Source organism: Microcebus murinus, chromosome 7, assembly GCF_040939455.1.
Source record: "Microcebus murinus isolate Inina chromosome 7, M.murinus_Inina_mat1.0, whole genome shotgun sequence".
NCBI classification, from domain to species: Eukaryota; Metazoa; Chordata; class Mammalia; order Primates; family Cheirogaleidae; genus Microcebus; species Microcebus murinus.
In genome coordinates this window covers 21,787,170-22,003,359 of record NC_134110.1, presented here as the reverse complement: position 1 = coordinate 22,003,359, position 216,190 = coordinate 21,787,170, and the positions used below count along the sequence as shown (strand labels likewise).

The window sequence follows — 216,190 nt, the reverse complement described above, 5'->3', positions numbered from 1 at the left end:
AAGGAGGCACTTGGATCACAGATTAGTGGACAACAGACAGTAAATTTAATTGTGTGTAGCTTGTTTCCTCTGGAAAATGGAAAACATGTACCACACTCTCAGGGTATGCCTGCTTGATTATTCCATCCATCTAAGCTGACTGTGGTCCCAAAAATGTACCAGGTCTTAAAAGGCCTGAAGAGACATCCAGAGAAAACAAAGGTGCAATGGACTGGCTAGGAAATAAAGACAAGATCTCAGAGGAAGGATGGGTTGTGCTGAGTGGAGGTGGGTGTTGAACCTAGCATAAGCAGACCAGCTATTCTGCTAATACCCATTTCCCTACCTGTGCCTGCCTGTCAGGCCCTGGTCACCCTGCAAAGCTGAATGGGGCTACGGAGGTGCTGCAGGAGAGAGGCACCCCTACCCCAACCCTGGCCTTGGCAGAGGAGCTGCTTCGTTCCCCAGCCCACCTGGAGTGACTTCTGCCTTCTCACTGATATTTTAAATTTACCATGAATTTTCTTTGTTTCCTTTCCAAGATTCAATAAGTTGTGTGACACAGGAAAGCTTTTTATACTTCTTGGGAGGAGTGTCACAACCAATGTGGTAGGAGGTCAGAAGCAAGTGGAATCTGACAATAGACAGGGGCACAGTCCTGAGCAATGAAAACATCAACTAGGTTAGAGGCAAAGGGGGCTGCTTTCTAGCAGCTTCTCAGGGCTGAAGATCAATGGTGCAAGGCCACTAAAACTTGATAAAATCTCGATTGAGAAAAAGAAAAAATGGATAAAGATACACATTTCTGTAATGTGATGCTAAAGTGGTAGTGCTTTTGTCAGTTTCAGCTGAAAAAAATAGAATATATGGTAAATGCCCCTATAATCTAGACTGGAAGTGCTACAGCACCAATGCTAAATTTACTAAGTGATTTTAAAACCAGTTCTGTCAGCAGGAATCCCCTGCCTTTCTCTAGGCTATGAATCTGTGCAATTGATGGCAGGGAGAGAGCATTCCTGTGAGGATGACAAGTGCTTCTCTCTGCCCCACAGTGGTAGGAAGGAGTTTCGTTTCCCTCACTTGTGCCAAGTGAGAGGTGCTTTGAGGAGAGCACATGGAAGGCACGTATATTCTGGAGTCTGGGAGCTAAAGGACCAGACATGTTTTCAAAGATGAGACCACAGAGGAGAGCAAGAGTTTCTACCGGGAGCATCTCTACGTCTCCAATGTGCACCTGTCCTGGGACCAGGCACCGTACCTACAGGGAGAACTGACCTGAAACCACCTGAAGGAGGCTTTGCCCAAGCAGCTACCTGGAGAGGCAAAATGACCCACAAAAGGAGAGTGGAAGAGGGAGCTGAGAAGCCCAGGAACCAAGAGCTAAAAGTGGCCAGCTTATAGAAGCAGATCCTGCATCACAAAATGCCCCAGGAACTCTTCAAAATAATCCACAAAATCACTCAAGAGAGAGTCAGCAGGGCACCTGTCACCTAGAAGGCCCAACACCAAAAATGACAACTGCAGCAGGCAAGCTGTGCCTCTTCCATTTGTCCTGGGAGCCACACTGGAGGGGCCAGAAAGGAGAGCTTGCAAAAGAGGAGGTGAGCCCCTGCCCATGCTGCAGCCTCCCAAGCCTCAAGCAGGCATGGTCTCTGACCTTCTCACAGAGTTGATTCCTACACAGCGCTGGACATTCTAATCACTGAAATGAAACTGTTCCGGGTGTGGCCAGCGAGTGTATCCTGACAGGAACCAGTTCCATTCTTCCCAGCAACAGAAATGCGTGGGCAGCGAAATGCTCAGGCCTAATCATTAGACTTGAGAATTATAAGCCCAGGAGTGAGTTGTCACAGGCAGTAGTCAAAACAGAATAATGTCTCTCTCTCTTTGGAATATAGTTGGTAAGGATCATAAACTGGGTAGTTTGGTTTTTCTTTTTTGAAGGAAATTGCACAAGATGGTATTGATCAGAATTCCCATATTTGCAGGCTTCTTTCAATCAATACTGCAAATAGTGGGGTACATGTATATATGGAGTTGCATGTTTTATGTATTTCAACTACTACTAATAAATAAAAATGTAAATAAATCAGAAGAAATGCTGAATTATCTTTCTAATCTCTTTCTACAAATGGTATTACAAAAGGAATCAAAGAGCATGCCGTCAAAAAATGCAGGAAGTAAGTATGATATAGATATGACAGGGTCTTAATAAAAATGGGATATTGTTTTCCTGAATTTTGTCATATTTTTTAGCTTCTTATAATTTGTAATTTGTTGGGATTTATTTTCTCATTCTAAAACAAATTCCCTGATTTTGTATTTGTAATCTTCTATTCCTTTTGTTAATGAGGATAACAAGTGTGTGAGCTTCAGGCTTCCCAAAACTTGGATCCACCCTTATTAAAACACTATAGCAACACAAGGTATTAAATTACACATGTTCCAATAAAGGCAAGATATTACCACTCAACAGAGGAATATGCCAAGTGAGACTTTGACCAAAACATTTCCAACCTTCTGGGCTGATAGGTAGGCGTTGGCCTTTACCCTTGGCAGGAAAAACCTGCATCCCAGGCATGGCTGTGTGGTACGATGTATCTTTACAGTCCATCAGGGCAGATGCGTATGGGTTAAGATAGTGTACTAATTCTTCACCCTCAGCCACACACACACCAAGCTACAGTGCAATTCTATTGAATGCTTTAATTAGAAACAGACGGTTAGCTTATTTTCCTGTAAACTCAGCACTTTCAAAAAATGAAGACAAAGCTTCAATTAAATGGATAAAATTATCTAACATATAAAAGGTGGGGATACAGAGAAACTATTCTATTAAATTTCCCTTGACCTTTTTCTTTTTCTAAACAAAATATTCCTTTCTGTATTACTGCTAGAGCTAGAACCACTTAACAATCTCCTGCATCGATGTTCCATGTAGCCACCAGACTTGTTGAAGGCAACCTTTGCATTGTGTGTGGTACACAGTGGTGAGCAGGCCTGGGACAGTCCTACCTCAAAAGGGCAAAAATGATCATGAACTACCCCCAACCTAATCAATGTAGGATCAAAATGAATAAATGCCAAAGGAACCATGGGAGCCCCAGCATAGTTAATGCACTTCTTTCTCCATAAAGACACCTTGGAGCCTTTCCAACATCTAATTCCATACTAACTTTTTGAGCACTTCCTCAATGCCAGACATGAACTCACCAGTAAATAATCAGGAATAAGCCAGGGGGGCTCTCTCTCCATCCCCAGGAAATGCTCGGCCAGGGACAGAATGTGCCTCTCTGCCACTGTTGCTTCCGAATCACTGGGGCACAGCCTGCTTTAACAATGATTGGCTGAGATTGTGCAGCTCTCATACACATAATTTGATAAATTATTGAACTGCACAAGATTATCTCTCTTTTTTTTATAGAGACAGAGTCTTATTCTGTCACCTAGGCTGGAGTACAGTGGCACGATCATAGCTCATTGCAGCCTTGAACTCCTGGGCTCAGTGAGCCTCCTACCTCAGCCTCCCACATAGCTGTGACTACAGGTACATGCCACTGTGCCTGACTAATTTAAAAATTTTTTTTGTAGAGATGAGGTCTCGATATGCTGCCCAGCGTGGTCTCAACCTGCTGGCCTCAAGCAATCCTCCCACCTCAGCCTCCCAAAGTTCTGGGATTACAGGTGTAAACCCCCGTGCCCAACTGGACCAGATTATCTTTAAGTATCTTTTCATGAGCCCATGGGCTATCACTCTTTCCTAACATTGTTTCTGGTTGTATTTTTAAATTATAAATAGTAATATATTTATTTTAAAATTTCTGGGAAAAATATAACTAGCCCACAAAACCAGTGAATTCAAAGATATTATCTATCTAAAGAAATTTGATGATTTAAATGAAAGAATTCAGTAATGATGGGTGGATAGCAGGTGGTACACAGGTATTGTGCAAACAATCATGTGGGTGGTACAAGAATGCCTGTGTTATGGTAAACAATGGACAATTAGAGTCAGCCTGGGTTTATCAGGGAGGTTTTTCAAAACCTTTTAAATTTACAGATGGTAAAATCCACTTTTGGGGGTTAGAGTTCAGTGAGTTTCTAAAAATATTAATATATAGGTTCTTGTGACCACCACCACAGATCATATACAGAAAAATTCTAATACCCCAAATAGTCTCCTCTTACTGACCCCAAGTATTTAGACCCTCACCCTACCTCTAATCCCTGTAAACCACAGATCTCAAATACCATATAATAGAATAGTACAGTTTGCAGTATTTTGAGATTGCCTTTTCCAGTTAGCATAATGCATTTTAAGATTCCTTTATGTTATTCTAAGTATCAATAGTGTCTTCATTTTCATTAGGGAGTATCATTCCACTGTGTGGATGTACCACAGTTTGTTTAGCTAGTCATATATTGAAAGACACTTGAAATGCTTCTAGAATGGGGTGTTTATGTTTATTATCATACTGCTATAAACATTCACAAACAATTTTTTCTGTAATTTTTGAGTCACATTTTAAATGTATTTTTTACTTAAAAAATTTCATTAGATTTTATACTTTAGAGCAGTTTTAGGTTCACAGAAAAAGTGGGCAGAAGGTACAGAGAGTTCCCATACACCCTCTGCCCCTACATCCACGGGCAATTTCCCCAGTTATCAACATTCCCCAGGGTATGGTGCATTTGTTACAACTGATGAAGTTACATTGAACACATCATTATCACCCAAAGTCCATAGTTTACATAAGGATATACTCTTGATGTTGTATATGTTTAACATTTTAAGAAACTTCCAGAGTAACTATACCATTTTGCATTCCCATCAGCAGGCTCCTATTGTTTCACATCCTTCCCAGCACTTGATATTGTCCGTATTGTCTATTTTACCATTGTAATATATACTTAATGATATCTTATTGTGGTTTCAATCTGCATTTCCTAATGAATAATGAATTTGAACATCTTTGCATGCAGTTTAAAATTTTTTAACTTTTAATTTTTGTTCCAGGATCCTATCCAGGATTTTATATTATATTTATTTGTTATTTCATCTTATTCTTTTATAGTCTGTGACAGTTTCTCAGTCTTTTCTAGTTTACCTTGATCACTTGGTTAAGTTTATGTCTTCTAGATTTTTCCACTGTAAAGTTGCTGTCTTTCCTTTAGTAGTTGATGAGTATATTGAGGGAGATATTTTGAGACTATACAAATCCTCAAAGTTTCTCAAACTTATGCCACTAATTTTAGCATCCATTGGTGGATCTTGTATATAATATTTAATTTTGTGGTGTTTGCCTAATGGTAGTTATCTATGTCTCTCTTTCTGTCTACATTAATTAACAGAAATTCTACTGGGAGGAAGAGCTGCCTCTTCTTGCCCACTTATTGATTGATTACATATGTATTTATATAAGCATGGAGTCATGAATATTCATTTTGTTCTATGAATTAGGTAAAAAAAAAACAAAAACAAGAATTTTCATGGAGAACAATCTCAAACAACACATTCTGACCACAATACAATAAAAATAAAATTTACTTAAAATAAAAAATAGAAAGAATATTCAACTTCAAAATTTAAAAAAACTAGGAGCCAACTTAAAGGCATCTCATATTGTCAAAGCTGAAACAATTTGAGCAATAAAATAAACAATGATAATACTAGATTTTAACACATAGAATAAAATAAAATAGTCATGAGTTCAAGCTGATATAAATAAATAATCAAATAAAAAGATGGGAGAGAAGTCAACTCTCCTTCATAATAAGATTTCAACTAATTAATGGGGATATAAAGAGGGAAATCCCTCACTTTCTTTCACTAAATGCTTTGGATATACTGCTCCATTGTTGCCTTGCTTTGTATGTTGGTTTTGAAAAGATTGTTGCCAGTCTAATTCTTTCACTTTATAAAATTATGTGTCATTTTCCCCTGCAGATCTTTAGGATTTTATCTTTAACATCTACTGTTACTTAGTAGGAATTGTCTCAAAGTTGATCATTCTTGTTAATTTTCCCAGGTAGCCAGTCAGTCCTTTCAATGTATAGATTCAGGTATTTATTTATTTATTTATTTGGTGCCTGGCAGAGGCTGCGATCAGGCAGTGCCAAGCCCCAGCTAGGCTAGATTCAGGTCTTTTTTCTGATTCCAGAAGCATTTCTTGGATAATAGTTGTAAATATTAGTTCTGCTCTGTTGATTTGTTTTACTTTTTCAGGGACTTCGATAATAGGAATATTATTCCTTCTTTGCTTATTTCCAGTTTTCCTACTTCCTCTCTCACCCGTGAGTATTTTCGTTCTGTCACTTTTATTCTGCTGCCTTCCTTTCTGTGGTTCTCTGATGCCCCTGGTTACATATATGCATGTGAGTCTATTCTTCCATGGGCAATTTGTCATTTAGTTTTCCTTTGCTTGGCCTGGTAAATGGTGGATACTTTGAAATTCCTTTCCTGCAGGTCTGTCCAGTTACTTTTTAAGTATTTCCAGACTTAGGACAGATTTAATCCCGCTGGTGGTGTCCCCCTGTCTGGTGGTCTCCCTCGGAACCTCTTGTCTGCCTCCTGCGTCTCCCGGATTCATCCTGGTCCGTCTGACTGAATTCTACATGTTTCTTTTGCTCCCAATTACAGTACCAGTTTCTAAAATGTAGAGACTGGCTGTTTCTGTTTCTCCTACAGCAGCTCATGCAGTGTTATGCATAATGTTCAGTAGAGGACTTTTAAAAAGCTTCTTTGGAATTACTTACTTATGGAGATGGTCTATAAAACTTCTTGATTCCAAGTGAATTGGCATTCCCTCTGTTTTCAGCGCTCTACTGTTTGAAAAGTATAACCAACTGAAAATATTGTCTCTGCGGAGTTAACAGAAGCATGAAGTATTCTGCCAGCTTGGGGGAAAAGTGGATGAAAGACGAGATCAGGTCCTGGAGGGCTTTGCTTCGATAAAAAGCTAAGATTATTTTTACCTTCTCTTCTGCCTGGACCTCAAGTTGAAAGAATCACAAAGAATATCAGAAGCCATTTATATGGAGAGAAATTTTTAAAATAAATCTTCACTAGATTTTTCTGAAAACTGAGATCCTGAGAAGTTGCTGGTATTTTCCTGTCCAATGTCCTAAGTCTTTGCTCATAACAGAGTTGAAAATCCTGAGTTGGAAGAGAAATATTTTTTACAAGTGAAATTTTTTAGTAACATCCTTCAGTCTTTCCTATGTGGTCCACTGGCCGCAACTACACATTGAAACGTGATGGAATGAAAGATAAATTTCTTCTCCAAACCGACTTCCCACCAAACCCCCTACTTTGAATTCTCATGAGCAAGTTCCACCTCTTTTTTCATTCCATTTTTTAAAAATACTTAAATCTATACTTCTAAAATAAGATTCAGGCCAAACATAAACTAGGAAGAAACTTGGGAATAGAAAGTTTGTAAAGCTATTACTGGCCCCAGTACATGGAATTTAATCTTCCATAATCTGAAAAGCTGTTAGATTCATGTATAATTTCATCAACTTTATCCTGGGAAATGAAGCTGTTAGCACAGAGTTTCTTAATATTCTTTACAGCTGTTTTCTCCTTGGCAAACAAGAAGAAAAGAGGAAGGAAAAGCAGTTAAAAACATGGGCATTTTAGATATAGGTCAGGGATTACTGAAATTTGATGGAAAGCATAGGTAGAATGGTATATGACACAACCAGCTGACTAGAAGAAACTTCTGTGATTGCAAGATTATTTTAAAAGATGGAAACTAACTTTTATTCAGTACTCACTATATTCTAGGCACTGTGCTATGCCTTTACCCTTTCTTCTTCCAAAAGAAAATACACAACCACCTCACATTTTGAATTATATAATAGTTGGCAGACAATTCCCCAGGTGTCTCTTGGGTTTCTGCATAGTTTGAAAACAAAGGGAACCTCATCGTTGGGAACTGTCCTTTCAAGGGTGTTTATATATAGCATTGGAAGATGGAGATAAGTTAATCAGATTTACTGTCCAGTATAGTAACAACATTTCCCTCCAGGGCAAAGGTCAGGTAAACTTAGTGCTTTGTATAAAAATTTTGAGTTCCTAAGCTCCTCCACTGTAACTCAAGCCACTGGATGTAGAGTCATTGCCTTGCCTTCTTTGTCTTGCCCTGTGGGAAGTGGGGCTTGGAGGGCGGGGTGAAATGCTGATACTGTGGATACTGTCATTGCTGTGAGTAGTAATGTCCTTCGCCTCTAGCTGGCCCAGAAATCATGTCTTCTTTCAGCATTAATGAAACTGTAGCAGACTAATTTGTTAACTTGCAATTGCAGTAAATTGTTAGACTCCTTACAATTCTTGGCAATAATATCATTCCCATTTTATAGATAAAAAATAGAGGCTAACAAAGCTAAAACATGATGGGGTAACAAATTATACCTAAGAATTTTGTCTCCAAAGCCACCAAAGGCTGCCTCCTTTTACTGCTGAGATTATGGGTGCTTTTTATTTTCTGTTTACATTGTCATCATTGTCTATTTTGACAATAAGCATGTTATTTTTTAAATTAAACTTTTTATTTTGACATAATTATAAATTCACATGCAGTTGCTATGAAAGTCTACAAAGAGATCCTGTCTACTACTTCTTCAGTTGCCCCCAGTGATTGTAACATCTTGCAAAGCTACAGTACAACCACTTCACACCCATTAGGATGACAACCATAAAAAAATGTATGGCCAGGTGTGGTGGCTCATGCCTATAATCCTAGTACTATGGGAGGTCAAGGCAGGCAGATCGCTCAAGATCAGGAGTTCAAAACCAGCCTGAGCAAGAGCGAGACCCCATCTCTACTAAAAATAGAAAGAAATTAATTGGCCAACTAAAAATATATAGAAACAATTAGCCAGGCATGGTGGTGCATACCTGTAGTCCCAGCTACTCAGGAGACTGAGGCAGAAGGATTGCTTGAGCCCAGGAGTTTGAGGTTGCTGTGAACTAGGCTGATGCCACGGCACTATAGCCCAGGCAACACAGTGAGACTGTCTCAAAAAAAAAAAAGAAAAAATTTAAAAACCCACAAACAAACAAAACCTAAGAAGTTGCAAGGATGTGGGGAAATTCAAACCTTTGTGTAGTGCTGGTGGGAATGAAAAATAGTGCAGCTACTATGAAAAAAAGTATGGCAGTTTCTCAAAACTATAGTACAACCTCACAAACAGAATACTGGCATCAAATAGTCAAGATACAGAACATTTGTGTGACCACAAGGATCCTCCGCGCTGACCTTTTACTGAAATAGACACTTTCCTCCCACCTTGACCCTCTCTTTAACTCCTGGCAAACAATCTCTTTTTGATTTCTGCAATTGCATTTCAAGAATGTTATACAAATGACATTATATGGAATGTATGCTTTTGTGATTGGCCTTTTTCACTCAGCATAATCATCAGAGTGAATTATCTCTGGAGAGTCATCCAGTTTTTTCGTTATAGCAACAGTTTGTTCTTTCTTACTGCACAGTAGTATTCCACAGTGTGGATATACCCCAATCTGTTTAACCATTTACCCATTGAAGGACATATGAGTTATTTTCAGTTTTTGACTATTACAAATAAAACTGCTATAAACATTTGTGTATAGGTTTTTGTATAGAATAGGTTTTCATTTTTCTTGGATAAATGTCCAGGAGGGTACTTGCTGAGTTTTATGGTAGCTACATGTTTAGTTTTTGAACAAACTGCCAAAATGTTTCCTTTAGAGGCCTTTTACATGGCCACAAATAATATCTGAGAGATCCAGTTTCTTTGCAGATTTGTATCCCCACCAGCATTTGGCATTTTACATTTTTTTTTAGCCATTCTGATAAGTGTGTAATGATATTTCATTGTAGTTTTAGTATGCATTTTCCTAATGGCTTAACGACATTGAATACCTTTTCATATACTATCTGCCATCTAAATATCCTCAGTGAAATATTGCTTTATCATTTTTGCATTTTCATATTGGATTGTTGTTCTTTTCTGTTGAGTTTTGAGAGTTCTTTATGTGTTCTAGATATGAGTCCTTTGTCAGATATGGGGTTTGAAAATGTTTTCTCCAAGTCTGTAGCGTGTCTTTCAATTTTCTTAGTAAAGTCTTTCACAGAGAAGAAACAGGTTTTAAATTTGATAAAGTCTAGTTTATAAACTTTTTCTTTTATGGATCTTGCTTTGGTGTCAAGTTTAAGAATTCTTTGCCTAGCCTTAGATCCCAAACATCTTCTCCTATTTTTTTCTAAAAGTTTTATAGATTTATGTTTTATCTTTAAATCCATATTCCATTTTGAGTTTGTTTTAAGATAATATGTGAAATTCAGGTTAAGGTTCATTTTTTGCCTATGAATGTCCAATTTCTTCAGTCATTTGTTGAAAACACCATCTTTCCTCCATTGAATTGCTTTTGCACCTTTACCAAAAGAGTTGGCTGTATTTCTGGGTTCTCTATTCTGTTCCATTGACCTACATGTTTATCCTTCTACCAATATCACACAGTATTAATTACTATAGCTATAGAAGGAGTATTGAAATTGTATATACTGATTCTACCTACTTTATTCTTCTTTTTTAAAAATGTTTTAGCTGGTCTAGTTCCCCTGACATTTCATATAAATTTTAAAATAATTTTGCCTATATATACAAAAAAATCTTCCTGGGATGTTGACAGAAGTTGTATTAAACCCGTATATCAATTTGAGTAGAACTGATATCTTTATTAATATGTCAACTCTATTCAATGAATATGGCATGTCTTCCCATATATTGAGATTTTATGATTCTTTTCATTGGCCTTTTATAGTTTTCAGAATAGCAGAATAGAAATTCTGCATATGTTTTGTTAGATTTATAACTAAGTACTTCATTTTTTAAAAAGGTTATAAATGGTATTGTCATGTGTTCATTGTTAGTATATGGAAATATAATTTATTTTAACATGTTGATTTTGTATCCTGTAACCTTGATGAATTCACTTATTACTTCTGAAAGATTTTGTGTGTGTGTGTGTGTATTCATGAGGATTTTCTATGTAGACTATCATGTTGCTTGTAAATCGGAACAGTCTTATTTCTTTCTTTATAATCTGCATACTCTTTATTTCATTTTCTTGCCTTATTGTACCAGCTACAACTTTCAGCATAATGTTGAATATAAATGAAGAGAGAGGATAACTTCGCATTGTTCCCAGTCTTAGGGAGAAAGTATTTAGTCTTTCGTCTAGTCTTTCGTCATTGTATGTAAGGGCATATAGGGTTAACTGTAGGGTTCTTTTTTTTTTTTTTTCATGTGAGATAGGTAATGTGCCAACATCAAAACACGGTTTGAAGCAGGCACATCTCACACATTATCTTGAAAACCCAATCATCATAATTATGAACTACAAAAGGACCTTGTAAATGATCTTTATCAAGTTGATAATTGTTCCTCTCTGTTTCTAAATTTTATCATCAATGAATGTTGAATTTTGTCAAGTGCGCTTTCTTCATCAAATGACATGATCATGTGATTTTTTTTTTCTTCAGCCTGTTAATATGTGGATTACACTGATTGATTTTCAAATAATGAACCAGCCCTGCATCCCTGGAATAAACTCCACTGGGTAATGGTATATTTTGCTTTTTCTATATTGCTAGTCTAAGGTGGGGTATTTTTAGCCTGCCTTTTCTGGATTTGATATCAAGATAATTCTAGCTTCATAAAATAATTCAGGAGTGTTCCCTCCTCTTCTATTTTCTGGAAAAGATTGTGTAGAATTGGTGTTAATTCTTTTTTAAATGTTGGGTACAGTTTTCTAATGAAAACATCTGGGTCTGGGTTTTTCTTTCTGGTAACTTTTATATTAAATAGTGGCAGTTTCTGTTTTTTAAGTAATTGGTCCATTTAATCTAATTTGTCTCATTTGTCTGTAGAGCTGTTCATAGTATTCCTTTATTCACCCTTCCTCATTTATAGCATTCTTTTTTGATGTTTGCAGGATCTGTAGTGATATCCCATTTTATTCCTGATATTGGTGATTTGTATTTTCTCTCTTTTTTTCTTTGTGAATCTTGGAAGAAGTTTGTTGATTTTGTTGATTTTTTCATTGAACCAGATCTTTGTTTCATTGATTTCCTCTATTGTTCTTCTGTCTTCAATTTCGTTTGTCTCTGCTCTTATTTTTATTCTTTTCTTTTTTCTGTTTGGGATTATTTTGTTCTTTCTTTTTCTGATTTCTTAGTACTATAAATTTCCCTCTCAGTGCTGTTATAGATGAGTCCCATGAATGTTGATGTGTTGTATTTTTTCATTTTCATCCATTTCAATGTATTTTTAAAATTTTCCCTGAAGCTACTACCTTTTTATTTTTATTTTATTTTATTTTGTGAGACAGAGTCTTGCTTTGTTGCCCAAGCTAGAGTGAGTGCCGTGGCGTCAGCTTACCTCACAGCAACCTCAAACTCCTGGGCTCAAGCAATCCTGCTGCCTCAGCCTCCCAAGTAGCTGGGACTACAGGCATGCACCACCATGCCCAGCTAATTTTTTCTCTATATATTAGTTGAGCAATTAATTTCTTTCTATTTATAGTAGAGATGGGGTCTTGCTCTTTCTCAGGCTGGTTTCAAACTCCTAACCTTGAGCAATCTGTTCGCCTGGGCCTCCCAGAGTGCTAGGATTACAGGTGTGAGCCTCCGTGCCCAGGGCTACTACCTTTTTAATTCAGAAAATATTGAAGAGTGTGTTGTTAATTTCCAAGTGTTTAGAGATTTTCCTGCTAGTTTTCTAGTTTGATTCCTTTGTGCTTCGAAAATATACACTGTATAATTTCAGATTTTTCCAATTCATTGAGGTTTATTTTATGGCATAGGATATAGTGTATCTTGGCATATATATGTTCTACTGACACTTGAAAAGAATGTAGATTCTGCTATTGTTGGGTGCAGTGTTCTATAAACATCTATATCCTATTTGTTGATGATGTTGAGTTCTCTTATATCTAACCTGATTTTCTGTCTAGTTGTTCTGTTGGCTGTTGAAAAAGGAGTGTTGATCCCTCTAAATATAAATGTGAATTGTTCTACTATTCCTTTCAGTACCACCTTTTGCTTTACGTATTTTGTAATTATGTTGTTTGTCGTTAGGATTGCTGCATTCATGGTGGATTGAATCTTTTATCATTATGTAATATCATTCTCTGTCCTTGGTAATTTCCTTTGTTCTGAAGCTTACTTTATCTAATATTACAATATAGCCATCCTTGCTTTTCTTCAATCATTTTTTTTCATGATATGTCTTATTTCATTCTTTTACTTTCAACCTGCCTGTATTACTATATATTTGAAATGAAGTTTTTGCATACAGCATAGACGTGGGTTATGTTGTTTTAATCTACTCTGCCCAATCTCTGTCTTTGAATTGGTATACTTAAACCATTTATATTTAGTGTAATTATTGATATGGTAGGCTTAAATATGTCATTTAATTCATTTTTTTCTGCTTGTTCTCTCTGCTTCTTGTCTTCTCTATTTTCTTTTTCTGTCCTCTGAGTCACTTAAACATTTTTTTAGAATTTCATTTTGATTTATCTATAGTATTTTTGAATGCATCGCTGTGTATAATCTTTTAATGCTTTCTATAGGTGTTATACTATATACACATAACTTGCCACAGTCACTAGTATTGATATTTTACAGTTTATATGAAATGGAGAAACCTTTCCTCCCTTTACAACCATATGCCCACCTCCATTTGAAATACACATACATAACTAGTAATCACATCAGGCAGTGCTATAATTTTTGCCTCAACCATTAAATATAATTTAGAAAAAAACGAAAAGAAGAAAGCCTATATTGTATGATTTTTCCTATGTGCTTTTTCTTCCTTCCTGATATTCCAAAATTTCTTCTTTCATTCTCTTTCTTCTGTTTTAGCTATTATTTTAGGTTAGCTCTGCTGGTGACAAATACTTTCAGTTTTATTCATCTGACGATGTTCTTATTTTCTCTTCATTCCTGCAGAATATTTTCACTGGATATAGGATTCTGGGTTGACAGAAATTCTCTTTCAGCACTTGAAAAATACTGTATTTCTGGTCTCTCTGATTTCTAATGAGAAATCTGCTTTCATTTAAATTGCTTTTCTGCTGTAGGTAAGGTATCATTTCTCTGTTGTTATTTACATGATTTTTTTCTATGTAGTTTCTATTGTTTATATAATATGTCTTTATGTGGATTTCTTTGAGTTTATCCTTTTTGGGATTCAGCTTCTAGAATGTGTAGGTTATGTCTCTTGCCAGATTTTGAGAGTTTTCAGACATTTTTTCTTCAATTACTTTTTCAGACCTGCCTTCATCTCTCCTCTGGAACTCCAATATCCACAAATTTTAGATTTCATCATATACTTCCATAGGTCCATGATACTCTATTCTTTTTTTCCCCCAGTTTATTTTCTTTTTCAGATTGAGTAATTTCTTTTCTATCTCTAAGTCACTGATTTTGTCCTCTTTTCTGTTCCTTTCTGTTGTTGGGCTGATCTATTGTTTTATTTAATTTACTGTATTTTTCAATTCCAAAATTTTAATTTGACTTCCATTTCTTTGCTGAAATCTTCCTTTTTTTCATGTGTTTCAAGAGTGTTCATAATTGTTCATTGAAGCATTTTTATGATGACTGATTTAAAAAAATTTTTTAGATAATTTTAACATTTCTTCATTGTTATCTTGGTATTAGCATCCATTTATTATCTTTTCATCCAGTATGAGATCTTTCTGGTTCTTTGTCTGCTTAGTTATTTTTAATTGGAATTTGGATAATTTAGTTATTATGTTATGAGACTTCAGATCTTATTTAAACTTTCTCTTTTAGATGGCTTCTTTAACACCACTCTGGCAGGACAGGGGTGAAGCACCATCTCATTACTGCCAGGTTTTGGTAGAAGTCCAAGTCCCTACTTATCCTACTTTGACAATTGAGGAAGAGACAACTCCTTGTTACTGCTGGGCAGGGTTAGGAATCTGAGCTCCTCACTAGGATGCTTCTACTTATATATTCCTGGCTAGGGAGTGTAGGAGTACCTCATCACTGCTTCTCATGTCACTGACACCTGGAGGGGGAGCTTATTACCACCTATGGGACAGGAAGGTCTCCATTCCCTAAATGACCTTTACTGACACCACCATGGTGTGGGTGTTGAAGCACCTCACTACAGCCTTGTGAAGATAGAAGTCTAGTCTCCCACTTGGACTTTGTTGGAATGGTTAATGGCAGGGAAGTTTTTGTGTGTTTAGGTGGAATAGAGCAGTTGCTATCTTGATAATTTTCTGTCTTGCTAGGCTGCTTCTTTGGGAGTCCTTTGGTAGAGAAGGCAGTCTTTTGGGTCGGAGGAGTTTTTTTTGTGTTTTTTGCATTTTCAGGTTGCTGACTTATTTTGCCGAAGCAAAAAGAAAAACCTGGATATTCACCACCTGTTGTTCTTTGTGTCCCAAGGTCTACCTAGCTGGTCTTCTTCTTGCCACCTTAAACAGTCTTCTTATCTATGCTTTATATATAATGTAAAGGGATTTCATTTTTACTCAGTAGGAGAAATAGAGAAGAAAATATGTCTATGCCATCTTCCTGGAAGCAGAAGTCTAGTGTTGACTTTGGAAACAATGAACACTGATTAAAAAAAAAAAACAGTTTGTAAATGTGGCAGCTTATGATGATTCTAATTGCAAAGTGAGTCAGGGTTTTCAGAATGTTGCACTCTGTGTTTAAGCCTTTCTAATTGATTTGCTATTGTCTTGTTCCAAAGTTGGTTCAAGGGAATCTTAAAAATTAAGAAAAATGCTGTAAGAAAAAAGTCAAGAATTTGGAGCAAATGGAGTGAGGCAATATAAAAAAGGATGCAGGTAGACCTGGAGAATTACTAGAGATGGCCCTGAGTTTCCCATAAACTCAATGCAAAAATAGAAATTTGATCTACGTGTGAATCATGGTGTTCCCAAAATTGTTAATAAGAAGTGATATAATAAAATACATAAAAATACCAAGGAGGTGAAAGATCTCCTTGGTGTCTCAAGAAGAACTAAGAAACACCGAGGAAAGAAATTGTAGAGGACACAAACAAATCACAAAACATATGATGCTCATGGATTGGCAGAATCAACATTGTTAAAATGTCCATACTACCCAAAGTGATTTACAGATTCAATGCAATCCCCACCAAAATATCAATGTCATATTTCACAGATCTAGAAAAAATAATTCTATGCTTTGTTTAGAACCAGAAAAGAGCCTAAGCAGCCAAAGCAATGTTAAGAAAATGGAACAAAGCTGGAGGCATCACATTACCAGACTTCAAACTATACTACAATGCTGTAGTAACCCAAACAGCATGGCATTGGTACAAAAATAGAGACATAGACCAATGGAACAAAAATAGAGAACCCAGATATAAAACCACCTACCTAAAGTCAATTGCTCTTTGACAAAGCAGACAACAACATACACTGGGGAAGAGAAGCCTTATTCAATAAATGATGCTGGAAAAATTGGATAGCCACATGTAGAAGAATACAACAGGACCTCTATCTCTCACCACTCACAAAAATTAATTCAAGGTTTAATTACTTAAATGTAAGGCATAAAATGATATGAATTCTAGAGAAAAAGGTAAGAAAAATTCTTCTAGATATGAGGTGAGGCAAAAAATTTATGAATAAGACCCCAATGGCAATCACAGCAACAACAAATATAAATAAATGGGATTTGATTACACTAAAAAGCTTCTGCTCAGCTAAGAAAGCAATCAACACAGCAAACGGACAACCTACATAATGAAAGAAAATATTCACAAGCAATATATCCAGTAAAGAGCTAATAACCGGAATCTACAAAGAATTCAAGCAGATCAGCAAGAAACAAACAAACAAAAAAACATTAAAAAGTGGGCAAAAGCCATAAACAGGAGCTTTTCAAAAGCTTCTGTTTTTCAAAAGCCAATAAACATATAAACATGCTCCATGTTACTAATCATCAGGGAAATGCAAATTAAAACCACAATGGGAAATCACCTTACCCCTGTTAGAATGGCTTTTATTAAAAAGTAGAAAAACAATAAATGCTAGCATGAATGCAGAGAGAAAGGAACACTTATACGCTATTGGTAGAACTGCAAATTAGTACAACCTCTTAGAAAACAGCATAGAGATTCCTCAAAGAACTAAAAGTAGACCTACCATTTGATCCAGCAATCCCGCCACTGGGTATCTACCCAAAGGAAAAGAAGTGTTTCTATCAAAAAGACACCTACACTTGAATGTTTATTACAGCACAGTTTGCAGTTGCAAAGATGTAGAATCAACCCAAGTGCCCATAAATTCATGAATGGATTACTAAAATATGGTATATGTCTACTATGGGATAATACTCAGCCTTAAAAAAGGATGACTTTTGCAATCATTTGGATGGAACTGGAGACCATTCTCCTAAGTGAAGTATCTAAAATGGAAAAACAAACACCACATGTACTCATTATTAAATTGGAACTAACTGATGAGCAGACATGTGTACAGAGTGTCACCCCTGGGCCATGTTGAAGAGAAATTATTCTGACAGTTGTTAAGACCATTGCCATGGAGAGAGAGCTTGAACTCAACTCCAAATACAACAGGGACAAGTGGTAATGTATAGCCTATGAGCAGAATGAAAGAGTGGATGGGAGGCTAATAAGAGGAACTTGGGTAGGTATCAAGCAGGGGAGGGAAGAGGAACCTGTTCAGGTATCAATGGTGAGTAAACTGATAACAGGATTTCTTGCGAGACAGACCAAAGACAGGACTCAGGAAGAGGTTTAGTGGAAAAAAGAGCTCAGAGGAACCTCACTAAAGTTTGGTAAAGGAGGGAATCTTTGTCAGGTAGGGGCTTTGCTAGCCTTATGCCAGCATTCAAACAGTTCAAAAATACTACAGGGACAGTATTTTCCCATCTGTGGACATTTAGTGGATGGCTCTCCACCCTCCTGCATAACCTTGTAGGCAGAATGTGCAACCTGCGCAAACCAGGGACTCTGATCACTCTCCTCATTTACAGGCAAACTGCTATATTCAAGATGTCCTCAGGTACCAACAACTCCTTTCCCCATGCTGAGCTCCAGCTCTGTGCTTCTGAAGTCTCCTCCATCTCACATGGCACTCAAGTGCCAGGTGGGTGCTATCCCAAGCCAGCCAGGCTGGTCTCTGCCCACAGCTCCTGTATTTCACCCCAAGACAGCTCTGGTCCTCTGGCTTCTACCAGGTCTTCCCACCTTCCCCAGAATATTCATCTCCCAGGGGGTTTTGTTCTGTTTTGTTTTGTTTTTTAAGGAGGCTCCCTCCGTGGAGGGAGGCAAAACTAAGAGAAATGTCTCTATTCAAGGCTTTTGCTCATTTTTTAACCAGGTTATTTGTTTTTTTTTTCCTTTTGAGTTTTAGAAGCTCCTTACATATTGGAAATTAACCCCTTACCAGATACATAGTTTGCAAACATTTTCTCCCAATCTGTAGGTCACCTTTCTACTCTGTTGATTGTTTCCTTTCCACAGTTACAGAAGCTGTTTAGTTTGAGGTACCTAATTATAAACTAAAGTGGAGCACAGGAGTGACCATCCTTAGGTATGCCGAAGAAAGCTCTGAGTCCAACATTTCTGAGATTTGAAGTGGACATGGCCACGTCATGGTTCTGTGTCTAATAGGTCAGGTACCCCATGTATGTTTCCCTCTCTGGGCCTCCTTTCTCCATTGCAACAAATTACTGATCCCTCCCTGGGTCCCAGGCCTGAAGGGAGAGTAGTGATGATGTAAGGACAGTGGCAGACTTGGGGTATTAGGAAGAATTTGTAATACAAACATTTTAAAGAAAACTACTGTTTGAACCAATCCTACTCCCCCCCCCCCGCAAATAAAAACCCCAGCCATTGCCACCTAAGCAGCCTTCATGTTCCCATTCTATAAGATGCATCAGGGCTAACGCATCACATGAGGAAAAGGAATCTGATAGGCTTCGGGGCACTTACCATTTCAAAGTCACCATTATGAGCGTCACTTCTGGGGCAGGTCAGAAACATTCAGGAGAGAGTCAGATGCACGTGTTTGCGCATTAAGGTCAAGCATGATGAGGGCGCATGGGCACAACCTCTGTGAGGGAGCACAGCAGAACCACGGATCTCCCCAGAGCTGCAGGATGTTCAGGAAGCAACTGGCTGTACAAGAGGGACATGCAGTGAGGCTGGGTTAATTAGTCCATAATTTCCAAGTCAAGCTTTGTCCACTCTTAGGGGACAAGTATTATCACCATAATACACTAGCATTAATAACCTAATAAACACCACATGCACCAGATTGTATAACAAGAAGCTCATTGGAGCAGACTCCAAGCTCAAGCCTTGAGTTGGACCCAGACCTCAGACAAAAGTGGGAATTTGAAGATGGACTTTGAGTCAACTTCCTCTATTGTCATGTAAAGCTCTAAATAAAATATTTACTGCAGGCATCTGATTCAAATTTAATTATCTTTTCCAACAAATGCAGCCTGGATTTGACAGGCAACAAAAAAGGCAAGTTAATCATGGGCATCTGCTTATTAGCATATTCTTCCCATAATTACCTCGGTGCTGCCATTTGCAGCTGTGCCGGCTCCACAGGTGCAGCATCAAGGGCTCTGGAGGGCACTTCTGTCTCAGGGTGAAAGAAGAAAGAAGAAAAAGGTCCATTTGGCTCTCATCTTGGGGTCAATGGCAAATGCATAGGTGCATAAACATGTGCTTCTGCCTGGCAACAGTTCTCAAAGAGGATGCTGTTCCCATGTGCCAGTGTGGCCAGAGGGTGGGAAATCATCTTCAACTGCCCATGCTTGCAATACCCTGGGAGCTAACATGTGCCCGTTCTCCCAGGTGCCAAAGGAAGCCAGATTCATTGGTCACCTGTGCTCCACATTTGATCATTTGCTTAGAAATAGGGCACCCTACAGCTCTTTAACCCTCTTCTTGCTAAATCTTTTGATGGAAACACACACACACACACACACACACACACACACACACACACACACACACACACACACACACCCCACCCTCCCATCTCATTTTGCTCATATGGCACTCCTAAGCTACTTTCTTCTCATGTGCAAATTTTTAATTCTACCTACTCACCAATGCCAACTCAACCATATCCCCCATGAACCTTTGCTTTTCATTCTGCAAGTTGGAAGTAATCTGTCAGCTTCACAAACTCTATCCCTTTGTGACACTTCTTTCTTCTCCTATGATAGCTGTGCATGTGTGTGTCTAATTGCCTGTTGCAGAGTGTGTTTCCAAAGATTTCCACAGCAATATCTCCCACCCCCATGCTCCTTTGCAGTACGACCTTGACTCTTCCTCAATAAGAGGCAGAATTGTCTGTTGTTTGATTCCTCTCCCCTCAAATGATTGCTTTGACCAATGAAGGCAGCTGAACTGATGTTCTTGAATTTCCAAGTTTGAAAATCAAGAAAGAAAGGCAATTTCTGCTTTTGTGCTCTGGGGGAACCCAGCTGCCATGTGAGAAGGCCAACTAGCCCAAGACCAGCATACCGTAAGAAATGCCAAGCTAGTCACAAAGAGAGGCCATATGGGGAAAGAGATGCCCTGCCAGCCCCCATGTTCCACCACCCAGCTAAGGAACCAGATATGTGAATAAAACATTCCATCTTGGACACGTCGATACAAGCAAACATTACATGGAGCAAAGATGAGCTGTCCCCACCAAGCACTACCCAAATTTCAGAATCATAAGCAGGTGCATGATTGCTGTTGTTTCAAGCCACTGAGTTTTGGGATGGCTTGTAATGCAGTAATGGACTGCGAACGTATTTGCCTTTACTAGGTAAGAGTGTGGATGGGCTCAGGAGTCAGCTGGTCAGGGTTAACATCCTGGCTCTGCCACTTACTACCCCTGAGAGCTTGAGTAAGGTCGCAGATAAACACAATAGCAGTACATTGATGCGTTCCTTCATTCAGCCAGTGTGTTTCAGAGCCTTCTATGCTCCTAGTCTGTGCCTAACAATTTACAGGTGAATTATAGGATGAATATTATTACTTGGAGGATTCAAAAATGCTCCTACAGTCCTAGGGGTACTGTACAGACCCCACACCTCTTCATGAATCACGCTGCCTTTTAAGGGCAATCACAAAACTTTACTGTGATGTAGGGAAAGAAAAATATTCTATCATCTTCTAACTACCATTTAAAGGTATACTGTCCTTGTCAAAGCAAAAGCATATTTCATTTTCCTTAATAACTTCTCATTTTGTACTAGTTGAATAAATTGTGAGATATCCATACAATGAAATGTTTACACAATTATTGAAAAAGAATGAGGAAATATCTATGTACTAATATGAAAAGATTTCCCAAGATACATTTTTAAATGAACAAAAAAGGAACTGTGTGGTGTGAATGAATGATCCTGTTTATATAAGAATGGGGAGATGTAAATATACTTCTATTTATAATAATTTAAAGAAGCAGTTTAGAGGACTGACCTCAGGGACTCCGGAGTGGAGGGTTCACTTAATTTTATACTTTTGTATAATGTTCGACTTCTTTGTTCTACCCTGAATGTGCTTTACTTTTATAATAATAATTTTAAAAACTATTTTAAAAGATTTTCTTCATCCCAGTAACATCACCCCAGTACAGCTGTGTAGGACAAAAGCATCTCATGCTAGTTATTGTGAAATATTAGGACCAACATGGAGTTTGGCTGTTTGGAGTTTGGTTGAGGAGGAAGCGGCCATGTTTTCTATATTGGTGTCCTGTGGTGGTTCTAACAAAATACCACACATTTGGTGGCTTACAACAACAGAAATTTATTCCTCATAGTTCTGAAGGCCAGAAGTATGAAATCAATTTCACTAGACAGAAATCAAGGTGTCAGCAGCCTACATTCCCTCTGGAGACCCTGGGGGAGGATCCAGTCCTTGCCTCTTCCAGTTTTGGTGACTTTGGTGATCCGTGGCTTGTGGCTGCATCACTCCAATCTTTGTGTCTTAGTCTGTCTGGACTGTTATAAGAAAACACCATAGACTCAGTGGCTTATAAACAACAGAAATTTATTTCTCACAGTTCTGGAGGCTGAGAAGTCCTCCTAATACCATCACATTGGGGTTAGGTTTCAATGTCTGAATTTTGGGGGGACAAAAGCATTTGGTCTATAGCGCTCTCCCCCCATCTTCATATCACTTTTCCCTCTTCTGTCTGCAGTTAAATCTCCCCCTGCTTCCCTGTTACAGGGATATGTGGACTGCATTTAGGGTCTACTAGATAACCCAGAATAATCTCCTCATCTCAAGATCCTTAATTTAATCATATCTGCAAAGACATTTTGCCCAAATAAAGGTAACACGTATGGGCTTCAGGGGTTAGGAGGTGGATGTCTTTTGGGGGGCTATTTTTCCACCTACCACATCTTCTATTGGCTATAATCCAGGTCCAAATGCATGGATGAAATCATTCATGAATTCCACCAATATTTAAGTGTCTGCTCTATCCAGAAACTGCAAAAGCTCAGCTCCTGAGTTTTGAAAAGAGCCTGGAGATCATCCTAGCAGCAACTGAGCACAAGTGGACCTCTGTGAGCTGGCCTCCTCCCACACACTGCCTAGAAAGGGGCAGCATCCATCTCTAGAGAGGCCAGTGAAGGGAAATCTGAGTGAGTAATGGCCACAGACAGGCCCCCTGGCCCGACCAGCACAAGGAGGTGACCTGGGAAGTCAAGGAAAGCACAATAGCTCATCCTGGCTTTCCTGGGGCTGCTCACTCACTTCCAGTCTAAAGAGATTTCATGCACCCAGTCTGCTGTTGAGAGGAGCCAGTAATCCTCTTGCCTCCCTTCACAGGGTTGCTCCGTATCACGTGCCCATCCTGCAGGGCTGGCTGATGCCAAGGACCCTGGTCTAAAAACCACAAGCACTCAGGGCTCATGTACTTGCAAGGTTTTTATTTCATCTGAAAAATCATTATACAAGCCAAGCCCTTTTCTGTGGGGAAAAAAAAAATATGCAAGCTCTGAAAAGGGTCTTTATTATCTGCTTAGCAACAGTTGCTATAAATAAAAAGTGCCCTGTTTTGCTGTTTCATGATTAATAGCTCAACAGTCTCACAACAACATTGGCCTTGCTGGCATCTTGATTTCTTGTTTGCAATGAGCCTGGATGATTCCTTTCTCTGAATGCGAATTAAGTGCACAAGGTTTTAAACAAAGAAATGCTGCCTCTTACTACACACTCATATGCAAAATGATCAGAGCTGCAACATCCATGCCCATAAATTTCTTATCTCTGGTCAAATATTTAATCTTCATTTTCATCACTTACACCAAATGAAGAGGATTTACTCTGGGATTCTGTCGTTTGCACTCTGGTCTGACCTATACCAGCCCTCTTCCCGCATTCACCCAATGTGAAAACCACATAATTGGTGTTACCATGTTTGATTACTAATGGGGTGCCCACACTAGGCACATCATGTGCATAATCTTTACTCCACCCTGAGGGGTAGACATCGTTTTCCCCATTCTGCAGTGGAACAAACTAAGGCATGAAATCTATTTAGGTGCTTGTCCAAATTAGAGAGTGTGATTCAGAGGAAATGAAGGACAATGTGTTTTAGAAATGGTTGTGGCTGCTTTGAATTTCCAGCCACATTTCCCCCATATCTGTCTATCTCTGTCTGTCTCTCTCTCTCTGTCATAGGATTCAGGAAATGAAGTGTATCAAGAACAGGACCTTCCACATTGAATAATAAGTTACTTTCCCAGAGACTAGAAAGGATGAACAAGTAGGATGGGCAGCTGATTGGTAGAGGGACATTTGGGAGTCCCAGGTAATTATGGTGAAACCCTAGAATGGGCAGAAGGGGTGCAGACAGAAGACTATTGGCCATGAATTCCCATTATGTGAATGCAGCCAGGATGTAAAGTTGGCAGGAACTTGTGTGCTTAAGACAACACCACACCAGGGAGAGGTTTCTAGTTATTGTCTGTCCTGAATATTATTTATACTAATACATGTAATTTAATAAAATGAACTGGCTCCTTAAGGCATGAACCTTGACTACTGTAACCTGGTGCCTTCTCTCTCTCCTCCCAGTGGCTCCTGAATATAGTTTCCAGCCCTGCCCAACCTGGTCAGACTTCTGGCTTCTCGACCTTCAATGCCTCCAAGTCTCCATCAGCCTGGCCATGTCAGTTTCAGCAACAGGGATCATACTATACTCAACATCTTTCTATCCAAGCCAAATTTCCTCTCAGCTTTTCCAGTTCTATCAATGGCACACCAATGGTATCCTCCAAGTTCATGAGACTCAAGTCTCTTCTCCATATACTTGCAGCATCCATATGTCCTAGAGTTTCTGGAAACAGCCCTGATTTCTAACCTTCTGTTTTATTGTCTGACCATGGGTCAACATTCGAGTCTTGATTTTGGACTAAGAAGAAGACATAGTGACTACACCTGTCAATAAGGTGGCCTCCGGGGCTAATCTTCCTTCTAGTTACCATTGCAGGAATTCTTGTTCTTGCTTCTGTAATACCACCACCACCCTCAATTTAATTTTTTCACAACTCTATCAGATGGATTCTCCCAAAATAATTCTTTTTCTTTTTATTATCTCAGGGAAAAAAGAAAAAACAGTTCCTTTTCATTGCCAACCAAATAAATGCACCCTTTTTATCTTGGGGCCTCCTTCCCTGAAGCCTTCCAGCTGCTCCAGCCCCAGTGACCTCCTGTCTTTCTGAAACAGTATAACACTCATTTTTTGTTTTAGTACTTAACTCCCAACATTTATAAGTTGCTTTATTATTTAACTCTCATCTCACCAAAAGATGTTTTAAGACCCTAGAGAGAGGAAGGACAGCTCTTCAGCTGTTTCTGGATACCTTGAGTCCCATAAGCTGATTTCAGGCAAATAGCAGGTGTTCAAAAATTCTTTTGTAAGTGGAGTTTCATTGTATAGCTTAACATATGAAATGTGTGAGTCTCTCAAAAGCCAGTTTCTTTTGCATATATGGTTCTTTAAAGGGATAAACAATATCATTCTTTTCCAGAACAAAAATGACCATGTGATACGTAAGGCTTTATGAAAAAACGTGGACAAGCTTGTCTTATTTTAGAATAAGGCAGCGGGGGCGGGGGTGGGGTAGGGGGGAGGGGTAGTGGGAAATGGGGGTGTCGGCGGGAATCTTTGGGGGCTTGTTTGCATTTTATGTGCAAACAGTGACATCTGCTGGTGACGATGCAGAGCATCTACACAGCACACTGAAGTAGATTCAGGGTTCAGAAGCATGAATTTCATTGTCTTTTCATCATGGTCTTCTCTTCACAGGTTCTTCCAAAGAGCCCTTGTAAGACAATACATCAATAATTAAAACAAAATTCTTCCTTTATCAGATTCATTAGCCTACATTTAACTTTTAATTGGCTTCCCTTGTGATTCATTTCCCCTTGATAGATTCCTGCCTGGTTTCCCCAGGGGAAGTGCTTAAAAGCATCAATCTTATCATAGTTCAGCAATCATGAATTAATTTTTCCCCTAATTCTGTTTTCCTAGCATGTTTGTAAACAGTACCACCAGGGATAAGAGTGTTTGAAGCCGAAGCTGTGACTGCTGTCCCAATGTGGAAACCATGCCTGAGACCTGTCTTTCCCGCCCCGCCCCCACCGGCTCAGCCCCAGCGGCAGAGATGAAACTCGCTCTGGGTAGGCTAAATGTCAGCGGCTCAGCAGCGAGCCTTCCATTCAAAGCAGAACAAAGACGCTTTCTCGGCCAACCACGGGAGGTAACCAAGCAACTCGGTATGGTTTGAGTCCTAAGGAAGACTGAAAAACCTTTGCCACCTCAGGCTGTAAATCTGGCATCAGACATCTGAACACTGTATAGAAATAGCGACTCGTAGAATTCGCTGTGGCTTGAAAGGAAAAGCCCAACTCCAAAGAACTGTCCCAGGCTCAAAGCCCCATGGCGGTTATACTCCTGGGCTAGAAACCACTGGGTAGGCAGCCTAGAATCCATCCCTTTAGTCACATCTGGCTCCACAACCCCACCCACCAACCACACCTCCTGTCGGGCTTCAGGTTCTATCTGTTCTTCCTTGACTCAGATCTGTCTCTCATTTTGCACCATGTCTACTACCAGCGCCCCCCCCCCCTTCAGGCTCCGGCACCCCTTGCAAGACTACCGTAGTGGTCTTAACCAGGTCGCTTATGGGTGGGGTCCTGCAAACAAGACTGAGAGGCAGGTTACAGATGTGGTAGCTGAGGCTCAGGGCAGCAGCTGACCATGTGCACTCAGCTACAAAGACAAAGCCAGGATTCTAACCAGGATCGGCCTGACTCTAAATAGCATTCTTAAGCAATCACAGCAACAACAAAAATAAATAATTGGGACCTAATCAAATTTAAAAGCTTCTGCATAGCCAAGGAAACTATCACGAGAGCAACAACCTACAAAATGGGAGAAAATATTCACATGCTACACATCTGATAAAGGGCTGATAACTAGAACTCAGGAAAATCAGCAAGAAAAAATCAAACAACCCTATCAAAAAGTGGGCAAAGGACATGAACAGAAACTTTTCAAAAGATGATAGACTAATAGCCAACAAACACATGAAAAAATGCTCAACATCTCTCTAATCATCAGGGAAATGCAAATCAAAACCAAAATGATATATCACTTATTTCCAGTGAGAATGGCCTTTATCAGAAAATCCCAAAATAATAAATGTTGGCGTGGATGTGGAGAGATAGGAACACTCATACACTGCTGGTAAAATTGCAAACTAGTATAACCTCTGTGGAAAGTAATATGGAGATATCTCAAGGAGCTACAAATAGATCTACCATTTGATCCTGCAATCCCATTACTGGGCATTTACCCAAAGTAACAAAAGAGATTCTATAAAAAAGATATATACACTAGAATGTTTATAGCAGCACAGTTCACAATTGCAAAGATGTGGAAACAACTCAAGTGCCCATCAATACATGAGTAGATTAATAAAATGTGGTATATGTATACCATGGAGTTCTACTCAGCCACAAAAAGCAATGGTGATCTAGCACCTCTTGTATTTTCCTGCATAAAGCTGGAATCCATTCTACTTAGTGAAGTATCACAAGAATGGAAAAACAAGCACCATATGTACTCACCATCAAATTTGTATTAACTGACTTAACTGAACAACACTTAAATGCACATATAGTAGTAATATTCATCGGGTGTTGGACAGGTGGAGGGTGGAGGAGGAGATAGGTATACACACACATAATGGGTGCAGTGTGCACTGTCTGGGGGATAGACACGCTTGAAGTTCTGACTTGGGTGGGGCAAAGGCAATATATGTATCCTAAACATTTGTATCCCGGGTAATATGCTGAAATAAAAAAATAAATAAATAGCATTCTTTTTTCACTAACCCCATGTCATGGATTTCTCCTGCTCTCAAAGCCTCTATGGCTCCCTCTGCATAATGAATTTGGCCTCAGCTGTCTGCCCCAGGGGCTCCAGCCTCTGTGACCTGCCTCTGCCCTACCTCTTTAATCTGGCCTAGCTCTCCCCTTCTGCTAACATTCCCATGTCCCACACGTCCAAGCTTCCTCAGAAAGGTCTTTTTGGTCCTCTAAAGTGTCTGCTCCACCAGCCCATCTCCTCTTTCAAAGTCCTGCCCATCATCAATACTTCTGCAGCTCGCAGTGAGAGCTCATTCTCTTAGAAACCTGCACTCTTCCACAGCACTTTCCTCGCGCTTCCTTACCTTGGGATTCTTCATAAGGGGCTTGGGGAAAGAAAGTATGCCTGGTTTTATACATCTTCCAATCTTTAGCAAAGGTACATTTAGTTAAAGTCACCAAATATTTGTTGGATGGATGGATAGATGGATAAATTAATCAAATACCTATCTGCTTATGTTGTTATCTCTCAGGATGCAGGAAAATATATTTGATTTGCAGACATAAAAAAGAAAAACACTACTTATAATGGTATAATAAAGCAATAGTGTTTTTGGAAAAACAATAACTAATAAGTATTTATTTTACATTGATGTATCTCTACCATTAGACTAATAAGTCTATAAGTTTCACAAGGGCAGGGTCAATGTCTACTGCTGCCAAGTCCATTAGGAACCCCTCCCTGATTTGGTACCATAAAGTAGGAGTTCTTGCTTACCACAGGAGAAAATCACTACACCAAGCTGCTCACTAGAATCCCTGGGAAGAAGCGAAGCTTCCCATCATAACTCAAGGCTTTGGGGCCAGGGAACCTGAATCCCAAGTCTGGTTCTTCTATGTCAGCCTCTCTTGAGTCCCAATTTCCTCTCTGAATATAGGTGTGAGAACACCTGCCCCATGAGTTGCACTGGGGACTAATTGTGGAATTCACGTGGAACACTCAGCACAGGGCATGAGGCATGGGAAAGGCTCCATTAGTGCAGCTCTTGCCATTTATGCAGTGAATACCATTCATATCTCAGCTTCTGTCTTAACCAAGAGCAATGCAGAGTCATTCCAGCTGGTAGTTTGAGAGTAGCTGGTGAGGACTATACCTCTAAGTTCTTATTAATGGTTACCAGACCTCTTCAAAATAGGAAAATACAGACTTATGATAAAGTCAACCTATAGGCAATTTTAATAGAAAAAAACAAATTCATTGTGTCTTTTTTAAAAAATCTACAATGAGGCATAACCTAAAAGCGGAGTCCCTAGACTTCAAGCCAAAGTCCCCGTCGAATCCCTTTAAAACCTTACTTCCCTTTGCCTTTTTTGTATCACGTTATAATTCATCCCATAATACTGTTTCAAAGCCACTGGAGTTCCTGAATACTTCAGCCATTATTTCCCACCAAGATACCCCATAATAGTGTGGTTCTGTAAGAGTGGGATGGTAGCTCTGCACCCCCAGGGTGCCCAGAGTCAGGTCTACAGTCACAGTGTGCTGATGCCACACAACTTTATAGGCAGGATGGCACTCAAGGGCAGCACACCCTTGGGGGCACGCACTGGTGCCTTGTGCTCTAATGTCCAAAACTGCCTCAGTGTTTGCTTACTGTGCAGGAGCTAAGGGAGGCAAGTACCTACACCTCTAACCCTCAACAATGGCTCCTCTGAACTGGAAGATGCTAGAAACAAAGAGCTACGGCCACTGGGCTGAGGTTAGAAACCAGGGCTACCCAACCCAGGGGAGGGTCCTGGGTAGGTGTCTGTATTAGCAGTGAGTTCTCTGGCCTGTGGACAGTGAACCACAGGGATCCTCCAGCACCAGAGGAGTGACTTAGGTGAATGGACCCCCCTCTTGGCAGACTCACTTTTTATGCTGTCTGATTGTTAAACAAATGTTTACCCCTCCTGAAGCAAAGCAGGAGGTCACACTGTTGACATATCAGGGCATTCTGATAACACTCTGCCTTCACAACCAGCAGTGTTTAGAGACACACACTAGCTCTAGTCAGCTGGGAATATGGACACTGCTCATTGCTTTTTTATGTGCTTTAAAGCATGAATGCCCAGAGAAAGCATTGGATATATATACACTTACACGTCTACGGCCTGTACACTTAACCTAAGGACACTGGTGGTTGTAGAGCTCCATTATAATGGCATTTTACTTAAATAATTTGTTTTTTAATATAACAGCTCCATTTTACATTTTTCTCAGTATGGTACTGTTGGTGATTGATATGGACTGAATGTTTGTGTCCCCCCCCCAATTTCATATGTTGAGATCCTAACCCCAACATGATGGTATTAGGAGGTGAGACTTTTGGAGAAGTGATAAAGTCATCAGGGTGAAGGATTTATGAAGGTATTTGTGCCCTTCTAAAATAGAGCCTAGAGAGCTCTCTCACTCTTTCTGTCGTGTGAGGATACAATGAGAAGGCGGCCTTCATTGGCACCTCACCGGGTTGGCGCCCTGATCCTGGACTTCCAGCCTCCAGAGCTGTGAGAAATACATTTTGTTGTTTCTAAGCCATGCAGCCCGTGGTATTCTGTTAGAGATGCCAAGCTGACTAAGACAGTGATATTACCAAAGATGACAAAACACCAAATGGTACATGGTGATCACTCAGAGTTCCTTCATTACCAGATATAGAAATGACTTTTCAAATGCCAACTATAATCCTCCCAAACCTCCACTGAGGAAGTGAGTCATTATCACCGACTGCGAAACTGGCTGTTATTCTCCAGCAGTGACAGAGAGGATCCTCCTCCTGCAGACCCCTTCCTGGGCAGGCCTCGGGGCTCACTCCCTTTTCTCCCAGTTGCCTGGGGCTTCTGATCCATCTTTTCACTGACAGGACTGGCAACATGTCCTCTAGAAAGTGCCCCAAACCTCCTGTAAGGAGAAACTCTTTTTTAATTTCCTTGAAAGTTTGAGCCCCCACCCCCCAACTGGCTGTACTCACTCCTGGCACAGTAGATCCTGGCACAGGGGAGTGGAGGTGGGGCAGAGAGGCGACAGGGCAGCCCCGGGCATGAGAGCTAGCCTCACCCAGGTAGGCTTGGAGAACCACCTCCCAGGGAGAACTCACACTGAGGGAGGCACAGCCCCATGCCCACGCTCCATTCTGACCAAGTCCAGTGAAGACTCAACCAAGACTTCGTCCGCAGAGAAGAAACCATAAAGGAGCATTCCTCTGAAATGCTCCCCTTCTCCGATCTGGTATCAACAAATGGTATCGCTGACTAAATGAAGGAGGGAGAGAAGGAACAAGTAAATAAACTCCAGGTTTCGTGGGCATCAAATTTTAAGAAAGTAAATGAGAACTGAGTTCAATAATGATCCCAGTCTTTCTTTCTTTAGCAAGTCAGGAGAAAAGGAGTAAAATGGCCTCAATCTTCAAAAACCTCCAATTCAAGGAGAACAGATTGTGTTGTGCATGCTTTAACCAGTGAATTCAGCTATAGGTACTGTGGTCATATCAGACACAGATCTGAAGGCTCTTGTTGGTTGACAGGGGCATGGTGATAGGCATGTGTTTCTTGCCTCTCCTGCCTCCCCAGGCCAATATGAAGTGTGTTCTCTGTGGTTCAGCTTCTTTGCCTGTTCCCCACCTCAGAGAAGATGCTGTTTCTCCAGGACTGCTGCCTGGAATTGAATGGGCAAAGAAACATGAGACTCAAGGGCCTGGATGAGGAAGGGAGGACTCAGAAAAACGCTGAACAAGAGTGAAGAGAGAAAACAGTCTCTGCACAGACGACAAGTATGGGCAGTGAGGACGGGGGATGGCTGACAATGCGAGCACAGGAAACAGGAAAATAAAAATTGAGGAGGGGAGGGTGGGGGTGAGGTAAAGTGGATTTCCCACAGATTTGTAGATGGTTCTTTATGTTTCTCAAGAGAAGCAGATTGCCATTTCTTCTTAAATTTGTATTTGCTGTTGTCTGCCATTCTTTGACTATGACTCCTTGGAGAAACTGAACTGCGTGGATCTTGGACTCGTAAGACTTTCTCAGCTCTAGACCAGCTCTCTCATCTCATGGCTGAGGAAACTGAAGCCCAGAGAAGTAAAATCACTGGCCTCAAAATGTACCACAATTTAGTAACTGAATTTTGACTGAGTCCTCTGCTTCTTAGTCCCATGTAGCTTCTACCACCCCATGCTAACAACATGCTTGTTCCCATGTATACTCCCACACAGCCACATCCCTTCTTCCCAGGTGTCTGCCTCACTCTCTAAGTCTTCTTAGGAAGATAGAAAACCTCTCACGCTCTCTCTTTGGGAGAAAGAATTCAAATGGCTGAAGAGAAAGCACAACCCCCCTCCAACAGAAAACATTCCCAAAATAAACCCAGTTCTAGAGCTGGAAGTTGGGAACTGTGCACATAAATCAAAGGCAGAATGTCACTTTTAGGAGACAAGGTGTGAAGTCAAAAGAAGGGACAGATCTTTGGGTGTTTAAAGAGCCCATGTGTCTGAGTAAGGCTCACATTCCATCCAACAGATGGCAGTAGCCACATATTTTTTTTAAATAAGCACATAGATGCCTAATGTTTAGATTTAAAAAAAAAGAAGAACCAGTGAAAAGAGATGTAAAATCTTTTGGTCCTCATCAAAAACAAAGTCATCCATCCTTCTTGAAGTAACATGGAATTAAAACACTGGAAGAAAAATAATAACTCACCTACCCAAACACTGCTAGATAAAATCAACTAACAGCCCACTAATGACATGTTACTAATTACAAATTGTAACTAATGTATGTAGAGAAGATGGCGGATGAGAAACACCGCCAGACAGAGTGTCTCTGCAGAAAAGACAGATTCTAGCAGAAATTAGAAGAAAGAAGCAAGAAGACGAGCCTACATCGGATGAGGGTCAGAAGGAGGGGTACCTGAGACCACGGGAGACTCCACGGGAGGAGGTCACGGAGGAGAACTGGAAGCTGAGACTCCCAGAGCAGCCTGGAGACCAGCGGGAAGTGTAGGTGTATCGGCCGTTTCCCCTCCCCTGCATCTGGGACTGCTGGTGGGCTCCCCAGCGAGTGGAGAGACCTGCGGACACCAGCCCAGCGACGGCCACTGCCAGTGAGCGGTAAGCCAGTAGCGGACGTGGCACCAGGCTCCCAACTCCCTCGGGGCACCTCCGTGTGCACAGACCCGAGCCGCGCGGCAGACGCCATATTGCCACCTCCTCCCCTCCCCCGACCCTACCCGCGGCTGCCCAGAGAGACAGAGACAATATAGCCACCAGCCGGAGGCACCTCCAGGGAACGGGACCTTCCCTTTTGGGGCCCTACAGCTGACTAAGGGGAACTGAGACTGTGAGATCCCTACCTGCCAGGCCTCCCAGGTGCTGCTGGCACGGTGATCCCAGGAGAACGGGGCAGACCCTGAGGTTGAGAGACATAGACCCAGCGTGAGCTCCCTGTGGGTGAATTGGGACCGGCACTGCTCTCCCTGGAGGGCATATAGTTTGAACTCTAGGACCCAGAGGTCAGACCTGCAGACCACATCCCGTGCACCGAGGCCTCGCATTGCCTGGGGCACAGAAGGGATATTTGTGAACAGCCTACTGAGGTGTGTGTGCCTTCAGGGGCAGATCAGCGTCCTAGAGGGCAACCCTCCCCCCAAAGGGAGGCCATGCACCCAGCCCAGGTGGCGTACCTGTGCAGGGAACCACCCTGCCGGCAGCACAGCCAGGAGAGGCCTGGTGGCGTGTGGTCTGGCCAGCTGGCAGAGGCCCAGGAGTAGCCGCAGAGTTGGGGATGGTGGAAAGAAGCCAGGCCCACTCCAGACTGTGAGTCTCAGACAGCCCCACCCCCACACGCAGACTCTCTGACTGAGTCTGGCCATTCCAGCCCCTCCCTGTCAGCTTTGCCTGGAAGCAGAGAACAAACTTTGACCCCTGCTAACGACATTGGTGGTGCCTGAGGGCAGGCTTACCCAACCCAGCTCCACCCAGACTCTCTCCTAGACTAGCCCTCACTGAAGGGGAGAAAAGGAAACACCTGGAAGTCCCAGGACCCCACCCACCATCTGAGGCACTAGAGTTCTCTCCACAGGAACAAGAGCTGATAACAAGACATAAAAATAACAGCATAGCCTGTTCCTCCAAGCAAGTGCCACCTACTGACAGGGAGAGCATCCTGCACACTCTTTTCAGGACACCTACTGACTCATTATACAGGAAGTGGTTGAATCTCACCCACAGACACCACCTACCAGCTCAGAAACTAAACAAGGCGTGTGAATACCCAAACAAAAACCTAAAGAAAAGAAACAACAACTGATCGACATGGGAAGAAATCAGTGAAGGAACTCAGGAAATATGAAGAACCAAATGGAAAACACACCCCCAAAGAGGAGCACCAGCCCCCTAGAAACGGGAACCCACCAAAATCAGGCAACCAAAATGACAGAAGAGGAATTTCCTATGTGGATCATAAGAACACTCACCGACCTGCAAGAACAATTCAATAACCAACACAAAGAAACCACAAAAAGCCTCCAGGATCTGGAAAAAAGGTTCACTAAAGAAATAGACACAATGAAGAAAAGTTTAACCAAACTCCTGGAAATGAAGAATCAATTCAGGGAACCACAAAATACAGTGTAAAGTCTCAAAAACAAGGTAGATCAAACAGAAGAAAGAATCTCAGAGATTAAAGATAACACCCTCCAATTAAATAAATCAGTCACAGAAATACAGCAGAGAAACAAGAGAAAAGAGCAAGGCCTACAAGAGATGGGGGATTATGTGAAGAAACCTAATGTGAGGGTCATAGGGTTACCAGAAGGGGAAGAAGACAACACTCACGGGTTGGACAAGCTATTTGTAGATATAATACAGGAAAATTTCCCAGGCCTTGCTCAAAAATCTCAATATACTAGTTCAAGAAGCTCAGAGGACCCCTGGGAGATTCAATGCAAACAGAAAGACGTCACGACATGCAGTCATCAGACTGACCAACATATCAACTAAAGAGGCCCTTCTAAGAGCTGTAAGACAAAAGAAGCAAGTGACATAGAAGGGAAAGCCAATTCGAATAACACCAGACTTCTCTAATGAGACTTTACAAGCAAGGAGAGACTGGGGCCCCATTCTCACTCTTTTGAAATACAACAATTCCCAGCCTAGAATCTTATTCCCTGCAAAACTAAGCTTCGTATATGAAGGAGAAATAAAGACATTCTCAGACAAGCAAAGGCTCAGACAATTCACCAAGACAAGACCAGCCCTACAAGAAGTACTCAAAACAGCGTTATGCACGGAACATGATAATAATAACCCACGAATATAAAAACAACCAAAACCCAAAGATTAAAGGCCAGATATTACAATGGCTCAAGACATAAATCATAGCAACAACATCCAACCCAACAGAATGATCAGTAAACTACCTTACCTATCAGTTCTCTCAATAAATGTGAATGGCTTAAACTCTCCACTCAAGAGACACAGGCTGGCTGAATGGATAAGAAAATACAGGCCAAGTCTATGCTGTCTTCAGGAAACACATCTAACCTGCAAGGATGCATATAGACTAAAAGTAAAAGGGTGGAGATCAGTATTCCAGGCAAGTGGAAGCCAAAAGAAGGCTGGTGTGGCAGTTCTAATTTCAGACGATTTAGTTTTTAAACCAACAAAAGTAGTGAAAGACAAAGAGGGTCATTACATAATGGTGAAGGGCACAGTTCAACAAGAAGAGATAACAATCTTAAATATATATGCACCCAACTTAGGTGCACCCAGTTTCATAAAGCAAACCTTACTGGAGCTAAGCAAATGGATTAATAGCAACTCCATAATCACCGGAGATTTCAACACCCCACTGATGGCACGAGACAGATCCTCCAAACAGAAAATTAATAAAGAAATAATGGACTTAAACAAAACCCTAGAACAATTGGGTCTGACTGACATCTACAAGACATTCTACCCCAAATCCACTGAATATACGTTCTTCTCATCAGCTCACGGGACATTCTCTAAGATTGACCATATCCTAGGACACAAAGTAAATCGCAAGAAATTTAAAAAAATAGAAAACATACCATGTATCTTCTCAGATCACAATGGAATAAGGGTAGAAATCAGCCCTAACAGAAACTCACATTTCTACACAAAAACATGGAAATTAAACAACCTCCTACTAAATGATTACTTCATAAATGAAGAAATCAAGATGGAAATAAAAAAATTCTATGAAGAAAATGACAATGGAGAGACAAGTTATCAAATCCTCTGGGACACAGCTAAAGCAGTTCTGAGAGGAAAGTTTATCTCCATAAATGTCTATAACCAAAAGTCAAAAAGATCACAAATAGACAATCTAATGAAATGACTCAAAGAGCTGGAAAAAGAAGAACGGACCAGCCCCAAACCCAGCAGAAGGAGTGAAATCAACAAGATAAAATCAGAACTAAATGAAATTGAAAACAGGGAAGCTATTCAGGAGATTAACAAAACAAAAAGTTGGTTCTTTGAAAAAATAAACAAAATTGACATGCCACTGGCTAAGCTAACGAAAAGCAGAAAAGAGAAATCTCTAATAAGCTCCATCAGGAACAAAAAAGGAGATATCACAACTGATCTCAAAGAGATACAAGATATAATTTATGAGTACTACAAAGATATTTATTCACACAAACTGGAAAATGTGGAGGAAATGGATAAATTTCTAGAAACACATAGTCTCCCTAGGCTCAACCAGGAAGAAATAGATTCCCTGAACAGGCCAATCTCAACAGCTGAAATAGAAACAGCAATTAAAAATCTCCCTAAAAAGAAAAGTCCTGGTCCAGATGGCTTCACACCCAAATTTTACCACACTTACAAAGAAGAACTAATACCTATTTTGCAGAAACTATTCCACAACATCGAGAAGAATGGAAATCTCCCTAACACATTTTATGAAGCGAATATTACTGTGATACCAAAACCAGGAAAGAATCCAACAAAAAAAGAAAACTACAGACCAATATCCCTAATGAATATAGATGCAAAAATTTTCAACAAAATCTTAGCTAACCGAATCCAGACGCTTATCAAAAAAATAATCCATCACGACCAAGTGGGCTTCATCCCAGGGATGCAGGGATGGTTCAACATACGCAAATCTATAAATGCAATTCACCACATAAACAGAAGCAAAAACAAAGACCACATGATTCTCTCAATAGATGCAGAAAAAGCTTTTGACAAAATTCAACACCCTTTCATGATATGAACACTCAAGAAAATATGCATAGAAGGGACATACCTAAAAATGATACAAACCATTTATGACAGACCCATAGCCAACATCATACTGAATGGGGAAAAACTGAAAGCATTCCCACTTAGAGCTGGAACCAGACAAGGCTGCCCACTATCTCCACTTCTATTCAACATAGTGCTGGAAGTCCTGGCTACAGCAATCAGACAGGAAAGTGGAATTAAAGGTATCCAAATAGGGGCAGAAGAGATCAAACTTCTACTGTTTGCTGATGATATGATATTATATTTAGAAAACCCCAAAGATTCAACCAGGAAACTCCTGGAACTGATCAATGAATTTAGCAAAGTCTCAGGATACAAAATCAATACACAGAAATCAGAGGCATTCGTATAGGCCAACAACAATTAAATTGAGAACCAAATTAAAGACTCAATACCCTTCACAATAGCAACAAAGAAATTAAAGTACCTAGGAATATACTTAACGAAGGAGGTAAAAGACCTCTACAGGGAAAACTATGAAACACTGAGGAAGGAAATAGCAGAGGATGTAAACAGATGGAAATCCATTCCTTGCTCGTGGATCGGTAGACTCAACATCATTAAAATGTCTATACTACCCAAACTGATCTACAGATTCAACGCAATACCTATTAAAATCCCATCAGCATTCTTCACAGATATAGAAAAAATAATTTTATGCTTTGTATGGAACCAAAGAAGACCCCGAATATCAAGAGCAATTCTAGGCAACAAAAACAAATTGGGAGGTATTAATATGCCAGATATCAAACTATACTACAAAGCTGTTGTAATTAATGCAATCTGGTATTGGCACAAAAATAGGATTATTGACCAGTGGAACAGATGTGAGAATCCAGATATAAAACCATCCTCATATAGCCATCTAATCTTTGGCAAAGCAGACAAAAACATACGCTGGGGAAAAGAATCCCTTTTCAATAAATGGTGCTGGGAAAACTGGATAGCCACTTGTAGAAGGTTAAAACAGGACCCACACCTTTCACCTCTCACAAAAATCAACTCACGCTGGATAACAGACTTAAATCTCAGGTATGAAACCATTAGAATTCTAGAGGAAAATGTTGGAAAGACTCTCCTAGACATCGGCCTAGGCAAAGAGTTTATGAAGAAATCCCCAAAGGCAATCAAAGCAGCAACAAAAATAAATAAATGGGACATGATGAAACTACAAAGCTTCTGCACAGCCAAAGAAACAGTCATGAAAGTAAACAGACAACCTACAGAATGGGAGAAAATTTTTGCATCCTACGTATCTGATAAAGGGCTGATAACTAGAATATACTTAGAACTCACGAAAATCAGCAAGAAAAAATCAAATAACCCTATTAAAAAATGGGCAAAGGACTTGAACAGAAACTTTTCTAAAGAAGACAGAAGAATGGCCAACAAATATATGAAAAAATGCTCAACATCTCCAATCATCAGGGAAATGCAAATCAAAACCACAATGAGATATCACTTAACTCCAGTGAGAATGGCCTTTATCAAAAAGTCTCCAAATAACAGATGCTGGCGTGGATGTGAAGAGAGAGGAACTCTCCTACACTGCTGGTGGGACTGCAAACTAGTTCAACCTCTGTGGAAAGCAATATGGAGATACCTTAAAGCGATACAAGTGAATCTACCATTTGATCCAGCAATCCCATTACTGGGCATCTACCCGAATGATCCAATGACACTCTACAAAAAAGACATCTGCACTCGAATGTTTATAGCAGCACAATTCATAATTGCAAGGCTGTGGAAATAGCCCAAGTGCCCATCAATTCAAGAATGAATTAATAAAATGTGGTATATGTATACCATGGAGTACTATTCAGCTCTAAGAAACAATGGTGATATAGCACATCTTATATTTTCCTGGTTAGAGCTGGAACCCATATTACTAAGTGAAGTATCCCAAGAATAGAAAAACAAGCACTACATATATTCTCCAGCAAACTGGTATTAACTGAGTAGCAACTAAGTGGACACATAGGCACTACAGTAATAGGGTATTGTGGAGGGGGGGGGCCGGGTATATACATACATAGCGAGTGATATGCACACCATCTGAGGGATGGTCATGCTGGAGACTCAGACTTGTGGGGGGAGGGGGAAAGGGCATTTATTGAAACCTTAAAATCTGTACCCCCATAATATGCCGAATTAAAAAAAAAAAAAAAAAGAAGACCAAATCAGAACTAAACGAAATTGAAAACAGGGAAGCTATTCAGGAGATTAACAAAACAAAAAGTTGGTTCTTTGAAAAAATAAACAAAATTGACACGCCACTGGCTAAGCTAACGAAAAGCAGAAAAGACAAATCTCTAATAAGCTCCATCAGGAACAAAAAAGGAGATATCACAACTGACCCCAAAGAGATACAAGATATAATTTATGAGTACTACAAAAATCTTTATTCATACAAATTGGAAAAGGTGGAGGAAATGGACAAATTTCTAGAAACACATAGCCTCCCTAGGCTCAATCAGGAAGAAATAGACTCCCTGAACAGACCAATCTCAAGAGCTGAAATAGGAACTGCAATTAAAAATCTCCCTAAAAAGAAAAGTCCTGATCCAGATGGTTTCACACCCTAATTCTACCACACTTACAAAGAAGAACTAGTACCTATCTTGCAGAAACTATTCCACAACATCGAGAAGAACAGAAACCTCCCCGACACCTTTTATGAAGTGAATATTACTCTGATACCAAAACCAGGAAAGAATCCAACAAAAAAAGAAAACTACAGACCAATATCCCTAATGAATATAGATGCAAAAATTTTCAACAAAATCTTAGCTAACCGAATCCAGACGCTTATCAAAAATATAATCCATCACGACCAAGTGGGCTTCATCCCAGGGATGCAGGGATGGTTCAACATACGCAAATCTATAAATGCAATTCACCACATAAACAGAAGCAAAAACAAAGACCACATGATTCTCTCAATAGATGCAGAAAAAGCTTTTGACAAAATTCAACACCCTTTCATGATACGAACACTTAAGAAAATAGGCATAGAAGGCACATACCTAAAAATGATACAAACCATTTATGACAGACCCATAGCCAACATCATACTGAATGGGGAAAAACTGAAAGCATTCCCACTTAGAGCTGGAACCAGACAAGGCTGCCCACTATCTCCACTTCTATTCAACATAGTGCTGGAAGTCCTGGCTACAGCAATCAGACAGGAAAGTGGAATTAAAGGTATCCAAATAGGGGCAGAAGAGATCAAACTTCTACTGTTTGCTGATGATATGATATTATATTTAGAAAACCCCAAAGATTCAACCAAGAAACTCCTGGAACTGATAAATGAATTTAGTAAAGTCTCAGGATACAAAATCAATACACAGAAATCAGAGGCATTCGTAAAGGCCAACAACAATTAAATTGAGAACCAAATTAAAGACTCAATACCCTTCACAATAGCAACAAAGAAATTAAAGTACCTAGGAGTATACTTAATCAAGGATGTAAAAGGCCTCTACAGGGAGAACTATGAAACACTGAGGAAGGAAATAGCAGTGGATGTAAACAGATGGAAATCCATTCCATGTTCGTGGATCGGCAGACTCAACATCATTAAAATGTCTATACTACCCACACTGATTTACAGATTCAATGCAATACCTATTAAAATCCCATCAGCATTCTTTACAGATATAGAAAAAATAATTTTATGCTTTTTATGGAACCAAAGAAGATCCCGAATATCAAGAGCAATTCTAGGCAACAAAAACAAAATGGGACATATTAATATGCCAGATATCAAACTATACTACAAAGCTATAGCAATTAAAACAATTTGGTATTGGCACAAAAATAGGATTATTGACCAGTGGAACAGATGTGAGAATCCAGATATAAAACCATCCTCATATAGCCATCTAATCTTTGGCAAAGCAGACAAAAACATACGCTGGGGAAAAGAATCCCTTTTCAATAAATGGTGCTGGGAAAACTGGATAGCCACTTGTAGAAGGCTAAAGCAGGACCCACACCTTTCACCTCTCACAAAAATCAACTCACGCTGGAAACTCAGACTTGTGGGGGGAGGGGGAAAGGGCATTTATTGAAACCTTAAATACCCCCATAATATGTCGAAATAAAATAAAATAAAATAAAACAGTGTGCTAAAAAAAAATTATAACTTACAATTGCCTTGTGTTTTTTTTTTTCTTAGAAAGATTAAAGAAGATTATTCATTCCTTTTCTACATTGATTTTAACTAGACTTAAGTGAGGGGTTAAATGTAGTTTCAGTTTTCCACATCCCAACATGCTTGAAGCAAAAAAAAAAAAAAAAAAATTGGAACATTTTAATGACTAACTGTTGTTTAACCACTACCTAATTCTTGGAATTTATTACACCTGTGATATTATTACAATTCTAGTTTTCAAACTGAGAAAGCACTTATATTAAAAAGCAGTGGTTCTCCCCCCATTGGGCATTACACTTAATATATAAGGTAGAGAAGAGACAAGTCTAATAGATAAGGTAATTTATCTTAGTTTCAATTGTATCCTGATATTGAATAACTAGTAAAATATGAGCTTATTTTTGTGGTTACTGCATTAAAAAATACATTTCTTAAGCGCTTATTTTTCATTCTATTTTCATTCCCCTTTTTTCTCTCAGCTCTTCCTACCTATGATTTTCTGCATATCTAATATCATTGTTGCAGAGGAAGAAGGACATCCTAGACATGCTCACCAGCAAGGGGGTATTGCTTTGCATAATCAGATTGTGATGGGGCAGGCACCTGAGGGGACTCACAGAACTGCCTGAATATTTTTATATGTTTGAAGGAAAAACAAGGACGTCAGATGCTTCAGGAGCTGCCAGCTATCAATGTCAGTTTTAACATTAGGTCACTACATTTCCTTCCATGATGTCACATCTTTGCAAAAGTTGGTTTTGGGTGATTGCTGTGACAGATGTGAGAAAAAAAGTGGTATATCTAATTCCAAGGTTTTAGATATTGTTAGTGGCCAGTTGATACGTTCACATACCACTAGTAAAAAAACTGTGGTTATTTAAGAATACAATTAAAATATGATTTTTTCTTTCGATTTGTACCTATTATTTTTTGTCAAACTGAATGTACATATTATTTTTTAATCAGCTAATACGTTGTTAGGACATAAATACTTATTAAGGTAGTTGGACCTGACTAGTTCATAAACAGAACTGTTAAGTATTTCTTATTGCCTATGGGCACTGTGATAAAATTACTAAGACATTGAGGGTACTGTGCACTGAGAATGTTCAGGAACCTCTGGACTAAACTATTCACAGAAGTGAGCTGCTTTATTCTTTTCAAACATTATAAAGATCACATCCAAGTGTGAACCACGAATTTAAAGAATTGATATTAAAACCTGAAAAGAGGCCATTTCGTGGACGCCGGGTGAGAGAGGGCATCGGTGCGAGTGGCCGGAGCGGAGCGGGACGGTCCATCGGAGCGTGAGGGCTCGAGCCTCCGCACTTAAACCTTGGATTTCGAAACGCATCGTGATTCCTGTCCATTGGACTGTAAGGTTTATGTAGGTAATCTTGGAAACAATGGCAACAAGACTGAATTGGAACGGGCTTTTGGCTATTCCGGACCACTCCGAAGTGTGTGGGTGGCTAGAAACCCTCCCGGCTTTGCATTTGCTGAATTTGAAGATCCCCGAGATGCAGCTGATGCAGTCCGCGAGCTAGATGGAAGAACACTATGTGGTTGCCGTGTAAGAGTGGAACTGTCTAATGGTGAGAAAAGAAGTCGAAATCGTGGCCCGCCTCCCTCTTGGGGTCGTCGCCCTCGAGACGGTTATCGTAGGAGGAGTCCTCCACCTCGCCGCAGATCTCCAAGAAGGAGAAGCTTCTCCCGGAGCCGGAGCAGGTCCCTTTCTAGAGATAGGAGAAGAGAGAGATCACCGTCTCGGGAGAGAAATCATAAGCCCTCCCGATCCTTCTCTAGGTCTCGAAGCCGATCTAGGTCAAATGAAAGAAAATAGAAGATCAGTTTGCAAGAGAAGTGGTGTACAGGAAATGACTTCATTTGACAGGAGTATGTACAGAAAATTCAAGTTTTGTTTGAGACTTCATAAGCTTGGTGCATTTTTAAGATGTTTTAGCTGTTCAAATTTATTTGTCTCTTGGAACAGTGACACAAAAGCTCTAATTCTCTATGGTTTGAAATGGATCATATGAGGCATGTAATACCAAGAATTGTTACTTTACAATGTTCCCTTAAGCAAAATTGAATTTGCTTTTTAGTTTTGCATAAGCTAATAAACCTCTAAATTCTGCCCAGTTGAAGTTTGGATTTTTTTAAAATACAGAAACAAAATTGGCAAAAATTGAACTATGATTTCCCTTTTTATCCACATCTGGGATATAGTATACAGCTCTAGTTGAACACGCAGTCTTTAAAAGCTGCTGTGAAACAAGCCAACAGGTAGAAATAAAAGCTGCACTATTTATACTAAATTAGAGGTTTTTGAAAAATCTATCTAGTTTTCACCCTGGGCAGAGGTTGCCTAATTGGTATAGTTAGAATCTGGTAAATTCCAAGAAACTTTTTTCGTTTGCTTTAGATCATAAGTTCCTTATGTGATTGCTATATATGAATACACAGCTGTTTGTAATGTTCTTTATTTGGAAATTTGAGATAATCAAAATACCAATGTCCTGCCAGTTTAAGGGTACATTGTAGAGCTGAACTTTGAGATACTGTGCAAGATTTTTTTTTTCCATGCTGTCATTTGTAATATGTTTTGTGAGAATCCTTGGGATTAAAGTTTTGGTTACAATTGTTGTTAAAAAAAAAAAAAAAACCTGAAAAGAATGAATCAGAAAGAAAAGAAACGAGCTTGGGTTTGAATCCTGCCTCTCCCACAAACTGGTTGAGTTTAAGTGACTTTTCTGAGCCTTAGTTTTCTCCTCCCATGTGTGCATTGGAGGAGATAATATCTTAGCATCTAAGATCCTTCCAGGCACTTGTAAATGCACAGTAAATGGTAGCAACTATCAGGCATGACCCATATAAACATTTCCTCCCAGGAGACGATGGGCCTTAATTTGGGAGCCCAATGCAAAATGAAAATGTAAGGATCTTTGTTCAAAAATTATTCAGTATTTCAAGATGATGACAGCAGAGCATTAACCAGGTATGGGTCCCTGTGTGACGCTGCCCTTGCTCTTGCCCTTTCGAATGGAGTTTTATCAGGGTTTTCCAGGTCAAATGAATCTTTCCTCCTGAATCAAACCTTTTCACCCCTAATATCTGTGCCAAATAATTAGCAGCTCACCAACTATTATGCTATTCACCAGTTGACTGTGGCAATATGTAATATAACCATTCACTAATAGCTGCACGGTGACATTCTATTTCCCAAGAAGATGGTCAGGTCCTTGTGGGCAAAGAGCTGTAAATAGTGCTTCACTTATTTTCCATGCCACAGCCTCCAGACACCACTGGCATAAATTATAATACATGCTCAATAAATGCCTGTTGACTGAAGAACTGATGGGAGGATGGTGTAGCTACACAGTTGTCAGCCTCTTCCTCCCATAATCTCCAGGTTGCAAAGGCTGTGAGTGGTAGAGGAATGAAAGCATTCCAAGCAACCTTTGCACATAGCATACTAAAGAAACTAAGAGGACACCATGAGAGTGAGCACGAGAGAGCATCATTGTCTCTCTTTCTCTCATTTTCTTCTATTTATGGTTTTTAAAATTAATAAACTTTATTTTTTGGAGCAGTTTTAGGTCCACAGCAAAGTGAAACAGAAAGTAGAGTTCCCATATACCTCCCACATATGTACAGACTTCCCTGCTATCAACATTCCCCAACACAGTGGTACATTTTTTACAATCCATGAACTTACACTGACATATCATATCACTCAAAGTCTGTAGCTTACCTTAGGATTCACTCTTGGTGCTGTATGTTCTATGGGTTTTGATAGATGTATAATGACATGTATCCACCATTGTTGTATCAGATGGGATAGTTTCATTGCCCTAAAAATCCTCTGTGCTCTGCCTATTCATCCCTCCCTCATATCTAATCTCTGAAAATGACTAACCTTTTTACTATCTCCATAGTTTTTCCTTTTCCAGAATGTCATATGCTTGGAATAATATACTACATAGGCTTTCAGATTGGTATCTTTCACTTAGTAATATACATTTAAGTTTCCTGAATGTCTTTTCATAGCTTGGTAGTGCATTTACTGTTAATGCTGAACAATGTTCCGTTGTCTAGGTGTTCTAAATTTCATTTATTCCTTCACCTACTGCAAGACATCTTGGTTGCTTCCAAGTTTGGGAAATTATGAACAAAACTGCTGTGCAAGTTTGTGTGTAGACATAAGTTTTCAATTCCTTTGGGTAAATATCAAGGAGCACAACTGCTGGATCTTATGGTGAAAGTATGTTTAGTTTTGAAAGAAACTGCAAAACTGTCTTTCAAAGTGTCTGCACCATTCTGCATTTCCACCAATAATGATTGAGAGTTCCTGTTGCCCCAGATCCTCACCAGCATTTGAAGTTGCCAGTGTTCTGGATTTTGGGCATTCTAATAGATATGTAGTGGTGTCTCATTGTTGTTTTAATTTGCATTTCCCTGATGACATATGATGTGGAGCATCTTTTCATATGCTTAATGGCCATCATTATATCTTATTTTATGAGATACCTGTAAAGATCTTTGTTCCATTTTTTAGTTGAATTCTTTGTTCTTTAATTGTTGAGTTTTAAGAGTTCTTTATATATTTTGGGTAACAGTCCTTTATCAGATATGTCTTTTGCAAATATTTTCTTCCAGTTTATGGCTTGTATTCTCATTTTCTTGAAATATCTTCTGTGAAGCAGAATTATTAAATTTGAATGAAGTCCAGCTTATCAATTATTTATTTCATGGATTACGCCTCTGATATTGTATATAAAAAGTCATCACCCAAAGTCATCTAGGTTTTCTCCTATGTTATATTATAGGCATTTTATAATTTTGTTTTACATTTAGGTCTATGATCCATTTTGAGTTAATTTTTGTCAAGGTTTAAGGTCTTAAAGTAGACTGATTTGTTTGCATGTGGATGTCCAGTGGTTCAAGCACCATTAGTTGAAAAGATTACCTTGGCTCCATTGTCAAAGATCAGTTGACTATATTTATGTGGGTTTATTTCTGTGTCTCCATTCTGTTTTCATTGATTTATTCGTCTGTTCTTTTACCAATACCATGATGTCTTGATTACTGTTGTTTTATGAGTCTTGAAGTTAGGTAGTTCAGTCCTCTCACTTTGTTCTTCTTCAATATTGATATGACTATTCTGGGTCTTTTGTCTCTCTGTATAAACTTTAGAATTAGTTTTTTGATATCCACAAAATAACTTGCTGGAATTTTGATCAGAATTACAATTAATCTATGCATCAAGTTGGGGAGGATTGACATTTTGATAATATTGATTCTTCTTATCCATTAACATGGAACATCTCTCTATTTAGTTCTTTTGATGTCTTTCATCAGATTTTTGTAGTATTCCTCATATAGATGTTGTACATATTTTATTAGATTTATAGCTAAGTAGTCATTTTGGGGTGGCTAATGTAAATGGTAGTGTTTTTAATTTCAAATTCTACTTGTTCATCACTAATATATAGACAAGTGATTGAGTTTTATAACTTTATATCCTAAAAACTTGCTATAATCGCATATTGGTTCTAGGAGTTTTTTATTGATTCTTTTGGATATTCTACATAGACCATGACATCTGCAAACAAAGACAGTTTTACTTCTTCTTTCCTAATTGTATACCTTTAATTTTATTTTCTTATTGTATTAGTTAGGACTTGCAGTATAATCTGAAAAAGGAGTGGCAAAAGGGGACATTCTTGCCTTGTGAGAAAGGTTCTAGGTTGTCACCATTAAGTATGATGTAGGTTTTTTGTAGACACTGTCTATCAAGTTGCAGAAATTCCTCTCTATTCCTTCTTTACTAAGAGTTTTATTGGAATAAGACAAGAAGATATGTTTTTATTTTTTTCATTTTTCTCATGAGTATACCGGAAAGTAGAATTGGTGAGTCATATGGAGATTCTATGATTAACATTCTGAGGGACTTTCAAACTGTGTGCTGCACCATTTAAATCACACCAGCAATGTATGAGGATTCCAATTTCCTCACGTCCTTGAAAATATTTGTTAATGTTTCCTATATTTTTATTTTAGCCAACCTATTGGGCACAGTTTTCTCATTGAGGATTGGATTTGCATTTCCCTAATGAATAATCAATAATGAAGTTGAAAATCATTCCATGTGTTTATTGGCTATTTTTACATCTTTGGAGAAATGTATATGCAAATCTTTCCCCCATTTTTAAAAATTGGTGTGTCTTTTTATTGTTGAGTTGTAAGAGTTCTTTATATATTCTGGACACAAGCCCCTTATCAGATAAATGATTTGCAAATATTTTCTCCCATTCTGTGGGTAATTTTTTTCAGTTTCTTGGTGGTATCTTTTTTATTTTGATGAAGTTCAATTTAGTTTCTTTAGTTGCTTGTGCTTTTGGTGTCATATCTAGGTAACCATTGCCTAACTCAAGGTTATAAATATTACTCTTGGGTTTCTACTCTTGTGTCTTACATTTAGGTCTATGGTCCATTTCGTATTAATTTTTGTATATGGTATGTTGTAGGAGTTCAACTTTATTTTTTTGCATGTGGATATCCAGTTGTCCCAACACCTTTTGTTGAAAAGACTATTCTTTTACCCATTAAAATTTCTTGGCACGCTTGTTAAAAATTAATTGACTATAAATATTTCTTTCTAGGTTCTCAATGTGATTCTACTGATTTTTATGTCTACTTTTATGCCATGCTGTTGTGATTATTATAGTTTTGTAGAGTATTTTGAAATTGGGAAATGTAAGTCCTCCAACTTTGTTCTTTTTAAAGATTGTTTTGGGTATTCTGAGTCCTTTGTATTTCCATATGGATTTAGTATAAGCTTATCAATTTCTACCCAAAAGAGGTGGCTAGGATTTTGATGGGGATTATATTGACCCTACAGATCAATTTGGAAAGTATTGCTATCTTAGCAATGTTACATCTTCCAATACATGAAAATGGAGTGCCTTTTTATCTATTTAAGTCTGTTTTAATTCTAATCAATGATGCTTTTTAGTTTTCAACATACAAGTCTTGAACTTGTACACTTATTTGGTTAAATTAATTCTTCATTATTTTATTCTTTTTAATGCTATTAGAAACAGAATTGTTTTCTTAATTTAAAGTGTGTCTCTTGTAAACAAAATAAAATTGGATTATGTTATTTCTTCTGCCAGTCTCTGACTTGGAGGGTTTCATTTACATTTAATATAACTGCTGATAAGGCAAGATCAATGTCTGCTATTTTGCTATTTGTTTTCTATATTTTATGTGGGTTTTGTTCCTGTACTCCTCCATTACTACCTTTTACATATTAATATTTTATTTTCTATTGTGCCATTTTAATTTCTTTTTTATTCCCTTTACTATGTATTTTTTGAGCTATTTTTGAGTGATTAATAACTTGATAACTTGCCAGGCATGGTTTCTCATGCCTATAATTCCAGTACTTTGGGAGGCCAAAGTGGGAGGATCACTTGAGGCCAGCAGTTTGAGACCAGCCTGGGCAACATAGCAAGACCCTGTATCTCTACAAAATTTTTTTTAAAAAATTAGCCATCAAAATTTTTTTAAAAAAATTAGCCAGGTGTCATGGTGCACACCTGTAGTCCTAGCTATTCTGGAGGCTGAGGCAGGAAGATCATTTGAGCCTAGGAGTATAAGCCTAAGTGAGCTATGATTGTGCCACTGCACTCCAATCTGGGCATCAGAGTGAGAGAGACCCTATCTCAAAAAATAAATAAATTATATGATAACTTAAACAATCTCATTCAGATTAAACCAACTTAATTTCAATAGTATGCAAAAGCTTCATTCCAACATAGCTACATTCCCCCTTTCTTTGTGTATTATTATCATAGAAATTATATACATTATGAGCTCATCAACATGGTTTTACAATTCTTACTATATGGACACATCTTTTGAATCAGATAAAGAAGAAAAGTATTATAAACTTATATGTATTCAAGTTACTACCAAGTGTCCCTTAATTTTAGCCTATAACACTTTCTGTAGTGTTTCTTGTAAGGCAGGTCTACTTTCCCTGAACTCTCTCAATTTTTATCTATGGATAACTTAATTTATCCTTCATATTTAAAGGATAATTTTGCTAGAAACAGAACTCTTGACTGACATTCTTTTTCTTCCAGCACTTTGAGTATGTCATTTTCACTGCCTTCTCATCTCCATGGTTCCTTATGGGAAGCCAGCTATTAATCATATTAGGGATCACTTGTATGTTATGAGTTATTTTTCTCTGTCTTCAAGATTCTTTAGGCTGGGCATGGTGGTTCACGCCAGTAATCCTAGCACTCTGGAAGGCCGAGGCAGGAGGATCACTCAAGGTCAGGAGTTCAAAACCAGCCTGAGCAAGAGCGAGACCCCGTCTCTACTAAAAAAAAAAATAGAAAGACATTAATTGACCAACTAAAAATATATAGAAAAAAAATTAGCAGGCATGGTGGTGTGTGCCTATAGTCCCAGCTACTCAGGAGGCTGAGGCAGAAGGATCACTTGAGCCCAGGAGTTTGAGGTTGCTGTGAGCTAGGCTGATGCCACAGCGCTCTAGCCAGGGCAACAGAGTGAAACTCTGTCTCAAAAAAAAAAAGATTCTTTATTTGTCTTTATTGATTATTTGTCTTTCAACAGCTTTGACTGTTCATGTGTATAGGTGTAAATTTATTTAAATTATTAATATTTAAAATTATTAAATATGTACATAAATGCTATTCATCAAAATTGGGACATCTTGATCATTATTTATTCAAATATTTCTTGTACCCCCTTTTCTCTCTTCTCTCATTCTTGGACTCCCAGTATATGTAGGTTGGTGTGCTTGATGGTGTCCCTCAAGTATTTATGACTCTGTTCTTTTTCATTCATTCTTTTATATTTCTGTTTCTCAGAGTGGATAATCTCAGTTGACTTATTTTCAGACTCATTGATTCTCTCTTCTGTCAGCTTAAATCTGCTGTTGAAATTTTTCATTTCATCTATGATATTTTCAGCTTTATAATTGTCATTTGGTTCTTTTATTATTCTCCAGATGGAAATAAAGAAAAATAAAGTGAAAAATACAAAATTTGGAGCAAAGTTCAACCCATGAGTACTCTCAGAATGTCTTTACAGTTCTTGTTCTCTAGCTTGGCCAAAATGGTAAGTGGAAGTGGATGTGTCAGCCCCCTCACTCTATTTTCTGACCAGACTATCTATCCTTTAGTTCTGAAGGAAAAGCCTTAATCCCTTCCTCAGCTCAATTCTCCCCATGTATATGTCTATCTCCTTTGTGAATGTTGAATTTTTTGAGAGCAAATGCTATTTCTTTCCCACAGTTGGACCTTCAGTACCTATACCACAGTACCTAGCAAATATTAGCTGCTCAACAAATGCTTATTGAATAAAATGCATTACCTCTGTGAATATAATCCCTTATAATTTAACTTATTAACATTTTACTATTAGAATAGTAGATTGATGATCTCCATAAATCTACCTCTCCATCAAAGCAATGAACACACTCACAAAAATTGTCAAAAATGAATTCTTTATGAACTCTTAAAACTAATCAGTCTTAAAGTAATCTTAGAAGGGTTTATTCAAGAAAAACTGATGAAGTTGGGTAAGAACACAAGATTTGTCACATTGTAACATAATCTAACCCCATATCTCTCTAACTATACAATAGACTTGAAAGCTATCAGGAGAATAATAAAATTCTTAAAATAAAAAAGCCCACAGTATGCCTTGATCAGAACAGCCAAAAAGAACCGTACATGCAGATAAAGGAACTTATTCCATTGCTAGACTTAGGGAAACAGAAAACTTACGAATAAAAAGTAGGTGGTAGCAACTATAAAATAAAGGTAGAAGGAGAGAAAAGATAATGGGCTGGAAGCTACAGGTGTCTTTAGTAAAACAGAATACTTAGGGACATCCATAGATAAATGATTTGTTTCAGGGGCTTAACTGGCCACATGTCCCTGTAGTTCCTTGGTGCATGCATCATTCTAATTCCATTTCAAAGTGCTTTCACTTTCACCAATTCAATATTGTAAAAATAGTGGCTCACGCCTGTAATCCTAGCACTCTGGGAGGCCGAGGCAGGTGGATTGCTCGAGGTCAGGAGTTCGAAACCAGCCTGAGCAAGAGCGAGACCCCGTCTCTGCTATAAATAGAAAGAAATTAATTGGCCAACTAATACATATAGAAAAAATTAGCCGAGCATGGTGGTGCATGCCTGTAGTCCCAGTTACTCGGGAGGCTGAGGCAGCAGGATTGCTTGAGCCCAGGAGTTTGAGGTTGCTGTGAGCTAGGCTGCCACCATGGCAACTCACTCTAGCCTGGGCAACAAAGTGAGACTCTGTCTCAAAAAAAAAAAAAAAAAAAAAAAAAATTGTAAAAATACATGGATTCTTTCCTCACAATTTGACAGAAGGTATTTCTGCATCCTCATTAAATGACCCGAAGATCTTTTCCTCAGTAATAAATTATGTTAAGAGCATTGGAGAAAGTGTCAAAGCCAGAATAATCTAAGAAACATCATTTAGCAATAATTTAAGTGCTGTGGGGTTACCTAAGAGTTCTCAGAGGAAATCTGATTTCCTTCCTCTATGATGGTATCCAGTTTCCTTGCCTGTGGCCTTGTTCACACCCAGAAGCTGTGCTTACGTTTGGTTCAAGATAAACTGATCCTACTCCTGGCCTGTGGATATCCTAATACAAAGCTATAAGATGACAACAGAAATTTACAGGAATAATGACAAAAAAATTAAAATGTTATGAACAACAACAATTTGGGGATAAGCACAAAGCCACCAAGTAAAAAATCCTTAATGCTAGAGTCCATCTTGCAGGAAAAGACAGAAAGGAAGCTTCCCCTAGCAACTAAAAATATCCCCACCCCCACAATTCTTCTATTAGAAAGTACTCTATATTGCAATGTATTCATAGACCTCCCAGCTACTTTAATATAGACAGATGCTGTCAAACCAAACTTGCAGTTTCTCATTTCTCTAGAATAAAACCCAATTGTTATGTTAAACTAGAGGACACAAGCTGAGTTCATAAAATGTTTAGTGAATGCAATTTTTAAGATATGTGCTTTTATGTATTTCTGCTATTTTCCAGAGCTATCAAAATTTGTCTCCTCACTCAATCCTTTAAGCAAAATTCACTGCAGGGCAGACTAGTTAATGCTGTGGTGACAAACCACTTCGCAGATCTCCACAATTCACAGTACAAAGCTTCCTGCTCACTCACATAATGTGCCCTCCAAGATCTGCTTTGAGCTGTCACCGTTCTCATTCTGGGATGTGGCTAATGGAACAGCTACTGTTGGAAACATTGTCAGTGATAATGACAGAGGGAAGAAAGGAAGCTAAGGTTCTCCTGGCCCTCAAAGATTCTACATGTAAGTGATAATCTTTCTCCCCTGCATTTCATTAACCAGATGAGATACATGGATAAGCTAAATTTCAAAGGGGCCTTAAATGCTGAAGAACAATAGCATAGCCAGCCTACCACACACCCTGTTATACATTCTATTCTGTGTCGTGCATTGGAGCTATAGGTACACAACTACAGTCAGACTTGGTCTCACCTCCATAGGTCTACAGTCTAGGGAAAATATAAATAAGAGCCCCCTCGATGCTGAGATTCCTTGACATACCTGGTGGTGAGCAGAACCAGCAGAGAGATACCACTGTGACAAGTGACCTAGCCCAGGAAGCCTCTTTGTTCCCACTGGCCTGAGGCTGCCCTTCTCCTCCAAGAGACAGTTGGTAGCCCAACCTGGAGGAAACTGTTCCATCCCTCAAGCAGCACTAGCAGGCAGTGAGATTCCTAGCACCAGGAGAGAAACCAAGAAGACCAAGACTCTGAAATATAACTGATTTGGAGCTACAGCCAACAAAAGTAATCCAGGACCTGAGTTAAACCTAACAAAGTGATTGCTTGCTGAAATAAAAGATTTAAATAGGATCCAGAGTTTCTTAATGTAACAGACAAAATGTCCAGGATATGATTTAAAAAAAAGGAAGAAGAAGAAGAAAAACCACTCACTATGCCAAGAACCAAGAAAATCACAACTTTAATGAGAAAACACAATCAACTGACAATCAACTGACACCAGCACTAAGATAAACAAGGTGTTAAATCTGATGAGGATTTTAAAACAGTTGTCATAAAAATGCTTCAAAAATCAATTTAAAATTCTCTTAAACAAATAAAAACAATTTTAAATCTCAGCAAAGAAATAGAGGTTACAAAAAAAAAACCCAAATGGACATTAGAGAACTAAAAAATACAATAGCAGAAATTAATTAAAAACAACCCTCTTTGGATGGGTTCAATAGTAGAATAGAGATGACAGAGGATAGACTCACCAAACTTGAGAAGGTAATTTGATCAACCTATCTAAACAATGAAGAGAAAAAAGATGCAAACAACAAACAGAGTCAGAGCCTCAGGGACCTATGGAACTGAAAGATAGATCTAATATGTCTATCATCAGTGTCTCAGATGAATAGGAGAAAGAGAGTGAGACTGAAAGAGAATTTATTTATTTATTTTATTATTCTTATTTTTTTGAGACAGAGTCTTACTTTGTTGCTCAGGCGAGAGTGAGTGTCCTGGCATCAGCCTAGCTCACAGCAACCTCAAACTCCTGGGGTCAAGCAATCCTACTGCCTCAGCCTCCCGAGTAGCTGGGACTACAGACATGTGCCACCATGCCCGGCTAATTTTTTGTATATACATTTTTATTTGGTCAATTAGTTTTTTTCTATTTTTAGTAGAGGTGGGGTCTCACTCTTACTCAGGCTTGTTTCGAATTCCTGACCTTGAGCGATCCACCCACCTCAGCCTCCCAGAGTGCTAGGATTACAGGTGTGAGCCACCGTGCACAGCCGAATTTAAAGTAATGAATGAAAACTTCCCAAATTTGGGGACACACACAAACCTATAGATTCGAGAAGACGAGTGCATCTCAAATAGGATAAACCCAAAGAAATTCATAGCTAAGACATAAGAAAAAAAAAGCTTGAAAGAAATGAGAGAGAAATGACTCATTACTTTTAGGGGAAAAATGATTTAAGTGACAGATTTCTTATCTGGACCAACAGAGGCCGGAAGAAAGTGACACAACATTTTTCAAGTATTTGAAAAGAAAAATAATTCAACTACAAATTTTATGTCTGGAAACACTATCCTTCAGGAAAATAAAGACGTTCTCAGATGAAAAAAAAAAAACCAAAGAAAACAAAAAGAAAAACAAAACTAAGGGAATCTGTAGCAGACCTACTCTTAAAGATTACATAAAGTAATTTGTCTATCAGAAAGGAACTGATAAAAGAAGGTTTCTTGCAGCATCAGGAAAGAAGAAAGAACAACAGAAGTAACAAAAATATGGATACAATAGAACTCTCCTCATGGGTTTTATAAATCATATTTGAAGATTAAAACAAAAATGTTAATACCATATAATACTCAAGCCAATGAAATTTTAAAAAGGAGAAGGTAAAGAGATATAGGTGGAAGTGAGACTCCACACTTAACATAAGGTAGCAACATGCTGTTACTAGTAGACTGTGATAAGTCACATTAAATTACATTGTAATATCCAGAGCAAACACACACACACACAAATTTTACAATGAAATATACTCAAAAATACAAAAACACTATAAACAAATCAAGTTGGAGTCTAAAAAATTATTCAAATAACCCAAGAAAGGCAAGAAAATAAACAGAAGAACAAGAACCAGAGGAAGCAAACAGAAAACAATTGAAAAGGCAGACTTAAGCACCAACATATAATAAATATTTATCTTCAATATAAATAGTTTAAATACAGTAATAAAAAGACAGAGATTGGCAGAATGGATAAAAATAATACAACCCCCTTATATGCTGCCAAGAAGAAACTCACTTTAAACATACCAACATAGATAGGCTGAAAGAGTGCTGATTAAACAAACTGGTTCATCCACACCACGGAACACCACTCTGCAATGAAAAGGAATTATTGATACAAACAATGACTTGAGTGTATCTCAAGAAAATTATGTTGAGTGGGGAAAAAAAACCCAAATGTTATATACTGTATAATTCTGTTTATATAACATTTTTAAAATGAAGAACTTTAGAATTTAAAATAGTGGTTGCCAGGGGGTAGGGGATGGGGGGCCATAGGAACGGAGTGGGAGGTGGACCTGGTTGTAAGAGGGCAACACGGGGAATTTTGGTGGTGAAGAAACTTTCAGTATTTTGCCTGTGGTAGTGGAAACACAACCCTACACATGTGATAAAATTACATAGAAACTATTTGCTGTATGTACTGTACACACACACACACAAGCAAAACTGGGGAAATCTGAAATAGATGGTGGATTGTATCAATGTCAACATCTTGGTTGTGATATAGTGACATTATGCTATTAGTTTGCAAAATACTGGGAAAGTGTATACAGGGATCTCTCTGTATTATTTATAATTGCATATGAATCTAGAATTACATCAATAACAATTTCAATTAAAGATAATTTGCATGTTCAGATTGTTTTAAAACACATGCACACAAGCAAACACACACAAGTACAGAGTAAAGCTTGCAATCTGTCCTCTTTATTAAAACAGCATTTTCCTCTCCAGAGTTCATCACCTCTCAAATTATTGCTGCTCTCTCCCTCAGGCATCTGTAAGATGTTTGAACAAAGAGAGACACTCCAGGAAGCATACCTGGCCCAGTGCTCCCTGTTTTTGTCTTCAGCTCTGGGTACAAAGCTGTTCAGTCTCTTGGGCTCTGAGTCAGCGTGAGCTGGCTCATTATGATCTGCAGCGTTAACACGGCAGCACTGACTAAGCCCAAATTTGGCAAGCCCAGAGAAGAGGAAAGAACAGAAAAAGGAAAGCCAAAACTGCAGGGAGACAGGGTTGAGTAAGAGGGATTTGAAGCCAAAGCTGCACGTGGCAATGGAGCTGCTCTTACAGGTCGCTTAGAGGCTGCTGGCTCCTTCCCCAGCAGGAAGCAGCAGAAGGGAAGACACTGTGCACTCAGCCACATCTTTGTGATTAATTATAATCTATCTTTCACGGTAAGCAGCAGGGGTGTGTATGCCTTTCAGGACGCACAAAATGCACAGCTCTCCCCTCCCAGTGCTTAAATTCTCCAGGAGTCTATACAGGTTAGACAAGTGACTTGGTATATAAACTATGGTGCAAGATTGTATCATCAGCTGGGCTGTATTGTTATTATTAATCACTTTTATACATTTGGTAGTTTATTAGCATTGACAGACACTATGGGTATGGTTTATTCAATCCCTACCCCATAATTAGGGCAACACCCTCTTCTGCAGTGTAGATATTGGTATAGAGCAAAGAAGACCCGGGCATCCCAGAGAACCACTGCTGGCGTTTGGGCTTCTCTGGGACCACTTGGGCTCCCACCCCTGCTTGCCCACCAGCACCTGTGAGGAAGGGGCAAGCAGACAAGGCAGAGCAGGAGCTTCGCTGGCCCTTGAAATGCTGGCTTTAAAAGGGAAGTGGGGTATTCGCCTCAATTCAGAGTCTCTTGTCCTTAAAATGTTCCCTGTTTTCCTGGCTTTTCCTTCCCTTTCTGCCCTCACTTTCCTCTCTGCCCAGGCTGGACCGCAGGGTCAGTCATTATAAACTACTGGACTCTCCAGGACCTTACAACTGCTGCTTTCCCAACCTCCCCTCTTTTCTGTATTTTCTTGTCCAAGAATTTCTGGAGAAAGTCACAATGCTGTGCTATTTTAATTCTCAAAATTCATACTAACTATAATTCGGCCTTCAGAGTGACTGCACAGTGCTCAACTTCTGTCATCTTTTCTTGAATTTCTTGTGTATTGTCTGAAGCGATGGCTCCAAACATGTGTCACCCCCTTCAAGCCTGCAGGGACACCTCTGCTTCTTCCATTTTTATCAAACTACCTGTCCTCCCAGTGTCAGGACATTCCACCCAAACTTGCCTGTTTTCCTTATCCTGCTCCTAAATTGAGCAGCTACTAATACTCACAGCTGATGAGGCGATTTTGAGTCATACTTCTGATTGGTTGACCACCATGTAAATGAGGAGACTTTGGGGACATACTTCTGATTGGCTGACTACTATGTAAATGAGGTGACTTTGGGGACATACTTCTGATTGGCTAACTGTAACCCCCAAAAAGGTATAAAACTAAAAGAAAAAAAAAACGAGAAAGGGGTGCTCAGAGTTTTGGTGGCAGATATGCCTCTCTGAGCCCTCCGGTGTAATAAAGCTGACTCTCCAACTCTCTGTGTGCCGCTCGGGTTTTTCTTCGGCCAAGAGCTGTTCACACCTGCTGGAACACCAGTTTTATAAATGGTACTGGACATCTGGTCTCATACCTCTGATCTTTTCCCCTTAGTCCCTCTTGTTACTTTCCTTTGCTGTCCAACCTCCATTTGGAGAACCATCTCCTGTCCCCTCCCCCACCATTGTCAATCTGTCCTTTCCTCCCACATTCTCCCTTCTATCGGTTACAGCCTCCACTCTCCTATCCCTTGACTCCTATCCTTAGCCCCAGCAGACAGTTCTCACCTCCCTGGTTCTGCTGAACAACTTCCCCCAGCATCTCTTAACGCATCAGAGCCATCTCTGGCTTTGCTGCCATATCTACCACCGCACTTGTCACTGTGCCCATCCGCTTCAAGGACCTCTCCCTGCCCTTGTTTTTTGGGCAATTTCCAGGCTCCAGAAATGTTCTGATGACCTCAGCTCCATCTCTTCTATTATTTTATTTCTTCCCAGAGACTCCAATACATGAGCTCTCCTGAAGCTTCTAATTTCAGTAATTTCCCATAGAAAGTAATTTCCAACAGACAATTTGAATGTCCTTAGCAAACTCCTCAACTTGTAGGATTTCAGGGACTGCTGTGGGCCTGGCTCCTGAGTCCCCGCCCATCTCAGAATCTGGCCTTGGCCGCTGCTCCAGTCCCTTATTTTGGGTATTTGCTGGATGTCATCATGAGTACAGCTCTTTGGAAATTCAGGTCACCACCTTTCCCCCAAACCTGCTCTTCTCTGTGAGTCCCAGTTTTGTTCCCATGGCCAGATGTGAGAGCTTCAGCATAGCTTTCCTCCGGTGTCCCTTGAGGTAGCACAAGGCCTAATATAGAGTAGCAGATGCTCAGGACATTTGCGAATGGCCTCTTCATCCTCCCCTCCTCATGTGATCAGCTATTAAGTCCTAGAACTGAGAACTATTCACTATTCAGTAATTCAGATAAACTGCATGAAGGAACCGGGTTAAGTTGGCAGTGATGCTGGATATTGCAAGGAGAAGCAAAGACATACTAAGAGCTGACTTGTGTAGATCTGGAACCCCTCTCTCTGTTCAGCATTGTGGGATGATATGTGTAAGGCACACACAAGTGAGCATGTAGTAAGTGGTATGATATTGATTGTAATGTTCACTTTGTATCCATCTCTACTAAATTAATTCTAGGCAAGTTATTCTTAGGAGTTTTCTAGCCCTGCCATTTAACAATAGTGGTCGTTTACTTTCTTTCTTTGCCACACTTACATTTTCTTTTTTCTATTTCACTTCTATTACCTTTCAAGACATTCGTCAATAATAAAAGAAAGAACAAAAAATGTCCATACTCTCACCCAGAGGGTCTCATCTGCTAAAAGAGCATCTTGAAGGAGATGTAATGATTTGTTGAAGTTTCCATTTGGGGTGTGCGTGTGTGCATGTTCTTTAGGTATCTGGGCAGGTACCAGGTTTGAGGGAAAAAAGGCTTTTTAAGGGTTCCATTCAAAACACCAGTTAAATCTCATCACCATTTAACAGCAATTAGGAACAGTAACAATGTACACGGCATGCATTATTACCCAGTTGGATATTTTTATTGCTAGCAGATTCACGTCCCCCAGGAAGGCAAGTGAAATGCAGCTTAGATGGGAACATTATGGACACTGTGCTCAGAAGCCAGCATGCTGCGCACAGGGACGCTTAGAGACAAAGCCCTGGAAACGTTCGTTTCTAAGGGAACCCTGAACACCACGGTGCTACACAGGAAGTGGATGATTTACTTCTCCCTTTATTTCATTGATTCTGCAAAATAAAATAGCAAGAGGTCCCAAGAGATTTATTGAGATTATCTTGTAATCACTGTAATCACAGAGTTAACGTCAGCAGTACCATCTTTCTGTACAGGGGAAGAAATTAGGCTTTTTGGTTTTCTTTTCAGTGAAATTGTTAAAAAATGAAACTCCCTCCCACATCTGTCTAGCAATGGTATCAGCCACAGTGAGGTGCCTGGCTTTGTTCGGGAGAGAACAGAGAGCCCTCAAGGCAAATATGGAGTCAGAGATTTTCTGCTGACTCAGCCCTTGCCAGGCCTTTTCACTCTGCCAGTTAAGCACCCAGGTGCAGAAGCTGGAAGGTAGGGAGTCATTAGTGACCTCTGACAAAACAGCCTGTGGATTCACTTTTTCGACAAGTAAAGCATCCACCATGTTCTATGCACTGGGCTTGGTATAGTGATAAACTGCACTAATAAAGCCACCAGCCTTTGCACATTCATAGTCTAGTGAAGGAGAGCATGGATAAACAAACAAAAATCTATAAATTAGTTAACACATTCTGAAGGCAAATAACAGGAGCTACAAGAGAGATAATAGGGGGCTTTAAGTAAGGTGAGCAGGCAAGGCCTGTGTTTGATGTGGGCCCTGTGACCTCAGGAAAGTGAAGTAACAACTTGTGAGGAGGAAGCAGCTGGAGGGCACTGGGCTCCAGACAGCAGCAGTGCAAAGGCCCTGAGGCAGGGAAGAGCTCGGCACATCCAGAACTATAAGAAAGCCAGGGACTGTGAGGCAGCACAGTGGAGAGTGGGACAGAGAGAGCTGTATGCAGCTCTGGGTGTGGGTTGATGTGCTTTGTGATGGCAGAGAACTGAAGAGTAAATGGTTCAGGAAACAGACAACAAGCATGGGGTTTATTTCTTTAGGATAGCTTGGCTACAAAAGAATACACAGAAAAGGGGTTAAGAAAGGTTTCTCTGTTTAGTGGGGAAGTGAGCATGTTTACAGAGTAGGGTATGAGTCTGTAAAAATAAGATGAACATGGAGAGGATGGGCCCGCCCCACGGAGCAGGGAGTATTTCTCAAAGGTGACCTACCAAATCCTGTGTGAGGCTCACCTGGGGGGATAGTTAAAAATAAAAATCCCTGGGCAACACCCAGCATCAGAACTGACAGTGGGTAAGGCGTAAGAATGTCCATTTTTAACGAAGTTCTTAGGGATTTTCATGTAAAGACTAGGAGCTGCTGTGGTAGAAGTAGTCTCTGAGCAGACCAGCCAACAGTGTTATAGCAAGTTCTATAGCGGGTGGTCCCAAGGACAGACTGAGAGGCACACGAAGAGTCTTTATTTGCTGGCCGGCTCAGAGAGGCCTCACCGCCAAATTCTGAGCACTGTCTACCCAATTTTTCCCACTTTTATTAAGTTGGGGTGGTCCGTCCGACGGGTGGGGTACAAGGTGTAGGTTAGTTGAGTGTCACTCAATAGGTTAATATTATATTGATACGCCAGGCAATAAATTTAGTGTTATGCTGATGCCAGGCAATAGACTAGTTGATGGGCCAGGTAACAGGTTAGTAATATGCTGATGTGGGTCTTCCGTGAGTGGTGGGGGTCTCCAGTGCCTGATGCGCCAAGTAATAGACGGGGGTTTAACTTATCAACAGGACTAGCCCGCTTCATCCTTTGAGACTGGAAGACAAAGGGGACAGGAAGAAGCACGAGAAATGAAAAATATATCAGTGTTGGGTGGGAGCAGGAGAAAGCTCACCACCCAAATATCAAGAGAGCAAAGAGCCCCCCTCTCCCTGGCCTGCTGGAACAGCACAGACATATCCATTCTGGTTCTCAGCACCTTCTTTGGATGGTTATGTTGAACTCCAGACGAACCTGATTCTCCCAGGTCCTTCTAAGTGTGTACTTTGAGTGATGGCTGACCGTCCTCCTAAGGGGGTGACAGTAGCCCTTCCTGCTAGGTCAGTGGTATCCAAAACGGATACCAGGAACACTGGGACAGAAGAAAGCTAGAACTTGGCAGGTGCATGGACTCGGGCTTCTCTCTCCACCTGTCTAGGCACTGCTCTGGAACACATATCAGATACACACTTTTGGCGGCAGACTTATTTCAGATTTAACCAACTGGAGAAGAGCCTGTTTACACAGGTTTAGGATTAGGTAGGATTTTCTCAGGACTTGGATAGGCCCGATTGAAACTTAAAGGTCTCAGTTCCAAGAGCTGAAAGGAGCCATGGAAAGCAAGGATTCATTCTTTTCCTTTTTTTTTTTAAATTTTCTCCAAGTTTATGAGTACTGTTAATGATTTTTATTGAAAAACAGAATATGGGACAATTATATCTGGTGCTGATAAGGGAAACCCCCATCTATTACTTGGTGCATCAGGCACTGGGAAGACCTCCCCCCTCAGGGAAGACCCACATCAGCATAATACTAACCTGCTTCCTGGCCCATCAACTAGTCTATTGCCTGGCAGCAGCATAACACTATATCTATTGCCTGGTGCATCAATATAATATTAACCTATTGAGTGACACATCAAAAAATCTACACCTGGTACCCCACCCCTGGACCACCCCAATTTGATAAAGGGAAAAATCAGGTAGATGGTGCTCAGAATTTGGTGGAGAGGCCCCTCTGAGTCCGCCAGTGGAATAGGAATAAACTTTGATTCTGTGACTCTCCGTGTGCCACTGGGTTTGTCCTCGGGGCCACCCACTATAACACTTGCTGTAACATTTAATAATGCTATCATGGTACACCATTATTTTACTATTTTAATTTTTCAGAAATGTTTTTATAAGGAACCCAAACAATAGTTTCATTATAGCTCTTTTTCTTGATGAACTTATGATAAAGCACTTCTCTTCCTAGTCTTTTAACAACACTAAAAATTAGCATTTAAAAATGACTAGTGAATTAATAAATGCTTCAAAATGAAGAGTAGCTTGTTTTTCTGTTACCTCATATTTATGGTGTAACATATTTGCATTTAGGATTTAACATAAAGCAGTTTTTGCCAGTGTCTAAAGAATTACTCCCTGTGAAGAATCCATGGCCTGGCTTTCTATACAAACATGTCAGCCATGTTGGAAACACTGAGCAGCCAGTGTGAGTACATTTTTATCACAGCACCTTGTTTACAGGGGACAGAGCAGTTAGAAGCATTCTTTGAGCCCAACATAGTTAGGTTTGAATGTTTTTTCACTGTTATAATTGTGCTCCTGGAAATTACAAACATTACTAAATGGAGAGAACCAGGTCCATTGGGGTATTCAGAGTTAAGTTTTAAAAGCCACAGATAACAGATGTGTATTTGAAAGGAAATGTAAGTTTATTTTCTGGCACAAGTGTTAGTCCTTAGGATTATCATTTACAAATATTTTCCATCAATGCAATTTTGCGATCAAAGAAGCACACCGAAGTGTTTGCTAAGGTCTCACTTCTCCACAGAGAGAAATAATCAATTGATGTGTTTTGTTGATAAATGTACTATTTGATATAAAAAGAACATATTTTTAACTGAGAATATTTCCACTTAGAATCATTCATTATTGGATATTTGGGTGAAAATATATTCCTTTTTCTGGAAAAAGAAGACAGAAAAATTATATTTGTCTAGAGCTGCCTACAGTAGTCATTAGCCACATGGGGCTATTTAAATTTAAATTACTTAAAACAAAGATAAAATTAAAAATTCGGTTTCTCAATCTCATTTGTCATATTTCAAGTGCTCAATAGCAACCTGTGGTAAGTGCTACTTCATTTGACAGCACAGACACAGAAGATGCCACTGCCTCAGACAGCTTTACTGGACAGTGCTGCTCTAAAAACAGCTGTCGAGACCTCCTGGCTTCATCCAGGTCAGTTACCTGGGAGACTTGAGTTGGATCACCTTGTGGAGCCTCCACCCTGTGGTTCTCAATCCTGACTGCACAATAGAGTCACCTGGGGAGATTTTTAAAAGGGCAGATGCTCAAGACCCACCCCTAGGGATTCTGATTTAATTGATCTAAAAGGTGATTCAGGCATCTGCATCTTTTAAAGCTCTGGACCCAGATAATTCTAATATGCTGCTCTAGCCCCCCACAAAATTTCTATATGGTCAAATCAGATTAAATGGAAAATAAGAGCGGCTGTAAAGAAGAAAGATCACCAAAATGTTATAATAAAATTAAGAATAAAATTACTAGAAAGAAAATCATCAAAGACATAGAAGAACTGAATGACACCATCAATCTATAGGACCAAATAGATATCTAAGAGCATTCCATTTCATGATGGCAGAATACACATTTTTTTCCCAAGCACCTATGGAACAACCACCAAGATAGACCATATCGGGACATAAAGCAAACCTCAACAAATTGATTTCTTTATTCATTTATTTATACCTTTAGATGTCCCCAGTTTTATTTATTTTTTTTTAGCTTAAAAATTTTTAAATATTTTTACGGGGTACAAGTGCAGTTTTGTTACATACATGTAGCATGCATTTGTGAAGTCTGGGCTTATAGTGTAACCATCATCCGAACAGTGTATGTTACATCCATTAAGCAATTTTTGTCCCTCATTCTCCTCCCACCTCCCACCCTCTCACCCTTCCTAGTCTCCAATGTGTATTGTTCCACTCTCTATGTCCATATGTACACATTTTTTAGTTCCCACTTCTAAGTGAGAACATTTAGTATTTGACTTTCTCTGTCTGAGTTATTTCATTTAAGACAATGTCCTCCAGTTCTATCCATGGTGTGCAAAAGACATGATTTCATTCTTTTTTATGGCCAAGTAGTATTCCATGGTGTATACACACCACTTTTTTAAATCCAATTGTCCATTGATGAGCACTTAGGTTGATTTCATATCTTCACTATTGTGAATAGTGCTGTGATAAACAGATAAACATATGAGTGCAGATATCTTTTTGATATAATGATTTGTTTTCCCTTGGGTAGATATCCAGTGGTGGGACTGCTGGATCAAATGGTAGTTCTATTTTTAGTTCTTTGCGAAATCTCCGTACTGTTCTCCACAGAGATCGTATTACTTTACATTCTCACCAATGAGTACAAATGTTCCTTTTTTTCTGCATCCTTGCCAAAATCTGTTATTTTTCAGCTTTTTATTAATAGCCATTCTGACCACCGGTGTAAGATGATATCTCATGTGGATTTAATTTGCATTTCTCTGGTGATTAGAAATGCTGAGACCTCAACAAATTTAAAGGAATTAAATCATACAACGTGGATTCTCTAACCATAATGGAATCAAACAAGAAATCAATACAGAAAGATATGAGGAAAATCTCCAAACACTTGGAAATTGAACCACACATTTCTAAATAATCCATGGATCAAAGAGGAAGATTCAAAGGAAGTCATAAATACATAGAATTGAATGAAAATAAAAATACAACATATCAAAATTTGTGGGCAATACTGAGGGAAATGTGTAGCACTAAATGTTTCCATTAGGAAAAAAGTTCCCAAATCTAAGCTCCCACCTCAAGAAATTAGAAAAAGATGAACAAAAAAATCTAAAGTAAGCAGGAAAAAGGAAATATTAAAGGCAGGAACAGAAATCAATGAAATTTAACAGAAAAAACAATAGAGAAAATTAATAAACTGGAAAACTGATTCTTTGACATCAATGGAATTGACAAACCTCTAACAAGACTAACAAAGGTAAAAAGGGAGAAGGCACAAATTATCAAACCAAGAGTGAAGCAGGGACTATCACTATCTTATTCCGGTTGTGATATTGTACAATATTCAAAAAGATGTTACCATTAGGGGAAACTGGGTGAGGTCACGTGTCTGTATTATAATGTATTTTTGCAGTTTCCTGTGATCTTACCATTATTTCAAAATAAAGAGTTTTAAAAAAGCTAAATTTTTAAAAATATAAAATTATATCAAATTCAAAGAAAATTAAAATTAAGGGCACCTGAAGAGCACTCTAGAAAAAGTAATCTTGTCTTTTTTCTCAATAGTTTTTCAATTTGTCTAACTGATCAAGGGCAGAGTGGTGTGTAGACTGATCATTACCTTGGCCTTAGTTTAACTGGCAACTGTACCTCGCTCCTTCCCCAGCAACTGCCTTCCAGCTCAATTGCTGTCCACTAAAAATGGGAGACTGAGCACTGAAACACAGGGCCCAGAGGACACCTCAATTCTCCATGCTTGATGGACAACTTTGTCCCAGCTCAAGGGTGTTCTCACAGAAGAGGTGTTTCATACTGTCACATGATCTTCTCAAATAGCATAACTACCAGGAAATCGTGTGGTAGTTTGACAGTTTAGCAGCTGGAGAGAGAAACCCCCTTCTACACCCTCAGAGTGTCCCGGGCTCAGCCCTGTCTCCTGGGCAGTCTTGCAAGAGATCACAGGACCTTGGCAGTCGTTCAGTGCACCTTTGCCGATGTGTTGTGACAACTCAAGGATCACTTAGCCCTGGCTTTTGCCCTAGAGAACAGACAATCACATCACATAAAGAAAAAAAGAGAAATAATTATCCTCTGTGGTAAGGTCAAGAAGGAAATAACAGGGTGTTTCACAGAAAACAATGGGAAGAGCTACTTAGAATCCCCACCAGAAAGCAGAGTGTTGTGTTACAGGTAGTACCAGCGAAAAAGCTGTGAGTAAAATACTTTGAGCATTTCCCTTTAAATACATTTAAAGACACTCTTGAATCCTCCCACTCCTCAGGGCCTCAAGGGGCATTGGATGCTACTAATCACAGTTATCTGAGCACAACACTCTTTGTCCTTGGGGCAATCCAAGAAAACACCCTGGGGGAGCACTAAAGACCATGGCAGGGGCCATACAACAGGCATAATCTGAGAGTGCACCAGCTACCAAGGCTGTCCTCACAACCCAGTTTATCAATCTTTTCTTTCTTTCTTTCTTTTATTTTTTAAGAGAAAGGGTCTCTTTCTGTCACCCAGGCTGGAGTGCAATGGCCCAATCATAGCTCACTGCAACCTGGAACTCCTGGGCTTAAGAGATACTCCTACCTAAACCTCTCGAGTAGCTTGTCTATAGGCATGCATCACCATGCCCAGAAAATTTTATATTTTTATTTTGTAGAGATGGGGTCTCTATGTTGCCCAGACTGGCCTCAAACTCCTGGCGTCAATGATCTTCCTGCCTCACAATCCCAAAGTGCTGAGATTACAGATGTAAACCACCATATCCTGCCATAATAAATCACTTTTTTAACAGCAGCTGTATTTCATCTACATACCATACCAATAAACATTGAAATGGCACACACGGATTTTTTTAAATGTTCTCCTTTATGCTCCTCCTCAGTCCAGAAATAGTGTAACAGCTATTGGATCCATTTACTTATTAAAATATTGGTTGAATCACTTTCTTTCCAAAATTATATTAAAGCTCTCCAGGGGAGAAAAATCTGAAAATAGCACTGTCTCAGTAATATGATCTTTCTCAGCATGGGGTCTTTATGTTGATTTTGTTATTGACTTTAGCATCTGTCCTGAAGGAAGTGGAAGAGAAGCCTCCTGTGTCTTCGGCCACGTCAGGATGACATACTACCCCTCAGAGGGCTCATCACACCTGTGGGTGTCACATTAACTTCTGGCCTGGTCTACATTCAAGCACGGTTGGGCTTCACCAGTCATGTAGGGAAGTTCTTGTTCATAAGACCAAATGTTTTAAGTCAATCATTTCCTGTTTCACTTAATGCACTTGCACTTGGGTTATGTGAGCTGCAGCAGATTGTTGTGGCCTTTCTTCCATAGGGAGGCGTGGCTCCCTAATGCTCATGGCCTACCTCTCCTTGAGTCCCGGGGGCCGGGCAGGTATGTGGCAGTCAGCACATCTGCCGCCTTCCTTCATAAGGACCCCAGCAGCCCCCAGCTGCTTCACATACTATGGTGCTTATCAGGACGATACAACCGACCAAAAATTGTGCCAAGCTTTAAGCTGAATTCCAATGGTTATAGAAGTTCTTGTTTATAAATGCATTTTTTTATGGTCCTAGTAACATAATGGAAAATAAGGCCATGCCTGATGGCTCAAAATCAAGCCATCCCTTACCCTGGTCTTCTTTTTCCACTCCCACCTGTCCAGACCGACAGATGGCACAACTATGTGGCTAAAGTGGCCTTCACCCTGCTCCTCTCACCCTGCCCCTGACCATTATGTGACAACAATGTCTTAGCCTATAGTCTTAGTATAGTCTTGGGTGCCAGAGAATGGCTTCTTGCTTTGCAAAGGTGAAGAGAAGGGGCTGCTCCCTACTGTTGTGCCACCACCTTCAGTCCCTTGGGCCCCAAACAGCTCTGCATATGCTAGAATTATCAAGGTTTCTCTTTAATAGTTCTGTCAACTTCTGATCTCTCTTCTCTTCCAAGTCTTTCATGAAAGGTAGCTCTGTCCATTTTCTGCCTCCCTCTTCTAAACTGTAGGAACTCATATCCAACCTCCAATTCCCCTAACTCAATAGGAACTATTCACATTGACAGAATAAAAACTCTCATTCAGGCTGGGTGTGGTGGCTCACGCCTGTAATCCTAGCTCTCTGGGAGGCCAAGGCGGGCAGATCGTTTGAGTTCAGGAGTTCGAGACCAGCCTGAGTAAGAGCGAGACCCCGTTTCTACTATAAACAGAAAGAAATTAATTGGCCAACTAACATATAAATAAAAAATTAGCCAGACATGGTTGCACATGCCTATAGTCCCAACTACTCGGGAGGCTGAGGCAGGAGGATTGCTTGGGCCCAGGAGTTTGAGGTTGCTGTGAGCGAGGCTGACGCCATGGCACTCACTGTAGTCTGGGCAACAAAGTGAGACTCTGTCTCAAAAAAAAAAAAAAAACAAAAACAAAAACAAAAAAACTCTCATTCATAGCAACAGATGAAAACAAATACTTGGGGTTCAATGGTTTAGGGGCATGCTAGAGGGACATGGGGATTATTTTTGTTCACAGCTCCTGGACAGCCTTTCAGCCAGATAAAATTGCCCTTTTACAATAAATAAATGAAATCAATATTTTATTATAAAAATAATTTGTGTTCATCCTGGAAAAAAGGTCTAAAGAAGGAAATATACATCACTTGGCTCCCACCTCCCAAGGATAAATACAATTTATGTGTTAGTGTGCCTTTCATTTACAAACAAAATCAGACTCCCACTATTATCTCTGGCACCATTTTACTTAGAGCACTTTGATGTTGGTCTGAAAAGCTTTTCTAAATCTTTTCCACTAATGGGGCAAAATGTGCTCATACCTGCGCTGAGCAGCCTGTACCACCTATACTGGAGAGTTAATACGGGAAAGCAGTTGCCCTAATATTATGAGTATCTCATAAAACCCAGCAAGCACCAGACACAAGAAAATGCTCAGTGAACAACAGTTATTATTATTTAGCCACAAAATGGACTTGAGATCTATGAGATAGTTTAAAGAGTAAACTTTTAGATTTAGAGATTATCCATGAATCTCTGTCTCAGCACTAGTCATCAGCTCATTGTTTTTAATCCACTGAGTAGCTTTCTTCCAACTCATAAATGAGACCTTTCCCATCACCACTTCTTTCCCTGTGGGACAGGTGTGGGTTGCTTGGATGTTCAGCCTGAGGCAGGACACTGTGCTTATCTGGCTTGTTTTATATGCTAAGTTTCTTTTGGTTACAGTGATACTACCTTGAAGGAGGACAGATACAGTTTGTATAACAGAGGCTACCCAGGCTAACCAGTTACAACCCAAGGCTAGTCCGGGAATTAGGGTTCTGTATCTGCCTGCTTCTGAAACATGTGAACAGTGTCTTTTAAATCTTGTATTCCCAGCATCTAAAAGAGTGTCTAGTAAGTATAGAAGAGGATCAGTAAGTACTTGTTGAATATGTGAAAGTACACGCACAATATTTTCTCCATATTGGTGGAGTAGATCTCCTTGAAGAATTGTGGTGAACTTTTCTTCAATCTTCAGAATGTTCCATAATGGCATATATGACTTCTATAATCAGGAAAAAATTTCAATAAAAGTTTTAAAATTAACCATTTAAAAATCATTTTATTAGAAATAAAATGACTATAATCTATAAACCATAATCATTTGTGACATTTGCAGAGTTCATCCTAAAGTTGGATGGTTGCTTCAAAGTTTATGGCATTTTTAGCACATAGGATTCAAAATCTGTTTTTCTAAAAACAAGAATATAAAAAATGATATGATAACTAAACATTACCACATACCAAGCACATACCCACAATAATCTACCCTTTCTTACCTAAAATTTTCCTAATAGTCCTCACTGAAGACAAAGAACTTTGTTCCAAAGCCTTTTTTAAGATGTTCCAAAGGACATCTTTTGTATTTTCCATTCTATTTATGATTGCATGTTCAAGCTACATCCTGGACAGTGCTTTTCTATAAGGAATATAAGAAGGTCTGTGTTGGTGGGTTTTTGTACACACAAGTAGATATTAAAATTAGTTAACTGCTCTCTTAAACTTTCTGGAAAAAAAATTCTTTAATTACATCAACATCTTCTTCAAACATGTCCTAATAGACTCTTTTGCTGACTCTCAAATGGATTCTGGTGAAAGAGAAGTCCAACAGCTCTGTTCTACAGAGGCCGCTTTCAAAGGTATGACTTCTCACAGCGAGGTTCTCAGGCAAAGATGACTGTCAAACCTGTCACTAGGATACCCTTCTTGGGGCAGTGATGCATTAAAAGGCAAGCTTATGGCCCCAGCCAGCTTCTTTCTCTGGGTTCTATCAATTCCAAACATTATTTGACACTGTCACTTACAAAACGCATGTTCTGTGCTGGCTGGCCCCAACCTTCACAAGTCACAGACATTATATCATTCAGTCAGCAGAGCACTGAAGAATGTTTTTCTGTTTCTTGCAGTTCCACTATAGATTTTAGCACGGGAATCTTAAATATCTCTAGACCTCTATTTTAAAATTCTCCAGTGGTCATGTTGCTGTTGCTTCTTCCTCAACATGGAAAAATATAATCCGCCAATAAAAGCCACCACAGCCAAACCAGAAGTAACAACTCAAAAATAGTGCCTGCAGACACACCCTTCCTACAGGCTGGTCCTGTCTGCTCTATGCTGGATCTGGTGGAATTATTTGGGGATTATTTCCAAGGGTGGAAGGGACATTAGACACCCAGAATTCTCTCCCGGTTTCTGTGTCAGCAGTTGGCAGTGTTCATTGGCAGAAGATCAAGAAAATGTGGTATGTTCTTAGTAAGCTAAGATAACCGGTTGATGTCAGGGTTTATTCCCTGGGCATTGCTTTCAGCAACATGCCAAATGCAATGACCTCACTTGCTACTTCCTAAAATATATGCTAGTTCAGATTTGATTCTATACCATGGTTAAATCCAGTTAAAGTGAAACTCCACATAATAAAAAACATTAAAAACTTAGCTAACAATCTAAATTATTTTAAGTAATATTTGATACAATAGGATTATGGCACCAAAAACTAATTTGGACAATCCTTTGAGTTTCATGATATCCCTGAGAACCTTTCCACTGGCACTATCCTCAAATCTTACATTATATATTAATAGATTATATGTTTACTCTTCTTTTGTCCCCCATTGGGATATTTAGAATTGGAGAAAATGTTTGATCCATATTATACTTACCTTGTGCCACTTATGCCCCAATCATTCTCTTCCTCCACATTCTCCACCGGGACATGCAAGGCAAACTGTGCTGTCCCCTGCTAACAGCATACTCCAGGGCCCACCTGCTTAGTGCTCCTCTTATGCTTAAGCTCACCACCCTATCACAGACATTCCCTCCCTCCTGCAGTCTGAGAATTAATAATTTACAGTTCATAATTAACACAAGCTCACTGGGTACCATCTCCATGAGGCTGCATGAATACAGAGCTGTAAGACGCGATCTTTGTGCTGGCCAGTCAGGGCCTCCCAGGATGGCAGCTTCATGCTCTTTTGTTAGTCAACCTCAAACCTTTGACATGATCCCTGACTCCCTCCCTCCTCTTTGTGCAGCTACCCCATCAGTCACTCATACTGGCAGTTCTTCTGTTAAAATATTCTTTGCATTTCTTCTCTCCAACCACATAGCTCTCTTCCTAATTTGGGACCACGTTGCTTTGCTCCAGTAACATTTCCTGAGTAGCCCTGACTCCCAGGCTCTCTGTTAAACCTGAGATGATTGCTTCTGTTTTCCTCACACCCCAACTCCATCAAAAGTCTCAGCTTAATTTCCACTGTTTAAATATACATTTCTCTGCTTAGACCAAGCCCACCTCAATCTGATCCAACTACTTAACCTTATCTCTTCCCTACTCCACAGCATGCACCCTCTGTTCTATCAGCCCAGTTCCTCACTACTGTCAGCGATCATTTCACTTCGTCCTCAGCGATCATTTCACTTCGTCCTTCGTCCTAATGTGGATTGCATAGCCCTGCCCTCCGTTTTACCATGACTTGTATGGAACTCCCTGTCCAGCCCAGGAACAACTGTGTCTCTGTGTAAAAGAAACCAAAGAAGCCCTCAGTCACTGCCCAGCAGTTTGCCCTCAAGTCAGCCTTGCCACTTGTCCAAGTGTCATCTTTCATTCCAACCCTGTCCATTTGCTGAGCTCTTACCTGCTTTCAAGACCAAGGTCCTGCTTTTTGCTTCAATTCAAATAATTGGATCCTTCTCTGACCCTTACTCAGCATTTCAGTCTCATTTTCTTCCCACCCTACTCCCATTTCTAGCCCTTCAAGGGTTTGAAGAGCTGCTATTTGAGGCAACCACAGAGGCAGCTCCCAGTCCTGCTTGCTGGGTGCTCCCTGAGCCAGGAGGAGTCTCTGTCTCTGGCATGTTGACAGCATCCCCTGGATCACCTGCCCAGCTCCTTGGGCTTATGTGTCCTCTAAATCCTGGCCATACCCCTTTCTGGTACTTGCAGGGGCTATAACATTTACCTGGGATGAGTTGCCCTTTCTTCCTCCATATCCAAATTGCATCCAGGCCTCAATGACAAGTCAGACCTCCTCCAGGTGCTACTTTCCTACCTTCTCTACTCCAGCGCCCAAGGAGCTCCTTCTCCGCAAAACTGAGATACTTGTAGGCTACGCAGACTTATTTAACACTTCATTTATTTTATTTTTATTTTTGAGACAGAGTCTCGCTCAGTTGCCCAGGCTAGAGTGCCATGGCGTCAGCCTAGCTCACAGCAACCTCAAACTCCTGGGCTCAAGCAATTCTCCTGCCTCAGCCTCCTGAGTAGCTGGGACTACAGGTACGCACCACCATGCCCGGCTAATTTTTTCTATATATTTTTAGTTGGCCAATTCATTTCTTTCTATTTTTGGTAGAGATGGGGTCTCACTCTTGCTCAGGCTGGTTTTGAACTCCTGACCTTGAGCGATCCACCCGCCTCGGCCTCGTTTATTTATTTTATAAGCCAGTACTTTTATACAGGTACTTGACACAAGTCACTGTGTGAGGCACCTAAGGAAATAAATAGCCAATACCATCCTCCATCTTGAGAAAGCATCATCCTATAGGAGAGAATTTGGCCAGAATAATGGTGTGAATGCTGAGCTGAGGAAAGCATGCATCAAGCCATCCTTCTTGAGCTGAGACTTCATTTGCACCAACATCCCAGAACCTGAACCAGCATAGCCCACTCCATAGGCCACACTACCACCGTACCCACATTGCTAATAACTATCTGGAAACTCCTTCTGACTTCCTCAAAGTCCAATTTCTTTATTTTTCAGGCCTTTTTTATTGGCCCCAGCCCACACTCCACCCTCATCTCCCACACTTGATCTCATACTTCCTGCATCCTTGACCCAATGAACCACACCACTCCCTGGACATATGCAGCACGATGTGACTCTGGATCTTTGCACATGCTTCACCTAGAAATTGGACCAAGAAATTGGACCATCCTTCAAGATCCAAGTTTAATATCCCTTTCTTATGAAACTTGCCCAAATACTCCAGCACAACTATTTACTCCTTACTGTCCCAAACATGACCTGTACCCACTGTATTACCACTTACCTGTGGCGATATTTCTCTACCATAGGACTGTGAGCTCCTGAGTTCTTTGGGGACCAAGCATACGTGTTTATTTGTGATGCTTATCACAGTTCCTTATCACAGTAGATGGTACCGTGTTTCCCCGAAAATAAGACCTACCCATAAAATAAGCCCTAGCAGGATTTCTAAGCATTTGTGCAATATAAGCCCCACCCCAAAAACAAGACCTAGTGATGGCCGTGGCTATACAGCACATTTGCACAACCCATGCATTTTGTTGCGGAGCGGTAAAGAAGATGAGCAGCCCTTTTCATCTGCCCCATCATGACAGCTACTATCCCAGAGGTGCCTGGAAAGGTGCGGGCAGCCCCACCAACAAGGTCAGCTACCCCTGTCAGGTCCTGGCCATCCTGTGCGTGCTGCAAGCTGAGGCTTTGAGGGGAAAATAACACATCCCCTGAAAATAAGCCCTAGGGTGTCTTCTTGAGGAAAAATAAACATAAGACCCTGTCTTATTTTCAGGGAAACACAGTACTTAATGGGCTAGAAAGTCTCATATAAGAGACTCATAAGAAAACTACTTATATGTAACTAAACATTGCCTACATTTATTCAATCATCCTACATCTAGTCCCTAATAACACCCTGCAGAACACACTTTGGGAGCCCCTGGGCTAGACATGTTAAGGTGATTTCACTTTGAATGACCGAGAACAAGGCACCAGGTCTGGAGTATGAGTCATAAAGCAGGGGCAGTGGTCCTGGCAGCAAGTCCCTGTGTGGTGGCCAAGGTCAGTCCTCAAAGGCAGCCAATCAGGGTCATGGGGAGGCCGGGAGCAGGCTTTTATGCAGCTGCTCAGGCCAGGTGCAAGAGGCAGCAGTCTCAGCTGCTATCCCGTGGTTCTGGCAGAGAATTTCAGGATCCAAGAGAAGTACCAAGAGTAGCTGGGCCCCAGTCTCTATAGAGGGTTAGAAGAGAGAAGTTAGTCACTAGAACATGGCAGGAACCCAGGTACTCAACACAAAGTCAAAGGAAAACTGTGAAAAGGTCCTATTCAAGGCATGAAAGGAGTTGGACAGGTCTGGATTTTGAGTCAGAGCAGTCCTGGCTGGGCACATGGGAGGGCAGGTGGATTATTATAGTCTTGGAGGACAAGCACAAATTCCTTAGCTGGGTTGGTGGAGAACCATCCCTCCTGGGTTAGGTCAGTTGGCTGCAGCCCAAGACACATTGAGAAAAGCCAGAACTAAGACTGAAGGAGTAGGCTGGGGCCACTTCAGAGAAGCTTGGATTTTCTTCTATCTACATGAGGTAGAGGAGTGGAGCTGTACTTGTGGAGAGTCATCTTGTAATTGTGCAGGAGGGCTTGGGGTGAGAGAGACAGCGATCCTACAGATAGCAAGCTGACAGTGGGTATACTTTGGTTAAGCAATAAGAAGGGACAAATGGGGAGTTTGGGAGATAGAATTGGCAGAATCTGGCAACTGATTTATGTGAAATTCAGATTTTAGAGTAGGAGGATATTAGAAGCATTATTATGGAAAGGGAAACTACTGACTTAGACATCAGAGAAATACCCTCAGCCGCTAGAAGGTGTGTGACTTTGGAAAAATTACTTCATTTCTATAGGCCTCAATTTCATCATACGGTGTAATGGTATGCACCTGACAGAACTGCAGTGAGAATCAAAAACACAAAGCCCTTGATACAGTCCCTGGCACATGATAAACCCCTGATTCTGACAGTTTAAAACAATCCATTGGCCAAAACATCTCCATCACAAGGAGGACCCAGTTTGGGATTAAAAAAAAAAAAACAACCAAAAAACGACAAATCTGAGTTTGGACATTCTGAACAGAAGGGAGTGGCTCTGTGGAGCACACATCTGGAAATGCAGCCCTGGCACATAGGTGAAAGACAAGAGGAAAGATATAGGCTGGGGATGATTTTCAACAAAGTCATTGCCACAACCTCTAAAGGAATGTAATCCCCATAGCAGAGATTAATTGACTCCCCCTCCAAAAAAATTCTAACAACAAACAATGGTGACTATCTAAATTTAAAGGTGATTAAAAAAACAACAACAACAACAAAAAAAACAGTAGGAGGAGCTCCGTGGTTAGCATAAGAGCAACACAGAATCAAAGAAAGGCTTCTAAGAGTATTACAGTATGAATGAACTATGTTCCAAGAAGATGAGGACTGAGGCGGTAATTAAGCTTTGACTATTAAGATGCTACTAGCAAGCTTTGGGAAAGCATTCTCAGTAAAATGGCAGAAAACTAAAAGGTTAAGGAACAGGTATTTGGCAGAGAAACAAAGGCTTTGGCTAGTGTCAAATCTTGAGAAAAGTCTATTATTGAAGGACAGGAAAAAAGAAGATGGAATAGTAACTCAAGAAAGAAAACAACAAATTCCACCCAAGAACTTCTGTTTACACTTACTGGCCAAGGCCATGTCATGTGGCTACTCCTAGTTGCAAGGGAGGCTGGGAAATGTAGTTTTTAAAAATTTGGCACAGCACAGACCTAATCAGAATTGGAGTTCTGATAGTACGAAAGACTGACATTGGTAACTACTATGTGAGCATGTTTCACTGCAGAACTAAGTATTACATTTCATTTACATTTCAATCGGAAAAGTTCAAAATCATAAGTCTTGGGCCTCTCAAAAGAGAGAAATATTCTAATATCAGATAAAATAGATTCAAATTTCTTACATTCCACCAGTTGCCTCAGGTCCTGCTACATTTTAGATTACTTCATATTTGTAATATGATCTTCTACAGTTTTTTTCCTGAATTTTTCATTGTCTTCTCTTTTTCTTGTTGAGAAAAGACTTCTAATAACTTCTAATGTTTTCCTCCTTCATTTATTGCTTTATTCAATTCACTTTGTCTTGTATATATTTTTCCTAGAGCTCATGAACATCCTAGTGTGGCCTGATAGCTTCTTCCTTCCTCTCCTCCTTCCTTTCTTTCTTATTCTCTATTCCTCTTCATACTTTTTTCTCCTATTCTGAAGGACCTCAGGGGCACAGAGTTGGGTTAATGACAAACTTGACATATTTATTAGATAGCTGGTTACTTTAAATAATACTCATTTACAAACTCATCACTCAGAACAAAAGCCAGAACCTTGACAAAGGTCATACATGTACCCATCTGGATCCCTCTCACCCAAAACCCCATGTAAGGTAACCACCAACCTGAATCCCCTGTGCATCAGTCCCAATTGTTCCATTTCATGTATTTTCATTACATTTCAACACAATTTTTATTCAGAAAGTACACTGCCTTCATTTGAGTTTTCCTAGGAACACACCCTGAGACAAGGATTTAAGTGACAATACCTTATTTGGGAAGTAGACAATACCAGTAGAGAAGTGGAGAGGTGATATAGGACAGGAACTCCAGCCAGTATAGTTACGCCAGTTATCTCCCTGGCTGAAAGAAGCTTAATCCCCTAGGGAGCACTTGCCTCCGAATTTTCCTATCCAAAGAGTGGGGCAGCTGAGGTATTTCTGCACTAACTACAAGAAGTCATTAGTTAAGAGAGAGTGTCAATTATTCTGCATTTCTGGCCTGCCTTGTGAGTAAAATAGTATTTCCTTGAGGCCTTGTTTTGTATTTTTCTCACTAATAACATCAACATATTTATTGCCATATATGTATCATTCCCATGTGTTTCTCATCTTTAAAAAATGTTTCATGTTGCCTATTTTTCCTCTTGGTTGTTTGTGTTTTCTTTATTGATATGTAGGAGCTCTTTTAATACCAATTCTTTGCTGATTATGTATATTGCAAATATCTGCCAGTTTATTTCTTAACTTTCAGTTCCTTTAAGGGGTATTTTGATGAACAAAGTTCTTTATTTTACTTTAGCCTACATTATCAATACTTTATTTTATATTATAGTCAACAATTTTGTGTCTTGTTTAAGAAATCTTTACTACTCCAAGGTATAAAAGATACTTCATAGAGGTTTTAAAGTTTTGTTTTTGACATTAAAGTCTTTAATCTAAAAGAAGTTTGTGTTGTAATGGGGTGAGGTAGAGATATACCTTTAACTTCTTCCATTTGGTTAACCATTGTTTTCAGCTCTGTCTTTCAGCTCCTTTCCTTACAGATAATATGCTACCTTTTTCATATCCCAAAGTCCCAAACATGCAGGAATCTATTTCTGGGATCCCTGTGTGTTTCCATTGATCAGTGTGTTTATCCTTGTACCAACATCACTACTGTTTTATTCTAGTTTCATAGTAAATTTTGATAATTGGTAGGGGATGTCTCCTTTCCTGAAGATTTGTCTTGGCTATTAACTCTTCCCTACAGGATCTTCAAGTGAAAAACACTGTTAAGATTTTGATTGGAATTGTTTTCAATTTATAGATCAATTTTGGAAAAATTGAAATATTATTCTATTAAAACTCCTATTTTCAAGAACAGAAGATCTCCCTATTTACTTAAGCCTTCTTTAATATCTTGTAATAGAGCTTTATAATTTTTCCTTGTAGAATATATTAATCATGTTTGCTGTATAACAACCTCAAAATTTCAGTGACTTATAAAAATATGTATTTTTTTCTAGATACTTAAAGTTCTCAGATACTATTATGAAAGGTATTTTTTCTTTAATTACATTTTCTAGTTGTTTGATGTTTGTGTTTTAATCTTAGTATTTCAAATAATGTGTGTAGATTATTTTAGACTGATTATGTAAATGACCATATCATCTGCAAATACCAGTCGTGTCGATAAATGATGGGAATACTTTCAGAGAAATGCATTGTTAGGCAATTTTGTTGTTGTGTGAACATTATATAGTGTACTTACACAAACCTAGATGGTACAGCTACCACACACCTAGGTTATATGGTATAGCCTATTGCTCCTAAGCTACAAACCTGTATAGCATGTTACTGTACTGAATATGGTAGGCAATTGTACCACAATGGTGTTTTGTGTGTCTAAACATATCTAAACATAGAAAATGTATAGAAAAATACAGTATAAAATATTAAAAATGGTGCATCTGTATAGGACACTTACCATGAATAGAACTTGCAGGACTGGAAGTTGCTCTGGGCGAGTCAGTGAGTGGACACTAAATTTATATAATTTGTTTTTTTCGCTTTTTTCAATAATAAACCTCGGCTTACTGTAACTGTTTTTACCTTATAAACATTTAAATTTAAAAAATGTTTTTGATTATTTTCTAATAATACTTAACTTAAAACACCAAGACATTGTATAGTTGTACAAAAATATTATCTTTATTTATAACCTTATTCTATAAGCTTTTTCTATTTTTAAAATTTTTAATTTTTTTACCTTTTAAACTTTTTTGTTAAAAACTAAGGCACAAACACTCATATTAGCCAGGTCTATACAGGGTCAGGATTATCAATATCACTGTCTTCCACCTCCACATTTTGTCCCAGTGGAAGGCCTTTAGGGGCCATAACATGCATGGAGCTGTCATCTCCATGATAACAATGCCTCCTTCTGGAAGGACCTGCCTGAGGCTGTTTTACAGGGAACTTTTTTTTAAACATAAGTAGGAGTGTACTTGAAAATAATGATAAATAGTACAGTAAATATATAAACCAGTAACTTAGTCATTTATTATCAAGTATTATGTTCCGTACATAATTGTATGTATTTATACTTTTATATGGCTGGCAGCACAATAGGTTTATTTATGCCAGCATCACCACAAATATGTGAGTAATGCCTTGCACTACTACATTTGGACAGCTACGACATCACTAGGTAATAGAAAATTTTCAGCTCCATTATAATCTTACGGGACCATCATAATATATGCAGTTTATTGTTGACCAAAATGACATCGTGAGGCACATGGCTGTAATGACAGTTTTACTTTCTCCTCTCAAACTTTTGTTGCACTGGCAAGGCCACCAATACAATGTTGAATAGAATTAGTGATAATGGATATCCTTATCTCTTTTTTGATTATAAATGGAATGCTTTTAATATTTTGATGTAGGATATTCTTTTAGATTTTTAAATAAATACATTTTATCAGTTTAAGAAATTTTCTTTCTTTCCAGCTAACTAGGTTTCTTTTTGTAAATGTAAATGAGTGTTAAATTCAATCAAATACTTTTTCTGGTATAGATTAAGATGTTTCTATGGCTTTTTTCTCCTTTCATCTGCTAGTGTGATGAACTACATTGATATAATATTAAATCATCTTTACATCTCTAGAATAAACTCAAATTGGTCATAACATATTACCTTTTGTATTCTTTGTAAGATTTGAGTTGCTTGTATTTTATTTAGGATTACTGCATCTATACTAATGAAAAAAAATGAGCCTATAATTTTGCTTTATTATAACCTTGTCACTTGTAAAACTCAGCTGTAAAACCATTTGACCCTGGTGTTTTCTTTGTGGGAATATTGTTAATCACTACTTCAATTTCTTTAATAATTATAGTCTTCTACATTGAATCAGTTCTGTTAAGTTATAATTTTTAGGAATTTTCAAAAGTTATAGTTTTTGTACTTTATTATTTTTCTGCAATTTATTCAATGTATTTCCAGTGGTTTTAGTTTACATGCAGATATCAAATATATTTACAAAAATTAAGCTTTGTAGTTTTGTCTTAATTTTAGTTTTATACAAAAAGTTTTGTAGTTTTATTGCCCATTTTTAAAGCTTTCAAAATATTATGAACACAGCTTTCCAATTTTTTTCAATATTGAAAATAATTTCATATCATAAAAAATTTAATATCCACACTCTTTACAATGGCTTTACTGATTTTAATACCTTGAGTGATAGGAGAAGCTCTTCTATAAATATGTTGTATCTGTTCCTTTATATTTTTATACATAGTTTTGATATTTTTATTTCAACTTAACTGTTTAACTTGTTATTCTATATTATTGAATCATCAGCTTAAAATATTGTAAAGCTATTTTGTTAGGTGCATACATGTTAAAAAACTGAGGTACCAACTTGGTGTGTTGAAATTTTTACCCTTATGTAGTCACCTTTCCTATCTAATAATATGAAAAAGAATATGATTTAAGACCATAAGCATTAGTAGAGTTGGAAAGTGTCACTTCATAATGACATAAGGTTGGTGTTTGACATGCCTTCAACATTTGCATGTTCATATTTTTTTTTTGTAGGTTTACTTCATTTACATACATTGACAGTATTGATATATTTAGACCTGTATAGCAGACAATGGATCTGCCCAGGTCCTTGTGAATCCTTTTCAATCATCTTGGCTCAGCTCCCACAGCCAATGTGGTTTTTATTTCCAAAAGGCATCGCTTGCCATGCTTAAAATAACTGCCTCAGTCTCCCAGAGCCCACTTTGTCCTCAGGCCCTCTGGAGGTGCTCGGGAAGCCTTCATCAATGACTGATGGGTTTGAGAACATGAAAGCCATAACACACACTCAGAGTTACTCTGCCAGGTCACACAAAAACCCCCACCACTGCATGTTCATGAGGTGGTACCTTGCTTCATTTCCTCCCTGTCCATGTTCTGTTTTGTGCACTCCATTACCCATTTCCCCTGGGAACATTTCCTTAATAAAATACTTGTATAAGAATTCTCATCTCAGAGTGTGCTTTTGGGGAATCTTACAACCCATTTTTATGATCTTAATTTGTTATTTTAGTTCTCTCCCATTTTTGCCATCATTTAATTTGTCTTTTTTTTTTTTTTTTAGTACTGATATATATATCGCCTCCATTCCCAAAAAAGAAAGAACTTTAGCCTACTTTCAAATAACTCAGACTCCTTACTCTTTATGTTGGCAATGTCTAGATTTAAAATTCAGAGTTATTATGAATATATTTTTTTCCTTGAACTTATTTTCTAGACACAACAAATTTTATCAAGGTATGAAATTCCTTGTTCCCTCTTGTATCTCCCACAGCATCTCTTAGACTTTTTTCTCTCCACTGACATAAATATTTCACCTCTCTTTCCAACACAGATCTATGGGGGGAAATTTTCTGAGGCCTTCTATGCATATCTTATCATGTCTCTGAATTTGAATGACAATTTATCTGGATATAAAATTCTAGATTTTAAGTGATTTCTCTTCAATGTGTTGAAAATCCTGTTTCATTGTCTTCTTACATCCAGAGTTGATAGTGAAAAAGATCTGATGTCAATTTGATTCTTGGGCTTGTTTGGGACTTGTTTTATCTCTGAAGACTTATCATTTCTGTCTTTGATGTTCTTAAAGTTTTACTATAATGTGTCTGCGTGTGTGTTTTTATTTATCTCTCCTCTTGGGAACTTTTTGAAACAGAGATCTTTCATCTTTATTTGGGGAAACGTATTTCCATTATTTCTTCAAATATCTCCTTATCTACATTTATATTTTCTCTTTCTGAGACCCCTACTATCTGAATATTAATGCCATGTTCTCTCTCTCTCTTCCATATCTTTTTAATTTTTTTTACAACATTTTTTCCCTTCCAAGAGATATTCTCAGTTTGTCTTCTGATTCATTAATTCATTCCCTAGATATATCCATTCTGCTACTCATCCTAATGGTTGTGTTCTTGAAGTATTACTTTTGATACCTAATATTTCTGGTTAGCTCTATTTAGCCTTTCTATTATTTTTGTTTCATATTATTAATTTTGTCCCTTATCTCACTTAGTGTACTACTGGCCTAATATAACTTCTTTGTCTTCTTAATATTTCTGGTTCTGATAGAATCTAAATTGAGTATGTGATTCTCAGTTTTGAAACAATTATTCTCAAGTGACTCCTTATTTTTGTGTAAGTGTACGAACCCTTGAAGTCTTGGCTAATCTGCCAGATTATGTGGGAGGGAAGACCCCAGCTCGCTTGAACCCTAATGTGGGAGGTGATGTGCTCAGAGAGGAGAGCCCTGAGCACTGCAAGCTATAATCACTGCCCACAGTCAGATATTTATCCCAGTCCCCAGCAAGAAGCACAATTGATTATCTTGTAATCTTTCTATATATGTTTGTGTTTCTCTTCACTACTGTAGACATACCATTTTTTTCCTCCTTCCTGACATTATTGATAGCTCTGCCAGTGTATGGTCTAAAGAACATCTGTACTGGAGTCTCCTTCAGATATTTATTAAAAATGCAGATTCCTGGGCTCTACCTCAGAGAGTATTAATCCAGACTCTCTAAATGGAGCCAGGAAAACTGAATGTTATTATATTAATTACAAACTATTCAGGAGAATCATATAGATATTAACAGTTCAAAATCACTGTTAGTCCTTACTGTTATTTTTGCTCTTTAGCAGCCTTATTAAGGAAGCTGGAGGAGAATTCATCACATATGACTAAATGTTTGACTTAAATGAGATTTTAATGTATTGTTGATATCATTGATCTGTGCTGTGCCTGGGTCTCATTAATATAAATAAACAGAGGGTGAGTCTAGTGCACTTCTCTCAAGGGGCTCAAAGGACTTTAAGAATCTTAAGTCTCATTTGTTGTCTTATCCCCTGTTGGCAAACATGTATTGATAGAACAATAAAGAAAGTCTCTCTTTGCACATACCTGCTTCCCCTTTGACCTTCTCTGCCATGTTCTGACGTAGCACAAAAGCTCTCACCAGAAGCCGAGCAGATGTCAGCGTCACGCTTCTTGTACAGCCTGCAGAACCGTGAGCTAAATAAATCTCTTTTCTCTATAAATTACCCAGCCTCAGGTATTCCTTTATAGCAACACAAAATGGACTAAGAGGGAAAGTAAAGATTATTTTGCATTGATAAATCATACTGTCTATGGAAGAATACAGGTAGTCAAATAGCTATCGAAGGTCATTAAACTGAACTGTAACAAGGAAGGCTAGAGAACCTGGGAAGCTGTTTCTGTGCTGGAAGAGTCCTTTGTTCGTGATTCAGGAAGCAGCAGGTTACATTCATTTCAAGAATTTTCCTAGCAGTATTATTTATTATATACAAAAATAGGAAAGAACTCAAATGCCCATCAGCAGTACAATGAATTAATAAGTTGTAGCACATTAGCATCATACAGCAATGTAAATGAACTCACTGCGGATACATGCTATAGCACGGATACACCTCATAAATGTAATTTTGAATGAAAGAAGGTAGACACAAAAAAATACATGTTATATTATTCCTTTTCCATAAAGTTTAAAAAACAAGGAAAACTATAGTGTTTAGAAATTCAAACTTAGATGGCAAAAGTATCAAGAAATGCAAGAAAATTATTTTCATAAATGTCTTCTTTAGGGAAGATAGAGAGGGTTAAGTCAGGCTCATCTATCACTCCATACTGGCCCTTCTTGGCCAGTGATCTTGGTTGTTTATGCAAAAAGGGAGCTGGAGAAATTGTGTTTGGGCTGCATCAATAATTCTCAGTGAATGTCTTATGGACGAGGAAGCCAATTTGAATATAGGTTGATCAGATTAATTTGATTGTGTTGTTCAAATATTTTATATCCTTGTTGATTTTTCTGACTGCTATTTTAATACTTACTGAGAGGTGTGTATGAAAATATCTAACTATTATTATATGATTTTAGATTAGTTTCCTCTTCTAGTTCTATTACATTTTGAAATAAATAATTTTAAGCTATTAAATGCACATGGCTGAAACATTAGGTGCAGAAAATTTTAGAATTTTTATCTGTTCAATTGATGATTTTATTATTATAAAATGTTTCTGTGTACTTCTGGAAATTTTTCTTGACTTAAAGTCTGCTAATCTAATATTATATATTTATAATCAACTTTCTTTTAGCTATTGTTTGCATGTTATAACTTCTACCTCTTTGTTTTCCATTTAACTGTGTTCTTACATTTAATTCTCTTGTAAATAGCATATATGTGAGTCTTATTTTTGTATTCAGTGTGACAATCTGTCTTCCATTGAAATGTGTAGTTATTCACATAAAATGTAACTATAAAATACACAGATTCAGATCTTTAGCCTTACTATTTATTTTCTATCTCACCTATTCTTTATTTTAAAATTAATTAATTTTTATTTCAAAATATTATGGGGGTACAAATGTCTTAGTTATATGAATTACTTTTGTACAGTTGGAGTCAAAGTTATAAGTGTGTCCATAAACCAGACAGTGTGTATTGTACTCATTCAGTGTGAATTTACCCATCCATTCTTCCCTCTTGCCACCTGCTTGATTTCCATTGAATTTTACTACCATAGGTACCCTGATTATTGATCATTTAGTTTTAATTTAATAGGGGGAGTACATGTGGTGTTTGCTTTTCAATTTTTGAGATACTTCACTTAGACTGGTCTCCAGTTCCATCCAGGTTGTTTTAAAAGGTATTAGTTCACTATTTTTTTTGTGGCTGAGTAATACTCCATGGTATACATATACCACATTTTATTAATCCGTTCATGTATTGATGGGCACTTGGGTTGTTTCCACATCTTTGCAATTGCGAATTGTGCTGCTATAAACATTAAAGTGCAATTGTCTTTTTTATAAAATAACTTTTTTTCCTTTGGTTAAATATCTAGTAGTGGGATTGCTGGATCAAATGGTAGGTCAACATTTAGCTCTTTTAGGTATCTCTGTACTACTTTGTATAAGTTTGTACTAGTTTGCAGTCCCACTAACAGTGTATAAGTGTTCCTTTCTCTCCAAATCCATGCCAGCATCTGTTGTTTAGGACTTTTTGGTAAAAGCCATTCTCACTGGAGGTAGGTGATATCTCACTGTGATTTTGATTTGCATTTCAAATCAAATTATTATAAATGATTAGAGATGTTGAGCATTTTTTCATATGTTTATTGGCCGTTAGTCTATCTTCCTTTGAAAAGCTTCTGTTCACATCTTTTGCCCACTTTTTAATATGGTTGTTTGGTGTTTTCTTGCTGATTTGCTTGAGTTCTTTGAAGATTCTGATTATTAGCTCTTTATCAGATGAATAGCATGCAAATATTTTCTCCCATTCTCTATGTTGTCCATTTGCTCTATTGATTGTTTCCTTGGCTGTGCAGAGCTTTTTAAATTTATTTTATTTTTGTTGTTGCTGAGATTGCTTTTGGGGTCTTCTTCATAAATTCTTTGACTAGGTCAATATCTATAAGAGTTTTTCCAACCTCTTCTTCCAGAATTCTTATAGTTTCATGCCTTAGGTTTAAGTCTTTTATCTATCTTGAATTAATTTTTGTGAGTGGTGAGAGATAGAGGTCTTGTTGCATTCTTCTACATGTTGCTATCCAATTTTTCCAACACCATTTATTGAATAGGGATTATCTTCCCCAGTGTATATTGTTATCTGCTTCATCAAAGATCAGATGGCAATACTTGGATGGTTTTATATCTGGGTTCTCTGCTCTGTTTCATTGGTCTATGTCACTATTTTTGTGACAGTACCATGCAGTTTTGGTTACTATAGCCTTGCCGTGTAGTTTAAAGTCTGGTAAACTGATGCCTACAGATTTTTTCCTTTTGCTTAAGGTTGCTTTGGCTATTCCAGCTCTTTTCTCACTCCAAATGAGGCATAGAATTATTTTTTCTAGTTCTGCAAGAAATGATGTTATTTTGATGGGGATTGCATTGAATCTGTAAATCACTTTGGGTAGTATGGACATTTTAACAATGTTGATTCTGCTAATCCATGAGCACAGTATATTTTTCCATTTATTTGCATCCTCTGTGATTTCCTTCCTCAGTGTTTCATAGTTCCCCCAGTCTTTCTTTTCCTTGGTTAAATATATTCCTAGGTATTTTATTTTCTTTGTTGCTATTGTGAAAGGTATTTAGTCTTTGATTTGATTATCAGCTTGACTGGTGTTGGTATATAGAAATGCAACTGATTTGTGTACATTGATTTTATAACCTGAGACTTTGCTGAATTTATTGATCAATTACAGGGGTCTCTTAGCAGAATCTTTGTTTTTTTTTTTTCCTACACATAAGATCATATCATCAGCAAAGAGAGATAGTTTGACTCCCTCTTTTCCCATTTGGATACCCTTGATTTAATTCTCTTGCCTGACTGCTCCAGCTAGGACTTCCAGTGCTATGTTGAACAGAAGTGGTAACAGTGGGCAACCTTGTTGAGTTCCAGTTCTAAGTGGAAATGCTTTTAATTTTTCCCTGTTCTGTATGATGTTGGCTGTTGGTTTGCTGTATATGGCTTTTACAATATTGAGGTATGTTCCATCTATGTCTATTTTGTTAAGAGTTCTTATCATAAAAGGGTGCTGAATTTTGTCAAATGCTTTTTCTAAGTCCATCGAGAGGATCATATGGTCTTTGCTTTTGCTTCTATTTATGTGGTGAATCACATTTACAGACTTGCATATGTCAAACCATCCTTGCATCTCCGGGATGAAGTCCTCTTGATTGCGGTGGATTATTTATTTGATGTGCAGCTGAATTCAGTTTGTTAGGATTTTATTGAGAACTTTTGCATCTATATTCATAAAGGATATTGGTCTGTAGTTTTCTTGTGTGTGTGTGTGTGTCCTTTCCTAGCTTTGGTATCAAGGTGATATTGGCTTCATAGAATGAGTTGGAAAGGATTCCTTTCTTCTCTATGTTATGAAATAATTTCTGCAGTAGAAGTACCAGTTTTTTGTAGGTCTGGTAAAATGCAGCTGTGAAGCTATTTGGTTCAAGACTTATGTTTGTTGGGAGATTTTTTTTTTTATTGCTTCAATTTGTTATTTAATATTGGTCTGTTCAGGAGTTCTATTTCTTCCTGATTGAGCAAAGGGAGGCTGTGTGTTTCCAAGAATTTGTCCATTTCTTCAATGTTTTCAAGTGAATATGCATGGAGATTTTCATAGTACTTAGACATGATATTTTGTATTTCAGTGGTAACAGTTGTAATATCTCCTTTTTTTTCATTTCTGATTGAGTGTATTAGGGTCCTTTCTTTTCTGTTTCTGGTTAATCTAGTGAGAGGCCTGTCTATTTCGTTCACCCTTTCAAAGAACCAACATTTTGTTTCATTCATCTTCTATATAATCATTTTGTTATCAATTTCATTTAGTTCTGCTCTGATCTTAGTTACTTATTTCTTCTGGTGGGTTTAGGATTGGTTTGCTTTTCTTTTTTCAATTCTTTCAGATGATTCATTGGATTTTTGATTTGTGATCTTTCTGTCTTTTGGATGTAGGCATTTATGGCTATGAATTTTCCTTTTATAACTGCTTTTGTTGAATACTATAGATTTTGATAACTTGTGTCCCCTTTGTCATTTATTTCAAAGAAATAAATCTCCATCTTAATTTCCTCCTTGATCCAATAAGTATTCAGCTATAAGTTGTTTCATTTCCATGACTTTCTGTAGAGTTGAGTATCTCTGTTGGAATTGATTTCTAATTTTATTCCACTGTGGTCTTAGAAGATACATGGTATGATTTCTATTTTTTAAAATTTGTTGAGACATGTTTTGTGGCCTAGGATGTGATCAGTATTAGGGAATGTTCCATGAGCTAATAAGAAGAATGTATATTCAGTGGTTTGGGGATAGAATGTTCTGTAAATGTCTGTTACATTGGTTCTAGAGTTCTGCTTAGGTCCATTGCTCCTTTGCTTACTTTTTTCTTAGAGGATCTGTCCCATTTGGTTAGTGGGGTGTTGAAGTCCCTGCCTATTATGATGCTGCGATTTATTATTTTCTTTAAATGAAGTAAGGTTTGCTTTATGAATCTGGGTGCAGCTGTGTTAGGAGCATAAATATTTAGGGTTGTTATGTCTTCTTTTTGAATTGTTCCCTTCTCTACTATATAATGAACATCTTTGTCATTCTTTACTTTTGCTGATGTGAAGTCTATTATCTGATATAAGAATGGCTACCCCAGCTTTCTTTTCGTTGCCATTTGCATAGAATGTCATTTTGCATCTGTTAACCTTGAGTCTGAATGAGTCCTTGTCAGTTAGATGTGTTTCCTGGAGACAGCAGATACTTGACTTGTTTTTTTTTTTTTTTTTCCATTCAGCCAGCCTGTGTCTCTTGAGGGGGCAGTTCAGGTCATTCACATTTATGTTAAAAAACCCTCAGTGTAAACTAGAAAAATTCACTCTAACTACTCATCTCTAAATCAGAACATAGTAAAATTATTAGACATTAAAAAATAAAGAAAAAATCGTATTGGCTCCATGCTAAAAGATAAAGTACCTTACAAAGGACAGAAAGTCCAATTGCCATGACTTTTTAAAACCAACAAAAGCAGGAAAACAGTTCAGTTACATAGATCAAAGAGAAAGTGGCAACCAAGAATTTTTTTAAAAATCCAACCAAACTTTGCTTATAATATCAAGGCTATAGAAAAACAGTTTTAAATATAGACAAACTCAGTGAATACTATATTACTGATCTTTTTCTGATGTATTTACTAAATGACAACCTGTATCCAACCAAGACATAACTAAGAAAACATCAGTAAAAGGACTGATTATAAGCTTTGAATATATTAAATTGTAGTTCTAACCCTAAAACAAATTGCTGGCTAGCTATAAAGAATAGTATGCAAAAATTACATGTTATTATAAACTATAACTAATACCATTTTTAAAATAAGAAGAGAAGGGAATAGTATTCCATGGTATATATTTATATAAAAAAAAAAGAAAAGAGAGAGAGAATGGGGAAAGCAGAATATGTTCATCGATTCTTGCAAAGGCAATAAGTAGATTTTTCTCTACTTATTTACATTTCTAAATACCAAAAGAAATAACCTCAGGAAATATAAAGGAAAAAGGGACAATAATTATAACATATATATATATATATATAAAGATATACACAAATGTATGTATGAGTATTTGTGTGTTTGTAGGCTTATTTATTTGCAAAAAGAAACTCAGGAAGAATAAACTAAAAGAATCAAATTGATTACTTATGAGGATGAGGTGGGAATTAGGTTGAAGGGATGAGAAGAGTAAAACCTTTCTGAGCATATCTTTTTATGTAGTTTTGATGCTTGAAACATCAAAATGTTTTACATATTCAAAACTCAAATTAATAGGGATGACAGAATCAAGCCCTAAAATTCCTACAGATAGAAGCAAATAAACCTAACTATATATCGAACTGATAAGAATTAATTCAAGAAACTTCTGAACACAATAATCTGAATATCTTTAGGGAAATTTAGTTTAAGGACAAAAAGAACTGCAAAGACATCTTGAACTTTAAGTTAGTAGATTTGTTGTACATAGTAGTATTGGTAATTTATTTGTGTTTCAAGAGAGATCAAATGTTTCTTGGGACCACCTCTCAAATAAATCACTTGCACTCAAATGATTGTCTCAGGGTCTGTTTCTGGGGGAAAGTCAAACCTAAGACTCAAGACAATTTCATTCATTCATTCATTTATCAACACCTATTAAGGACTTACTATGTGCCAGGCACTGAGTCAAGTCCTTAGCAACACATTATCTCTTTAATCATCACAGTATTATCCCCTTTACAAATGAAGAAATCAAGACTTAAAGATGTTAAGGAGCTAACCCAACATCATATAATCAGGACAGAGTGCTGGGAAGGAATGATGGCAGATCAGGCTAGCTGGGACTCTCAGATGCCCACTATTGAACTGAATAGTATAAAGGAGCTTTCTGTTGAGGTAACATTTGAGAATATTGTTATGGTATAATACTGCTATGGAGGAAGAAAAAAAGGATGATTGTCAAATGATTGAGAAAACATTTCAATAAAACATTTTTGAAATTAAAAAAAAATTATTTTTGTGTTCTGGGAAAGCAACATGCTATAAGAACACACACACACACACACACACACACACACACACACACACACAAACCTGGGTTTAAATCCTACTGCTAGTTTTTAGCAATGAGACACGGGCAAGTTGCTTACTCAGTCTAAGCTCCCTTTTCTAATCCATAAAATGTACACTATCCAAGATTGTTGTAAGAATGAATGAGATTTATGCAAACATCTGGCACCTAATGAGTGCCAAAGTCAATCTGTGGAAATACACTGCCATTTCAGGAACTTTGTGTTAAGTACTGAAATATAGATCCATCAGTACTATGTTTAGCAGGAACTTAAAAAAAGAAGCAATATAAACTATTTTATGTAATGAATTATATCTATATTACTATCTTTAAAAATTTTGGTCTTTCTATATTGTAATGCTAGTTTAATGTTAAAAAATAAAATAAAAACAAAAATTTTAAAAGGAAAGTTTCAAGTATAAAATTCTATTGGAAGCAATGTCAAAGAGTCCAGATAGTAAAACGTATCATTTTGATAGCAGAATTTTGTATTTTGTATGTGTCAAGCAATACTAAAAAAATAAAATGTTGTTTACCAGTTGCAAATGATATTCTTGATTCTTCCCTAGCCAGATATTTTAGTTGAGAGATCCTGAAGAAAAACAGTAAGTATACTTGTCTGCACCATCTCTGCTATTATTAATAAGATTTCATTTAACCAATGCACTTGCTTAGATTTGAAAAATTATTTTATTAGAATCCCTGTTAGAATTAGTATGATATGTATTTAAAATGGTATTAATATTAAACATATGGACACAATCTGGATGATTTCAAGGAACTCAAATGATGCACTTGTCAGAAGCAGAAATTTCTAAGGCCTGGTTCATTGATTTGACTGGAACTGTTTTATTCAGAACAGCTCAGATTAGCAGCAGCAGCAGCTGGTGTTCAATAAAATGCTTCCCTTTTCCACCTACTCTCCAGATGGGTTAAGGCAGGCACAAAGAGATTGAAATGACCAAGGTCAAAGCATGATTTGATAGGACTTCCAGGTTTTTTTTTTTTTATTATTTCGGCATATTATGGGAGTACACATTTTAAGGTTTCAATAAATGCCTTTTTCCCCTTCCCCCGACAAGTCTGAGTTTCCAGCATGACCATCCCCAGGTTTTTGCTCCAATGACCTCTTATGTAGTCTTGGATATAGGTGCTGTAAATGAAATTAGTGCTTGAATAAGTCCATAGATTTAAGAGGACTTTATAGGCCATCTTGTTCAATATCTTATTTTGTACAACATATACTAAGGTTCTAAAAGATTAGAAGACTTATTTATGGTTGCTTAGTTACTGGAGCTCACAACAAATTAATATTTCTTATAGTAAATTAATTTCCCTGATTTTTCTGTCACCAGTGAGCTGTATAAGCAGGCACCTCTGTACCTTCTATCTCTGCTTGATATAGTTGAAAAGCAAAACATCCAAAGATATACAACTCTATCATGTTAGCTCAGTAAAGGAGTTCTCCATTAGACATGCTGGTCTCACTTCTTAACTTTCTCTTTTTCTTTCACCTCTTTTACACTCATCAGGGCTGATTCATTCAAACATATTTTTAAAGAGTTACCAAGTTTTAGTCATTGAGATAGATACTGGGAACACGAGGGGAAGTCATGGCACTTTCTTTTTTCTTTTTTTTGAGACAGAGTCTCGCTTTGTTGCCCAGGCTAGAGTGAGTGCCATGGCATCAGCCTAGCTTACCTCAAACTCCTGGGATCAAGCAATCCTTCTGCCTCAGCCTCCTGAGTAGCTGGGACTACAGGCATGCACTACCATGCCTGGCTAATTTTTTTCTATATATATTAGTTGGCCAATTAATTTCTTTCTATTTATAGTAGAGATGGGGTCTCTTGCTCAGGCTGGTTTCGAACTTCTGACCTTGAGCAATCCGCCTACATCAGCCTCCCAGAGTGCTAGGATTACAGGCATGAGCCACAGTGCCCGGGCCCACTTTCTTCTTTCAAGGAGATTAAGGGAAGACAGAAGTGTAAGCACATAGATCCACAACGTGTGAGAAGTGGCAGGATGAGAAGAAGCGACAGAGAGGCATGAGCAAGAACCTGCTTGAGGGGATCACTGAGAAGATGATTGAACTTGTCTAAAAGGTAGAAGGAATTGCATGTAAAAGGGCTCCAAATGACTCTCAAGTTCATGTGGAGAGTGCAAGGAGATGAGGCTGGAAGGGAGGCAGGGGCCACATCCAATGGGTCTTGTTCTTGGAGTGTAGATATTATTCAGAAGGTCATGGTGAGTGAATGATAGAATTAATAAAGGGAACAATTAAATCATATTTGTTTCTTAAGAAAATATTTTGCAATAGGGACACTCAGTAGGAAAGTACTATAATATGGACAAGCATTTTGCTGGGTGTTGAAGATAAGACAGTGAAGGACATAATATAATTCTGCCCTTCTAGAACTTACAGTCTAGTTTAGAAATACTAAGAATCTAAATGCTAAGGGTCTACATTAAGGTAGTAGCAATGAGATTAAAAAAGGAACAAAAGGATGTTATAATAATGATAATAATAATAATGCTTATTACCATTTATTGAACACTACCTCTGTATCAGGCACCAAATACTTTACATGCACTTTGTCTATTCTCCACACAGTAGAGTGATTTTCATAGGTTAGATCTTGTCATAATTCTCTCAAACTGTTCCAGAGCTTTCCCACAACATTCACCTCAAACACTCAAGTTTTTAGGATAAGCTACAAAGTCCTCCAGGCTGCGACCCACTGTGACTTCTCTAAGCTAATCTTCAACTCCTCCCTTTCCTAAGTCCTGGCCACAATTCCTAGCTGTTTCTACATGGCTGCAGGCAACTTTCTGCCTCCAGGCCCTCTCTGTCTGGAAGGTTCTTCCCTTTATATTCCCACAGCTCATTCCTTCATATCTGTCAAGCCTCTACTTAAATGTCTATCTTTTCATTGAGACCTCCTTTGGCCACTTTGCCTTGATTTACATTTCTTCTTAACATATCACATTCTGACAGACCATGTATGTGTGGTTTTCTTCCTCCATGGATCATAAACTTCATGAGGGTAGGCTCTTTGTTTTGTTCACTGGTATATTTTCAGCACTTAGAACAGTGCTGGCACATCCATATCTTCTCAATATATATGTATTAAATAGATGAAGAATGACAGCAGCCCTATGAGGTTGGTACTATTATTTTTCACACTTTACTGATGAGGAAACAGTATCAATTGAAGTACTCAGGGTTCTACTGATAAATAGCAGAACTGGGATTTGCATGGGAAAAAGAGCTTGCCTTTGTTGAGCTTGTACAGTGTGCATGGCATTATTCTAAGTGCTTTAGGTAGATTAACACTTAATCCTTGCAACCCCATTTTACACATGAGGAAACTAAATCAGAAAGGGGTTTACAAACTTGCCTGGCATCTTTGTACTTGCTAGAAATTGGGAGCCTGTCCTTTTAACAGGTTTGCTATACTTCTTTTTATACTTTCTAATTCTAAAACAAATTATTCAGGGAGTATATGACTCTCTTAATTGCTGGGAGAGGAAGAAATCTAGAGTTACTAACATTATTATGGGTGGGGACTGTCACAGACGGTAAAGTTATCAGTGAAATCAAGGGATGTAGGTTGAGTTGATTTCATTCTCCGCTAACTCCAGACTGCCCTCAACTGCCTCCTTGACATTGTCACTTGGATATTAGGATACAAGGTCAGCTGCAGTAAAAGGGATCTAGAGGAACCATGGCAGATTATAGTAGTAGTAGCTGTCTCATATCAAAGTTGAGCTGGTACACAGGATCTGCCCAATGAAGTTCTTAGGAGCCTGCCCTGTTGCTTTCTGACTCCTAGAACATTTCTCCCAGATGTAGTGTGTTTGTGCTGCTATACCAAAATACCTGAGATTGGGTAATTTATAAAGCATAGAAACATATTTTCTTACAATTCTAAAGGTTAGAAAGTCCAAGATCAAGACACCAGCAGGTTTGGTGGCTGGTGAGAGCTGCTTTCTGTTTTCAAGATGGTTCCTTGTTGCTACATCTTCTAGACCTCTCTAGAAGATGTTGTGTCCTCACATGTCTGAAGGGATGAAAGGGCAAAAGAGGGCCTAAGCAGTTCTCTCTAGTCCTTTATTTTGTTTTTGAGACACAGTCTCGCTTGTTGCCCAGGCTATAGTGAGTGCTGTGGCATCAGCCTAGCTCACAGCAACCTCAAACTCCTGGGCTTAAGTAATCCTTCTGCCTCAGCCTCCCAAGTAGCTGGGACTACAGGCATGCACCACCATGCCCGGCTAATTTATATATATATATATATATATATATATATATTAGTTGGCCAATTAATTTATTTCTATTTATAGTAGAGACGGGGTCTCGCTCTTGCTCAGGCTGGTTTCGAACTCCTGACCTCGAGCAATCCTCGGCCTCCCAGAGTGCTAGGATTACAGGCGTGAGCCACCACGCCTGGCCTTCTCTAGTCCTTTTATAATGACACTAATCCAACCATGAGGGTAGGGCCCTCATGACTTAATTACTTCCCCAAAATCCCCACCTGTTAATACTGCCACAATGAGGATTAAGTTTCAACATAAACTTTGCAGGGGATACCTTCATTCAAATCATAGCACCCTCCAACATAACTCACCATCCCACCCACATTTCACTTATCAGAAAGAGACAAAGAGAAAGGGCAAAGGACATCCGATTTCTTCTAGAGAATGATCGGAAGTTGCACACATCATTTCTGCTTATACCCCACTGGCCACAACTTAGTGACATGGTCACACTTAAGAGTTTCATAAAGGCAATCATAATCATGTGTCTGGCTAGATATTCTATTATCATGGATGAAGAGCAGAATGCACACTAGGGGTCAGCTAGCAAGCAATATGTACTACAGATATCTCTAATAGGCCTCTCAAATTAACATTGCCAAAATTAAATTCCTGCTTGTTCTTCCAAACCTACACCTCTGCACAGTTATCCCCATCTCAGCTAATGGTGGAAAATAGCATAAACTCAAGGGCTTGATTTTAGACATGTTTAGTTTGAGGTGCCTGTTGAACATCTAGTACAAATTTCCAATAAGGGGTTGAAGATACTGTATCTAAAGCTTCTGAGGTCTGTGTTCAAGATTTAGACTTCATCCCTGACTCAAATGATAAAAGAATAGTGTATGTAAATGGGACTGTCAGAAACTGTAAAATAAGGTGGGCAAAGAGAAACAAGGATTTAAAGGGAGGATTCTGTATGGGAGCCTTGAGGAAGAGTAGCCGAAGACTTGGGAGGAGAGAACAGAGAATACAAGGTGACAGAACCAAGGGGGCAGTTTCTAGGAGGCAGTGGTTTGCAGTGTGGAAGGCTACAGAGAGGTCAGATATTATGAAAATTGAGAAGCAACCCTTGAACTTGGCTGTTATGCCATAGTCACATTGATACAATCAACGTATACAGCAAAATGCAGGTAGATGCTAAATTTCAGTAGTTTAAGAGACCTGAAAGGAAATGACAATCCGAGCATAGATGGCTCTTTTAAATCCGAGAGACAAGTCAGTAGAGGGAGAATTTATGAATGGATTAGGGAATGATTGTGGGAGAAAGAGTCTTGAGGCAAGCTCTGTCCTCACCAAAAAAAATTAGCTATAGAGAGGAGGAAGGATTAAGTTAGAGGTCAGGGAATGCAAAGTTAGACAAGTTTGTAATAAGGGTGGAGCATGAAGAAGTTCATGGTTGATGTGTGTAATGCTAACTAATGATACAGATAATACTAACACTAATATTATTACTACTACTAAACACTAACATTTATTGAGCAATTATCATATGCCAGACAGTGTTCTTCATGGGGCAAAATTTTCTTCAACAATATTTCTTAAATACTGGGAACTATTCATATACAGAAAGCTTAAGTGTCTTTCAATAGTTTAGTGTGTAACATTTTGATGCACTCTAAAAATAGCAATAATGACTTTCACCCCACCATATCTGACTTTTTCTCTTTCAGGCTTATTTCTGATCCTGGGGCATGTGGGGTAATAAATAAATTGTGTTTTTACATTTTGATTCATCTGTTGTGGCTCATGTCAAGGAGAAATCCTAGCCAACAAATAGCCCTGCCCCCTAAACAAAGAAATAAACAAAAAACTTCACTAGCAATTTAGGACAATAGGTTTCATTAAAAAAAGAGTTTGTATTATCAGATACATATTAGGAGATACCTTCATAATCAATGAAGTGTTGGGTTACTCTGAAAGAATATCCTCAGTCTTACAGTTGTGACTTAGTCTTGAACTGGGAATTCTTGAGGGCAGTGATAGGGAGACTGTTGATCTTTTATTGTTTCCCAAGGCCTGGCTACATAAATAGTAGCTCATGTACTTCATGCACTCCAAGGCCTACCACATAAATAGTTCTGGGTAAACAGAAGTTCAAAGCTTGTTCAAGGCATTAATGCCTATGTTTATTAAACTGTTGTTTTTATTCTACACCTGAAAAGAGAAAATTTTTAGAAACTACTGGGTCTCATCTTTACTAAAAATAGTTCAAACAATTTTCTAATCGCTTAGTAGATACTAAGTCATTTTTCTGGGAAAATATACTTGAAGAAAAATATGGGTTTGAGATGGGAGGAAAAAAATTCATATAAATTGTTGTATATGGAAATGGAACACTACTAATATTCTAAAGATTCCTGACAATTTTCATGGAGGCTATTTTTATCAGAAAACATTTCTAAATTTGAAAATAGATAAAGCAAAGAGCATAGTGTGTTTTTGAATCAAGTGTGACACTAATACCACACATAAGAATACATATTTAACATTAATGAACTAGAAGGCATATAGCTAATTTCTCCAGATTCCTAGGAGGAATGAGGGTCTTCCTTGAGGGCTTAGTAAAGCACTGGAGAGTCATTTTGACACCTGAGAAAAGATTTATTTCCTTCCTTCTTTAATCTTTTTGGAACGCAGGGATTTCTGCCACATTTTGATACACCAGGCTATTATAAAATTACATTTCATTTATTCAGGCAATTTCTACTTAAGATGGATTAGAATAGCTAGAAGTACCTTCGCATGCTATCTATAGTACTAATAGTTTGCTTTAATTATTCTAATAGTAAAGTCTTTAAAGATTTTCATTTTTGTCCATTTTGATAATATACAAAGATAAATCCTTAAACAATTATAATTCAACTAGTCCCTTCCATAAAATTTAACAGCAAATAGTTTCCAAATGTGGATCTGTAATGGAGGAAATGAAAAATGAATAAAGAGCTGAGTTAAAACATCTTAAAATCAAACCTAGCTTAACACTATCATTTATCATCAGTTGTCCTAGAATAATTTAAACTCATCTAGACTATTTAACAGGTGATTAACGTTTTTATAGTTATTGTTGTGACTATATAAAAAACGTGCTCTGAGAATGAGTTTAAAAATATACTTCTATGTATAATTATTGATATAAAGAATTTGAAAACTACATGATTGGGGCCTCATACAGGATTTTACGGGCTTATCAGTAAAGTTGCAAGTCATAAAACTATATGAATTGTTTGTGATTTTCTTACAACTTTGCTGGCAAGTGTTGTAAAACCATAAAAAGATAAAACTTTAAATAAAATGGTGACCATGGTACTAAATATAACACATGCCTTTAAATGGCTTCAACTGTCATAAAGATCAAAATTAGCCTCTATCTGGATGGGGTCAATCAGAAGACCACTGCTCTTAATAGACAACCTAGTTAATGTCAACAATGCAGCAGACAGGCTTTTTACCTTCTAGTCTCTGGTAAACCAGTGACAAATCCTGTGTTGCCAGGAGACCTAAATAAATGACCTTGGTTCCCTGAAAACTGGCCCGCTCTATCGGCCATCCCTGCAGTCTACAAGGGAATCTCAGAGTGGAAATCGGCTGGGGTTGGAGACCCTGTAATAGCATGCTTTAGCCACGCCTTGGGGCTGGGAGCTATCAAGGCCGCCTGGGCTGACTTTTGGAGCCGATTCATTGCCAAGCAAAATCGGTGCCGTCCCTCAGTTGGGTAGACGTAGGGGCCCTCCAATCCTGCGGGGAGAGTGTAAGGGGTTTCCGGAGTGTACCCTGTTTTTTCAGGCAGGTCACAAACAGCAGTGGCTAAAAACAGGCATTACCCTTAAGGTCCAGTCCCAAAATGGCGACCGACCCTGGTGGGACTCCAAGGAGCTGCAGACCACTTCCCCTTCCCTATGGCCCCTGCGCCAACGGCGACGGCAGGCGGGAGGAGGACGGAGCCGGCGAGGGAAGGAGGGGCGGAGCGCAGCGCCCTCCCGCGCGCGTCTTCGCTCCGCCCCACGTCCCCACGTCCCGGCCTGGAGCCTTCGCCCGGCCCGGCGGCGCGCGCTGCCTGACGGGATACTCGGCCCGCCCAGCCAGTCCTCCCGTCTTGCGTCGCTGCCGCGAGATCCGTGTTTCTCCCAAGATGGTGGCGCTGGGCTCGGGGTGACTACAGGAGACGACAGGGCTTTTTCCCCTTCGCCAGAACTCCGACACACCACCCCTTCGGTCGCTCGCGCATCCCGCCGCCGCGTAGCCATCCGCCGGCCTGGGCGCCCGCCATCCGCCGCCTACTTACGCTTCATCTCTGCCAACCCGGCGCTCTCGGCTGCGGGCGGCGGCGCCTCCCGTGGCTCCTCCTCGGAATAGCTTGCGGCCTATAGCCCCTGCTAGGAGGGCTCCGCAGCCCCCCAGTGTGGACAGGCAGCTGCTGCTGGCGACAAACGCCGGGATTTCGGCGGCTCCAGTGCCCCCTTTCCCGGCCTCGGTTTCCGGAGAAGGAAGCGCGGGTCCCGCATGAGCCCCGGCGGTGGCGGCAGCGAAAGGGAACGAGGCGGTGGCGGGCGGAGGCGGAGGGCGAGGGCGACGACGACCAGTGAGGCGGCCGCCGCTGCGAGGGCCGCAGCCCAGGCGCGGGGGCGACGACAGGTCAGTGTTGCCGAAGACACAGCCTGGGCTGGCGGCGCTTGCTCCCCTCAGTCCCGTCTGTCTCCCCGGCCACCTTTCGGGTCCGATACTGGCGAGAGTAGACACCCCCTCCCCCACTCGCACCGCCGAAGCTAGTGTTTAGGGGAGCGTGGTCTGGAGGGGCTAGTGCCAGGAGTAGGCCCCTGGTGGCAGAGGCTGCTCCAGCCGTAACTGTCAGTCCTGGCTGAGCGCCGGAGGGAGGGTTTTGTCGCCCCAAGGGACGCGAGCGGGCCCGGGGCGGGGCGGGACGTGCAGGGCGTCGAGAATTGGGCGTCCTTGGAGCGAGGCTCGCCGAGCCGGACTGGGCCCCAGGCTGGGAAGGACAGGCCTTCTCCTTCAAAGGGAAGCTCTTTCTCGGCGTTTTCGAGGTTTTTTGGCTCTTTTGGGGAAGACATATTCAGCCGTGTGCTTGGTGGGTTGGGGTTTTGGGGGAGAGACGGCGGATGAAGTGGTTCGTCAAGCCCATGGGTTATGTTCACTGATTACTCATGTGTTGCTGCTGGTCAACGGGATTTCTGAAGTTGAACGTGTGGTATTGGGTTTGCCAGAGACTGTTGTGTTAAATGCAAACCTGCATGCAAGCAGTTGGCCTTTTTTTTTTTTTTCAATGGAGAAAATGAAAGGACGCTTTCCGCACCTTGGTGTGGAGGCTTTTTGTTGATAAAGTCAAAATTGAATGTACCAAATGTCTGTACAATTAAAAAAATAATTTTAATACAAATACTGTTGGGTTAAGTTTAGAATCCTCGAAAGATAATTTAGTCTTTAATTTTTTATGACTTCCTATGGGTGTGTTAAAATAGAAACAGTACAAAATTGGTTTGGGATTATATTTATTAAATGGTTAGAGTACTGATGAAAAGGTAAACTAATAGCATATGGGATTTACAGTCCAAAGTTACCCTCCATTATGAAGGAATATGGATGTGACCCATAATTTTGATCTTTCCACTGCTTGCAATGTTAAGAGATAAAGCAAATTAGCCCAAAATTTTTGGAGAAGGAAAGGAGTTTGCAGTAGAGATGACCTAAAATCTAAGAAATACAACTGTTAAAAGTTACATGTCAAAGACTCATGGTTATCCAGTAATAAATTAGACAAATGGGATGTTTAATAAATGTTTAATAAATTAGACAAACGGGATGAGAAGTGTTTTCCTCATACCTCTGACTAGTACTTAAGAGATTATTTGGGAAATCATCTAAAATTTAAAAGTTAGGAGAGATAAGAAATTTTTATTTCGGTATGTATAGTGGAAATAGCTTTGGAATTAGATCCTGCTTTTAAATCTAAACTACCTATCAAATTTTTAGTAAAATGAATACAATATTAATGGTGCTGCTGCTAAGGTCTAAGGATGACCTGACACCCTATAAAGAAACACTAAAAAGCATGACCAAAAAAAACCCACCAAAAACCTAGGAAATGGTTTCAAGAAATAATATATATTGATTTATATATTTCTAATATATATAGAAGAAATACAAGAACAATACAAAGAAATAACTTGTGATCTTTTATTTACAAAATTAAAATATAAACTATGAAAGTCTTATTGTGTCAATATTTATCAACCAGCATTAGTTTGCTAAGTAGTATGCATACCAATGTGCACACCATTCTCTGGACATTGCCCTTGGCACTACCCCCTGCCACCAATTTAACTATACAGAGATACAAAATACTGGTTTGATTTCAGAGGTTTTGTAAGCTGGTTTATTTTCTCTCTTCTAAATTCTTTTTTTATGATTTAAGCCTTTTTTTTATTTCATGACTCCCTAAATAAAGATATTTACTGGTCAGAGGTGTGAGGAAAACACGTTCTCCTTCTACTTGTCCAATCCTTTTAAAACAGGATTTATTGGATACCTATGGTGTCTTTGACATGTAACATTTAATCAGTTGTGTTTCTTAAATTTTAGATCATTCCTACGTCAATCTCCTTTCTCCTCTCCAAAACAATTTGTAATAATTTACTGTCCCTCTCAATATCAGTCAGTGGAAGGATCCAAAACTATAGGTTATAGCTGAATTTTTCAGCCCAAGCACTCGAAATGATGTTTCCAAATGTCTGTTTTCTTAAATGGTGGCTGTTTATGTTCTCCAGTCATGTCACATACTTTTTGTTTAGACCTATAATTGATTAGGTCTAACTGTAGAAACACTACATTAAATACATATGCAGCTGTTAAAAAATCAGTTTTCAGATTTTTATGAGTGAAGAACAAATTTTCAAAAGTTATCTTTCAAATAAATTTTGTGGGTACAGTCTTAGGTGCTCCTTTTATGATGGTTCGGGACAACAGTTTTGACTGGTTTTTAGTGTTCCCCTCACTGTCAAGGGTAAAGATAAAATTTGATTTTCAGAGACATCATGGTATGTAAAATGGAAATAGCTTTGTAATTAGACCCTGCTTTTAATTCTGGCTTTATCCTAATTGTCTTAATCTTGTTGAGCCACAGTTTTGTTATCTGTAAAATGGGCTGGTGAAACTACCTCAGAGTTGTGAGGATTAAAGTCTATAAGATGCTTAACACACAGGCACTCAATAAATATTACCTTAGAAGGCTTTCTAGTTTTTTCTGAATGGTCTCAAAGTACCTTAGATGCAATAGACTATAGCATATTATCCTTTATATTGTTTATTTGCCTTCTCATTATCTGTGAACTCATTCTTTAACACCAAGGATTCGTAGTGTTTCCCAGAGATTGTGTTACCAGATGTCTTAGTCTTTTGGGGCTGCTACTACAAAATACCATAGACTGAGTGGCTTACAAACAACAGAAATTTATCTCTCACTGTTCTGGAGGGCTGTGAATTCTAAGACCCAGGTGCTGGCAAATTTGATATATTGGTGAGGGCCCACTTCCTGATTCATAGACAGCTATCTTTTCACTGTAACCTCCTGTTAGGGAAGGTAGAGGGAGTTCTCTATAAAGAGGGTCTCTTTTATAAGGGCACTAATCCCATTCATGAGGACAGAGCTGCTCAAAGGGCCCACCATCATGACGTTGGGGATTAGGCCTTCAACATATGATTTTTGAGGAAACACATTGAGATCATAGTACCAGAGTATGTGTAAATTAGTTATTGGTAAATCAGTAGATGATCATTGGGTAACAATTATTGGGTACTTAATGTGGCTACTATGAGCTAGTTACAGGGGCCACAAAAACAAGAAAGATGTCTGTGTGTCTTTTGGAAGCTTATAGTCTAATGACTTTCTTCCACATAATACCTTTTACCTTTTTTTTTTTTTTTTTTGTGAAACCCTAGTATGTAATGGACCTTCATTTTCCCATGCCCTTCCAATGTTAGGGCAGTCCTATGGACTTAATACTTCCTACCCACTAGCTACTCTAGAGACTTAACTGTTTTACTTCCTTTTTTATTCGACGCAGTGGCATGTTCATGTCTTAGTCCCAGCCCACCATCTGCTATCTTGCACATAATGTGTTTGTCATTATGTGTGTGTATGTGTATAAAATTAAAAAAATTTACTCTGGCAGTTGTCCGTAAATATTCTTTTTTTGTGGCAGTGATTATCATTCTGTCTTCTGGCAGTAGATTGAGGTCAGCTATTCTCTGTCATTTTATACACGAGGAAATTAAAGTGCAAAGCTTTAAAAATGATTTTCTTCAAGTCACTCAGGTGGCAGGGCCAGAACCAGAATCTGAGTTCTTTGGGTTCTACTTTAGGACTCTGTAGACATTGGGACATGTAGTTAGTTACACTTGCTTTGTGGTTACCCACCCACCTTTCTGCAGATAATGTGTGTGTTTCCTACACTGTTTCTTGTGTGTGTGTGTGTTTTTTATTTTTTTTTAAGCAAGGCCCATCACTTCACTGTTAATAGAAGGCAACCTTCACAGGATGCTGCCAATGGACCTTTAATTTCTTCTAATAAAGGAAAAAAAGTAAAATTATATTAAATAGAAATTGTTAGTGTTAATCTTCTAGAAACTTAAATCCTGCCTTTAATCATGAAATGTTTGAAATACTTAAAGTTGCTACATAAATACATTCTTTTCTTTTATGAAGTGACTTATTAATAAGTACAGAATGAATTTCTTTCCCAGCTTTCATTTTTCATTTACTCTCAAAAATGTCATTTACAGTGCTTTGATCTAAGTTATCTATAACAAGTAAATATCCATCCTATTATGGATAATAATTTAAAAAGAAGCTTACTTATTATTAGGCCTATCTGAGAATGAAATTAGCATTTTCTTTTTTTTTTTAATATTTTTTTTGAGGCAGAGTCTCACTTTGTTGCCCAGGCTAGAGTGAGTATCCTGGCGTCCGCCTAGCTCACAGCAACCTCAAACTCCTGGGCTCAAGCAATCCTACTGCCTCAGCCTCCCAAGTAGCTAGGACTACAGGTATGCGCCACCATGCCCGGCTAATTTTTTCTATATATATTAGTTGGCCAATTTCTTTCTATTTATAGTAGGACAGAGTCTCACTCTTGCTCAGGCTGGTTTCGTACTTCTGACCTCGAGCAATCCGCCTACCTCGGCCTCCCAGAGTGCTAGGATTACAGGCATGAACCACTGCGCCTGGCCAAAATTAGCATTTTCTTAAATACTATTCTTTGCAAATGAGGTTTATTTAGCTGGAAGTCGGTTATTTGATTCTAAGCCTTGTGACTGAACTCTCTAAAATTATCTATGAAATTTTAAGTGCTTCAGAATGTAAACAGATTCAGTGAACAAAAGCCACTAAGAACTGTTCAAATGGAGGAAAAAGTACTAATTTTGGTGTCAGAAGATCTTGGGCTCATCCCTCTTATCTGGCTTCTTAGCTGGTCATGAGCAGGTAATTTAGCTTTTATCTAAGCCTTTGTTCCTTCTATCAAATGAAGATGAGACCTGCTTTGTCTGTTTCAGAAGAGTATGCTTTTCAAATGTGATCATTTTTGAAAAAGTGAATTAAGAACCTATTCTTAGAAACATTATTTTGGGACATTTTTAGTGTGTGAATTTATTTTAAATATGTTAACTGCCTTTGACATGAACAATAGGTCTTAATAGTTAGGGATCCATTATTCAGTATTATTGATCCAAAGTCCAGTCCATTTTATAATTTGGTCTACTTGATCTGTTGTGTTAATTTGATAAATGATAAGTGAATCATAAGATTGACCTGAAAGGAAAAGATTTTAGGGGACATAGAACATAGGGGACATAAGGGAAAATACTAGATAAGATTATTCCTGTAATTCACCTCCAGAAAATCTGAACAGAAATCTTGTATAAGGCATCACTTGTGGGCCATAGAAGAGAATCTTCTGTAAGACTTTATTAAAGCCAGCATCTGTGCTGCAAGTAAAAGTATAGCGGTAGTATATGAGCCCTGAATCCTTATTATACAAGTTGGATAAAATCTTCATTAAGTGAAACCTGTTAGGTGGGCAGTGTGGTGTCTAATGCTGTAACTCTTAACAGTTCAGTGTATTCCAGAAGTTGATCTTCTGTACATCTCAGGCTCAACTGAGGTTAGTATAACACAGATCCCTTTAAGTTGCAGAAATACGATATGAAAAATAAAATTTTATTGGCCTATTTCTTTGTCATATGCAGGCTTGTAGCACTTTTCTAGTTCTTAATGTGTGCCCATTATATATACTTAACAAAATTCAAGATGTTCCTTTTCTCATTTAAAACAAGCACTGTTGCACTCAAATTACATAGCTGTGGGCTGAATGAAGGTGCTGCCAGTGCTGTACTTCCAGGCATGTTCTTTTCACGTAATGACTTCTGTCTCCTTATATCAGGAGGGATGGTTTATCCATTTTAAGTTACTTGTAGACTTCTATCTCAGTAGCCTTCCTCTCAAATATGAGAAAATAGTCTTAGAATTGCCTTTGTGGACTAGCCACCATCCTAACTCATTTATTTTTTATAATATTTGTGATGCAGAATAAATTCTGAATCTCCTCTCCCTCCAAATTAAATATACAGACAGTACAAAGAATAATATAACAACCGACCATGTATGTACCATTCATTATGGACAAGTGTCACGTTTTGTCACTTTCTTGCACATTAGTTCCCTTTCTAAAACTCACTGTTCTTTATTTTCTTCTTAGATGATACCTTTAGCACTATGTATAACACCACGGGAATTTCTTTCTTTGTACTTCCAATAAATACTTTCCTATCTCTTACCAAATGTAAAGCATAATGCTGTTCTTTGGAAATGATGAAATGCACAGCAGTGTTTTTATTTAAAGCTAATGGGTTATCAGAAGAAATATGGGTTATTAATTATCTTAGTACCTTTTTCTTAAGAATTCTATTTATTGTGCTTCTGTGCACCAATATTTACAACCTCCTTACAGTGTACCATAAATAAGGATATTTAATATTTGTCTTTGCTAAATATTTTTTGTTTTGGAAATTAAAAAATATTAATAGGTGCTTTTGAGCACCTGTTGTATGTGACATGTATACTAATTGCTAAATCCTATTCACATAAAGATTAATTGGGTAACATTTTTCTTTTCCAGTTTTCTGAAGTAAGCTGACAATATGTCAGGTTTTGTTGGTGATAGAAAAAATGCTGTTTAATAAAAACCACATTCAGAGTTTGTAAGAAATGAAAAACTTCCCTAATTACTTAAGCTGCTTCATTCTCATTCAATTTCTTACACAATTTGTTATCCCAGTAACATGGTAAATGTGTTTAAAAAACAGAGGGAAGATAGGAAATTAAATGGATAAAGTTTGATAACTGAGGTAGAAATACACTCTGACAGAATGGAAATGCTACTTAAAAGTTAACTATGGTATTGCAATAAGAACACTTAAGTATAGTATATTAGAAGAACTAAGCTAATTTCAGTCTTTTATACAAATATAGGTAGATTTCTGGATTTCAAATCATGTATATTTCTTTAAATTTATTTATTGCTCACTGTACTGTATTTCAGATTATTTTAAGAATGAAAAAGATACTGGGGTCTTATTTAAGTCAGTAGGGATCAGTCCATTCCCTTCTGCTACCACCATTTCTTTTATTCTATCTTTTGGGCTAAATGAATGGTAGGGAGGGATGACTTTAAAAATAGGTGGATCTCTACTGAAGAATAGGTGGGTCACTAAATAACTTCTTTATTCCTGGATTGAAGATTCTATGAGAACAGTAAATGTTTGCTGTCTTATTATTTAAAGTTTTTTATGTGTAGTTTTAGGCATTTGTAAGTGCTGGATGAATGAACTGCTTTCTAGCTTTCAGCCCTACTTTTAGATATCTGCTGTGGGCTGAATGAACAGGAACAATCCTCTGGACTTCAAACTTGTAAAAGTAATTTTAAGTAGAGCTAGGCAAAAGTATGGGTCAGTTTACTGCCTATGCCTGTATTGAATTTGACAAGGCATTCCTAGAAGAGTTGGAGTGAGTGTGCATGTGCTCTTCATATTGCTAATTGATGCCAGATTTTGAGAAATTGGGGCTGATCTCTTCTAAATGATTAAGATCTAATTCACTTAAGTGCTGTTTTAGGCACTTAGTATGTGTCTAAAATTGCCATGCTAAAATAGTATTTATTTCATATTCTTATTCTGATATCTTTAGTTCTTTTATGAAATAAGACAGTTGAATTGTGTCTCCTAAGGTCATTTTCAGCTTGGAAATTATATGCTATTGTGTCAGTTTTTTCTTTTAAAATATATGTATATGTTGTAATTTTGAAATATTTAAAACATACAGAAAATAGCAAATACCCATTTATCCACCACCCAGAAGTATAATTTATACCAATTTTGATCCTTTAGGAATATACTCACTTATAGTAACCACCCTTCCAAGTCCTGTTATCCTCTCTGACCTAAAATAACAACTATCTTGAGGTTCTTGAGTATATTTCATATCCTTGTTTTATACTTTTACTATATGTATAAACATGTATCCATAAATGATACATGGAATTGGTTTTTATATTTAAAATTTTTACAGATTTGTATTCTATATCTTTCGTCAGCTTGATTTTAAAAAAAAATTTCAGATTTTGAGATATGTATGTTGATGCATGTAGATCTAGTTTATGCAATTTCACTACTTCATGGTACTCCATTATATCCATATATAAAATTTATATATCCCATTATTGATATTTTGAGTTTTTTCCATTTTTGACACTATAAATAGTACTGCAGGGATGATTTTTACATGTATCTGTTTATGTGCAGGAGTTGCTCTTGGGAATATCCATAGAAGTGAAATTGCTGGAGAAGAGAGTGTGAATATCTTTGAGTTTCCTAGATTTTGCTAAATTCTGCTTGTAAATGAATGTGTCAGTGCCTACTTTGTTAACACTATATGGGCTATATATCTGATTCCACTATTCTCACCCATACTTGGGATTGTCAGATTTAAAAATATTTGCTAATTTGATGGATGTGAAATAGTATCTCATTTTAATTTGCATTTGCTTGATTATTCTCAATGGTGAGTAAAAGGATATGAATTTTATTTTCTGTAGGTTGTAAATTTTCATAAATTTTTGAAAAGAGACACTATCATACAACATTTATGTTGTAAAAGGACCTTGAAGATCATCTTATCCAACCTTCTTCAGAATAAGAATATAATATAAAATCCTGCCCATTGTAGTATTCTCTTTTATGGTATAGAATCTTAATTTTTGATTTTAAAATTATTAGTCATTTTCTTTATGATTTGTGTTTTTTAAGAAATCACCTTTTTTTTTTTCCTGCTAATATTTGAGGATTTTTGTTTATATGTTTTTTGCATTTAAGGCGATCTGAAAGGATTTAGGAATCTTTTTCTTTCATATGAAAAGCTAGTTGTTCTAACAGTAAGTATTGAATCTTTCCCCATATATATTTTTTAAAAAGGTCACTTCTTATCTCCCATGTACTTAGGTGTGATTTTAGGTTCTTTAGTCTTTTTCATTTAATTTATTTGCCGTTAAATTTTTTTTTTAATTTATAAATAGCTTTATGTAAAGCTATGAAAACTGGGAGACCAAGCCTTTCCCTTTATTAATTTTCAGTATTGTCTTGGCTTTTCTTGGGTCTTTGTCTTCCATAATGATTTTTTTTTAATGATAACATTATTTTATTTATTTATTTTTTAATTTCAGCATATTATGGGGATTTAAATGTTTAGGTTACCTGTGTTGCCTCCCCATCCTTCCCTCCTGGAGTCAGAGCTTCAAGCGTGTCCATCCCCCAGATGGTGCGCATCACACTCATTATGTATGTATATATCCATCCCCTCCTTCCCTCTTCCATAACGATTTAAAACCAGTTTATCAAGTCCTTTTGGGGATATTGATTGGAATTGCATTGAATATGTAGATTAGCTTGGGGGGAATTGATATAGTTTATCTTGCCATTTATTAAGTTCTTCTGTATGTTGTTTTCTTCATAAATGCCTTTTGCATATACTTTATTAAACTTATTCCTAGATATTTGATAAATTTTTTGTAGTATAAGTAACATCTTTTTAAAAATTACTTTTGATCATTGCTGGTATTGATTTTGTATTCATCTCCTTAGGTGAGCTCTTTATTAGTTTTAATAGTATTTTATTCTTTTGGATTATTATAAACAAATAACAATTCTGTTTTACCTTGTCACTTTGTATTTAAAATTCTTCTTTGGAAAAATTGTGTCTACTTCTTCAGCCTTTCCTTCCTACACATTCCCTTTGATGAGTACCATCTAACAATACTGGCATATTTTCACTTCTCTTGAGTTGTCCAACCTCCTTTCTGTGCCAAGCCCTTTGCCAGTGCATTTCAGTCTGTCTGGAACATAGCTGACGAATTTTACTTGTCTTTTAGGGCTCAGCCTAAATATTATTCAGGGAAATCTTCCTTGACAGTCTTTCTCCTTGTACTCATTAGGTGCATCCCTGTATTATGCTGTTATTGAATCCTGCTTAGTATTTAATGCTTTGGTGAATCCTAAGTAGTACTTACCTCAACTGAAATTAAATGATTTCTTTAATCCTGGATTGAGAATTCTGTGACAACAGTCAATGTTTATTGTCTGTCTCATTTTTTCTTTTTTTTTTATGCCCAATTTCAGGCGTTTGTAAGTGCTGAATGAATGAATGTTCATATACTGATTGGTAAGGATCAGGGTTCCCCCTCCCCCAATTATTAGGTCATTAAATATGAAATGTCCGATTTTGAAACAAAAGTTTAGTTTATTATACCTCAAACAAGAAGCAGTACAATTAATTAAAGTATATACCTAATCTATTGACACAGTTTTGCCATCTTAAGGGTAGCTTGTTTATGCCAGTAGCGAAGAAGCCTGGGGAATGTGTGGTGATCCAGTCACCAAAGGCATTTTCCACAGCTTGTTGAGAATTGAATATTTTTCCTTGCAAGAAGTGGTCCAAAGCCTAGAAGAAGTGGTAGTCAGTTGGTGCAAGGTCTGGTGAATACAGCGGATGACAGAGTTTCCAAGTCCAGCTTCTGTAGTTTTAGCAGTGTTGCTTTTTGTGACGTGGTCCTGCAGGAGGATTGGCCTGTCTCTGTTGACCAATGCAAGCATCCTCTTCATTTCATCCAGCTGGTTGCAGTAGACATCCAATGTAATAGATTAACCAGGTTTCATGAAGCTATAGTGGATAGTACTAGTGCTGGATCGCCAAACAGACACCATTAGCTTTTTTCAATGAGTATATGGTTTTGGATTGTGTTTTGGCACTTCATCTTCATCCAACAAGCCGAACGCTTGTGATTGTTAAAGAGAATCAATTTTTCATCACACGTAACAATATGGTGTATGTTCACCTTTATGTCGTGACAGAAAAGAAAGGCAAGCTTCGAGATGATTTCTCTTCTGATGCTCCTTTAATTCACGCAGAACCCGTTTCTCCGGCTTCTTTACCTTGTCGATTTGTTTCAAATGCTCTGATATTGTTGGAGTAGTAACATCAAACCTTGCTGCTAATTCATGCTTAGGTTGAAATGGATTCACTTCTACTACAACTTTCAGCTCACCATAATCCACCTTGGTCTCAAGGTCACCCACATGGCTCACTTTCAAAATTAAAATCACCATAACTTCTCAAACTGTTGGTGTACTGTGTGTTCATTAGCCACATCCTTCCCAAACGCTTTGATTATAGTTCAAGCTATCTGCACTGCATTGGTTCCACGATGGAACTCATATTAAAAAATATTTCGCAAAACTTGCTGTTAAAAAAAATTTTTTTGAGAGATAATCACAAGCTAAAACAGGAGTTTGAAAGAATGAGGATGTACCTTCACAATGAAAAGAAAATAAGAAGTGGGAAAGTGAAATGTCAGCAATATCAGCCGTCAAACTTTCTACTTTGAGGAAATCAGACATTTCATACTTAATAGCCGTAATAGGAATGTTACTCCAGTTGATAACTACTCAAAAGAAAATTTATAAGTAGGTTACCTTGAAGTATTTTATAAGACTTTGATAGAAGAATAAATGTTCTCAGCATGTTTAATATTTATGTTCTTTTAAGTAAGATGGGTTTTAGAACATCAGTTATCTACTGTTTAACAGGTATGATCTAGTTTACTTAGATGTAAATTTTTCAAAGTTAAATTTGAAAATGGTCTTTTGTTATTCTTAAATCAGATTTTATTTTATGAGTTTAGATGCTACATTTGATAAGGCAGATGAAATATAATAAACCTGAAAATATATATTCATGGTTCCTTCAAGGAAAACCCACCTACCTTTAGTAGTTTTAGTATATTGCATTATAAGTCTTCTTTTGTGTGCATATATAGCAGACTGGACGTTGGCATCATTCTAGGTTTAATTTTAAGTTAGGCATTATATAAGATTGAATTCATATTAATTATAACGTTAAAAAATAGAGGAAAATTTCATGATAATAAATTATTGGGACTATATGGCACAGATGCTTCTGTTTCAGATTGTAGAACTGTCGATCAGAATCAATGATTTATGGTTAAAAACAATTGAAATAATTCTGGTGATTTGGAATTTCTAAAGGATTTCCGTAGATGACAATGGAGAACTATACTCAGATGAGATTCTCCCATTGCTGGTAAGTCACATTATAAAACACGTATGTAAATATATCTTATTGGGGAGAGATAACATTTTCATATTGTCATATAATGAGTTTACCTTCTATAGTTATTCAGGTAGGTAAATAAGCCTTACTTATTTTCCAAAACATGTTTAAAGACCCCAAAGGGAGGGGAGAGCCAAGGTTCCTTTTGAAGGAGATTTCAATTCTCCTTCAACGTGCAGTGATTGTGATTCCAAAGTTCGACTTCTGTATATGGGTGACCATATACTAGATTTACCAGCACAGGATCAATTTTAAATGTTAGGTTAATCGCATGAAAAGTTCCAAGGAATTCTAATATTTTCAGATTTCCAGATTGTATCCTCTTGTATTTTTGTTGTTGGTTTCCTCTGCCACCTGACAAATATTGGTGTGTAGAATCAGTTATTTTTGAGAGTGAGGAAATACAGAAAAGAAAAATAAATAAAATCTTTTTTTAGGTGTAAAAAGAATTGAAAGGTTCCCCTTTCCTTCATAGCCAATTTTATCACTTAACAGTTGTTAAATTTGTTTAAATGCAGAGAATGATGCCTGGAAGAAAAATACTAATCAAATATCAAATATCTGTATAAGTACTTACCAGTATATAGCTTTTTTTCTTTTTGGAAGTATTTAAAGAACATACATATTTTATAACTTTTAAAATTATTAGCTTTATTTAGGTGTAATTCATATACCATAAAATTCACTCTTTTAAAGTGTACAGTTCAGAGGTTTTTAGTATATTCACAGTTGTGCAACCATCACTACTGTCTAATTTTAGAACATTTTCATCATCCCTAAAAAAAATCTTATATGTGTTAGCACCCATTCCCCATTCTTCTCTACCCCTGACCCCTGCCAACCAATTTCTGTCTCTATGGATTTGCCTATTCTGAACATTTCATATAAATGGAGTCATACAATTTATGTCCTTTTGTGTGTGGCTTTTCTTTTATTTAGCATGGTATTTCAGAGTTCATTCATATTGTGGTATATAACAAATACTTTATTTTTATGGCTGTATAATATTACACTGTAGGGATATATATTATATATTTATTTAGTCATCATTTGATAGTGTGGGTTATTTCTACTTTTTGGTTAGTATGAATAATGTTACTATGAACATTCATATTATAAGCCTTTGTGTATACATATAAATTCAGTTCTCTTGGGTATATACCTAAAATTGAAACTACAAGGTTTTAGGGTAACTGTATGCTGAGCATTTCAAATGCTAATCTGTTTTGCAATTGCATCAGTAATGTTTAAGGATTCTGATTTCTCTAGTTCTTGCTAACACTTGTCTATAGCCATTCTTGTGGGTGTGAAGGTATTTTTTTGTGGTATTAATGTGCATTTCCTTGATGACTGATGATGATAAGCATAATTTCTTGTGCTGATTGGCCATCTTCTTAGGAGAAATATTTATTTAAACCCTTTTCTTTACTATTATATTTTAATTGTTGAATTGTAAGAGGCTTTTTATTTTTTTTTATTTTTTAAAGACAGAGTCTCACTCTGTTGCCCAGGCTAGAGTGCCATGGCATTAGCCTAGCTCACAGCAACCTCAAATTCCTGGGCTCAAGTGATCCTCCTGCCTCAGCCCCCTGGGTAGCTGGGACTACAGACATGTGCCACCATGCCCAGCTAATTTTTTCTATTTTTAGATGTTTGGAAAGATAATTTCTTTCCGTTTTTAGTAGAGACGGCGTCTTGCTCTTGCTCAGGCTGGTCTCGAACTCGTGAGCTCAAGCAGTCCTCCTGCCTCAGCCTCCCACAGTGCTAGGATTACAGGCATGAACGACTGTGCCTAGCCTTTGTTTTAAAATACATATATTCTGCATACATGTTCCTTTACAGGTGTATGATTTTCAAATATCTTCTCCCATCCTATGGGTTGTCTTTTCACTTTCACAATACTTTCCTTTGACACACACAAGTTTTTACTTTTGGTGAAGTTCGGTTTATCTGTTTTTCTTCTTTTGCTGCTTGTGCTTGGTGTTATTAGAAACCATTGCCTAATCCAAGATCATGAAGATTAAACCTATGTTCTTGTCTAACAGTTTTGTACTTTTAGCTCTTACATTTATTAGTAGGTCTGTTATCTATTTTGAGTTAATTTTACATGTGATGTAAGGTAGCGATCCAACTTTCTTTTTTTACATGTGGCTGTCTGTTGTCCCAGCACTATTCGTTGAAAAGACTATTCTTTCCCCATTGAATTATCCTGGCATCAATTAACCATAAGCATAAGAATTTATTTCTGGACTCTTCAGTTGTATTCTGTTTATCTGTATGTATGTTTTTATGCCAGTAACACATACTCTTGATTACTGTAGCTTTGTAATAAGTTTTGAAATCAGGAAATGTGAATGTTCAAACATGTCGAATTTGAACATGTTCAAACATGTTGTTTTCCAAGATTGTTTTGGCTATCTGTGTTCCTTGAATTTCCATGTGACTTTTAGGGTTAGCTTGCAAAAAATGCATCTGGGATTTTTGAATTTGTAGATCTGTTTTGGGAGTATTGCTACCTTAATATTTCTCTTGATTCATTACCATAGGCTATCTTTCCATTTATTAATCTTCAATTTCGTTCATGTTTTATAGTTTCTGGCATACAGGTCTTACACTTCTTTTGTTACTTTTAAAAATTCCTAAGAATTTTATTTTTTTGATGTTATTGCAAATGGAATTTTTAAAAATTTATTTTTCAGATTATTAATTGCTTATGCATAGACTTTTGTATATTAAACTTGTATTTTATATAACATTTTTTCTTCAACTGTATGCTATAGAAATGGTTCAGGTGGATGGCTACATGCACATCTACCTCATTCACAGTAAATGCTTATTGAACACCTACCGTGTTTCCCCGAAAATAAGACAGGGTCTTATATTTATTTTTCCTCAAGAAGACACCGTAGGGCTTATTTTTAGAGAATGTGTTATTTTCCCCTCAAAGCCTCAGCTTGCAGCACGCACAGGATGGCCGGGACCTGACAGGGGTAGCCGACTTTGTTGGTGGGGCTGCCCGCACCTTTCTGGTCACCTCTGGGATAGTAGCTGCCATAATGGGGCAGATGAGAAGGGTTGCTCATCTTCTTTACCCCTCCGTGACAAAATGCATGGGTTGTGCAGATGTGCTATGTAGCCACGCCCATCACTAGGTCTTGTTTTTGGGGTGAGGGTTATATTGCACAAATGCTTAGAAATCCTGCTAGGGCTTATTTTATGGGTAGGTCTTATTTTCGGGGAAACATGGTACTGTGTAGTGTGCATTTTTCTAGGTGGTGGTGGAGATAGCAGTGTACAAAACCCACTTAAACCCCCACCTTCATGGCATTTATAGTCTAAAAGGGCAAAGAGAGATCATAAACAAGATATGTAAAATCTATATTACATAGTGCTAAGGAGAATAAATAAGGGAAGTGAGATTTAAATGTTTGGAGGTGTAAAGAATGAGGGGAAATTTTGGCTAGGGTGCCCAGGGAAAATTTCACTGAAACAATAACTTAAAGAACTGAAGGAGATGAGAGAGCTAACCATGTGGATATTTGGAGGAAGAGCATTTCACACAAAGGGCATAGTAAATGTGGAAACTCTGAAGTGGGAGAATGCCTGATCTGTTTGAGGAACCCTGAGGTGGTCATTGTGGTTTTAAAAAAGTAAATGTTGGGAAATAAAGAAGCAGAGAGTTAATGGAGGTCTAGTAGAGATCATTTGTTCATAATGAGTTTGATATTTACCTTCGAGAGAGATGGGAAGCTATTGAAGGTTTTTGAGCAGAGGCGTGAAAAGCTATAATTTATGTTTTATCAAGATCACTCTGGTTGCTAGGTTGAGCATAAACTGAAAAGGAATAAGGGCAAAATCAGGAGACTAGTCAGTAGGCTATTATTAATAATTAGTACAGGTGAAGAGGTGATTGGGATGGGCAGTGATGCCAGTGAGGGTGATGAGAAGCCGTTGGATTCTTGATATGTTTTGAAAATAGAGCCCATGGGATTTGGTAATAAACCAGATGAAAGTATGAAATGTTATTAAGTATGAAATGTCCAATTTCTTTAAGTACTAAGTTTGACAGTTTACCTCTGACATTTTACTTTGACACTTGTTTTTTTCTGTTGTGAAGGCACATCCTTATTCTTTCAAACTCGTGTTTTGGCTTGTAATTATTTCTCAAAAAAAATTTCTTTTAGAGCAAGTTTTGCGAAACCCTAGATAAGTCAAAATTCATGTTATTTTTTAATGTGAATTCCATCGTAGAACCAATGTAGTGCAGACATCTTGAACTATAATCAAAGCGTTTGGGAAGGATGTGGCTAATGAACGCACAGAACAGCGACGGTTTGGGAAGTTCTGTTTTAGCGATTTTAATTTTGAAAGTGAGCCATGTGGGTGACCTTGAGACCAAGGTGGATTATGGTGAGCTGAAAGTTGTAGTAGAAGTGAATCCATTTCAACCTAAGCATGAATTAGCAGCAAGGTTTGATGTTACTACTCCAACAATATCAGAGCATTTGAAACAAATCGGCAAGGTAAAGAAGCCGGAGAAACGGGTTCTGCGTGAATTAAAGGAGCATCAGAAGAGAAATCATCTCGAAGCTTGCCTTTCTTTTCTGTCACGACATAAAGGTGAACCATTTCTACACCATATTGTTACGTGTGATGAAAAATTGATTCTTTTTAACAACCACAAGTGTTTGACACAATGATCGGATAAGGATGAAGTGGCAAAACACAGTCTAAAACCACATACTAACTGAAAAAAGCTAATGGTGTTTGGTGATTCTGCACTAGTGTTATCTACTACAGCTTCATGAAACCTGGTGAATCGACTACATTGGATGTCTACTACAACCAACTAGATGAAATGATAAGGATGCTTGTGATCAAGCAAATGAGATTGGTCAATAGAGACAGGCTAATCCTCTTGTAAGACCACATGCCACAAAAAACAACACTGCTCAAACTACATAAGCTGGGCTTGGAAACTCTTTGTCATCCATCATATTCATCAGACCTTGCATCAACTGACTACGACTTCTTCCAGGTTTGGTACCACTTCTTGCAAGGGAAAATATTCAATTTTCAACAACCTGTGGAAAACACGTTTTTTGGTTTCATTGCCACTCTCTAGGCTTCACTACTGACATAAACAAGCCACCCTTAAAGTGGCAAAACTGTGTTAATAGTTGTTTAGGTGCATACTTTGAATAATTGTACTACTTCTTATTTGAGATATGAACTACACTTCTGACTTGAAATCAGACATTGCATATTTAATGACCTAATAAAAGAAAGCATAAAATGTGATATCAAGGTTTTGATCAGAGCAACTGAGAATTGAGTTGAATAATTTTTTAAATTATTGCATCATATATATTCATCACATCACATTCCAACATGAATATAAATAATTTTACCATAAAAGCTTAGGGGATAAAAAGGAAAGGAAGGAAAAAAGAAAAGATAACAAAAAAGGAAAAGAAGGTTTTAAAATACAGGAAATTAGGTCCTAATGAACATTAGTCTGGAATAAGTCTGAGATGCATGAGTGTAAATCCGATGTGTTCTGTCAGTCTTTAGAACTGAACTAGGAATTAACTCTGAGAATTCATAATATATTATAAAACCCTTTCTCTGTTGTAGAAATTAGTTGTTTTTTTTAGTTTTTGCTTTTACAAGTAATGATACTTGATATTTCTGTAAGGTAGGTTTCTACAAATAGTATTGTTAGGCCAGTAAACTATGTCAACTTAAATAATTTGATAGATTCTGCTAATTACCCATTACAAGATATATTTAGCAAGTTTTGTTCCCTAAAACAGTGTATGGGACTCCTTATTTACCTGGTTGCTGTTTTATGTATATGAAAAAATACACATTTGACTTATGTATATATAAAATATATATTTATAAATATTTGAATATTTACAGATAGCCTATATAATTTCCTGATGGTTTTTTTTTTTTTTTGGTCAGTTTATGTTCCTTTTAAAAAATTGTTATTAATTTGTAAGTATTCTTTATGTATCATTTAATTCTTTATTATAATTTGCAAATATTGTCTCATCTCTTTACCTTTTAACTTTATAATATGTAGTCATGTGAAATTTTAAAATTCCTACGTAGGTAAATCTGTCCATCTTTTATGGCTTCTGAGTTTCAGTGTGTTTACAAAGATGATATAAAAATCTTGCATTTTCTTCTAGTACTTCCATGATTTTACTTTATAGGTTTAGGTTTATAAATTTAGATCTGAATATATTAAATATATTTTTGGATATGCTATGATATAGTTTAGATTTGTATTGTGTTTGGCATATGGCATTAAGATGATGTCTACCTTTTATTTTTGGTTGTGGTATGACAAGGATACCTACCTTTTATTTTCTTCCATTTGGGTAGCTGATCATCTTGATCACTGGGATCCTTTCTCCACTGAAAATGCCACCTTTTTCTATATTAAGTTTTCTAAAAACTTTGAAAAAAATCAAGGTTATTGAAGTATAATTTATATCCAGTAAAATACACCCATTTTTAACAATACAGTTAGATGTACTTAGACAAATATGTACACTGTAACTGCCACCACAGTCAAGATATAGAACATTTGAATTACCTCTAAAAAATTCCCTCATGTCTCTTTATAGTTATTATTCTTTCTTGGCCCCAGGCACGCACTTATCTGTTTTTCTTGTTCTACAATTGCATATAAATGGAATAATGTAGTATATACTCTTCCTTGTCTGGCTTCTTTCACTTAGTTTTTGAGATTCATCCATTTTGTCTTTATCATTAATTTGTTGTTGTTTTTAGTATGCTAGGACTATCCCATGGCTTGTTTATTCATTCATTCTTTGGTGAACATTTAGACGATTTTTTAACAGTTTTAGGATGTCGTGAGTAAAGTTACTTCCTGTGTGTATGTCTTTGTGTGAATATGTGTTTTCATTTTTGTAAGGTAAACACCTTAAATTGGAATCACTGGGTCACATGGTATATATTTAAATGTTTAGGGAACTGCCAAACTATTTTCCAAATAGTTATACTATTTTACATTCCCATCAGCAGTGTATGAGAGTTCCAGTTCCTCCAAATCCTTGACAGCATTGGATACTCTGTCTTTAATTGCATAGGTTCTGATGAATATGTAGTGGTATCCCGTTGCAGTGCTTTTTAAAATCGTGGTAAAATATACATCAAATTTACCAGTTTAACTGTTTATTTTTTTATTTGAGACAGAGTCTCACTCTGTTGCCCAGGCTAGAGTGCTGTGGTGTCAGCCTAGCTAACAGCAAACTCAAAACTCCTGGGCTCAAGTGATCCTCCTGCCTCAAACTCCGGCGTAGCTGGTACTACGGCATGTGCCACCATGCCCGGCTCATTTTACAAATATACATACATACATACATATATATATATGTATGTATATATATATATGTATATATAACATTTTATTTTATTTTTTTTAGTTGTCCAGCTAATTTCTATTTTTTTTAGTAGAGATGGAGTCTTGCTCTTGCTCAGGATCATCTTGAACTCCTGAGCTCAAATGATCCTCCTGCCTGGGCCTCCCAGAGGGCTAGGATTACAGGTGTGAACCACCACGCCCAGCCCATTTTAACTGTTTTTAAGTGTACAGTTCAGTGGCATAAAGTACATTCACATTATTGTACAACCATTAACACTATCCATCTCTGTAACTTTTTCATTCTCCAAACTGAAACTGTGTACCCATTAAACAGTAACTCACCATTACCTCTTCTCCCCAGCCCCTGGTAATCACTATTTTACTTTCTATCTCTGTGTATTTGATAATTCCACGTACCTCATATAAGTGAAATTATATGCTTATCCTTTTGTGTTTGACTTATTTCACTTAACATAGTGTTCTCAAGGTTCATCCATGTTGTAGCATGTATCCAAATTTGATTCTTAAGGTTGATTAATGTTACATTGTATGTGTATTTAGCACATTTTATTTATTCTTTCATTGGTAGATGTTTGGGTTTTGTACTTTTTGACTGTGTGAATAATGCTGCCATGCATATTGGTATACAAATATCTGTTTGAGTCCCTGCTTTCAGTTCTTTTGGTTACATAGCTAGGACTGATATTGCTGGGTCATATGGTAATTCTCTGTTTAGTGATTTGAGGAACTGCGGTACTGTTTTCCACAGCAGCTGCACCATTTACATTCCTACCAGCAGTGAACAAAGTTTCTGATTTCTCCACATCCTTGCTAACACTTGTTATTTTCTGGTTTTTTTTTTTTTAGTTAAAATAGTTGCCATCCTAGTGGGTGTGAAGTGTCATTACGGTTTTAATTTACATTTTCCTAATGACTAATGTTGAGAAGTTTTATTCTTCTGCGAGTGCTGTTCAAATATTTTACACATCATTTTACACACATGTAAGTTTTTTGTCAGATAGATAAATGTATTTCTTCTGCATCTTTACCTGTCTTCTGACTACTTATTAATTACCAAGAGCAAAATGTTGAAATCTTCAGTTAAAATTTTGAATTTGTTATCTTTCCTTCTGTCCATTTTTTTCTGCTTATTTTAAAGCTGAGTCATTGGGTGCTTTCACATTTAGGATTGTTAGTTCTCTTTGATTAATTGATTTCTTTATTGTTATGAAATGTCTCTTTATTTGCTATAAGTATACTTTGGTATTGGTATATCTACTCTTTTTTTTTTTTGAGACAGAGTCTCACTTTATTGCCCAGGCTAGAGTGAGTGCCGTGGCGTCAGTCTAGCTCACAGCAACCTCAAACTCCTGGCTCAAGCAATCCTCCTGCCTCAGCCTCCCAAGTAGCTGGGACTACAGGCATTCGCCACCATGCCCGGCTAATTTTTTGTATATATATATTAGTTGGCCAATTCATTTCTTTCTATTTATAGTAGAGACGGGGTCTCACTCTTGCTCAGGCTGGTTTCGAACTCCTGACCTCGAGCAATCCGCCCGCCTCGGCCTCCCAGAGAGCTAGGATTACAGGCGTGAGCCACCGCGCCCGGCCTATATCTACTCTTATTATGAAATGTCTCTGTTTATGTCTGGTAATATTCTTTGTCATAAACTGTACCTTGGTATTGGTGTATCTACTCCTTTCTTATGATTAGTTTTTGCATATTGTATCTTTTGCTGTCCCTTTATTTTTAATTTATATCTCATTATATTTAATGTGTCTTCTAGACGGCATACAGTTGCATCTTGGTTTTAGTTTTATATGGTCTCTACTTTTTAAATTTTGTTCATTTACATTTATTGTAATTGTCAGTACAGTTGTGTTTAAGATAATATTTGTGTTTTATTTGTCCTACCCTTTTTTTCCCCCTATTTTCTTTTGAATTAAGGGGGCATTTTTTAGAATTTTGTTTTATCTCTGCTGTTAGCTTATACCTTTGTATCTTATCCCTTAGTAGTTTTCTAGGATTTGCAATCTGCACCTTTAATTTATCTCAGTTTACCTTCAAAAAATTATTCCTCTTAGTATATAACATAAAAATTTTAATATACATCCATTTACCCTGCCCTTTCCTTTTTGGTATTGTGGTGTTACATTTAACTTCTATGTATGTTATAAATTCCACGTTAGGGTTTGTAACTATTTCTTTAAATGGTCGTCAGTTGTCTTATAAAAAAATTTAAAAACCAGGAGTAACATTCTTTTATATTTACTCTTATATTGCCTTTCCTTTTTGTAGATTTGTGTCGATTCATTTTTGAAGACCTATTTTTTTGTTGGTGTTATTTTCTTCTGCTTGAAGAACTGTCTTTAACATTTCTAAAATCCAGGTTTAATGGCTGCAAAATATTTCAGCTTTTATTTGTATGGAAATACTTTTACTCCACTCCAGCATTTTATTACAAAAATTTTAAACTTTATACAGACTTCTAAAAAAATTGCAGAATGTAATTCCACAATTAATATTTTGCTATATTTTATTTGTCTTATATTTATCTACCTATCTATTCTCTATCGTTATAATGATTTGTCTTTTTTTATGACCTCCTACCCCTTTTTATTTTTTTCTTTTTTGATGCTTTTCAAAATAAGTTGTAGATATTAGTATACTGTATCCTTAACTTTGGCATGCATGTTATTAACTAAAACCTTGTAATTCAGTTTAGTAATAACTAGAATTTAGTATGTTGTTTCAATTATTTATTGCTATGTAACAAGTCATCCCAAACTTAGTGCCTTAAATGTCAGCAGTCATTTATTTTGCTCATGAATCTGTAATTTGGTCAGGGATTGGCAAGGATAGCTTGTCTTGGCTTTAAGTATGTCTGGTGGGGTGACTTGATGACTTCAGGCTAGAATCATCTGAAAGCTTGCTGACTCACATATCTGGAGATTGATGTAAGTTGTTAGTTGTGACTTCAATAGGAGCTCTGGTCCAGAACACTTAGGTGTTACCTTTATATGTGGTTGCTTGGCTTCTTTGCAGCATGGTGACTACATTCCAAGAGTGAGCATCATAAGATAGCAAGGCAGAAGTGAGTGGCATTTTTAAGATTTAGCATCAAAAGTCACAGGGCACGTACTTCCACTGTATAGTCATCCCTCTGCATCTGCAGGTTCCATATTTGCAGATTCAACAAACTGTGGGTCAAAAATACTTAAAAACAATAAAAAAATAACAATACACAATAAAAAGTAAAAAGCACTTACAATGCTTTTGTAACAATGCCTTACACAGCGCTTATATTAAATTAGGTATTATTAGTAATTTAGAGATGGTTCAAAGTGTACAGGAAGAAATGTGTAGGTTATATGCAAATACTATACCAGGTTATATAAGGGACTTGAACATCCTCAGATTTTGCTGTCTGTGGGTGGTTCTGGAACCAGTCCCCTATGGATACTGAGTGACGAGTGTACTCTTTTGATTGAAAGTATCACAAAGGCCACTCATTCAAGGAGAAGAGCCATAGACTCTACTACCTGATAAGAAAATGCCAGTGTTACAATGTTAAGGGTATGTGGGATGGGTTATATTTTGGTGGCCATCTTTGGCAAATACAGTCTGCCACATATAATATTTAATGAGCTTTGACAAATGCATACATCTTTGCAACAAAGTCCTATCAAGGTATAAAACCTATACCTATCCTAATTAGTTCTTGCCCCAACCACCCCCAAAGTCAACCATTAGCTTGGTCTAAAACTTGTTTAACCACTTCGGTACCAGCGTAGACTATAGTCGATAGTTGCAGATGAATGCGCACAGCGACTTTAGCCCACAGCCGTGATATGAAGGCACACAGCCGAGTGTTGACTTTATCGACAGCCGTGATGTGACTTTTCTAAGTTTTTCATTTATCAAAATAAAATTGTGAACATTTAAAAATAACATAATGAAAACATATATGTATATATTACCTATTCTGATTTACATTACAAGTAAAGTTGCCTGTAAAGTAAAGCAAGCTTTTAGTGCTTTAAAGCTTTCCTTATCACACAAGAGCAAAATGGATCCTTCATCAGTGCACAGCACAAACTATTGTGTGGACTGTGAGTGCCGGCTGTGGGCAAGGTTTCGTTGCCGGTGAGCACGGTAACAAAGTGATTAAATAGAATCATGCAGTATTTATGTATTGTGAAAGGATTCATTTACCCAGCATGATGTTTTTGAGATTCATTCACATTAGTGCATGTTTCGATGGTTTGTAATGTCATCTTCTGTTAAGGGGCACCTGGGCTATTATCAGTTCCAGGCTGTTTTCAGTTCCTAGCTGTTGTAAATAAAGCTGCAGTGAACATTTGTGTGAAAAAAGTCTATGTGTGGACATACATGTTTTTTTCTTCTCTTGGTTAATTACTATATGTAATTCTAGGTTGATATTCTTTTCTTTAAGCATTTGTTTTTTATGATAAATCTGTGATTATACAATTGTGTGCCACATAATGACTTTTGGGTCAGTGACAGATCACATTGATGACAGTAGTCCCATAAGATTATAATACCATATTTTTACTGTTTTATGTTTACAGACAAAAATATATACCATTGTGTTAGGATTACTGACAGTGTTCAGTGCTGTAACATGCTGTAAAGGTTTGTAGTCTAGGGGCAATAGGCTATACCACATAGCCTAGGTGTGTAGTAGGCTATATCATCTAAGTTTGTGTTAAGTATATTCTGAGATGTTTGCACAATGGAAGAATCATGCCATAACACTGCCTATTAATATATTTCTCAGAATATGTTTCTGTTGTTAAGCAATGCATGACTGTACCCGTCTATGTAAAGTCTTTTTTTTAAAACTAATGTCATGCCAGGTTTTTTTTTATTTCAAAATATTATTTTTGGGATACAAATGTTTTTGGTTACATGTATTGATTTTGTTATGCTTGAGTCAGGGTTAAAAGTGTGCCCATCACCCAGATAAAGTGTTCATTGTGCCCGTTAGGTAGGTTTTCGCCCATCCCATCTTCTCGCCTTCCCCCTGCTTGATTTCCACTGAGATTTACTTCTTCTGTACTTGTGTGCTCATCGGTTAGTTCCAGTTCAATAGCAAGTACATGTGGTGTTTGTTTTTCCATTCTATAGATACTTCACTTAATAATGGTCTACAGTTCTATCCAAATTGTTGCAAAAGGCATTCATTCATCCATCTTCATGGCTGAATAATAGTCTATAGTATACATATGCCACATTTTGTTAATCTACTCATGAAATTGATGGGCACTTGGGTTGATTCCACGTATTTGCAGTTGTGAATTGTGCTACAATAAACATTTGAGTACAGGTGTCTTTTTAATAAAATAACTTCTTTTCCTTTGGGAATATGCCCAGTAGTGGGATTGCTAGATCAAATGGTAGGTCTACTTTTAGTTCTTTGAGGAATCTTCATAATGTTTTCCATAGAGGTTGTACTAATTAGAAGTCCCACCAACAGTGTATAAGTGTTCCTTTCTCTCTGCATCCATACCAGCCCTTATTGTTTTGTATTTTTTAATAAAAGCCATTCTAACAGGGATAAGGTAATATCTCATTGTGGTTTTTTAATTTGCATTATCCCTGATAATTAGTGACGTTGAACATTTTTTCTTATGCTTATTGGCCATATGCCTGTCTTCTTTTGAAAAGCTTTTGTTCATGTCTTTTGCCCACTTTTTAATGGAATCGTTTGTTTTTTTCCTTGCTTATTTGCTTGAGTTCTTTTTAGATTATAGTTATTAGCCCTTTATTGGATATATAGCTTGTGAATATTTTCTCCATTCTGTAGGTTGTCTGTCTGTTCTGTTGATTATGTCCTCAGCTGCGCAGAAGCTTTTTAATTTAATCAAGTCCCATTTATTTACTTTTTTTATTGCTGTGATTGTCACTGGGGTTGTCTTCATAAATTTTTGCCTAGGCCAATATCTAAAAGAGTTTTTACCCAACATTTTCTTATAGAATTCCTATGGTTTCATGCCTTACATTTAAGTCATTTATCCCTCTTGAATTAATTTTTTGTGAGTAGTGATAGATAATGGATCCTGTTTTAATCTTCTGTATGTGGCTATACAAGGTTCCCAGCACCATTTATTGAACAGGTGCATTTCCCTAGTGTGTATTGTTGTCTGCTTTGCAAAGATTAGTAGGCTGTATGTGGATTATTTTATATCTTGGTTCTCTGTTCTGTTCCATTGGTCTATGTTTCTATTTTTAGCAATACCATGCTGTTTTGGTTACTATTGCCTTGTATAGTTTGAAGTCTTGTGATGTGATGCCTCCAGATTTGTCCTTTTTGCTTAAGATTGCTTTGGCTTTTGGTGCTCTTTCTGGCTCCAAATGAAGCATGGAATTTTTTTTTAGGTCTGTGAAAGATGACATTGTTATTTTGATGGGAATTGCATTGAATCTGTAAATCACTTTGAGGAGTATAGATACTTTAACAGTGTTGATTCTGCCAATCCATGAGTGTATATGTTCTTCCATTTTTGTATTGTCTACAGTTTCTTTCCTCAGCATTTTTTAGTTCTCTTTGTAGAGATGTTTCACTTACTTGGTTAAGTATATTCCTAGGTATTTTATTTTTTTTGTTGTTGCTATTGTGAATACTATTGAGTGTTTGATTGGACTCTCAGCTTGACTGTTATTGGTGTATAGGAATGCTACTGATTTATGTACATTGATTTTGTAACCTGAGGCTTTGCTGAATGTATTTATCCATTTCAGGAGTGTCTTGGTGGAGTCTTTGTGTTTTTCTAGATATAAGATCATATCATCAGCAAAGAGCGATAGTTTGACTTCTTCTTTCCCCATTTGGATTCTCTTGATTTACTTTTCTTGCTTGATTGCTCTGGCTGGGACTTTCAGCACTATGTTGAATAGAAGTGGTGACAGTGGGCAACCTTGTCTGGTTCCAGTTCTTAGTGGGATGCTTTCAACTTTCCCCATTCAGAATGATGCTGAATTTTGTTGAATGTTTTTCTCCTCCTCTTAAGATTTTCTGCGTATCACTGTTCATTTTTGGTGATTGTCTTGCTGAGAGTTGAGATTTTTTTTTACAGTTGAGTGCTTTTAATCAGATTTGGAAAGTTGTCAGCCCATTATGTCTTCTTTATTTTTTCTTATTTAATTAGAATACTCCAGGATGACTACTATGTCTTCTTTATATATTTTTTAGCTGGCTCTACTTCTCCTACACCATTTCCTCTTTTTCTGGGACTCTTGTTACACACGTGTTAGACTGTCTGATATTTGTCCACAGGTCATTAGTATTCTTTTCATTATTTTTTAGTCGTTTTCTCTCTCAGTGCTTCAGCTTGCTTTGTCTTCTATTTCACTGGTTGTTTTCCCCTTCATTGTCTAATAATGTCAGGGATTTTTTAGTTTTTTATTGTTAGAAGTTCCAGTTGATTCATTTTTATCTTTATTCATGTATTTTTCAAATCTCTGAGCATATTTGTAATAGCTACTTGAAAGTCTTATCAATTGGTGGAATTTCACTTCTGAGTTTGTTGATTGATTTTTCTCTTGGTTATGGCATGTATTTTCCTGTTTGTTTGCATATTTGGTAATTTCTTATGAGATGGTGGGCATTATAATATTTTGTTGTTGAATGGATTTTGTTTGCCTTTAGTGTTCAATTTTGTTTTGGCAGCCAGATTAATAACTTGCTGATCAGTTTGATCCCTTCAAGTCTTCATTAGGGTGTGTGTCTAGAGAAGGCTTTGCCGTAAGGGTAGTAGCTACTAAGGCATGGTCCATCTTGAGTCTTTTCTAAATGTTTCCAGTGTCAGAGTATTCTCTTCACCTGGTTGAAAGGAACTTTAGAGTCTCCCAGTCCTTTATAAGCTCTGGGAATATTTCAGCTCACCATTCTTTCCCTGGCTTCATGGAGTCTCCTACGTTACTCAAGCACAGTTAGTATATAGTAATAGACTTGCAAATGTCTTTCCAGTGCTCCTCTTCTTTAGCACTTTGTCTTACCAGTTTTACTGTCTTCAGCGTCCTCAACTCTGATCCCCTGCTTCTGACCTCAGTGAGACTGCTGTCTTCTGATTGGGTTTTCCCTCCATTAACTGCAGGTGGGGAAGTGCCTCAAGGCAGAAATCCAAATAGTGAATGGCTCACTGAGTTGTTTTTGTCCTCTCTCAGATTGCAGTCCAGAGCTGCCTTTTGTCTGAAAATCCTTGTTTTTGAGAAGCAGCAGCTGTCATATACTTTTGGATCTTTCTCTGGATTTATTTTGTGTTCCACTTATCTATTTGTCTAATGCTCATACCAAACTGTTTTTTTTGTTAAGCCCCTTAATCAAAATATATATACAGAATAGTGCACAGTATATACTGAAACTAAATATATGCATATATGAGAGTATACAGCTTGTTGAACTTTAGCACGCTGAGCGCACATGTTTAGCCAGCATTCAGATCAAGAAGTCCTGTCTAACCCCTTGTGCTATCCATCACTACCCGTTTCTTTCAAGCGTAACCACTGTCCTGATTTCTAAAAGCACAAATTAGATGTTCCTGTTTTTTATGCTTTATCTAACTAGAATCAGTCACATTTAGTTGTGTCTGGCTTCTTTCATTTAACATATTTGTGAGATTCAGCTGGTTGTAATAGTTGATTGTTCATGATAGTTGGTGTGTAGTATTCTGTTTTAGGAATATGCCACAGTTTATTCTGGGGATGATGAACATTTTAGTCATTTTTCGTTTGGGACTATTAAGAATATTGTTGCTTTCGACATTCCAGTGAATGTCTTCTTGTACATATGTACTTACTTCTGTTTGATATGTACTTAGGAATGAAAATTTTAAATCATTGGGTGTGCATATATTTAGTTTTAGCATATGCTGTCAGTTTTTTGAAGGAGTTGTACTATGCTTTAATATCTGGCAGAGCAAATTCTCTGGGAGAAAAGGACCTTTTTCTATTAGAAACAAATTTTTTGGTTATTCTTACATATTTAATCTTTGAAATAAACTTTTGTTAACTTTGCATTAATTTGAGAAGAAATGGTATCCTTATTTGTTCATCTATGAATTGCATTTGGAACTACCTCAAGATCTTTTGTCAGGCAGTGAATCCTGATTCCTTTTTTTTTCCTCTCTCTCTTGTTGAGGGAGGTGTGGTGTCAAGAAAACATAGTCACCGTCATTATGACAGCAAAAATATGAATGAGATGATCCCTACCATCAACCAGCTTATAATTAGAGGCACTGATAAATATATATGGATACCTGTAATGTTAGGCATAAAATAGTAGAAATTAGTGGATTATTTTATGGTTTGGGGAGTGTATAGTAAGGCCAAAGGAGATAGTGGTTATGTGTAGGAAAACAGTTTGGGGGACCCTGTGAGATACAGCCTTTAGAATGAGTAGGGTTTTTAACACAGCATGGTTGAGGATGGATGAGGGGTAGAGATTAGCAATGGACAGGAGAACATTTCTGAGTAAAATATCCTCAGAAGCAAAAGTATTGAAGTCAGAAATACAGATGGTTGGCTAGGCACAGTGGCTCACACCTATAATCTAGCACTTTGGTAGGCCAAGGTGGGAGGATTGTTTGAGGCCAGAAGTTTGAGACTAGCCTGGGCAATTTAGCGAGATCCCATTTTGACAAAAAAATGAAATGAGCTGGGCATGGTGGTGCACTTGTAGTCTCAGCTATTTGGGAAGCTGAGGTGAGAGGGTCGCTTGAGCCCAGGAGTTAGAGGTTACATTGAGTTGTGATTGTGCCACTGTATTCTATCTAGCTCTGCAAAAGAAAAGTATTGCCTCTGAAAGAAAAGAAAGAAATACAGATGGCAAGTATGTAATAGCCAGTAATCCAGTGATGGGACTAGATCTGGTATCTGGTGACGATATTGTACAGTGAGAAGTAACGTTTGGGTGACTGGATGGGTGCCATGTGGCAAGGGCTTCAAATAATATGTGAGGGAGTTTGAAATTTATTCCTTTGGCATTGAGAAAACATAAGAAGCTTTTGAATACGGGAGCAATATGGCCAAGGTTGAGTTTTTAGGGAGATAGTTTTAGCAGCAGAGTCAAGGATAAAGGCACAAGGAAAACCAGATGAAATAATGGGTCTCTGTAGTAGTATAGTGTTGGTAAGCACTGGGGAAAAAAAAAAGAAGAGCTATTTCAAAGATAAAATTTATGGGGTTTGAGTGTAAATTGGAGAGATACAAAGAAATGAGCATAAGCTTTAGACTCGGACAAATGTGGGTTTCAATCTTAACCTTTACGATTACTAGTTAAAGGACCAAAAGCAAATCAACTAGGAGAAAAGTTTCATCTTTGGTAGGATGCTTATTCTATAAACATTTTCAAGTACTGGAAGCATAAAAATGAACAATAGACATGTTCTCTTGGAGTTTGGTCTATTCTGGAAGAAGACACTGGGCTGGCAGGTTTTGGCCAAATTGTGCATATATAATCTCAGTTGACATGATCAGGAGTTTGGACTTTATTCTGGAAGCACCTAAAAGCCATCAAAAGAAGAACAGGGGTAGTGGGAATTTCTGAGGTAGAATTGGGAACACTTGGTAAACAATTTAATGTAGTAGGAAAGAGAGAGATTCTTTAGGGTTTGACTCAAAATTTTCTGATTTGGGCGACTACCATTATCTCCTAGGGTTTTCTTAGTGAGTCTGATAAATCTTGCTCATCCCTTATGAAGAATGTCTTCCATTTTCCCCAGAGTCAGAACTTTTAATGATAATACCCACTCACCACCCCTTCTGTTTCTCCTTCCTGGTGCTTAACTATGCATTGTAATTACATGATTTATTGTGGTTTTTATTATTTGTGGCCATTCCTTTTACCACATGAGAAGAGATGTCTAGTTTCATTACCATTGCGTCTTCACCCACCTACTAGGCACCCAAAGTCTAGTAAACATTTTTTGAATGAATGAGAAGGCTAGTGAGTATCAGCCTACACAGTGGTTAGGCTAAACAAAAATGAGGGATAGAAAGTAAAGAATGTTGCAGAATTTTTCAGTATGTAGTTAGGAGGACAGCAAGATTAGGTGTATACAGGGTAAAGTGAGATTTTGGGGAAATAATTGAGTTTGATTTTAGATACATTGAATTTAGATGCTAATGAGACATCTAAGTTTATATGTGCCATCTTACCAAAGACAAAGGCTTAAAGGTGTACATATATGGCTCTTTTTTTTTTTTTTCCTTTGAGACAGTCTTGCTCTGTTACCAGGGCTAGAGTGACATGGTGTCAGCTTGGCTCACAGCAACCTCAAACTCCAGGGCTCAAGTGATCCTCCTGCCTCAGCCTCCCAGGTAGCTGGGAATACAGGTGCTTGCCACTATGCCAGGCTAATTTTTTCTATTTTTAGTTGCCTGGCTAATTTTTTTTGTTTTTAGTATAGATGGGGGTCTCTCTCTTGCTCAGGCTTGTCTCAAACTCCTGACCTCAGGTTATCCTGCAGCCTCAGCCTCCCAGAGTGATAGTATTATAGGCAGGAGCCCCTGCACCTGGCCTGAGTTACGAGTCTTAAATATAGAGATGCTATGGGAATGGGTGGCATTGCACAGATAATTAATTTAGGTTGAGAAAAGTGGCTGTTGACAGAAACTTATGGACTGGCTATGTATGAGAGGTAGGAAGATAACTAGCGGAAGACCTTGTTGCTGTTACATGAAAGACAATGGCTGGATATAGCATTAGGGAAATTAGGAGAGGTTAGGAATGGTTAGCAGTATGAAATACTACAAAAATGAAGTAGGGTTAAGGGTACGCAGCATTGGAATATACAGGAATGATAATAGATTTTATAAGAAATATATCAGCATCTGAGCTAATTTTTGAGGTTTTTTTGGTAGTTAAGGAAAAAGAATAAAGACATGGTACTCTAAGGGGCCAATGGAGTTGAGGGAATTGTGTTGCAAGCACCATTTCACAGCATTGTTTAAAACTTTTTTGTGTGTATGTTTAAAACTTTTTAGTCTTAACTGCAGCATGGACTAGAATGACGAGAGCCTAAAGGGAGGAAGGCTTAAGAGAGTTGTTGGAGCAGTCTGTTGTCAGTTGTGAAGTTGCAAATTGACAGAACTTAGAGAGTTTTAATACGCAGCTTTATGTATAAATGTAAGACACCGTAAACTTGGTGCACAGGAGAACAGAAGTGCTGGGTGTTATAATAAAAAGGATAGAAAAAGCAGTTTGTGAAATTGTTTTGCCATAGGTTTGGAAGGAGGTGAAGGAAAGAGGCTATTGGAGAGGAGATGAAGGACATACCAGATCTGATAATGTGTGTGTGTGTGTGTAGGGGGGGAGTGGTTGTTGGCAGATGGACTACATTTTAAGAATAAAATAGAAAATGAATAAAATGAAAATTTTAGATGGGTAGCTTGATGTGGGCATTTCTTATTAGATTATTAGACCGAGCCCCCCTCTCTATTGGAGGGAGACATAAATAAGGGCACTACGTCTGGTATTAGAGTTCTAATGGTTAAATATGCAAAGTGAATATGCCTTACATTTTTGGTGCCTACAATTTCTATATCCTGTATCCTATGGATTTGATATATTTCTTCTATGATTATGTGTTCCTAATCCATAATTAGGAAGGGCATGGCTTTTCCAATTTAGGATCTGTATGGCACCTGAAATGTATGTTAAAAATACAAATTCATTTACAGCTACCCTAAATAGAGTAAAAATAAAAAAAAAAAAATACAAATTCATGAACCTTCAATCTCATGCACTGATTCATACTTTCTCAGGGTAGAGTCCTGGTAATTGCAGTTTTAGATTCCCCAGTTGACTCTATTATAGGTTAAAGTTTGAGACTCTGTCCTTTTAAGCCTTAATAGCTGGTTAATTTTATTAAAAAATATTTATGTGCCATGTATTCATTTTCTGTCAGCTTTTAGGACACTGAGTAGGTTTCTTAATCTTTGAGATTCTGTTTTTCATGTGTAATAAAGTGGAATGTGTTAAAAGACTTCATTTCCTGTTCCACTGAGAAATGTTGTGATTATATACAAATGAGTTAAATTTACAGTGATTATTTTTGGGGGCTTGCTTTAAGCTTCAGAATTTTTTTTTAATAAGATTTAAGTTTTGCTGGATAGGTTAAGTGGTTGATTTAAGACATTATAACTTGTCATGGTGTATTGAGGCCCTATGTGCCAGGCAGGCATTATCCTACATCCTTTTAATATATTTTTTTAATGTTCACAACAACCTGACACTTTTGATTTAGGGTTCAAAGGATCTGCCCAAGGCTGCTATTCTAGAACATAATGCATAGATGCTTGTATTTGTACCTAACATAGCAGATCCTCAGCATATAGAATTTAATTAAAAGCAAAATTGCAGTAGGTATCTGAAAGGATTAGAGACATGTAGTTAAATAGTTTTCATATAATTTTAGTCCTTTTTGAGGGAGGATAAAGTAGAACAGTAAAAAAAATGGAAAGCACTACACTTTGTGGATGTATATGAGAAACATGGCTTTGCCTGTTAAAAGCATTCAGGCCACAGGGCCTGCTTAACTACCTTTCCATTCATCCTGGCAATAGCAGTAGGGTAATTTGTCTTTTGATACATTTTCAGATGTTCATGAATATTATAAAAATAAATTTGCTATTATAGAATATAAATTTGTTTTTATTTTATAAATGAATATTAGTGAAATTTTTAAAAGTTTATCCAGTTATTTGTGTAAAAAGAATTGAGTGAGGTGTTTTATATTTTAGGTTAAAAATCTGTAAGAGCCTGATTTTAGAATTCACCAGCTCCTAAGAAGTTTGGCGAAATATGGTATGTTTCTGTTTTACTTTTTGGAATTCATATTGCATGTATATCTTAATGTCATGGTTAGAATAATGACGGATGTGTTCAGCAAATTGGGGCGCCTACCATTTTTAAAGCATTGTGCTAGGCGCTAACTGTGCTTTCAGATAGATTGTATGAGGGATCCAAGTAGGGTGCCAGAAGAATTTATAAGAGGTTAGTGTGCTTTGAGAAGTAAAATAATATGCATAAGAAGATTGAGGGGGCAGGTTTGGCTTTAGGCTGTGAGTATTAGCAGTAGCTTCCATTTGTGAGCATGTTGTGTGTCAGGTACTGTTCTGAGCTATTTAGATGTTAGCTTGTTCATCCGCATGACAGGTACTACTGTTATCTTAGTTCTGCCTATAAGGAATCTGAGACTCAGAGAGGTTAAATAACTTGCCCAAGATTTCCCAGCTAGTAAGTAAACAAACAGGGACATGAATCTAGACTGGCTTTTGAGTCTTTTCATGTTCTGTTGAGCACTGGACCTCATAAAAGAGGGGACTGGAAGAGAGAACTTGACTTGGTGATTTAAAAAATACCTATAGGTAGCTCTTTTATTAATTAGTCAATTAAAAGATATTTTAACTTTATCATTTTTGTGTTTACAAGTTGGGAAGTTAGATGCATTTGGATTTTCTCAATCCACATATACCATTCGTCTCCTTAGAAACTGGGAGGGGGGGATTATATCACGACCACATTGTTCATTTTAGGGGCATTGTTGCTTCTTTCGGATTTGACCTCAGCAGTGTCTAGGTGTTCATTAAAAGACATATAGTTGTGATAGGAAAATCTAGGAAATTGAGTTATTTCTTACAGAGATTTCACATCCCATTTATTGGAATCCCCTAAAGTTACTTATATGTACTCAGGCCAACCCTCACCTTCATCTGGATATGAAGGCCTGTGTTCATAGATATGGAGGTCTGGGCTCAAGCATTGATGTTTCAATCCTTCTCTTGGAGTTCTAAGATATCTTGCTGTTTTATATTGGGTTCTGGATCCAACTTCTGTGCTTGTCTGCTATTAGTTTGAAGATGTTAACTATGAAGTCTTTTCATTTTCTCATCTTTCCTTAGTTCACTCCTCAGAATTGGCCTGGATATACGTTTGGTAGGGGGGAATCATGAGGGGAGGAACTAGTTGTACAAGATGAACTCTCCATACTGGGATATTTCAGATGTATGATATCTTTGCCAGAACTATGATAAAGGAGGCCTGCTAAATTTGAACCGTGACAATCAGGAAAGTTTGGCTAAGGCCATGTAAGCAGATTAAAAGATACTTGATTGAAGGAGGGATGTTTTCATATTTTGCCATATTCTTTCATGAAATTTAATCTTAATGGGTTTATGGTTAAGAAAGAGTAGAACACATTTTCATGCTGCACCCAGCAGGTTTTGGCTAATGTTAGATGACTATACTTAAATACAGAATTAGTAGGACTAGACTTTGGTGTGTATATGTGTGTGTGTGTTTATGTATATGTATATAACTATTCCATTAAGCATTTGCCTAACTGGTGACTGATTTCTCCATCAGTTTAAGAATGCTTTGGCTAAATTAGTCCCATTTAAACTATTATTGTAATTGTGAGGATCTTAATACATTTTCTAAATCTTTACCCATTTACATATGTTTAAATCATGAAACTCTATATAGCAAAACTGAACCAAAACAAAAAACTCAACCCTTGATGGGAAGTCATTAGATCTGGGTTTTAGTCCTAGCTTCAACACTAATTCTAAAATCTTGGGCAAGTCAATTAATCACTCTGAGGCTGCTTAATTTTTTTGTTTTTCTAAGTTCTTACTATAGTATCTGCCTTCATTAGTTAGAGCCAAAGTTGTCTTGAGATTCAGGGTACTGTTGACCAAAGTACTTCATAAGCTGTCTAAGCTATAACACTACATACAAGCACAAAGAAATTATTACCACATTTTCTCAAATGAAGAGATCCTATAAGGAAAAAAATGCTGAAAATTAGTTCTTAAAATCTTTTCTATAATAATTCTGATGAATTTTGCATTGACACGTAATTTGAAGCTTTGAGGGTTATTTTTTGGACAATGAATTGGGTTCATATATTAAAGTATTCTAACTAAAGGTTTGTTTAATTTATTAGAGTTATTAAGCCTACGCTCAGATCAAGTTAGCAGCTAGACTGGTGTGACAACCTGTTTTTAATCAGTGACTCAAAGCTGTGATCACCCTGATGTCACCGAATGGCCACAGCTTGTAAAAGGTAATTTTGAATTATTTTACAGCCTTTAAAAGGCTGTCATTGTAAAGTGAAATACATGCTGTAAAAATGAAGAAAATGTGTAGTTGACAGGAATATTGCTAAGACTAGTGGGCCTAAGAGTTTGACCTACTTCTCCATTTAGTTCCTTCCTAAAATGTTTTAGTGCTTGTTTTTCCTACATTAAAAATATTGGTAGCCATCACTAAAGAACTATCTGGGTAGATAAACAGGAAAGTATTTCTCAAAAATTGCAAGGTTTTACATAAATGTAGTATTATAAATATTATTTAAAAGATATGAAAAATTTCTTACTATGCACTTTAAAGTGTGCCTTTTATGTGGTAAAAGTTTTAATTAAACATTTCTCTAAAAGTTTCTATAACTTTAATAAAACTAGTATACTTTTCTCTCATAGAGAGTTACAGTGGAGGTAAAAGGAGTGGCTTACAGGATGGAGAACCTGCACCCAGTATTATTGGAAGTGAGCCACCATTTGAATTTGCTAGCTCATGCTGCAGTATTCAGATTAGTGGGTGTTTTGTGATCATATTTTCTATAATCCAAATCAAAAACTAAAATTGAGACTCTTCTAAGATTTATTTATTTTCTGATGTTACTTGGTTGTTGTTTCAGTTTTAAAATTTTCTTTCTGACTTGTTATTCTGCCAAACTTTAGGATAACCTAAGTCAGTAGTTTTAAGAAAAAATTTTTCCCTTTGGTTATATGTTCTGAATTAGATTGTATGTTCTGAGTTTATGAACACGTACTGGATTCTTATTTCCAACAGATTGGTAGGAAAGAATAAATAGGCTCTTTAGGAGCCAAAATAAAGCTTGGGAACTATTGTTAAATGGTATACATTTCATAGTTTCGAGAATTTGAATCCTAACTTTAGGATGTTTTTGGATAACTCATTTATAATACTGTGGTAATATAAGCAGAATAACTAGAGATTTACTGATGTATTAATACTGCAAGAAAAATGTTTCTTCTAGCTCTGTGTATATTTACTTTTCTCTTGTTTAAAAAACAATTTCCAATTTGAATAGAAAGCAACCTATTTTAGGTTAAGAGACCCAGGACAAATTTATTTTAGGATAATAATCTTTCAAGCCTTTTTTTTTGTTCTAGAATGAATTGGTTTATATTACTTGGTTTGACTTATAAATGGTTTTTTTTTTTTTTTTTTTGAGACAGAGTCTCGCTTTGTTGCCCAGGCTAGAGTGAGTGCCGTGGCATCAGCCTAGCTCACAGCAACCTCAAACTCCTGGGCTCGAGTGATCCTTCTGCCTCAGCCTCCCGAGTAGCTGGGACTACAGGCATGTGCCACCATGCCCGGCTAATTTTTTATATATATATCAGTTGGCCAATTAATTTCTATTTATAGTAGAGACGGGGTCTCGCTCTTGCTCAGGCTGGTTTTGAACTCCTGACCTCGAGCAATCCGCCCGCCTCGGCCTCCCAAGAGCTAGGATTACAGGCGTGAGCCACAGCGCCCGGCCTATAAATGGTTTTTAATATATGTAATACTAAGTGATAATCTAGTATGTTTACAGCAATTTAGTGAGATTTTGATATGTGCGTGTTCACATATACTCTTGTTTAGGGCACAGAAATTGGGGAAAATAGGTGCAGTTACTATTTGATGGTATATTTAATCTTTGTCCCATTTCAGTATCTCAAAACCTTATAGTAGTTACATATTGTACTTCTGAGACTTGGATTTGTTTTCCTTCTTGTTTGTGTCTTACCTTTTTGCAGTAATATTTTTATTTTCCTATCATGTCCTCATTTTTTCTCCTTTTCTTTTTCCCTGTTAATTTTGAAAGTTTTGTTGCCTACATACATGTTTGAAAACTCCTAATCTTCCTCTCTTCCCTCAGTGCCAGCAGGTTTATTTTTTGTTTTGTAAGACAGGTCTGCCTCCTTATAGTATGACATCTGATGCTGGAGGGTCGCACTTTCAAAAATGAGTCAGCTGGTACATGGGGTTATCATCAGTTTTTAGCTCTTCTGTCTGGGAGATACAAGTTTTGAAGCAATCTTGGGGTACTTACCCACAAGGCTGGTGGAGACCAGGTGTGTCACAGAAGTGATTTGCTTGCTCCCTGGGGGAGAGGGCGGAGTGAAATTTTTGTATTTGTGTCACTGCCAAGTCATTGCCACCTCCAGTGTGCCCCAATTTTTAGTTCTTATATAACCTTGTGCAAAATCGAAAATTTAAATATACTGCAAATAAGATCTGAAATAAATATTTAACCTGCCAGAGTCTTTCTTGCTCCACTCCGTTTCTTGTCTTTGAAATCTGAATGAATGACAGTGAGGGTAATCTCGAAAATCTGATGAAGAACTGAATTTTTTTAATCTAAGAGGTTTAGAAAACAGATTTTTTTCCCCCATGGTGACTCTGATTTTAAGATTTTTTTTTTTTTTTTTTGGTTAAAGTTCTTTAATGTTGGAAGTCTAAAGTCTGTGATAAATTCACAAATTAAGTCCTTCTAATACCAGTTTGAAAATTTACCTTTTTACCTCAAAAATATTTTTTTCTATTTGTGGAATTTGGAAGTGTTAGAAATCAGTATTATATTGATTCACCTTGTAATTTTCACTACATACATACATTGACTGATGCTGTTTATAAAAGTGAATAGGATAACAGAAATTTATTTATTTTTATTTTTTTTTTTTTTTTTTTTTTTTTTTTTTTTTTTTTTTTTTTTTTTTTTTTTTTTTTTTTTTTTTTGAGACAGAGTCTCGCTTGTTGCCCAGGCTAGAGTGAGTGCCGTGGCGTCAGCCTAGCTCACAGCAACCTCAAACTCCTGGGCTCAAGCAATCCTACTGCCTCAGCCTCCCGAGTAGCTGGGACTACAGGCATGCGCCACCACGCCCGGCTAATTTTTTTTATATATATATACATTAGTTGGCCAATTAATTTCTTTCTATTTATAGTAGAGACGGGGTCTTGCTCTTGCTCAGGCTGGTTTCGAACTCCTGACCTCGAGCAATCCGCCCGCCTCAGCCTCCCAGAGTGCTAGGATTACAGGCGTGAGCCACCGCGCCCGGCTTATTTATTTTTAATAATATGATAGGGATTGGAAAAATTGGTTCATATCCCCCCAAAATGAAAGTGAAATGCTTCTTAGAGCCTTAGAATTTTAAATATTTCTATATAAAATGGCAGCAGTATATTTAGAAATAAAAAATACTGGCAACTGTTTAAAACTGAAGTTAATTCACAGTTATCCAGAGCAAAACTTTATAATGCCCCAGAGGATATACTTTTGACAAGTAGGACATACTGCTAGTGTGTTTTCAGGTAAAGTTAATTTTATTGTTAAACCAAAATAACCACGATTAGAACGATATGTCTCACTTAAATGTCTCAAAATTTATCAAGGCTATTATATTTTCATTTGAATTATCTAGAGCAGAGGCTGGCAATTTGTTATGAAAGGTCCAGACAATAAATAGTTCAGGCTTTGTGGGTCATATGGTCTCTGCTACAGGTATTTACTTCTACTTTTTTAGTGTGAAAGCAGCCATACACAATACCTAAATGAGTATGACTGTGTTCCAGTAAAACTTCATTTACAAGACCAAATGACTGGCTCAAGCTTCAGTTTTTCTGCCCAGGGAGGAGTTTGCTGACCTCCTGGTCTAAAGTTCTAGATGATAAATACTAATGAGTACCTTTGTTAATGTTGATAACCAATACTTGGCTATAGAAAATTTTATAGTTGTGTTTTTATTACAAAATGTTTGACTTTGTGAATAATTTGACTTAACACTGGTTTGTCTGTTGATATATAAGTATAGTGTTTGCAATTTTCTTTCCTTAAAAAAAAATGTATTGAGTTTTTTATTAATCCAGCCCGTAAAATAAGTATGTTTTATGGCAATCTGATCTGACCACTTTTTTTGTGTTGAAATCTTTAATTATTTTTAAGACTTTTATTTAGTACCTAAATATTTACAAATTTGTCTTCCTAAGTAACGTGTCTACCTTTTTTTAAGAATATGGAATATTTTATTAATTTTTCCTCAATTTGTATTTTACAGATCACCAGGAGAACCTCAGTCTGACGACATTGAAGCTAGCCGAATGTAAGTGTAACTTGATTGAGGGTGTGATGTCTTTTAAGTTGCCCTAGACTGCCTTAATGGGATCACATTTTTTGAAAATAATTTCCAGTTAAAAGAAAGTAATGATTTAAAAGTAAATTGAGAGATAGGGACATAACTTTTTCCCCTACTGAATATCTATAAACCTTGGTAATAGTTTACTAGATTTCTACTGGTAGGTAGATAATTGCATGCTCCTGAATTTTTGTCTTTTTGGTCCCCTAGCAATTGTGGGGAAATAGATTTGAGTTGAGTTGGTAGGGAAGGAATTTGAGTTCAACAATTTCAGTGCCTGCTATAGGTAAGGTATCAGGTACTATGTTGTGGATACAAAGATCCATAAGGATTAGTTTCTACCCTGTAGAAATTTATAGTATACTTAGAGTGAAAGATGCAAAAGCAAATCATTGAGGTAGAATGGTACCCAGGATGCAGCAGAAACATAAAGGAGTACCAGGGGACCCAGGCATGCCATAGGAACCTAGTCCAAATGGCAGGAAAATAGGAGTGGCCAGTGAAGGATAAGTTTAATCTTGAAATGTGACTGGGAGTCAGGTACCCGCAAGCATGGCAAAGTTATGAAGCAGCATAGTGAGTGTAGGGAACATTGGACAGTTTTGAGTACTTATAGATCATAAATTAGAGAGGCAAGAAAATGTAGGAGGAGATAGACTTGATAGTTAGAAAAGGACTGGGGACCTTGTATGCTATGTGAAGGGTCTTGGCTTGTATTTCATATGCATTTGTGAGTCAGTAAAGAATTTATTCAGTTGGTAAGTAACCAACTGTGCATTTTTAATAACTTTGCATTAGAGGAACAGGATTGAAGAGAAACGTGGTGGTACAGTGATTACAGCTTCAGTAGTATAGTCAACAAGAACCTTAACAAGGGCATTTGTTTAATAAGAATCCAAGATAAAGTGTTCTGGATTTAAGAGAAATATTTAGAACATAAAGGACTAAATAAGTTTAAGATAATAGAAGTGGTAATATGAAACGATGGTTTTTTGAAGTAGTAAGGATTGGAATGAAAAATAGTAATGTAGGGGTTGATCTTGAACAAGAAGAAAAGCCCTTCTGAAATTAAAGCAAGGAGATAAAAGTAGATATGTGCTATTAAATTTGTTTGTGGGTGAGGATGGGGAGAAGTCAAGATTTTCTAACTCAAGATAGTGGAAGGTTCATTTAAATGCTGGCTTACATGTGAATCTCCAAGAAAGGAATATAAAATGTATTTCTTTAATTTACGTGACTGTGTAACTTTTCTTTTAACTTTTAAAAAAATTGTGGTAAAGTACACATAATGTAAATCTACCATTATCACCATTTTTAAGTGTACAGTTCAGTGATATTAAGTACGTTAATGTTGTTTGCAACCATCACCAGAACTCTTTGGTTTGCAAAACTGAAACTCCATACCCATTAGAGGATAATTCCCTATTTCCCCATCTCCCCAGCTCCTTGCAACCACCATTGTATTTTCTGTCTATGACTTTGACTACTTGAATTACTTCCTATCAGTGCAGTCATATAGTTTTTGTCTTTTTGTGATTGGCTTATTTCACAATTTGCTTCCTTTTTTATGCTAAATAATATTTCATTGATTGTATATACCACATTTTGCTTATCCATTCATCTATCGATGGACACTTGGGTTGCTTTCATATTTTAGCATAATAATGAATTATGTTGTATTGAACATGGGTGTACAAATATTTTTTGAAACCCTGCTTTCAATTCTTTTAGGTATATCCTCAGAAGTGGAATTGCTAGATTGTATGGTAGTTCTATTTTTAAATTTTGAGAATCTGCCATATGGTTTTTTACAGTGACGGCACCATTTTACATTCCTGCCAACACTAATTTTCTGGGATTTCTTTGCTTATTTTTTGTATAGTACCAATCCTAATGGGTGTGAGGTGGTATGTCATTATAGTTTAGTGACCATGTAACACAGAGTTTGGTTAGGGAATTTGAGAAGACTGAAAACTTGGGAAGTTACTGAGGGGAATGAGTGAATAAGTGAATCAAAGATGTTAAGAATGTGATGCCACCTACTGCCTAGCTGAAGTTAGAAACCCTATCAAACTTGGAGAATATCATGCCATTGAGTAGTCAGCTGAGGTTAGAAACTTTGTCACACTTGCAATTTAGAGGCTGTTCTCCAATAGCTAGAAGATTATGTGTAGTATTTTAGGGTTGGATATTAGCAGAGCTAATGGAACAGAACCACTAATGGCATGTGCATAGGATATTAACACTGGGATACTTGAATTTATATGCTATTGACATTGGCTGTGGTTGGAAAGGTTGTGGTGCCCGACCAAGGTGTTCAGTTGTTTTTTAAAAAAGCCTGGTGTTATCAGGTCTAGATATCAGTAAGATGGCAGAATAGGATTTTGCAGCACTCATGTCACCACAGAAATATCAATTTTAACAACTCTCTACCCATGAAAACACCTTTATAAGAGCTAAGGAAACTAGGTAAGAGATTATAGGACCTGAGTGTGGCACAGAAATAAGAAAAGATGCATTGAAGAAGGTAGGAAGGATAATTTTATGTTACCTGTGTCATGCCTCCCTCAACCTCAGGCAGAACAGCATGGAGAGAGATATTTTCCTCTTGTGGGAAAGAAAAAGACATGAGCACCAGACTTTGCCTCTTAATTCAACATTGAGCCTGCCCTAATAAAACCTAGTGTTAAGCATGGCTTCATAGCCCCAGAATCCAAGCCAATAACCATAGACAGCCTACAGGTTCACCCCAGTGCTGGGCTAGATCTCATAGCCCCAGGCTCCAGGCCTGCCCAGTGCTGGACCCATCCTTGTAGCCCCAATCTCCTGGCTGGCTGCTGTGGCCCCATACTCTAGCAGAACTAGGGTCCAGGCCAGTGCCATTTGACCCCAACACTTGGCAAGCCCCCTTTGACCCAGGTTCTAGGCCAATTTCCACAAACCTAGCCTTCAGGCTAATCTTCCACAGATCTAGGCTCCTGTGGACCCAGAGTCCAGGCTTTCCCTTGTAGACTCTGGTCGCAGGCTGCCACACACGTACAGAGGCTCCAGGCCTTCCCCTGCTGACCCAGACTCCAGGCCAGCCCCCATGGACTCTGGCTCCAGAGTCTCTGGACAGGCTGACTGGTGAAGGACTTTCTTAGACAAAGCCAATCTATAAAGACTAGAATAAGTTCCCACTTGTTCAAATATTCAGATACCAACACATGACCACAAGGATCAAGAATAGGGAACATGATACCACCAAAGGAACAAAATAAAACACTAGTAACCAACCCTAAAGAAACAGATGTGTAAGATATCTGATAAATAATTCAAAATAGTTTTTTAAAGGAAGCTCAGTGAATTTCAAGAAAGTACACAGAAATGATTCAGTGAAGTCAGGAAAACAATAAATGAACAAAACGAGAAATTTAATAGGCTATTATTTTGAAAAAATCAAATAGAAATTCTGGAGATAAATACAGTGAATGAAATGAGAAATGCAAAAGAGCATAAATAGCAGAATTGATCAAGCAAAAAGAATGAATCTGAACTCAAAGACAGGTTAGAGAAGATAAAATGAAAAGAAATGAAGAAAGCTTACAGAATTTTATGGCACAACATCAAATGAATAAATACTGAGTTATAAGAATTCAGGAAAGAAGAGAAAGAGATGAAGGAACAGAAAGCCCATTTAAAGAACAGTGGGGAAACATATCTAGGTATAGGAAGTTCAAAGGTCTCTAATCAGATTGAATCCAAACAAGACTACACCAAGAAATACTATAATCAAACTGTGAAAAATCAAAGACAGAAAAGATGCAGAAAATAGTAAGAGAAAAGAAGCATATCACATATAAGGGAATTTCAATAAGGCTAGTAATAGACTATTCAGCAGAAACCTTACAGACCAGGAGAGTGGAATGATACATTCTATGTGCTGAGAGGGAGAATAAAACCCTATCAACCAAGAATACTTTACCTGGCAAATCTGTCCTTCAGAAATGAGGGTTAAATAAAAGCTTTCCCAGAAAGAAAAGCAGAGGGAATTTATTACCAGAGCTCTCTTATAAGAAATACTAAAGGGAATTCTTCAACCTGAAAGTAAAGGACATGTATTAGTGACATGAAAACATACAAAAGTATAAAATTTGCTGGTAGAGTAACTACACAAATTTAAAATAATCTAATACTGTAATGGTGCTGTGCAAATCATGCATGTCTTTAGTATGAAGGTTAAAAGACAACACTATGCAAAATGATAATAATTACAATAATTTTTAAAAAGATGTACAATGATGTATAGTGTGACATCAAAACTGTAAAATATGTGTTGGGGGAGAGGAAGGAAAAGTGTTTATATTTCTTATACAATTCACAGTTACGGTGTTATCAGCTTAAAATAGCCTGTTATAACTATAAGCTGTGTTTTGTGAGACTTGATGGTAACCACAAAGCAAATTGTATGGTAAATACACAAAAGATAAAAAGTAATGAATCAAGGCATACCACTGGAAATAATCATATAATCACAAAAGAAAGCAGCAAAACAGGGAGGAAGAAAGGAGGAAAATATCTACAAAACAACCAGAAAATAATTAACAAATGGCAGCAATGAGTTTTTACCTATCCATAATTACCTTGAATGAAGTCCCCAGTCAAAACACATAGAATAGCTGAATGGATAATAAAACAAGGCCCAACTTTATGTTTTCTATAAGACACACTTACTTTACCTTTAAAGACAAACAGTGATTGAAAATGAAAGGACAGGGAAAAATGTTTCATACAAATGGAAACCAAATGACAGCAGGGATAGCTATACTTAGATAAAATGGACATGATGTCCAAAAACTGTAAAACAAGACAGATAAACTCATTATATAATGAGAAAGGGGTCAGTTTATCAAGAGGATATAATTACAAGTATATATGCACACTCAACATCGAAGCACTTAAATCTATAAAACAAATACATATTTGAAGGGGGAGATAGACTGTTATACAGTACTAATAGACTTCAGTATCCCACTTTTAGAATGGACAGATCCACAAAGAAAAGCACTACAGAAATATTAGATGTAAACTTCATTTTAGTTCAAATGGACCTAACAGACTCATATAGAACATTCCATCCAAAAGCGGCACAATACACATTCTTCTCAAATGCACATGGAATACTCTTGAGGATAACTCATATATTAGACAACAAGTTTTACCAAATTTAAGAGGATTGACATCATATCAAGTATCTTTTTCTGACCACAGTGATATGAAACTAGAAATCAGTGATAGAATGAATTTTGGAAAATTCATGAATACATTGAAAGTAAATAGCCTGCTCTTAGTTACCTTATGGATCAAAGAAGAGATTAAAAGACAAATTAAAAAATATTTTGAGGCAAACAAAAATGGAAACACAGCATATTTAAACTTATGAGATGCAGCAAAAACTCTTCTAAGAGAGATGTTTATACCAGTAGATGCCTATATCAGAAAAGAAAAAAGAGCTAAAATAAACATTACACTTCAAAGAATTAGAATAGGAAGAGCAAACTAAGTCCAAAGTTTAGAAGGAAATAATAAGAGAAATAAATGAAATAGAGATTAGAAAAATAGTATAACAGAAAAAAAAATCAATGAAACTAAGAGTTGGTCTTTTTAAAAGTTAAATGTCAGGAGATCTTTTGCTAGAGTGAGAGAGAGAACTCAAATCAAATCATAGATGAAATAGGAGACATTACCACTGGTACCAGAGAAATACAAGAGATCGTAAGAGATTACTGTGAACAATTTATATGTCAACAAATTGATTTATTTAAACGAAATGGATAAATTCCTAGACACATACAACCTGTTAAGACTTAATCATGAAGAAAAAGAAAGTCTGAACAGACCAGTAACGACGGAGTCACTCAGTAATAAAAAGTTTCCCACCAAAGAAAGCCCAGGACCTGACCGATGGCTTTACTGCTGAATTTTACCAAACATTTAAAGAAGGACTACTATTGTATCAATTTTTCTTAAATTCTTATGAAAAATTGAAGAAGAAAGAGTACTTCCAAACTTATTTTATAAGGTGAGCATTACCCTGAGACCAAAGCCAGACACGGACTGTTCATGAAAAGAATGTTATAAGCCAATAAAATTGATGGATGTAGATACAAAATTCTTCAAGAAAATACTAGCAAGCTGAATTCAGTAGCACATTAAAAGGATCATTTATCATGAACAAGTGGGATTTATCTTAGGGATATAAGGATTGTTCAACATACCCAAATCTATAAATCTGTAAAATGTGATACACCATATTAATAGAATAAAGGAAAAAATCAGGAATAAGATGAGAATGCCCACTCTTGCCATTTCTTTTCAAAATAGTTCTGGAAGTGCTCGCCAGAGCAAGTAGGGAAAAGGAAAAAAAAGGCATCCCAATAGGAAAGGAAGAAGTTAAATTGTCCTTGTTTGCAGATTATATGATCTCATGTATAGAAAACCATGAAGACTCCACTGAAACAGTGTTAGGACTAATGGATGAATTCAGTAAAATTGCAAAATACAAAATCAAAATACACCAGTAGCATTTGTACACACTAACAATGAACTATCCGAAAAAGAAACTAAGCAAACAATTCTGTTTATAATAGCTACAAAGAAGTACAGCAGGCCCTCCATATCCGCAGTTCTGCATCCTTGGATTGAACCAACTGTTGGGAAAAAACTCCTGGGGAAAAAAATAAGAATACAACAAGAAAAAATAAAGGAATCCTAAATAAATAACCCAGTGAAGAGACAACCCATGGAATGGAAGAAAGTACTTGCATCTGGTAAGGGATTAGTATCCAAAATTTGTAAGGAACTCAAACATCTCAATAGTAAGGAAACAACCCAATTAAGAAATGGACGAAGGACCTGGACAGACAGTTCTCGATAGAAGACATACAGATGGCCAATAGGTAAATGAAAAAATGCTCAACATCATTAATAATCAGGAAAATGCAAGGTAGAATGACAATTGGATATTACTTCACACCTGTTAGAATGGTTATTATCAAAAATATGAAGGGTAAGGGTTGGTGGAAGATGTGGAGAAAAGAGAACCCTTGCACACAGTTGTTGGGAATGTGAATTAGTACAGTAATTATGGACAATACCATGGTGTTCCCTCAAAAAAATCAGCAATAGAACTATCATATGTATCAGCAGTTCCATTAGTGGCTATATATTCAAAGGAAATGGAATCAGTATGTCAAAGAAATCTGCACTCCTGTATTCATTTCAGTATTATTTGCAATAGCCAGGATATGGAATGAATTTAAATGCCCATCAGTGAATGAGTGGATGAAGAAAATGTGATATATGTGTACAATGGAATACTCTTCAGCCATAAAAAGAAACAGAAATCCTATCATTTGTGACAACAGGGATGAACTTGGAGGACATTATGTAAAGTAAAATAAGCTAGGAACAGAAAGACAAATACTGCATGATCTCACTTATATGTAGAAGCTAAAAACTCATAGAAGTAGACAGTAGAATGGTGGTTACCAGGGGCTGGGGGTGGGTAGTGAAGGGTTGTGGAGATGTTGGCCAAAGGTTACAAAATATCAGTTACATTGGAGGAATTATTCAAGAGCTCTTTTGTACAACATGGTGACTATAGTTAATAACAATGTTTTGTATTCTTAGAAATCACTAAGAGAATATATTTTAAGTGTTCTTCAGAATATAAGTGTATGAGGTATGGCACATACATACCTTGATCTAGGGACTCTACAATGTATACTTTTTTGAAAACTTAATGTGTAGCCAATAAATATGCACTATTTTTATTTGTCAAAAATAAATTTTAAAAATTGTTAAAAAAAACCCACAAAAACTGGTGTCTTCACAGGTTAAGGAGCTAGTCCAGTATGAGTGAAACTCTTACAGGGTTACAGGGATAGATAAGATGATAATAATCAGGTTAGGTGTTTAATATGCCTGGCTAAAGGCAAAGTAGTAATTTGTTGAAATAAAGAGGAGCTTTTATTGCATGAAACTAAATTTAATGAGATTCTCTTAACAAAGGCAGATATTTTGGGTCTGGAATGTTGGAATGGAACATACAGGAATCACTTTGCTGATAATGTAACTGAGGGGACAAAATAGAGGCTTTAGTATGTGCGTTTAATTTACCAGAACAGAGAGGAAAGCCAGAACGCATTCACCAGTTTCAAATTAGAATTTGCTTTTTTTTGCTTTGGGGGTAGGGGGTTGGGCATTTTTTTGTTTTTACTACAGGGAATTAGAAGAATAGTGGTGAACTTAAAGGTTTTAGGAGTCTATAACACTTTCACATGAAAGGGTTGTAGGATAAACAGCACCTTTAGGGGATAACTAGGCTTTAGTAAAAGCTAAGAAGTTCAGGGGCCATTATATAATAAAGAAGTTGAAGATGGCATACAGCCTGTGTCATAGTGGGTTTCTAGAGATCCTTGTGGAATTGGTTAGGAGGATGAGTCAAGATTAAAGAATGGAAGAGGATGGATGAAGCTTGCATTTTCTAGTAAAAAACAAGGATAATGAGTGTGTGAGGCATGATATGATATTTGTCACAAGTTTTCAGATGAGTCTGGTGTTTAGTCCTTGTTTAGTTAAGCTCTACTGTGTTAGAGTAGAGTGACAGGAAATTAAGCCTACCATGATATCTCAACAGAGCTGCTTTGAGTATGCTTCACATAGTCAAATTATTGGCAAGTTTTCTTGGCTGCAACTTTAAAATATTCCTAATTTATTCATTTTGCCATTTATACCTGTTACCCTGAGTAAAGCCATCACCTATTGTCAAAAGAAGAAAATTGTTTCCCAATTGTCTTGACTTTACAGTGCATTCTATAGTAGCAACCAGAATGATATTTTAAAAATCTAACTTAAACCTTGTTACTTATGCTCAAAATCTTCAAAGGCTTTCCATTTCTCTCAATGTGAAATCTAGAGATCTTCATGGCCCTGTATGAACTGGCTCCCTTACACTTCAGTGACCTCTCTCTCTTTCTTGCTCATCTCTGTCTAAACTGGCTTATACCCTTGCCCCCATGTTGTTTTGTTCTTAAGACTTGTGCCTTTTGTCTGTGATCCTTCTCTGTGCTATCTACATAGCATCAATAATTTCCAAAATGTCTATATTTCATTGAGCTCTCTGCTCAAATGGTGCTTCTGACCAAATACATCAAAGAATGGCCACTTTCCACTTTCCTCTTTCTCTTTTCCTCTTACCTTGCTGTATTTTTCTTCAGGGGATTTAGTGTCCTTTGACTTCTTTTGTAATGATTTTTTTGTTGTTGTTTTGCTCCTTTAGTACTAGTATGGAAGCGTAATGAGAGTGCCTGATGTACAGTAGATAGTAACTACTGATATGAAAGAATGAAGATACTAAATATATATAAAATGTTTGTTTCTGCCTTTTTAATTCCCTTGCAGAAATGTAGGAAGAATTTTTAGGGTAAGTTTATATATAAATAAACCGATATATATGTGCACAGCCTATAGGATATGGATAATAACACCTAACATCTTTTTGAACATTTATTGTATGGTGAGTTGCTATGTTCCATACTATATGTGCATTATCTCAAATGTGATAGGAGAGCTGACCTTTCTAATCAGACTAGACTATGGAGATATAGCCTGGATGCTTTTATTTTGTATATGATTTCAAACTGATGTATAATTATACATGTATAATCATTTATGGATCAAATAATATCTCAAAATGTTTTCTGAAGTAAAAGATAGAAATCTCTTAAATAGATGGCTTTTCTGTTTTCAGGAATGTCTCCTATGATCTCTGATAACATATTCTTCTCCAGATTTAGCCTTTGCCAAGTCCTTTTGTATGCTTCTAATATACTCAAGAAACTGGGAGATACTCTTACATCTATATTCCTTCAAGGTCAAATAACTAGGAAAAGGTAGGGTTAATTGATGCTGTTTTCTAGACAGTATCAGAAGAGAAGTTGAAAAATCTTTATTGAGGCTCTGTAATTTGCTAGGTTCTAAGGATACAGTAGTTACGTCATTGGGTCATGTGCTTAATGGACCTTGCCATTTAGTAAATAGTTAAAATAAGGTAATAGAGTAGGTACAGGTTGCTATGGGAGTACAGAGGAAGAATACCTAATTGTTTTGGAAGTGGTATATAATCTATAAACCTTCAGGATGATTTGGCGATAAGCAGGAAGAATAATTCTTCTAAGACCTGGTGTCAGGGAAGACAGCAGAGTAAGCTTGCTTAACTGTAGGAAGTTCATATTGCTGTAATGTGGAATTAGGTGATGAGAGAAGGTGTGAAAAACTCCGCTGGAAGTAGAAAGCCAGGCCCAGACTCTGAAATGCCTTGATACTACCTTAAAGTGCTTCTCTAAGCCCTCCTACCTTAAAGTCTTCCTGTTGACCTCTTGACAGACACAAGGAGACAATGAAAGGCATTAAGTATGGAAGTGACATGAGTCACAGTCTGTCTACTCTTCTGCCACTTGAAGCATCATATAATACTAGACCTTCTGTTTTAAATATAAGGAAACATGCTTCTAGTTCATGGTGAGGATGGTTGAGTAGATGGGCTACCTCTGGCTGAGTCTTCTCAGAAAGTATAATGAGTTATGTAATGTAAAGAAAGGTTTTTAGAATCAGTGTGAATTTGGAATTTGATTTACTTGTATTCTTATTAAAGATTTTAGGAAACATTAATGAGAATCATTTACCTTTAGTACATACAGAACTTGTCAGCTTTAAATGAGGTTCAAAGCCAAAAGAGATCAATGAAGATATAAGAGATGCCACTGCCCCAAACTAGCAGAACATTTTGATTCATTGAGTTTTTTGTTTCTAACTACTGTCTCTCCCCTAGCTTAATTATGAGGATTAAATGACATAATGTACATAAGTCACTTACTAAATGTTGATGAATGCTTTTTCTTTTTAACATCTCAGTTTGTAGCACTATCTTCTACCTTGTTGCCCATACTAGAAACCTAGGCATTATCTCTAGCTCTTCTAGCTTATATTACCTCCTACAAACTATTTTAAGTATTTCTTGGGTCAGTTTCGTCCTCTTTATTCTTGCTACCACTTCATTCTTTGCTTGGACTATTAACAGTAGTCATTACCTACTGGATTGCCCACCCCCAGTTTTGCTCACGCTGGTTCCAGTGTTGAAAATGGAATTATTTTAAAGGCAAATTTGATTTATCACTTAGCTGCTTAAAACCCTATAGTGACTCCTACTGCATTGGTTCTTATCTAGTAGTTTATGAATCTTCTGGAAAAAAGTATATGCAGTTCTTCTGAAATATATATACAATATTTATAGGGAGTAGGGTATTTATTAGCTTTTATTAGATTATTCTGTTGACCAACATAAAAATTCCTTATTATGGCTTGTGATGTCTTCCATGGTCTGGCTTCTTCTTACTTCTCCATTTTCATATTTGTTGAACCTTTTCTTGAACATTAGGCTCTTGAAGCACTTGTAGTTGCCCTATGATACCATCTTCTCGCTCCCCTGTACCTTTACTCACTCATTTTCCTCTATCTGAAACATTCTTCCCATTGTTTGTGTCATGAGCTCCTAGTTATCTTTTGTGATTCACCTCTGTGAAGTTGCCTGTCCTCTCTTTTTTTTTTTTTTGCCATACCTCTGTAATGATATGAAATCATCTGGCTTTTTCCTTTAAATATTAAGTTCCTTGAAAAGCCCATTCCCTAAGGACCTGGAATAGTTGCACATTCTAAGCAGAGTTTGATCTATCCTGAAGTAGACATTTGGATGTCATTTAGTTTGTTCCTTAATCCTTGAAAGAAGATGAAACTGTCCAAAGAGAAATTCAAAAGAGAAAATGTCTAGTAGCTGATCCCTGAAGAGTACAAATGTTTCTAGATTTGGAAGAGAAGTCTGAAAAACAGCCAGAGAGAAAAGAGGAAACCAGGATATAGTGTCCTGAATCCCAAAGTCAATAATTTCCTAAATGTCTGTATTTCTTACCAAGGTGAAGTATAATAAATAGTGAAAAGTGTTGACTTGTCTAAAACACATTCTACAGTCCCAGCTACAGAAGCTAGGTTATAGGTACAATAAACTCTGGACTTAATTCTTTTCCCACACACTGTTGTTATTGTCCATTGCTGCTTTGAACTATTCCTGTTATTCTCTCAGCATAAAAATCCCTGATCCTTTGAAGCTTGTGCCTTTTTGCTATATCATCTTTGATCTGTCTTTATCATCTAGTGAGCTCTCAATTTCTTCTTAGTCATTGAAGATTGTATCTGATCTCCATGCTCTTTCCCTCTGCCTCAAATCTGCTTCCCTTTGATTATATGATTAACCCCAGCTCCCTAGCATCTCAATGTCCCAACTATTTTATCTGCAATAGCATTTACTTCTGTGTCACTGCTGTTCCCCGCATGTATGGGTATGCCAGCCTGACATGTTTTATCCCAGAAACTTTCAGAGAAAGCATCCTACCTCAGGTTGCAGTCTTTGAATGCTTCCCTACTTTCTTAAACTTGTTTTCTCTCATTGCATTTCAACTTCCTTCTCTTTGAGGCATGTCCTGTAGGCCCTATCTTCTGACTTCACTCTTCTGGTTCCTCTAATTCCTGACATGCACTTCTCAGACCCCACAGGTTGAATAAATACTGTTTCACCTGTCCCTTCTTATAGAGAGCAGTAAGTACATATTAATTGATTAGGAGGAAACAGATTTACATCAGTTTATTTACATAAAAAGTAAAAAATGTTGAGGTAGCTTTTAAAAGAATTATGCTAAAAAAGTAACAATTTACCATACTAATGATTTTAAGTGTAGAGTACAGTCATGTTAACTCTATGCACATTGTTGTTCATCAGATCTCTAGAACTTTTTCATCTTGCAAAACTGAAACTCTACATCCATTGAAACTCTACATCCATCCCTTTTTGCCCCTCTTCCCATCTCTTGGCAAATATCATTTTACTTTCTATTTCTAAAATTGAGCTGTTTTACTACTTCATATAAGTGAAGTATTTGTCTTTCTTGTGATTGGCTTATTTCACATAGTGTAGTGTCCTCAAAGTTCCTCTGAGATGTAGTGCATTATAGGATTTCCTTCTTTTTTTTTTTTTAGGCTGAATAACATTGCATTACCATATTTTCTTTATCCAACCATTTGTTGATGGACATTTGGTTTGCTTCTGTTTGGCTATTGTGAATATTGTTGAAATAAACATGAGTATACAATTATCTCTTTGAGAGCCTGTTTTCATTTCTTACGGATATATGCCCAGAAATAGGATTACTGGATCATATGTATTGATTTTATTTTTTTAACACTTTATTTTTTTTTTCACAGTAGTTTTAGGTTAACATCAAAATTGAGGGGAAGGTACAGAGATATTGTGCTCTGCCTATTTATCCCTTTTCACCTCCCCTTCATCCCCTGGCAACCTCTGATCTGTTTATTGTCTCCATAGTTTTGCTTTTTTCAGAATGTCATATATTTGGAATCATATAGTATGTAACCTTTTCAGATTGACTTCTTTCATTTTGTGATACGCATTTAAGTTTTCTCCATGTCTTTTCATGGTTTTTGTCAGAGACTGTTAGCACTTCTCTTTTAGCACTAAATAATATTCTGTTTTCTGGATGCATCACAGTTTATTCATTGACCTGATGAAAGACATCTTGGTTGGCTCCATGTATTGCTATAATGAATCAAGATGCTATAAACATCCATGTACAGGTTTTTGTGTAAGTTTTCAACCACTTTGGGTAAATACCAAGGAACGAAATTGTTGGATCTTGTTGTGTAAGTATGTTTAGTTTTGTAAGAAATGGCCAAATTGTCTTCCAAAGTGACTGTACTCTTTTTGCATTTTTACCAGCAATGGATGAAAGTTTCTGTTGTTTCACATCCTCACCAGCATTTGGTGTTATAAGCGTTCTGGATTTTGGCTATTCTAATAGGTGTGTAGAGTTATCTTGTTTTAAATATGCATTTAAATATGCCTTTTCCTGATGACATATTATGTGTGATATTATGCTTAATTGCCATCTGTATATCTTCTTTGGTGCAGTGTCTGCTAAGGTTTTTGCCTTTTTAAAATTTTGGTCTTTTTGTAGACACACGTCTCACTATGTTGTCCAAACTGCTCTGGTATTCCTGGCCTCACATGATCCTCCTGTCTTGGCATACCAAAGTGCTGGGAGTAGGGACATAAGCCACCATGCCCAGCCTGACCCATTTTTAATTGGGTTGTTTGTTTTCTTATTGTAGAGTTTTAAGAGTTCCATATACATTTTAGTTAATAGTCTTTTATCAAATGTATTTTTTTGTAAATATTTTCTCCCCACCTGTGGCTTTTCTTTCATACTCTTCACAGTATCATTTGCAGAGCAGAAATTTTTAATTTTAATAAAGTTCAATATATCAATTTGGGGGGGAGTGCCTTTGACATCATCTAAAAGTTGTCACTAAACCCAAGATCTAGATTTTTCTCCTTTTGTTATCTTATAGGGGTTTCATAGTTTTGAGTTTGACATTTAATTCTTTGATTTATTTTGAGTTTATTTCTGTGAAGGGTTTAAGGTCTGTGTCTAGACTCCTTTTTTTGTTTGTTTGTTTGTTTGCATGTAGATGTCCAATTGTTTCAGTACTGTTTATTGAAAAAGCATTTTTCCCCTCAATTTTCTTTATTGTATTACATTTGCTCCTTTGTCAAAACTTGTCGCTACCCGCGGCTGCCCAGAGAGACAATACAGCCACCAGCCAGAGGCACCTACAGGGAACAGGACCTTCCCTTTTGGGACGCTACAGATGACTCAGGGGAACTCAGACTGTGAGCTCCCTACCCGCCCGCCCTTTCAGGTGCTGCTGGCACCGTGTTCCCAGGAGAACGGTGCCGACTCAGAGGCTGAGAGACATAGACCCAGCTTGGGCTCCCTGTGGGTGAATTGGGACCGGAAATCCTCTCCCTGGTGGGGATACAGTTTGAACTCTGGGACCCAGAGGTCGGACCTGCAGACCAGATCCCCTGCACCGAGGGCTAGCATTGACCGGGGCACAGAAGGGTTATACGTGAACAGCCTACTGAGGTGTATGTGCCTCCAGGGGCGGATTGGCATCATAGAGGGCAACCCTCCTCCCAGGAGGAGGCCCTGTGCCCAACCCAGGTGGCTTTCCTGTGCAGGGAACCTCCCCGGCGGCATCACAGTCCGGGGAGGCCTAGTGGCTTGTGGTCTGGCCTGCTGGCAGAGGCCCAGGAGTAGCTGCAGAGTTGGGGAGGGTGGAAAGAAGCGAGGCCCGCTCCGGACTGCGGGTCTCAGACAGCCCCACCCCCACACCCAGACTTTCTGGCTGAGCAGGACCATTCCAGCCCCGCCCTGACAGCTTTCCCTGGAAGCAGACAACAGAACTTTGACCCCTGCTAACGGCCTGAGGGCAGGCTTACCCAACCGAGCTCCACCCAGAACAAGAGAAGATAACAGGATACAAAATCAACAGCATAGCCTGTTCCTCCAAGCAAACGCCACCTACTGACAGGGACGGCATCTTGCACAGCCTTTCCACGGCACCCACTGACTGAATATACAGGGAGTGGTCCAATTTCACCCACAGACACCACCTAACGCCTCAGAAACTAAACAAGGTGTGTGAATACCCAAACAATAACCTAAGGAAAGAAACAACAACTGATCGACATGGGAAGAAATCAGCGAAAGAATTCAGGAAATATGAAGAACCAAACGGAAAACACACCCCCAAAGAGGAGCACAAGCCCCCTAGAAAAGGACACCAACCAAAATCAGGCAACCAATATGACACAAGAGGAATTTCGTATGTGGATCATAAGAACACTCACCCAGCTAAAACAACAACTCAATAACCAACACAAAGACACCACAAAAAGCCTCTAGGATATGGGAAAAGAAATAGACACAATGAAGAAAAGTGCAACTGAACTCCTGGAAATGAAGAATCAATTCAAGGAACTACAAAATACAGTGGAAAGTCTCAAGACAGGGTAGATCAAACAGAAGAAAGAATCTCAGAGCTTAAAGATAACACCCTCAAATTAAATAAATCAGTCACAGAAAATAGAGCAGAGAAAGGAGAAAAGAGCAAAGCCTACAGGAGCTGTGGGATTATGTGAAGAAACCTAATGTGAGGGTCATAGGGTTACAAGAAGGGGAAGAAGACAACACTCAAGGGTTAGACAAGCTGTTTGAAGATATAATAGAGGAAAATTTCCCAGGCCTTGCTCCAAATCTTGATATACAAGTTCAAGAAGCTCAGAGGACCCCTGGGAGATTCAACGCAAACAGGAAGACGTCACGACATGCAGTCATCAGACTAACCAAAGTATCAACTAAAGAGGCCCTTCTAAGACCTATAAGACAAAAAAAGCAAGTAACATACAAGGGAAAGCCAATTCAAATAACATCAGACTTCTCTAATGAGACTTTACAAGCAAGGAGAGACTGGGGCCCCATTCTCACTCTTTTGAAACAAAACAATGCCCAGCCTAGAATATTATTCCCTGCAAAACTAAGCTTCGTATATGAAGGAGAAATAAAAACATTCTCAGACAAGCAAAGGCTCAGAGAATTCACCAAGACAAGACCAGCCCTACAAGAAGTACATAAAACAGCATTATGCACGGAACATCATAATAATAACCCATGAATATAAAAACAACCAAAACCCAAAGATATTAAAGGCCAGATATTACAATGGCTCAAGGCAGAATTCATAGCAACAACATCCAACCCAACAGAATGATCAGTAATCTACCTTACCTATCAGTTCTCTCAATAAATGTGAATGCTTAAACTCTCCACTCAAAAGGCATAGGCTGGTTGAATGGATAAGAAAATACAGGCCAAGTATATGCTGTCTTCAGCCTGTATATGCTGTCTTCAGGAAACACATCTAACTTTTAAGGATGCATATAGACTAAAAATAAAAGGGTGGAGATCAATATTCCAAGCAAATAGAAGCCAAAAGAAGGCTGGTGTGGCAGTTCTAATTTCAGACGATTTAGTTTTTAAACCAACAAAAGTAGTGAAAGACAAAGAGGGTCATTATATAATGAAGGGCACAGTCCAACAAGAAGAGATAACAATTTTAAATATATATGCACCCAACTTAGGTGCACCCAGATTAATAAAGCAAACCTTACTGGAGCTAAGAAAATGGATTAAGAGCAACTCCATAATCGCCGGAGATTTCAACACCCCACTGACGGCATGAGACAGATCCTCCAAACAGAAAATTAATAAAGAAATAATGGACTTAAACAAAACCCTAGAACAATTGAGTCTGACTGACATCTACAAGACATTCTACCCCAAATCCACTGAATATACGTTCTTCTCATCAGCTCACGGGACATTCTCTAAGATTGACCATATCCTAGGACACAAAGAAAATCTCAAGAAATTTAAAAAAATAGAAATCATACCATGTACCTTCTCAGATCACAGTGGAATAAAACTAGAAATCAACCCTAACAGAAACTCACATTTCTACACAAAAACGTGGAAATTAAACAATCTCCTACTAAATGATTACTTCGTAAATGAAGAAATCAAGACGGAAATAAAAAAAATTCTATGAAGAAAACGACAATGGAGACACAAGTTATCAACTCCTCTGGGACACAGCTAAAGCAGTTCTGAGAGGAAAGTTTATCTCCATAAATGCCCATAACCAAAAGACAAGAATCACAAATAGACAATCTAATGAAACGACTCAAAGAGCTGGAAAAAGAAGAACAGACCAACCCCAAAACCAGCAGAAGAAGTGAAATCAATGAGATCAAATCAGAACTAAACGAAATTGAAAACAGGAAAGCTATTCAGGAGATTAATAAAACAAAAAGTTGGTTCTTTGAAAAAATAAACAAAATTGACACACCATTGGCTAAGCTAATGAAAAGCAGAAAAGAGAAATCTCTAATATGCTCCATCAGGAACAAAAAAGGAGATACCACAACTGATCCCAAAGAGATACAAGATACAATTTATGAATACTACAAAAATCATTATGCACACAAACTGGAAAATGTGGAGGAAATGGACAAATTTCTAGAAACACACAGCCTCCCTAGGCTCAACCAGGAAGAAATAGATTCCCTGAACAGACCAATCTCAACAGCTGAAATAGAAACAGTAATTAAAAATCTCCCTAAAAAGAAAAGTCCCGGTCCAGATGGCTTCACACCTGAATTTTACCACATTTACAAAGAAGAACTAGTACCTATCTTGCAGAAACTATTCCACAACATCGAGAAGAACGGAAACCTCCCCGACACCTTTTATGAAGCGAATATTACTCTGATACCAAAACCAGGAAAGGATGCAACAAAAAAAGAAAACTACAGACCAATATCCCTAATGAATATAGATGCAAAAATTTTCAACAAAATCTTAGCTAACCGAATCCAGACACTTATCAAAAAAATAATCCACCACGACCAAGTGGGCTTCATCCCAGGGATGCAGGGATGGTTCAACATACGTAAATCTATAAATGCAATTCACCACATAAACAGAAGCAAAAACAAAGACCACATGATTCTTTCAATAGATGCAGAAAAAGCTTTTGACAAAATTCAACACCCTTTCATGATACGAGCACTTAAGAAAATGGGCATAGAAGGGACATACCTAAAAATGATACAAGCCATATATGACAGACCCATAGCCAACATCATATTGAATGGGGAAAGATTGAAATCATTCCCACTTAGAACTGGAACCAGACAAGGCTGCCCACTATCTCCACTTCTGTTCAACATAGTGCTGGAAGTCTTGGCTACAGCAATCAGACAGGAAAATGGAATCAAAGGTATCCAAATAGGGGCAGAAGAGATCAAACTTTCACTGTTTGCTGATGATATGATATTGTGTCTAGAAAACCCCAAAGATTCAACCAAGAAACTCTTGGAACTGATCAATGAATTTAGTAAAGTCTCAGGATACAAAATCAATACACAGAAATCAGAGGCATTCATATACGCCAACAACAATCAAATTGAGAACCAAATCAAAGACTCAATTCCCTTCACAATAGCAACAAAGAAATTAAAGTACCTAGGAATATAGTTAACCAAGGAGCTAAAAGACCTCTACAGGGAGAACTATGAAACACTGAGGAAGGAAATAGCAGAGGATGTAAACAGATGGAAATCCATACCATGCTCATGGATCAGCAGACTCAATATCATCCAAATGTCTATACCACCCAAACTGATCTACAGATTCAATGCAATACCTATTATAATCCCATCAGCATACTTCACAGATATAGAAAAAATAATTTTACGCTTCGTATGGAACCAAAGAAGACCCTGAATATCAAGAGCAATTCTAGGCAACAAAAACAAAATGGGAGGCATTAATATGCCAGATATCAAACTATACTACAAAGCTGTAGTGATTAAATCAATATGGTATTGGCACAAAAATAGGAATATTGACCAGTGTAACAGATGTGAGAATCCTGATAAAAAACCATCCTCATATAGCCATCTAATCTTTGACAAAGCAGACAAAAACCTACGCTGGGGAAAAGAATCCCTTTTCAATAAATGGTGTTGGGAAAACTGGATATCCACCTGCAGAAGGCTAAAACAGGACCCACACCTTTCACCTCTCACAAAAACCAACTCACGCTGGATAACAGACTTAAACCTAAGATATGAAACTATTAGAACTCTAGAGGAAAAAGTTGGAAACACTCTCCTAGACATCGGCCTGGGCAAAGAGTTTATGAAGAAGTCCCCAAAGGCAATCACAGCAGCAACAAAAATAAATGGGACATGATCAAACTACAAAGCTTCTGCACAGCCAAAGAAGTAGTCATGAAAGTAAACAGACCACCTACAGAATGGGAGAAAATTTTTGCATCCTATACATCCGATAAGGGACTGATAACTAGAATATACTTAGAACTCACGAAAATCAGCAAGAAAAAATCAAATAACCCCATTAGAAAGTGGGCAAAGGACTTGAACAGAAACTTTTCTAAAGAAGACAGAAGAATGGCCAACAAACATATGAAAAAATGCTCAACATCCCTAATCATTAGGGAAATGCAAATTAAAACCACAGTGAGATCACTTAACCCCAGTGAGAATGGCCTTTATCAAAAAATCTCCAAACAATAAATGCTGGCGTGGTTTCGGAGAGAGAGGAACACTCCTACACTGCTGGTAGGACTGCAAACTAGTTCAACATCTGTGGAAAGCAATATGGAGATACCTTAAAGCGATACAAATGAATCTACCATTTTATCCAGCAATCCCATTGCTGGGCATCTACCCAAATGATCCAGTGACACTCTACAAAAAAGACACCTGCACTCGAATGTTTATAGCAGCACAATTCATAATTTCAAGGCTGTAGAAACAGCCCAAGTGCCCATCAATCCAAGAATGGATTAATAAAATGTGGTATATGTATACCATGGAGTACTATTCAGCTCTAAGAAACAATGGTGATACAGCACATCTTATATTTTCCTGGTTAGAGCTGGTACCCATACTACTAAGTGAAGTATCCCAAGAATGGAAAAACAAGCACCAGATATATTCTCCAGCAAACTGGTATTAACTGAGTAGCACCTACGTGGACACATAGATACTATAGTAATAGGGTATTGGGCAGGTGGGAGGGGGGAGGGGGGCAGGTATATACATACATAATGAGTGAGATGTGCACCATCTGGGGGATGGTCATGATGGAGAGTCAGACTTTTGGGGGGAGGGGAGAAAATAGGCATTTATTGAAATCTTAAAATCTGTACCCCCATAATAAGCCGAAATAAAAAAAAGAGAAAAAAAAATTGTCATTGCTCCTTTGATTATATTTATGCGGGTTTGCTTTTGGCTCTCTAATCTGTTTCATTGATCTGTTTTGTCTATTATTTCATAAATGCTACACCATCTTGATAATTACAGCTTTTTTTTTTTTTTTTTTTTTTGAGACAGAGTCTCGCTTTGTTGCCCAGGCTAGAGTGAGTGCCGTGGCGTCAGCCTAGCTCACAGCAACCTCAAACTCCTGGGCTCAAGGGATCCTCCTGCCTCAGCCTCCCAAGTAGCTGGGACTACAGGCATGTGCCACCATGCCCGGCTAATTTTTTGTATATATTAGTTGGCCAATTAATTTCTTTCTATTTATAGTAGAGACGGGGTCTCGCTCTTGCTCAGGCTGGTTTCGAACTCCTGACCTCGAGCAATCCGCCCGCCTCGGCCTCCCAGAGAGCTAGGATTACAGGCGTGAGCCACTGGGCCCGGCCTACAGCTTTTATAGTAAGTCTTTGTTTTGTTTTGTTTCAATTTCAAAATATTAAGCGGATACAAATGTTTTTGTTACATGAATACTTTCTATAATGCTGAAGTCAGGGCTTTTTGTGTTCATTCACCAGAATATTGTTCACTGTATCCAATAGGTAACTTTTTATCCTTCATACCCTGCTCTGAGTCTCCCAGCTTCCTGGTTTCCAGTGTCCTTTATATCTTGTTGTGCCCGTGTGTATCCATCTTTTAGCTTCCACTAATAGTTCTTACTAATAATAGTAAGAACATACAGTGTTTGGTTTTCCATTTCTGAGATACATCAGTTAGGGTAATGATCTCTAGTTCCATCCAAGTTGCTACAAACATTTCATTCCTTTTTATGGCTTAATAGTGCTTTATAGTATGTATATGCCACATTTTATTTATCAACTCATGAATTGATGGGCACTTAGGTTGATTCCACATCTTTATAATTGTCAATTGTGATATGAGAAACATTCGAGTGCAGGTGTCTATTTTATAGTAAGTCTTGAAGACAGTAGTGTCAATCTGACTTTGTTCTTTTAATATTGAATTGTTAATTTTTATTCTGGGTCATGGAATAGCTCTCAATTTATTTAGTTCTTTGATTTCTTTCATTGTTTTTTGTTTTTCTTATATAGATATCGTACACATTTTGTTAGATCTGTACCTAAGTATTTAATCTGGGGAATGCTAATGTAAATGGCATTGTGTTTTGAATTTCAAATTTGCCTTGTTCATTGCTAGTATACAGGAAAGCTATTGACTTTTGTATATGAACCTTGTATCCTATAACCTTGCTTTAGTTTGCATATTCATTCTAGAAATTTTTTGTGGATTCCTGCCGATGTTCTACACACACAGTCATTTCATCTGCAAATAAAGGTAGTTTTATTTCTTTCTTCTCAATCAGTATACTTTTTATTTCCTTTTCTTGCCTTATTCCATTATCTAGTACTTCCAATATGGAGCGGTGAGAGGGGATATTCTTGTTTTTTTCCTAATCTTAGTGGGAAAGTTAAAGTTTCTAATTTGTCATTGTTAAATATGATGTTAGCTGTAGGGTTTTTGTAGACATTCTTTATGAAGTTCCTTCTATTTGTAGCTTACTAGGAGTTTTTATTATGAATGGATGTTTATTTTTGTCAGAGGCTTTTGGGCATCTTTTGATATGGTCAGATGATATTCTTTAGCCTGTTACGATGAAGTACATTAATTGATTCTTAACTATTGAACCATCCTTGCAAACCTGGAATAAATCCCACTTAGTGGTAGTGAATGCTTATTTTACACATTATTGTATTTGATTTACTAATACTGTGATGTACTTTTGCATCTGTGTTCATGAGAAATGCTGGTCTATAGTTTTCTGACAATATCTTTTGTCTGGTTTTGTTATTAGAGTAATACTGGCTTCACTACATGAGTTAGGAGCATCCCTTCTACTACTGTCTTCTGAAAGAGATTATAGTGGATTAGTGTAATTTCTTCTTAAATGATTTGTAGAAGTCATCAGTGAACCCATCTGGGCCTGGTGCTTTCAATTTTGAAACATTTTTAATTATTGATTCAATTTCTTTAATAGATATATGCCTTTTAATTAAGATTATTTCTTATAAGAGTTCTGACAGTTCTTATTTCTTATAAGAGTTTGTATCTTTCAAAAATATTGATTTATTTCATCTAGGTTATCAAATTTGTAGACATAAAATTGTATTACTTCAATATATTTTAATGTCCATGGGATCTATAGTGATATCCGCTCTTTTATTTCTGATATTAGTAATTTATGTCCTTTTTTTGTTGTTCTTAGTTAGCCTGGCTTATTGATTTTATTGATTTTCCTCTTGTCCCCCAGAGGACCTGTTTTTGGTTTTGATTTCTGCTTTAATTTTTATTACTTCCTTCTTACTTTGGATTTAGTTTGCTTGTCTTTTTCTGGTGTCCTTAGGAGATAGCTTAGATGATTGATTATTTTTCCAACATATATATCAGTGTTCTAAATTTCCCTGGAAGCACTGCTTTTATTGTATCCCATACACTTGATAAAGTATGTTTTCATGGTTTTTTTGACTTACGATATTCTCAACTTATGGCCCTATCGGGTTGTAAGTCAAGGAGCACATCTGTATGCATAGGCACACATAATCAAATACATTGTTGATGTTATTTTGAACAGACTTTTATCTGTTAGGTCTTATTAAGTATATAAGAAAAATGTTTTTTATTCTACCTTCACTTTTGCCTTCATTATTTTTCTTTGTCTAGATTCGAATTTCTAACATTTTTTATAAGGCAATTATTTTTAATACTGGCAACAGATTCCCTCAATTTTTGTTTCTCTGCAAAAGTCTTTTTCACTTTCGAAGAATAATTTCACAGCATAGAGTGCTGGTTTCGTGGGGTTTTTACTTTCAACACTTTAAATATTTCAATATGATGTTAGCTGTAGGTTTGCTGTGTATGTCCTTTATTATTTTTAGGTGTTTTCTCTTTGTGTCTCATTTGTTTGGAGTTTTATCATGCATGGATGTTGAATTTCATCAAATGCTTTTTTTCTGTTTTCTTACGGTTTTATCCTTCATTCTGTTGTTATGATGTATAATGTTTATTGGTTTGAATATATTGAACCATCCTTGTATTCCTGGTATTCCACCTGATTGTGGTACATTATCTGGTTGTTGTTTTTTTTTTAACTGTAATTGCTTGTTTTATTTATTTTATCTTAAATTTTTTATTTTTTAGAGATGTGGTCTTGCTATGTTGCCCAGATTGCTCTTAAACTCCTGGCCTCAAGTGATCTTCCCATCTCAGCCTCCTGGGTAGCTGGGACTACAGGCACACACCACTGTGTATATTATCTTTTTGAAGTGCTGTTGGATTGGCTTTGGTAATATTATTGAGCATTTTTAATCTGTGTTCATCAGGGCTATTGGCCTGTAGCAGGCTTCCTCAAACTACGGCCCGCGGGCCACATGTGGATGTTTTTACCCGTTTGTTTTTTACTTCAAATTAAGATATGTGCAGTGTGCATAGGAATTTGTTCATAGTTTTTTTTAAACTATAGTCCGGCCCTCCAACGGTCTGAGGGACAGTGAACTGACACCCTGTTTAAAAAGTTTGAGGACCCCTGGTAGTTTTTGTTGTTGTGTCCATGTCTGGTTTTGGAATCAGGGGTAGTGCTGGCCTCATGGAATAACTTGGAGACAATTCTCTCTTTAATCTGTTGGAGTAGTTTCCAGCAGGAGTGGTAGTAGTTCTTCGTAAGTTTGGTAGATTTCATCTGGGAATCCACAGGGTCCTGGGTTTTTCTTCATTGGGAGACTTTTTATTAGTGGTTCAGTCTTACTACTTGTTACTGATCTGTTCAGATCTTTTCTTTCTTCCTGATTTAGTCTTGATAGATTGTTTCCAGGAATTTACCCATTTCCGCTAGGTTTTTCAAGTTCATTAGTGTATAATTATTCATAATAATCTCTGATGATCTTTTGTATTTCTGTGGTGTTATTTTCAATTTCTCTTTTCATTTCTGATATTGTTTGTTTGGGTTATCTCTCTTCTTGGGTTGACCTAGCCAGCAGTTTACCAATTTTGTTTATCTTTTCAAAGAACCAACTTTGTTTTGTTGATCCTTTGTAGGTTGTTTTTTTCATTTTTCTTTTTTTCTTTTTTTTTTTTTTTTACTATGTTTCATTTACTTCCCCTCTGATCTTTATGGTTTATTTTCTCCTGCTGATTCTGGGTTTGGTTCGTTCTTTCATAGTTCCTTAGATTACTAGTTTGTAATCTCTCTCTGCTTTTTTGATATAGGCAGTTACTGCTATAATCTTCCCTCTTAGCACTGCATTTTCTGTATCCCACAAGTTTTGGTATGTTATGTTTCCATTTTCATTTGTTTCAAGACATTTTATGATTTCCATCTTAGTTTTTGTTGACCCAGTGACTATTCAGGAGCAAGTTGTTTAATTTCCATGTTTTATATAGTTTTCAGAGTTCCTCTTGGTATTTATTTCTTGTTTTATTCCATTGTGCTGAGCAGATACTTGATATGAATCCAGTTTTAATTTTTTCTAATTTGTTGAGACTTATTTTGTGGCCTAACATAGGTCTGTGCTGGTGAGTGTTCCATGTGCTGGTACAATAAATATATATTCTCCAGTTACTTAGAATATTCTGTAAATGTCTCTTAGGTCCATTTGTTCTAAAGTGCAGTCTAAATCCAGTGTTTCTTTGTTGATTTCTGTGTAGTGCCCGAGTAGGGTGTTGAAGTGTGCCCAGTAGTTCTCTCTCTTTCTCTTTTTAGATCTAGTAATGTTTGGTTTATGAATCTGGGTGTTTTTGTGTTGTATGCATATATATTTAGAATTGTTATATCTTCTTGCTGGGTTGATTTCTTTATCATTGTTTAACCTTCTTTGTCCTTTTTTACTGTTCTTGCCTTGGTCTGTTTTTTGGAAGTATAGCTGCTCCAGCTCACTTTTGGTTTCCATTTGCATGGAATATTTCTTTCCAGTCCTTTACCTCTAGACTGTATGTGTCTTTACTGATAAGATGAGTTTCTTATAAGTATCATATGGTTAGGTTGTGGGTTTTTAAAAATATATTCATCCATTCTATATTTTTCAAGAAGAGAATTTAATTAACTGTTTATGTTCAAGGTTATTATTCTTATATGAGGCTTTCTTACTGTCATGCTGTAATTGTTCTCTGTTTGTTCTGTATAGTCCTTGTTAGCTTCTTTTATGTTCTGATAGTTTTTTTGGTTTGGTGGATTTCTTATAGTGGTACCATATGAGTCTTTTCTCTTCTTCCTTTGTGTGATTGCTGTACCCATTGAGTTTTAGAATTTTGTGTGGTTTCATGATGGTCAATTTTTTTTTTTTTCTACTTCCAGGTTTAGGACTCCCTTGAGCATTTCTTGTAGGGACAATCTAGTGGTAACAAATTTCCTCAGCATTTATTTGTCTGGAATTACTTTATTTCTCCTTCACTGATGAAGGATAATTTCATTGGATATGGTATTCTTGAGTGGCAGAGTTTTTTTCCCCTGTAGCACTTTTAATATATCAGTTCATTTTTTTCTGGCTATGTTTTTGCAGAGAAATCTACTGGTTAGGCAGATGGGGTTTCCTTCACAGGTGACTATATGCTTTTCTTTTGATGTTTTTAAAAAAGCATTTGTTCTTTAATTGTAACTTTAGAAAATCTGATTATAATGTGCTGTGGGAAAGACTTTTTGCATTATATTTTCCTGGGGATTATTGAATCTTCTACATCTGAATGTCTAAATCTCTTGCTAGACATGGAAATTTTCATCTATTATTGTGTTATATAGGTTTTTTAATCTTTTCTTTGCCATCAGGGATACTGATAATTTATGAATTGAATCACTTTATGTAGTCCCAAATGTCACAAAGCCTTCTTTTATTTAAAAAATTTTTTCTTTACTTTTGTCTGACTAGATTATTTCAGAACACCCCAGTTCTAAGATTATTCATTTTTCCTGATGTGGCCTATTATTTAAGCCTTCAAATGTAATTTGTCTTTCTTTTAAGGAATTTTCAGTTCCAGAATTTTTATTTGGTTATTTAAAAAAAAAAAAAATCTATGTCTTCAATTTTTTTTGTTCATATCCTTAAATTGTTTTTATTATTTCTTTATATTGTTTTCACAATCCTCTTGTTTCTCAGTGAGCTTGTATATAATCATCAATGTTTTGAATTCTCTATTTGGGATTTTGGAAGTTTCTTTTGGATTAGTATCTATTTTTGGAGAATAGTTTTGTCCCTTTAGAGGTATCACATTTCCTTGCTTTTTCTCCTATGTCCTTATGTTGATATCTGCACATCTGGTGTAACAATTGCTGCTTCTATTTTCGAATTTTCTTTTGTAGGGGAGGACTTTTTCCTGAAGATGTATCTGTGTTGTTTGTTGAGTAGGATATTTTGGCTTTGATTCTGGGTTCATACAGTTGTGTAGTCTCTATAGGATTTCTTTGGCTGTAAACATTGTTAGTGGTATCTGTGATTTCCTTAGTGGGTTAGGGTGCACTTATTAGTGGAGGCTGTAGTAAAGTTGTGCTGGGGAATGGGATGCCAGGTGGGCTAGTCTCAGGCTCTGGTGTTGGCAGCAGTGGGCTGAGTGTTTTTGTCTGCGTGCTCCAGGGAGGTGCATGCTGGCAACTTCTATTGGCGGTTACTGACAGGTTGATTGTGGAGCCTCCATGTGGTTTGCTTAGATGCCAGTAGTGGCAGCAGTGATTCTGGCATATGGGCAGGTTCTAAGGCCCCTGGGGATCTGGGGTGACGTGGGTGGTGGGAGTATCAATGATGGATTAATTCTTAGGGTCCCAAGTGGTATACATTAATGTTGACAGTGGCTTTGATAAGCTGGGTGGGCCAGTCTCTATGCACCCAGGTGATGCTTATAGGTAGGTACCAGTTGAGGTTGTAGTGGCTGGGAATTCAGGCCCAGGTCTAGCTTCTAGGAGGGGTGCACAGATGCCCAAGATGGTAGATTGGTTTGGGCAATCCCCAGGGCTCTGGGCTGTCTGCTCTGTTTGGGCAGGGATAGGGAGGAGAGGAGGGAAGCTATGCTGGGCAGGCTTATGCCCAGGCGTACCAGTGTTGGGAGTAGGCACCAGGTGTGGTAGGCAGGGGTGGGGTCATCCTTAGGCCCCAGGTGGACTGCTCCTTTGAGAGGTGGTAGCAGCTTCACTGAGTCTCCACCATTAGAGAGGGTAGTGCCACACTCCATGGCCATAGCTTGGGCCAGCTAGTGGGGAACATGTGTCTCTCATGCCCCAGTCCCAGTGAGCTCTCCTCTCTCCCTGCCAGCTGCAAGAGCTCACACCTAACTGGCAGCCAATAATTTTCATCTCAGATTCTGATAGCACTTGATTTTTGGCACTGGCTGCTGCCTCACAGACCTTGTTTGCTCCCTAGTTTGGCCTTGTTCCATCACCCAGCAGGGACAGACCAGTTTCTATAATGCCCCAGTCCCAGTTCTTCTGAGTCCCAGGACAGCATGCAGTTTACCAGAGGCTAATTTTGAAAATGACATCTTGCTCTAACTTCTCAAGTCTCAGAAGGATGTGGGCCCCAGCAGGAACTCTCTGGAGCAGTTCTGTCCCACAGACTCCTGGCACCTTCCTATTCTAATTCGAGGGATTGGCAGGGTCTGCTACTCACCCTTTCTTTCATTAGAAAGTGATTTTCAGCTCCCAGATGATCCTGCCAGGGATATTGCCTTTTCTCCTTCTCCCCCTTTTGTGTCCCTTGTCATTTCTCTGTTGAATTCCAGCATTCTCTCTTGGATAATGTACTCAAAGTGTGATTGTCTATACATTACTCTGGTTCTTTTAGGTGGAGAAAGCTTCTAGTAAGCCATGTTTATCCTCTTGCCCCTCCTTTTGGTTCTTAGGACTTTTCTCTCTCTGCTTACATTGTCCTTTTTTTTTTTTTTTTGGTATGTTATCTGCTTAATCCATTAGGACTCTGCATATTAATTATAGTTGCTTTAAATTCCTAGTTTGTTAATTCCAATATCCTTGCCCTGTCTGATTCTGATGCTTGCTCTGTCTCTTCAAACTGTTTTTGGACCTTTTATTATGTCTCATAATTTCTTCTTGATAGTTGGACAGTGATGTACCAGGTAAAAGGAACTATTGTAAATGAGCCTCTAGTAGTGTGATGTTAAGGCATGGGGTGAAGGAGAAGCATTCTGTAGTCCTGTGATTAGGTCTCAGTCTTGACTGAGCCATTGCCTGTGGACTGTGAACTTCAAACATCTCTTTTCCCCACTTCTACCTGACCCTTTAGTTGGAACAGGATGAGTATAGTGGCCTGGAATCTGGTAATTCTCCTCCTCCAGGTCAGTTAGGCTTTGATACAACCCCAGCTGGTTAACTGGTTTCTCTTGAGGGTGAATCTTGTTAAGAAAAACAGAGTGCTCTGGTGTATTTCAAAATGATTTATTTTCATCTCCTTTGGTTTAGGAATTTTTCTTCTGTATTTACTGTGAGAATCTATTCAATTTCCTGGAGTTAAAACAAAATTGGGGGGGGGGGCGTACCTATAACTGGATCCCTCAAGAGTTTTAAACTCTAACTCTCAGAGTTGTGTACACTGAGCATTAGTTTGTCAATTATAGTTCAGGTTTTCTCACCCTGACTACTGGTTCCCTCGGAGGTTTCTGCTTTTGTTTTTCTTCTCAAATAAATTGTGATTCTGTGTGTTTACCGGTCTGTCTCTCCTAGTTTTGTGCATAGTATTTATTTGCCTTGTGACCTCATTTCTATAGATCTAAGAATATTTGTTGATTTTCAGTTTGTCTATTTTTACTTGTTGTTAGGATGGTGTGTCAACTTCTAAGATCTTTACATGTGAAACTGGAGGTAATTTTATTTTTATTTTTTTGAGGAACTTCCATATTGTTTTCCATCATGTCTCTACCATATTAAATTTTCATCAACAGTGCACAAGGGTCCCAATTTCTCCAGATCCTTACCAGTGCTTGTTATTTTTTGGGTTTTTTTTGATGGTGGCCATTCTAGTGGTGTGAAGTGATAACTCATTGTGGTTTTGATTTCCATTTCCCTAATGATTAGTAATGTTAAGTATCTTTTCATATTGTTTGTTGGCCATTTATATATGTTCTTCAGTCATCCAGTTTTAACTATATTTTTTTGTTTGTTTTTTAAGGTTTTAAGTTTAGGTCTAATCCATTTTGAGTTAATTTTTGTACATGGTGTATGTTAAGGGTCCAACTTCATCCTTTTCCATGTAGTATCTAGTTTTCCCAGTAGTTTTGTTGAAAAGAACCTATCTTTTCCTCATGGTACAGCCTCAGCATCTTTGTTGAAGATTATTTGACCATATTTATGAGGGTTTATTTCTGGGTTCTCTCTTGTGTTTTATTGGTTTGTATGTCTGTCTTTATGCCAGCATGATACTGTTTTAATTACTGTAGCTTTGTGTAATATGTTTTGAAATCAGGAAATGTGAGGCCTCTAGCGTTGTTTTTCTTCAAGATTGTTTTGGCTATTCAGGGTCCTTTGAGATTCTGTATAAATTTTAGGATGATTTTTTTTTTCTATTCCTGTAAAAAATGCCATTGGGATTTTGATAGGGATTGCTTAGGGTAGTATTGCCATCATAACAATATTAAGTCTTCCCCTTTATAAACTTGGAATGTCTTTCCATTTATTTGTGTTTTCTTTCATTTCATTCATGATTATTGTATAATTTTCAGAATACATTTCTTTAATCTCTGTGGTTAAGTTTACTTTTTGTCTACTTTATGTGGATTCTTTACATTAATTTCCTCTTGGATTATCCGTTGTTAGTATTTAGAAACAAACTGATTTTTGTGTGTTGATTGTGTTATCTATAACTTCATTGAATTCGTTAGTTGTAATAGGTGTGTGTGTGTGTGTGTGTGTGTAATCTTCAGGGTTTTCAGCATATAAGATCATGTCATTTGCTAACAGAGGTAATTTGACGTTTTCTTTTTCTGTTTGGATACCTTTTATTTCTTTTTCTTGCCTGATTGCTTGCCCTGACAGGACTTCTCCGTAGTAAGTTGAATGGAAATAGTGGTATTGGGCATCCTTGTCTTATTTGTGATCTGAGAAGGAAAGCTTTCAGTTTTTCATCATTGAGTAAAATGTTAGCTGTGGGCTTTCCATATGTGACCTTTATTATGCTGAAGTAATTTTCATCTTTTCCTAGTTTACTTTTTTTTCCATCATGAAAGGGTGTTAAATTTGTCAATTTTTTTTTTTTTTTTTTTGAGACAGAGTCTTGCTTTGTTGCCCAGGCTAGAGTGAGTGCTGTGGCATCAGCCTAGCTCACAGCAACCTCAAACTCCTGGGCTCAAGCAATCCTCCTGCCTCAGCCTCCCGAGTAGCTGGGACTACAGGCACGCGCCACCATGCCCGGCTAATACTTTCTATGTATATTAGTTAGCCAATTAATTTCTTTCTATTCATAGTAGAGACGTGGTCTCGCTCTTGCTCAGGTTGGTTTTGAACTCCTGAGCTCAAACAATCCGCCTGCCTCGGCCTCCCAGAGAGCTAGGATTACAGGCGTGAGCCACCACACCCGGCAAATTTGTCACATATTTTTTCTGAGTCGAGATAATTATGTGGTTTTTGTTCTTCCTTCTATTAGTGCAGTGTATTAAGTTGATTGAATTTTGTATGTTGAACCATCCTTGTATTTTATGAACAAATCTCTCTTGAGGATTTATGAAATATAATCTTTTAAATGCATTGTTGAGTTCTGTTTGCTGATATTTTGTTAACAGTTTTTGCATCAATATGCAGCAGGGATAGCATTCTGTTTTGTTTTCTTGCAGAATATTTGTCTGATTTGGGGATCTGAGTAATGCTGGCCTCATAGAATGATTTTGAAAGTGTTTCTCCTCCTCAGTTTTTTTAGAGTTTGAGAAAGATTATTGTTAATTTCTGAAATGCTTGGTTGAATTCTCAGTGAAGCCTTATTGTCTTGGACTTTTCTTTGCTGGGAGGTTTTTTATTACTGATTCAATCTCTTTACTAGTTATAGGTCCATTCACAATTTTTATTTATGATTCAGTATTGATAGGTTTTATGGGTCTATCCATTATCAAAGGTTATCAGATTTGTTGGAGTATAATTGTCATATTAGTCTGTTATGGTTCTTTTTATTTCTGTGGCAGCAGTTGTAATGTCTCTTTTTTAGTTTCTGATTTTTGTTAGTCTCTTCATTTCTTACTCTAAGAGTTTGCCAATTTTGTTGATATTTTCAGTAAACCAAGTACTATTACTTTTAGTTTTTTCTATTTTTTTAATTGTTTGTCTTGTTTATTTCTGCTATAATTTTAAAAATTATTTCCTTCTTTCTGTTAACTGTGGGTTTAATTTGTTCTTCTTTACCTAGTTCCGTGTAAAGTTAGTTTGTTGATTGAGATTTTTCTTCCTTTCTTTTTTAACTGAAATATGACACCTTTTAAAAAAAGACATATTTATTTTTAAAGATGATTATTTTATGTAAATATTTAGTTCTGTAATTTTACTTTGTTTTTACCATGTACAAAGCACTCTGGGCATTAAAAATATAAAAGTGAATAAAATAATCTTTGATGGTTGTTATTATATTACTCATATTTCTAACAGCTAAAAATAATGATTTGTATTTAAATTTTTTTCATGAAATCTATCTTGTTCTATGTTTAATGGCTTTTTGGTTGGTTCATGGTACTAATGGATTTACAGTTGTAGGCTCAGTCTTGAAATAAACTTATAAATTCACTTGATCTCGTTATAACAGATGCTACCTCATACTGAATATAGCTGTGTCACAGATGTCTCTTTTTAGATCTATTTCTGCAAGGCCTAGAGCTATTTAGGATACCATTGCTCACTCTTCACAAATTTTGCATTAAAAATAACTTTGGGAGTTGGAACGGAGTTCTCACAAAGGCACCGACCTAGAAGGAACAAAGAGACATCCACCTATGAGAAATCATTAAGCAGTGGTTCTTACATTTATAAGCCTTGGGTTGTTTCGGTTTCATGTCTTTTAGATTCCCTCACATCTTCATTCTACTTCATCTTCAGTAAAGATCACTCTATTTACTGTCACACATTCCTTTTAATCTTTCCTTTTTTATCTTCTTTTATTCTGTACTTTATCCACCATTAGTTTTTATGTTTTATCTCAGTTACTATTTCTCTTTTGTTCTGTCGTTGCTGTTTTTAATTCTGATTCTGTTCACTGTCACATCTTCACTTTCTGATGGCTGCTATTTCTGTGGTTTCATCTTCTTAGTGCTTGTATTCATTGCTTGTATTCCAACTGTCTTTTAAGTTCATTTTAAAATGTTTTTCACCTTCTTTCTCCTATATCAGTGGCAGCCATTTCAGTGGTTCTGACCCCCAGAGTTTGCCATTTATATAGGAACATTAAATATACTTTCCTAGTATATGTGTCTCTGGCAGGTAAATTAAGTTGTGTACAGTTATGATCAACTTACAACTCTTATTTTTATAAGTATTGTAATCATTTTTTGGTAAGTACTAGCCTATTCCAAAAATTCAATCATAAATCAACACACATAGTATTAGTGCCATTGATAACACTGAAATTGTTTTTCTTTTTTCTGCCACTGGTAGATGAAACCATTCTATCTGCCAGTTGACATCCTTTCTAGAAAGTTGCAATATGGTAACAGTGCAGTTTCCTCAACATTTTACTATGAAAATTTTCAGACATGCAGCAAAGTTGAAATAACGTTATAGCTGACACCCATATACCTTCCACCTAGATTCTGCCATTAGTATTGACATTGCTTTATCACATATCCATTTTCTATTCATCATTTTTCAATTCTTCTTAATTTTTTTTTTTTGCATTTCAAAGTGAATTGCCAGTATCTGTGCACCTCCTTCCAAGGTAAAACGATTTTTGAAATGACTGCTGTCAAATTATCTAGAGTAAACTCTGGTCTTCTGAATATCATTTATTCCACAGAACTTTTATTTGTAGGTCTGTCTCACTAATTCAGTCATAGAAATAGATAAGTGAAAAGTATTGTCTATTTTAAGCAGATAAGTATTTTCATGTGTCTACTTTAACTTTTAAACCTCTCACTAGAGGTCTTGCTTGACCTTCACTAGTGTCTAGATAAGAAAAACATGTTTTATTTTGAAAATCACTATATTATAAATTACTTTGTGTTTTTGAGTGGTAAGAAAAATCAGTGAAATGTGAGGAAATTATAAGAAGTTGGCTCTAACTCCTCTTCTGGGAACTTTGATTATGAACAGCTGATAAAATATCACTAAAAGGACCTAGTGAGGGAAATGCTTCTCTTTATTCTTTTTTGCTTTCTTTCTCTTTTTCTTCCTTTCCTTTTTGTCCTCCCTTTTTTCCCTCACATTCTTCTTCCTTTTGTTCCTCTCACCTTTTCTTCTTTTCTTTAATAATACTTGGGGAAAGGCACATATTTTATTGCATTTATTTGCTGAGGGGAAAGAGAGAGCCAAGAGGCCAAGTCATGAGATGGAAGGGCCATTGCAGAGCAGAGAGAACAGACTCTAAATTAAGGACTGGGAAACATTTTCTGTGAAGGGCAGCTGGTATTTATTTTAGGCTTTGCAGGCCTAAAATATTCAACTTTGCTATTGTGGTATGTAAACAGCTATAGACAATATGTGAATGAATGAACTTGGCTTTGTTCCAATAAACTTTATGGACACTAATTAGAATTTCATATAATTTTCATGTCACAAAATGTTTATTATTTTTCATATTTTTTCAACTATCTAAAAATGTACAACATTCTAAACTTGAGAGCTATAAAAAAACAGACTACTAGATTTAACATGAGCTATGATTCGATGACTGCTATGGTGACAGGGATTAAACCTTGGACAGAAAATATACCAAAAATCAGAATTAGTATATGCTTTTCCAAATTAGAGGCCTTTTATGTGCTCTAAATTTTATATACCTTTTATATACCCTAAATTAGGTGGAGATACAGATGCAGTCAGATAATTAAGGTGTCATTAGACTGAGGAAAAAAGAAGGATGCTTAATATACTTGATTCCACCATTTATATGGAGGTTCTGTCATGGCCTTATTTATTCCTGTCTCATCAGTGTAGCTGCTATTTGTAATCTTAGGGTAGAGAAGCAGATCATATAGAGCGGGCTACTCTTAAATCCTCCCTTTAATGATGTTAAAAGCTCAAGTTTTGTAGTCAAACCTGGGTTCAAATCTCTTATTAGATGTGTGACTTATTATGTAATTCTTCTGGGTATGAGCAGAATGGGAGTTAATATAGCTAACTCATACACTTGTGAGGGTGATAATAACAATTACACCATTAGTCGTAGCAGCTAACACTTACATAGTGCTTAGTATGTGCCAGGCAGTGTTCTAAGCATTTTATATATATTAACACATTTAATTCTCTCAGAACATGATAATTCTTACATATGCACCACTATTTTAATGACGAGATAACTGAGACAAAAGAATGGCTGAGTATTTCATTCAAGATCACATAGTTAATAAAAGGCAGAGCTAGTATGTGAACTTGGGCAGTCTGGCCTCAGAGTGCAAGCTCTTAGCTGTTAAGATTTATTACCTTCTAAAATGGGAATATCTATAAAGTGCCTAGCCCATAAGTCCTCAGTAAATTAGAGACATATCAACTTTACAGAATACAATGGTACCATTTCCTAAAGAAACTAGTGTATCCATGTGGTAACAGATATGCATAAATGTGAGGTTCAAATTACGATTTTTCAGAAGGTTTTTACTCTTTTTCAATTGCACATTATTTATGGAATTTTTTTTCCATAAAGGTTTTCAGTACTACTAATGTTAAGAATTAGTTATTTCAGAATGAATTGCCCTTAGCAAAACAGTATAGTGGAAATGACTTAGATTCTGAAGCTGAAAGACTCCTGGACATCTATTCTAGTCCTACTTCTGTACTTTCTTTAGATCTGTGTAATCTTGTGTACATGATTTGACTCTTTCAGTTCTGTTTGTTTCTCTCTTTGGCTATGGATTGAAGATATTCCTCAAGGTCATGGGATTCAATGAGATAACCTACGTCAAAGTGCCTAGCAATTTATCTAGTATGTTTTGTAATCAGGCATTCAACAAGTGTTTGTTTCTTGCTAACCTCCCTGTTACATAAAATAACTTAAAAATTAGTACTGAAGGGACTTTTCAAGGTAGGAAACTGAGGCCCAGAACATTATTTGGTCATGATTGTGTAGCTACTTAGAGACAGAGGGATCTGACACCTAATAATGCAGGTCTTCTAATTTTTCAGTCTTGTTCTGTTTTTGCCGTTCACACTCCTTTATGCAGTAGAGATAGGAGTATATGTATTTAACAGGTTTTGGAGGGTTATTTAAAAAATATCTGGAGTATTTTGGTATTTTGACTGTGAAAATCTTTTCAAAATCATAAGGATAATTTAGTAAACATTGAGGCCCTTCAAATCATGTATATGAAGTTTTAAAACTGCTGTTTTCCCCATTCATATTTATTAATTTTTAATATATAAATAGCATGCTTATTATAGAAAAAGTAAATTGGAATCAAAAAGGTGGAAGTAGTTTTAAAACTCATTCTATGACATCACCCAGAGAAAAATCACTATTAATACTTTGAAACAACAATGGGTTTATCCTACACCTTCTACTTTGTAACTATCTTTTGTCAGTTAGTGATGTTTCAGGAAGACTGTTCCATGCCAAATTCAGATCTTGGCAATTTTTATTTGTTTAATTGTGTGATCTCTATATCAGTTCATTTAAGTAATCCTCTATTTTAAGACTTTTGATACATGTTCATAATTTTCCTCCAGAAAGGAAATGCCTATTTGCATTTTTCACTGGGGAAATCTGTAGTTTGGGAGAACATGGCATTAATCCGTCATTCTTTACTGAAGAATAGCAATATATGTTTTAAGTCATCTGGATTTTACATATCCCTTTCTTTACATGTTGTCACTTTTCATATTTTGCATGATATATCTGGAATAATTTTAATTTTGATAAGTGGGATTGTTATTGTTGCATATGTAGTAAAATATCTCTTAAATCATGTTCATACAATTTTAAGTATGATTTGTGAGTCTTTTTTCCTATTTGCATGCAGTGAGTGGTAAATTTGCGTGTAGCTTTTGAAAAATATAAGCACGATAATGAATTGAATGTGTTTATCAGTTTTTGTCATCTATCTTCATGGTTTAGAGTCAAAGTCTTACTTTTGAGACAAAATTGGACTTATTAATATGCCCCTTATCTACTTATTTGTTGCCTTGTTAGTTTGAGTTTCTCATGATGAACAAGATATAAACTCTAGTGCCATTGGCAATTTAGTCCTACATTAGTAGGATAATTGTATGAACATTTTGAAAATTAGGTGAATTATTTTTTCTTATATTTTGATACTTTATAGTTTTTATTTCCATACTTGTGAATTTGGGGCCAAAAAGAATAGCTATGACTTACATTTCTTTGGATCCAGTAGTCTACTTAAATTATGGTAATCTCATATCATCAGTATGAGCATGGAATTTTAGAGTTAATAAACCATAGAGATAGATAATGTAAGTTCATTTTCTTGCTTGTTCAAATAAGCCCTTCCTCAGTCTTCTTGATTGCTCTGCTAGAACAGCCATAATATAGAACATTAATCCGTGTACATTAAGTTCACAAGTAATGGGAGTAAGATTTTGCCTAACAAAGCTTAAAATATCCCATGTTCCTATAATATATAATTAATGAAGAGGTTTAATGACAAGTTTTAGGTTTAATATAGTGTACTTTAAAGCAATTTTTTTGCAGTATAATACTGGCTTTGGATATTTCACTTATAAATTTATTTTTAAATCTCCCAAGTGGTTGATAATTGGGAAACATAATTTTTATTCCAAATAGATAATCTATGTTAATTACAAATCAAGTATTCACAAACTGTGTTATATAAAGAAAATTGGACTGATGCTTTAAATAGACTCATTTTCTTAATGCTAATTTTTAAAGTGATAAACTCTTAGCCATAAACCATGTGATTTTTCAGCTATTGTACTAAACAAGTTAAGCACATATACCATTAAACAAGCTCTCCCCCTTTTTAACCAAAGGAAAGCATACTCTATTAAAACAGTGCTTTCAATATTCATTGGCATTCTTTATTGTAATATCTTAGGAAGTAGTTGTTGAATATTTCACTAGCCAAAATTTGTGGGTAAATAGTGGCTCTTCACTTTCTACCTATCATCTTAATAATGCAGGTTTATTACTTCAGTGCTTGACTAACTTTTGCCTTAATGATCTGTTGAGCTTTATACCTTAGTGCTGTACTAATCACTATGCTTGTTGTTTGAATGTTTGATACAGGAAGCGAGCAGCTGCAAAGCATCTAATAGAACGCTACTACCACCAGTTAACTGAGGGCTGTGGAAATGAGGCCTGCACGAATGAGTTCTGTGCTTCCTGTCCAACTTTTCTTCGTATGGATAACAATGCAGCAGCTATTAAAGCCCTTGAGCTTTATAAAATTAATGCAAAACTCTGTGATCCTCATCCCTCCAAGAAAGGAGCAAGCTCAGCTTACCTTGAGAACTCGAAAGGTACCCCTAACAACTCCTGCTCTGAGATAAAAATGAACAGGAAAGGAGCTAGAATTGATTTTAAAGGTAAGATGTTCTGTTTTTAATTGAGAATTGTTGACTGAAAAGCATAATAGAGATTTTAATGTGTGAGTTTTTGTTTGTTTAGTTTTCCTTATTTTGTGACAGAACATGATAATACAGTGTAACCAATTTTTTATTGTGGTAAAGGACTGGAATGAAAATTGAATTAATGACAATTACATTTTACTTGTCTGGTGGTTGCTAATTAGAAGCAGATTATACTACAGAAGTTAATTTGTTAATGGATTGTTGGAACTTAAAAGTTTCTCCAAGTAAAAATGTGTTATGGTAGTTAGTCTCCTAAACTGAGCCACAGAGTCGGTTTAAGTTATGGAATAGCTGCACTAATAAATATCTGGCATGAGTTCTGGAACTCCAGGACTGTGTGGTGAAAGAAGCAGAAAAAGGGAGCAGTGACTTTTTTTTTTTAACCATTTCTAAAGGTAAGGCAAAATTTTGTCATGGTGATGTGAGAGATGAGGAAAAGAGATTCTCTTTTCCTTCTAATACGTTCTCCCTATATCCCGCTCACTTTCCTCCTAGGCACTCCTGCTGCCAGGGATCATGACCCACCAGTGGCATTCTTGACTCAAGTCTTTTGTTTTCTAAATGGTCCTATGTTGCAAAATAGTTAAACTTTTTTTTTTCCATTCTAAACTCTAATCTTTTTGTCCTTCAGCGAAAGTAATTAGTATCAGTAATGTAATTAAATTTCCAAATGACTACCAGGGCTCAACCCCATTAGAGACAATTGTATTTTAAAAGAGAAAGCTTTTCTTTAAGACATATATAAGTTAAAGAATGCTTTAAAAATTTTTAGTAACATCATTGGAGTCAAGTTTAAATGAATTAGTGAAATGGAATTGTGTTTTAACCTGTACTGTTTCCACAGTAAAACTGTTTCCATCACTTGAGACAACTTTGTTGCTTCAAAATGTGTAATTCTATTTCATGAGTTAGTTTACACAATTGGATAAATAGGTGAATGTTGTCAGTATATATAATGTGGAAGCTACTTTGACTTTAGCATACACATTTCTCTAGCAGGTGTGCACCACAGAGTACCAGTTGCTGAATGTAGACTGTGCTGGCACAGATGAATGCAGCCAGCTATGGGGGGGGATAAGATACATAATGGATATACTGATCCTTTTTTTGGCCATGTACTTCATCTTAGAGGTGCTTATTTTTTTTTTGCTCAAGTCTACATAATTTAGTAGTTTCAACCCTTCCTTAATATGCCACTGTCCCCTTCTCTCTCTCTCTTTTTTTTTTTTTTACAATATTCTGTATTGTATGCAATATTCTATGGTATATTTCTATTAGAAATTTTAGATGTTTTAACTACGCTAGTACTTTTATTTGATTATTAATTATATTTGTTAGCTATAGTTACAAAGTTGTATAGAGATTGAATAGGCTGCCCCAAACACTTTTTGCATAGGAGTTTTTCAAGTGTGAAATATTACGAATTAAGAATATTTTCAGGAATACACATTTTTCACAAAATATACAAATAAATCTTACAAAAATGTCTCATATAATACTGTCTCACTAGAACACCTCTTTTTCTTGATTACCAAACTTTATGAACATCTGTATCTTATTGCAGTGTTTTTGACTAATTTATACATATGTGTATATACAGATGCGCGCGCGCACCCACCCACACAAACACACACACACACACACACATATATATCTGAAAAACTCAATTCAACATATCAAACAAAAACATTGCATGGGAAAAGTATAGGTAAATTCTAGATTGGATTATAACTGTCCAAATCATTTGAAGATATTCTGAAAGCATGACATATCAACAAAGGATACGTGGGTCTAGAATGTTGATCTCCCTGAAACAGACTGTTACAACAAACAAAGGAAGTCTTTGTTAACAACCTTATTATTTGATGATAAGGAACTTAAATGTTTTATGTCCTAACAGGATAGTTATTTATAATAAGTATTTTCTGTGTTTTGGTTACATTTTAGCAAACTAGGGGTTTTGCATTGGCTTCTAAGAAGGTATTATAATATTTTCCAATTAAAATAATGAGAAATAGGCTTCCAGTTAGTGGTTTTATACTGTTTGAGAAGCAATTACTGCTGTTTAACTAAAGGTATTTAAATATTCTTAATAGAACAAACCTAAGAATTAATTCTGAAAGAGTGCTCGTAAAAGTAACTATATGGGTATGGACACTCTTGTAGCTGGGCTGCAGATCGGATTAGTGGTGTGATAAAATTTTTGTGGTTCAACTTTGGAAGCCATTCGTTCACTGATCATTTACATTTTATATTGTCTTTTACTGTGAAATAAATGTATTAAAACAAAGGTAAGAATCATTAAAATTTGTATATGTTGTACAGTCCATGTATAAGGGTATACTTGACACAATGAAGGTTAGATTATCTATGTGCCTCTAAAATTATGCTTAAGTATTTGATCTAATGATGACAAGTCTGTCCTTTATTGATTAAAGGGATGGATTAAGACTTTTCAGCATTATGTTGTTTGACCAATATAATCTCTAGAAATTTACAAAATATATACAAAATATATCATTTGTTTTTACCTGTAAAATAAAAAAAATATCTTTCATTCATTAGCCAGAAGGGGAAAGCCTTGGCTTTGAAAATAATACCTCAAAGAGCTGGGAACTGTGATGAAACTTTGTACCCATAAGGAAGAGGAAATACGTTTTGCTGACTATATAGTCTCTATGCTACTTGTCTGCTCATAAGTTGACTTCCTCCTACTATTTGTTTTTTATTGCCCAAAAACTATTTTTTTGTCACTCTGTAAGGTACCTGATTCCTGGCTGCAGATAGCAGTTTCAACTTCAGAGCTTATGAGAAATGGTGTATTCTTTTCAATCACCCACATAATGGATCCTCTGGAACAAACTAGGAGGACCCAAAAAGAACCAGTTTGAAAAGAGCCATTTCCAAAAGATGATATCGAAGGAACCTTTTTTAAAATCTTGCCTTCTTAATCTTTTGAGAACAGTAGTGAAACAAGGAAGAAGACGCCTCTCAGGAGAATAGTAGTGTTTCTCCTCTATAGGGAAAATGTAAGAAATGTATTGTGGTGAATCAGCACATGATATGTTGGTTCATATTTACAGTTAAAGTGACATGTTAAAGAGAGTTCATACTGTCTTGACCTCATTAAAAGCTATGTATTATTGAGAGAATGTGAAAGAATGAGTGAGGTTGTTGGTTCATCAAAAAAATAGGTAGGCATTATATTTTGTTTGCTGAATCTAAGTATTAGATACTTTTTTTCTTTAAGAGTTGTAAATCATAAATGATATTGAGTCCAGAATTTTTGGCTGTTTTACTTTTAGAATTTAATACAACAAAGTTAACATGGATATTATGCAAGTAAATGTTCTCTTTTTTCTCTGATTTTGTAGATGTGACTTACCTCACAGAAGAGAAGGTATATGAAATTCTTGAATTATGTAGCGAGAGAGAGGATTATTCCCCTTTAATCCGTGTTATTGGAAGAGTTTTTTCTAGTGCTGAGGCACTGGTACAGAGCTTTCGTAAAGTCAAACAACACACCAAGGAAGAGTTAAAATCTCTTCAAGGAAAGGATGAAGACAAGGATGAAGATGAAAAGGAAAAAGCTGCAAGTTCTGCTGCTGCTATGGAAGAAGATTCAGAAGCATCTTCCTCGAGGATAGGTGATAGTTCACAGGGAGACAACAATTTACAAAAATTAGGGCCTGATGATGTGTCTGTGGATATTGATGCCATTAGAAGAGTGTATACCAGATTGCTCTCTAATGAAAAAATAGAAACTGCCTTTCTCAATGCACTTGTATATTTGTCACCTAATGTGGAATGTGACTTGACCTATCACAACGTATACTCCAGAGATCCTAATTACCTGAATTTGTTCATTATTGTAATGGAGAACAGAAATCTCCACAGTCCTGAATATCTGGAAATGGCTCTGCCCTTATTTTGCAAAGCAATGAGCAAGCTACCCCTTGCAGCCCAAGGAAAACTGATTAGACTGTGGTCTAAATACAGTGCAGACCAGATTCGGAGAATGATGGAAACATTTCAGCAACTTATTACTTACAAAGTCATAAGCAATGAATTTAACAGTCGAAATCTAGTAAACGATGATGATGCCATTGTTGCTGCTTCGAAGTGCTTGAAAATGGTTTACTATGCAAACGTAGTGGGAGGGGATGTGGACACAAACCACAATGAAGAAGATGATGAAGAGCCCATCCCTGAGTCCAGTGAATTGACACTTCAGGAGCTTTTAGGAGAGGAAAGAAGAAACAAGAAAGGTCCTCGAGTGGACCCACTGGAAACTGAACTCGGTGTTAAAACTCTGGATTGTCGAAAACCACTTATCCCTTTTGAAGAGTTTATTAATGAACCACTGAATGAAGTTCTAGAAATGGATAAAGATTATACCTTTTTCAAAGTAGAAACAGAGAACAAATTCTCTTTTATGACATGTCCCTTTATATTGAATGCTGTCACAAAGAATTTGGGATTATATTATGACAACAGAATTCGCATGTACAGTGAACGAAGAATCACTGTTCTCTACAGCTTAGTTCAGGGACAGCAGTTGAATCCATATCTGAGACTCAAAGTCAGACGTGACCATATTATAGATGATGCACTTGTCCGGGTAAGTTGGGCTGCTGTTTAAAATAAATAATAGATTAAAAACCTAATTATGGGGATATTGTGATATCATTAGTGAATTATTTTTATAAGTGACTGAAAAAAAATGATGTCATGTAGCATAGGAATGAATACATGAACATTTCTGATTCTAAATATAAGTAGTATACTTTTGTTGCTCCTAAGTCTATAAATGTGTTCTACAAAGTATTAGCTGTCTTATATAATGAAATCTTGAAAACTAGAGCCAATAGTTTCTCCATTCAGAAGAGAAGAGGGTGTTGGGGAAAGACCTGAACACAGGAAAAGAGAAATGTGAAGTGTGGATGTGAAGTCTTACTGGGAGAAGTGGTACAGTAGAACCATACAATGAAAGGATAAGTAGTATCCCCAAAATTCCATCATGTGAAATTTAGAGTTGCATTAATATGAACTTGATGAAGTGACCATGGCAGGTGGGTGCATGTTGCTAGCAAGAGTTTAAAGTCCTGCCGGGCCACTCAGAATGTCCCTGTATGGCACTGCCTACTTTTGGCAGTTTCTTCTCACTTAAATATTCATAGGGACAACTCTGGATCTTGAAGCTTCTGAGAAAACAGCAACTATTCCAAGAATTTTAGGAGTAATGGTGGCTGTATAATCAACCAAATCCAGGGAGGTTGAACTGGGAAAATACTGGTAACTCAGGTACCCATCTTCTAACTTCCTGTTTCTCCAGATAGGGTTGCCTCTTGTCTCTTCCTTTTCTCCACAGAAGATAAGAATTTTAGTATGCCCATTTAAGAATGCAGGACTGGCCAGAAGACAGAAACCAATTGCCAGTCACATTTTACTAAAATTTAAATTTGTAACAAAATTTCCTAGTATTAGGTATCACTGTCATTGCTCGTTCTTTCTCATTGACTTCAAGTAAAATTTAATAGCAACTAAAATTAAGGTATCATCAACCTATACTAGTAAAGGATAGGACAATCATGATACCGACAAGTAGGAAATGATATTTATTTTAAAATATATTTTAGTTTTAGAATGGATTTTTCTAAATCTCAGAACTCATAAGACTATAACCCACTGGAAAAAGTTTGACATCTTAGAAATTAAAAGTTACAGAGATTTTGTACCATTTTTCTTTGTTACTGTTTTTTTTAAATGCTGAATATTGTTATAGTGTTGAAGAAAGATTATTATTTAACTCAGGCCTCAGGCAGTTTTGCGGTGGAAATGGGGGCTTTAACAAGTAAATATCATTGCTTGCTTTCTGGTGCCCTTTTTATTTTACTTTGGTAGTTTTGAGCCACATGAATAATTAATATACTTAATGACTAATCATAAGGCACCAACAACCTATTTCCCATAGTTTAGTAGAATGGTAGTGTATTTTATAAGAATGTGAGTGGTGGTTTATGAAAAGTATGTTGAGGTCTGTCTGTGAATATCCATTGTTAGAGCAGAACTGTAAATGCTACAACTACACACTTTATGTTTGGCTTCTTGGAATGGGATCCTTTCTGCTTTCTTTGTCAAAAGCTGTGCCTGGCCTTTAAAAAACAATAAAATTACTCTGTAAGACTCATTCCAGAGTTGTTAAAAATGATCTTATCTGCCCTCTGCTCAGAAGTCTCCCAGGCTTATTTTCCTCACTCCCATACTTTTTTCCCTAGTAAGGCAAGGCTAAGAACCAACAAAAGTTTAGGTACTTATATACTTACTTTATTCTGTTTTAACAATTATCATCTAGGATTTTTAATAAACAATTATTTCAGTTCTTAAAGCCTTCTAAAGTGTTAGAGAAAAATTAACTGTGAGCTTTTTAATTGTTTTGACTTTTTTTTAAAGCAAGTTCTGCTTAATTATATAAAAACTGGATATCATGATTTGGCCTACTCTAATTAAGGATTCACTAGATAATATCTGTACTTGAGTACTACCAGTCCACAAAAGCAGTTCACTTCCGAAATCCCTTGTGTCAGGCACTTTGATAAGCCATGGAGATATAAGATATGGTACCCACTGATAAGCTTCCTAGAGGCTCTAAAATGCTCATACTAAGCAGATTTTACTCTTAACTTTCTTATTCCCTTTCTTTTCCTCATTTTCTTTTTTAAATGTGAATTGGCTAGAAAAATAAGCATAAAATAGGTCTTAGAAGACATTGATAATTTGCATGTTTTTTTGAAATAAATATTCATAGTAGGTATTGATTATGATAAACTCATATTATTTTTAGTGACACCAAGTGGAAGGTTTACAGTAAAAAGTGGTTTAAGGTCATTCTCTACTGTGTACTCTTCAGAGTACTGGTGAATTTTTCAACATCTTATTCCCCAAAGATCTACTTTGCTTTTTAGGCCTCATTCTTCTTTATATATCACAGTTTGACAAACAAGACAAACCCCCTGACCACTTTCTTAAGACCTGCTAACTTTGAACTTCACAGTGGAACTGGGTAGAGAACAAGAAATGCGAAACTTTGTGCTGAGCTTATTATTAATAATTAAAGTTATAGCATCCTGGACTTTAAGAACTAAAAGGAGCCTTGAAGTTCATCTACTCCTTAGTTTAAAAATGAAAACCAGAAGACAGCGACTGCATATATGGTACTCTTGAGTACATTTTCTGTTGGGTCTTATTTTTTCAGTTGTTAATTGTAAGAGTACTGGTGATAGTCAAGACTAACTAGCTTGGAGAAAGAGTGAGGGGTAGTAACTTGAATTAATAATTTTAGATTTTTAATAAATAGAATACATTCATTGCTTTCATGTACCATGAAATTCAAACCAACTAACAAATTTTTCCCTAACTGGAGTTTTTAGAGGAACTGTCTTTTATGACGAGACGAATTAGTGGATATAGTACTTTATTGAATCTAAAATAACACAGATTATAGGACACACTATTCTTTTATTGTTACTAAGGAAGAAAAATGATGCCAATTAGTTGCAAGATACTGTCAGTTGGGTGGTATATTTTGATTTCAGAGATAATGTGAAAAAAGAAAAGTCAATTTTGGATTTTGTAAAATATAAGTTGTTTCTTCACAAATAGATACCTCACAATTGCTTAGGAACACTGCCACCCTACCCTTGCTTAAGTTACTGTAACATTTCCCCTAGATAAGTCTTCACTACTTTTTTGTTGTTGTTCCTTGGAAAATAATACAGTGATATGCATGAGTGCAGAGCTCAGCTTTCATTTGAGTGAAAACAATCCTAATATGATGAGGTCTTTACATATTTATCCATTTGTGTACTCTTTTACAAGTAGATAATTCCTCATTTTTATTAGACAAAGCACTTCGAAGGATAGTATGTTTAAAAGTTTTTAAAATTACTTTTTAAATGGAAGAAGACAGTATTACCATTTGTGAGGTACCCTCAACTCAACTGCCTTCTCATCTAAATGGGAAAGTTGTTTTAAGAGATTCTGATTAGGAGCTGTGGTATAAAGCCTAGGAATTTTTAATTCTGGTAGTATTCTCAAGATATTCTGATAAAGCCAGGCATAAACCAACATTTGGAAGATGGATGTTGGCTCCGTTTATATATACACATATATATTGGAGCCGTTTTTATATACAAGTACATGTTTAGGAAACTGCCACATTAAAGTAGTAGAAAGACAAACTTGGTTCTGATTAGTCAGGGAGTTGTAGAATTTCAAGTAGATATTTAAAAACCAAAAGGAATGGCTGAGATGTAGAACTGGATAGGGAAGTTGAAAAATAGGAACTAGCACAAATAAAGGTGATTGGCACAGATGAAAAGTCCTACTACCAAGAGGTTCTCTGTTCAATCCTCTGAAATTCACTGGCTCATTTTATCTGAGTTATAAAACACTGTCTAACCCAGCTTCCAACATTTTTTTTTTTTTGCAAACACTTTTAGGTGAACCTGATTATTGAAACATAAACCTGATTCTTTTATCTATTAATTGACCTACAGTGTTTTGAGAATGAGATTATTTTGTGTTATTCTAGGTATATTTAATTGTATCTGAAACATTCACTATATTGTGCTTAATGTAAGTACCATTGTTTCTTACAATTTATGCTAATTGAAATTCAGAACTTCATGCTTGGTTTATGTCCTCAAAGTAATTTCTTAAAAATAAGAATGAGAGAATGAAGCAGGTTTACATAGATTGTTAGCATCATATAATAATTTAAAACAATGAAAGTCATCAAAGTCCTTAATATTACAAGTAAGGAAAATTAAATCTAGAGAGATTTTTGGCCTACAGAAATTAATGGCAGAATTGGAAGTAGAACTCAGGATTACAGGTCTCAGGGACAAATGTGATTATGTGATTTGAGTGTTACACAAACATTTACACTTTGTATTTGAGATAAAACAAACTTTTCTTTATCCATTTGGAAGAGAACATAAAAACATATATCTGGATGATCTAAAAATCCCATTCTAATCAATAGTTTAAACCTACTCACTTGCAGACTCATAGAGTGTAACAAGTTGAGTGAAGTAGTTTAAGCGAGCCTTTCTTGGAGATCCTAGGCATTCAAAAGTGTTAGAAAGGTCTGTTTTATCTGAGTGCTACTTCAATTTAAATATTCATGCCATTAAGGAATCTTTTCAGTTATGGATAAGGATGGATTTGATCTAATAACTCAGAATACTACAAGATTTTAAGTGGTAGTATTTTACTTTTAATTTTTGTACATCTGGCAATATGATATTTTTATATTGAGATATCCTACCTAAGTATTCTGGGAATGCTTTGATATCACGTCAGTTTTTAAAAAATGATTTCCCTAGGATTTCATCATCATGGCCAATTAAAAAGTTGAGAAATTGAAAATTGTTTTAACCAACAATTAATGAAATCAAGTCTTAGTAAGAAGAGGAAGTCATATAATGACGAGGTAGATGTCATTACATCCAGTCTATTTTTGTTTATTTTTCCTCAGTAATCTGTCTTTTGCTAGTCTCTATATTAAATTTTTACAAAATATACTGTACTTTAAGAAATACCTATATATTTCCTATGTATCCATATATTTCCACATCTGAATACCTATATATTTCCTATATACAGAAAATACCTGTATATTTCTTATATACCTATATATCTACATCTGTATTCTAAATGAACTCAGGAATGCTTACAAATTCTCCTTTTCTGAATGTTCACTGATATATTCCTCCAATTTCCAAATATCCTATATTTAAAAAACTTTGGATTTTAGAAATGTAATTTTAAATGATATAGCTATTACATGTTACAGCTATTACCTGTAATACACCTTTACAATTTGGTTTTTAAATCATTTTTTAATTGATTGAATAATGGATTGGAGGTTGCTATTTTTAAGAAAAGGAAAACAAAATGCAGCCCTTTATGTTAATGCCTTTGTCAGAATGATTATTGCTAAATTTTATGTTAATGTGTTTGTTACCACAATTAAAAATAAAATATTTTTTTAAAAAGTCTACTCATGTATTCTTAAATAATACAATATTTAAAAATCACTGTACAACAGAATGGTAATCTAAAATGGATAATAATTGAAAATTTTTGCCTAGAAAATTCAGTTGCTAACTGTTTTTCAAATCATTCTTTTGACATATTTATTGTAAAAAATTTAAAAATATAGAAAAGCATAAAGAAGAAAAAAGTCATGTGTAATTGTAAAGAAAAAGTATCAGTTGTCATTTTGGAGAGGCAATAAAGCAAAATAGCTTGCTGCCTAGATTAGAATCTGTTCCATGACTTACAAACTGTGACTTGAGGAAGTTAACCTTTCATTACCTCAGAATCCCCATCTGCAAAATGGAATTAATAATGTTACCTACCTCGTAGGTTGTTGGGAAGATTAAATAAGTTTCTACATAGAAAGTGCTACATAAGTGCAATAGTAAGAGCAACAGCAGCTAGTCTGTATATACACTGACTTTGTGCAGGGAATTCATCTAAGTATTCATAGATATTAATGTATTTATTTCTGTATTTTTATTTTACAGATGAAAGAAAATGGTAAAGTTATGTTTACAGTTGCCACATAAAACATATTATATTAAATTCTTTTGGCACTCAAGGTGGAGACCATAGAGTAGAGATTGGTGAAAGTGGACAGACATATACTATCTTATTAAGAATGACAATAAATTTGCCTAAGTTGTTATCCAACATGTCTTAGGCAGAACTGAGATTGGATAGAACACAGGTCCTCTTAATCCTGTAGAAATTCTTCACCAAGTCCTTTAAAAGGTTTCACATTGATAAGTAGTTAGCTCTTATTTATGAATGTTAATGGGGAAAAGCTATAGAATACATAGTCTAAATGTCAAATCTTTTTTTTCATTTTGGAATATATTTGATAAAGGCAAGTATAAACATTGACTTACATCCTAACTCAGTTAAGAACTGGGAGAAGAAGTCTAGGAATGGGTTACATTTGAGCTAAGATGTTAATTCTAATTTTAGTCCTCAATTCTGTATACTTTGTAGCATGAAACAATTTTCCAACTGGAACTTTTTATTCTAAGGTTATTTTAATATCTACATTTGTTTGACTTCAGTGTCTTGGAACCATACATAGTCTATGTCAATTTCCTTTGGCAACATAAAATTGCAAATCTTTTGTTCAGAGAGTAAAGTTGTTTTAAAAGGGAACAATATCATGTGTTATCTTCTTAATAATATTAACTGCTCTACATAACTCTTTCTTATATATTCTTTTTTGTTTTTTTTTTTTTGAGACAGAGTCTCACTCTGTTACCTGGGCTAGAGTGCCGTGGCATCAGCCTAGCTCACAGCAACCTCAAAATTCCTGGGCTCAAGTGATCCTTCTGCCTCAGCCTTCCAAGAGGCTGGGACTACAGGCACACGCCACCATGCCTGGCTAATTTTTTTTCTATATATGTTTAGTTGGCCAATTAATTTCTTTCTACTTTTTTTAGTAGGGATGAGGTTTCGCTCTTGCTCAGGCTGGTTTCGAACTCCTGACCTTGTGCGATCCACCCTCTTCAGCCTCTCAGAGTGCTAGGATTACTGGCGTGAGCCACCGTGCCCAGCTCTTATATATTCTTAATAAACCTTCACAACATTATAGTGTGAAGAATATTACCTTTTTTTTTTCTTTGCCGAGGAAGAAACTGAACCGCACTTGAGTCACTTGTCACAGTTTAAAAATTAAAAGTTCTGCTAAGTAACAGTTGGGACTAGTAAAGAGTATCCTGACTTAATCTTTCCACAGCAAAATGCTGTCTCAAAATCTCTTAATACAACTTGGCCTAAAAATGATTTTGTAAATGTTAGAAACCATTCTTTAACAAGAACAGACATTCTTTTAAAGATTAAATTCACTGAAGATACCCAGGAGATAATTTCAGCCTGTTTTTAACTGCAACGCTAGCAAGAAATATTTTACATAGCATCCCAGTACACACATGCACATCCATCTGTATATCTAATTGAAACAAAAATTTCAGAAAACAGGAGGTTCCATTACCATATGGAATGCATTCTGATTTTTCCCCCATTGCCAGTTGCAAACCAGTAAATGGGTTAGACTACCCTCTGATGAGTTGAAGTTAACAGTTTTAAAAAACAATGATCTTTAGATTTTTTGTTTTATATAGACAAATTAGAATGTCCCAATGAGTTTTGTTACCGATAATGATTACTTTAGGACTATAATACCTTTATTCCAGCAATGACTACATTTTTCAAAACCAAATCATTTTTAGGCCTGGCACAGTGGCTCATGCCTGTAATCCTAGCACTCTGGGAGGCTGAGGCGGGTGGATCGCTCAAGGTCAAGGAGTTTGAGACCAGCGGGAGCAAGAGCGAGACCCTCGTCTCTACTAAAAAAATAGAAAGAAATTAATTGGCCAACCAAAAATATATAGGAAAAAAAACACATTTGCCTGGCATGGTGGCGCATGCCTGTAGTTCCAGCTACTCATGAGGCTGAGGCAGAAGGATTGCTTGAGCCCAGGAGTTGAGGTTGCTGTGAGCTAGGCTGACGCCACGGTACTCTAACCCAGGTAACAAAACAAGACTCTGTCTCAAAAACAAACCATTTTTAAAGTTCCATTTGGAATAGTTGGAATAATCTGTACATTCTTAAAATATCCTGTTTTGACAAATTTTCATCTTGAAGATAAAATTTTTTTAACAGCAGACATTTGGAGGCAATTTAGCAGATAAGGTGGATAATTAAACATACTGTTAGTACATTTTAGATATATAAAATAACAATAAATTATATAAATATTTCATGTTAGCATCTAGTATTTTTATGATTAATCTTATAACAACTGAGGTTAATTACTGTATATTCATAATTCTATAAATAGACAAAAGTATTTGGTAAAAGATTTATAGTTGAAATTGTAGCTGCTTAGGGTGTGGTAACTGTTAGAGATTAAGGACACAAGCAAGGGTATGTCTCACCTGCTTTCAAGAAAATGAGGTAGAGAATGGGTTCTAATCCATTAAAAAATGATAATTTATACTAAAGTCCAATGTGAGAGAACCTAAACTACTTTTTCTGCTTATCCAGTGTATTTTTCTTAATTGTAATTATTTTACTTATGTTTTCGTAGATATGAAGACTTTTGAGTATCTATTCTAGTAAACATAATTCTATGAACAATTTTGTGGTTAAACATTTGTGTTCCAATGTTTTTGCTGAAATGATTTAGCTTGAGTAGTCATTAGACATTTTGCTGTCTTCTTTCCATGCCCTCACTGTATAGTCCAGATTTATTATATATAAATAACAGAATCTTAATTCTAATGTTCTACTATATGTTAATTTTGTAACACATCAGTAAAGTTACTATGTTGATTTCTTTTTTGTCCTATTTTTTCATTATCTGTGAGACAGAATCTTTGTTTTCACTGGCTTTTAATAGTTTGCTTCCCATTTCCATTTAAAAACAAAAAGTCAAAACCTTTGTTCCCTATTCCTTCTCCTTGTTTTTATTTCGCGTCTGCTTATTATTTTTATTTTGCATTTATCTTGATACTGGCAGTCATCTTCTTTTCATATTTATCTTTTTAATCACTAGCTAGAGATGATTGCTATGGAAAATCCTGCAGACTTGAAGAAACAGTTGTATGTGGAATTTGAAGGAGAACAAGGAGTTGATGAGGGAGGTGTTTCCAAAGAATTTTTTCAGCTGGTTGTGGAGGAAATCTTCAATCCAGATATTGGTAAGTATTTTAGTGATGTGATTATGGTGTCATCTTTTTGAATTAAGAATTTTTTTATCTTGGTTTATAAATATCCTCAGCCATGAAAAGCAGAAGAAAGGTGGTTTTGGTGTGAATTACCTAGAATCATGGGTAATGACTAAATTTGTGGATTTTAGGACTGATTTGTATGACTAATTTATTCAAGTTCTTATTTAGATTACTTAGCCACATATTCTAATACAGGAAATTATCTCTTTAGTAAATTGAATTGAAAATAGTTTAGAATGGTACATTAGAACAAAGGGATTTTTTGGCTCTTTGTAGTCTAAAACAGTCGTCATACTCATGATGTTCCTAAAACATGAGTTTTAAAGAACAATGGCTTGAAGAATGTTGAGAGAATGTCTCACAGTTGTATCATGGTCAAAGTTTAGAAACACCAGCTGGTAACAAATTAATTAGGTTTACTTGGTGTAAGATTTCTTGGAGCTTAATATAGTAATGTTTCCTCCAAACTTGAACTCTAGAATCTAGAACCCCTTTGCTGTGCTGCATCTAATAATAATTGCCTCCCAGAAGAGTTTTTATTGAACACAGTTTGGGAAAGGCAAATGTGATGACATATGTTAATCTGAAAGTGAAGGATCAGAGTTTCAGTTTTTTAGCCTCCTTTCTTATGATAGACAAAGTAGAACAGGGATAAGACACAGACTCTTGGATAGTCGACTTAATTGGATAATTCTGAACTGGTTCAATTTTTACACTATTAACTACTTAGTTACTGGGCTTGCTTATGTTTAAAATTGAGTGCATGACAATATAGGAAAAGGTTTCCACTAAAGATACCATCAAAATTGGGAGAAATGTGGCATACAATAATGTGCATCATTTCCCTTAAATTTTGAGACTTGAGCTGTTATATCCTGTTGAATACTGAGATACATGTACATTGAATTTACCTTTCTGTTTTTGTTTTTAATGAGCTACACACACACATATATATGTACATATAACTTGTCTGTATTCTAGCCAATGTTTATTAATAATTAGAAGGCTATGCCATTTATATGTACTTTGTTCAGAGTAAACCAAAGATGTAAGACCATGCCCTTTTTGAGATAGAAAATTAATTTATAAACTTCATAAGGAATTACTTTATAAGCTTCATAAATTTGGTAAACCCTACCTCTAGCTTCTGATATATCTAGAAATGTTAATTATATGCAGAAATATTTTTACAAAAAAATATACATTAAGCAGTTCCAATTGATAGTAAGGTAACTGAAATAATGGCAGTAGAAATATCAAAAAGGAATATTTTACAAAAGGCATCCTTTATGATGCTTTTCTTTTAGGGACTTGAAAAAATGTGCCCAAAAATGGAATCTTCTTGGACTTCAAAATTGTTATCTTTCATATATGGAGATTAGAGTAGTGACCTAGATAATTTGTATTCTGATTAATTAATATTAGTAATTTATTGCTCTTGAGACTAAGGATATGCATTTATGACATTTCACCATATTTATTATTATTTGTCACCTATTCTTTACCCCATTAATACTGTATTTGTAACTAAATGAAGTTCTTAGCACTTCCATGGATGTTGTAACTTTGCCTGTAAAATATGTTTAGATATAAACTGAAATTCAAGTATGAATTGGGTAATTTTTAAACCATTATTTCATGAACATTAAATTTGCATTAGAAAAATGTCCTAAGGTTCATTTATGCTCTTAGTGACAAGGAGACATTCTAAAGTTCCTTTCTTTTTAACTTAAAAGTGAAATTGAAGGAACATTTTTAAAGCTTTAAAAGTTCTTATAAACTGATTTTAAAATATATGCTGTATTATTTGATTTTTTTGTTCTACTGGAAATTACAGAATTTTTTTTAGACTTGATTCTTAAAATATTTTCATCCAGTTTCTTAGTAACAACTAAAAAGTTTAGTGAAATGAAAAAATTCTAAATTCAGTTAGAATATTTATTTTCCCGTAAGACATCTATTTTTTAAAAAGGAAGAGGATAATTCTTAGTAATGCTCACTCAGATAGGTAAAATCAAAGATTCCAATTTTCCAATGAGTGTTATTAAAAAGGTCACCAAGTTAAGTTTTGAATAGTGAAGACTATGTGAAACTGAAAGACTACAGAACTACTTTTGTTTTACTTCTTGGCTAATAATTAATATATGTATTAAATAGCTTTGCCTATCTAAGTTATCGAGTTTATTTAAATTTATGTACTTGGAATTATATTTGTTAGAAAAATGCTAGAAAAATTTCATGGGGACCATTGTCCAATTTTGAAAAAACAAATGAAACCTTTTCTTACTCTGATACAAAATTGTTTTTTAAAACAATACATGTTGTACAAATATAAGTAATTACATTTTTATAAATGAAACTTTTAAAAAATATGATAGCCTTTTTTTGTTTCTGTGTTTATTTTCAACCATGGAGTAGATAAAGTTATAAGTATAAATTAACTTTTCATATATGTTGGTAAAAGAGTAGAACATCGGCATGCAAAATCCTGTCGAAAAAAAGAAAAAAAAAAAGAGTAGAACAGTTCAATCTTTAATTTGCTTATTACATTATTTCCTTGGCTTCTTAAAATTAACATACCACCATTTGCCACAATTTATAGTAACCAGATATATTTGGGCATTGTTTTCTCCAGTGCTAATATAATAGAAAAAAAATTTTTACACCCCTACTACTATATAAAAAATATGTTTTATGTGTGTAATTCTTTTCAATTTACATTTGTATTCATCAGTCTTTAATAAAATACAATAGTAATGTATTTATTTTTTAAAATCATTTCTTATAGGTATGTTCACATATGATGAATCTACAAAATTGTTTTGGTTTAATCCATCTTCTTTTGAAACTGAGGGTCAATTTACTCTGATTGGCATAGTACTGGGTCTGGCTATTTACAATAACTGTATACTGGATGTACATTTTCCCATGGTTGTCTACAGGAAGCTAATGGGGAAAAAAGGAACTTTTCGTGACTTGGGAGACTCTCACCCAGTAAGTTCTTTTGTCATTTTTTAATTTAATATCAGATTTTATGTAAATGAAAAAATACAATTTAATATATATAAACATTTTTAAAGTTTTGTTTGCAATCTTTGTCGATGTTTATATTCAATCAGATAAAGGAGTTTTAATTTGACTGAATTACCATAAATACTTAAAAACTCGAAGGGGAAAATTTTTATGCACTACTGTCAGCAAGCAGCTTTTATAAGATTGATTCTATTGAGAAGTATTTTTAAACATTTTATTTGTTTTTTAATGAAATCGTATGAGATTGCTAAATGAAATCAGAGCTGCCCTGACTAAGGGTCTTGATAGCTGCAGTTAGTATGTCTGTTTCTCTCTCCCACCCTACTTCCTGGCCCCCGACCCCAACCTTGAGATACCCCAGAGGTTCTCTTAGAACACAGTGTAAAATCTGTTGCTAAATTGATGGTATGGGACATCATCAGTGACTGACAGTCGTTCTCTACTAGGCTGTAAACTATTTGAGGAGCAGGAGGGATACTATCTATGTGTTAATTATTGACAAAGTTTTTGTTTTTCTCTAAGCAGAGTGATACGAACTATTTGTTGTATTTGTAGTTCTGTGGTAGCCTCAATTTTCCATTTCTGGTTGTTAGGTTCTGTATCAGAGTTTAAAAGATTTATTGGAATATGAAGGGAATGTGGAAGATGATATGATGATCACTTTCCAGATATCACAGACAGATCTTTTTGGGAATCCAATGATGTATGATCTAAAGGAAAATGGTGATAAAATACCAATTACAAATGAAAACAGGAAGGTAATGTTTTTACATCATCCTTGCTTTTATCTCTTTATTAACAATTTTGAAAATGTGTGCTCGTGATTTTTAAAGAAGTATATAGTATTGTCCATACAGAGAACTAAGAAATCAAGTAACCGAGTTCATGTAAATGATAGCACCACAGTTTTCTAACTTTTGAATATTAGCTGGTATGAGAGCACACAGTGGGACACTAAACTCCTTTTAGAGAAAGAGGACATGAAGTAGGAGATGGTAAATAGCTAAGTGTGTCTGTAGTATAAAGCAAGAAGCAGGATGTTTCTTATATTAAGCTGTAGAGTTAAAAGAACTTCATGATTAAGGTGCTTACCACAGAATACATGAAAATTATATTTAACTATACATGTTTATACTATTTATGATAGAAATACACTTCTAAAAAGTATTCTTTATATCAGATTTGGATTTCTATTGACTAAAAATTATTCATCTGAAAATAGGAATAACCCAGAACATTATAATCCAGGAAAATTATGATAAATATGTGTTATACCTTTAAGAAGCATGTTTATATTGATAATTTTTGGCTATTGTAGTCACTGGGGATACAAAGTACATTTTCTTTTTAATTTGGTATAGTAGTTTTTATGTATCAAGGAAAACTATAGCATTTTTAATGAACTGAACACAGGAGGTAGCTTACCAAATATTCTTAGTAGAAAACATGGGGCTTCCTGGTTTGTTCAAATCAAGCACATTATGGTTTATTCAAACTGTTGGCTTTTATAAATAAATGAATACATGGTTTACATGTGTCTCTGCTTGTATATGTATTTGAGGTAACCAAAAAATTACATTGAGGCTCCAGCTTTTATTCAGTTCTGTTTAAATACTATCAAAAATTAAATTTTTATGTATAATGATTTTATGTACATGGCCTTTTTACAGTTTAATATTGGGTATCACAGAGACCTGTGAAATTGTAAGAAGTGTTTTCCTTTGTATGTGTAAAATTTGAACTTTAAAAAATATTGCCGAATGTCTTTTCCTTGGGAAATAAAAACAAAACAGCTATGCAGCCCAATTACTTGTGCTCTGTTTGCATAGCATATTATAACAAGTTCTTGTGGTTAATGTCTTCTACAGGAATTTGTCAATCTCTATTCTGACTACATTCTCAATAAATCAGTGGAAAAACAGTTCAAGGCCTTTCGGAGAGGGTTTCATATGGTAACCAATGAATCTCCCTTAAAGTACCTATTCAGACCAGAAGAAATTGAATTGCTTATCTGTGGAAGCCGGGTAAGAAAAGCAGATGTCTGCAAAAAAAAATTATGTATCTATTCATTGTTCGTAATGGTGTAGTATATAAGATATTAAAACATACTTTCTTGACTTTCCAGAATCTAGATTTCCAGGCACTGGAAGAAACTACAGAATATGATGGTGGCTATACCAGGGACTCTGTTGTGATTAGGTGAGGTGCTTAATTCTTAAAGGGAAGATCTGATTCACCAAAGGGGTGTGTGTGTTACATTTCAGACCTTTGTCTCTAGGTACTACTTCCCAAATAAGCAAACTGACAAATTCTCATCTATAAAATCAGAAATATGTTTGTAAAATAATCACCAATTTTTAGTGTTAATCTTGTGATTTATTTCATAAATTTAAGCATTTTATGTAAGTCTTATGTTTTTTTCTGCATTTGGAATATAGATTATTTCTGGTGATTCTGATGAGAGTATGCTTACTGTTGGTTAGAAGATGATGAAAATAAGACTACCTTTGAATATTTCTTTCTTTTGAACTCTGTTTTTGAATTGCTGTTACATAGCTACCTATATCAAGCACCTTTTGTGTGAAATGGTACATTCCTTTATTTAATGCTTAAAATAGGATCACAAGATACAAATTAGTATTTCCATTTTATACCTTAAGAAATTGAGCCTTAAATTCTCCCAGAAAGAGTTAGAGGTTCCCAATTCTGTCTGCTCCAAGTAAATGCCCTTGCTACTATTCTGTCTACTTTCTGTACTGTGTATGCTATCTAATCGTGAAAGACATAGGGTTCCTCAACTCCTGTTAAGATTGGTAAAATGGACAAAGATACCTTTTGTCACCCACTGGTGGAGTGAGATGAGTAGACATGCAGATAACTTCCTCTAAGCTGCCTCCAAAAGTTATTGCTTTAAGTCTCTCAAGTATGTAAACACCAGAATGAATATCAACTTCTAGCAATAAGTATTATTTTATGTTAGTTATTTTTTATATTACACTTGACCCTTGAACTGCATGGGTTTGAACTGCGTGGTTCCACATATGCTTGGTATTTTTTCCCTGTCCACTCAAATGTGTATCCAGTATTTGTGGGGTACATAGCAAACCCTGTGTACCGAGGGCCTGACTTTTCCTATGCAGTTTCTGCAGGGTTGACTGCAGGACTTGAGTTTATTTGGATTTTGGTTCCTGTGGGTGGTTCTGGAACTAACCCCACACGTATTCTGAGGAGTAACTGTATATCCCATTATTTTCTTTTGTTCTGTTATTTCATGTCTTTCTGCATACTTTTAGGACATTACTGATTTTTAGGACATTACTGATATTTTCTTTTTATGGTACACCCTTGGTCATTTCTAACTGCAGCAGTGGTGAATGTATTTACTCTTAGCAACCACTGTGCTGCTCCTCACTTGGCATTTCAAATGTGATCATAAAAGGTTGAGATAACATAGTGATGAGAAAAACCCATTTGTCAGTCACAAAGAATATCATGGCAGTATGTCTATAATATTGATCACTGACAGGATTTTTAAGTTTTAATGAATATAACCATTCCTGTTTATTTTTAAATTAATGTTTGTGTATTCTTTTTCTATCATTTTATTTTTAACCTATGTTGCTTAATTTGGAATGAGTGTCTTGTAAACAGCACATAGTTGTCATTTTTAAAAAAATACAGTTAGTCTCTGCCTTTTTATTGATGTGTTTAGACCATTAATATTTGAGGTCCCTATTGATGTGTTAGGGTTTCATTCTGCTGTCTTACTATTTTTCTGTCTTTATTTATAATTCCTTGTTTCTCTCTCTCTGTGTCTTCCATAGGTTACTTGAACTTTTAGGATTTCTTCTTGATTTATTTATAATGTTCTTTTTTGTGTATATTGATTTCTCTCCCCCCGCCACCTTGAAGACAATAAATATGTGTACTGATTTCTATAGTTTTTGTCATAGTTGCTGTGGCCATTATGTTATAGATATATTATTTCACTGGTATGAACACCACCACCTTGAGTGAAATGTGGAAACCTTGCTTTCAGTTAGGCCTTTTTCCCCACTTTGAAATGTTATTGTCATGAGTATTAATGCTGTTAGAATTTTTGTATCAATTATCAATTGATTTATAGAATGGGAGGAATGGTAGTCTATTGTGTATACCCATATTTCTGCTATATTCATTCTTTTTTTCCAAGATTCCATCTTTTATCACTTCCCTTAGCCAGTCTTCAAAAGCAGGTCTGCTAATGAGACCTTTTAATTTTCCTTTGTTTGAAGGTGACTTTATTTTCCTGTTATTCATGAAGAAGAGTTTCAAGCTTCTTAAAACTATAGGTTTGTATCTTTTTCCAAACATGGAAAATTTTTAGCCATCATTTCTTCAAATACTCTTTCAGCCCCATTGTCTTTTCTTGTTTCTAGGCCTCTAATGATATGAATGTTGAGTCATTTGTTATTGTTCCAAATGAACATGAGGTGCAGTTCATTTTTCAGTCTATTTTGTCTCTTTTCAGATCTCTGTACTCTGTCATCTTCACTCTACTGTTGAGCCTATCCAATGATTATTTTTCTCTTAATGTATTTTTCTGGTCTATAATTTCCATTTGGCTCTTTTTTTACTGTAACTTTTGTTTTTTTTGCCAAGATTTTCCATTGTTTCATTTGTGAAACAGCAGAACTTGTAATTGCTTGTCAAATCATTTTTATGATGACTGCATTAAAATCCTTGTCGGATAATTTCAACATCTTACTCATCTCAGTGTTGGCGTCAGTTGATTTTCTTTCCGTTATATGATTTTCCTGGTTCTTGGTGTGACAGGTAATTTTTGGATTGTATCTTGGACATTTTGTCTATTATGTCAGAAAACTTTGGGTACTTTCAGTTTTTTATTTTCGCAGGCAGTCATCCTGTTCAGGTTTTGCATGCAGGTCCTGGTGTATTTTTGTGGATTGTGGTTCCAATGACTAGTTTTCAGACCCTTTGTGGTGGTGTTTGGTTTGCTTCATTTATGCCTTTCCATTGGGGTTCCTGCTGGTGCTGCATGAGCAGGCGTCTCCAGGTAGAGCTGTTGTAGGGTGTCTTTGGATAGGGTAAGAGTGCCCCTGCTGGCTCTCCATTCCCCAGAGATCACTGTGTGGGCCTTGTGCCTTTTGTGGCCAGATCCACCTTGCTGAGGTGACTGGCAGGGAAGAAAAGCACTTCCAGGGTTAGTTACAGCAGAATTTCTCCTGCCAGTGCTCAGTAGCCCTGTGTCTCTGATCAGTAAGAAGAGTCTCAGGCATGGTTTCATTTCTTTTTGAGGTTTAAGATTTTTATTCTTTCTTGCTTTTGTTTCTAGAATATTATTATGTCTTATACATCCTTAAGTTTTTTTTGGTTTAGTTTTAGTTTCCTTATATTTGAGGTGATTTTTTTCATTTTATTTCTAATTATTAGGAATGAATATTTCTGTTAAAAGGAAATTATTATTTCCTTTTATTTTTAATTATTCCTTGTCTTCTGATATCTTCCATCTCTGACTTAGTTGTTCTTTCATAGCCTCTGTTATTTTTAAAATTTCTTTTAGCTGACTTTGAAATTTGTGTACAGTTTTCATTTGTTTACAGTTTTCAATTTGTTTACAGTTTTCTATTGGCATATCTTTTAGTGTACTGTCATTCACATGTACGTGCATATACTCTTTCTCTGCTAATAACTTCTTAAGTGTTTTTCACTGTGACCCTTTTCTGTTACTCTTTTTTTTGTGAAACGAGTTTCCCATACTTGCAAGAGGGAAAGATGGGCCAAGATAGCTCTTATTGTTTCAGGGGACTCATTAATTTTTGTAAAATGATCAAAAATATGGTCTTGTGCTTTCTGAAGTTGTCTCTCCTGCTCCCACATGTATTTGAACCTTTTTTTTTGTCTTTATCATCTTTTATCTGGCCCATTTGAACATTATTCTCAGCAGTTTCTTTTTGGTGCAAAGTTTATTTTGGAAGGGATTTTGGTGTTCAAGATTTTTAAGGGCCCAGAACTTATTTCATCATGATCCCTTTGCAATTATCTGCAAATTAAATCTTATAGAACTTTCTCTAACTTTGAGCTGATGTTAGCAAATGACCTTTGCTTTCCATCAGGTTGGCAATTTTTAGATTATCTTATTCTCAAGGCTGTAAGAAACCTAGTCAGTTACCTTCCTTCTGCTTTCTTACCAACCAGGTCTTCTAGTTTTCAGTGCATGGTTCCTATTCATTTATATGCAAGGGTTCTTGAGAGATACCTTATTACCTAGTTTTGTTGTAGATAATGCCTGTGGGTCTTTGGTTTTCCCATTCAGTTTGCTCTTTGGGGAGGAGGAGATTGGGAAGGAAAAAAGCAAAGACAAAAGTAAAATTACTTGTCACATGCACCATCATCTTCCCAGAACCCCTTATTTGTCTTTCACCTGATTTTAGTATTTATTAGTATCACTACATGAATTCATTATTTCACTAGGAATTACAAAATGGTGATTTGAAAAAAATTTTGTTTTTATCTGTTTGTCCTGCACATATACCTGCCATTCTTTTTCCTTATCAATGTATCCTATTTGATTACCTTGAAAAGGCATGATGAAATATATTTATCTTTTTGAGAATAAGGAGTTAATGTAATAATTTTAATGGTGACAGTTGAATTTGGTTTGTTGGTTGGTTTTGCCTTTTTGAATATTGTTATAAACTCATGGACTATTTTTTTTTTTTTTGAGACAGAGTATCACTCTGTTGCTCAGGCTAGAGTGAGTGCCGTGGCATCAGCCTCGCTCACAGCAACCTCAATCTCCTGGGCTCAGCGATCCTCCTGCCTCAGCCTCCCGAGTAGCTAGGACTACAGGCATGTGCCACCATGCCCGGCTAATTTTTTCTATATATATTTTTAGTTGGTCAATTAATTTCTTTCTATTTTTTGGTAGAGACAGGGTCTCGCTCAGGCTGGTTTCGAACTCCTGACCTTGAGCAATCCGCCCGCCTCGGCCTCCCAAAGTGCTAGGATTACAGGCGTGAGCCACCGCGCCCGGCCTATTTTTTATATTTAATATGTTGCATAGTCATTATTCTTAAGCCTTTGTGTGCTTGTAACATGACACTATTAGATTTTGAAATTTTTACCTCACCTTGAACATTCTAAACCTTGGGTCTGGAATAAATCATTTTTCCAAGGAATTACTGGGGAATGGCAGTTAGAAGTCAGATTTTGGGTGCAAGGTATGACCTTTGTTATTTAATATTATTACTAGTAGGCCATGTCAGTGGGCAGAGCTAGGAAGAAACTTTTCCCAGTATGTCCTGGGAGTCACCACGTATCAATGCAGAGATGTAGATCACAGTTTTTTATATGGCTGAATATTGCTACATTGTGTGGATACAGGATAGATTATTAATATTCATGGACATAGAGATTATTTCCAACCTTTTGCTGTTAGTAGTAATGTCACAGTTAATCTTCTTACACATATATTATTCCATACCTATGTAGTGTTTCACCAAAATAAATTGTTGGAGGTGGGATTGTTGCATCAAATGGTAGCTGCATATGTAATTTTGTTAGATATTGCCAAATTCTCCTTCACAGAAATGTAACATTTTGTATTCCCATCAGCAGTATAAGGTAGAGTATCTCTTTTCCTACAGCTTTCCAAACAGAATGTGTTATGAAACTTGGATGTTTATTTATCTACTAATTTGAGAAATCTTATTTCAGTGTAGTTATAAATTGAGTTTACCTCATTATGAATGAGAATGGGCATCTCTTCTTGACTTAAAAGTTATTTGTATTTTTTATATAGTCTTTTGCTATTCAGTTGGTCATTTCCTTTTCTTCTTCTTCTTCTTTTTTTTTTTTTTGAGACAGAGTCTTGCTCTGTTTCTCTGGGTATAGTGCCATGGTGTCTGCTTAGCTCACAGCAATCTCAAACTCCTGGGCTCAAGTAATCCTCCTGCCTCAGCTTCCCAAGTAGCTGGGACTATAGGCATGTGCCATGACACCCAGCCAATTTTTTTATTTTTTAGTAGAGATGGGGTCTTGTTTTTGCTCAGGCTGGTCTTGACCTCCTGAGTTCAAATTATCTTCCCTGCTTGGCCTCTCAAAGTGCTAGGATTACAGGTAGGAGCCACCATACCCACCCTGTTTTCTTGATTGTTAGGAACTTTATACATTAGAGAAATTAGCCCTTTAACTCTAATAAGTTTGCAAACATTTTTTTTTCTAGTTTATCATTTGAGCGTCCACAATTTTTTGTCAGGTGAAAGCTTTTATGTTTATGTAGTTAACGATTAATTTTTTCCATTATTCTGCTTTGATATGATGTATTTCTTTAGTTTTATTTCATTCATTTTCTTGCCTTATTTCTAGACTCTGTGTCTCCAGTAGAAATTTTGGTCATATTGCTACTCCTTTGGTTACCTTATAATAAAATTAGCTTTTATTTCCAAAGTTATTTTGCATGTTTCTTTAGTAAATTTTTTAGTATCCTCATTTCTATTTTCAGATTTGTTTATCTTTCTCTGAGTTTTGTATTTTTTTTTTTTTTTTTTGAGACAGAGTCTCATTCTGTCTCCCAGGCTAGAGTACAATGGTATCATCATAGCTCATTGCAGCCTCCAACCCCTGGGCTCAAGCAATCTCCTGCCTCAGCCTCCTGAGTAGCTGGGACTACCGGCTCGCACCACCATCCCTGGCTCATTTTTCTATTTTTTGCAAAGACGGTGTCTTGCTCTTGTTCAGGCTGGTCTTGAACTGTTGGCCTCAAGCAGTCTTCTCACCTCAGCTTCCCAAAGTGCTAGGATTATAGGCATGAACCAGTGCGCCCAGTTGAGTTTTGTATTTTTGATTACTGGTATTCTTTCCTATCTGCTGTTACATTTTCTATCGTGTTAGAACATGGTGTTACAGATTTCCCATTGTTTATGACCGAATTTTTTTGGACCTGCTATTAGTAGATCTCAGGAAGGAGTGGAAAGGAATTTGGGTAGTTTAGTGGCTTAGTTGAATGGATCTCACTTCTGTTGCTTTGGTAAGGGCAGTTTCTTTAGTGTGTGGTCTGTTTTACATGGTTCAGCACCTTCAGATTCTTCAGTTCCATCTGGCTTAATTACAACCTGTTTTCATCAGTCACTTCTATCCCATTACAGCCAGAAGCTACTATCAAGGGAAACTTCTGCCTCACAGGTGCCCCTCTTCCCTTCAGGCATGCTGACTTCCTGATACTATAATTTCTGGTCCCAGGTACTTTTCTGTAGCCCTTCCTTTTAACGACTCTTTTGCCAGTGTTCTAACCTGTTGTCAGTATTTCTCTGTTAAGGTGAGTCTCTGATCTGGTATGAACCCTAGCCAGTATTATTCTGCATACCCTGCTCTTCTACATAGCTCCTGCAGGACTCTGCTAGTATAGATTCAAGTGCTAACTCTGCTGGTCTCAAGTATTCATTTCCCCATTTACATAACATTTGGAGTTCATTACTCAGTCTTCTAGTTTTACTTTAGGTGTAGATTATGGGTGTTTTTATTTCTCTCCTTTTACCTGGAAGCTTCATTTCCTCTTCAGCTTTCTAAATAGATGCATTCTTATTTAATTCAAAAATTTAATGTAGCACATAACACTTATAAGAAGAGAAAAATTTTGTTTAGTAATTGTTCTCATTAGATAAAGGATTTTTAAGTTTTTTTATAAAGACCAAAGAAACAACTCCTTAATAATTAGCCAGACTGGTCACTGTGACCACTGCTGATCTGCTACTTCCTTTGGGGTCTGTCTCCCCTCCTCAAGGGTGCCCTTCAATCTGCCTCCTTAGGTGTTGCTGGTTCAGCAGGCTTCAGAGCCCCCCTGCAGTGTGAGGAAGCATTATTACCACCCACTGCAGGGCAGCTTTTCTGCTGTGACAGAGGGTCTGTGCTGCAGCAGACTTGTTTTCTCTTGCCATCCACCCCAAAAGGAATGATGTAAACTGGGGTCTGATGCCTTTAAGATTAAGAATATCTGAGAGAGAGCCTCCTGCAAGTTCTGTGTCCAGTTTCCTATTGCTGTGTATTTCTTTATTGTTTCCTCAAGGAACTGAGGGATGGATAGGGAGTAAGTCAGAGTGGCAGGCAAGGGAAGTGGCAAGAGATTAGAGAATGCTAAGAAGTCTAGTAAAGCTGCTGATTTATGCCAGAATAATGATGGTGCCGTAATAAAATGCCAGCATTTTGGTAATGAAAATAATATACTAGAATACTAAAATATCAAAAACTAGAATTGTACTTACTGATTTGGGAATTGTGACATTCTCTGCCAGGGTTCTGGAAAGAACTTCTAAAATCAATACTAAAATGTATTCTATAACTAAACACTTTATTTTTTTTTGTAAAATCTTGAAATTTTTTAGTTTTGAATTAGTGTATACATAAGTTTTATGGATAACTGTTATTCAAACAAGCATGCCAAGATTGATCTTTATGAGCTTATATTTTAAAAATCGTAATAATGTTAATAAGATTCATTATAACATGGCTTTTACTACATAGGTTTTAGGAATGCTGCATATTAAATCATTCTTTTAAAATAACTATATGTGGCAGAAATATCAGAATAATTTTCCATACACAGCTCATACTACTTGATAAAAGTGTTCCAGTTCATATAAAACTTGTATACGTTTGTATTACTGCTATTAGGTATGTAGTTGTTTGGGGGATTGGGGTTTTTTGGTTGTTGTTGTTCTTTTCTCTTTTGTCCTTAAAATGTATCACCTCCCCCCCCCCCCCAAGGTTGAGTAAAGGATAAATAAACCAGGAGAGTACGGGAGAGAAGGGATAGATAAAATATATACTCAAAGGCATCTGGAGTTAATTTTTCACAGTATTCCTTTCAGTCTTTTTCAATTCACAGGATTTTGTCTTTTATTTGTTACTGAGTACATGTTGTGATTATATCTTAATTTATATAACAATTTCCTATTCTTGGACATTTATGTTTTCCCAGTTTTTTACTGTTGGGAATAATGTGATGAACATAAGTTTTTATGTATTTAGGACTATTTAAGATAAATTTGCCTAAGTGGAATTACTGAATCACCAGAAATGAATCTTCAGAGTTTCTGATAATAACTTTCAAGTTGTCTCCTAATATGGCTTTAATACAAATCATAAGCTTATATTAGTGCTAGTTATAATGAATGCCAAACTAAAATTAGTATTGTATCTTTTCTCATTAGGGAGTTCTGGGAAATCGTTCATTCATTTACAGATGAGCAGAAAAGACTCTTCTTGCAGTTTACAACGGGCACAGACAGAGCACCTGTGGGAGGACTAGGGAAATTAAAGATGATTATAGCCAAAAATGGCCCAGATACAGAAAGGTAATTATTAAGTTGTGACTACATACCTACCAGAAACCTTCCATGCCACATCACACATGTGTGAACTGTCATTCATCATATCTTCTGAGCATGTTTGCGATTTTGTATAGAAATCTCCAAATTACATGAAACATTAGTTGAGAGAATATTTTGCTGTTATTGTGTGAGGAAACTTTTTAAAAATTTCCCCAGTTAAATATTACGGGATTTACATTGGCTTTGAATTGTTCAAATTAGTATGATTCCTTCATTTTTTGGATTCACAATTTATTAACTGAAAGTCATATAATAATCGATATAGAATGGTTTAAGTGAGGCTCATGAGGTTGTTCAGCATTAGGTTATGCTAGAATCCCTAGTTTCATAATTTCGGCATTTAACTGTATTCAACTCTCAGTATTTTGAGGAGTGAATAGGGACCGTACATGATTTAATGATTTAAACATATAGACACATTTCTATTAGTATTCTACATTATTTGATACATCATGGTGTTAATGTAATGTAAATTTATTTATATTTGTTATCAAGTCATTTTTATAATCATATTGCTAGTGTATTTCTAATAAGCATTAAAGAGCACAGACTTTGAAATCTCGAAATCCAGAGTTAAATATTTTCTCTACCTTAGAGTAAGTTACTTTCCAGTGACTTTAACTCTAAAGTTGGTTTACTGATATCTACTCTGTAAGCTTCTTGTGCAAAGATTTAGTTACATGAACTACAAGGGTTAGATACCTAAAACACTATCTGGTATACACTTATAACTCCATGGACACAATATGTTAGCAGCAGCGTTAACATTGAGTAATTTATAGGATAAAGAAAAACTGATTCTCAGTATTTCACAGCAAAAAGTTTATCCTTATGCTTTGCATTAATGTCATTTGCATCGCTAAACATCTTGACTATATATCATCTAAAAATAGGAGGATATAATACTAAGTGTATTTCTCATTACTTACTATTTTCCTATTTTCCCCCCTTCTCTCTATTTAGGTTACCTACATCTCATACTTGCTTTAATGTCCTTTTACTTCCGGAATATTCAAGCAAAGAAAAACTTAAAGAGAGATTGTTGAAGGCCATCACATATGCCAAAGGATTTGGCATGCTGTAAGACAAAACAAACAAACAAAAAAAAGGAAGGAAGGAAGAAGAAAAAAGAAAAAAAATTAAAAATTTAATAAATATAATGAGGGATAAATTTCTGGTGGTGATAGAGTCCCAGTACAAAAAGGCTGTAAGATAGTGAACCACAGTAGTCACCTATGTCTGTGCCTCCCTTCTTTATTGGGGACATGTGGGCTGGAACAGCAGATTTCAGCTACATATATGAACAAATTCTTTATTATTATTATAATTATTTTTTTGCGTGAAAGTGTTACATATTCTTTCACTTGTATGTACAGAGAGGTTTTTTTCTGAATATTTATTTTAAGGGTTAAATCACTTTTGCTTGTGTTTATTACTGCTTGAGGTTGAGCCTTTTTGAGTATTTAAAAAATGTATACCAACAAAACTACTCTCCCAAGGAAAATATTGCCACCATTTGTAGACTATATAACCTTCAAGTATGTGCTATTTTTGTCCCTGTATCTAACTCAAATCAGGAACTGTATTTTTTTTTTTTTAAACGATTTGCTTTTGAAACTTGAAGTCTTGGAAACAGTGTGATACAATTACTGCTGTTCTAGCCCCCAAAGAGTTTTCTGTGCAAAATCTTGAGAATCAATAAAGATGGAAGGGAGAATTTGGAATGTTTTAATTGCAGCCCTCAGAACTTTAGTAACAGCACAACAAATTAAAAACAACCCATGCCACAGTATGTTGTCTTTATGTGTCTTGCAATGAACTGTATCAGTAGCCAATCCTCTTTCTTAGTATGAAAGGACAGGGATTTTTTTGTTCTTGTTGTTCTTGTTGTTGTTGTTTTAAGTTTACTGGGGAAAGTGCATTTGGCCAAATGAAATGGTAGTCAAACCTACTGCAACAACATTAGAAAGTTTGTTGTTTATTATAAACAAAAAGCATGTGAAAGTGCACTTAAGATAAACTTTTTATTAATTAACTTGTTACCTAGATTTTAAATAGACAATCCAAAGTCTCCCCTTCATGTTGCCATCATCTTATTTAATCAGCCATTTTATCAAGGCACATGATCAGTGTTGCAACCTAATGGAAAGGATGGCTACTGTGCCTTGAGTTACTTAATCATACAATAAGCTGACCTGGAACTGAATGGAACTATTACTCCTAAGAATTACATATCCCCAAAGGCTAAATTTTACTTCAAAAAGTGTTAAAAATTACTTTCATGTACTATGGAAAAGTACAAATAGATTTAAATTACTGGATATTCAGAAGTAAGTAGTTTCCCCCTTTCCTAGTCTTCTGTGTCTGTGATGTTAATTTCTTTTATTGCATTACAAAATAAAAGGATTATGTATTTTTAACTAAGGAGAGACATATTGATATATCCTTTTACTGCAAGCAATGGCTAATGTGCTGAGCTTGTGCCTTGATGATTGTTTTACTGATTACTGTACATCAACCTGATGATTTGTTTGAATTTGACAGGAAAAATATGGCTTTCAAATCATTGGAGGGGAAAAAGGATGTCTTTCAGAATTATTTTAATTCTTTTAGTAATTGAAATAGAACTGTTATGTACCATAATGCTAAATAAAACAGTGGCACTTTTCACCATAATTTAGTGGAAAAAGAAGACAGTGCTTCCGTATTGTGATAAGGTAACATGAAGTTTTTTTGGCCAACCTTTAGAACACTGCTAAGGTACATACACTACCTTGATGATGGGACTATAGTCATCTTAAAAGACTTCTCATCCACTGTGCTTCTTCTGTATAATGAAAGTAATGAAAGTGAGAAGAAGAAAAATTAAATACTCTGGGGGCGTTTTATGTAATAAATTCGTGAAGAAATTTGTGCTTTTCAGTTCTCCAATTTTATTATCACTACAGTATTGAAATTCTACAGTTGTAATAATGTATCTGTATGAAAGTTTTTAAGTGATAATTGAGATAGGTTATCAGGTATAGAATTCACATCAAATAGTCTTTTAACAAAAGTCAAAAATAAACCTCCTCTTAAAATTTTAAGAGAAATTATTTGTTACACATACTAGCTGCTCTTGCTTAGTAACTATGCTGAGCATCTTACTGCTTCTTTTATCTATGCTACCTTTTCACTGTTCACTAGAATGTCACTGAACAATATTTTAAGAAAGAGGAAAGCAATAGAAATTTTGACTGTAGTGGCTACTTTACCCCATATGTTATGCTATAAAAGTGCTTTTTGGCCCAGATATTCTCTCACATATTTTGGTTTTCTTTGAATTGGCCCACAATCTCTAGGAAGCTCAGAAGGGAAAAAAATGAACCATAAGCTAAAGTTACTGGCTTTCCCAATAAATGTAAACTTTCTGTTACCTTTTATTATTATAGAACATTTCAAACATAAAAACAGCTTGCAGCCAAATTTTTCTGGATTCTGGCAGCTCTAGCAAATGAGATGAGTGTCCTGACCCTACTTTCCTGGTCTGGTTAATTACGTGATAAAATCCAATTACAATTTTGTTAGCTTTATTTTGGGATATATGCTTCTATAGGGAGGGAAATACATATCAAAAAAGAACTTGAAAATTAGGTTTCAGAGAATTTGCTGATATTATTCATTTCCTCTTGACACAGACATCTTATTGAAAAGAAAAAAATAGTTGTAATTGGGCACTAATCACTCCCTGTTCCCATAAGAACATTGCTGTGCTGGGCCCCTTTTAGGGTTTTTTTTCCAAAAATTTCATAGACTGTCAAGAGGAAGAACTATTTCCAAGCCTGTGCTGTCTTCAGTCTTTTTCTCCTTACCTGCTTATTGCAAAAATATTTTTCCTGACCTTCCATCAGCCTTCATCTAAGGACCATCTGTACTCTTCCCACCCTTCCTGGGCCACCTGAGAATCCAAAAACACAACTTTCACTTGCACCCTCTTACCTCCTTTTATCCCACAGTGTTAGTGTGTACAGAATTGCCTGGAGAGGCTGGAGAGTTTTTTAAGTGCAAAGTCCTAAGCTTTTCCTCCCCCTTCCTGTTCAATCCTGTGGGTGGGCATTTGTTAATCACTGGAAGATTTTGATGAGGGTGTGGGTGGATTTCACTGTGTGAAAGGCTGTGAATCCAGTGCTGCTTCACTGAAAATGTTCTTCTCAAGAATACTCATAAACTCCTAATAACTCTTGTCATTAACCTTAGCAATACCCTAAACTTGGGCTTCAGCTTCTCTAGTTTTTTTCCCATCCCAGCTTTTCCAAATCCTAGATGGATACTCCTCCAGTTCTACTTAAAGTTCTTACCATGTTTCCCCGAAAATAAGATAGGGTCTTATATTTATTTTTCCTCAAGAGGACACCCTAGGGCTTATTTTCAGGGGATGTGTTATTTTCCCTTCAAAGCCTCAGCTTGCAGCACACACAGGATGGCTGGGACCCGACAGGGGGAGCTGACCTTGGTGGGGCTGCCCACACCTTTCCGGTCACCTGTGAGATAGTAGCTGTCACAATGGGGCAGATGAGAAGGGCTGCTCATCTTTACCACTCCAGGACGAAATGCATGGGTTGTGCAGATACGCTGCATAGCCACTCCCATCACTAGGTCTGATTTTCGGGGTAGGGCTTATATTGCGCAAATGCTTAGAAATCCTACCAGGGCTTATTTTATGTGTAGGTCTTATTTTCGGGGAAACACGTTACCTGTACTTGCCCAATTCTTTCTGGTTAACTTCAGTCACTCCCAAAGATTCTTCCCCAATTTCATATCTTCTGCTCAGATCTCTATCTCCAGGATGTCTTTCTGGTACCTCCAAAGTCAGTACACCTGAAAATGAAACTCTTCATCTTGCACCTGTACTGACCAATCTTTGTTTCTTTTTAAAATTGTCACCTACACCCCAATTATCAAACTCTCTCATCCCTCAGTTGTCACAGCTTGTCATTTATTTCTCCTCAGGTCCCTCCCATCGCTCCTCCTTTATTATACTTCCTTTCATGCCCTGATCCTCTGATTCATGTGGACATTCTTCGTAGCTTCCTAACTTAACTCCTTGACTCTAATCTCTTCTAATCCTTTTTATTCTGCTAAAACACAGTTTTGCTAATATTAATATTCTCTGTCCAAAAACTTTTCTTTGAATAAAATCTGTAACTCTGGCATCCAGTGCCCTCCACAGACTAGGCCCCACCTACCTTTCCAATTTTGCCTTCTAGTATAGGCACCTCTCCCTGCAACCCTAGGTAGCATCTTCACTTTGTCATGCTTAATTATTTTATTAATATACTTCTCAAATACTCTTCCAGACCAAATTTTAAAAATACCTCACCCATAAAGACTTACTCAACCCCCAAAGTGCCTCTGATGCATCTGTGGTAACACAGCATGGTGGGGCACATTTCTTATTTGAACAGTGAGGAGTCACTGGAATTCTTAAGATGTGTTTCAGGGGCTGCTTTTGATAAGATCTTTTCCACATTTCAGTTTTGTTAATGAAGCTTCCATTAATTTTTTTTTTTAACCATTGCCTGGATTATAAGTTAGTTCATAGTGGAGATTGTTATTTTTGTCTTATCCTTTTGCCTTTCATATGTAGTAGGTGTGTGGTGACTTTGTTAAAGGATTGCCTCCATCTTTCTGCTAGCTTGTCGGTGTTCCCATTGGAATGATTGAAAACAACCCAGCATGCAGTAGAATGTTCAGTGAAGCTTCTTGTTTGATCCATTTTTGCATATGGTACATTGTAGTGATCTAACTTTACTCTTTGGTATGTGAATATCCAGTTGTCCAAGTGCCAGTTGTGAAGACTATTATTTTCTCAGAATGGTCTTGGCACCCTTGTGGAAAAACAATTGACCGTAAATATAGGACTTTATTTCTGGACTCTGAATCATATTCCATTGCTCTATATGTCTATCCTATGCCAGTGCTACATTGTCTTGATTACTGTAGCTTTGTAGTAAGTTTTGGATTTGGGATGTGTGGATCCTCCAACTTTATTCTTTTTCAAGATCATTTTGTCTATTTTGGGTTCCTTGCATTCCATATGAATTTTAGGATCAACTTGTCAATTTTTGTGAAACAGGCAGCTGGGATTTTAATAGGGATTGTGTTGAATCCTTAGATCAATTTGAGGAATATTACTATTTTAACAGTATTAAGTTTTTCAATCCATGAACTTTATTTTTCTTCCCATTTGTTTAGATCTCTGGTTTCTTTCAATGGTGTTTTTTAGATTTTAGTGTACAAGTCTTGACCTCTTTGGTTAATTTTATCATATGTATTTTATTCTTTTTGATGCTGTTACAGTTATTTTCTAATTTTCATTTTTGGATTATTCATTGTTACTATCTAGAAGTACAGTTGATTTTTGTATAATCTTGTATATTATAGCTTTTCTGAACTCATTTATTCTAATTTTTTTGATTCTTTAGTATTTTCTGTATATAAAATCATGCATCTGTGAGTAGAAATACTTCTTCCTTTACAATCTGGATTCTTATTATTTCATTTTCTTGCCTAAGTGCCCTGGCTAGCACCTCCAGTAAAAAACTGAATAGAAATGGCAAGAACAAATGTCTTTTTCTTATTTCTGATTTAAGGGGGAAAGCACTAAGTCTTTCACCATTAAATATGATGTTAGCTGTGGATTTTTCATAGATGCTTGGGGTTGATGAAATTCTCTCCTATTTCTAGTTTGTTGAGTGTTATATTATCAAAAAAGGGTTATTGAATTTTGTCAAATGCTTCTGTATCTATTAAGATTGTCATGTAGTTTTTGTCCTTTATTCTGTTAATATGTTGTATTATATTGATGGATTTTGTATATTGAACCAACCTTGCATTCCTGAGATAATCCCACTTGTCCATGCTACATAAACCTTGTTCTATGCTGCTGGATTTGGTTTTCTAGTATTTTATTTAGAATATTTGCATCTGTATTCACAAGATATAATAGTCTGTAGTGTTCTTTTCTTGTTATGTCTTTGTCTGGTTTTGGTCTCATAGAATGAGTTGAGAACTTCCCTCCTCCTTCAACCCAGTGAGAAGATATGTTTCAAATGAACTACTTACAGACCCTGAGCTTTGATCTTTGGATGTTGGGGAACACAGAAATGGTACTTGACTGTTAATGTAAAGGGTTCTAGGATAGACATTCCTGAAGTGGCCTGTGACAGCTAACTAAAGGGTACTTCCACCATTGGTGGGGTTGAGATGTGTGTTTTCCATAGGCCACAGGTGGTCACTCTAAGTGATAGGCCATAAGCCATCTTGAAAATTAGTCTGCACAGATGGGCTTCGTGACTGGAGCCAGGCACCCAGCAGCTAAGTTCCATTCAATGTAGAAGCTGTTGGGGGAGAAGAGATTGCAAGCTCCTAGCCAAGCCAGAGAATTTTAGTTGGGTTTCCCAGCAGGGGGTACTCCAGGGAAGAAAGCCATTCCCCACCCTACCGTAACCACTATCACCAGCAATCACTACCTAGTATCAGCAGCAGCAAAGGATCCTTTTCTCTAATCCCCTCCCCTCCAGAAAGGTGAGAAACAGCTCTTGAGTAGGAAAGAAGGTGGAGAGAGGAGGAGAAAAACTGCCCACACATTTGTCTTCAGGGTTCCCACCCAGAAGAAGGCCTGAGCAAGAGGCAGAGTTATGTTTTCAGTTGAGAGAATTTGGCATTTTAATGTTTCACTAGTGTGAGTTTCTTAATAACCAGAGAAATAAATGTTTTATTTCCAGAAAGTGACCTGAAAAGCTACATGGACTGAGATTTCATCCCAGAAAAGGAAATCCAGAGAGTAGGCTTGTAAGAACAAAAGGGTTATTATTTTCTACCCCTGCCCTTCCTATACACAGAATCTTCATTAATTCAGAAATCTGACCTATGGAAAGGACTGAAGACACTTAGGATGATGATATTTATAAGGAAGATTTCTATAGGAGATTTTAAAACTTGCTTCTATTCCTATTCCAACTGAAGCATGAAATTTTTTCCTTTCATTAACATTTACTGGGCAAATACCTATTGAATATATGCCATTTTGTAGAGTGCTAGAATTTTCAGGTTGAATCAGAGCTGCTTTGTTGACTCAAGGAGTCTATTATAATACAGGAAAACAATCAATCAATTTGGGCAGGGCATAAGCACAAACCACTAAGGGTAAAAGAAGTATTTAAATTTGGGCAGAGAATTCAGATCCAAACATTTTTCAGATAGGTGGTGAAAGGCTAGCTGAATCTTAATACATAAGCATTTAGTAGGCAGATAAGTGGAAGGCATTCAGTATGCCTGAGTGTAGGGCTTGAAGAGATCAGGATGGGATTGGGAAGGAAGACGGGTCAGGATAGAGGGTCTTGCAAACCATACTAAAGACTTTGGATTTTATTTTGTAGACATTGTGAAGCAAAAATCCTTTATATTTTATATCATATTTTATAATATGAACTGGAAGATTGTGTCTATGTGGTCTTTGTAGTTAGGAGATTGTTGCCTCTAGAAAGGCAGTCTAAGACTAGAAGGGTGGCCACAGTCCAGGGCATGTTGGAGACTGTGACTGGGTAGCTGATTATATATACTCTTGCCTGTGTAAGCAGTTGAAGAAAACTCCCATATTTTTGGTTTGGGTGACTGGGTGGATAGTGTTGCTATTGGGTCCATGCAACGGGAGTTTTTAGAGGGAAAATTAGCACAGTTGGGTCATGTTTTATTTAAAAATACAAGTCTAGAGAGAAGCCTACACAGAAGATAAAGATGTGTGACTCCAATGTGCCAATCATAGCTGAACCTGTAGGCAGGAACATTATCAGGGAAAGGGAATAGAGGAAAGAAGGAGAAAGATGGAATCCCTGGAGATGCTAACTTTTGGGAGTTAGACAAAAACCCACAGGGAAGGAAAATGAGAATGAGCAGTTCTTTTATTGGCTTGCTTGGTTTTAGCTGCTCCACTGGACGTACTCCAGCCTCCATGAGGGCAGGGGATTTGTGAAGCCATACGGTGGCCAGAGTGTCTCAGAAACTCCCATCCTCCTCCCTACTTATCTTCTGCACACCACTGACAAAACCTCCCTTACCCCAATCTCCACTCACTGTAGCTTTCAAGAAGGGCATATGTAAACTTACGGTTGTATACTTAAAGATAAATTGGCCAAGTGAAAACATTTTGAAACGTATATATTAACTACAAAATTATAAATAACCCTCCTGAAGGTCCTATTGCTATGCCTGACACTGCTGGGTTTGACTTATTTCTCAGTGAGTCCAAAAGGACACAGTAAGCAAATCTAATCTGTTCCTTGAAGCAAATGAAAATGTACCTTTGCCAAGAGGTAATCGCCTGTGGCAGGAAAAAAACCACCAGTTGCTTCAAGGTGAGATTGAGCAGGAGGATCCCATCTTGCCACAACTAGATGGTATGTATACACTTGGGCCCCAGACTTACAGATTTCTCCAGAAGATACCAATAAATACTATAAGAATGGTTCCTGCATGTGAAAAGTGATCTAAGATGGAGCTTTTCTGGCATCCAGCCACTCCTCACACCTTCCTCCCGCTGTGCAGGGACAGCACAATTTCACATTGCTCTTAGGAGTGTAGCTGGTTTCGGAAAAGTGATAAAAGGAAAAACAACTTATTTTCTATATATCCCTAAGAAGGTGGTGAGTAAATCTATCAAGTTATCCTAAATAATTTATGAGGATCTCTTTGTTTCCATGCCACTCCTCTCTAACTGCCCTAGTTTCTACTCCCACCATCACTACCAAGTCACACTTGGAATCCCATTATTCAATTAAGGTTGGCTTTTTGTTTCTCATCACAACCATCTGGGTGCTTTAAATTGCTTCTACATAACCATCCCATAGAGGAAATTAATAAAGTGAACACACACACAAAAACACTGAATTCACATGAAGTGCAAGCAGCTGTGGGACAGCACATGCCCGTTCCAGGGGAACAGGAGGGGCTCTGACTCAGGTAGGCTTCACTCCAGTCACCTGCTTTCACATGGGACACGGTAAACCTACAGTTATTTAGCCATGTGCTTTATAACATAAATTCCACCTTATAAGGTTGCTTTTGCAGTCATCATGGACCTTAAGTATTTAGGAAATTATAGAAATAATAAAGAGAGCCCTACCAGTAGTCTATTCATATTTAATGTAAAATTGCCACTTCCCATATATATCTCATGACCACCTAATTGAAGATGAAAATATTTTAACTGTCTTATATGGCTTCAGGGAAAAAGTGAATGTTGACCGACTGTTCAAGGGGCTTAAAGCATCCATCCAATATCTAATTTTGACAATATGCTAAAGTAATTGAACTTGAAGTTTTGGGGTAAAACTGGCCTAAAAGATCATTTGCCCAACCCTTAGTATACAGATTAAATTTAGGTCCCAAGCTGTGAAGTGCTTTGCCCAAGATCACTCTGGCCATTCCATTTATATAACTAAAGCTAAAAACCAGAGAGCCTCGACCTCCCACTGTGCTCATTCCACAGCAGCATGCCAACTGGACTTCAGCTCCCTTCAGTGGGCATTGTCGTTATTGGCGTTATTGTGAGGAAGCTCTCCAGAGGGCTTGACCATTGGGTTTGGGAGGGGGAACACTCCAGTCAACTAACTTTCATTTGTTGAACTATTCCTATTGAAAAAAAGGTCAGAAATTAGAGCCAGGTCCCCATTCCCATTCCAGTTCCGTCCCCAAGCCACTGAAGAAACAAATTTACTAAAGTCCCCCAAATTACTGTCTTTTTCTTTTACAGTAAGAGCAATACTGCCAAAAGGTTCTCCAGAGTCATGTTTCTCCTAGATATTTCTCCTTGAAAACTGTTGTTTAGCATGGAGATGAAGCCTGGCGTGAGAAGTTCCAGATGCCCTGATCCCAGC

The 216,190-nt window shown here is 36.9% G+C and overlaps 1 protein-coding gene, 1 non-coding gene and 1 pseudogene across 7 annotated transcripts; 2 read left to right on the top strand and 1 right to left on the bottom strand.

Annotated features, from left to right (window-relative positions):
* Positions 1-11,276: 11,276 nt before the first annotated feature.
* On the bottom strand, positions 11,277-11,380 carry LOC142872246 (small nucleolar RNA U13). Its single transcript, XR_012920460.1, has one exon. It is a non-coding gene; the product is annotated as a small nucleolar RNA U13 (small nucleolar RNA).
* Positions 11,381-42,220: 30,840 nt separating this feature from the next.
* Positions 42,221-43,045, top strand: LOC105868776 (serine/arginine-rich splicing factor 3 pseudogene; annotated as a pseudogene).
* Positions 43,046-98,546: 55,501 nt separating this feature from the next.
* On the top strand, positions 98,547-212,204 carry UBE3A (ubiquitin protein ligase E3A). Of its 6 annotated transcripts, XM_076004833.1 has the most exons (14): positions 98,601-98,686; positions 110,717-110,771; positions 131,972-132,035; positions 134,179-134,298; positions 138,359-138,403; positions 176,681-176,979; positions 180,399-181,645; positions 190,677-190,821; positions 193,640-193,845; positions 194,478-194,642; positions 195,753-195,908; positions 196,010-196,083; positions 205,095-205,238; positions 206,238-212,204. In XM_076004833.1, exons 4-14 carry the CDS (start codon positions 134,279-134,281, stop codon positions 206,356-206,358), a joined length of 2,622 nt encoding a protein of 873 aa, XP_075860948.1. In that variant the 5' UTR covers positions 98,601-98,686; positions 110,717-110,771; positions 131,972-132,035; positions 134,179-134,278; the 3' UTR covers positions 206,359-212,204. The 6 variants fall into 6 exon arrangements, with proteins under 6 accessions (XP_012615351.1, XP_012615352.1, XP_012615349.1 ...); XM_012759895.3 differs by lacking the exon at positions 110,717-110,771 and having other exon boundaries at positions 98,560-98,686; XM_076004834.1 differs by lacking the exon at positions 134,179-134,298.
* The last annotated feature ends 3,986 nt before the right edge of the window (positions 212,205-216,190 follow it).

Excerpts from the sequence above, each read along its gene's own strand:
- UBE3A (XM_012759897.3), top strand. The coding sequence starts at position 134,279 with ATGGCCACAGCTTGTAAAAG. Across the intron at positions 190,822-193,639 it reads AATCTTCAATCCAGATATTG|GTATGTTCACATATGATGAA; the intron begins GTAAGTATTTTA and ends CATTTCTTATAG. Across the intron at positions 205,239-206,237 it reads AATGGCCCAGATACAGAAAG|GTTACCTACATCTCATACTT; the intron begins GTAATTATTAAG and ends CTCTCTATTTAG.